This window comes from Panthera leo, chromosome B4 (genome assembly GCF_018350215.1).
Source record: "Panthera leo isolate Ple1 chromosome B4, P.leo_Ple1_pat1.1, whole genome shotgun sequence".
In the NCBI taxonomy this organism is placed as follows: Eukaryota; Metazoa; Chordata; class Mammalia; order Carnivora; family Felidae; genus Panthera; species Panthera leo.
This window is the reverse complement of record NC_056685.1, coordinates 140,958,799-141,216,030: the sequence shown is the minus strand read 5'-3', so window position 1 is coordinate 141,216,030 and position 257,232 is coordinate 140,958,799. Positions and strand designations below refer to the sequence as shown.

Genomic DNA, 257,232 nt, shown 5'->3' with positions numbered 1-257,232 from the left:
AGTGCCTGACACATAATACATGTTCTAGGAATATATTTGGCTCTCATTATTTAAAAGGTTGATCTCAACCTTCACTGGTTAGTGTGTACAGAAAAAGAAACACAATTCATTGAAGAAAGTATAAATTAATCTATTTATTCATCAAATATTTATGACCCACTGGAGACACAACAGCAAGCAAGAGGCTCAGTCAGCACCCTCACTGGCGAGCATTCTAGGGAGGCTGCACTTCTGAGGACGGCAATTAGGCAACATTCGCCAAATCATCATCCCCTTGACCCCGCAGTCCCACATTAGGAAGTTTATCCTAAAGAACTATTTGGGTAAACTTATGAAGATTAATTTAGTAGAATTCAGAGTACCTGGGATCACAATCTTAAGCTGCAGAACCAACCCAAATATCTATGAATGAGGACTGGTTAAGTCGTCATACAGGAAGGCACAGAATCGCGTGGGTAAGACAAGCCCATTCTGGGATAAGACAAGCATCCAGGGTGCTCTGCTTCTGGCTGTGTGTCTTTCTGCATAGGTTGGCTTTTTCCTTACAGCTGGATGCACCACGCTTATATCTTGGGTAGAAATTCAGCTATTTTCATGGAGGAGGGAAATAAATGATTCATTGGCTGAAGAAACAAAGGCAAACGAGGAAAAACCAGGTCCCATCACTGTCCGCTAACCCCAGGAATCTAGTCCTGCCCCCAGCCCTCATTTTCTGCCCACACATTCTAGGAGCTCATCCTTCTCTGACTTTCTGTCTTTCTACAGCCGCTGCTCCTGCACCTGGTGGCTGAGTCCAGGCAGAGTCCTGGGCAGATGGGGAGTCCTGGGGCACAGGGGTGCACACCGGTCCTGGAACTTCCCACTCAGGTCCCAGTTCCCACTCAAATGCTGGCCCTGGATGGCCAAGCTGCTGGGAGCCCCTGGAAGCCCACAGCTCACAGCTCAGTGCACCCCAGATCCCACGTCTGGGTGGACCAACCTGGTGTGTCTGATTTTATGGGGGATCTTCTGTCAACACCCCCTCTGGTATCCTGCAACATGCTTTTCAGAAATTATCATCTAATAAGCAGCAATAATGATTTTGTTGACTCATTCTTTACTTTAATTAGCAATTAAAATGAGCAATTTTAAAATATTTTTGTTTTTAAAATATTCTAATTCAGTAAAATACTTCACATATGAAATAAAGTTTGTACCAACCAAACAAAAATAGTACACCTTGCCCTATCTCAGTATTTTAATTTTTTAAATTTATTTATTTCTTTTGAGAGAGAGAGAGAGAGAGAGAGAGAGAGAGAACCCCAAGCAGTCTCCGCACTGTCAGAGCGGGGCCGATGCGAGACTTGAACTCACCAATTTAAGCTGAAATCAAGAATCGGACACAACCAACTGAGCCACCCAGGAGTCCCTCACTATTTAAAATTTTAAACACAAATAAAAACTCCAAATGGTCACAGAATTACAAAAGTGCGAAAACTGAGTTCTGTTTCTTCTTCCTTCTTGCAATCACTCTGGTCTCATTGCTCATCTCAAATCTAAGGCTTAAAAGGAGAAATATGTGTCACCTCAGGGAGAGGAGACACAATTGCCCCTACAGCTCCAAAAGCCGTTTCGAATGTCCAGGCATGAGGCACTGAGTCCCCTAAGAACAACTTGTAGGGAGTCTGCATTAACTTCCATACAGAATACAATATTTAATAAAGGTAATAAAAATTGCTAACTTGAAACTTACATATATGCTATTAAAATTCAACAGTAACCACAGTATCTTTTTAAACCACTAACAAAAGATTTGTGGGGTAGGAGTATCTTCTCTCTGACCTTCTTTAGAATTGCTGGTCTCATAAGGATAATAAAAGGCTGATCAATTTGGCACACCCTCAGTGTTATTTTAAAATTCTCTTTGGACAATGCACCCTCTACCTGCCTCTCCCTTTCAGCCCTCAGGTCCCCCCTGGAGGGCCCAGACGCGCAGCTCCCAGCAATCCCCAGCTTGCCTCGCGTTCCATGCCACACTGGGCTCAGAGCTCCCTTGGCAAAGACCAGAATTCCCACAAACCACTGGGCACTCCTTCTCATCCCCTGCCCTCTTCCAAGAGTAGGCAGGTGACTGGCAGAGCTGGGTAAAATGGACACATTCTTTTCATTTCCTTCATTGGTTTTTTTTTTCTGTTTGTAAGATAAACACTAAGTTTCTTTACTTAAATTTTTCCTTCATTAATAATGAAGTTATTTAGGGGCACCTGGGTGGCTCAGTCAGTTAAGCATCTGACTCTTGGTTTCAGCTCAGGTCATGATCTCGGGGTTCTTGGGTTCAAGGCCCACATCGGTTCTGTATTGACAGTGCAGAGCCTGCTTGGGATTCTCTCTCTCTCCCTCTCTCTCTGCCCATCCCCTGATAGCACTCTCTCCAAAATAAATAAACTTTAAAAAATAATGAAGTGATTTAAGGCTATACGTTTTCCACTGAACACAGCTGTAGCTATGTCCTGTAGAGTTGGGCATGAGGGATCTACCTTTGCAATGTTTTATGCATAACGTGTAACTTCACATTTGAGTTTCTCTTTGATCCAGTGGTTTTTAAATGAGAATTTGTCAGGGCGCCGTACACTTCTGGAATGGGGGCACTGAAGCCCAGCGAAGAGCCAGGCCAGTGCTCCCGCGCAAGGCCCTGCCTGCAGGGCGGCGGCACCGCCCACGACTCCGCGAAGAAGCCTCCGGGGCTGGGTTGCGGGGGGCGGAGCCAGGTTGGGGTAAGGGGCGGTCAGCCCCGTTGCCAGGAGGCGGAACCTGGACACAATGGGGTCTGGGAGTCGGGCCGGGAGGGGGCCGGCATCCGGGCACCCCACCTTGCCTTCCCCGCCGGGAGCCACGAGAGCAGGTTAGTGCATCAACTCTGGAGCCCCCTCTGGGCACCAGGTTCCCCACGTCGCCTCCTCTCCCCAGTGTCTTGGCCGGACGCCCCTGAAATATCCCAGCCCCCCCAGAACCCCAGGGAATTCCTTCCCCCCAGGATTGAGTCCAAACTTGGCGCGCTCACACACCCCTACTGGACTCACTTCGGGGGCTTGAAGCTCCGGCCCGGCCCCCCGCCGCCCCCCGCCGAGCCGGGAAAGCTCCGGTTTGTTTTCCCGGCGCCCGGGATACAGGATGGGCCCCACCCCCGGAGTCGGGAGGAGCTGGAGCGGAGAAGCGCGTTCGGCGCGAGTCCTGGGTGGAGGGGCCGGGGCCGCCACCTTCTGTCCACAGGTGCCGCGGGCCGTAAGCTCACCCCACCCTCGCGCGCCATGGGCTCGGACGTCTGGGTCGGCCCTTGGCGGCCGCACCGGCCCCGCGGCCCCATCGCCGCGCTCTACAGAGGCCCGGGGCCCAAGTACATGCTGCCACCGAACACCGGTACCGGCGTCGGGCGGGGGGTGGAGGGGCTACCGAGGCCTGTGCCGGCAAGGGGACGCCGTAACCCGGCTGCAGGGCGGAAGGGAGGGAAGTCTGTTGGAGGGAGGGATACGGTGCACTGTGCCCGGGGCGGGGAGCAGCGGGGGCCCGCGGTGACGCTGGGAAGCTCCTTCAGGCTACATCCTGCACGACCCGTCGCGGCCCCGCGCCCCGGCGTTCTCCTTCGGCGCGCGCCTCCCCACGCAGCAGACTTCGTGCGGCCCCGGGCCCGGCCACCTGATTCCAGCTCGTATGACCGTGCGCGGCCCCGACGGCACCCCCGCCTACTCCATCTACGGCCGTCCGCGCCACGCAGCGCCCTTCCTCACTCCGGGACCCGGTCAGGACCCCTGGGACCCCGGGCTCCCCAGGGCAGAGCCGCCTCCGGGAAGGCCCACCCGGGAACCCCCTACCTGAGCCCCGACGCCCCCTCCCCGTGTACCCTAACACTCCAAAATCGGTACCTCCACATCTGGATCTCAACCCCAAGCCCCACCGGGCTTTGACAAACCGTGGCTCGGATCCACCTTAGTCCCAGGACCCCCAACCCGGGTCCCCACCAGGCCCCCAACCCGGTCCCGGTCCCGGCCCACACTCCCGGTCCGCCCCGCAGGCAGGTACTTCCCAGAACGAGCTGGGAACGCGACGTACCCCAGTGCGCCTCGGCACACCATCGCCCCCCGAAACTGGGGCATCCACGCGGAGCCGCAGACCCCAGGTGAGACCAGAAAGGCCTATTCCAGCACCGTGGACCTTCCTATCCCTGACGGGGAACCACTCTCCAGGCTGCGGCGGGGAGACCCTGGCCTGGCCAGGAAGACTCACCCCCGCCCCAGACCCCACCCCTTGCTGGCTCCTCCCCAGGCCCCGGGGCCTACACTGTGCCCTCGCTCTTGGGTCCGCGTGTCATCGGTAAAGTCTCGGCCCCAACTTACTCCATCTATGGCCGCAGCGCAGTGGGCAGCTGCTTCGAGGACCTCAGCAAGGTGGGAGAGGGGCTGCGGGACACGGCGCAGCGCGGGGTGCACCCGGCGGGCCACAGAGGGTCAGGAAGCAAGAGGTGAAGGCCAGTGCGCCCCCGCTGCCCTCCCACAGACCCCGGGTCCCTGCGCCTACCACGTGGTGAACACTGGGATCTACAAGCCTCGGGCCCCCCAGTTCTCGATGCTGGCGCGGAATTCACTCCCCCAGGACAACACCCTGAATCCGGGACCCGCAGCCTACAACGTGGACCAAGGGGTCTGGAGTCCCGGGTCAAGGGTCAGGGGAGAGGGGAGGAGGGTCGGAGTCCCGGGGTTCCCCGGCGCGGAGCTGGACGCCTGGCCCCGCGAGGTCAGCGCCGTCTCCTGCATCCGCAGCACCGCAAGCCCGGCGGCTGGAGCTTCGGGATCCGGCACTCGGACCACCTGGCCCGGGTCCTGACCTACGCGGATGACTGACCCGCTGGGCGGGCGTGGCCCCACAAACGTTTGCTTAAAGCCTCCCGAGCCAGCAGCGTGTCCGCCCCTGTGTGTTCGCGGCAGGCGCGCGGGGCGCGGGGCGTGCGCGGCGGGACGCTGGGGCCCACAGGTCCCCGGAGCTCCGCGGGCGGGCCGGCCCGGGAAGTCCTGGAAGGCGCGCGCCCGCGGGCCTTCCTGATTGGCCGAGACAGAAGGGCCTGGGGCGACCATTGGCCGAGAGTCCCGCCTGTCCGGGAGGCCCCGCCCACCCACCGTCCTGTGGCCGCGGGACGGCAAACCGCACCCGCCTGGAGTCTGGAGCGGGATGGGTGAGGGCCGCCGTACCGGACAGGTGCAGGCCAGGGTCAGGCTGTGAGGCCGACGAGTAGGAGCCAGACACGGAGACACGCACACGGGCACCACAGACACGGTACAGAGGGGCGGACATGAGAGGGAGAGACCGGGATCAGGGTCGGGACAGGTGCACCTGCTGCAGAGACCCGGACACAGGGCGGCCGCAGGGTCCGGCGGTCTCGCACCCCGCAGGCTCGGAGCGATGGCGTCCTAGGGACCCACGGCCCAGGGGCGCCTGGTGACCTTTCAGGGGGAGGGAGCTCAAGCAACTCCCGGGTCTGATCCGCCTGAAGAGAGACGAAAGCCCCCTGAGCTAGGGGGACCTGCGGGGCTTCGTGCGCGCTGTGGAGGGGAGTGCGCAGGGCGCGCAAATCGGTGCGTGGGAACTTCTGGGCACCCCTAACCCTGAGGTCAGCCCGAGACCGCTTGCCCCTGGGGACGCCACAACTGTTCTGGGGACAGTGTCCCAGCACTGTCAGTGACCTCAAGATAACCCACCGCTGTGAGAACACCACACCCCCACACCCCCGTGATGGCTACACCACCACCGTATTCCATGCCTAGAGGCCGTGCTAGTGGCCATGCCACTGGGAGGCATAGATCTGAAGAAGGAAGTGGTGCTGACCCAGGCCCTGGCCAAGTCTGGGCAGCAGCTGGAGCTGCCAGAGGCCTTCTGCCCGCAACTCATGAACAAAATTCTACAAGGGGAGTGGGTGACAAGGTCAGCCTGGACCTCGTACCTACCCGGCTGGCTATAGGCTACAAGGTTAGAAGATGCCTCCTCTCCAGACCAGAACGTCTGACCTCAAAGAGGTCAGTTAGCAGCCTACAGGCAATCTCCAACTTCAAGCCTGGCCTAGACAAAGTCCCCCAAAGATGGGGTCCAGGCTTCTCACCCCCAGGATGGAATTTAGGTTCCCCCCACCCCATCAGCCCCCCATAACAGGACCAAGTTCTCCAGCTCCCCCTTGGGTACCCCACTCAGGACTCCCAAGGGAAGAGCTGGGTACTCCTCTCTCTTGGTTCCCCAGACTTGTGCTCCTAGGGGTAGGTACTAGCCTCCTCCTCGTCACTCCCCATACCAAATCAAAACAATTTCTTTTCCATTCCCTCTCCACCAGCTGCACATACAACTACTTACTAAATACTTAACTCCAGCTGAAGCCCTAACCAGGGAAAGTGAGAGAGAATGGTGGAGGTAGAGGAGGAGTAGGTGTGCAGGTGTACTCAGCATCCCTGCCCAGCAGGGACCAATGATCAACGGATGTGGTTTGAGGTACCCTGGTGGAGCAGGGAGGGGTGGGGCCGGGGAGGAAGTCCCGCCAATAAACTGGAGTCTATTCCTGGATTCACCCTCATCCGGAGTTAAGAGCAGGTACAGGTGGGCCACTGGTCATTGATCTAGATTCTTGATGGTAATATTGGCCAGAATCTCTGAAGAATCACTGATAGGTCATTAATCGGGGTCACTAATGAGGATATTGATCAAAGTTATTTATGGGTCACTGATGGTCATTGAACTTTGGTCACATCATCAGTGAAACCTTGACTGGAGTCATTAATAGGGACTTGATAACAATCACCATTGGACTCTCTGATCAATCCTTAATGGGCCACAAGACATTGGTCATTATACCTGATGGGTCGGACCAGTCATTAATGAGAAATTACCAGAATTGTTCAGAAGTTTCTGGTCATGGTCTTGGACACCTGTCATGGTTGCTGATGAATCCTCGATCAGGGTCAGTGAAGGGGGTCACTGGAAGTCCTGATGCAGGGTAGTCTGACCAGATGTAAGGGCTGCTGGAGGGAGTGGGCGCAGTCCTATGGGTCAGGGCAAGAAGCTGGTTCCTGTGGATGGACTCCTGTATGAAGCCAGAGTGTCAGTCACCATTGACACCCTGCTAGTCATCACAGGTAACCTGACCTCAGACTCCAGGTCTACTTCCTGCATGTTAAAGACCCCTGACCTCTGACCCACACAGTCAGGGTCCTCTCATCAGGAGACCATGGGACTTCCCCCAATCACTGGCGATCTGAATAGACCCCAGGGTCAGCGTACCATCACAAGAACCACCAACTCAGAAAGGTGACCTGACTGATGCACAACCCACCAAGCCCGTTGCAGGTACAACAGGGGACTTGATCCTCAACATTCAGGGTCCCTAAACCCTCATGACCGACCCAAGAGTCAGTATACCCCTGTGAGAAATAAGCCCACCGACCCACTCGAAGAAAGGACACGCACTCGAAGAAAGGACACGGAGACTCAGAGCACAGTGAAGCCAGGCTCTAATCAACGTTCTTGCAAGAGCGGTGTCTAACCGACAGGCACACTCAGGGCGGTTACAGCAGGCAATTTATCTCCTAGCGTGAAGTCCCTCCCCTTGTTCTTCATTGGTGAGTACTACAGAGGTTACAGCCTTCCCCAGAGGTCGCCTCTGCCCACGGAAGGCACAAAGTAGTCTGGTTGGAACAAATGTACATTCCCTGAGGTGAGGCAGACTTCAGTTCTTTGGTGCACGCTAACTGCAAAGCCCAAGAAAATAAGGCCGCAAAAGGAGAGGGGAAGAACCAGGAAGTGAAGTGCCTAAGGGTTTGGGACTCCGGCGGGGGGGGGGGGGGGGGGGGGGGGGAGGTTCATACATATTTCCAATAGGTTATAAACCTATTCTTAAGTAGACAGCACAACTTTTATTTGGTGTTTCTGAAAATGAATCATCTCACTTCTCACACGCCACATCTCCGAAAAAGCTCCAGACCCCTCTGCGTCACCACCCCCTCCGTCCTCAGTCATAAGATGGTGGACAGCCCATCCCCTCCGGTGGTGGACTTGAAGTATTCCCCAGTCACACCCACCAGCTGGCAAGAGTCCTGGGGAGCACCCGTGCCTGCTGGAGTTCGTGTGTCCTATGGGAATCCCAGTGTGGCTGTGGCCTGTTTGGGTAGGTCTTCTAACGTGAGCTCAACTTCCCCTTCATGACTCTGGCAGTCTGGTCCCATGTGCCTCTTGGGAGCCGGAGGACCGCCCGGCCCAGGGGCGCTTCGAGTGGATGCCCGGGAGCAGAGCCTGGACCTGGGCCTGGCTCCAGGCCTATGCTCCCGGACCCCCGCGCCAGGAGGAGGAGCTGCACGTGCCCGTGGACAGTGGGCGTGGGGAGACCTCCGTCCCTCCCCACCAACCCAGGCCCCTTCCCTTCTCCGAGTTCCCATCCCCTTTCCTTCCCCGAGCCCGGATTCTCACCCCTGGCCCCCCGCCTCCGGCCGGCACCGCGCAACTCATCCGGGCGCAGCCACGCGAGGCATCCACTCCGGCGGGAGGTGGAAGCTGAACTGCAGGTCGGCGTGGGCCGGAGGCTGGCCCTGCGGGGGTCGTCGTGCCCTCGAACCGCGCGCCCTTCGCCACCCCCTCGTCCTTTGCCGACCTCTTCCCGCCGCCGCCCGCGCGCGCCGATCGACACACTGCGCAACAGACGGCCGCGGCGAAACCGCAGGAAGGCGGGCGAGAGCGAGAGGAAGTGGGGGAGTGGCTCCGAGGGAAGCCGGGCCGCCGCGGGACGGAGCGCGAAGGGGCGGGGCCAGGGAGACGCCCCGCCCAACTCTGCGCTGGGCCCGCCACCTTTTGCGCACGCGCGCAGAGAAGCAGGGACTGGGGAGCGGGGACGTTCACGCTTGTCTGCGCGTGCGCCAAGCCCATGAGCGTGCGCGCTGGCGTTGAGCGCACCGGTAGCGCAGGAACCTGTCGACTCGGCTAGTGCAGCGTGGTTGAGTCTACAGCGGTGACGAGCTCTGGCAGAGCGGGGCTGTCCCCTGAGTCGCGGTACTTACGCCGGGTTCCGAGGAGACTGGGTCGTGCTCGGTGTGTGGCTCGGTGTCCAGCTTTCTGACCTTACAGGTGCGCGTCCGGGAGGGCGCCCTGGAGGTGGGGCTCCCAGAAAAAAGGGGCCCAGGAAGGCCACAGGCTGCCTTCGCTTGCCAGGCACATCGCGTGCACTGCTTAGAGCGCGTATGTAAAGAAGGAAGCTGGTGGAGAGAGGCTGTGGGACGTGCCAAAGGTCATCCAGCCCAGAGCGCAACCCCAGGAACCATCCGGAAGTGGGCGGAGACCAGAAGTCTGGGAATCCTCCCGAGGGTCTTCTCAGCAGCTGAACGAACAGGTGAGGGGGAGTCTTAAGGCCCCCACTTAGCAAATTTCCAGGGGCTCCTGTGAGAAGGACACGGGGGACACCGAAGTTGGTGTCAGGATCCTGGCTGTGAAGGGGGGTGGGGACGCTCGTGACCAGTGGAAACCTCATTCCTCTCGGGGTGAGAGCACCAGGAAAGCTCGGCCTGGAGCGGCGTCGGTGGGTACTTGCCCGGGCTCCTCGTGGGCGGACCGGCATGGGTGCACAGGGCTGCTGCTGAGCGCGGGGGGAGGGGGCACAGAGTTAAAGTGGTGAAAGGCTGGCAGGCCGCAGAAGGGCCGGAGGAGCCCATCTTTGGAGGTTAAAGGCAGAGACTCGGCCACCTCCTTTCAAGAAATGGGTTTATTGCAAAACGACACACATGCTCAGGAGCCCAGGCAAGGCATGCACTTGGAATGCTTCCCATCAGCTGACCCGGTGAGGTGTGGAGTGCTTCCCCGGGCCATAGAGCTGCAGGCACAGGACCAGGGTGGGAGGAGACAGACTTAGCCTCTCCAGCTAAAGGACAGGAGTGACAAGCATGGGCATTCGAGAACACCTTTCATAGGTGAGGCATCCTGAGCTCTAGGTGAGCAGCTGTGAGCTGCCGTGCAGGCTTGGTCCTTCAGATGGTGGCAAGTCTCCCCAGAGCCAACGGGGGCTGACCCAGGAGGCGGAGGCAACCGCAGGCTCCTGACAACTGTGCTCTTTCCTAGGAGCGTCAGGTCCATGCTGCTGCTGGTTCTGGCACCCAAGGCTTGGCACAGGCTCTCTCATCTGAAGCCCCCAGCCCTCGTTTGGACCCCGGGAGGCAAGGCCGGACATGTGAGGTGTCGGCTCCTGTCAAGGCAGGGCCCTGGAGACACAGGCAGGCAGAGCCGGCCCCAGGGCCCCGGGCTTGGAACTAGGCTGTTGATCACCGCCTTGTTTGGGGCTGGGCTGGGTGGGGCCTGGCTGGCTGCCAGGGCTGAGAAGGAGCAGCGGCGGCAGCAACAGCGGACAGAGGCCCTGCGCCAGGCGGCTGTGGGCCAGGGTGACTTCAGCCTGCTGGACCACCAGGGACGGGCTCGCCGCAAAGCCGACTTCCGGGGTCAGTGGGTGCTGATGTACTTTGGGTTCACTCACTGCCCCGACATCTGCCCAGACGAGCTGGAGAAGTTGGTGCAGGTGGTACGGCAGCTGGAGGCTGAGCCCGGCCTGCCCCCGGTGCAGCCTGTCTTCATTACTGTGGACCCCGAGCGGGACACCGTCGCAGCCATGGCCCGCTACGTACAGGACTTCCACCCACGGTTGCTGGGCCTGACCGGTTCTGCTGAGCAGGTGGCCCAAGTGAGCCGCAGCTACCGCGTGTACTACAGCGCGGGCCCCAAGGACGAGGACCAGGATTACATCGTGGACCACTCCACTGCCATCTACCTGCTCAGCCCTGACGGCCTCTTCACAGACTACTACAGCCGGGCCAGATCAGCAGAGCAGATCGCAGACAGCGTGAGGCGCCACATGGCTGCCTTCCGCAGCGTCCTGCGCTGAACCCGGTCATTAAAGAGGGTGTGATGGAGCTGTGTGCCTGTGGTCTGCGTCGTCGGTGGCCCCAGGAGGCCACGGCAGGGCAGCGCAGCCCTTTGCCTGCAGAGCGCAGGAGTGTTTTTCGAGACTACGTGGGATGGCGACACCGTTTTATTGGGCTGGGCCAGCCAGGAAACAGGGTCGAGCGAGCAGACGCGATGCCCGGCACCCACGGGGGACGGAGCTCCAGAGCCCACCCGTCAGCGTCGATGCTCCCCGCTCAAGGCTGGGCCGTGGAGGGGGCAGCGTAAGTCTGGAAGCGCTCGTGGGCCCGCTGGTGGGTGAGTAGCCTCAGGGACATGGTGTCCACGGCTGCCTCCAGCCCCGGCTGCTGGGTGATCTCCACCGTGTGGTCGTTGGCCTACAGGGATAAGGTGTCAGCAGAGTCGGGGACCGCTTCCCTCCCAGGCTCCCCAGGCCACTCACCAGCTGCAGGGAGGCCAACATGGAGCGACACACCTCGAAGGCAGGTTGGCCGGCTACCAGCTCCGCGAAGGGACACCACTGGTTGAGCTGGCTGAACCTTGAGACCACCTGGTCCCCATAGGTGTGGATGTCAAAGGGCACGTGCCGTTCCTGCAAGAAGGAGGGGCAAGATCCCGGGGCAAAACCCAGGCAGGCGGCAGGGGAGGCCCTAGCTGTCAGTCGGGGCCTGGCCCAACCCCTCCCTCACCTGCTCCCGGAGCAGCGGCTGGACGGTGTCCTCCCAGTGCCTGATGCGCTCGCTCAGCTCCGTCTCCTGCACAAACTTCTGAGACGTGGCGATGAAGAGCTCCTAGGGCGGGACCAGGAGCTGCCACCTTCTGTGCAGGAGCCCCGCACCCAGCGCCCCCACCTGCTCCGACTGGGACCTACCACATTCCTGCGGACCAGCTCCTCATAGCTCAGGGATGCCGGCACGGCCTCTGCTTCTGGGAAAGGGGCAGCTATGAGCTTCTGTGGCCACGGGCCACACCGCTTCCCCCCTCCGCCGTCCTCAGGGGCCCGGAGCGGCCCCCCCCCCCCCCCCCGACCCCGGCCAGCAGCTCACTCTCAGACCTACCCAGGTCCGCGGCCTCCCCAGGCTTTGCCTCCTGAGGCTCTGCATACTCCTCAGGCTCTAGAAAGTCATCTGTTGGCAGACAGAGAGGCCCAGGAGGAGGCAGGCTGGCTGGCAGCGGATGCCGAGCCCCCACCCTGGCCCGTCCCAGTAGGCTCCCACCTGCCGCCCCCAGATCCTCCAGGGAATCCTCCAGGCGGTCCTCTTCCACAGGCCACAGCCCCTCCTCAGGCCTCGGCAGCCACCGCTCCGCCACCTGCGTGCAGACAGCATCTATGAGGCACACTGCTGTCTCCCACCTGGGACCACGCGGGCTCCAGACGGTGGCCAGTACTTGCCTCCCTCCTCTGCAGCTTCCGGAGGGTCTCCAGCTGCTCCTTCACGTGCTTCCAGTACAGGACTTCCATGTCTACACACAAAGCCCTTGTAAGAGGGACTCCCACGCCCTGCCCAGCCCCCCTCCCCGGTCCGCCTGGAGCCTTGGGTGCCCCCAGGCCGAGGGGAGGCAGGCACTCAGCAGAGGGCGCACACGACCCTGACCTCACCTGCAAAGGACGGGCCCTTTCGCCGGGGCCTCCTGCTGTCAGCGTGCTCGGCATCTTCAAGAGAATTTGGTCAGTAGGAACCGAGTCCCCGTGAGCTGCACGCGGACCCTCCTGCCCTGGCCCGGCCCCACCACACCCACTCACAAGCAGCCAGGTACCACTGGTGGAAGTCCTGCAGCTTGGCGACACCCTTCCTCTTGCGCTTCTGTCCTGGAACCTCCTCCACACAGGGGGGCACAGAGTAGGGCCTACCTGGGGGCAAATGGCTACGTCTCAGTGCACAACTAAAGGCCCTGGGGCGGATGATGGCACCCACAAGCCCTAGGAGCAAGTGCAGACCGCACTAGGCAGCACAGCCCCCACCCTCATCTACCACTAGCGCTCCGGAGAACCCAGCCACAGGTGCCCGAGTGAAGGTGTCCCTCCACCCAATTACCTTTCTTGAAGGGCTTGGCGTCCAGGGAGTCAAAGGGGTCCAGGCTCTGCCAGGGGTCTGGGGTCTCCTGAGCAAAGAGTACAAGCAGACCCTGGGGTGGGAGCGGGGGATGTACACCTTCCCCCCAGAAGTCCAGACACAGAGGAGGGCTGGCCACATTCAATCCAGGACCCAAGGGTGACCCACCAGAGAGAGAGGTTCCCCAGAGCAGCAGAAGAGGGGATTCGATTTCTGGGGCAAGGAAGATTCCTTGGAAAAGAGAGCCAGCACAAAGGGCCTCCAGCTAGGAGCCCAGGCATGCGGAGCTCTGAAAGCTAGCAGGAGTGAGGGGTGGGCAGCAGAGCCCCAAAGCACATCCTCCTTGCCGGGGAGGGTCTGAGCCCCACTAACCCTCACCTTCAGCAGGGACATAGGCTCCCGTCGCTCCCGCAGCACACACCTGCTGGGCTGGGCAGCACTCTGCAAAGAAACAGCCCCAGGGATGCCTCTCCCCTCCTCCACCCAAGGCTGGGGCACCCCAGTAGTCTGCTCTAGGGTCGGACATCAAGAACCCTGCAGAAGGACCCTCTTAAGGAAAACAAACACTCTAGGAAAAACTTTAGAACACACAAACTAGTAAAATGGGGTACTGTTTTTTTTCCTTTAAAAAATACCAAAAAAGAAAAAAAAGACCGCAATAAACATCCATGTATGTACCAATCAAAATTAACAAATATTAACGTTTCTCCTGTATGTATCAGGATTTTTGTTTTAACAAAAAGATTTTGGAGCTCCAGGCAGGAACACAAAGCCAACCCTCGGGGGTGGAAGGGGCAGCAACAGCCTCCAAAGCCCATCCCCTCCCACCAGCCTGATCTCGGGAGTCAGCTTGGGAGACCAGCTGCCACCCTAGGTGGTACCATGACCACAGGGCTCAGACCCTTGAACCCTAGGCCACCTCTCTAAGGAGCAGCAGCTATGCTGGTCCGAAAGAGGAAAGATGTAGAAGGCACCACCCGAAAGGGCTGGGTGCAAGGACCAGGGGCAAAGCCCCCAGGCCCACCTATCCCCCCGGAGCGTGGGGCCTTCGCAGGCCTCGCAGGGCCCCCACCTGCTGCGGGCTCCTGGGCTCCTGGGGCTCGGGAGGGACGTCGGGGGCCATGGGCTCAGGGAGCTCCACTGCCCCATCTGCGTCCTCATCCTCATCACCACCTCCAGGCAGCGGGCCTTCCGGAGAGGTACCTGGGCAGGGGAGCAAGAGACCGGTCAGCCCCGAGAAGCCCAAGGCCAGACAGCAGATGGGAGGCTGGCCTTGGCCAACACCCCGGAGAGGCTGCAAGGCCGATTCCCTCACTCAGCCCCGCTCATTAGACCCGGAGTGGTATGACCACGCCTCTCGCCATGCCACGGTTTCATTTGGCTCGTTTTAACCAATTTTCCTCCTGAAAGGCTGCCATCCATGTGTGCCCAGGGCTAGGTCCAAACCTCACAGGCCCAAGAACGGCCAGAGGGCAGTCACGAGACCAAGAGAGCGCAGTGAGGCCAAGGTGGGGAGGGAGGCCTAGGTCCAGGTGCAAAGAACCCAGGCTTCGTTGCTCCCCACACCTCACCCCTGGGGCGGCGGAGCATGGCCCCATGCAGAGCCCCATCTCCCCACCCCAACCCCGCAAGTCCACTGTGGTGCTCTCTTCTCACCTGGCTCCTGGGAGGCGCTGAGCACAGGGACGGAACTGCACACACAGACTTCCATTGGCTGCTCCTCAGCCCCCTCAGCCTCTGCGAAAGATGGGGGACTGGACAGGGTCAGCCCAGCCCCTCCCTCCAGGAGGCCCCTCCCTCCAGGAGGCCCCTCCCAGGGGCCCAGCAGAGCCAGGGCAGGGGAAGGAGAGCAGAGACCCGTCACAGGACTCGGGCACCCAGGGGCCGAGCCAGCTATGGGCAAAGAGGGGGCAGAGGGGATGTGGCCTGGCAGACCTAGCCTCACAGCAGGTACCCGGGGAGGGAGGCAGGACCAGAGCTGGCAGGCACAGGGGACCTGACAAGGGGTCCAGCCCAGAAGGCCCTCCTTCCCACCCAGCCCCCACATCCAAGCCCTCACCCTTCTGGTTCCTTGGCAGCAGCGTCTCCGTAGGGGATATGCCCACCGGCTCCAACATGAAGGCTCCTCTGGGGTGGGCGGTGCACGTGTTCATCCTAAAATCCTTCCGGCTGGCCAGGACCTCCCCCTGACAGCTGTGCTGGCAGAAACACAGCCACTGCAGAGACCCTTCCCAAGCAGCCCTCTCCCCTTATCTGATTCCCCTCAGCCAGGCTGAGGCCAGTACCTGTACAGGGGGCTAACGTTCTTCTCCATCTCATCAGGGGCCACAAGGGCCATGGGCAGGAGAGGGACGATGAGGATCTCCTGCGTGGAGGCCAAAAGTGGGTGAGCCACAGGCCCCACGGGCTCCATGTGGGAAACCGTATGGGAGGACACCTTCCAACACCCCCGTCAGCTAAAGGCAGCCCCACAGAGGGAGGGGGACTCACACGGGGAGGCAGATCGTTCCTCAGATCCACATTAGCACGGGAGTCAGGGAGGTCATCTAGCGACAGGAACTGTGGGGAGACAGAGCTCAGGAGCAGCGCCTGGCAAGTGCACAGCAGGCAGTGGCCACGCACCCGAGAGATCTCACCTGGTCGTCCGCCTCCTGGGGGGCCTCGGAACTGGCGTCCCCATCAGCCCCCTGTTCCCGCACTGAGGACAGCTGCTTGGCCCGCCTGAGGGAGAATCAGTGCATGGGTGTCCGGGAGGCTGCAGGCAGGCCAGACACTCAGGCCTCCACCTGCTGGCTCAGACCACCAGTACTCACTTCTTGCCAGAGATGAAATCGAGAGCCTGGTAGACCAGCGAGTACAGGTACTCCACCTGGTGACCAGAAGCAGACGGTGAGGACTCGGAAAGGAGCAGCCCACCAGAGACGCAGAGACGAGCGTGTGCACAGAGAAGCCCACCGTCCCCTCGAAACCCTCCGGCACAAGTCCTGCCCACGTGGCTGCTAGAGTGACCTCTCCGATCAAACGAGCACGTCTTATCGGTTGTGGTTCTCTCCTCGTCCTCCGTCCCCACGCTGCATGCAGCCACAGGAACGGCCGTCGTCACCCAGCTCTGACCGTCTTCAGCCCCTGCACGCCAGCCTGCGTGCAGCCCCCCCGGCCCATCGCCGTGCTGCTCCTGCCCGACACCCACAGCAGCTCCTTCCCGCCCCGCCTGCAGGCTCGGGCCACCACCGCCCCATCTCCGGAAGCCCGTGAGTCCCTGCCTGCCCCGTCACAGGGTAACGGTCAGGATTTCCGAGAGGCTGACCAGCAGGGCGTGTGTGTACCACCTCTGGGTCTTTCCCTCTGGGATGACACCACCCCAGAGCACACGCAACCCCTCTTCTTGGCCCTGCCTTTTTTTTTTTTTTTTTTTTTTTTTTTATGCGACAAACGTTCATTGCACCTCTCTTATGTATGGGGCTCTGCACTAGACACTGGACACAATGGTGAGCACAAGAGATGGTGCCCCCTCATCACAGGGGCCCCATTTATTAGGACCAATAAGCACTACCCGTTTCAAGTGTTTGTTCATATACAGGATTGTGTTCGTGCTTCTTCCCGTCTAGTCTGTCTGAATTAGGTGTCACTGCTGTTCCCGTTTTATAGTAGAATAAACTGAGAGAAAGTTGTCTGGATCAGGGGTAGGTCTGGGATTTGTACCCAGGGATGCATGATTCCCACTGCCACTAGCCACGTGTGAGTCAACCAATTTTAAGTTCAAGTTAACGGAAAGCCAGTAAAACTCAGAAGTGCTCAGTCACACCGGCCACCTTTCAAGGCCTCCGTCGTCACGTGTGACGAGTACTTACCGTCTCTGACAGCACAGGTCACAGACCATGTCCATCATTTCAGGAAGTCCTGCTGGGCAGTGCTCGTCTAGAGCTCGCACTCCCCCCACCTCCCAGACTCCGTCAACGTTTCACTACACTTGCTTTACCACACATCTCTCCGTCTGTCACCTCACGTTTTATGCTTTCAAAGTCACTTGCAGACGTTCCTTCTCAGGACAAATACAGGATGTAGGAATCTGACGTAACCGGCGAAATCTTCAACTGTCTTAATAACTTATGGTGCCCAGAGATAAATCCGTGTCCTGTGCCATTGGAACTGAATGTAGATGGCTCACGGCCCTTCTCTAGTTTGGACCCCATTATCAAGTTCCTTAACACAGTTCTGAACTCTTACCTTTTGTCTTTCTCCCACCCACTACACCGCCAATTCTGAGTCCGCTCAATTCTGAGCACTTTTCCGTGCTGCCCCCTAGGGGACGGCTACGCACCGCTGGAGGAAAAGGGCACAAACGTGCCCCTGCAGACAGCAAGATGCGCGGACGGTCTGTGCCTTCTGTCAGTCTTTCGTTTGCATTCCCCTCAGCAAGCATTGTGAACTTTCACCAAATTTCCTACGTAGTAGCTGATTCTTAACAGCTGACTTATATTCTCCATTATGAAAACTGGGGCCCTTGGCAGGAACTCCCCAAATGGCTGTGCCCAACTTCTGTGCATCAGTACTGACTTCCTCCTCCAGAATCCTGAGATGAGGTGCCTTTTCTTTTTTTCAAGGCAGGCTTGTCAATCCACGGTCCTGACCCGTTCCTCAACTACCTCTTCTGGGATTTTGTTGCATCTGCCACCCCACCCCCACCCTTCAGCGCTGGCTGTCACTGATACCTGCCCCCTGCCCAGTTGTGATTTCACCAGTGCAGGTGGTGTCCAGGAGCTGGGCACGAGATGGACCACAGCCTGAACGGAGGACTGCTGCTTTCCTCGCTGTCCCCCCTTCCAGTGACCTCTCCCCCAAAGGGGTCATGCCATGTCTCCACACCTCTCCCCACCCCACAGTCTGGTCCTTCTCTCCCTAAAACCCCTGGTGACCTTCCAGGATACCCACTGGACACCTGAAAACCTTTCCGGTGTGGGTCAATTCACTGAACTCAACATTTTGGGTCTTACGGTCTTCTCTCTTCCCCCTTAAAATTCTCTACTGCTCTGTCTTCCGGGACACTGTCTTGATTTACCTTTCTCTCACTTTTCCTTCTTGTGAGCACTTCCTAAACACTGGTTTTCTCAGGATGCTCCCTTCATCCTGCTTTTCCTCTTATTCTACACGGGGTTCTGGACGATTGGACTACTGACAGTTTGGACTGGATCATTCTTTGCTGCGTGGGGTTCTCCTGTATACCACTGGATGTTTAGCATTAGCAGCAGGCCCTGCAGTTATAAATCCAAGACTGTTCCTCGGTTATAATTGTTCAATTATAAATCCAAGCTGTATTAAAAGGTGCTGAGGAAGAGGGAGACAGGAGGTGCTGGCAAGGAAGGTAAGAGACAGGGGTGAGCCTGCCATCTGCCCCAGCAGGACAGTCAAGCTCAGTCCCACCAGACGCTGCAATGGCAAGAGCAGCAGCCAGATGGGCCCACCTTCTTACTGTAGACACAGGCAGAGCCCTGGATCAGCAGCGCTGCCTCAATGAAGTTCATGGTGGTTTTTCCTTCATCAAAAGAAATGCAGATCTGGTCCAGCTGCAAAACACAACACCAGGGCGTTGGGAAGCCGAAACCTGGGTACGCTTCTCCCCAAGAGCTCACCCAGCGCCCCTGCCTCCTCCCGGCACTCTGGCTCTGCTTGGAGTGAGGAGGCGGGCCTTTGTGATTTCTCCTACTTCCTGTAACCTCTCAGACCTACTAGTTTAGAAAAGGAAGGCCCCTGGAGTGTATCAGCCACAAACGGCCAGAGCTGCAAGGGAGTCTCTCCCTGGAGACGCTCCGCACTGAGCCCATCTAAGTCAAGGCACAAGTTGGACAGAATCGGGCAGGAAGATCCCTCACCCTGAGAAGGAAAGGGGAACCTCAGGGGTGGGGAAGACAGAGACAAAACTCTGGGCCTCAATCCTTTGAGCAGAAACTAAGGAAACATTTACAGGTGAGTCCCCCTCCTTCCTGTGCAACCCCTAACCTCCCGAGCCCCAGCTCCTATCACCCCTTGAATGTCAGTGTCCACGGACCACATGCCAACAAGTCCCAGACCCATCTGCGGCAACACTCTCCCCTAAGCTGCGGGACTGTGCTTAGAGCAACCCCAACGCATCCAAATGTCCCCAAACTTTTTCTCTCCATACTGAAACCAGGGCTCCCCAGAACCTGGCCCCTCTCCTGCACGTCTCTCAGCAAACGGCACTTTGAAGCCCAACATGTTTTTTCAAGTTCTGCCTTTGCTTTCCACGTGCCTAGGACGTGCTGGCAAGGAAGGTAAGAGACAGGGGTGCCCCCAGCTGTGCCCCGTGTGAACCCAGCAGTGTGGCTCGGACGCCTGGCTCGGATGCCTGGCTCGGATGCCAGGGACTTCTCCCTCCCTGTAGGGCAAGTGCAGCCTTTACCTCACGGCCTGACGCTGGTGTCCAGTAAATGTCTCATGAACGAACCAAGTGCTGACATCAGAACTAAGCCTGAAAGACACACTCCCCAGGCAGATGAAAGGAGAGGCCTTTTAGGAAGAGCAACCACTCCCACAAAGGCAGTTAGCTGACCCGGGTGTCCACTATTTAGGAAAATGAGTATCACGCAAACATGTCCAAAGCACAGGGCGTGTTGGGGAGCAAGGTCAGACGTTAGACACTATGGAGAGGGAGTCTAGGAGGACACCACCCAGGGACCACCTCTACCAGTTCCTGAAGGATAGAGGGAGTTTTTCAGGTCAGTGAAACATGAGAGTCTGACAGAGTGCAAACATTCTGGAAATAAGTGAAGGGCTTTCCCTGAAAGGAGGGACTATGAAGCAGAGGGTAGCCGGGCCACCCAGGCCCTCTTCTTCTCAGCCTAGGCTGGCTCACCCACTCCCAGGACCTCACACTCCATCCACCTTCTAACAACTCCCAAATGCATGCTCCAGATTGAACCTCCCATCTAAGCCTAAATCCATATGTCCAGCTGCCTTCTTCAAACCCCATTTGGATGTCTTAACCAAAATTTGTATCGGGCGGGCCCACACTGAACTCTCGATATCCCCCCAACCACCCGTCCAAAAACCCGCAAGTCTCAGCTCCCTCCTTCTTCTCTCATTTTCCCCATTCAACCTATGCCAAGTTCCCTGCCAATTCCATGCTCCACTTTGACTAAACTGTCCGCTCCTCTCCATAGTGGCTGTGGCTCTTGCTCAGCCGGCCCCACCTCTTGCCCGGCCCTTGGCACTAACTGGGCTCTCCCCCCGCCTTCACTCCCTTCCAGCCCACTCTTGACAAGCCAGCGCTTGTCTGCAGACACAAGGCAGAATTACCTCACTCCACTCAGAACCCTAATGGCTTTCTGTCACTCTCAGGGAAAAAACCCAAATCGCAAACAGAGCCTCGCTGGCTGACCAGCTTCCCTCTGCAGCTACCCACCCTCCCCTGCTCACTGCACGGCAGTCACACAGGGCTACCTCTCCAGGTCCCCCATGGAGCCAAGCACTTTCCCACCTCACAACCTCGGGACCTATCTTCTCTCCACGTGGAACATTCTTCAGCTCATTCGGACTAGGCAACTCCTTTCATCCCAAACAAAGTTCAGTCCCCCACATAAACTCTTCGTGGAGCCCTCAACTTTTCTTTTGAACCTCTCATGTTTGTGATTGCACAAAGACACAGTGACGAGGACAGTGGCCTCTGCTCTGCCACCTATTAGGACTGTGAGCCTATCTCTTAACCTCCCTGTAGAACTAATACCTGTTCCAACGACCCTATGTCGTTACTTCTTCAGGATCCGTTCTCCTACAAGGGTGAAGCAGGGACTACTGTTTGCTTGCCACTATTTTCTTAGGATTTCACATGATTCTCGGCATACAGCAGACACTCAACAAACAAACAAAAAAATAAACGGATGAAAGAGTCTGGGTGGCTCAGTCAGTTAAGTGTCCGACTCTCGGTTTCAGTTCAGGTCATGATCTCCCAGTTCCTGAGTTCGAGCCCCAAATGGTGCTCTGCGAGAGTAGCAACATGGTAAGATGTGTTTAAAAAAAAAACAAAAAAAAAACTTTCTGGTAGCTGCATGGAAAAGGAAAGGAGGAGAAAGACAAAACAAGAAGCAGGGAATCAGGACTTTAAAGGGCAGAGAAGGTCTGGAACAGCAAAGAAAAGCAGGAAGGGAGCTGACCAAGCCAGGAAGTAGATCTACCAAGCATCCCCAGGCACCCTGACCAATGTGGAACCCTGAATTCACAGTAGCCCCACCCAGCACAATTCTCTGCATTTTCCCAGCAGTCCAGGTGTCCCAGCAGAGAAGGTAGATCAGTAGATCAAGTATCCATCCAACAAACACTTATTCTATGCCCCCTACTAAATGCAACGCCCCCTACTATATGCTGGGCATTCTATTATTATTATGCAAAGGGAACAGAGTATACACGTGGTTCCTGCCCTAGCAGAGTTAAACAAGTGAACAAGTTAAAGAAGAACTTGTGATAAACATCCTAAAGAACGTAAGGTACTGGGACAACTATCTTAAACAGGCTGCTCACCTGACGTTTAACCTGAGACACGGAGGATAAGAGGTGGTTAATCATAAAAATAAATGGGTGAAGAGTATTCCCCAGTGGGAACAGAAAATACAAAGACCCTCAGTCAGGAATGAGCTCCAGAGGCACCCGGCTGGCTCAGTCGGTAGAGCATGCAACTCCTGATCTCAGGGTCCTGAGATTGAGCCCAGGTTTGGTGTAGAGATAACTAAAAAATAATAATAAAATAAATAAAGTTCCTTATTTAAAAAAAAGGGGGGGAGGGCACCTGGCTGGCTCAGTCGGTTGAGTGCCGTTAGCACAGAGCCTGCTTCGGATCCTCAGTGGCCCTCTCTCTCTGCCCCTTCCCTGCTGGTTCTCTATCTCAAATTAAACAAATAAACTTAAAAATAAATAAATAAGCCCCAGTGTTTTAGGTTGATTGGCTCCAAAGAACAGGTGGAGAGGAGCTCAAGATGAGGCTACAACAGTCAGCAAGGCCACATTCAGAAAAGAAGGTTTGCGCTTTAGCCTTGGCACAGAAGCCTCTGAGGCGCCACCGCAGTCGCACTTGCTACTGGATGGAGCGTGAATCGGATGGGGCCAAAAAAAGCTGTTACAGAGCCTAGGAAGGAAGGTTTTACATGAATCTGAGCCAGGTAGAAAACAGATGAATTCAAGGGAAATTCTGGCGGTGCGACTGACAGAATTCACCGAGTTTCACTAAAACAGCTTTTAGTTCTCACCTTTTGTTGAACAGTAGTGCTATTTAGCAAGATCAGGAAGACCGAGATTAGGGCAAAAAAATATAAAGCTCCACTTTAATGTATTAAATCTGAGATGCTTGGGGCACCTGGGTGGCTCAGTTAAGTGTCTGACTCTCAGTTTCAGTTCAGGTCATGATCTCCCAGTTCCTGAGTTTGAGCCCCAAATGGTGCTCTGCGCTGACAGCACAGAGCCTGCTTGGGTTCTCTCTCCCTCTCTTTCTGCCCCTACCCTGCTCTCAAAATAAGTAAACATTAAAAAAAAAAAAAAAAAAACTGAGATGCTTCTGTGGAATGTCTAAGAGGAATGTCAAAGGTAAGCAGCTGGATATACAAAATAAATTCAGAAAAAAAGATTTGCTGGGGGGCCTGGGGGGGCTCAGCTGGTTGAGCATCTCATGGCATAATCCCAGGGTCGTGTGACTGAGCAAAAAGTCAGGCTCCATGCTGAGTGTGGAGCCTGCCTAACATTCTTTCTCTTTCTCTCTCCCCCTCTGCTTTTCCCCCCACCTCGTGCTGTCTAAAAAGAAACAAAAAAAAGAAAGAAAAAAGATCTGGGATGAAGACATAAATCTGAGAGTTGTCCTCATACAGGTGATATTTAAAATGAGGGAAACAAGTGAGATTATTTAAGGGAGATACAGAAGATGGCCCAGGCCCTGCCCAGAGAAGCTAAACACTTAAGAGATTGGATAGCAAAGAAAGAGTAAGCAAATAACATGGGGAGAAAAAAATCAGAGCACGTAAACCTGTACCCAAAAAGGAGTGGTCAGCCCAACAAATGCTGCTAAACTGAATAAGGTGACACTTCTAGCGTCCCTTGAACTTGCCAAGATAGACGTCACTGTTGATCGCAGTCCGAGTGAGCTGCAATGTGAAAGCGAAGTACAGAAAGGGAGCAGACAGCACATTAACAAGGCCTAGACTCGGCTGTCAAGTAAATAAAGACCAAATGCTGACGAGTAGAACATGACAGTAGCTTGAAACCGGTTTCAGAATCCAAGATAAGAAACTCTCTTTCACCGTGATCCAGCGGTCTCAAATACCCAGACACGCACATAAATTCTAGTCTATTCTGTTACATTACAGAAAAATGCTTGTCACCACCCATGAAATCCATTTCACGGCTCTGGAACAGGTAGCGACCTGTGATGACAACTCCAGGCTAATTTAATAAGGGATGACTTCCAGAGGCAGAGATGGATTTGGAAAAAAAGAAACGAGCCTGAGGACAGCGCCAGACGGACACGGACGAGGAGGCGGGGCGGGGCCGCCCAGCAGCCCCCGCCCGCCGCCCCGCCCCGCGCCACTCCCCGGGACGGCACTCACCTCCTCTAGATATTCTCCCAGCTGGGCCGCCACGTCCACCTCCCAGTTCTTAGTGAGGTCGCGGATGGGCTGCAGTAGATGGGCGAAGCGCGCCTCCACGTCCTCCATGTCCGGAAGGGGCCGGGGCGGCCCGGGGACCGCAGGGCCGTCTTCGAGGGGAGCCAGCGTCCTCAGCCCGCCACTAGTTCTGGCGCCATTTTGCTGTTCCCGCCCAGGGAAAGGACGTAGCGCGTGACGCCGCGCGCACATCTATGACGCACGCGGCCGCAGCGGGCGAGAGCGAACCCCGACGCGGCGCTGCAGGAGCGCGCCGGAAGGGCCGCGGGCGGTGCTGGAGGCGGGGCCGGCGGGGCGGGGCCGGCGGGGCGGGGCGGGGCCGGCGGGGCGTGCCCGAGGGCTGTTCTCCGGCCGGCCGCGTAGCGGACATGGCGGGCTCCCGGCTCCCGCGACAGCTCTTCCTTCAGGGCGTGGCCGCCGTCTTCATGTTCGCGTTCGCGTCCCTGTACACGCAGATCCCGGGTGAGGGCGCCGAGGGTGGGACACCTCCCGGCCCGCGCCCTGCGTCCCCTCCTCTCTCCGCCCGACGCTCCGCTGACTGGGGGAGGGAGTAACGTCCAGGCCTCGGTGCCTGGGGTAGGGGCTTCGGTTCATGTCCTGCGGGCCGCGGGGGGCTTGGGGAGGTTTGAGGGTGTGCAGGTTCTGACTTGGCGCCGGGGCAGAATTCTGAGGGGCGTGGGCGCAGACCTGGTGGGGCAGTTAGGAGATATGACCTGGAAGAGAGAACTCTCTCCGTTGGGCGGGAGGTCCTGACTTGGGAATTCCGGTAGACCTTCTGGGGCCTGATCTGGGAGGGGTTGGAGATCAGATTCTCACCCGGTTGCAAGAGTCTCCAGGTCCTGACCTAGGTTGGGGGAAGGGGTGGGTCCTGTGGGCCCAGACTGGTGGGGGGTGTCTAGCCTTGGGGGACAGTGTCCGGGGCCTGGCCCTGATGTGCACTCCCACAGGCCTGTATGGTGCCGAGGGCATCCTACCTGCGCGGAAGACGCTGAGGCCACAGGGCAAGGGGCGCTGGCAGCAGCTGTGGGAGACCCCGACCCTGCTGTGGGAGGCTCCGCAGCTCGGCCTAGACACCACGCAGGGCCTGGAGCTGCTGAGCCTGCTGGGCACCCTGCTGGCCCTGGGTGCGCTGCTGCTGCGCCAGCTGCGCACCCTCCTCGTCTACCTGCTGCTCTGGGCTGCCTACCTGTCGGCCTACCAGGCAAGTGGGGGCTGCCTGCTGCCCGCTCCCCCCGCCCCCCGCACCACTGGGACCCATGTCACCAACTCTCTCCAGCCCTGTCCACCCTCCCGCTCACCCCTGTCTCTGCCTTGCCTGCCTCTGCAGACACCCGCCCCCCTGCCTCCCTGACAACCCTTCTCCCTGCAGGTGGGCCAGGTGTTTCTTTATTTCCAGTGGTGAGTGACTCCTGGGTGTGGGGCTGCAGGGGATGGGGTGGAGCGGGATATGTTTGCCTCTCCAGGGAGGACCCTCTGAGGGGAACAGCCTTGATGGGGAGGGGCCCTTTGTGCTGTTCCTTCTTCCCATAGGGATTCCCTGCTGCTGGAGACTGGCTTCCTGGCCGTGCTGGTGGCCCCCCTGAGACCGCGCCACCACCATAAGCAGGCCCCCCAGGGCGGGCTGGCAGGGGCCTTGCCCCACGAAGACCTCCCCTTCTGGCTGGTCCGCTGGCTGCTGTTTCGCCTCATGTTTGCCTCGGGTGTGGTCAAGCTGACCAGCCGTTGCCCCGCTTGGTGGGGGCTTACCGGTAAGGGTCCTATCCTGGACTTTGGGGCAGTCTTGAGGGTTCTGCCCAGCTCTGACCACCCATTTATCACCTGCAGCACTCACCTACCACTACGAGACACAGTGCCTGCCCACACCTGCCTCCTGGTTCACCCACCACCTGCCCGTCTGGCTGCACAAACTATGTGTGGTGGCCACCTTCCTCATTGAGATCGCAGTGCCTCCTCTGTTCTTCGCCCCTGTTCGCCGCCTGCGTTTGGCAGCTTTCTACTCCCAGGTGGGTGGGGACCTCAGCCGTCAGGAAAGTAGGATGTGGCCTTCTTCAGCACTGCCCAGCGGGTCCCACTGGGACCGGGTGGCTGTTGCAAGCAGTCCAGAAGGCCCGGTGGGTGGAGGGACAGGCTAATCCAGGATGTAAAGGCATGCCTGTGGGGCAAGGCTGTGGCATCCCTAGAAGACGCCAGTGAAGTCAGCAGAGGCAGGTGCAGAAGGGCTGCACGAGGCATGCTGAGCTTGGGTTTCTTCCAGGTGGTGGAAGCCACGGAAGGTATGAGCAGGGGGTAGAGGACAGTGGAATGAGAACATAACACAGGCCCGGGGATGATGAGGGGGGTGGGATGCCTGCAGGAGAGACCTAGGCACAGGGTGCGGCGGGGCTTGAAGCAGGCTCTGAAGGGCCAGGAAGGGGGTGGGCCTCAGGAACTCTCAGTGCAAACCCCCCCCCAGGTTTTGTTGCAAGTCCTCATTATCATCACCGGCAACTATAACTTCTTCAACCTGCTCACGCTGGTGCTCACCACCGCTCTTCTGGATGACGGGCACCTGACTGCTACACCTGGCAACAGCCACTGCAAAAAGACAGCCAGTTGTGAGTGTCAGCTTGTCCCAGACGGTCAGACACTCTCAGCCCAACCACCCACCAGCAAGTTTCTTGCCCTCCACCACCCCCCGGGTGACCCCTGCTCTAGTTCCGCCCCGGCCCAAGACTATGACTGTCTTGCTCAACAGCCTGGCCCAGGACGCTGCTGGCTGTGCTGTCTCTGCTCTTGGAATTCGCCGTCTACGGGCTGCTAGCCTATGGTACCGTGCACTACTTCGGCCTGGAAGTTGACTGGGAGCAGCATGCTGTCCACTCCAGAACCAGTGAGTGCCAGCTGGGGGGACCAGAGGGCAGAGCTGGACCGTCCCTCCTCACACCCCTTTCTCTCTGCAGCTTTTACCTTCCACCAGTTTTCCCAGTGGCTGAAAATGGTGACCCTGCCCACCATGTGGCTGGGGGTGGCCTCCCTCACCTGGGAACTGCTGACTGCCCTCTGGAGGTACGTGGCCCGAGGGGGTGGGGCAGAGCTGCGCCGGGCAGGCCTGACAGCACTCGGGTCCCCCGCCCCCCAGGTGGACCCAGGTGCGAGGGTGGCCGAGGAGGCTCTGCACTGCAGTCCAGCTGCTCATCTTCGGCACTGCCACGGTGGCCTTGTTTGTGATCAGCCTGGTGGGTAGCACTTGGGGAGGAGGGTGGGGTCCGGAGGGGCAGCACTGAGCCTCGCCCACCTGCCTCTAGGTGCCATACTCCTACATGGAACCCTCAACCCACGGGCGACTCTGGACTGGGGCCCACCGCCTGTTTGGCACCGTAGAGCACCTACAGCTGGCTAACTCCTACGGCCTCTTCCGCCGGATGACCGGTCTGGGTGGGCGGCCCGAAGTGGTGCTGGAGGGCAGCTATGACGGGCACCGCTGGGTGGTAAATGCTCCCGCGGGCCCCACGAGGCAGGGAGGGACCTGCAGAGGGCAGGGGGAAGGTCCGGCCAGTCCAGCGAGTTGTGTTAACCTGCTCTGCCGGGCAGGAGATCGAGTTCATGTACAAGCCCGGGAACGTGAGCCGGCCACCCCCCATCGTGGCGCCCCACCAGCCCCGCCTCGACTGGCAGATGTGGTTCGCAGCCTTGGGCCCACACTCTCACAGCCCCTGGTTCACGGGCCTGGTCCTGCGCCTGCTGCAGGGCAAGGAGCCTGGTGAGACCCCCTGGGGAGTTGGGGGTGGCTCACGGGAAGGGTAGGGTCTGGTGGGGGCAGGGTGTGTGTGAAGGGGAGGGTGGGGCCGAGAGAACATTGGCTGTGCTGAGCCCACTCCCTGGCAGTGATCCGCCTCATCCGGAACGACGTGACCAAGTACCCCTTCCACAAGCGGCCACCCACCTACCTGCGGGCCCAGCGCTACAAGTACTGGTTCTCACCTCCTGGGGAGCAGAGGTAAGGCCAGGGTGCCCAGTGGGAAGCTGGGGCCTGAGCTCAGGCAGCCCCTGAACGTCCCGCCCTGTTGCAGCCAGTGGTGGCGACGCCAGTGGGTAGAGGAATTCTTCCCACCGGTGTCCTTGGGGGACCCAACGCTGGACGTGCTGCTCAGACAGTTTGGCCTTCAGGTGGGAAGGCGTTAGGGAGGGGGAAGTGGCAGGGGTGACCCTCCCCCACAGGAGTGGTCCCCACGGACCTTCCTCAATCCTACACCCACAGGACAAGAGCCCACCCCGAGCCCGCAGCTCCAGCAACACCCTGGCCCAGGCCCTCCGCTGGGTCCGGAGACAGCTGTCTCCCCTGGAGCCTTCCACCCTGCTCTGGGGGCTCCTCGCCGCAGCGGGGGCCATCAGGGTCGTGCAGGCCCTGCATTCGAGGCCTCATTCCCCCCGGTCTTCCCCTCCGGGGAAGGAGGAGAAGCACAGGCCAGCCCCGAAGAAGGACTCTGGAGCTGCCACCAAACGGGCTGCCCCAGCCCCTGACAACTGTACGAGCAGTTCCCAGTCTCCGGGGAGGAAAAAATAGCTGCGTCTGTCAGCCACACGTCCGGAGAGGGTCAGGGTCCCCAGCACGTCTCTGGCCTTCTGCCGCAGGACATGATCCAGCCAGCGTGCCTTAGCCAACTGCCACGACAGATGCAGGATGGGGTGCCATCCTCCGGGGGGGCTCTGGCTTCCCTGCTGCGCGGAGGGCCCACTCCCCAGACACACACCAACCGTGCCCTCCCCGGGCCATCTCCTGGCCTTGACCCACGAGGCGGGCATGTGACCCAGCTCAAGGTCTTTGCCGGGACATTGTACCAGGGCTGGGGAAGCCCTTTCCCTCTGTAGGGATCCAAGCCTGATGCCCCAGCCACAGTTCCTGCACCAGAGCGTCTGAGGCTGACTTGCTGGGGCATCGAGGGAGAGGGAAGACAGTCCTGAGACTCCTGCCATTTGGGTCCAGGAACCAATAAAGGTGTCTCTGTGCTTGACCACGCGTCGGATGTTTTCTTCCCACTTTGGAGTCCTGAGGACAGCGGACCTTCCCCTACCCCTGGTAGTGGACACAGCTCGTGCTGTCCAGCTGATAGCTGGCCTGGCTTGGTGGATGCCTTCATTCTCCCGCCCTCAACGTTCCCCTCTGAAACAGACATAAGCACACGCTGGGGCACGGCCTGGCCGACCTATCCGCTCCACACATCAAGTCTGCGAGGCCAGTGGCACAATGTGGGGCCTGGAAGCATCCAAGGGCCCGAGAACTCACCAGAACCTGGGCCCTGCTTTCTTTGCTTGTCCTGCTTCCTCATCTCAGGGAACGGCTGAAGGGTCAGAGCCCTGGACCTCCCTTGGGCAGGGGTGAAGGAAGGACAGGTGGGAGGGGCAGGGCGGGCACCACAGGCACCAGGTCACGGAGGTGTTGAGTAGCATTCAGCAGAATGAAAACCCATCACGCCTCGGGCAGAGTGGCACAGGGTGTGGGTGGGGAGAGGAAGGAGGAGGCCCTGGGTCAAGGGCAGAGGAGGGAGAATGCATCTGACCACCCAGGGAGACGAATGTGGAAGCAGGTATTGAGGGCAACACTCAGGTTTCTGTTTGGGGTTCTGTGGTCAGTCAGGAGGTCCCCGCCCTCCCTGAGAACTTGTAGCCCAGCCAGCCCGGACTCTGTCCTCAGCCCCCAACTCTCATGCTCTGGTCCCATGGATACCTAGTCAGCCCCCAGTGTGCTCAGCTCCCTCCCCCATGTCACTGAACCCCTCTTTGATGTGAACACGACCCATGCTCAGCCTGTGCCCACAGCCACGCGTGGTTTACATGGACCTGTGACCTGTGTTTTCGGGTGCCTTCAAAGGTGCTCTTACACGCAGATTAAATGATCTATAAATTGACTTTTGCCTGAAGACAGTAAAGTATTTAAAATTTTAAAACCTGGGGGCACCTGGGTGGCTCAATCTGTTAAGCATCTGACTTCGGCTCATGGTTCATGAGTTCAAAACCCACGTCAGGCTCTGTGCCGACAGCTCAGAGCAAGGAGGCTGCTTCAGATTCTGTCTCCCTATCTCTGCCTCTCCCCTGCCCGCACTCTGTCTCTCCAAAGATAAATAAGTGTTAAAAAAAATAATAAATTTTAAAAATCTGTTGCTTTTCTTTAGACTTTTTTTTTGAGAGAGAGAGCGCACCTGCACACACACATGAGAGGGAGTGGGGTGGGGGGGTGCAGAGGGAGAAAGAGAATCCCTAGCAGGTTCCGCGCTCAGCGCACAGTCCCGTGCAGGCCTCTATCTCACAACACTGTGATCCTGGGAACATGACCTGAACCAAAATCAAGAGTCAGACGTTTAACCGACTGAGCCATCCAGGCTCCCCTTCCTTCAGGCTTTTAAACTCAGTTTGCGAATCTCTTTTCGGTTTTTGTTTTGTTTCCTGTAAAAATTTCCTTAAGGTATAGTTCACGTGCCATACAATTCACACCCTTAAAGTGCGGTGGGCTCACAGAGCGGTGCATCCATCACTTCAGTCGACGTTAAAACTTCATCCTCTCAGGAACCCCCGTTCCCCTTACCTGGCATCTTGCAACCCCTCCTTATCATGCCCTCTGCAACCACACATCTGGTGTCTCTATGGTGTTACCTGTTCTGGACATTCCATGTGAGTAGAATCACACAGTCTAGAAGTCTAGAATCCAGAAGTCTGGCTTCTTTCACTCAGCATGTTTCCAAGATTCATCCACGTAGTAGCGTGTGTGAGAGCTTCACTCCTTTTTTATGGCTGGATACTATTCTGTTGTGTTTTTACACCACATTTTGATTATTTATTTACCCATCGATGCATATTTGGGTTGTTCCCACCTTTTGGCTATTGAGCATAATAGAAATGAACATTGACAGGCAAGTATACATGTGAGTCCCCGCTTTCCATTATTTTGGGCACACACCTAGGAGTAGAATTGCAGGATCTGGCGATTCTATGACTAAATTTTCAGGAAACACCAAACTGTTTGTTATAGCAGGTGCCCCATTTTACATTCCCTCCAGGAATATACCGCAGTTCAAATTTCAAATTTATCTATATACTCACTAACATTTGTTATTTCCCTTTTTTTTTTTATGGTGATACTCATTCTATTGGGTCTGAAATGGTATTGCGTGCAGTTTGGGTTTTGCGTTTGCCTAACGACTAACGATGTTGAGCAACTTCATGTGCTCATTGACTATGTACATATTTTTGAAGAAATGTCTATGCAGGTCCTTGGCCTGTTTTGTTTTGTTTAGAGAGAGAGAGAGAGTACGCTCACACGAGCAGGGGAGGGGGCAGAGGGAGAGGGAGAGAATCTCAAGCAGGCTCTGCGCTGTCAGCACAGAGCCTGACACAGGGTTCGATCCCACAGTCCTGGGATCCTGACTTGAGCTGAAACCAAGAGTCTGATACTCAACCGACTGAGGCATCCAGGCCCCCCTATTTTTGTATCTTTATTTTTTATTTATTCTTTGCCTGTTTTTCATCAGTTATTTGCTTTTTGTTATTGAGTTGTAGGTTTTTGTATATTCTGCATATTAACCTTTCATCAGATATATGATTTGCAAATATTTTCCCATTCTGCAGACTAACTGTTCACTCTGTAGTGTTCTTCAATGCACAAAAGTTTTTAATTTTTATGAAGTCAAATGTATCTGTTTTTTCTTCTTTCCTTGTACTTTGGCGTCACATCCCAGAAATCATTGTCAGATTCAAGGAAGATTTCCCCCTATGTTTCTTCTAAGAGTTTCATAATTTTAGCTCTTACATTTAGGTCTTTGATCCGTGTTGAGTTAATTTTGCATATAGTGTGAGGTAGGGGTCTAATTTCATCTTCTGCATGTGGATATCCAGTTTTCTCAACACCATTTTTGAAAAGACTGCTTCCCTTTCCCCCATTGAATGGTCTCAGCACTCTTGTCAAAAACCAACTGACCATATATGCAAGGACTTTATTTCTGGAATCTCTGATCTATTGCTTTGGTCTGTATATCTGTCTTTATGAAGGTTCTACCGTGTTTTGTCTACTGTAGCTTTGTAGTAACTTTTGAAATTGGGAAATGCAAGTCCTCCAGCATTCTTCTCTCTCAAACTCTTTTGACTATTTGGGATCCCTTGAGACTCCATGTTAATTTTAGGATGGGAGCACCTGGGTGGCTTAGCTGGTTGAGCATCAGACTTCAGCTCTGATCATGACCTCACCATTCATGAGTTCGAGCCCTGCATTGGGCACGTTGCTATCAGCACTGAGTCCACTTGGGATGCTCCATCTCCCTCTCTCTGCCCCTCCCCTGCTCGCTCTCTCTCTCTCTCTCTCTCTCAAAAATAAATAAAAAGTTTTAAAAGTAATAATAATTTTAGGATGGATTTTTTTTTTTAACGTTTATCTTTGAGACAGGGAGAGACAGAGCATGAACAGGGGAGGGTCAGAGAGAGGGAGACACAGAATATGAAGCAGGCTCCAGGCTCTGAGCTGTCAGCACAGAGCGCGACGCGGGGCTTGAACTCACGGACCACGAGATCATGACCTGAGCCGAAGCCGGCCGCCTAACCGACTGAGCCACCCAGGCGCCCCTAGGATGGATTTTTCTATGCAGTGCAGTGGGATTGCACTGGCTCTGTAGTCTGCTTTGGTAATATTCTCATCTTAACAAAATTAAGTCTCCCCATCCATGTATTTTAATTTTCTGTCCTCTATTTAAATCTAGCAGGGTTTTGGTTTTGTTGGGGTTTTTTTTCTTTTCTTTTTCTCTTTCTTTCTTTTTTTTCTTTTTTTTTTTTTTTTTTTAGATCTGGTAGGTTTTAGCAATAATTCTGGGAAGGTTAAATTTGTAATTTTTTTCTCAAAAAAAATTTTAATGTTTATTTATTTTTGAGAGAGAGAGAGACAGAGTGTGAGCAGTGGAGGGGCAGAGAGAGAGGGACACACAGAATCTGAGGCAGGCTCCAGGCTCCGGGCTGTCAGCACAGAGCCCGACAACCCACAAGCCATGAGATCATGACCTGAGCCAAAGCCGGACACTCAACTGACTGAGCCACCCAGGCGCCACTTTAAAAAATTGTTTTAATGTTTATTTTTTGGAGAGAAAGAGAGAGTAGTAGAGGGGCAGAGAGAGAGGGAGACACAGATTCCGAAGCAAGCTCCAGGCCCTGAACTGTCAGCACAGATCCCGACACAGGGCTCAAATTCACGAACTGGGACATCATGACCTGAGCCGAAGTCGGACGCTTAACCAACTGAGCCACCCACGCACCCTTAATTTGTAAATCCTAAATGCCTGAAATACTTTAACTGCTCTACAAATTTAATTTTAATTTATTTGTTAACCCTTCAGTTGTCTGACCAACACAATCTTTCCAAGCTTCAAAAGAAGCATGAATGAACATACAAATGCAGTGAACCAACACTTCTCTTGAATGTCCCCACACCACAAACTAAGACTGACCATGGCCAAAATCTCGGCCTGGCCTGGCCTGGCCTAGTGAAGACACACTGTCCCTGGACACAGTTGGGTTTGAGAGCCTATTCCCAGCTCCAAATTAGGAGTCGAGCATGGCCAGGTTAGAATACGGCCCCATATGGCTCCAGGGTAAAGCCACGTTTCTCCCTTTTCTGGCTTCCAGAAAGAAAGGAGACAAGGGGCAGAGTGGCTCCTCCCACCCAGACTCATGAGAATGCAGATTCCCCACCCACAGGAAATCTGACGCAACATGTAACCCCCTGGGGTGCCCAGGACCCTGATGAATCCATCTTCCTAATGTACATTCCCCTCCCCCTACAAGCGATGGTCTCACTAATACAAGGCGGCCATTCCACACCCTGCACAAAAACCCTAGGTCACACCAAGGCACAGAGGCACCCAAAATCTGGTCCATGCCTGCACCCACGTCACCTGCAGGTTCCAGCATGACACCTACCTTCCCTTGAGCTCAGCACAATTCTGTCTCCAAATTCTGCATTTCACATGCTAGACTGTGAAGTTAGCCACCGGGGAAGAAAACAAAAATTGGGGGGGCACCTGACTGGCTGTCGGTTGAGCGTCCGACGTCAGCTCAGGTCATGATCTTGAGGTTTGTGAGTTCAAGCCCCACCTCGGGCTCACTGCTGTCAGCCTGTCACCGAAGAGCCCACTTTGGATATTCTGTCCTTCTCGCTCTTCCCCTCCGCCACTTGCACTCTCTCAAAAAGAAGTAAACGTTAAAAAAAAAAAAAATTGGTCAGTGTTTGAAGGACAGCAAAGAAAAAACACAGGTTATGTTTAAATGCTTAGTTACACATTTTGAAGAAGAGAGAGGGAAAGGCAGAGAGAGAGAGGGAGAGAGAGAGAATCCCAATCGGGCTCTGTACTATCAGCACAGAGTCCGACTTGGAACTCCATCTCAGGAAAGGTGACATCATGACCTGAGCCCGAGAGTCAGACGCTCAACCAGCCGAGCCACCCAGGGGCCCCCGGGTTGTGTTCATTTCAGCAACTCTGCATCGGAGTTGCTTGGGCCTATCTACACAGGGTGCTGCAGTCTTCCACTGATGCCGGCCAGAGACTTGGCAGTTCTCGGGCATCCGGGGGTCGCCTGGAGCATCCCGAGGCCTCTCAGTCCCGCACCGGCAGCCCTTTCCCCGTGGAGGCCAGCACCAGTCACACGCTGCCTGCCCAACCCACAGCAGAGGCACTCCGCACAGCTGTGTGTTTAGCCATGTCCAGTCCCAGGGAAGCGCTGCCACGTCTGGGGAAAAGCACTGCTTCCTTGAGAACCACCTTTCACGATGCAGCGTTCCCAGAGTCACCGAAATGGACCGCGACACTTTCACCGGGGGACCCAGGGTGCGGGAGTGCGAGATGCTCACTGGATGGCTCCCAGACACTGCACTCCAGGCTCGCCGCACAGGGCGTTCTCTGCAGCCTGACTCCTGAGGGCATTGTCTGCAAGCTGGCACCGTGGCCGGGGCTTCGACTGCCTGCTCCATTATTCCATCAGATCATTGATTTGGGGGTCATGGGGCATAGGCGGGGCCCACTGATACCAGCCTCTGTTTTCCGCCTTTCGCTCGGAAGAACACGTTTGGCCAGAGGCACAGTTGTGCGGGATACGTCGGTGATGGGCGCTCACGAGTTAACGGACAGCGATGCGGGAGGAAGCACAGGGGACGAGGACGGCAAGTCTGAATCGGTACAAAAGGGTGTTGGCGATACCGCCCGGCATCACAGACAGCATCTGCCGCGGAGATTGACGGCACCCCTGGGGCGGGGGCGTGCTGCTGGCCCCGGGGGTTGGTGAGAGAGCTCCATATGGCTGTGCTCAGAAACGGCCCCCACTTCAGCCCTCACGGAGCCCACAGAGCGGTTGTTCGGTCTCAGGACTCCTTTACGTTCTTTTTTTTTTTTTTTTTTTTTTTTAATTTTTTTAATGTTGGTTTTTGAGAGAGAGACAGAGCGTGAGCAGGCAAGGGGCAGAGAGAGAGGGAGACACAGAATCCGAAGCAGGCTCCAGTCTCTGAGCTGTCAGCACAGAGCCCGACGCGGGGCTTGAACTCACAGACCGCGAGATCATGACCTGAACCGAAGTCGGACGCTTAACCGACTGAGCCACCCAGGTGCCCCAAGACTCCTTCATATTCTTAAAGCTCGAGGACACCCTGGGGTGCCTGGGTGGCTCAGTTAAGCTTAAGCGTCCATTGACTTCGGCTCAGGTCATGATCTCATGGTTCAGTTCGGTGTCGAGTTCGAGCCCCACGTGGGGCTCTGTGCTGGCAGCTCAGAGCCTGGAGCCTGCTTTGGATTCTGTGTCTCCCTCTCTCTCTGGTCCTCCCCTGCTCATGCGCTGTCTCTCTCTCTCTCTCAAAAAAATAAATAAACATTAAAAATTGAGGACTCCAAAGAGCTTTTGTTTCGGAGGTATTATATCTATCAATATCTACCACGTTGAAATTGAACTGAGAAATTCTTCAAATATTTACTTACTAATGTTATTTAACTATATAGATAAGCTCACTACACATTACCACGAAGACAAATTTTTAATGAAAAATAACCGTGTTCAAAAAAATTAAGATGAGTGCCATAGATTTTTTTTGTTGTTGTTAGTTTGTTTTTAAAAGTAAAGTACAGCCAACATGAGGCTCAGACTTATGACCCTGAAATCAAGAGTCACATGCTCTAGCAACTGAGCCAGCCAGGAGCCCCAAGAGTAACATACTTTACGTTTTTGCAAAATCTCTTTAATGTCAGGCTTCTCATATCTGCTTTTTTGGCCAAACTATTGCAGTATGTTTTTGGTTGAAGTATATGAGGAAAACCTGGCCTCACACAGATATGTAGCTGGAAAAGGGAAGAATATTTTAGAAACTTTTTCAGATCACCGTGGGTGTTCTTCTTTAATACCATATCAAAACTACACATAGTCACTTCTCGGTGGTTCATTGCAATTGGAATATGAAACCATCCCAATGAACTTTTTGTCCTCTGTCCCATGAGAACCCACTGGTGCAGCCTACACAATGCAAGGAGCATCATATGTTGGTCATGTAGACAATATCAGTTCATTGAGTTACACCGGTCTTCCGAATGCTGACGCATGACATCGTACGACCTGAAAAAATCCCGTTCATTAATATCACCACCAATCTCATCCTAAAACTGAGTCTAAGGAAGCTGTCATTTCGCAGCTGCGGGCACAGGTTTTCCCAAATCCTGTTTTTGTCTGAAAGCTAAATTTTATTATTGGCAACAAATGCTACCATTGTTTTTCTCGAAGCGACGGGCTCATTTTGTTCATTTTTAAGAAAACGCCTGCCAATTCAGGTCATGATGTCACGGTTCATGAGATCGAGCCCCGCGTCGGGCTCTGTACTGATGGCTTGGAGCCTGCTTGGGATTCTCTCTCTGCCCCTCCCATTCTCTCTCTCTCTCTCTCTAAATGTAAATAAACTTTAAAAAGTCTTTATAAAAAGAAAAGAAACAAGAAAATGCCCTGCCCAATGCCCGAGACCAAATACCTACAGTCTGTCCAGTAGGTGTTGTTCCAGGGAAAAGGCTTCTATAGCTTCAGCAGAAGCGCCTCATGTGTCCAAAAACGGACGTCCCGTTTTGCCACATAAAAGGTTAAAAAGACCCACACTCAAAGATAGAGATTTAAGAATATTAATGACGTTTACGACTTCGTTCTTAGGAAAACTGACCTTGTTGTGACTTGGGGTGTGCGGTGTTGGACGGTCAGGGCCGGGTCAGGACGCAGTCTCAGCTGGCGTGTGGCAGACTGGGCAAACCCCTGGCCCGCCGCGTCACCTGGACGTCAGCTCGGTGCAAAAGGCAGGTGACCTCACGGGCCCCTGAAAGGGCCTTAGGGGCACCAGAAGAACCACTGTCTCAGTGCAGATCGTTTCTGCATTCAGGCCATGCCTGGAGCCTGAGATGGAAAGATTCGAACTTGCCATTATTTCCTTCTTGGGCCGTCTGTGCCCTGGGAGCGCCCCCTTGCTCCAGTGCTTGCTCGTTGTCCCCCAGGCCTGGCCATCCGCGAGCTTCCTGCTCCAGCAGGCCGCGGACTGCCGGCTCCCCTCCGGTTCCCGCACAGCGCTCCAACTTTCTGCCTTAGATGGGCCTGAGGACAACTTCCAGATTCCTCTAAGGCTCTGTTGCTTGCAACCCACCTTCTCGGAGGGAACCCACGGGCCCATTCATTCAAAGAGAAACCCGACGAATCAGAGGCGCCCTGGAAGGCTGAGCCTGGGGCAACGGGGAGAGGCAGACCAGGGCGGCTAGAGCAGGAAGAGGGACGCTGCAGGGGTAGGGGCCGGGGTGGGGATGCCAGCAGGCGGGAGAGCCAAGCCCTCCTCCTGCCTGCAGGCTCCTCGGCTGCCTCAGTGCCTGGAGCCCAGTGAGGCCTGATAGTCCCCAGGGGGACAGAAAGATGGGGCCCTGGCCCACACTGCGCTACCCGCCCTGGTGTTATGGCAAGGGGCAGAGACAGGGTCTGGGGACTGGGGACAGGAGCAAAGATGGCCTCTTCTGCTCTGCACGGGGAAGGCCCCCCAGGGATGGATCCAGAGACTCAGCCTGCCGAGCACCGCGCCCCCCCCCCCCGCTCCCCCTCCCCCATGGAGCAGCTCCGGGGAGGGACCCTGCACTTGCACTGCCAGAGTTCACCGGAGGGAGCAGCAGAGGCTGCCCACTACTGGGGAGGCTGCCCAGGGATGGCGCACGAGAACAGTCTTCCAGAAGGAAGCAAGTCCGACACATTTGAGCCCGCACTCTCCTGAGGTGGGAGCGGGGGAGAGGTACACGGGGAGAAGCAGGGCCGGGAAGGCGGTGGGTAACCCCACCTCCAGTGGCCACACCAGGGGGTGGAGTGGAGGCGAACGTTCAAGAGTGAGTCTTTAGCCCCCAACGTGTGGATATGAAATACCGTCTCCCCCTCAGAGAAGCCAGGGCTCCCTGGCAGCTTCCAGGTCTGGGGCAGCCTCCGGGGTAAGCTGTTGGGGAAGGTCGTGGAGAGGACATTACCACCTGCACCCGTGAACTGGACCCTGGCAATCGAGGGCTCCTCACCCCTCCCCCGTCTTTGCCGCGTGCATCCCACTGCCTCCCCCCCCCTCGCTCCCTGAAGCTGCTCCAAGGATAGCGATGTGGGGTGGAGACCAACTGGATGGTCTATGTGACTGAAGCCGCTCAAGTCCTGAGTGTAAACTTTCAAGATTCTATCCTTAGTTTTTAAAAAATAATCTCTCGCCCAGCGTGGGCCTCCACCTCATGACCCTGAGATCAAGAGTGACGCACCCTACCGACTGCGCCAGCCGGGTGCCCCTAAACCTCTGAGATTCCCGCGGGCGGATGCAAAGATCCAGGAGCCTTGTGGCCGCCCCAGACAAGCCTCACGTGTAGGCTCCTTGGTTGTTAAACCTGCCACCTACCAACCTGGAGCGGCCTGGCCCTTTGGCATCTTCCTGCCCTCTGCCAATGGCGGCTGGTTTCGGATTACAACTGAAAGGCTCTGGAGGGGCTCGAGAACAAACAGTCCCCCAAAGGTGTCCGCATCAAATCCCTGGAATTTGTAAACATGACCTTATTTAGAAAAAGCATCTTGGGGCACCTGGGTGCCTCAGTCAGTTGAGCTCCGAAGAAGTCGACTCAGGTCATGGTCTTGGGGTTTCTGAGTTCAAGCTCCGCTTCAGGCTCTGTGCACACAGCTCAGAGCCTGGAGCCTGGATTGTGTGTGTGTGTGTGTCTCTCTCTCTGCCCCTCCCGCGCTCTGACTCTGTCTCTGTCTCCCTCTTTCTCAAAAGTAAATAAACATAAAAAAAAAAAAAGGAAAAGCATCTTGCAGCCCCTGGGGGACTCAGTCGGTTGAACGTCCAGCTCTTAACTTTGGCTCAGGTCATGATCTCATGGTTCTTGGGTTCGAGCCCCAAACTGGGCTTTGTGCTGACAGTGCAGAGCCTGCTTCGGATTCTCTCTCTTCCTCTCTCTGCCCCCCCCCCCACTTGTACACTCATGCATGCTCTCCCTCTCTCAAAATAAACTTAAAAAAAGAAAAGAAAAAGCATCTTGTGCATGTGGTAAAGTTAGGGATATTGAGATGAGGGATGATCTTGGGTTACCTGGATGGGCCTGGTGCCATGACTGGGTCTCATAAGAGAGAGGCAGAAGGTACAGGTAAATGGAGAAGGCATGAGAAGACAGAGCAGAGGTGGAGTCACAAGCCGGGGGGTGCAGGCAGCCCCCCGAGGCCAGAAGAGGCAAGGATGGTTCCTCCCTGGAGCCCGTGGAGGGAGCACAACTCTGCCCAACACTGTGATCTCAGGCTTCTGGCTTCCAGAACTCGAGAGTATAAATTTTTGCTTTAAGCCAACAAATTTGTGGTAATTTGTTACAAAAACACCGGAAATTACCACAGTCTGGGTGTCTTATCACCAGACAGCAGGACACCCACCAGAGACTGTTGTGGCCACGTCAGAAGGACCTGGGAGCCATCTGGAAGCTGTACCCCAGCCCTGGCCGAGGGGAGTCTGAGTACCAGCGAGGGTGATAAAATCAAGGAACCAAAGCACAAATATGCTGAAATCTACATGTTTTTTTTTTTTTTTAATATTTTTTAAATGTTTACTTACTTATTTTTGAGAGAGAGAGACAGATCGCAAGCAGGGGAGGAAGCTTCTCTTTAAGCAGTGTTCCCTCAGATGACTGAGGAGGCCGGGGGCCAGGACATCATAGCTCCGCCCTCTAATGGGTTAGGGCTGCTAGGTGGACCTGAACAGAGTGGCTTCAACACCACAAAAGACAGCCTGTGGCCCCTGGGAAAGAATATGCCACTGCCTCTAAAGCACCCTTGCCCCCACAAGCCAAGTCTTAATCTGATTAAGCCTCCATGTGCAAGTAGTAGGAAATACCGGAGAAATGTTAATAAATACCATGGGGATGCAATTAGCAAAATCTCAACAGAAGGAAATTCCTTGATCCACTTTTGTCCAAGAAATAAGTTGCTAGAGGGGCGCCTGGGGGGCTCAGTCGGTGGAGGGTCCGACTTCGGCTCAGGTCGTGGTCTCACGGCTCGGTTCGTGAGTTCGAGCCCCGCCTTGGGCTCTGTGCTGACAGCTTAGAGCCTGGAGCCTGCTTTGGAGTCTGTCTCTCTACCCCTCACCTGCTCACGCTCTGTCTCTCTTTCAAAAATAAACAAACACTGAAAGAAATGTAAAGAAATAAGCTGCTAGAAGGTAGAGGGGAATCCGGTGCTAAACTGCAGTGCTGAGGGACACACACTTGGGGTTCGCCAACCCCAGGCGAGGGCTGCACCGTGGGGCACGGGAAGGCCCTGGGGTGCTATCTGTGGCTTGAGCTCACCGCACTTACCCTGCACACGGTCCATGAGGTTTTATGCCGTCTGCTCTCCTAGCTATCAAGTGTTCTGCTTTGTCTTGTTTTTCAGGACTTGTTTTGAGAATGTGAGCAGGGGCAGGGCAACCCCAGGTGCCGATGCCAGAGCTGGGAAGCGGAGCAAGATGCGTGTGGTGGCAGGAGTGGACACGCATGTCCAAGAGGCTACTGTGGCCACAACAGACCCCCGCCTCAGTGAAGGTCAGACTCATAAGCTGCTTCAAGGTCTTTATTGCCACTGGGCAGAGTGGCCACCAGGACAGGGAGTGTTGACCGCAGATGTGCACGTGGAGGCCCCCCAACCGTGGCTGTCACCCCAGGGCACCTGACCAGGCCTGGGCAGGGTGGGCAGGCCGGTCACCAGCTCAGCACGCCAGGGCAGTACTTGTCGATGAGCCCCTGGTAGTAGGGCCGCAGCTCGTCCACATCCGGCAGACCTGGACACTTGGTGTAGAGGTCAAACTTGCTGCAACAGGGGAGGGGCAGTGCCTCGTGAGGAAGCCCCCCACATCCCCCCCGTGCCCCCACCCTCCAGTCCCCTCCACCCAGCCCTGCACAGCAATGGCCGTACTTGAACTCCTGCACCCAGGGAAGCATGGCCAGGTCCTGCTCACTGCACAGCTGCCAGTAGTCGCCACCCGTGTGCCAAGGGTAGAAGGAGTGGAATCGGATCATGTAGAAGGCCTGAGGGCAGAAGGGAGTCACACCCAGCCGGGCAGGGCCAGGCTGGCCGAACTGAGCCAGGCTAAACTGGGCTGGGCTGGGCCGGGCTGAACTGGGCTGGGCTGGGCTGGGCGTTCTTGGTTTAGCCCCTCCCCCCACCTACCTCCGGTGGGAGAGAGAATTTGTTGAACTTCATCATCTGGTACATGTACTCTGTGGGAGACAAGGTGTCACCCCAAAGCACCCAGAGCCATGGCCCCCACAATGGTCCCCATCTTCCCCACTGCCCGGCTCTAACTGGCCTCACCATCATGGCCCCAGGACATGAGGACGTTCTCTAGCCCACAGTGGGGCTGGTACATGCCGAACTCTGTGCTGCAGGGAAAGATAGAAGGTGAGGGGCTGAGGTGCACTGTGGGGAAGAGGAAGACCAGTCGCCAGGGAGGAGCACCTGTATCGAGGATCCTGGAGGTCGGGGTTGTCCTGGAAGGTGGAGTCACAGAAAACCACAGAGGCCTGGGGACGGCAGCCAACTGGGAAGGTGTCTCCAACAACCGCCCACTGGGGACAGGCAAGCACAGTGGGTGTGACTGCCCTGCCCACGTGGGGAGTTTCCAGGGCCCAGATCCCTGAACCCAGGCTGCCCCAGCCCCAAGCTGCTGCACCCCTCCACCTCTGGCCTTACCTGGGGCTCCCCTGCCAGAACCAGGACCTTCCCCAGGTCATGCAGCAGCCCCACGAGGTGGAACCAGTCTGGGAGGGAGAGGGACAGGGCAGGCTAGTGGGCAGAGGAGAAGGCTTGGAACTGAGGGGTGAAGTCAGGAAAGGGCGAAGACCCCCATCTGGCCCTGCACTGCAGCCCACCACGGGAAGGGGACACACCCTTGTCAGGGTGGGCTTTCCGGATGCCCTCAGCAGTCTGGAAGGCATGGAAGGAATTGGGGAAGTCCACGTCTGGGTCCGACTCGTCCACCAGCCCGTCCAGCATGGCCACAGCCTCCAGCACAGTCATTTTCTTGTAGGAGAAGCCCCCAAACTGGGTGTGCTAGGCCAGGAAGGGGATGTCAGCACGGCCATGGTATTGGCGGGATCAGGGCCCGATCCCTCTCCATCCATTCGGCCTGGGGGCGGGGGTGGGGGGTGGGGGGGTGGGGGGGTGGGGGGGAGGGGACAGCCCCACCCTTGGACTTGCAGCAGAGAGCTGCCAAGTACCTTCTTCCTGACGAAGTCCACGGTCTGCTGCGTGTGCATAAGCTTGTAGGTGGCAAAGACACGGTCCAGCAGCGGGCCAGACTGCAAGCCAGAAGGTCAGCCGGGAGGCTCCCATCCCTGCCCTTCACACCCGTGGGGCCCACTGCTCTGGTCTCCCAGGCTTGGCCCCACAAGCGTGATTGGGAGCTGCCCGAAGGCAGCCCCTGAGCTGTGCAAAAGGGGACAATGCTGCGCTCCCCAGGAAAAGATGGGGCTGAGGCGGGGCTGGGCTCGGGGCAGGGCGGGAGGAGGGTGGCAAGCGGTGGGGTCCTTACGGTGTAGTTTCGGAAGCTGCCCTTGTCTTTGGCTGCCTCTGGGTCCACATCGGGCCGGTAGACCAGGGAAGGGTCTGGGCCCTGGTTGGGTGGAGGATGAAACCCATTTCGCCTTGATGCCAGTTCCATGAGGAAGTCAGGACGTCCCCACGGGGCACCAGAGCCTAAAAGGTGGGCAGCAGGGCACAGCCCCTCCCAAGCACAATGACAGTCTGAGGCGACCTCGCTCCGATTTCCTTATCTGCAAAGTGGATGTCAGCAGGACTCCTGCTTCCCCGGGTGAGGCCCGGGTGCCCGGGATGCTGCGTAGGAGCACATGGCACCCGGCATCTCCTTCTCAAGATCTGGGTCTGCAGGGAGCCTGGGGTGGGGCTGCTGACCCTTGCCCCAGCTAGACCACAGGAGGAGGACAGGAAGGAGGGAGCCCTTTGACCGGGACCAGCGGGCTGGTGGGAACCAGCTTGGAGAGGGCGGGGGTCTGCGGCTCCACGAGGGACAACCAGCCGCTGGGTGATCAGTCAGTGGGGCCACATGTGCACTGGGTCTGGAGTACTCACCACAGCCACCTTCATCTTGAGGGAGCAGAGTTGGCGGGTGGGTCAGAGTCCCACGGGCCGTGTGCCCCTATATATGCCCACAGGTTACATAAGTGACCGGACACCACCCAGCCCCTTGGCCTTGGCCCTCGGTAATGAGTGACCATCCACCCTCCTCCTGGCCTCAGAAGTTAATGTGTCAGCACGGGAGCAGCTCCCAGAGGCCCCGGCCCCGGCCCCGGCCCCGGCCCCCTCTTCCTGATTTCAGCCTTTCTGGGCAATTGACCTGATTAGGACTTGGAGGCCTGACGTCCGCTCCAGCTCCAACGCCGGCCTCCTGCTCTTCCTCCAAGGGCCTTAAACACCTCCCTTCCCACAGTAGGCCCCTCCCAACAGGTGGTGCAGACCCCAGACCCCACCCATCAGCCTCAGGCACCTGGGATTATGAGAAGGGCAGGGTTTATAGGAAAAGTTATCCTGACGCTTGCTAAGTGAGAGTGAAAGACTTTATTCGTGACTATTGCAATAGGGGAGACAGAATCCAACAAAGACAGCAGGGGGTTGACTGCCAATAAGCAGAGTGGGGGTCAATGGACAGAAGATTGCTAAGGGGAGCCACAGAGGTTGGGGGATCCTTGCTAAAGGCAGGCCAGGTGATCAGGTCTCAGGGGCAGGGGACACTTGTTAATACTGGGTGAGGCCCAGTGGAGCAGCCTGGCTAAAGTTTGGTCAAGACGGGGGTGGTGGTGATCTTTGTCTGGCTTTTGAGGTGAGGGGCTCCATCTGGAGTCAGGGTAGAGATGAATTCAGCTAGCACTCATCAGGCATGGACCAGGTCAGGCAGACATCGCCAGGACCCAACTGATCAATATGCCTGCCTGGGAGCTGACAGGTTCTCCAAGTAGGAGGCAGACACCGCAAAACCAATCATTGTCTCATACTGGAAAGGCCGGTGCACTTGAGAAAGACGGGGGGTGGGGGTGGGGGGGATGCTGAGTATGGTCGGGTCATCTGGGGGCAGAGAGAGAAAGGACAGGGGACGAAGGCGTCAGTCTACACCCCCTCCTCGGGCGTGTGGGTCTCAGCACCCACTCAGCTTCAGAGACAAGACGTTTGGGTGGGGTGTGCTGCTCTTACGATGATGGTCTCCTCCTGCCGGTGCTGAGAATAGACGGGGAGAGTGCTGGGGCCCCCCATTTGAAATGGCAAAGTGTCCATTTCACTGTCTCCTTCCACTATGGTGTCAGTTGGGAGGGGGTATTCACTAATGCTTCTCTCACATGCTCAGCAAGCATTTGCTGAAGGAATGGAGGGAGGGTCCAGGGAGGTGGCTGGAGCCATCACCCCAAAAGCAGGTGGCGGCTTGCACTAGAAAAAGGAGCAAATGACCAGCCGACAGGATTTGCGTGAGGGAGACAGAGGAGAAGGCTGGTGGGAGTCGGGTGAGCTTGGCATCAGGGAGCATCATGTAGGTGGCCCAGACACGGCCTGGAGCTCAGGGGCCAGGTGGATGCCAGGTGCAATGCTGTGACCACATGGCCCGGCACAGGGATGCCTTGACGTCAACAGTCCATCCTGCTTCCAGGAAAATGAACCCCAAACTGCCGCAGGTCCTCAACAAGGGCATGGATTTCTGGGGGGCTGGCAGCTCTGACCAGTGAGGAAGGGGCAATGTGGGGGTGTCCTTGGCAGAGGAACAGTTTGTACAGAGGACCAGACAACACACAGGCCCAGTATGGGAAGCCTGGGGCGGCCGGGGGCGGGGCGGTCTTGGCCAAGTGGAGCTCCTAACTCTCCCAATTTGACCCTCCTAGACCCCTTCTCTTCTCTCCCCAGTCTTCCTGGCCCTGCGACCCCTGCCTGCTCTGATGACATCCTTCAGGGACCACAGGCATATGGCTCTGAGGCCTGGCCCACTGGCCTCTTCCACCCCCACTCACGCTGGTTCCAGCCTCTCTTAGCTGCTTTGGGAGTAGGGGTGGGGGGGCTTCCCCGGCCATACTCATGCCTCCTGTGGACTCCACCCTCGGCTCCCCTGGGAGCCTTGCAATCCTCAGACCTAGGCTTCCTCCAGGCAGCCTGCCCTGATCTGCTTCCCACATGCAATTCAGGGCAGGGACCAGCCTGAACTGTCTCCACAGGGCCTAATGGTGTCCTGGAAACGCTCCCACCCTGAGGGGTGGGAATGGGGGGGCAGGGCATCTGAGGGGTTCTGTGGGAGGGCACTGTGGTGACAGTAGGCACTTCCCCGACCTCTGTGGCTGCAGTTTCTGCTTCTAGAGACGGGATAATGATAGCACTCCCCTCACAGGGTGGCTGAGAAGGGGACGAGAGCAAATGTTGACAGAGTAAGTGCCATTATGAGTGTATGCCAAGTAATGGAAACTTCCTTTCTGAACCTTGGGTCATGTCCTGATGGCATGGGGGTGTCAGTAATGAGGGACTAGCAAAGGCTCAGGTATCACAGCATGTAAAGGCCCTACCCGGGGTGGACATACACCGGGAACTGGCTGAAGACCTTGTTCTAAGCCTTTAAGGACAATCCACCTTCCCCAACTCTAGGCAGGGGAACTCTAAGCCTGCTCCAGCCTCCTGCTGTCCACTAGTTTGCCCCAGTAAATCCCAGAGCAGGGCAGGGTGGGGCCGGGGAGATTGTATAGCCTGTGGCGCCCCCACCCTTGTTGGACTACCCCACCCCACCTGAGGTGGAATGGTTCTGACTGGGCCTATCTGGGCTGGAGATCTTGCCCCACCCAGCCCCACCCCGCCCAGAGGGATGGAAGGGGCGTCTGCTCAGCCCCAGTGTGGTTCCTGAATCTCTAGGCCTTTTCCCAGGCTCCCTGCTATCCAGCTGGAGGGCAGAGGCAGGGGTGTGTGGGGGGCGGGGGGGGGGGGGGGGCGGGAGGTCTCCACTTTGACATGGCCTGTCCTCTCTCACTCAGGCTCTGGGGATGGGGACCACAGGGGGTCCTCCTTCCTGCTGCCCTCCCAGTCTCCAGGGCACAGGGAATGGAAAGGCTGGGCACCTGGGACAGGCCAGTGCGCGTGCCCAAAGCCTGGGCCTAATCTGATGACTCCAGACCACCGGGGAAGGGGCCACACTGGCCCACCTTGTGCTGGCCCAGCGTGGCCCTGGGTATCCTGCCCCACATCCTTGGGCTGCCCCTCCCCTCTGAAGCCCCTTTCATGAGTCCAGACTCTGCCTGCAGACCTGCTGGGGTCGACCCATGTGCACGGCCTTCCTTGTCCAAAGCCGGTCAAGGTTGCTTACTACAGGACCAGGTGGGTGTGGGGTGGGGCGAGAGTTGCCTTGGGGGCCTGCACACTGTTATGGCTATTGGTGTTTGTAGGAAGTCCGCGGGGCTGGGTGGGGGCAGGGGGGCCCAGATGCAGCTCTGGACTGGGTTGGGGGGTGGCATCCTGGCCGGGACAGACAGAGGTCTGTCCTGCTCCATCTCAGCCGTAGCTGTGGGGGCTGCTGGGGTCCACGGGGGCTGAGTCCCGTGGGCCGGCTGACCCAACCAGCTGCCATAGGCGGTGGCCGAGGTTGTGCACCTGGCAGGTGCCCAGCACACAGCCCACCCTCAGGAGCTGGGCTCGGGACCTGCGGGGGCCCAGGTGTCGGTGGGGGCCACCCCGGAGAGGGTGACCCATGGCGGGGGCTCGGTTGGCGCTCCTCTGTGGCTGGAGGGCCTGGTGTAGCTTCCAGACCACAGGCTGAACGGCAGGGTGTCCCGGCTTCAGGCCACCGGAAGGGGCCCAGGCTGGGGGCTCCCTGCAAGGGGGTTGGGGGAAGTAAACCTGACGGCCAAACCTTTTAGGGACCCTCCAAAAGCACCCAATTTCCCCTCCACACAGGCCTGGGGTCACTGGCAGGGGAAGCCCAGTTTCCCCAACAGTCTGGAGCACTGCCAGGGGAAGTCCGCAGCCCCCACGTCATTATCCAGCAGGCCAGGGGAAGCCCACCGGCCCTTGTGAGCTCTGGGCTTGGGTCCTGGCTCTCAGCCATCTCAGTAGCCCAGGCCACGTGTCCATTTACCTGGGCAAAGGGCACCCCTGGACTCTGTGGGTCACCGTGCTCACGACCCGAGTGACCCCCCCCCCCAGCCCTCCCCTGGGGGTGGAGGAAGGTGGGCAATCCTGGGGATCCCTCCAGCCTCCCCTCTCCTAGCCAACCTCTCCTCCAAGTGGTTCCTCTACTCATAGGGGAGGGGAGTGCCCTGGGAGGGAGGCCAAGAAAGAGGGGTCCCTTGCCCTGCTCAGGATTTGCTGAAGGCCCATTTGCTGGCTTCTCACTTAGGGGGCAAGCCTTAGTGGCAGGGGGGGGTTTCCCCACTGCAGGAAGAGTCCGGGGTGGGGGGGTCCAGGGCAGGGGAGATCGAGGGGGGCCTCCCCAGGGATTCTGGTTTCCTTCCCCGTAGGCCCCGAGGTTTGGGCTGGTGTGAACCCCACTCACCTAGGTGGGGCAGGCCATTGGCTCCCGCCCAGGCCGCGGGACAGTGTGCCTGGGACCAGCAGGCAGAGCAGGCTGATGCAACCGAATGTGACCGGCAGGGGCCGGGCCATGGGGGCGGGGCTGGAAGGAGTGTGAGCCAGGTAGCTGTGGGGGGGCAGTCCTCACCGCCAGCCACCCCTAAGCCCGGCACATTGGCAAGCCCCGGTGATGAGGGGTGCAGGCGTGGACACAGCCAAGCTTGTACCTGTGTCTGTCGGCGAGAGGGTCTCAGGCGAGAAGCGGGCCGGTGGGTTGCTGTCTGTCGGCTGGGCAGAGAGCACCTGGCAGGTGGAGGGCCTCCTCAGCCAGTTTGCGGTCTGTGGGTCCTGCTGGAGACCTGGCCTCCGCATCACCAGATCTAAATAGTCTTTCCAGGAGGAGGCGGAGCCGGATGCCCCAGCGGGGCGGGAGCCGGCCGGCCGTCCTGCTCCCCACTCCTGCCTAGCCTGACAGGGGCCCCATCCCACTGGGAAGTGCTCAGCGACTGGCCAGGGACCCCAGCGGCCACCAGCCTCATCTCTGGTGCCTTCTGGTGGGGGACACTGTCCTGGAGCCCGGCAGTCTTCTAGGAGTGGGCGTTAGGGGTGCAGTCAGCCAGCCACCCACCACCTCCTGGTCCCGAGTGTCGGCTCCTCAGATGTCTGCCCTGATGAGTGGCCTGGGAGCCTGGCCAGAATCAGGGCTGGAGAACGCAGGCTAGATATTCAGTTCCTCACAAAGGTGATTTGGAGACCCTTCCTCAAGATCCCCTCACAGCTGTGTTCTGAAAAATCTCTACCCTCTTTTTCCACACTACCGAAGTACTGAACGGTTTTTGTAAGAAGTTTAAGTAAGTACAACGTGGGACCCTTGCATCGCCATCCACTATGGATTCTTCTGGGTGGGCACTCCATTCCTGACTTTCTCTTATGTATGCTGGTATATTTAGCTAGGGCCAGGTGGTAGTGTGTGTGTATTACGCAAGCACATGTGAGTGAAAATATATGTAAACAGAGAGACCTCCATTCTTTTTTTTTTTTAATGTTTTATTTATTTTTGAGAAAGCATGAGCAGGGGGAGACACAGAAACTGAAGCAGGCTCCAGGCCCCGAGCTGTCAGCACAGAACCTGACGTGGGGCTCGAACTCACAAACTGTGAGATCATGACCTGAGCTGAAGTCAGACGCTTAACCAACTGAGCCACCCAGGCACCCCGAGACCTCCGTTCTTTCCTACGGTTGGCCCTACTCCAATACGTAGGTGCTCTGTAACTACTTAACTGATTTTTATTAATGAGCAATCAGACCATTTCCAGTCTTTCCAAGAGTAAGAGCCCTTCTGTTGTGAGCTCACAAAAGTGTCCGTAAAGGATACTTTCCTAGAAGTGGAAATTCTGGTTGCAGGCGAACCTGTGTTTGCGCAGACAGACGTTGCCGACTTCCTCTCCACGACGCCTGTGCCAGTCCGCTGTCAACCGGTAATGGATTCGACGTTCGCAGGTCTTGGTGTCTTTGTCAATCTGAGAAGGGATAATCACCCCATCGTCCCCACCCCAGATGTTTCTTTGATCATCTGAGCATCTCTGTGCCCGTCACATTTCCTCTTCTGTCTTGGCTGCCCCGGTCCAGCTCCCTCTGTAAAGTCATCACGGATGACCTGGTCACTCTCTGTTCCTCCTGCTGTGCACACCATGGGAGCTCAATAAACATTTGCTGGATGAATAAATGAACAAGTGTTGGACACATGCCATATTAAAGAGCTTGGTTCACGTCCTGAGGAAGGTAGGGAGGCATCAGCAGTTATTCTGGTTTCTATTTGTTTATTTATTTTTACCAGCTGGGGGAGGAGAGTGATGCCATCATATTTATCTTAGAAAAATGCTGCATAGCAGGAGGGGTGTGTGGGGCAGAGCAGCCGGGTCAGAGAGAAAGGAGTGTCACTGGAGGGCAGGTGAGGAGCGTCAACCGTTCCGTTTGCTGATGCAGGAGCCCCTAGAGAGAGGGTAGGGGTTGGCTCCCTGAGGTCATCCTGGCAGAGGTGTCCGGCTGCCGTCTGGCCTCATGGGTCTGGGCTGAAGAGAGGGCAGACCTGGAACACAGTTCTGGGGTCTCATAGATGGCAAGGCTCTGGGAGGTGAGAAGTATGGTGAGCTCTGTCCACAGAGAGTGAAGAGAGGGGACAGAAGCCGCATGCCAGCTCTGGAGGAACAGCCGGGGAAGGGGTGGGCAGAGGCCCCCGGGGCGGCGGCTCTGCAGCAGCTTCTCCTCTTGCCAGCCCCTCCCCCCAATCTGTCTGGCACACTGATTCCAGGGCCATCTTTCCAAAACTCAAAGGTGATCACATCACTCACCCTTCCGATAAAGAAAAGTTAAATCAAACTTCTTTGTCTCCACAAGGTTTTTAATCTGGGAAAGTGGAGGGAGACCTCAGTGAAGTTCACAGGCCATGGCTCGCTGCATTCCTGGGCCTGGGGTTCTACCTCCCCAAACCCCACAGGTGGATGGCGTGTCCTCTGGCCCTCAAGTCTCAGTCTACCTGCTTATTTTGCCCCTGTCCCTCCCGACTGGATGAGAGGCCCCCTCCACGATCCCACAGACCCCTCTATAGCACACCTCATGGTACTTATTGTCTGTAACTGTCCACGTGCCCTCCAAGGAGAAACCGAAGGGCTTCTTTCAGTAATCCTCCATTGCAGGAGCTGCTCACCTGTGAAAATTTGCAAGAAGACCAGAGGCTTCCCTGGTGAGCAGAGACTGGGCCACAGGAGGCATGTGGTGCTGGTGAATGTTGTAAGAACTCTCTAATGAAGAAATCTGTGTGGGGCAAGAAAAGCTAGGGTGCAAGCTGGGTGGCTCGGTCGGATGAGTGTCTGACTTCGGCTCAGGTCATGATCTCATGGTTCATGAGGTTGAGCCCTGCTTCGGGTTCTGTGCTGACAGCTCAGGGTCTGGAGCCTGCTGCAGATTCTGTGTCTCCCTCTCTCTATGCCCCTCCCCTGCCCGCACTCTGTCTCTCTCTCAAAAATAAATAAAACATTTAAAAAATTAAAAAGAAGAAAAGGTGGGGAGATTGAGTTTAATCCTGATGTCCAGGATCCGTAGGGAGAAAAAGATTGAGAATAGGGGGCATTGATAGGGAACAGCAAGTGGTGGTGGGGGGGGGGAGTTGGGGTGTGGGGGCAGACTTGGGGGTAATGCAACACAAGGCCTTCCATCTGATGGCTTTGTTTCCTCTGTGAAGGAGGGCCGGTGCGGTCATCTCTGAGACACAGCAGGTGGGACCAGAGACTGACCAGACATCAGCAGGCTGGGCAATGGGAGAACGTCCATCTGCAGTTGGACCACGGGGTCATCACGGCCACTCTGCACTATATGGTGGTGCAGGACTGTGAGTGGCTGAGTTTTGCCAGGCGGGGACAGTGGGCTGATGAGGACATGGGCAAGAGGACAGGCAATGGGAGTCACATTGGGTGGGGGTAAGGGGAGGAAAGGAGGAAGCCAGAGAGAGTCACTCCCTATAAGGAGGTTGACTCTGCTGTGGAGAGAGGAGGCGAGAGAGCAAGCACAATTCTCCGGAAGAGGGAGAAGCAGGCAGAAGCAAGCACCCCTGACGGTGACCTGGACAATGCAGTGGTCAGGAGACCCAATGGTGAGAAGCTCAGTGGTGGGGGTGTCATGGTCTAGAAGGACCCCAAACCTACGCTTGACCCTGAGGCATCTCTGAGAGGGCTGCAAGGAGTGGGCTCCTTAGGGCATGAGGGTGGGGCGAAGGGTCTCCACAGTGTCTGAGGGACAGCCAGCCCCGGGCTTAGGGGCCAGAGGACTTGCCAGGGACCCTGCCTGTCCACCCTACGCAGAGCTCAATGGTGTGGTCCTGTGGCAACGAGGGTCTTTTTGGGTATAAGTGACGGAAACCAGCTGGGACCGAAAGAAGGACTTCTCAGCCTATGTACCCAGTACCAGACAGGAGCAGAGGAGGGTGTGACTGGGCCTGTGCCCCAGGAGGGGCGCCGGGGACAGGGTACCCCTGGTAGGGTCTCTCAGTTCCTGTCGCTGGGTTGAATTTCATTCATTCTCCAGCCGGCTCCTGCAAGGGAGTGGAATACGGATGCCAGCAGTTCTTTCCTTCATAGGTTCTGGCGCAGCCAAGCATCTGAAAACAAGCCCAGTCCTGCCAGCTCACTCTCTCCACCTCTGCAGCTCCTCTCCTCGCCTGTCCTGCCGTAGACCCCGTGTCCCCCTTGCCCATCCCTGTGGCACCGCGGGAGGGCCCTGCACAGCCCTGGTCCTTGTGGGTGGTGGGCACTGTCAGGGACTCTGCTGGGTGCAGTCTTCTCCCAGGCACCGGGGCGGCCTCCAGCGCTCACGGCTTAGGACGCGGCTCTTCACAGCGGGACGGCCAGCGCAACTTTTTAAAGGACGTGTGTTCAATGTCTCATCCCAGCTAGGTGGGGCTTCCAGGTGGGGCCCGAGCCATCCAAGGGCTGCGAACGCCAAGGGCAAGCCCTGAGCTCTCCCCCGGCAGTCGCCAGGCTAGCAGCCCCTGAAGGGACCAGGGAGGCCTGGGGACAGGGTTGGGCCCTTCTGCCTTCCTCCAAACTGACAGCCCCGGGGCCTCGGGAGCTCGCTGGAGCGAAACCCGGCTCCTCTCCGCCCCGGCGTAGGAGCCGGGAGCTCCCGGACCAGCTGCGACCCGGGCCGCACCTGCAGCTGACCCGCGCGAGCCGCCGTCGCTGTCAGCACCCGGGGGGCGGTGCCCAGGCCCCGTGTGGGCGGTGCTGGGCGGGGTCCCGCCCCCGGGAACCGAGCCCGCGCCGACTGGGCCAATGGGAGTTCGTAGTTACGAGCCCCGCCCATGACTGGGGGGCGGGGCGAGGCCGCGCAGGCGCACGGCGCGGCCGGGCGGGCCGGCTGGCTGGGAAGATGGCGGCGGGAGCCCTGGCCGCCGCCGCGGAGCGGGCCCAGGGTGTCCGGGGAGCACGGGCCAGGGCCGGGGCCGGGCCATGAGCGCGCCACCCTCGCGTCCCCGAGCCGCGGAGCCCGCCCGCGCCCCTCGCCATGGCGCGGCTCGCGGACTACTTCGTTCTGGTGGCGTTCGGGCCGCACCCGCGCGGTGAGTGCCGGGCCCGCGGCCGATGGCTGACGGCGGAGGGCCGGAGCCTGGGGACCGAGAAGGGTCAGCCGGGGCGGCGGGACAGGTGCGCCGGGGCAGTCGCGGGGACATGCGAGGCGGGCGGGCCGCGGCCGTCGCGCCAGCGCGAGGGTCGTCTGGGGCACCTGCCAGGCTGGAGACCGGGGTCAGGGAGGAGCGGCCGCCCTGAGGAGAGCAGGGCAGTGCGACACGGCGAGCCGAACCTGCCCACCGCACTCAGGGCAGAACCGGGTCAGGCAGAGCTTTGGCGTGGGCCGGGGAGGTGGGAGGGCCCTGAGCCGGCTCGGCCTCCCCTCTCCCAGTTGGGTGGGATGGGCCCTCTCTGCCTTGGCCGACCGCCGGGTGCCTCTGCCTCCAGGGGCACGGATCCTTCGCTTGCGAGCCCCTCCTCTGACCCCCAGTGCCTCTGGTCTGAAGCCTCCGCCCCGCCCGTGTGGGATGTCTCAGGTCAGGGAGGCTTGGTGGGATGCAGAAGAGCGCTGGGATTTAAGGATTGCTTCATGGAGAGGTGGCGTTTGAGCCCTAACTGGGAGAACTTCAGGAGGCGATGTGAGGAGGAGAGAGAGAGAGAAGAGCATTCCTGGCAGAAGGCCTGCGGTCCTCATGTCTGCAAGCCAAGCCCTGGGTGGGGGATCGTTGTGGTGACTGGTGCCGATGTCCAGGAGGTCCATGTCTAGGGTCACTGCCTGTGTCTGAGAGCCCTTCAGCCCAAGGGGGTAGGAGAAAACGGAGCCCGACAATGACATCAGCAACAGCCATGGAGACAGTGGCTTGGGGAGTGCGCTCCGTGTGCCAGGCCCTGCACAGCCTTTTGTGTGTGCATGATCTCATTTCTTCCTCCGAGCAGCCCACCAAGGTTTCCTTGCTCTTCCCTTCATTCATAAGGGGAGTCAGGCGAGAGGCTGATCGCCTGGTCTGAGCCCCCACAGAGGCTAACCCAGAATGAAGCTGTGGGCTCAAATCCCAACGAGGGGACGGTGCATGTCATCAGGGGAGGCTTGTGTGGTCAGTGGGGCTTACCCTTGAGACCGAAGGTGGGGTTGAGCCCCCCAATCTGTGCTGCTTCTCATCAGCCCAGTTGCCAGTGTCATCACCCAGGACCCAGACTTTTCTCTTCTCTGCTTCTTGCTGAGACTACCTGCTGGACCCTGCACACTCCAGACCTTCCTCAGTGCTCTTTTAGTCTTCGCTCCTCTTCTCTGCTCCTGTCTGTCCAAGGATCCATCCCCTGGCACCCTCAGTCGTGAGCGTGTCTTCCTTCAGAGAGGGAGTTTTTGCAGGCAAGAACCAGTTGTCTTCATCTCCCAGTCTGCACGCGTCAGGCTCGCTGTCAGTGTTGTACAGGCCCACAGAGAGAGAACTGTGTTCCGAGGTGCACGTGGGGGGCAGTGAGGAGGCCATGCCAGCTGGAGCACAGGGGTGCATGGGATCCAGGGAAACAAAGCCGGCCGAGGGGCTGCCCCGGTGTGAGGGGCCCTGGGCTGGGTGCCAGGGCAGGAGCTACATGAACAGAGTGGGCTTGGAAGCTGACAGTGCCGAGAGTGGTGTGTGAAGGGTCTGGGGAGGCAGATACTGCGGACAGAGGCCAGGTGGTGGCAGGTGAATCAGGGAGGGGAGAGGTGGCATGACAACCTGGCTGTGACACTCGGCGCCCCTGGCGCCTGCGGTCTCTGATGAAGACAGGGGAGACAGCTGGAGCCCATAATTCCTGCTTACCCTGAGTGTCAGGAAGGAGGGATTCCCAAGCTGTCCACTGCAGGAGGGGTGGGGGCCGTGGAGCTACCTAACCATTGCCTTCCGTACGGGAGCTGGTCAGTTGCTGGCTGGCCAACCAGCCTCAGGGCCTCTGTTGGCAGGACTGGTGCATCGCTGGGAAGAATCAGCCCACGGCCTGGGACCCTGGCTGTAGACCTGAGGGCAGAGTCAGGTGGTAGGAGTGCTGCTGGGGGGGGGGGGGGGGAGGGGGAGTCAGTGGCACCTGCTTTGCCACTTCGTAGCCCTTGACCTCAGGCCAGTCTCCCAGCTCTCTGCACCTCAGTGTTTTCATCTGGAGTTGGAATGAGTCACACAGACCTCCCAGGCTTCCACGAGCACGAGGTGGACACAAGCGTGAAGTTCCAGGAAATGATGGATGCCTTATTAATGATGAGCAGCAGGTGTGTGCACACCCATAGGCATTGGCACAGCGGGCACTTCTGCTGGAGGTATAGGAACCTGTGTGCTGGCAGGGCAGGGATGCAGGGTCTCCTGGGTTCAGTGGCGAGGATAGAAGTGGTGGCTCTCTTGTCCTGGCCTGGATCTAGACATCCCACTTGGAGTTGGTGGATGCGGGGCCTCGATGCAGGAGTCCGGCCTGAGGGAGCATCTGGTTTTATGGTTACCACCTGGTGGATCTCTGCAAGCAGGAGGATGGGGAGGGGGCTGGGCGGAACCCCTACTTTCAGAGTGCAGACCCCTCCCTTGGTGAGTCGGAGCTCCTTCACTGAGGACATGGGTTTAGCACCTGCACCCTGGGCCCAGCTCTGGGGACAGTGTGGGAGCCAGACAGATGGTCCGCGCCCAGCTTCTGGCCTCGGAGGTCCCTGAGAGCGGTCAGCTGATCTCACACGGCGTGGCTGGCGCCAGGGTGTGTCTTTGGGAGCAGAAGACACTCTTGATCTGACCAGGCAGCTGGTCTACCGGGGAGGAGGGGCTGGACCCCTCCTGGTGGCCCTCTCCCTGACCCCATCCCAGCATTTGAGAAGAAGACCTTCTGTCCCATGGCCTGGCCTCTTTCAGTCCTGGCTGTGCTGAGCGGGCCACATTCCTGGGCCCCGTCTGCTCTCTCCGCCCATGTTCCTGCCCTCTGGAGCAGGTTGGGGCTGTTTGGAATGGCCTCAGCTGATTTCCAGCCCCCACCCTGGGAGCCAGTCTGGTCTGCCTGGGGGGAGGTTGGGGAGGACCTCTGGAGAGCCTCAGCCCCTCGCACATCCTGTTGCTGTGGCCGGTGGGATGGCCTGTGTGTTGGGGTTGGGTGGGTGGAGCAGCGGGAAGGTCCCGTCCTTCCTTCACCCTCTTCCTATAGCTGAGCCAGTCCCACCCACCCGCGTGTGCTGCGGTGTGTGGAGGGACGGGCGGGGCAGCAGGGGAGGCTGCCATCCTCCCTTGCCTCTGCTCACAGTGCATGCTGGCCTGGGCCGGGCCTCCAGGCGTCGGAGCCTGGCACTGGTGACGGCCACTGCCAGCGGACGACAGAACGCGTGCTCTGTGTTCTCTCGCCCTGTGTTCAGGCCTGCAGCCCCCACACGGCTGGCTGCGGGGACATGGTTGCAAGAGGAAGTGCTTGTCCCCATCTGTGTCTCAGGGGACTCTGGTGCCCTTCCTCCTAAGGCTCCCCGAAGAGTCCCGCCCCGGGACACATGATGGTGCTTGTTGGATCAGTTCTATCCCCGAGGGCTGAGGGGATGCCCTCCCTGCTATCCCGAGGTGCAGGAAGCTTGGTGGGGCAGGGAACTCAGCCACTGCAGGTCACCTCCGTGGCCACAAGGGCTCAAGTGAGCGGGGGACACTGAGGGGCATGGCAAAGTACCCCCCCCCCCACCTCCTGTGCACGCCAGCAGCCGAGTTGGGGCCTGACCCCTGATAGCACAAAGCTGAGGTGTGGGCTGGGTTGCAGGGAGGGTTGCAGAGAGAGCAGGGGTCAGGGCCTCTCCACGATGTGCCCTTCCAGGAAGGGCTTGCCTGTCCCGGAGCCCCCGGGGCTCCGAAAGCTGCCCTGCACTTCTGACCCAGGAACCTGTTTGCTTGTGGGGTGTGAGTGGGCCTGGGCGTGGGGGATGGCCGTGTAGCTGGCTGTATGTATTCAGCAAGCCCTAATTAGGCTGCGGTCTGTGCCAGGTACAGGTGTGGCCATGGACACAGGGACGTAGTTTCTTGCTTGTGGAGCTCCCATCTGGCCCAGCCAGCAGGTGCATCAGGAATCACGGGGCGGTGTAGTGGAGGGAGGGAGGTCCTGGGGGTCCGACTCTAGGCCCCAGGCTCAGGCAGGGTGCAGAGAGCTTCCTGGAGGAGGGCTGAGACCTGAAGGGCAAGTTTAGGGCCATGATGGTGCAAAGAAGGAGCTGGGGTGGGGGGATGCTTGCTGGCATAGGCAGTTGGGACAGCTCGAGGAAAGCCTCCAGTTGGTTCTTCAGAGGGCAGAGCCCTGCAAGTGGGAGTTGATGTTTCACGGGATGGATGGGGTGGGGGTGGGGGGGTGGACAATGGCCAGTTACATTGTCTGCTTCCCTGGGGGGCGAGGCTGCTGACAGCAGCCCTCCAAAGGCTGCCTGGCCTTGGGATGGAGGCTGTGGGGCAGAGGCTGCTGTCCCCATCTGCACACACCCCCTCTTCCTTCCTCCGCCCACTGCCTCGTGGCAAGAACTGGGTGAGCCCTGGGTGCCAGCCAGGCCTGGGCCCAGATGGTGATTTGGGGCTGCGCACAAGTGAGCCCTTGGGGGAGTGGGTGGGGAGAGAAGCCGTGAGCTGGCGTGGACCTGTTGAGGGTGGCGCTTGGGAGTGGGCCTGGAGGGACCCCAAGGGGCTTTGTCTCAGTGGGCCACGTGTGTGTATGTGTGCTTTTGTGTGGATAGGTATGGCCCAGCAGACACACCTGTCCCTCTTCCCTGCCTCCTCTTGTCTGCCGCTTCTCTTCAGGGTGTCAGGAGGGGGAGGGGAGCAGGAAACTGAGGTTTTGTGAGTCAGAGTCACGGCCCTCCATCGCCCCACCGCCACCTCCAGCCCCACAACAACCAGCCTGCTGCCGACCTCCTTGGCATTGCCTCTGTGATCTGGAGGGTGGGTGGTCTCCAGAGATCGTAGCCCAGCTCCTCTGCTGTCAAGGTCCTGGGGTCTGCTCATCACCGCCCAGGGGTCCAGGCTGGTGCCCAGGCCCCTGGCTCTGCCTGTAGCTCCTGTGCACATTCAGGGTGGGCTGGGCTGGCTGGTCTGGGGCGGTGGGAGGGGGGGGGGCTGCGTCCATCAGGCCCTCGGAGGTGTGCGCCTTGGCTCTCAGGGCCTGGGGGCAGGCCCTCAGAGAAGCTTCGTGCGAGTGCCCTCTCCTTCCCTGTTTGCTCCCGCTCTTCTGCTAGTGTGGGCAGTAGTGTTAAAGCCGGTCTGTGCGGGGACCTGCATGTCACGTGTGGGACATGAAGGTAGGGAGGCTTCTGTCTTAGCCTGCTTTACCCTGCTGCTGCGCTGGGTGGGAGCGGGAGGTAGAACAGAGGCCTGTGTCCCTCCTCCACGGATCTGAGGTGAGTGGCCCCCTGACACGGCCCTCATCATGCCTCTCGGTTTGGTTCTCCAGGGGTGAACAAGAGGTGGGGGCCTCTGACCCCACCAGTGTAGACTTGAGCTGGGAGTTGTGCCCAGGGCATAGAGAGGGGGAAGCAGACCTGGGCCTCCTGCCCCCAGACCTCCTCCCTGGCCCAGGGCACCCAGGGCTGCACAGGCAGGGGATAGACCCCTGCAAGTTGCTAGATCCCCAGCACTCAGGAGGGCCCTCCGTTAGCGGGTGTCCTGAGACCTGGTCTCCATCCTTCCTGCCACCCCTCTCTGGGTCCTGTGCTGGGCCTGTCCGTCTCGGAGGCAGTGGTGTGAGTGGCAGTTCAGGCCTGGGTATCCTCTCCTCCGGCTCAGACAACAGGTGTGAGACCCCTGTGCCTCTTGAGTGGGCCCAGAGCTGGCAGTGAGGTGGGTGCCCACTGTCATCGTGGTGCTCACTACCTAGCAGGGTGGGGGGCGGGCAGTCCTGGGGACCAGGTGTCGAAGCTGGTGGTTGGCTGTGGAACCGTCCAGAGCTGCTCTCCCCTCGATGGAGGGCTGACCTGCTGGTGGGCGGCTGGGGGTATCGACGTGTTGGGAAGGGGCTTCTGTGCCTGGCCTGGCCCAGCCCACGGCTTTCAGGACTCCACATCCCATGCCAGGGGGTTCTCTCCGTGCACTCTGGTAGCCCTGGCATCTGTGGCCGCCTGGGGGTCCTCCCCTCATAAGATATTTTTAGGGAAATGATAGGCCTGGGAGTGGAGGCTGGTCTGATGCCAGATGAAAGCCAGGGCAGTAGAGGATGTGTCCATCTGAGACCCTCGAGGCCCCCGACTTGGTGGGCGTGCAGGAGGTGGTGGGTGCCCTGACTGCCTGCTCCTGTCCTCAGGGAGTGGGGAAGGCCAGGGCCAGATCCTGCAGCGCTTCCCAGAGAAGGACTGGGAAGACAACCCGTTCCCCCAGGGCATCGAGCTGGTGAGTCGGGGGTGTTGAGACGGGGGTGGGCAGGCCGGCACTGGTTTCGCCCGGGACCGTGAAGAGCCTGCGCAGGGCCCAGCCCCCGCCACGCATAAGGGGACGTCTGAGCTGCTGCGGGGGGAGGAGGGGGGAGGTCCTGGGCTTGGCTGGCAGGGTACCTGGTGCCCACATTGTGTCATGTCGTCCTTCCCTCGTGATGGCAGAGACCACGTCCTGCGTCACAAAGTTCTCTGTGCACGCGGGGAGACCAGGGGCCGTGACTTCCTTCTGTGGGGAAGGGCGAGGTGACCCTCACTGAGGCGAGCTCACTGGTGACCCCTACCCACCCTTCCCTGCAGTTTTGCCAGCCCAGTGGGTGGCAGCTGTGTCCTGAGAGGAACCCACCAACCTTCTTTGTTGCTGTCCTCACCGACATCAACTCTGAGCGGCACTACTGCGCCTGCCTGACCTTCTGGGAGCCGGCGGAGCCCACACAGGTCATCTTGGGGGCTCTGGGGTACAGCCGCAAGGGGTTCCGGCTGTGGCCACCACCCTCTGCCTCTGTCCAAGGCTGTGTCTCCCTGTGTGTGGCAGGTCCTGGGGCCTCAACCCCACGGGAGCCAGAGTTCCCAGAGGGCTGGTCCCGTCTGAGTCACTTGTGTCCTCCCTCTGCCTCCCCCGGGCTCGCGGGACCTGCCTGAGAGCTGGGCAAACGGGGCTTCTGTCCACAGGAAGTGGTGTGCACAGAGGACACCACCGAGAGGGAGGAGGAGGCGGACGAGGGTGGCCCGGTGCGACTCTCCCCTGTGACGCCTGGCCCACCTGGCCAGCTGTTCGCACCAAAGACACTGGTGCTGGTATCTCGACTGGACCACGCGGAGGTGTTCAGGGTGAGGCGAGCACCCGGGGCTCGAGGCCGGACACGGGGCGCCCCCGCCGGATGTGCCGCCATTCTCCAATCTGTGGTCCTTGCAGAACAGCCTGGGTCTCATTTACACCATCCACGTGGAGGGCCTGAACGTGGGCCTGGAGAACGTGATCGGGAACCTGCTCACATGCATCATCCCCCTGGCTGGGGGCTCACAGGTGGGTCTTGGGGGCAGCTGCTGTCCACCCAGAGCAACGGCCCTTCAGGTGTCCCAGGCCACGAGCATGCGGCCTGTAGGCACTTGGAGTCCCTGGGCACTTGGGCTCGGCATGGACACTGTCCTGCGTCTTGGCGCTGCCGTCACCTGTCGTCCCTTCTCGGCCCTGCCTGCTCGCCTGTGTGTCCCGTGTCTTGCCTGGCTCCCCATCTGGCATCTGTCAGTTTCTGTGTCCTCTTGCTCCTCGGGTGTGCCTGTCTCTGGATGTCCGCTCATCTCTCTGCTCCCTGGTCAGTATCCCCACGTGTGGGTGCGTCTAACTGTGTTTCTCTGCCTGTCCGTCCTGTGCAGCTGGACTCTGTTGAGGATGGACTGGTATGGATTCTTTGTTTCTTCTGCCCACCCAGGCCCCACCCTGCCCCAGGTCAGAGGCCCTGAGTTTTCTCTGCAGCACTGCTCAGGCCGCCGGGCCAGGCGCGGCCTTTCCCTCACGTTAGGCCGCCTGTCCTGGCCGGTCTCGCCTCGGCCCAGTCAGGAGCTCCGGGCTGACGCGGGTCTGGTCGGAGCAGCTGAGTACTGGCCCCTCTCTTTCCACAGAGAACCATCTCTTTGGGGGCTGGTGACCGGCAGGTTATCCAGACCCCGCTCGCCGACTCGCTGCCCATCAGCCGCTGCAGCGTGGCCCTGCTCTTTCCGCCAGCTGGGTGAGCCCGGGCGTCCCCAGCCTGCACAGCCCTCCCTGTCCTCTCCCTGGGGGCTGGCAGTCAGAGGTGGGGTTCTGACAGCGCCGGCCCTCCACGCCTGTGTTTTCTCTCCAGGCATCACCAACGTGCTGTCCTTGTTCTGCGCCGCGCTCACCGAGCACAAGGTGCTCTTCCTGTCCCGGAGCTACCAGCGCCTCTCGGACGCCTGCCGGGGGCTCCTGGCGCTGCTGTTCCCCCTCAGATACAGGTGCCTCTGCTGCCGCCTCGCCCCCTCCCCGCCCCCCCCCCCCCCCCCCGCCCGGGCCCCCTGGGCTGAGCCCCGGTCTGTTGCAGCTTCACCTACGTGCCCATCCTGCCGGCACAGCTCTTGGAGGTGCTCAGCACACCCACCCCCTTCATCATCGGGGTCAACGCGGCCTTCCAGGCAGAGACCCAAGAGCTGGTGAGGCCTGTGGCTTGCGCCTGCCTCTCCGTTCCCGGCCCTGCTGACCGGCTGCGGGCCCCTGACCGCTCGCTTGCTCCCTTTGGTCCCCAGCTGGATGTGATCGTCGCTGATCTCGATGGAGGGACGGTGACTGTCCCCGAGTGTGTGCACATTCCACCCCTGCCGGAGCCCCTGCAGAGCCAGACACACAGTGTGCTGAGCATGGTGAGGCGGGACCGGTGGCTTCGGGGAAGCTGAGGTGGGGTCGCTTGGCAGTAAGGGGACCGCGGAGCCCGGGGCTGCTGTGCAGCGGACCCCGCTCCCGTCTGCCGCTGCAGGTCCTGGACCCGGAGCTGGAGCTGGCAGACCTCGCCTTCCCACCGCCCTCAGCCAACGCTTCTTCCCTGAAGATGCAGGTGGGGGTCACTGCGGCTCCAGTGCGGGGGGGGGGGGGGGGCCCACGCTAAGCCTGCAGCCTCTCCTCAGGTCTGCTGCCACCGATGGCCGGCGGGCAGGGCCACCCAAGCACCCTGTGCAGCCACCCCTTCTGGGCCGGTGGCAGGGGGCCGCTGGTGGGGGCGGTGTGTGTGTGAGTCCTCGAGGGGCCTGTGCGGGAGTGGCCGTCGACACTGGGTCTTAGAGGAGTCGCCGTGGCTTTGTGTGAAGGAAGGGTGGAGGGGCAGGGGGCGCAGGGGTGCCCGGGAGGCCTGGGCACAGCGTGGATCGGTGTGTTTGGTGCGCAGAGCTGGAACCTGGAGTGGGTGGAGGGCTGCCGCATGCTGGGGCTGGGGCGGGCCTGCGGCCTAGAGCTCACCCGCACTCACCTGCGCCCCAGGACAAGGAACTGCGTGCCGTCTTTCTACGGCTCTTTGCTCAGCTCCTGCAGGGCTATCGTTGGTGTCTGCACATGGTCCGCATCCACCCGGAGCCTGTCATCCGCTTTCATAAGGTGGGCCGTGGGAGGGGGAGGGGTGGAGGCAGGCGGGAAGTCAGTGCTGAGGGACTGACCCCCTGGTGTGCCCCTAGGCAGCCTTCCTGGGCCAGCGAGGGCTGGTGGAGGATGACTTCCTGATGAAGGTGCTGGAGGGCATGGCCTTTGCAGGCTTCGTGTCGGAGCGGGGGGTCCCTTACCGTCCTACGGACCTGTTTGATGAGGTGTGCCCCTGCCCCGGCGGGAGGAGCTCCCACCACCAACTCCCTGCCTTGCCCGGCCTTCCTGACCCTGCCTCCTCCCCCAGCTGGTGGCTCATGAGGTGGCACGGATGCGGGCGGATGAGAACCACCCCCAGCGCGTCCTGCGTCACGTCAAAGAACTGGCAGAGCAGCTTTACAAGAACGTATGGCGGGTGGCACGGGGCGGGTGGGGTGGTGGAGCAGCCTAGCTAGGTCATCGCGCCTCCTGGCGTCAGGCCGCCTGCCCACACCTGCCCGTGTCCCCCCAGGAGAACCCATATCCCGCCGTGGCTATGCACAAGGTACAGAAGCCGGGGGAGGCCAGCCACCTGCGGCGGGCACCCCGCCCCTTCCCCCGGCTGGATGAAGGCGTGGTGCAGTGGATCGTGGACCAGGCCACGGCCAAGATGCAGGGCGCACCCCCGGCCGTGAAGGCTGAGAGGAGGACCACTGTGCCCTCGGGGCCCCCCATGAGTGCGTAATGGGGAGGGGGCCCCTCGCGTGGCCGAGGGTGGGCACGAGGGCAGAGGTGAATGCGGCTTCTGCTCCCCAGCCGCCATACTGGAGCGGAGCAGCGGGCTCCACGGCAACAGCGCACGGCGGCTGGAGGTGGTTCGAAACTGCATCTCCTACGTGTTCGAGGGGAAGATGCTGGAGGCCAAGAAGGTGAGGACGGCTGGGGGCGGGGAGCCCCGGCGGAGAGCGCTGAGCCTGGGTCAGTCCACCTGCTGGCAGCTGGCGGGGGCTGGGCGGGCAGAAGGGGAGGAGGGGCGGGGGGACACCGGGTCTCAGGCTCCTTCCTTAGCGCGGCCGGACAGAGCCTGCCGAGGCGGCTCGCAAGACGGACCTTTCATCTCTTAGACGTCAGAACACGCTAGAGGTTTCTGCTGCTGGGTTCCTTCTTCCTTCGTGAAAAGAGTGCAGGCCCACACACGGCTTTTTTTTTTTTTTTTTTCATTGGTAAAAACTGCCCTGTGTGGTGTTTGTGAACACCTTGGGTTTCGTGACAGCCAGTTTGAATGTGTCTTTTGTTCACAGCGGCACAGTCTCCTGTGAGGGGCCTACAGGGTCCCTAGTCGTTCTACAAAGAAAAATAATAAGGGGCGCCCGGGTGGCTCAGTTGGTTGAGCGTCCAACTCATTTCAGCTCAGGTGGTGATCTCATGGTTTATGGGATCGAGTCCCGCCTTGGTCTCTGTGCTGACAGCATGGAGCCTGCTTGGGGTTCTCTCTCTCTCTCTCTCTCTCTCTCTCTCTCTCTCTCTCTCTCTCCCTCTCCCCTCTCTCTCTCCCCCCCCTCCCCCTCTCCCCCCCTCTTCCTTCCTCCCTCCCTCCCTCCCCCTCCCCCCTCTCTCCCCCTCTCCCTCTCTCCCTCTCTCTCTCCCCCCCCCCCTCCCCCTCTCCCCCTCTTCCTTCCTCCCTCCCTCCCTCCCCCTCCCCCCTCTCTCCCCCTCTCCCTCTCTCCCTCTCTCTCTCTCCCCCCCCTCCCCCTCTCCCCCTCTTCCTTCCTCCCTCCCTCCCTCTCCCCCTCCCCCTCTCTCCCCCTCTCCCTCTCTCCCTCCCTCCCTCTCTCTCTCTCTCTCTCTCTCTCTCTCCTTCTCTCTCCCTCTTCCCCTCTCTCCCTCTCTCTCTTTCTCCCTCTCTCTCAAAAATAAACTTAAAAAAAAAAGAAAAATAATTAGAGAACAAGAATGTGACCCTTTGTGGCCTGCCTCATGCTGAGCCGGCCACCAGCTCTGTATTAGGCTTGTGCTATTTGGACACTGAGGCCTGGCCGACAGAGGGGCCACAGATGCGGCAGCCGGTGCGTGCTGGAGCTCAGGGCCGAGGGGCCTCCTTGGCACATCTGTACGCTGGCTTGTGAACACGTGGTGTCCCCATCTTCGTGGGCTTGCATGTGTGTGGAGGGCTGGGTCTGCTTGACGTGTTAGTCTCTACTGGGCAGGGAACCCCCGGAGTCTGGACACACCTGACCTGGACAGCTTCCAGAGCTCCTCTGGGCTTAGAGCCTGGGCTCTGGCCCTCCAGGTGCCCACTGCCCTCTCCTCCCGGACTCTGTGCCCTGTGCCTCCCCCCCTTCCTCCAGGGCACGGTTGGACGTGTGCCCTCGTAGGCTCGTGCCCCCAACCCCCATGCTCCCGTGTCCCCAGCTACTTCCAGCTGTGCTGAGGGCTCTGAAAGGGCGCGCGGCCCGCCGCTGCCTCACCCAGGAGCTGCACCTGCATGTGCAACAGAACCGGGCGGTCCTGGACCACCAGCAGTTTGACTTCGTTGTCCGAATGATGAACTGCTGCCTGCAGGTGAGGCCGGGCCTCCCCCCTGCTGGCCATACGGCCATAAGGGTCAGGCCAGGCAGGGCTCCCCATTCTACCTGTAAGGATACCTCTCTTGGCAACGTTGACAGCTGGGGAGATGCTGGTCTGCAGTGGGGATGGCGGCCGGGGGAGAGAACTGTTATTGGAGGGGGTCTCCTGCCCCAAGCCCCCGGGCAGCCTCTAGGGAGCCGGTGCAGACGGTCCGGGGACAGTGGTAGGAGTTGCTGCTTGGGCGGAAGTGCCAGTCGGGGCACAGTAGGTGTTGGGGGGGTGGTTCCAGCGGGCTCACGGCTCTTGCAGGACTGTACCTCCCTGGACGAGCACGGCATCGCGGCCGCCCTGCTGCCCCTGGTCACGGCCTTCTGCCGGGTGAGTGCCGGGGCAGCCCCGGGGGTCCTCCCGCTGCCCCTCCTGCCGTGCCTGATGTCCCCCACCTGGCCCCTGCAGAAGCTGAGCCCGGGAGTGACCCAGTTTGCATACAGCTGCGTGCAGGAGCACGTGGTGTGGAGCACACCGCAGTTCTGGGAGGCCATGTTCTACGGGGACGTGCAGACCCACATCCGGGCCCTCTACCTGGAGCCCGCCGAGGACCGAGACCACCCGCAGGTGCGCGGGGACCCCTGGGCCCGGGGCGCGAGGGCCAGCCCGGCCTGGTCCTGGCTCACGTGCGGGTGCCGCGGCAGGGTGGGGAGCCGTCTGCACGGGAGGATGAGCGCTCCGCCCTGGACGTGGCATCTGAGCAGCGGCGCCTGTGGCCGACCCTGAGCCGCGAGAAGCAGCAGGAGCTGGTGCAGAAGGAGGAGAGCACGGTGTTCAGCCAGGCCATCCACTACGCCAACCGCATGAGCTACCTGCTGCTGCCCCTGGACAGCAGCAAGAGCCGCCTGCTGCGGGAGCGCGCGGGGCTGGGCGACCTGGAGAGTGCCAGCAACAGCCTGGTCACCAACAGGTGCGGCCGGGGCTCCGCGGGCCTTGCGGGGGGGGGGGGGGGCTCGGTGGGGTGGGCCTGTGCCCACCTCGCCCCCTCCCTGGCCTAGCATGGCGGGCAGCGTGGCGGAGAGCTACGACACGGAAAGCGGCTTTGAGGACGCGGAGACCTGCGACGTGGCCGGGGCCGTGGTCCGCTTCATCAACCGCTTTGTGGACAAGGTCTGCACAGAGAGTGGGGTCACCAGCGACCACCTCAAGGGGCTGCATGTCATGGTGCCAGGTATGGGGGGTCTGGGTGTGGGAACACTCCCCTCAGCCGGGCAGACGTGGGGGCCCAGGGCGTGAAAACCGCTCTCTCCCAGACATCGTCCAGATGCACATTGAGACCCTGGAGGCCGTGCACCGCGAGAGCAAGAGGCTGCCCCCCATCCAGAAGGTGAGTGGGGGCCGGGCAGGGCTGCGGCACCGGGGCCCGGGCCGTGTCCTGAGGCGCCACCCTTGTCCCTGAGCAGCCCAAACTGCTGCGGCCACGCCTGCTGCCCGGCGAGGAGTGTGTGCTGGACGGCCTGCGTGTCTACCTGCTGCCAGATGGGCGCGAGGAGGGTGCGGGGGGCAGCGGGGGAGGCCCCGCTCTGCTCCCGGCCGAGGGCGCCGTCTTCCTCACCACGTACCGGGTCATCTTCACGGGGATGCCCACCGACCCCCTGGGTGAGCCTTTGGACGCTTTGTCTGTCCCCGGCCTCCCTTCCCTCGCTCCCTTCCCCACCCGGGGCCCGGGGGTGAGCGAACAGGACTTTTCCTGCCTCTCTCTTTCCCGTTCTCAGGGGTGCGGGGTCCCTGCGCAAGATAGGTCATTGCCCCTCTCCCACCTGCCCGGGACCCCCCATAGTTCTGGTACCCCAAGACTCTGTGATCCCCTCCCCTCCCCCTGACTGCCCGGCCTGTGATAAGTCGGGGAACAGGTGGTGGTCCGCTCCTTCCCGGTGGCCGCGCTGACCAAGGAGAAGCGCATCAGCGTGCAGACCCCTGTGGACCAGCTCCTGCAGGACGGGCTGCAGCTGCGTTCCTGCACATTCCAGGTGCGGGGGTACTGGGGAGGGGCGGGGCCCCTGGCGCGTGGCTCTCGCTGTGCGGCAGGCAGCTAAGCCCTCAGGCTCGTCCTTAGGAGCTGCCGCTGAGCCGGATGTCTCCGGCGGCGTTTGTGGTTTCTGTGTCTATGCGCAAGTTGCCGTGCTTTGGCTCGGTGCCGTCTGCCTGTGTGACGTGCTGGCCTTTGGGGCTCTTCTGTTTGGTTTGCGGGGCCCTGACCCTCGAGTCTGCGTCTGGCACGTGCGCTGTGTGCCCCGCACCACCGAAACCTAGGCAAATGACCATCACGCGTGGTGAAGGACCAGGTTCCTCAGCCTCGCGGCCGCAGACACCGTAATAAGCGGCCCCTGCGCATCCTGCTGTCCCTCAGGCACGTCCTGCTGTCCCTCAGGAGGATGCCCCTGCCGGGCTTCGGGGCGCGCACGGCTTCCCGGGGAGGCCGCCCGGACCTCTGAGGGCCTTTGTCTGTTGCAGCTGCTAAAGATGGCCTTCGACGAGGAGGTGGGGTCCGACAGCGCCGAGCTCTTCCGCAAGCAGCTGCACAAGCTGCGGTACCCGCCAGACATCAGGGGCACCTTTGCCTTCACCCTGGGCTCTGCCCACACGCCGGGCCGGCCGCCCCGCGCCACCAAGGACAAGGGCCCTTCCCTCAGGTGTGGAGCGGGGCCCCAAGGCCGGCGCACCCGCCCCTCCCAGAAGCACCGTGGGCGTGTCCCCTCGGCCCTTCCGTTCACCTCTGCTGACCCCTGTGCCCGCCCGCCCCCAGAACCCTGTCCCGGAACCTCGTGAAGAATGCCAAGAGGACCATCGGACGGCAGTACGTCACTCGGAAGAAGTACAACCCCCCGAGCTGGGAGCAGCGGGGCCAGCCGCCTCCTGATGACCAGGAGGACGAGATCTCAGGTGGCAGCACGGGAAGCCCCAGGTGGTCTGGGCGAAGACCCCCTCCCCCCCCCGACGCGGAGGGCTGGGGCCCGGGCGGTCTGTGGGTGACTTCCCCCGTGTGCCTGGCCTGCCCCAGTGTCGGAGGAGCTGGAGCCCAGCACGCTGACCCCTTCCTCGGCCCTGAAGCCCTCGGATCGCATGACCATGAGCAGCCTGGTGGAGCGGGCGTGCTGCCGGGACTACCAGCGTCTGGGGCTGGGCACGCTGAGCAGTAGCCTGAGCCGAGCCAAGTCCGAGCCCTTCCGGATCTCCCCGGTCAACCGCATGTACGCCATCTGCCGCAGGTGAGCGCGCGCCGGGCAGCCACGCGTGGCTCCTGTGCAGAAGAGGCACGTGGAGGCGGAAGGCAGGGGGCGCGGGCAGGGTGGCCCCCAGGGGGCCGTGGGACTGGCGGCCCCTGGCCGAGCACCCAGGGCTGGCCTGCCACCCTCACAAGTCTGACTCCTCGCAGCTACCCGGGGCTGCTGATCGTCCCCCAGAGCGTCCAGGACAACGCCCTGCAGCGAGTCTCCCGCTGCTACCGCCAGAACCGGTTCCCCGTGGTGTGCTGGCGCAGCGGGCGCTCCAAGGCCGTGCTGCTGCGCTCCGGGGGCCTGCACGGCAAGGGAGTCGTTGGCCTGTTCAAGGCCCAGAACGCGCCCTCTCCAGGTATCCACTCCCCCGCTGTGCGTCGCTGTGCGTGCGTGCGTGCTGCGTGCGTGCGGCTGGGCCCTCCACCCCGCCCCGCCCCGCCTGGCTCCAGCTCCTCCTCTTCCCACAGGCCAGTCCCAGGCGGACTCGGGCAGCTTAGAGCAGGAGAAGTACCTGCAGGCCGTGGTCAGCTCCATGCCCCGCTACGCAGACGCGTCAGGGCGCAATACCCTCAGCGGCTTCTCCTCCACCCACGTGGGCAGCCACGGTGAGGGGTGCCTGAAGGTGGGAGGGCTTCCGGGAGATTTTGTGGTGGCACTGATGAAAGGCGGGCCGGCCAGGGGGCAGAGTGTTTGGGGCGTGGGGTCAGGTGACTGTCCTGACCCTACTTGGACCGCTCCTCCCTCCTGCCTTGGCCGAGCCCCGTGTCTTTCTTGCCCGTGGCCTGCCTCCAGAGTCTCCAGGTCACGGGACACCGCGCTTGAAACCCCCGTCTGGTCCCTCCTCCTCATTTGTCCTGTCCACCACCACCACCACCACCCCCCCCCCCCCCCCCCCCGTCACTCTGGCCCACCCTTTGTCAAAGCTGTCTGACTGCTTTATACCTTTCTTATCTGTCCTGGCTCCTCGAGCCTTGTCTGCTAGTCTCCCTGTCCCTGTCCCCACCATAGGCACCCTCAACATCCGCCCCCTGGACTCACTGCCCCCCGGTGGATCCAGGCCTTAGGACCCAGCCTGCCCTTTGTCCTATGTGGCAGGGTCTTGCTGTCACAGTGCGCAGCAGAGGCACCAGGCCTGGGAGGTTGGGGCACGGGCTCGGGGACTACCAGTGGACCCTGCCTCTCACCATTGGGCATCGGGGCACCGGTGTGGGGTGGCCCCAGAGATGCTCAGTGATGCAAGAGCACGTGCTGCTGCTCATGGGGTCTGTGGCCCCTGGAGAGGGCTGGTCTGACCTCCTGGGGACAAGCGGGGACCTTGCTGGGGAGGTGAGTCATGTTTGTGCTGGGTTCTAGAAGAGGCTTTCAGATGGGAGAGCACACTGATGGGGGCCTGGAGGGCACGTGGCCCCCGTTCTGTAAGGGGAGGAGGGTGTGTCAGAACAGAGGCGGTCTCGTCCTCCAGGGCCCTTGCTCCACGGCAGTCACTTCGGTATCCCGCTTGCCCCTTAGCTGACCCCATCTGCCTCTCCCTGACCCCATCCTCCCCCTCATCTCCCCCGCCCCCTCCAGCCCATCACCCCTGTCTGACCTGACCTTCCCCCTTTTCCCCTATCCCGTCTCCTCCGTGTGCCCCCATCCTCTGCTGCCCCTGTCTCCTTGCCCTGTCTCACCCCGACTGATCCCATGAGCCCATCTCCCCCGTCCTTCTGCCTGGATCCCTACGGATGCCGTGGCCCGGTCTGCCTCACCCTCTCGGTCTGGCTGATAGACACTGGGGCTCCTTGAGGGTCAGTCCTTGGACCCAGGACTCCAGCCATCACTGTCCAGACCAGGCTGAGTGTCTGTGCTTGGGGCCTGGCCCTGGATCCGTGAGGCTCCCTCAGCTGGCCTGGCCCTCAGCAGATGTGCTGACGGTGTCCACCTGGGAGGCCTGGTTGCCATGCCTGGTTTGATGCCACACCTGGAGCCGTCCTGGCTGTCGTGTGTTGAGAGGTGGTAGATGACACACGTGCGGGTTGGTGCCGATGTCACGCCGGGGTCACTTGTTGGCACGCCTGCCTAACCCCCCCCCCATCCCTATTCTCGTGCTCCTCTGCATTCTTCTCTGCTGTTGCCCCAACTCCAGATGCACTGGGGTGCACGGGTGGGTTTTGGGGGCTGGCGGCACCACCCGTGGGTGGAACCTTCTGGAAGTGTACACATCCTGCTGATTCTTCCTGCTGTGCCCACTCCACGGGGCCTCACAGTGGCCCTCCCACCCCTTCCTGTGGCAAGAGGGTCTCCAGAACACACGAGGGCCTTCGCCTCTCCCTGTCGAGGCCTGAGGAGGGTCCCCGCGCAGCATCGCTCTGCACAGCACTGCCTTTGTCATCTGAGCACCAGCCTCTGTCCCTGTGTGGTCTCGGCTCCCACTACAGGGTGTTTTGCCCTCCGGCGACGTCTGTTGTGACCACTTGCTGGGCCCTGGGGCCAAGCGGGCCTGGAACAGGGGTGGCCAGGGTGCCCTTGTAGTCACTTACAGGGAGGGTCAGCCTCGGTGTCCACCGTTCTCCAGGGGCAGTCCTTGCCCCTCTCTTGTTTCTGTGCTGGGAGCTTTCCTCTCTGTAGCTGAAGTGCTTTTTGGTTTTCTAAACACAAAAGTCCTTCATCAAGTAGGTTTTATGGTTTCACCATTGTCCTGCCTTCTGCCTTCTCCAGCCGTTGTGAGTAGCACCCACAGGTGGCACCCTCCCCCCGATTCTTTGTCCCCAGTGCCTGTGTCTTCCCCTAATGTTGCCTGGGTATCTTTGTCCCCAAAGCCCACTGGTGCTGCCTTCTGGTGTCCCCCTGAGTTCAGAGAATGGGTCCTCTCCCTCATTGCTCAGGGGCGTGCAGAGCCTCAGCTGTCTGTGGGCTCCAGTCCAGGCTGTGTCCGTGTCACGAGGGACACCCTGCGTCCTTCCTGCGAGCGCCATTCCTCCTGCCTGTGGTGTGGCAGCTGGTGTCATGCTTGTCTGTGGCGACTGCCATGGTGGGTACGGATGGTGCCCGGCTGCCCTCAGCGGAGGTGGGTCGGCCTGGAATGGGGCAGGGAGCAGGCTTTGGGGCCCAGGGCACCGTGGAGCTTCCTCATCTGGGCTCCCTGTGCCCCCTGGCCGGGCCATCCCAGCCTATAAGCCTGGGGCCTGGCTCTCGGGCAGGTGGCACTACTGAGCATGCGCCGCCCCCGGGGCTCAGCCCTGCCTCTGTCCTTGGATGAACTGGCCTCCATGGCTCTGGGCTGGGAGCTCCGAGGCTCCAGGCCTCCTCCTCTCTAGGCTGGGCTTTATGGGCTCCTCCTGCTGGTGTGTGTTGTGAGCAGCTCTGGCCAGCGCCTGTGGGGGCCGAGGGTACAGGGATGGGCTGTGGACGAGACACTGGAAGGAGAGTCCAGGGGTCCCACCTCTCTTCTGATCCTACCTGCCGCTGGGCCCTCTGCTCCCTGGCCTGTCCCTGAGGGCCAAGAGAGCTCAGAGGACCTTGGCATCGGCCCTCGCTATCTCTGGGGCCCTCGGGGGTCTTGGTGGGAACCCAGCCCTCTAGCTGGTCCCTTCGGACCACAGGCCCTTCGTGCTGGGCACACCCTTGGGCCTGGGGTCAGGCCTGAGCCTTTTCTCTGCTGTGCCCCCAGTGCCCAGCCCCAGAGCCAGGGTCACCACGCTGTCCAACCCCATGGCGGCCTCGGCCTCCAGACGGACCACTCCCCGAGGTACCGTACTGGCCACACAGGCTGGCTCCCCCACACCTGGCACTGATGACCCCCGTGTGACTGAGCAGTCGTGGGCACTAACGTCCCCCCACATCTGGCACTAACAGCCCCTGTGACCGATCAGCATAACCCAGCCCTCCTCAGCCCAGGGCACTAACAGCCTGAGGCCCCGAGTCCCACCCCAGCACTTGACCCTAACACAGACACAGGTCCATCTGGGGTCCCGTCGGCCTCCCCTGCCGTGCCTGGGGAGCTCAGCCTCAGGTTGAGCACCTCAGTGGTGCTCCAGGCCCACTCAGGCACTCATCTGGTTTCTTTGCACAGGTAAATGGGGCAGTGTCCGGGCCAGCGGGCGCAGCGGCGGGCTCGGCGTTGATGTGGGCTCCCGGCTGGCAGGCAGAGACATGCTGACCCCTCCCCAGGCTAATGGGGCCCCCCCTGACCCAGGCTTTCTGCGGCCTCAGCGTGCAGCCCTCTACATCATTGGGGACAAAGCCCAGCTCAAGGTGACCGGGGTGGAGGCACAGGGCCAGGCAGGGGCACAGGCCCCCGGGCGCATCTCACCATAGCTGGCCTTCTTCAGGGCGTGCGGCCAGATCCCTTGCAGCAGTGGGAGCTGGTGCCCATCGAGGTGTTTGAGGCACGGCAGGTGAAGGCCAGCTTCAAAAAGCTGCTGAAGGCATGTGTCCCCGGCTGCCCTGCCGCCGAGCCCGGCCCTGCCTCCTTCCTACGCTCGCTGGAGGACTCGGAGTGGTTGACCCAGGTCTTTGAGCCCTGCCCCCGCTGTGGCCGGGGTCGGGGGGGGGGGGGTGGGGGTGGCGTGGGGGTGCCTGTTCATCCAGAGCCAAGGGCAGATGGGGTTTGGCTTGCTCTTCTGACGGTGTTGGGCCCTGGGAGGGGGTGATGGACACGTCCCACTGGGGTGGTGGTGCCGTCTGCTGGAGGGAGGCCGCGAGGGGCCGGGCACCTCCAGGACAGGGAGTGTCCCCCAGGCCTGCGCGTGGGCCTCGGGAGGTGCTGAGGGGCCGCCCGTCCGTGCAGATCCACAAGCTGCTGCAGGTCTCGGTGCTGGTGGTGGAGCTCCTCGACTCGGGCTCCTCCGTCCTGGTGAGCCTGGAGGACGGCTGGGACATCACCACCCAGGTGCGTGCTGGGCGCCGGGGCCAGCCGGGACCAGGTCCCCCGGACGGACGCCCTCCTGACAGGCAGGCCGGTGCCGGCAGGTGGTGTCTCTGGTGCAGCTGCTGTCAGATCCCTTCTACCGCACCCTGGAGGGCTTCCGCCTGCTGGTGGAGAAGGAGTGGCTGTCGTTCGGCCATCGCTTCAGCCACCGCGGGGCCCACACCCTGGCTGGGCAGAGCAGCGGCCTCACGCCCGTCTTCCTGCAGTTCCTGGACTGTGTGCACCAGGTAAGCGGGTGGCCGTGTGTGGGCGCCACGCCTGCCGGCCCCTGGCGCCTGACCCCTGACCCATCGCCTCACGCAGGTCTACCTGCAGTTCCCCATGGAGTTCGAGTTCAGCCCCTTCTACCTCAAGTTCCTTGGCTACCACCACGCGTCCCGCCGCTTCAGGACCTTTCTGCTCGATTCGGACTACGAGCGCATCGAGCTGGGTATGGGGCAGGGCTGGGCCTCGGGGCGCGGCTGGGCGGCTGGGGCTGGCCTGGTGGGCGGCCGGGGCTCAGCGCTGCCCCTGCAGGGCTGCTGTACGAGGAGAAGGGAGAGCGCAGGGGCCAGCAGGCGTGCAGGTCCGTGTGGGAGTACGTGGACCGGCTGAGCAAGAGGACGCCTGTGTTCTACAACTACATGTACGCGCCCGAGGACACAGAGGTGAGCCGGCGTCTGGTAGGGGCGGGTGGGCGCCTTCCAGCCCAGCTCCTCACGCCGGACCCACCCCCAGGTCCTGCGGCCCTACAGCAACGTGTCCAACCTGAAGGTGTGGGACTTCTACACCGAGGAGACGCTGGCCGAGGGCCCGCCCTATGACTGGGAGCTGGCCCAGGGGCCCCCTGAGCCCCCAGAAGAAGAGCGGCCCGATGGGGGAGCCCCGCAGAGCCGGCGTCGTGTAGTGTGGCCCTGCTACGACAGCCGCCCCCGAGCCCAGCCAGATGCCATCTCGCGCCTCCTGGAGGTGTGTGCAGCCCCCTGCCCTCCCCCCACCCCACACTGGGTCGTGTCTGCGGGCACTGATGTCCAGTGGCCATTGGCCGGGACTCCTGGGTCTTAGGGCACAGCTTCTTTGCTCTGGGCCCAGGCGCTGTCTCTGATCACCCGTGCAGTCGACCCTCAGGGACCACGGGTTTTCCCAGGGACCGTTCCTGCCCTCCCTCAGACTGCTGCGCCTGTTCCCTGGGTGCACCTGGCTGTTGGCCACAACCCAGGCCCAGCCTGCCCCACGCACCCCAGCGCGAGCAGTTCTTTTGGCTTCTCTCTGGCCCTGTGGGCCTGGAAGCTTGGGGTTGACGTTTAGGGTCTCTCTCGCCTTCCCTCTGCTGTTCTCTGCTGTTGGGCCTCAGGAGTCAGGATCCCCCCAGGGCAGAGGCACCCTGGGAGAGGGAAGAGAGCCCTGTGAGATAGGCTGTGGGGCTGTGGGTGCGAGGCCTGAGGTGTGACAGCGGGGGGCATCCAGCTGCCAGAGTGCTCCGTGGCGGGCCTCACACCCAGGACACAGGATCTGCATTCCGTTCCCGTCCACTGGCTGTGTAGCTCTGGGCAGGGGGGGTGGGAGGGTTACCTAAGCACTTTGGAGCTGGTTTCATTCTGGGAAGAGGATGTCGACTCCTGGCCGTCGGGGAGACGGTGAGGTGTGAACAAAGTAACGTATGTCAATCCAGCACCCGGCCTGGCCTAAAGGCACCTGTCACCTGGGGTTTGCGGGAACACGGGGTCATGGTTTAGTGGACAGAGGCGACCCACAAGCACAGAGAGCAGAAGAGACCCTCTTTATCTCTGGCGACACTCGTGGTCTTGGAACCTGATGCGAATCGTGCTTAGCTTCCTTACAACCAGCGTCGTGTGGCCTGTCATCGTCTATACTTTTAATTCTGACTGGTCTGTGTCTTAATGTTTAAGCTCAGTGTCTTGTACTCAGCATGCGGTGTTATTTTTATCCAATCTGACAGTTTATTGAAATTTTTAGTATCTTTACACAGCTATTGACATGGTTGGGTTGAGGCCTAACTTCTTCTTTTTTTTTTTTTTCTTTTTTCTTTTTTTTTTTTTTAAGTAATCTCCACACCTAATGCGGGGCTTGAACTCCTGCTGTTTTTTCCCTCGTAACAATTGATCATTTTACAGTATTCGGCCACCTCCTGTGCTCCGCTTTTGAGCTGTACCTCCCTGTGTTCGTTTTCGTGGCCGTCAGCGTCCGCAGGTACAGTCTGTCTTGGGTTGGCTGTGCCACCTTCTACACGGGACGTACAGGAGTGCCGCCCGCTCACCCCCTTCTGTCCTCACGTGTTTTTCTTCCACGTATGATGGAAGCACATGGTGCATACTGTGTTTTATGTAGTCAACTTTGTTTTGAAGAAAATTAGAAAATGAGGAAAAAGCCTTCTGTATTTGCTATTTCCAGTGTCGATCTGACCTGGTTTCATTTCTCTTCAGCCCAAAGAACTTCGGGCATTTCTGGTGACGCAGGTCTGCCGGTGATAGTTCCCTCAACTTCTGTTTACCTGGAAACGTCTGTGTTGTGTCTCTGTTTTGAAGGTCTCCAATGTACTTTATTTCTTCAGTCACGCCGTATTTTAATAGGTGCACAGTGCTTTTGCTTGGCATCGTTTACAGGTTGGTTCTGCAACAATCCAGTATCCCGCCAGCTGGGACAGTTACTGATCCCTCCATTCCTGTGGTTCCGTCCCTCTCTCTCTGGTCGCCGTATGCACCCGCACGGCAGAGCGGCTGCACTAGCTGACGCCGAATTACCACGTTTGCCATGGAACCAGCTGTCCATTTCTGCTGGCTCTGCCTTGCCATTGTCTGCCGGACGCTTTGACCTTGGAGACAACTTAGTGCGCTTTTGGCCAAAGAAGGGAGAGAGACATCGAGAAGCTGAGGCCAGATCTGCGGCAAGTGGCAGCCCAGCCTAGCAGAGAGCTCGGAGAAGCAAAATGGGTTTTGGCTCTGGGCCTGTTGTGTCCTTATTTTTTTATGAAGTTTTCTTTATTTATCTCTACGTCCAGCACGGGCCTCAAACTCACAACCCCCAGATCGAGTTGTGTGCTGCTCTGCCTGAGCCAGCTGGGAGCCCCTCATTTGGGGTTTTTCTGTTCATCCTGCTTGGAGCTCTTTCAGCTTTTTAGATCTGTGTGGGATGATAGTTTCCATCAAATTTAATGCATTTTAGGCTATTTTTTTTTTTTTTAATGTTTATTTTTGAGAGAGAGGGAGAGACAGAGACAGTGTGAGCAGGGGAGGGTCAGACAGAGAGGGAGACACAGAATCCGAAGCAGGCTCCAGGCTCCAGGCTCCGAGCTGTCAGCACAGAGCCCGACGCGGGGCTCGAACCCGCGAACTGCGGAGATCATGACCTGAGCCAAAGTCAGACGCCTCAGCCACCCAGGCGCCTCAAGGCTATTATTTCTTTAAAAAGTTTTTTCTGCACCATGTCTCCCTCCTTTCCTCTGGGACTTGATTGTCCCATTGGCCCCTGAAGCTGTGTTTTGTTTTTTCCCTCTGATTTTTTTTGTCTTTGCTATTCATTTTGAATGATTTCCACAACCCTACCTTCAAGTTCACTGCTCTCTTCTAACGTTTAGTATCTACTTACATTTAATATTCACCTAATGAATTTTTCATTTTAGATATTTTCAGCCCCAGAATTTCTATTTGCTTCTTTTTTTAAATATAGTTTCTATTCCCTGTAGAGATTCTCGTCTGCTCAACCATTGTGTCCATCTTTTACTATACATCTTAAACATATTTATAACAACTGTTTTGAATTTCTTACGTGGTAATTCCAGTACCTGTTTCTTTTCTGGGTCTGTTTCTTTCAACTTTTCACCTAACTATGGACCTCATTTTCCGGCCTTTTTGTCTAATAATTTTTTTTGTAAGTTTTTTGTAATTGGGGATTCTGCATTGTTGAGGATCAGGATTATGTGGTCTTCCTTTAAAGCGTCTTGAGTTTTATTCTTGCATTCAGTTGATGAACTTGTGGGTCACTTAGATCTTTTTTTCAAGGGTTGTTCTTCGGCTTTATTAGGGCAGTTCCAGAGAAGCTCTCCTCCTAGAGTTAGAGGAGGCCGACTCAGACATGGCCTCTCCAGGGTTTCAGTTAAAGGTTTGGGATCTTCAGCGAGGGTATCCACTCTGGCTGTTGGGAATCCCCGGCATCTTCCTGCAGGTTGTGTAACCTCCAGAGTTTGGATTTAGCTCACAGCTTCCTATAGCTGCTCTCTGCCAGGCCTTGTGACATCTTGCCCGGCACCTGACAGTTTACTTTGGCCAAAGGCTCCAGGAGGCCTCTGGATTTCTAGGGTTCCTGCTCTGTGTGCCGCTCCTTCCCCTCTCACATGCCACCCTGTAGACCCATGTGTGTCAGCATCCCCAAGCCCCACATCTCTGCCTCCTTAACTCAGGACGCAGTGCTCTGCTTGGGCTCCACCTCCTGGCATTCTGGCCAGGCAAAGAGCTAGAAGATTATAGGGCTCCCTGGTGTGGTCCCATCCCAGGGTTTCAGTGCTACACTGCTGACTGTCCAACATCTGTAAACGACTTCCTGTTCTTGTCCAGTTCTGTAGCTGCTCATGGCAGGAGGATTAGCCAAGGACTGAGTCACTGTGTCGTGGCTGAAAATGTCACCTGGCAATGACATTCTTGCTCTTTTGAAAAGAACATAGCTTTTTTTTTTTTCTGGCTGGTTTTGGGATTTTCTTTTTGCTTTTTAGCCATTTTTCTTTAATATCCAGGAGTGTGTGTGTGTGCGCAGCTTATCTCGTTTGGGGTTTGTAGTGCTTGGTTATTATGTTGCTTGTTGCCTCCTGCTAGTTTTGCAGAAATAGCTTTTGTTGTCTCCAAATAACTGTTTTCTTAATTTTTATTTTTTTTTAATGTTTATTTTTGAGAGAGAGATTGATTGGGGGGCGGGGGGGGGGGGGGAGGGTTGGATCCCAAGCAGGCTCCATACTGTCTGCACAGAGCCCGCCGTGGGGCTTGAATTTATGAACCATGAGATCATGACCTGATTCGAAATCAGGAGTTGGATGCTCAGCCGACTGAGCCACCCAGGTGCGCCCAAATCATGGTTTTTGCCCATCCCCCTACCCTTAACCCACTTAGTGCTCCAGTTCGTCACTTCACTTTCCTGTTTTCCATGATTATGTCTTTTCATGTTTCAGTCTGGATATTGTTTTTTGATTTTTTTTTTTAACGTTTTGTTTATTATTGACAGAGACAGAGCGTGAGTGGGGGGAGGGGCAGGGAGAGAGGGAGACACAGAACCTGAAACAGGCTCCAGGCTCTGAGCGGTCAGCACACAGCCCGCCGCAGGGCTCGAACTCACGGACAGCGAGATCATGACCCGGGCTGAAGTCAGACGCTCAACCGACTGAGCCACCCAGGCGCCCCCAGTCTGGATATTTTCTTCTGAATAATTTTAGTTCTCCAACTCTCCCCCAGGAGCTACAGCGGCTGGAGACGGAGCTGGGGCGACCCCCTGAGCGCTGGAAGGACACCTGGGACCGGGTGAAGGCTGCACAGCGCCTGGAAGGCCGGCCAGATGGACGTGTGAGTGGGCGTGGGTGGCCAGGGTGAGCTTGCTGTCAGGACAAGTGGAGGCCACCGGCCCTGACACAGGCCCTCTTCCTGCCCCCAGGGCACCCCCAGCTCCCTGCTGGTGTCCAGCGTGCCCCACCACCGCCGCTCGCTAGGTGTGTACCTGCAGGAGGGGCCTGTGGGCTCCACTCTGAGCCTCAGCCTGGACAGCGACCAGAGCAGCGGCTCAACGGCATCCGGCTCCCGGCAGGCCGCCCGCCGCAGCACCAGCACCTTGTACAGCCAGTTCCAGACAGCTGAGAGTGAGAACAGGTGTGAGCACACCTCCCACCTCCCGCGTCAGCGTGGGGTCCTCCGTGCTGGGGGCTCTGGGTGCTGGACAGCTCTCAGATTGGGGGTGGGAGCCCCTGGGGAACTGTAGCCCTTTCTTAGGTGGATCTGTGGGGGGCGCCGTAACAGTGGCCGAGCACAAGCTGACAGTTGCTAGGGAAAAGCGGGAGGGCTTAGAAGGGGTTTGGGCCATAGAACCAGTCAGTGAGCACAGCTGAGCCATGGCGGCTGCAGAGGAGCAGAGGGGCAGCGGCTGTGGGGCACCTGTGAGGGTAGGCAAGGTACCGGGTGAGGTTGGGGCCTGGCAGACCGCATCCTACTTTCCAGGCCTGGAGAGGGGGGCCCTGTTGCTACAGTTACCTCCCCAGACCTACCTGCTACATGTGGGGCTGCTGCTCTGAGGTCCTGATGCGGGACCCTCTCTGGTGTCGGTCATGCCAGAGGTGAGGGGTGGGGGGCTGCTTTTCCATCTCCTTACTAGGAACAAACCCAAGGCTGCTTCGTGGCCTTCCTGGCCAGTCCAGCCTTGGGGCTCTTTGGGGGCAGGAGCCTTGGTCTTGCTTCTGGGGCTGGTCTGGTTCGAGGGTTGGGGTGGGAACTGCTAGTGTCTGGGCTTGTCCAGGCCCTCATGGCCAGCCAGTCCCTGGTTCTGCTGTGAATTCAGGTCCTACGAGGGTACCCTGTACAAGAAGGGGGCCTTCATGAAGCCCTGGAAGGCCCGCTGGTTCGTTCTGGACAAGACCAAGCACCAGGTGAGTGGTCGGTGGGCTGGAGGGGGGGCGGAAAGAGGTTAGCAGTTCGGGAGAGGGAGGGGCTGTGCCCTGACTTCCTGCTCTCCCCACCCCACCCCACCCCACCCCACCCCACCCCTCAGCTCCGCTACTATGACCACCGTGTGGATACGGAGTGCAAGGGTGTCATCGATCTGGCCGAAGTGGAAGCAGTGGCTCCTGGCACTCCTACCATGGGGGCCCCCAAGACCGTGGACGAGAAAGCCTTCTTTGACGTGAGCTGTGGCCAGGGCCCAGGGATGGCGGGGGGCGGGGTGCTCTGTGGGGGTGGGACTGTGGAGTCAGCAACCCGCCATCCCCAGGTGAAGACGACGCGTCGCGTTTACAACTTCTGTGCCCAGGACGTGCCCTCAGCCCAGCAGTGGGTGGACCAGATCCAGAGCTGCCTGTCAGATGCCTGAGCCCAGCTCTGCCCCGGCTGCTCTGCGTCCAGCCGTTAGAGACCACTAGGGGTGGGCAGGGCCCCCCGGCCATGTTTACAGCCCCCACCCTCGACAGTATTGAGGTCCCGCCCCCAAACTTATGTGTACAGTCCCTGCCAGCTCCCGCCCCCTGCCCGCCCCCGCCCACCTGGCCAGCTCTAACTTATTTTGGAGTTATGGGTGAGCGCCGGCCGGGAGGCGGCCATGGTACAGCCCTTGCGGCGGGCCTGTAAATAGACCGCTCCTGCCCAGCCCCCCTGCCCGTCAGCGTGCTGGTCCCAGCTGGCCAACCGCAGGCACCCTGTTCCTAGAACCAGAGTCTATAAAGAGAGAAACTAACAACACCACATGCCTGTGTGTCCTCGCCCTGCCCAGAGCACCGCCACCCGCCACCCACTCGGTCCAGGACCCAGGGCCACCGTGTGGGGGCCGAGTTCTGCTGCTAGGGAATCCATGGCCCTGGGGGTGGAGGCAGCTTCATCAGGGCCTAGCTTGGTGCCCAGTCACCCTCAGGGGTGGCCTTGGGGCTGGCACAGCCGAAGAGAAAGACACCTCCCCCGTCCCCACCCAAGCAGCCCTCAGACAGAAGGTGGCCATCTAGAGGTGTGACGTGAGGAGGGCAGGAGTTCACTAAGGGGAGCTGGTATCGGCCATTTGTGTGGCCCCCAGAAGGCTGTCCGGAGAGCAGAGTCAGAATGGCTGGAGGATGGGTGGCTGAGATTTGTTTGTTCCCTGATCAGATGAGAGTCGATGGGAGGGAATCTGGGAGGGAGATCCTGAGGAGTGGGGGGCTCCTTATGTTTGGGGGGTGGGGGCTCTGGGAAGTTTGCTCCAGATGCCTGCCCACCCCCTTCCCTGCACCCTGGCCTCTGTCCGGGGCATGATGGGTGCCACTGTGATCACTCTCCTCCTTCCCCACACAAACGTGAGTCCCACCGGGACCAGAGCCCTACCTGTACCAGGTGCCTGTCAGGTGGGGTGTGTGGGATCGGGGTGTAGGTGTCACATAAGCCAAGAACATTCCACAGTGGTCTGGGACGGTGGTGAGTCAGATTCCCAGCCAGAGGGGCTGGTGGTGTGGAGGGGCCTGACAGGTGGTAGGTAGCACCTGTCAGGTGGGAGGTGAGCAGGTGTGGACACAGGCACAGGAAGGACCCACTGGTGGTATCAGGTGAGTTGTGAGGAGAGCCCCCGGGTTCTCTCTGGGTCACATAGTGGATAGCTGTTGGACTAAGGTTCCCAACACCCAGGAGATCCACACCTGGGGTCCTGTGCCTGCCTGATTTCACACGGAGGCTGTCTCAAGAGAGGAGGTCAGAAGTCACCAAAGCAGGGGCCACAGGGCGAGGTCAGCGCAGGACCACAGCTGCTTAGGAGGAATGGAGGCACTGATGAGTACACAGACCCACATCCAGGCCCTCCGTGACCAGGGAGGCCCTGCTGGCTGCCCCCGCTGCCTGGCTGGTGAGGACCAGGTGGCCCTTGGGTCGGCTGTAGGCAGAGCCTGTTTTACAAAGAAAAAAAGCTCTCAACTTGCATCAGTTCTGAGACACTACTGCCAACGCGGGGCGGGGGCGGAGGCAGCAGTGACCCCCCTGCTGCCGGCCAGGCTAGGGCTCCAGGGCCTACGGCTGAACAACACACAGGTTTGTCAGTAAGAATAATAACACAGCTTTTATTGGGAGTTGGGGGTCTCGGGTGCCCTGTCAGATTATCAGAACATTAAAAATGGACTCAACATAAAATAATCCTGCAGACCCCTCCAGGACAGCATGGCCTGGCCCTGCCCTCCCCGACAGGTGCACACCCCCCCCCCACCCCACCTGGCGTCGCCGAAGCCAGTCTCTGCACCCCCCGTGCCCCTATCCTGCACGCCCATGGCCAGCCCCTGCCAGGTGCCCCAACTGCCCACCAGGCCGTGAGGGTCTTATTTTAAGGCAGTCAAATTTCGCAGCCTGGCTCAAGGCCGGCTCCCAGGGCCACTGGGCAGCTAAGACCCTGTCTGGCCAGTCCAGCTCCAGACCCACATTTGTCCCCAGAGCCAGGGAGACCCTTCGTTGTGGCTGGACACAAAAGTGCAAACACGTGGCTCTTTCCTGCGTTTGTTTAAAAAAAATAATAATCAGTAAAAACCGAGGCTTAGAGCCTGTGACGTCCATGCCCGTCGTGGCCCTCAGTCCGCACGGTGTCTTGGGGCTCTGGCCCCTGGCTCCCGCCGGCAGAGCGCACATCTGAGGCCTTATTGCTGTGCGCGGAGCTGGACTCGCTGGACTCGAGGCCCACGTGGGGTCAGGCAGGAGAGACGCAAGCTGGGCTGTCCAACTGGTTCCAACTGCCAGCTTTACCAATGCAGCATTTATTTTAAAATAAAATTAAATTAAATTAAAAAAGACAAATTGCATCACCAGGTAGTTTTCTCGATTAAGGGCGCGCCACGGCTGGGCAGCAGCAGCATCACACGGGGCCGTTCAAGGTGGCTCCTGCAGGTGGTGGTGCGTCCATCTTCCTGCAGGAAGACGAGTGGGGGGGTTAGAGCCCTTGGTCCCAAGGGTCCCGTCCGGTCCCCTTCCCCCAGCCTGACCGGCTCACCTGTCTTTTGTCGCTGTCCCCAGGATGGCTGCTGTGCATGTGGATGGGGCTGCAGTGGTGATGGCCGCTATGGGCCCTGTTGGAACCGCCCCGCTCAACACAGGAGCAACTGGCAGGGCAGCTGGGGCGGGACTGGCCTTGCCCGGCGCCGTGGTGGCCGCCACAGCAGCCTCAGGGGGGACAGCCACAGCTGGGGGGAAGGTTGCTTCTGCAGGTGCAGGGGAGGTGGGGTCTGACAGCGTGCTGGCGGTGCACTCAGCCCTGTACGGCAGACACAGGCTCCAGTTACCTGGGCTCTGGGTTCCAGTGTGGTTCTGCGCCCCCCCCCTCCCCCCACCACCACCCAAGTTCCACAAACACCAGAGATCACCTGCCTGTCCACCGAGACCTCAGACCTTCCAGGTAGTGCTTGCCCTGAGCTGGTCTCTCTCCAGACAGCTCCCCACCCCCACCCCCCACCCCCCACCCTGGTATGCAACATGCTCCCCTCAATACTTCCAGCGACCCTCACTAACTGCACCACACCCAGCCCACTTGAGAGAGCCCATGGGGGCCGCCTGGGTGGCTCAGTCGGCTGAGCGTCTGACTTCGGCTCAGGTCATGATCTCACAGTTTGTGAGTTCAAGCCAGGCTCTGTGCGGACAGCTCAGAGTCTGGAGCCTACTTCAGATTCTGTGTCTCTGCCTCTCTCTACCCCTCCCCTGCTCACTCTCTGTGTCTGTCTCTCAATAATAAATAAATGTTAAAAAAAATTTTTAAAAGGCAGCCCATGGGCCATGTGCCCAGAAATGGTCCCTCCTGTAACTGGAAAGGTCAAGAACCAGTGGCCTCAGGACACCAGCCCCAGTGCCGGGCTCTGGTCTTCACAGCCCTTCTTGCTGCAGCCCAGGAGAGCGAGCCCATGGCTCCTCCATTCAGCCCACACCTGCCCAGTGCTTGCTTCAATTACGTATAAGGTCAGCTCCAACCGTACAAGGACCCCTGGGAGCCGGTGAGGGTGGGGGAGCCACGGGCAGCATAAGAAACGCCCTACATTAAAGCCTGGTGACCAGGTGTTGGCCTAGGTGGGCACAGCCTGAGGGCTCACCCACAGGCAGGCTGGGACCAGAGTCCTGCAGGCAGCTCCGGAAATGGCCCACTTGCTTTCAGAACATAATTTGCTTCTCAGAGCAAAGCTGGTTTTTAGGCAGGGAAGTTAGGAAAAGAGGAAGAGGCTTTGAGACTTGCAATGATTCTGCTCTTTGAGAAGGAATTAAACCCATTCAAGAACCATGTATGCCTTTAACCCAAGGATCACCACTCAGGGGCCTGGGGCCCTGCCTCCTTGCCTGGCCCCGCTGGCTCCTAGCTGTGCCCCCTGAGGGACAGGCCTTATTGTCTGGGGTCCTGAGAACGAGCATGCTGTGAGCCAGAGCTGGACCGCCACCAATGGGATGGACTGAGCCCCAAACCTGCGGGACCACCAGGGCTGGGGCAGCGGGCTGGGGGGTAGGGGGAAGGAGACTCCACGGCTGTTCCCACTGTCACACATCTGGTCCTTGTCCTCTCCTGCTGGGGGACTGCCCCCCCCCCCTCGCCCCTGTAAACTTCAGCTCCACCATCCTTCTCTTTCAAGTGCCCCACTGGCCCCCAGTTCCCTATTTTCACAGCTCCTTATGCAGCTTGCCTCCCCACCGTGCCCAGCCAGGAGGGGTCTGTCCATCCAATGACGGATCCCAAAGGCCTGGGCCTTCCTGTGGGTGAAGGAGGGATGCGTGCAGGGGAGCTTGCAGGGAGGATGCCCCCAGTCAGGACTCCTGTGACCCAAGGACGTCCTCAGAGACCCTCCCTCCTGCCTGAGAGGCCACGGCCCCTCCCCACCATCTGGGGCAGCCCTATCCCCAAGTCCCCAAGGCGGGACATTCAGCCCCTGTGCTCTCCCTGTGTGAAGAAAGCATCCCTGACCCCGAGCTTCCACTTAGACGAACAGGCATCCCTACCCCCCACCCCCACCCCCCAAAAGTCAGCATCCTCAGGGTCACAGGGCCAGCAGGGCATTAGGTGAGCAGAGTGCTGGGGACCTAGGGACCCTGCACACCTGGGGACTGACGCAGGCAGCAGGGGGGTCTCCCGGCTGGGACCCATGCTGACAGTCTCCAAGGCACCTGCCATCTTCTGCTCATCCTCAGTGTTGTCGGAAACCACTGGGGGGGCCTTCCTGGTGACACACGCGTTCCAGGCACATGGGGAAGCTGGGCCTACTACAGGATAGGGAGCTGAGGACGGAGGGGCCGCAGGGCGCGGTCTCAGGGTCCTTAAGCCCACACGTGCATCTGTGTATTTACAGGAACTGTACAAAGGGGCTCTCCTCCCCCAGGCCAGGAGGGCCCCCACTTAGCCCTGTGACTTCCAACTCCCTCTCGGTGTGGCTCTGATACCCTGTGGAGCTTCCAAGCCTGTCTGATGAGGGGCACAGGGTCAAGGACCTTGAACAGGCCCCATAACGGCCACTGAGGTGGCACAGTGCACTCAGGTGACCTGCATGGAGAAAGCAAGGCCTGGGGAGACTGGCCTGGGTTGGGAAGGCCCTCACTGTCCGCCAGAGGCCCTGGCAGCACAGATGGGTGCAGGCCAGTGACATGCACACCCCGAGGGCTACCCGCCCTATGCCTGGGCCCTCTGGGAGATGTGCAAACCCCAGTATCACCAGGGGGACAGGGAGCCACAGTGGGGTCTTGGCTACATCCTCCCACTGCCTGTGCTCAGAGCCCCTCCTACTCACGGGTCCTCTCTGGGCCCTGGGTCAGGCTATCCTGGGCACCGCCGTGGCCCGTGTCCACCGGGGAGCTGCACCTGGGCCCCGACTCGGAGCTGTGGAAGGCAAGGCTGAGCCCCGGCCAGGGAGATGCCACCCCCAGAGGCAGATGGGGTGACCTCCTGGCCCGCCCCACCTCACCAGCAGAAAGGCTGGAAGTCGGTGAACTTGGCCCAGCCTTTTTCCTCCAAAGCCGAAGGGCTGGGGGTGCTGGATGCCCACACGCCGGAACCCACATCCACCGCCACTCCTGGAACCGGCACTGGCGAGTTCACCGTCTCCTCAAATACTGCCCACGAGGCGCCTGCTGGGGGGAGACACAGCCGTCCAGGCAGCCCTGACCCACAGGTGAGCCCCACCTGCCTTCACAGCCCTGGGGCTCCGCAAGAAGTGCCGCAGGGCATGCCTTCCCCGACAAGACCAGTGGACACCGGCCGGCCGCCAGCCATGGCAATGTGGCAGAGTGACCTCGACAGGGGGCAGGGGGGCAGCCAAGATCTGGGCCAAAGCATCTGCTACCAATCCTGCATTGGCACAGCCGGGGGTTGTGGGGACACTGCTGCCTTCTGGAGCATCACCTGCAAGCTTGGGCACAGAGTCTGCAGACAACAGACAGCAGGCCCACGGCAGAACACCCCCCCCCCCACCACCACCATGCACAGGCCAGGGCCTGTGTCCCTGCCCAAGTCCCCTGCCCAGCCTGAACCCTGTGTCCCCAGCATCTACCTTCTGAGCCACCCTCCAAGCGAGGACCTTCCTTCTGGGCTGAGGCCAGAGGGGCACCTGCCAGAGCCACATCCTTGTCTGCTTCCAAGCCCTCCTTCCTGTCCTGGCCTCCACGCTCCAGGCCATTCTTTGAGCAGCTCTCTGAGGTGTGAGGGCCCCCAAACCTGGGGAAAGACACATGGTCAGAGCAGCCACCAGCCAGCACCAACATGGGGTGCCCCAGAGTGTCCCCTCTTGTGCACCCAGAACATCGTGGCTGGCGTGGGGCTGGGAGTGCACACACAGCCTTCTGGGACCTCTCTGCCTCAGGAGGCTGGAGGAGGACAGGTGGGCCTCACACCTGGCTCTAGCCGTCACTCGGGCAGTGCAGTGCGTCTCCTTGTCCTCCCAGATGTCATCCTCCTCATCATCGTCAAAAGGCTGGATGTGGTCACTGCAGCAGGCCTCAAACAGAGCTGCGCTGGGCTGCAGGCAACATCACCCACATAGTGGCAATGGCTCCGGGAGGGGCTGAGCCAGACAGGGGGGGGCATGGGATGGGGGGTTGGGCTCCCAGAGGGGCTGAGTCAGACAGGGGGATCCCAGGATGGGGGGCTTGGCTCCACAAAGCAGCCCTGTGTCCCCATACTGCCCACCCACCAGTGTCCCCATCCACTTCTAATGAGCATGGAGCTGTGGACTCACACTGTCCTCGTCAGCATCGATGCTGAAGTTTATCTCAGCAATCCTGTCGAAGGGAGCACTGCAGCAACAAGGGACATGGTCAGCATGGGGCCACCTGGGGCTTGTCCTGCAACCATCCATGCCCTGATGCCCCGGGGACATCCACCTGTCCCCTTGAGTGTAAGTAAATGGGGGCCTCGGACAAAGGGGGCAGCTCTCCGTCCTGCCTCCCTCCTCACACTCACTCGTTTTCCACCCAGGCCCCTCTGTCCCTGGTCTGCACGGTGACAATCTGCCTCCCCAGAGGGTGTTGCAGCCCAGCCCCTCCTGCAGGCCTGGAACCTGGTCACACTGGGCAGAACCCAGCTCCTTTCCAAGAGGGACAAGGTGGTGGGAGATGGTGAAGGCTCAAATGTGGGATGTGGTGACAGGAGGGAGGCACCCAGGTGACAGGATCCCAGGTGGGGTGGACATGGTTTAGGGGCCAGAGAGCATGATGGGAACTCACTTGACACTGTCATCCTGGTCTGCAAACTCCTCGTCATTGAAGCCAAACTGATCCACGAAGGTGGCTGTCATCTGCTGGACCTGGTACTCGGAGAAAGCCTGGCGGGGAGGGGGGCGCAAGGCGGCCTCAGACGGAGCTGCTCCCAGAAAAGCTCACTCTGCTGCTTCACGGGGTCCTCCCAACCGGATGACATGCACGCAGGGTCGCGTCCAAAGAGCCTCGTTTACTTTAAAGGTCATCCACCGGGTCCCCAAGGGTCTCATCGATGTGGCTCTGGGGGTTCCCCCCCTCATTAAGGGGCGAGGGTGCTGCACGTCTGGCCCCTCCCCTGCTCGAGCCTGGTGCGTGGGGACAAGCACACTCCCCTGGGCTGTTTCCCGCAGCAGCCTGGCAACGCCCTGGAGACTGAGCGCTGCCAAGGGCGGGAAGGGCTGCCTGAGCTTGTGCAGAGCGGCCACACGCACCTGCTGCAGGGACAGCTCATTAGGGAAAACGCCCTCCATGTCCTCATCCTCACTCGAGGGGTGAAGGTGGTGGGTGCTTACCTGAAACAGCCAGAGTGGGTGGACGTGAGCCCCCGGGGCTGCTGCCCCCTCGCCCCTCCCCTTGGTGTAGGGCACACCAGGCCTCGGGAATCAGGAGCCCTCGAGAACACACTAGGGCTCCTGAGGGGACAGGGAAGGGTCAAGGGGCCAGGCCGGCTCTGCTGAGGCTTTAGGGGGCCACTGGGGCCCGAGGCAGGACAAGTCGGTGTTCAGGACACAGAGGCAGAGACCACTGCACGCATTCAGGGCCGTGTGGACGGACGGACACACACACACACACACACACACACACACACACACACACACACCCCACACCACACCACCCCCCACCCCCCGCCGCGCCACCGGACAGGAAGGCATGGCCGCAGCACCAACGGATGCCGTGCCACGGGAACAGCTGAGCCCCTCACCAGGTCCACAGCGTTCCTGCGGTTGGTCTCCGCCAGTGTCTCCTCCACGAAGTTCTCCCAGCGCCCACGGCAGTCCGCAGGGAGCCCTGCAAGGGAGCACCATTGCTTAGCCCTGGGACAGCGCCACTGTGCTCAGGCATGGAGGGCCCAGAGGGGACGCCTGAGGGCCACCGGAAGGCAGGCCTAGGCGGCCAGGGGTCCTGCAGGACCTCGAAGGCGCTCACAGGAGAGGGCCTGAGCTCAGCGGGCATCTTGGCACACAAGCCGACCTCAGGAGCCCCCAGGTGCGAAGTGAGCATGGGGACCACTGCTGTGCGGATCTCCCTCTGCCGTGCGGATACCACTGCAGCTGTATCTCCCTCTCCGCCCATCCCCCCAACCCCTCAGTGCAGCCCACAGGCCTGTGGGGGCCTGTTTTCTGGAAAGGTCAGAGCCCCAGAAAGAGTCACAGTCCAGAGCAAGTGAAGACCACAGCAGAAAGCTCCTTGCTCACCTCACACACCCCAAACTGCACCCTTCCTAGGGAGCCTCCCTGGGTCCACACACCCTTGTCACAGGTGCCTGACCTCGGCCTGTTGGCCACCGACCAAGTACACTCCCCTGCTTCCATTCTGGAGGGCCACCCAGAGCTTCCTGGACTCACCCCTGGCGCTGTGCCACAGGGACCACAGCAGAGACTCCCTGAAGGGACAACCAGGCAGCCAGTGTGGCAGGCCCACCGGTCTAAACCGGCGGGGACCACACCTGCCACAGAGCTGACCTAACACTGGCAGCACAGCTTCCTCTGCTGCACGATGGGGGAGGAACCCTAGCACCCCCCTATGCTCCAGGATCACGGCACCGGTGGGGGTCCTGCCAGATGGAGTTCACTCCTTTGTGCAAACACCATCCACTGCGCCCAAGCATCCCACGTGGGGCTGAGAAGACGGTCCTGGTCACGAAACTGGTGTGAACACCGCCCCCAGGGCCTTGAGGGATCCTGTCCTCTGCCCACCTTCAGCTCCCTGGACTCACTAGTGCACTCCATCCACCTGTCCAGCCCTGACCTCCCAGTGTCTCTCAGCACGCTCTTCAGGCCGGTCTGGGCATCGTCCTCCCCAGGGGAGCCACACGGGCCCTTCTGACCTGCCCACCTTCCTGTCTGAAGCAAGACTCCTTTGGGCCCTCCCGGCTCTGCTCAGGAAGCCTGGTGGCCAGGAGTTGCAGACCACGGCCAGGATGTGAGAGGGCGTGGGTGGTGGGACCCCAGGTCGGGGCAGGGGTGGCCCTGGAGCCCGAGGCAGGAGAAGCCCAGGATGGCAGATGTCTCAGGCTGAGGGCAGAGGGGAGGACTGACCAGAGGAGGGGCTGCCTCTGCTCAGGTCCGAAAACCTGTTCTTCAAGAAGAGACGCCACCTTCCCCAGCTCCCCAGACTTGTGCTAGAAAGGTCTGCAAAGCTGCCTGAGTTCAGAGACAAGCTGGACTGTGGAGCGGGAGGGCAGTGTTCGGGTGGGACTCGGGTGGTCCCTGAGCAGCAGACACAGGGGAGAACTTGTTGACACCTGAGCTGCTGAGTGCAGGCACCTGACAGGGCTGCTGGGCACAAGGATGCCCTCCACAGAGGTCTGTTCAACAGAACTGACACCTGGGACCCAGGCCCACCCTGAGAGAAGATCCCATGTGGGAAAGCAAGCAGACTGTCCTGTACCAATGCAGTTACCGCCTGCTGAGGGGGGCCAGAGGGCAGGAGACGAGCAGGAGACGGGGGCAGGGGGCTGAGGGCAGAGGCAGGGGGGCAAGAGGCAGGGAGCAGAGTGCAGAGGCAGGGGGCAAGAGGCAGGGAGCAGAGTGCAGAGGCAGGGGGCAAGGGGCAGAGGCAGGGGGTAGGAAGCTGGAGGGCAGAGGCAGGGGGCTGAGGGCAGAGGCAGGGGGAAGGAGGCAGAGGGCAGGGGCAGGTGGCAGAGGCAGGGGGCAGAGGATGGGGGCAGGAGGCAGAGGGCAGGGAAAGGGGGCAGAAGCAGGGGGCAGGAGAGAGGGGGCAGAGGCAGGGGACAGAGGCAGGAGGCAGAGGGCAGAGGCAGGGGGGGAGGCAGAGGGCAAGGGGCAGAGGGCAGGAGGCAGGGTGCAGGAGGCAGAAGGCATAGGCAGAGGGCAGGGGGCAAAGAGCAGAGGCAGGGGGTAGAGGGCAGGAGGCAGAGAGCAAAAGCAGGGGGCAGGAGGCAGAGAGCAGAGGCAGGGGGCGGAGGCAGAGGGCAAGGGGCAGAGGGCAGGAGGCAGAAGGCATAGGCGGGGGCAGAGAGCAGAGAGCAGAGGGCAGGAGACAGATGGCAGAGGCAGGAGGCAGGGGACAGAGAGCAGAAGCAGGGGGCAGGAGGCAGTGGAAGGGGGCAGGGGACAGAGGCAGGAGATGCGGCAGAGGCAGGGGGCTGAGGGAAGGGGCAGGGGACAGACCCAGAACGGGGCTCCTGCTGCCAGGAGGGCAACAAGGGCAGGACGGGCTCACCTCGGATGACTTCGCTGATGTGGGTCTGCATGGGGCCCCTCTCCAGGTTCTGTACCACCGCATTGGCAATCCGGGTAAGGTGGCCCATGTTGCCTCTCCTCATGCCACCCGCTGCCCTGAAAGTGAAGGGCAGCATCAGGGGACCACTAGGTTTTCTTCACTGTGTCCATCAGGGCCCTGGCCTCGCCCCTGCTCCCAGCCCTCCCTGTCCCCCCCACTCCCCTCACCCCACGAATCCCACCTGCAGGACACTTATTTTTCCAGAGCACCTGCTACAGGCCAGCCAATCACTCCAATCTCACTACAGGGAGTGCTAATGAGGCAGACACCGCTCCTACCCCCAACGTAGAGACCAGAAACCGAGGCAGCCATGGGGCCTGCATACCAGCAGGGCCTGGTGGGCCTCTGCCCACCCCGCAGGGCTGGTCCGATGCTGCGCCCCTCAGCCCACATGCAGACACCTCTGCCCTGTCCTGGCTCCCAGAGGCCCTTCCAGCTCCACCCAGAGCCGGCTGACCCGAAGGAACACCCAGTGGGGCAGAAGAGGTTCAGAGACCCCAGTACAGTGCATTCCTGCCACGGGTGCTGACCAGCGGTGGGTGGCAGGGGAGGGCAAGGGGAGTCAAGAACGGACACGGGACTGGGACCCAGAGCCAGGCAGGGGCTGCTCCACATGGGCAGTGGCTGGGAGCTGGCCTGTCGCTGCCTGGCTCCCCGGGTCTGCAAACTGCCTCCTTTGCTGAGTTCTACACACTCTAAGGCCTGAGTCCCGGCTTCCGTCCACCTTCCCACCCCACGCTGCCAAGCACACACAGCTTCACGTTCAACCTCTCCTCCGTCACATGCGTGACCCAACACAAGGGCAAATCTTTAAAGCCCCTTGTGCTAGGAAGGCGTTAAATGCTCAGAGGGGACAAAGTCACTTTCGACCATGTTCTCTGTCCTAAAAGCCTGATGGTGCCCAGAAGAGGAAGCAAAGGTGGGCTCCTGAGTCAGTGAGCCCAGCCTGGCAGAGGAAGGGGTCAGGAGGGAGCCTGGAGGGACAGGCCCGCGGGGAGGCCTGTGTGCAGCCTGCTGTGAGTCCCAGCCTCTGTGGCATCGTGGGCCCCTCATTGAAAGGAGTGAGCCACCCACCGTGACAGGCACCGTGTGCACCAGTGCACAAGAGGGACAAGAGCAAGCTGCCCATGGGGCTTCAGTGGTATCACGTGGGCCAGACCCATGGAAGGACAGATGACCCCGTCCCACATGTTGCACGTATTCTGCAGAGGACACAACCTGGTGGGGTAACAGCAGGATGCGAGCCATGAAGCGGGTGAGATCAGAGCCCCCCAGAAGCAGCAGTGGGCAGGGTGGAGCGACGGCAGGGTGTGGGCAGGGCTGTGGGCAGGGGCAGCCCACACAGGGACCTGGATGGTTGAGACTTAGGCAGTGGGAAGACCATCTGTGTGTTCCAAAAAGATCCCAGCTGCTCAGGGCGCGAGAGGCCGGTGGGGCAGGAGAGAAAGCAGGAAGTAGCCCAGATGCACTGCTGAGGGTTCAGGGCTTAGCAGAAGCAGCTGGTGGCGGGGATGGGGAGATGGGAGGACTGAGGACACACTGTGAGTGGAAGGCTGGGGTCCCTGCTGACAGGCCGGGTGGGGCAAGGAGAAGAGTGGCTCTGCCTGTCTCTCCTGGGCACCCTAGGCCTGCCCCTCCCTGGCCAGCACTTCCAGGTTCCCCACCGGAGCCGCACACCAGCCCCTGGGGTACCCCCTACAGCTCCCGTGGGTCCTTACTGTGCGTGATCATTGGCTTCCCAGGCCTCCAGGATCCGCTGGACCAGGCAGCACTTCTGGAACAGCTAAGGGGACAGGTGACCCCAGTCAGGGTCTGCAGGGCTGCACACTGCCCTCTACCCGACCCTGGACCGTGTGGGTTAGGCTGGCAGCAAGCAGGCACATCAGCGCAACGTCCCCAATGCCTCCCTACAGTCCAAACAGGAGCAAAGGTGCTGCCCGGGCCCCATAGGGCCACCCAGCTCCGCTCCTTCCCCTTGGCCGCCTCCCACCTTCTCTGTCCAGAAGCAAGGATTGGGCCCAAGTGCCTCCTCTGGCCTCTGGGCCTGGACGCCATTTCCTGTGCCTCTGCATGTGTTCTTGGACCCACCTCACACCCCACTCCATACAGGGCCTCCTCATCTGGGTGAGGGTCCCCCACTCACTGGTGTCAAGGCACCTGCCCCCAGCTGTGTACCCCCTGGGCTGCTGTCCAGCTCAGGCCTGCACGACGCAGGCCTCTCTGGTCAGACACTTGTGTCCCTCCTGTCTGAGCCTCACAGCCAGCCTGAGGGTCAGAATCGTCCCCCCCCCCCCACCCCCGCAGCCCCCAGCCTCCCCAGGGAAGCACGAACCAGTGGGCTCCCCGACTCGAGAAGAAGTGACCGTGCCCACCTCTTCATGGCACCCACCCACCCACACGCCTGTTTCCTCTCCTCCTCAACAAACACTTGTTAACATCGCTCTTGTCAGCTGTTTAGGGCAGAGGCGACACAGACACGGACACCAGGCAAGAGCTATGGGCAGTCCCAGAGGGGAGACTCCCGTGAGACACTCATGGGCCAGCATGGAAGTGCCAAGAAAAAGGCAAGACTTTCCTTTCACAGGGTCCACAACCCCAGAATGTTTTCCCCTGAGACTTCGACACATTCTCTTTCCTGCACACTTTCCTTCACGGCCTTGTCATGACGGCAGCAGACCCCGGGGCTGCATCCAGATGCTCTGGCCCCCTCTGGTGAGCGTGGCCCACCGCAGGGCCCGGCCCTCGGCTCCCTGGCCAACAGGGACACTTTCTCCATGACTCTTTGTCTCACAGTGGAGGGAGGGCAGCGCACCCACGTCACGGGAGGCTTAGGGGGCAGCCACAGTGCGGATATCCACACAGGGCGGGGCTCAGCTCGCAGCGACAGGAAGGGCGCACAGCAACACACAGGACGCTGGCTGGACTTACGTGGGTCACCATTGTGTTCTCAGGGCGGCTGGCAGCAGGCGGGGGGGCCTCTGGGTCCCCGCTTCCGGGCAGAAGCTCCGCCCTGCCCTCCAGTCCACTGGCTTCTGCCCGGTCCTCGCGGGCAGCATGGGAGAGAATAGCGGCTATGCATAGTTCCACTTGGAAGTGCAGGAAGTTATTCCAGGTGTACTTAAAAAACAGGTCCTGAGTAAACAGAGGACAGAGGAAAGTCCTTGGACGGGTTTTCTCCCGGCAGCAGGACCACGGAGGCGAGGGGATCGCTGTCGTGGTAGTGCACCGTTCCCACACGCTGTCCCCTGACCACGTGGGTGGCCAGGCGGGTGCTGACGGTACCCCCTTGAGATGGTCTCTCTGTTTGGAACCTTGACAAAGGGCCACCCGCCCTTCTGTCTCATCAATCTCTGCTCTCATCTGAACACACCCTGTGCTGGGCTTATCTTTTTGTCCTTAACTTAGAAGTTTAACTCATCACTTTTTAGCCTTTTTTCTTTCCCAAGCGTACTTTTCCTGTGGTATCCACTTCAAGTACATGATACACATTTTGCTATGTAAATGTTTATTATTCTGCCTTTACGATTTTGTCTTGACCCATGAGTTACTGGAAGTACATTAAATTCTCAAACACCCAGGGACTCTGTTCAGGAAGGGATGTGAAATCGAGAGGTGGACACTCCCTGAGGGAACCCAGTGAGGCCCAAACCCCAGCCAAGCCTAGAGGATGGCTGTGTCCTTCCCCTGGACCAGGGTGGGAACAGCAGTCTGCCTGTGACTCTCTGGTCCCGCAGGCCAGGGAGGAGGCACTGGCAAGGAGAGTGACAACGTGCCTGCCACACCGGTGAGGACGCTGCCGGTAAAATGGGGCAGCTACTACGGTAACCTGCTGCCTCCTCAAACAGACGCGTAGAATTACTGTACGACCCGCCAATCCCACTTCTTGGTACACACTCAGAAGAGATACGGGCACACCCATGTTCACAGCAGCGTATTCAAAACAGCCCAAAACTGGAAGTAACCCAAGTGTCTATCAACTAATGGCTCTGGACAAACACAATGTGGTCACTTCACACAATGGAGTATTATTCAGCTTCAAAAAGGACGGAAATCCTGCCACGTGCCACCACATGGATGAACCTTGAGGACACACTGCTGAGTGAAATAAGCCGGACACAAAAGGCTAAATCCTGCGTGGTTCCACTTCTGTAAGGTCCCTACAAGAGTCAGACTCAAAGAGACAGAAGGTATAGGGTGGCTGGGTGGCTCAGTTGGTTGTGTCCAACTTCAGCTCAGGTCATGATCTCATGGTTTGTGAGTTTGAGCCCCGTGTCGGGCTCTGTCCTGACAGCTCAAAACCTGGAACCTGCTTCGGATTCTGTGTCTCCTTCTCTCTCTGCCCCTCCCCCACTTGTGCTGTGTCTCTCTCTGTGTCTCTCAAAAATAAATAAATGTAAAAAATATTAAAAAAAAAAAAAGAGAGAGAGACAGAAGGCAGATGGTGGTGGCTGGGGGAGGGGGAGGGGCAGGGGATAGACTGCTTACTGGTCAAAGTTTCTGTTTCAGAAGATGAGAAAGTTGCAGAAACAGAGAGTGGTAATGGTTATATAACATTGGGAATGTACTTAATTCTACTGAACTATACACTTACAAATTATAAAAATGATAAATTTTATGTTATATATATTTTACCACAATAAAATAAAAGCAAAAAAGGGGGGTGGGAGACACTTTTTTTGAAGAGAGGAAAAAGAAAGGAGGTCTTTCAAAAACGAAGCCCTGATCCGTATCTGGGATTTCAGCACAGCAATGCCCAGCTGACTCCCAAACCCTGTAAGAAACTGAGATATAGTCAGTACTTCAGGCCTAGTTCCAAGGCTGCCCCCTTCTGGGATGAGAATTTTTTTTTAACGTTTATTTTTGAGAGAGAGACAGAGACAGAGCAGGAGCAGGGGAGGGGCAGAGAGAGAGGGAGACACAGAATCCAAAGCAGGAAGGATCCAGGCTCTGAGCTGTCAGCACAGAGCTCAACACGGGGCTTGAACTCCGGACCGCGGGATCATGACCTGAGCCAAAGTCTGATGCTTGACTGAGCCTCCCAGGCGCCCCTGGGATAAGAATTTAAATTAGAAAAGATTTCAGTTCTCTGGGAGTAGAGGCCCTAAGGCAAGGCAGAAGGGAAGAGGGAGACCGAGACCCCATGTGTTCACGGCGCACACCCAGGGGGCGCCCTCCCCATCAGCACCCACCTTCCGTGGCGGAGCCTGCTGCCCACAGCCAGTGCTGCTCTGCTATCCCTGCCTGCCTGACCGTCTCCCGCAGGCACCAGAGAGGTATCTGCTGAAGAGAGGACCACTTCCCACTGGCCTGGGCAAGAGCTGCTAGGGTGGCCTTCTACTGTGAGTGACCAGGATTTGCTCTTTCAGGACGTTTTATGTTGGAGAGCTATAATAAAAATTCTGTCTTGGGGAGAAAACAGGAAGGGGCTGGACTGTATTACCCCAGTCCCTCACAGTGGATTAGAAATCTGCCCTCTGCTTTCGGGGCAGTTCTCTGTAAGCCTACACCAAGGCCTATCCCACGGTCGCTCGGTGTGCTTCACCAGCGACCTGTGCGGTCAACCCTGCGACAGGTCTGGGAAATGGTTTCTCTATACAGACTATGCCTGTTCCGGGCAGAACCTTGTCTGGATACTGAGGTCCAAATGCCTGCCCCTGACAGACCCCCGCCCAGTGCACCTGCCCTGTCTGCCCACCCCCCTGCTGACAGTGCAAGACACGCAGAGAGCCACCCAGGGCTGGCAGGAGCGCCCACTTACCAGCAGTAAGCCCATGGTGTTGAGCCGGCAGAGTTCCTGGTTGATGCTGGGCGTGTTCGTGTGCAGCAGTGCAGCCATGAGGCGGGCCCCGTGCAGACGGGCATTCCCCAAAGGCTCCTCCAGCACGCCAATGGTGGTCAGGATCGCTTTTTTCTACAAACACAAGAGCACCACCCAGTTAGAGACCTGCAACCAGCATGGATGGCCGCTACTGGCTTCTCTTAGCTCTGGTGCTAACTGCTCAAAGGGCCAGGCCACTACTCCGTGAAGCGGCTCAGCCTGGGGAGGCATACGATGTGTGTGCGGAGGTTCCTCAAGCCAGTGTTGCCTATGAGAGGAAATAAGGGGTCAGCAGGGTTAGGGACCCCACCACTCCCTTCAGGGCCTCACAAAACAGTAAGTAATGGTGGTCTACTGTCCCCAGAAGCCCAGGGCTCTCTGGTCCCAGCAAACCAAGCAAAGACATGTGCATGTCAGGTTATGAGACATGTCCAACATGGGGCCAGCTCTCTGGGGGACACCGTGTCAGGACACCGAGCTAACAGACACCCCATGAACATACTTGAAGGAGACAAGTAACAGTTGGCCTCATCAGATTGGATGCCAGGGTTCTCTGACCCCACACACATGCAGCGTAATGTTTCATTAATGAAATGTTCCAGAATCCCTACCTTCATAGTGCAACAGATCATAGTAGGTGCTACGAAGCACCAAGGAAAGGGAAAGGGGCCCTGACGGAGGAGAGGGGCTCCACAGTGAGCTCCATGGTGGCTAAGCGACTGAGCCCTTCTCCGTGTGACCCAAGTGCTGCCTGGAGCTATTGAGCTGAGCAAAGGCCTCCCCTGGCATTTTCCCTGACCATTGGCCAGGTACCCCTGACTTGGAGGCCAGACCTACAGTAAACTTGGGCTCTCAGACGGCCCCTATTTCAGAGTGCAAGAGTCATCTGGGGGGCTGCAAAATGTCCTCCCCACCCAGCCTTACCTCAGAGAAGAGACGGACATTCAGCAGATGAGGGTATGGAAACATGCCTCTGGGATCTGTCTGGTGGCTCTCAAGTTGGGATGTCTGGTGGTCTACTTGCAAATCATCCTGCCTATAATGCCTGCATAGGGACCTAACAGCTGTTCAGGGTCACCCACCTTTGGCGGGCTGAGTAGAAGCTGGTGGAAGTCCTTCAGTCGTGGCTCAATGCCGTGCAGTATGCTGCTGCTGACGGTACACAGCCCTTCCAGTCCCTGAGAAAAGGAGTCCACCAAGCCCTCTGTCCTGTGGATGAGGACAGCAGATGGAGACACAGGGCATACACCCCCGTCCTCTGTCACACCTCGCCCCCCAACTTCTCCACCTATTGGCTCAAGAGTGGTTTGGTGGCTGGTACAGAGAGAAGAGAAAAGCAACAGTGGCCTTTAGAAAACATTCCCAGGTGATGGCCAAGGACAGCCTCCTCACCCCCACGGGGCTGGTGGCATCTCACACGCACCGGACCTACCTCTGGCCCCCACCTCTGGTTTTGGAAAATTCACCATTGTTCCTACTCCTTGATTGAAAAACAGGAGACAGGACTCCACATCGTCCCTCCAGCTTTTTCAAACTAACTTCTCTGAGATCTTTATTTAAATGCTTTTTCCAGTTATAAAAGTAATACGTGACCATTATAGAAAAACATTTTAAATACAAAAAAAGAAAAAAAAAGAATCAGCTGGCTCATCTCTGTTTCTATGTCTCATTTCCATGCTGTCCCTTTACTGCAGGCAAGGTTGGGAGAGGCCTTGAGAAGAACCCCCACATCCTACAGAAAAGGCCCAGGCTTCCAGGATTCACAAAGATTGAAAGAAAAAAAAAATCAGCATTCTTGGGGTACCTGGGTGGCTCAGTCAGTTAAGCGTCCAACTTGGGCTCAGTTCACAATTTCATGATTGGTGGCATCAAGCCCCAGATCAGGCTCTGCACTGACACTGCAGGGCCTGCTTGAGATTCTCTCTCTCCCTCTCTCTCTCTCTGCTCCTCCCTGAGCATGTATGTGCTTTCTCGCTCTCTCTCTCAAAATAAACATCAAAAAAATCAATATCCTGATTGTCTAACTAGAGAAAACAATGATAATGTTATAATTCTATTTTTAGGTAATAAACTAATAGATCTGTATTGGATCCCAGAGAAAGAGAGCCAAAAACTGCTACTAATACCATACCAAGATTAACTCAATTTCTTGTCATTTCTTATTCTTTGGTTGTTGTTGTTGTTTTTTTAAATTTTTTAAAATGTTTATTTTTGAGAGAGACAGAGCACGAGCAGGGGAGGGGCAGAGAGAGAGAGGGAGACAGAATCCCAAGCAGGATCCAGGCTCTGAGCTGTCAGCACAGAGCCCAACGTCAGCGCGGAGCCCAATGCAGGGCTTGAACTCACAGACCGCGAGATCATGACCTGAGCCAAAGTCAGACGCTTAACCAACTGAGCCACCCAGGTGCCCTTTTTTATTGTTATCATTTTTTAAATAGGCTTCATGCCTAGGATGGAGCCCAATGTGGGGCTTAATCTCATGACCCGGAGATCAAGACCCCGAGATCAAGACCCTGAGCTGAGATCAAGAGTTGGATACTTAACTGACTGAGCCACCCAGGTGTCCCTATTGCTTTTTTTTTTTTTTTTTTTTTTTTTTTTTAATTTTTAAAGTGCAGTTTATCAGTGCTGGGAGCTTCAATGAAGTCCCCTCCAGAAGAAATAAGAGAACTAGTCACCCTGGGAGACAGGCCACTACCACACCACATGACGGGACAGAACAGATCAGACACACACACACACACACACACACACACACACCTCGCAGCCCACACCCCCACACATTGGCATGTACATACAAAAACCACTCACACAAACACACACACACACACACACACACACCACACCACATTTACACATCACACACTGGGACAGTCTATGGGGAAACCCACTGTTCATACCTATTCCACAGATACATCTATAAACACCTTGTAAGCTGGCGACATTGGGTACCTTCGGCCTGAGGCAGGAACATGACTGACGCCAAAGGTCAAGGAGCTGTAAGTTTATCTTTTCAAGAAAGAGAGTCTACCCATCATTAACAATTAGTTAAAAACCCCACACACCCAGACCACTCATCATATTCAAGCTCTCATGCGAGACACTCACCCAGCCCGCCTTGTTTCCAGCAAGGTAAGTAACACCTGAGTCCCACTAACGAGGCAGCTCTCAGTCTGGTCTCCATCAAACATGTTCTTCAGAAGCTGCTCCACACAGTCCTGCCTGTCAGACACACACAGAGGTCACTGCTGCTGGAGCAGACACACAGGCCAGCGTCCAAAGGACCGCCTCTCCTCTCTATAAACGAGCAACACCCTAAAACTCGAGCGGCTTCGCTTGGGCTTCAGGCTGGGCACCCAGGGTTCTCACGACGCTCCTGCCCCTGCTGGCCTAGAGTCACTACACATGCCAGGGGTCCCCTGGAGACCCCTCCTCCCATGAGAAACAGGCTCATCAGGTTAACTAGATGGGAGTACTTCACAGCCAGCTCATCAGAATCTGGGCATCTGCAGTATCTGCCTGTGCTCAGGGCAGGGCTTGGAGGCCTCCTCATGCTCAGAAAGACCCCACCCCACCCAGCCAGGCACCCGCAATGCAGCCAGCACTCACGACTCCAGCACTGTGAGGAGGGGGTCTGGCTCCGGGGCCTCCTGCAGCTGACTGGCCTGCTCTCTGCCCAGCCTGATGATGTCACAGAGAGTCTGAGAGGCGTTGGACTGTCTCTGGAAGGAAAAGGAGACACAGCACTCCCCTCAGGGCTGGGGAGAGAGGCCAGTAGAGCCGTCCCACTGCTCAGTTCTCGGAAGAACACACTGGACTCTCTAAACAAGTCCATTTCAGAGAAGCCTGGTTGGCCTTTCTGAATGTCAGGATGCAATCCGGTCAGACCTTTCAGCTGTACTGAACTAACCCAGACTCCAGATAGGGCTCTCGAGGGTCAGATACACCACAGAGACATTGCTCTATCCCTGGAACCATTCTGAGATATGCTGCATATGTGACCACGTTACTGCCACTGTATGTTAAATTAGTATTTAAAATATTAAGTATTAAACTGTAGCTGGTAACACTCAGAATGAGTCCTATGAGCTAATGGAAACAGACAAGGTGCTACAGAAAACAGAGACCTCAACTCTTCCAGGGAACCATTAATCCTTAACTAGTGAAAATCTAGACTCAGTGCACTCACAACAACATGGGGTGTTTAGTGGTGCAGATAAACTAACTAGAGAGAAACTCAGCCCCCTGGCTCCATGCCGGGAGCATCAGAACGTGCAGCCGTGACCTGTACACTGTGGGAACTCTGGGCTACAGAAAGCGTTTGCATGACTACTTTAGGGAGAAATGAAAGCAGTCAGGTGGTCCCTGTGGCCTCACCCCTGCGTCTGGGCCAGGAACAGGCCAGTCGGCCTGTGGTGCTCACACTGGTGGAGGGGCACCCGCCCTCCTCAGTATGGAGCATAGGCACCCTCACCTGGCTGTGTGACGGCCCCGTGGGCGGAGAGGAACAGAGAACAGTGTGGCCAGGCCACAGCACAGGCTCAGACACAGGTCGGCACCACTGTTCTCAAATTGCTGAGGGCAGTGTGTCTGTTTACTTTTGTCATGCACGGAAAAAATACACCCCAAATTCTTCAACAGTGATCACTGCAGGGAGCAGGCAGGGGGCCAAGAGGAAGCCCCACTGCCACCCTACATGCTTCCACACTGGCGGTGGGGGCCTCCCTCCCAGAGGCTTTACGCCCTCGTAAACCCCACCTCCTCAGCCACTCACTTCTAGAGAGCAGAGTACAGCCACAGTGCGGACTGTCCCTTCTAAGACTGCAGAAGAAGAACTTCCGTCTTGCTCACTCCAAGGGAGGCCAGCAGCACGTTGTGAGCTGCCCCGTGGACAGGTCCACGGCCCTCAAGGAGCGGAGTCCTGTTGAGCCACTGGTGACCCTGGAGGCAGGGCCTCCCCCAGCTGAGTCCTGAGATGACCACAGTCTTGTAAGAGACCCTGGGCAGAGGACCCACTAAGCCGTGTCCAGGTCCCTGACTCATAGAAAGAGAAATTTAAAAAATACTTGTTCTTATAAACAACTAAGTTTTGGGATAATTTGTTACTCAGCCAGAGATGCGATCACTAATACAATTCTGGTCAAATTGTTTTTTATAATATGTATGTATTACTTTTTTTAGTAAAAAGACAGAGTCTGCAAGTCTGTGCTTGATTGAAGGAAGAAAAGTATGTGACTCTTGCCCTCGGCGGCAGAGAGCGTTCTTTAGTAGCCCCGAGTGAGGGGCTCTGCGGAAGGTGGGCTCTGTGGGAGCCATACTCACATCTTCATCCTGACTTGGGTGGATCAGCTCCACCAGCCTCTGGATGATCTTCTCTTCATTAAGCCACTGAAAGGGAAAAAGAGGCCTGCCAATGACGCTGTTCACATCTAACTAAAGAGAAGGAAAGTCCGTCAGTGCAGAAGAAATCCACGTGCCAGGTTCCAGGCGTAGAGATTCTCTGTCCAACGTATGTGTCCACCCAGACCCAGAAAGAACAAGTGGTGACCAAATTCTGGAGAGACCTGAACTCCACAAAGAAGGGACCAGTGGTCCAGACGCCTAAACATACTGTCCTCAGGGTGTCTCGGAAGACAGAATGAGCTGGAGCCCAGAGCCACCCAGGCACCAACAGGGCTGCCCCGGTGCACAGCCTGACTGCACATGGACGCTCTGCTCTCTGCTGTGTCAGGGCCTTTCCAAGGTCGGGAGAAGCAAAGAGGTCTGGTGCCGGTGCCTGAATGCTGTGAGGACTACAATGCCCAACACTATTTGAGGCCCAAAGGTGGTGGGGACCCAGGGAAGACCAGTGAGTTTCCTTATCCAAAACTGGGAGATCTGCCCCCGCGGTTGCTAACATGAAGTTAATGTGGGCTTTCCGCCATTAACAACAGCTGACATTCATGCTGTGTCTCACTGCCTAACGTTAGCTATTTATGACTGACTCTTCGTGGGAGGCTGCTCCATAACGAACCTAAACATGAGAACGGCTACCCTGATGACAACTGTTACTGGGTCCCAAGAGCTGGAAAATGAGCAAGAAGGCCCAGGCCTTTACTTTAAATTCCATCACAGACAAAACCTGCCAAACAACAGTGAACAGTTTATCCCGCACTCGTTTCCTGGCTCCTCTGAGACTCCTCCTCTTTTCTGGGAAAGAGAATCCTCCTCTTTTCTGGGAAAGCCCTCAGGGAGTTATGAGCAGCTCATCAGGCTGCGAGCCTGTCAGGACAGACACGTGCACAGACTCCAGGTCAAAACACAGGCCTGCTCAGGTCTCTGTGATTTCTCTGCAAAGAATCCTTGTCAGCTGGTGCTTTCTTCATAGGTAGGTGCCAGATAATACAGCCAGGACCTGACAGAGCCCCTGCTCTGAGGCCATGGGGACACTAGGGTCTGGGGGTTGGTGAGGAAAGTCGTTTTCTTCCTTTCACAGAGAAGGAGCCCAGAGAGTGTCAGGAGGAAAAGGAACACTCTGCTCTTTGTTTCTCAACAGACTGAGGCAGTACAGCAGAAAAGGTACAGACTGCAGACCCAGCCTCAAAATACAAGCCCTGCCAAGAACCCATGATGGCCCCACAGGGAGAAAATCATGGCGGGTGGAAGGCTGGAGGTACCGGCCCTCCAGTGGTCTCTGAGCGCCTTCACCCAACTCTGGCCTCCCTGAGGCAGGCCCTCACCATGCACTCGGCCTGCACTCAGCCGACAGGGAGAGGGCTCCAGAGAGGAGGGGCCCGCACACTCACATGCAGGACTTCCTGCCGGAGCCCGGCAGGCTCCACGCAGCTGACAAGGCGCAGCAGCAGGTCCATGAGGGCCGAGGTGCCGATGTGCTGCAACACCAGGCTGACGAACCTGTCCTTCTTCTTCAAGAACAGAATCACCTGAAATCAAACACACTGTGCGTGATAAGCCTGACACCCATGAAATGCTTCCCCCAAGAACTCTCATGAGAAAGATTAATTTTCAATTACACTGAGCAGAAATTATGGAGACCCAGAAAAAGTTGTAAGACAGACCTTTCCAAGGACAGGCAGAGACCTGAACACAGGGAAGTCTATGTGGCAGTGGTGGGGGCCCATGAAGATCCCCAGCTAATGGAGAGCTGCACGGTTTGAGGCTTTATGCTCTGATGACACAAATATGCTCAGATAGCACAGCAGCCATTCAGTACTGCTCGTTCAGTACTGCCTCAAGTTCTCCCAACAGGAATAACCAGTGTGAACAGACCGGAGCAGAGTAACGTCGTCGCTGCAACCCCCAGACCTGGGACGCAACCCGACAGCACAGAGCACACGAGACAGCCAGTCACTGACAGGCCGCAGCCCGGGAGGGAAAGAGGACTAAGGTTCTACAAAGGAAAAGGCGGCGATGCATGGCCGGCTGGCGACCAGTGCCACCAGGATGTGGACAGCCGGGCATGGGGGTGGGCCGCAGGTGAGAGTGGAGATGGAGGTGGAGAAGCCTGGGTAGGTCCTTCTCAATCGCACGTCTACGAGCTCAGCTCAGCTCAGCCAGAGATTAAGTGCCTACAACATGCAGGTCACCGAGGTGGACCCAGGCTTCTAATGGAGATGGGGGGGCACAGAGAAGGCCCACCTCGCTGAAGGACCCCAGCCATACTCATGCTGAGATGCGAAGAAGAGGAGGGGGAAGAAGGAAAAGAGGAGAAGGGAAGGAGGCTCTGTAAGGAGAATGAGTACACACCCCTAGAGAAGGCGCCAAGAACAACATCAGGAATGAAACAAGGTGCATCAGGACAGAGCCCATGGGTTATCACCAGGATAGGGTTAGTAGAAACGATTTCGTGACAATTTATGTAAATTTAGAAAAAATGAAAAATTTCCTTGAAAAACACACTCATCTCAAACTGACAAAAAGGAATAGAAAATCTGAATAGTTCTAGGAGCATCAAAAGAAACAAAATCTATAATTAAAAGCCTCCTCATATAGAAAACTCCAAGCTCTAATGACTTTCTAGTAAATTCTACCCAGTATTTAAAGAAAAATAATTTCTAATCTTACATACACTCTTCCAGGAAACATAAAATGAGAGAATATGCCCCATATCATTATATAAGAACATAAAACTTTGATTCTAAACACCTGATATAGGGAGCACCTGGGTGGCTCACTTGGTTAAGCGTCTGACTTTGGCTCAGGTCATGATCTCACGGTTCATGGGTTTAAGCCCTGCGTTGGGCTCTGTGCTGACAGCTCAGAGCCTGGAGCCTGCTTCAGATTCTGTGTCTCCCTCTCTCTCTGCCCCTCCCCTGTTCACGCTCTGTCTCTCTCAGTCTCTCAAAAATAAATGTTAAAAAAAATCTAAACACCTGATAAGGACATTGTAAGATAGGCAAATTATAAGCCAATCTCACTGATGATCACAGATGCAAAACTTCAACACATGAAAGAAAGCATAATGTACCACAACCAAATGGGTGAGGTAATACCATGAAACCGATGCTAGCTTAACATTAGAAAACCAATGGGCAGGATTTATGAATTAACAGAATAGAGAAGAAAAATCATATGATCAACTCAATAAAGACATCTGATAAGTTTCAACAACCATTAATGTTATAAAAAGACTAGGAATAAAGAAAATTCCCTTAACTCTGATTAAAACAAAAAAAATCTATAAAAAACTCATAATATACTTCATACTTAACTATGAAATGTTGAAAGCTTTCCTTCTGATGTAATAAAACAAGGAGACCCACTATCACCAGTTTGATTCAACACTGTACTAAAGGTTCTAGCCAATGCAATAAGGCAAGAAAAAGAGATAAAAGGTATAAGAATTGTAAACGACAAAATAAAACTGTCATCAATCAGAGATGACATGATCCTGTACATGGATAAAACAAAATGACAGATAAGTTATTAGAATAGCAGCTTTACTGATAATCACCAAAAACTGGAATCAGCCTCGCTGTACTTGAACGTGTGACTGGAGAAACACGTGGTCCACCTGCCCCACAGAACACTGCTTGGCAATAACAAGGAATGTACTATGGAAACACACAACGACCTGGATGAATCTATAGTGAATTATGCTGGAAAAAACTAGTCCCCAAAGACTACATATTGTATGCTTTAATTTAAATAACATTTTGAAATAACACAATTTTAGAAATGGAAACAGATTAGTGCCAGAGGCTAGGGATAAGTGAAGGGGTAGAGGTGAAGGAAGATGGAAGTAGCTATAAAAGGGCAACATGAAGGATCCTTGTGGTTTTGAAAGTGTTCAGTATCCTGACTTTGATAATGGATAAGTAAACCTATATAGGTGATAAACAGTACCAAACTTAATACACACAGACACACACACACACAGCTATAAGCAAAAGTGAACAAATCTGAATAAGATCAGTGGACTGTATGAATGTCAATATCCTGCCAGTAATGTTCTACTACTGTTTTGCAAAATGTCACCATTGACAAAACTGGGCAAAGTATACAAAGCACCTCTTCAAATTACCTTATACAACTGCCAAGTGAATCCACAGTTACCTTAGTAAAACATTTTGATAAAAAAGATATTATTTAGAATAATATGAAAATATCAACTACCTAAGAATAAACCTGATGAAACATGTGTAAGACCACTACACAGAGAATTATAACATGTTACCAAGAGAAATCAAATAAGCCCTAACTACTCAGCTTTGTCACTGTAGCACGAAAACAGCCATAGACAATATGTAAGAATGGATGTGTTTCAGTCAAATTTCATTTCAAAAATAGGTGGCAGGTTGGATTTGGCCTGTGGGCCATAATTTGCCAACCCCAATCTAGAGCCAATGTAAGCCTAATAAAAATTTTGGTAGGTTTTCTTGGGAGAGGAGGGCTGGGGAGAATGTGGAAACTGACCCTCAGTCCAAAAGCTGTTCATTCTAGGGGCACCTGGATGGCTCAGCTGGTTAAACATCTAACTCTTGATTTTGGCTCAAGTCATGATCTCACGGTTTGTGAGTTTAACAGTATAGCCTGCTTGAGATTCTCTCTCTCCTTCTTTCTCTGCTCCTCTCCCATTCACACTCTTGCTCTCTCAAAATAAATAGACTTTTTTTTTAAAGTTGTTCATTCTAAAATAATGCAAAAGGCAAAAATTAGTAAAAAGAAATACTGAAGAAAAACAAAGTGAGAGGACTAATTATCAAATACCAAGACTTATAAAACTACGGGAATTAGGACAGTATTACATCAGTGCAATTACAAATAGGACAACAGAGCAAAGTCCAGAAACAGACACACAATATGTGAGCCCCTGACTTATGATGGGGGGGGAGGGGGCATTATTGTAAAGCAACTGAGAGAGAAGGGCCTTACCAATAAATGCTGCTGAGCTAACTGGACATCCATATTTAAAAACCAAAAACAAAAAAAACCTTCAACTGTACATCATTTACAAGAATCAATTTCAGGGTGCTTGGGTGGCTCGGTCAGTTAAGCACCCAACTCTTGACTTCTGCTCAGGTCGTGATTTCACAGCTGTGAGATCAAGCCCTGTGCTGGGCTCAGTGCGGAGCCTGCTTGGGATTCTCTCTCTCTCTGTATCTTTGCCCCTCCCCATCTTGTGCTCTCTTTCTCAAAATAAATAAACTTAAAAAAAAAAAAAGAATCAGTTAAGTAAATTATAGATAGAAATGTGAAAGGTAAAACAATAAAACTTCTAAAAAAAATACAGAAGATTTTTGTGACTGTGGTAGAGAGGTTTCTTAACAACAAAAAAACCCACCAACCATAAATTAAAAAAAAAAAAAAAAAAAGCCGAACAACATAAAAATCTGAACCTTTGCTCATTAAAATACCACTAATACCAAGGGGTGTGGGTGCAGCTAGCCAGAGTGAAAAAGATGCTTGCAACACAAAGTCAACAAAGGACTATATCCATGAAAACAGAACATTCCTGCAAATCAAAAAGAAGAGACAGCCTAACAGAAAATGGGCAAGAGACTTCCCAAAAGACAGTACCCAAATGGCCAATTAATATATGAAAAGGTATATATCCTTATTAGTCACCGGGGAGATCACAAATTAAGATCACAACACTATATTACATATACCCACCACAACAGCTAGAAGAAAAGAATGATAATATTCAGGGTTAGCAAGCAAAAGGAACTGGTAAACTCTGCTGGCTCAACCACTTTCATTCACTGTATCCATTCAAACCACATGCATGTCCTAGTTATGTGGTAACACCTAAAGGAATCACTAAAAATCTACACAGAGACACATGAGAAAACACTACAGGTAGATCAAAATGGAGTATTTAAAAAAATTTTTTTTAATGTTTATTTATTATTTAGAGAGAAAGACAGAGTGTGAAGTGGGGGAGGGGCAGAAAGAGAGGGAGACACAGAATCTGAAGAAGGCTCCAGGCTCTGAGCTGTCAGCACAGAGCCCAATGTGGGGCTCAAACCCATGAACCATGAGATTATGACCTGAGCCGAAGTTGGACACTTAACCAACTCAGTCACCCAGGCACCCCCCCAAAAATGGAATTTTAAAAAAATTTTTAAATTTAAACTTAAATGAAATTTTTTTAATTTTAATTTTTTTAATGGTCAAGTTAACACCCAGGGCAAGAAAAAGAAACGAAAAACAGAACAAACAGAAAAGTACAATAAAATGGCAGTCCTAACATATCGATAATTACATTAAATGTAAATGGCCTAAATATGACAATTAAAGATAGATCAGTAGAACAAATAAAAACACATAACTATGTATTGTTTATAAGAAATTCACTTTTTTTTTTTTTTTTAAGTAGGCTCCATGCTGGGCGTGGAGCCCAAAGCAGGGCTTGAACTCATGACCCTGAGATTAAGTAAGACCTGAGGTGAGATCAACAGCTGGACACTTAGACTGAGCCACCCAAGTGCCCCAAGAAATTCTTTTCAAATATAACAATTCACACACAAAAAAACGACAGTTATCCCTCTTTATCCACAGGGGATACATTCCAAGACCCCCAATCGATGCCTGAAACCATGAATAGTACTGAACTCTATATGTACTGTTTCTTCCTATCCATACTTACTTATGAAACAGTTTATGAATTATGCACAATAAGAGATTAACAACAATAAAATAGAACAATTATAATAACGTACTATAATAAAAGTTATGTGAAAAGTTATGTGGTCTTTCTCTCTCAAAATATCTTATTGTGCTATATTGACCCTGCCTCCTGTAATGTGAGATGATAAACTGCTTATCTGATGAGATGCAGGGAGGTGAATGACCTGGGCACGTGATGTGGCATTAGGCTCCTACTGATCTTCTGATGCTATGTCAGGAGAAGGATCACCTATTTCTGGACCAGGCTGACTGCAGACAAGGTGGAACTACTACATGCAAATATTCATAGTAGCCTGATGTGTAATAGACAAAAAGTGTCAACAACTAACATGTCCTTCAAAAGATGAACAGTTAAACTGTGGTCCATCCACAATCTGGACTACTCCTCAGTAATAAAGAACTGTAAAGAGTCCTTATCCTGTAGAAACACAGATGGGAATATTTACATATAAAATAATAAAATATCTGCGATTTGCTTCAAAATAATCTGGAATGGGGGTTGGTAATGGGGGAACAGAAAAAATAAGATTGGTCAGAAACACACAACTGTTGAAGCTGTGTGAAAGAAACACCAGGGTTTGTAAACTATTTTCTCTTTAAATGTGTGACATAATCGGGGCACCTGGTGGCTCATTGAGTTAAGCATCCGACTTCAGCTCAGGTCATGATCTTGCGGTTCGTGGGTTCGAGCCCCGCGTTGGGTTCTTTGCTGACAGCTCAGAGCCTGGAGCCTGCTTCGGATTCTGTGTCTCCCTCTCTCTCTGCGATCCCCCACTCATACTCTGTCTCTCTCTCTCAAAACTAAATAAAACATTAAAAAAATATATTTAATATGTCTTACAGGAAAAGAACAGGAAAAGAGGAACATCAACTAAATAATCAACAGTGGTTGATCTAGAGTATTAGAGGAGACCGTTCATGTGTTTCTGTCTTGTTTAAATTCATAGAAACGTGCTACATGTTTGTCAATATAAGAAATACCTTTAAACAGTGCATTTCATATTATTTTGATGCACTGGACAAGGGAAGAAGACAGAAATATTGTTAAGAAGCAGTAAAATTCAGCAAATATCTGAAAGTAGCAGAGGAATATTGTGAAGCTACAGACAATTATGAGCTGAGATGCAAGAGCCAGACTTGAAAGGTCTTTGGAATTTCTACCACTACCCGAGAGCCACCGTGACCCCCACTACCCATCAGTGACCCCCTCCACTACCGACAGCCAGCGACCACCCCTCAACTAGCCAACAGCCACAAGCCACAGTGACCACCCCCGACCACTACACGACAGCCACAGTGACCCCCGACTATCTGACAGCCAGTGACCCCCCCCCCCACTACCCGATGGCCAGAGTGACTCCCTCACTATCCAATGGCCACAGGGACCCCGCCCCCACCACCACTGCCCAACGGACACAGGACACCCCTACCACTCCCTGCCTGACGGCCACAGTGCCCCCTGCCCTCAATCCTCGCAGCACTATCACTAGTGTGAGGGACTCCCTGTCGCATCCTAGAACCACTGCCACTGCTAGTAGCCTCTCTCACTACCTGCATTACCGCCACTCTTCACTTATGCTCTGACTGGTTCAGAAAAAGATCTGAGGTGAGGTAGTCCTCTAAGATCCCTTGCAAAGCTAAGATTTAAGGTCCTGTGAAAGGTATGTTCCACTGAACACTTACAACATGCCAACAATTTCTTCCGGTGAATGATGGTATGCCCTGAAGGTCACACCTTCTCAGAATCCCAGACATACACACAAAATTTGGGTCCGTTCCTTCACGAGATATTTGATGATACCGAACACTTATAGTTAATGTTTTTGGGACGTGATAATGCAATCTGCTCAGCAAAGTCTTGTCCCCTCCTAGAGATATGTTTAAAAGAATTTTTTAAAGTTCTTATATTTTATTTTTATTATGTTTTTAATGTTAATTTATTTTTGAAAGACAGAGATAAGACAGAGCATTTGTGGGAGAGGGGCAGAGAGCGAGACGGAGACACAGAATCCAAAACAGGCTCCAGGCTCCATGCTGTCAGCACAGAGCTCGACTCGGGGCTCAAAACCATGAACCGCGAGATCATGACCTGAGCCAAAGTCAGACGTTTAACCAACTGAGCCACCCGAGACGCCCCAGAAGTCCTTACATTTTAGAGATGTATACCATAATATTTTTTAAAATACTTATTTTGAAAAAGAGAGAGAGAAAGAGAAAGTGGGGGAGGGGCAAAGAGAAAGGTGGGGGGGAAAGAGAGAATCCCAAGCAGGCTCCATGGTCTCAGCACGGAGCTCGATGTGGGGCTCCATCTCACAACCGTGAGATCATGACCTGAGGTGACATCAGGAGTCAGGCGTTTAGCCGACTGAACCACCCAGGCACCCCACCATAATATTTAGGTTTTAAAAAAATTTTTAAGGTTTAGAGAGACAGAGGCGAGAGAAAGAGAGACAGAGACAGAGAGAGAGAGAACGCGCACAAGCCACGGAGGAGCAGAGAGATAGGAAGAGAGAGAATCCCAAGCAGGCTCCACACTGTCAGTGCAGAGCCGGACGTGGGGCTCAAATTCACAAACCGTGAAATCATGACCTGAGATGAAACCAAGAGTTGGATGCTTAACCAACTGAGCCACCCAGGTGCCCCTATGCCATAATATTTATTAAAAATGATATGATATCCAGTATTTGTTTTGAAATAATCCACTGGGGATGGTAGGAAGGGATAAAAGGCGAATACTAACCAAAACTAACTGCTGAGGCTGGGGGCAGGCAGGACACCACCACACTGATGGCCCTGAAGCACAGGCAGCAGCAAGAACCCACTCTAAGAAGACCATGCTCCAGCTAATGAAACAAATGCACTCACTATTTTTACAGAAGCCTAATGCTAGAAGTTTTCTTTTATTTGCTTTGAAACAGTTAAGTGCCCTCGACACATGGATACCTGCCACTCACATAAACAGAGCAGCAGATCTTAGAAGGTGGGCGTCCTATGAACCTGTCACGATGCAGGTATATCCCTATTCCTCATGCCTGTGACCGGTCAGGACAAGACATGCCAGCGTGCTCTGGAGTCCTGTGCAGCTCTCAGGGATGGCGGGAAGAGCTGCTTATTCCAGAGCCAGGCTGCAGAAACATCCTCAGGAAGCCACTTTCCTCATCAAATTCCAACTCACACCAGCAGCCCACTGCTCCGCCTGTGTCCCACAGAACAGTCAGAAACACCGTTCTCCAAGCCCTAATGATACAGTTTGCACAGCGACAGCTGACAGAAAGAAATGTCAGCATCAGCTATGCCAGCCACCCCAAACCACACAAGCTTGACGGATTATTCACCTGTTCAGTCTTTCTTGCAATGAGGTTGCCAATGGTCTTGCTGAAAAAACTGGCGAGCAGAGGATTCAGAGGCGGCTCGTGGTCCAAGAAGTCGTAAAGAAGGTTCAGCAAAGTCTCATCCCCTCCTAGTCTGTCGTTGATCTGTGGCACGTCACACGTCAGCAGCTCACAGGCTGTGTTTGGATACCTAAGAGGGCACAATGCAAGCAACTGGAGGTGAAATTAGACTTCTCCAGCTCTCAGGAAGCTGCTTAAACGACCAGCCTCGTAGGAAGCAGGTCCATGGGTAAGACCAAAACACTCACAGGCCTTGGAACGAAGTAAAAACGTGAATATTCTGTGACCAACTGGCATTTTTTACTACAAGCTCAATGTTTTTAACATGCATTTTTCTTGCTCCTCATACCCTACACTCTGGCATCTCACAGTTTCTGACTCTACCGCACTCTCTAAATAACCCTTCTGAGTCTTCTGGCATCTCCTCTCTCAAAACCTCTGCCCTTACACCCACCTGCCAGGGCTCTCACCTCCTGTGACCACACAGTTAGCGACACCAAGTCCATCATGTGCACCCTCCCTCTGCATACCCTTCCTGTCCCAGCATACCAACAAACAGAACCAGCTTGTCTCTCGGCTAAAGAAATGCCACATCAGGGGTCCCTGGGTGGCTCCAGTCGGTTAAGTGTCTAACTCCTGATTTCGACTCAGGTCATGATCTCACAGTTGGTGGGATCAAACCCTGCGTCTCTCTGGGCTGACAGTGCACAGCCTGCTTGGGATTCTCTCTCTCCCTCTCTCTCTGTTCCCTCGCCCACTTGGGCATGCTCTCTTGCTCTCTCACGCGCTCTCTCTCAAAATAAATAAACTTAAAAAAAAAAAAAAAGAAATACCAATATTGATGTACCAATACCAAATGATGTACTATTCACTTGATAAAAATGACCAGATACAAAATAATCTTTATCCCATCACATGTAATACCGTGACATCACTCTGCTCCCTGACTTTCCTGATAGACGCAGGTTCACTGCCATTGCCCTGCAATGGGCACAGCTACCCAACAACCTGCCACATCCAGGACACAGCCCACAACAGCAGGGCCAGTAACAGTGCCTAGAGCCATATCCAGAAACATCTGGGAACGCAAGGGATCGTCCCATGGAGCTGCCTGCCCTAGAGCACATCTGGCACAACCCAGGGCAAGCTCGGCAGCTTCAGGCACATCACCTAACCTCTCTGTGTCATTCTCATTTGAATGTAGAGGTGCAAGTGCCCACCCTCCCCACAAGGATGAATATAAAACAGAGCAGTGCCTGGCACACAGTAAGCCCCGGGTCAAGGTCAGTCACTATGATCCTCCTGCTCCCAGCAGCCACCTGCACAAGCCCTAACAAAGGCCTGAACCAAAGAGTGGTCACTGTGGCCTGGCTAGTGAGGCCTGGGTTTGAGACCCTGGAGAAAACAGTTGGCAGAGTATGGCCACCACCCTGTAGTGGTGTAGTCATGTAGTCAACCACATGTGGAAGGGGGAAGAAATTGAGAAATCTAGGTCTGGCTAAGAGACGGGTGCTCCTTGTCAGCCCCAAGAAAAGAAAGCACCTTCTAGAGACCAGAGAAACAGGGCCGTGTGGGCAGGCTGGGTGTGATGGACATGCGGCATTCAAAAAGAGGTGTCCTAGTTCAATACGCAGGCAGGCCCAGGCCAGGAGAAGTGTAGGCAGTGCCCAGGGAGGGGTAGGAGCAGTGCCCACCTCATGGGATGGTTATAAGGGTTGAATGAGTCGGCTCAGCCCTATGGACGTACACTGTGAGACCAGCATGGCAGAGAACACAGAGGCGCCAGGGGCAGGTCGTCAGAGAAAGCCTGCTCAGAGTACAGGGCAGAAGGGCCAGGTCAGCGACCCTAAAGGCCAGAGCAAGACTTGTATCACACAGGCAGAGAGGTTCCCACCAGACTGCAAACAACAAGAGAAGACGTACCAATGGCACCAAAGAATCAAGTCCCAGAGAAAAGTATAGACTATTCCTTCAGGAGATGTTTCCAGAGCACAAGGAATGGTCCCAATCTGGTCTCCACATACAAGCAAATGTGCACACATGTGGCAAGCTGAGCTATAAAGCACTGACCCTCTAAGGTGGAGGGACTGAGATAAAGTACTGCTTTAGTTCGTTCTAAAATTTATGCAGAGAATAGGAACTCCAGCTAAGCATGGCAGATCAAATATACAGGCTTGTTGCCATTCCCTCTCAAATTCCTACTCCAATAACACAGAGGAAAAAAGACAAGAGAAGTGGAAATGATCCTTGGCAAGGCCCGGAGGACTGGTGTGGCACACCAGGGAATCGAAGTCTCAGGTGGCTACAGAGGGAGCACCAACTGGAAACCACTGGACACAGAGGCAACAGCTACTGGACAGGGCAGAGGGCCTGGCTCAAGAGAGGAGTGGGCTTCCTGACCCTCTCTTGCCAGTACAGGACTCAGAAATTATTCCCAAGGGCACCTGGGGGGCTTAGTCAGTTAAGCATCCAACTCTCAATTTTGGCTCTGGTCACGATCTCACAGTTTGTGGGATAGAGAGCCCTGCACCGGGCTCTGTGCTGACAGCTCAGAGCCTGGAGCCTGTTTTTGTCTCCCTCTCTCTCTCTCTGCCCCTCCCCTGCTCATGCACTCGCTCTCTCTCTCTCTCTCTCTCTCTCAAAATAAATAAATAAATAACCTTAATAAAAAGATTATTTTTAAAAAGTGTCTCTCTTTTAAAAGGAAATAAGGGCTGGGGCTCCTGGGTGGCTCAGTCGGTTAAGTATCTAACTTTGGCTCAGGTCATGATCTCATGAATCATGAGCTCGAGCCCTACATCAGGCTCTGTGTTAACAGCACAGAGCCCACTTCAGTTCCTCTGTCCGCCCCCTCCCCCCCCCGCCCCTCCCCTCCTGGTGTTTTTTCTCTAAGTAAATAAATAAACTTATTTAAAAATTTTTATGAATAAATAAATATGATAGAAATTTTAAAAATCAATGAAAGGATAAGAAGATAAAATTTGAAGAAGCTTCTCAGATGTAGAACAAAAAGGCCTAGACAAGATATTAAGAGCAAAAATACGAAGAAAAGTATTAATTCAGGTGATCTAACACCTGATTGGAAATTGCAGAAAGGGGGGGCACCTGGGTGGCTCATCTGGTTACTAAGCATCCCACTCTTGATTTCGGCTCAGGTCATGATGTCCTGGTTCATGAGATTGAGCCCCGTGTCAGGCTCTGTGCTGACAGTGCAGAGCCTGCTTGGGATTCTCTCTTTCCCTCTCTCTTTCTCTCCTTCTGCCTGCCTCTCCTCTCTCTCTTTCTCTCTCTCTCTCTCAAAATAAATAACTTAAAAAGCTGCAGAATGAGATAAGAGGGAAAACCGGAAGGGAGAAAATTATCAAAGAAGCAACACAAGAAGCTTCCCTGTGGGGAAGGCCATGAATTTCTAGACTGAAAGGGCCCTGTGGTACCATGGAGTACCCCGCACAGGGACTGACAAGAACCCCAGGGCCAGCTTCACCGTGGTACGAATATGCAGCACTGTTCACAGCTGAGTCGACTGTTTACAAAACTCTCCTGGCTTATAGATGCTGCTTCTGGGACTGCCCTGCCTGACCCCGGGGGTGATCTCACAGTAGCAGGAGACTCCAGGACAATGGGACTAGACAAGGACCGAAGTGCCCCCTGGAGGAGAGAAAACCTGGGAGTCCTGCTGCATCTGTCCGGCTTGTCAGCAGCAAGGCCAGAAGAGGAGCCAACCATGGAGTCTTCAAAAGGACAGAAAATGGCGTCTGTGCAGAGTCTAAGGCAGAGGGAGTTTCAAACAAGCGTGAACAGAGAACAATGCACCGACAGGCCTCATCTGCAAACATCGCCCTTCACATCGTACTCCTCAGGAGGCTGCTAGAGAATACGACTCCCCACAGGAAGGAAACCAAAGACGATGACAAGGTCCCGGAATACGGAAGGTGGGCCTGGGTTCTCAGAGTGAGGATGGAGGGAACCCCTCTCCCCTCCAGACACCTCCTGCTGTGCCAAAACTTGCTGTGCCCCGCGGGGGCAGGCGGGAGGGTGATCCGGGCAAATGGGCTTAGCCAGCTCTCCTGCTCTGACTGTAGCACTGCAGGGTCTTCTGGGGGGTGTCCTTTCTGAGGGCTATCCTGCTGCAGCCCTGTTTCCTACCCAGCAAGCAGGTCTGACTGTGCAACTTGGAACAAGGAAGCCCACTGCCCAGAGTTACGGAACACACTCTCCACTGCACTCTGCAAGTAACTGCAGTGCTGTCTTGACGTCTGTCTGCTGGCTCTTTCGTCTGATTTCTCAAGTGGCTGAGAACGCAGCAGGCCAACTGGACAGGAGCCTCAAGAGAAAGACCAGGACCTCCTCATGGCTCTCAGGTTGGACCCAGTGGCCGAACCCTCCGCCCAGGGCTACTGCACAAGCCCTACCTGCCTGCAGACTCTGGCTTTATGCAGGAACAGCGGCTGCTGCCTGACCTCAAACTGGCACCCAGGGGCAGCTTCTCTGAAGCAGACATGGCTCCCACACATCCTCCCCTGGGTGGACAAAAGTCCCCTCAGAACCCAGCCTTTAGTCATGCAGGGGTGAAGCAGCTAGCCATGCTGCTCAGCCAGGTCTGCAGGCAAAGCCCTCGCTTCAAAAGCACGAAGGCCACAGGAGGCGTCGCTGCTGACCCCATCAGGCCGGCCACGACGGGCAGTTGCCTAGAGCCTTGAGATGCACAGGCAGTGCTTCTTGTACATCAACTTTACAGGAGCAGAGCCAGACTCACTCACTCACGCATGGTCTGTGGCGGCTCTCACGCCACATCAGAGCAGAGCGCCACAGCGGCTCCACTGGCCTGCAGTACTTCCTTTCAGAGCTGGTGTGCTAACTCCCGGCCGACGTCCCTACTTGTACCTTTCCCATCTTCGAAAACTAATCTTGACTCTACTTCTTTCTTACCTACCACCTCATCCATCTATCCATCCATCCTATTCCTTTTCTCAAAAAGGAAATTTTGGTTTAATTTTAATTAAAATCTAACTTTGGGGCACCTGGTGGCTCGTCGGTTAAGCGTCCAACTTTGGCTCAGGTGGTGGTCCTGCAGTTGGTGGGTTTGAGCCCCACGTCGGGCTCTGTGCTGACAGCTCAGAGCCTAGAGCCTGCTGCGGATTCTGTGTCTTTCTCTCTGCCCTCCCCTGCTCACACTTTGTCTGTGTCTCTGTCTCTCAAAAACAAACATTAAAAAAATTTTTTTTAATCAAATTAACTTTAATTTTTTTAATTTTTGATTTTTTATGTAAGCGATATGTACACCTGCTTTCAAACTCAGACAGTTGGACAGGGCCTGTAAGGCGGAGCAGCCTCCAGCCTCCCGTGTCCATCCTCAGACCTGCGGTTAACCTCCGTGTTTCTAAATAAAATACAGATGCATTTCTTCGTTTGCCACCCTCAGATGTTACAAACCAACCTCCCATGACGGAGGATGAAGACACAGCTCTCCTGCTCCCTGCCCCTCACCCTCTCTGTAAAATCAAACCACAATTCTTAAACCCAGGGCTTAGTCTACCCCGTGTGACTGTGCAGACACTGCTTACAGTGGAGCTGACGTGCTCACTTCGGTCCCATTCGCTAACTTCTGTAAGTCCCCAGAGTCATGGTTTTCTCACAGCTTTGTTTTCTTGGCTTTGTGCTCAGGCACGAATTTTCTGACTCCCCGACTTTCTGACTCTGAACACGAATGTCTCCTGGCTCACTGATGCCACTCCAAGATCCTTTTGCCCCGATCCGGAACACATGGCCCTGCCCCTGCTCCCCATCTTGCCACCAGTGCCCTCTACACAGGGAGACCATATAACTTATCACCAAACAGGACACATTAGGGGTAAGAGGGTAAAAGGGATGAGGGACACCCACAGGGACGCTGAGACAAGGGGCACTGACCAGGCATGTCCCGTGCACAACGGCTTCTATCCGACTTTCTGCAGATGGCCACCACAGCTCTAAACCCGCAGGCTCCTCACCAACAAGCCCCTGCCTCTGTCTCAGGCTCTCCTCTGCCAGCATCTTGCAGGGCTCCCTGTCAGAGGCTGTGACAGACCACCCTCACTGGGTGTCCCTAGATTGAATGTCCCCTGCACAGGCACTTCTCGTCACCCTCTCCAGCTTTCTTTTTCTCCTAAGACAAAAGTCAACAAAGACTTCTGTAAAAGTACAGAGAGTAAGTATTTTAGACAGTCTATGTTGTAACTGGCCAACTCTGCCCTTGTAGTCACCAAAGGCCGAGTGTGGCTGCCTTCCAACAAGACTTTCTTCATGGACAAGGAAATGTCAACGTGGTACCAATTTCATGTGTAACAAAGTATTATCCTTTGATTTTTTCAACCATTTAAAAATGTAAAACTATTCTAGGGTGCCTGGGTGACTCAGTTGGTTAAGTGCTGACTTCAGCTCAGGTCACGATCTCGCGGTTTGTGGGTTCCAGCTCCGCGTCGGGCTCTGTGCTGACAGCTTGGAGTCTGGAGTCTGGAGCCTGCATCTGATTCTGTGTCTCCCTCTCTCTCTGCCCCTCCCCTGCTCACACTCTGTCTCTCCCTCCCTCTCTCAAGAATAAACATTAAAAAAAAATTTATGAAAAAAAATTTAAAAGAAAATGTAAAACTATTCTTAGCTTGCAGGCCATACAAAAACAGGATTTGACCTGTGGGCCACAGTCAGCCAACCTAAGACTTTACCACCATCCACTATCTGGCTGTCTACAGACACTGGAACCCGAGGGCTACCCTGTCTGCACCCATTCCCACGGTGTCCTTAGTCCCAGGCTCTGCCACTCTGTCCCATACTCTCATTCACACACCTCTGTCCTCACCCCCAGCCCTAGCCACACCACCACCGCCCTTCTGTCATCTCCTAACATGCTGGCCAAATGCTGAATGGAATATTTTAGGAAAAACTCTGAGAATGGTCAGTACTACCCACGACATGGCCTATTTCCTCTGATCCCAAGTCCCCATGGTCGAGCAGTCAGATGCCACCCACCCCTCCTGACAGGCCATCTCACCAGGCTGGGACCTACTTCCCGCCAGTGTGCAGTCCCATCTGCTTCTTTGTCATGGGGTCAGTCTTCCCTCAACACATGTGCACTCAAGATACTCAGAACACAGCATAACTCAGCACAACTCACGATGAGAAATCACACGCACAGAGATTCAGAAATCTCAAACCTCACAAAAACAGACCCCACGGGGAGTGGCCTCCTTCCTTCTCAGATGGGGTAAATGTTTAAAGTGGGCTTTTCTGTCAGAAGCCCTGGCTCTGGCTGTCCTCAAATGCTGCCCACCAGCTCCCTGTCTGCCCTCCCTGCAGCCCTGCCCATCTCTGGGCCCCGTCAGAGCCTCGGTACATACTTGAAGCGGACCTTCTCCTCCATGTCCAGAGGTGGGTCCTGTGTGATGAGGCTCACCAGCTCCTCCATACACTGCTGCCTGCAGAGGAAGCCCAGCAGCTTCTGGTTCTGAGCCTTGCACTCCTGTAGGACGTCATCTTCGTCCAGTAACTCGCGCAACGTCACGTCCTCCTTATCCAGCAGCTTGTCGACATGGGACGTGGTGTTCAAGTCAAACTTCCAGAACATGGTGACGGCCACGAAGCTGCAAGCAAAGATTTGAGGGTCACTTCCCCCAAGCAGTGCGAATCCACCCGCAGAAAGTCTACACCAAAGTCCAACGAGTCCGTCCCCAGCACGAGCCAGGGCTGGAGGGTGCTCTCCCCGGGAGCTGCCCTCAACACATGTCCCCGGGTCCAGCTCCAAAGCCGGCAAGAGCTCCCCAGCATCCAGCGCTGAGCCTGTGCCTTCTCTGGCTTCCCTCTCGCTGGCTCACCTTCCCTGCTCTCCTTTCCCACCCAATGCTGGACATACCTTCAGTGCTCTTAGTCTCTTCCTCCACTCCCTGAGGCCAGCACATCCCATGTCTCCCATGAGTCAGCACTGGGGATGCCCCTCCACCCTAAGAAAGTTAGCAACTCTACAGCCCACCTCCTCAGGGTCCCACCCCGCCTGTGTGAACACTAGGCATCTCTCCCCAGTTGCATACATTTTTAATTTCCTGTATATCATGTTTGACATCTTAAAAACCTCTCTGGCTAGGAACAGGCTGCCCCTCCCAGGACCAGCCAATTCTTAAAGACAGCAAGGGGCCCAAGCCAGAGCATCACTGTGATCTACTCCATCCAGAGCAACTACTCCTCTCTGGGCCCACACATCCCAGGAGACAATCTTCCTCTGCCTTCGTTATCCCACAGCCAGGGGCCAGGCAACTAGGGACCACCCCTACAGCTTAGAGCCCACCAAAATAATTCAAACCAGCTGATCCTAAGCTGTTCATCCTGCCATGCCTTATCTTTCCTGTGGAAACCCCAATAAAGGTCATGGCTTAAGCGTTCCCCGACTCCTGTCTTATACCTCCCGACCCCCCTGGGGTTTCCCCACGTGGCTCTGGGTGAGGCCCACACCTCCTATCTCCAGGACTGGACGTATAACAAACTTAGTTTTCCTGAGCCTCCCCTGTGTCTCCTCTCCTGCCCATGCCTGACTCACCATCTCACAAAAGAACACCAGACATCTGGCAAACCTCAACCTAAGCAAGTCAAACTCCTGACAGCTCACTTTGCTTGACCCTCAGAAGCTCTGCTGTCCCCCAGCCAGGCCCCCCCTTTCACCACCCATCCCACCAAATGACCCAGTCTTATCCTTGAAGCCACAGTCTCCCTCACATCCACACCCCTGACACTAGGCCCCACACCACAGCCACCTAAGAAATCCCTATGGACCCAGCCATCCCTCTGCGTCACACACCACCCACCCTCTCCAGGCTCTTGCTGTCTTTGCCTGGACAACACAAGGTTTGTCCTGCTCAGTGAGTGTCATAGGGCAGGCTCTGAGGGCCTAGGCTGGTTTGCAACAAAGTTTTCACTGTTTGATACAAAATGAAAAATATAAAGCCTGTTATGTTTAACAAAGTTAAACCTATATTTTGAGATTATAAAATCTCTTCTTCAATGTTACATCGATTGTTTGCAAAATTATGGTACCGGGAGATGGGATTTATCTTCTCTAGTATCTTTAATCAGAAGAATAAAAGACCTCACACAACGTAGAAGCTGCAATTTGTGTGTGTGAAGCCCACTGCCCTAGGAGCAGGCTCCACCACATCCAGCCAGCCCCCTTTCCTTCCTTTGCAGCCTCTTGCCTTTGCTACATCCAACTCACTTTTTCAAAACACAGACACTTTCAAGTTCCTCTCAACTCAGCCCCAAAACCTCTGCTGCCCATATGCCTACCACTCACCAGGCTGCATTTTACAGCATTCCTCCAGGCCCTCTGGCACTTCCTGCTTTCTCCCTAACCCTACCCTTGCCACAAGGACGTTGTCTTTCTTCCCACACAAACTACACTTTCCTACCTTTATCCTTCTGCACATGCTCTTGTGCTCAGTCCCTCCTATGCCAATATCCCACTCACCCTGCCAGACCGAGCTAAGCAACAGCACAGCCTGGGCTTCCCTCTGGCCAGCACCTGCACTGTCAGTGGGGCCTCTGACTTGCAGTGCAAGTGACTCCACAGTCTGACACTATACTTAGTTTCCTTCTGGGTCCTAAGATCTTCCTATTTCTGTTGTGAGGAATGTAGATGGATATTTGTGGGTGGAAGCAATACACCCTGTGAAAGCAGAAATAATTACCAGTAGTTTCAGGATAACATGGCTGTCTCTCCCAAATGCCCTGCAGAACGACTCAAACACTTGAATAACATACAATCCAAGGAAAGAGAGGAACCACAGGAGACTCCCACCCTGCCAAGGTTTTCTTCCAAAGAGGGGCAACTAGAGACGGCTTCTGTGCAACCCGCTTTCAGCCACAGAGTGGGTGAGTGGCTGGGTGGATCACATGATCCCATCAACAAAGGAACAAGTTTTTCAAGCAGGATCCTAAAAAAGGACAGGATTAATACAAAAGAAGACAAAAAGATGAAGACAAAGAAGAATAAGAAATAATAAGCAACAAAAACAAACAGGACAAATGGAAAAAAATGGCAAGACAGCACACATAAACTTAACCATGTCAATAAGTGCGTTAAATGCAAATGAATAATTTCAATTAAAGACAGAAATAGGGGTGCCTGGGTGGCTGTCTGTTAAGCGTCCAACTCTTGGTTTCAGCTCAGGTCATGACCTCATGGTTCATGAGTTCAAGCCCTGCCGTCGGGCTCCGTGCTGACAGTGCGGAGCCTGCTTGGGATTCTCTTTCTTCCTCTCTCTCTGCACCTCCCCCACTCAAGTGCTCTGTCTGTCTGTCTCTCTCTCTTGCTCTATTAAATAAATAACCTTAAAAGATGTTTAAAAAAAAGAAATAGATAAGATTTTAAAAAGCAAGAACTGTATTCGGGGTATTAAAAGCTTACTTTAAATATAAAGATACATGGGGCACCTGGGTGGCTCAGTCGGTTAAGCGCCCGACTTTGGCTCAGGTCATAATCTCATAGCTCATGAGTTCGAGCCCCACGTCACGCTCTGTGCCGACAGCTCAGAGCCTGAAGCCTGCCTGAGATTCTGTGTCTCCCTCTCTCTTTGCCCCTCTCCTGCTCATGTTCTCTCTTTCTCTCTCAAAAATACATAAACATTAAAAATGGGTTGTTAAAAAAAAGTTAGAGAAGAACATTAGAAAAGGAAAAAGAACAGATAAATATAATAACCCGAATCCATGAAATAGGACATTTTAATAGTGAGATTAACTAAAAACTGATTCTTTGAGAAAATAAGTAATTACTTAAGTACTCTCACTCCACACCTGCAGGACCGACCAGGTCATTAGCAGAGCTGGCAGCACAGGAGGCAAAAGCCTCACACACTCCCGACAGGAGAGAAGACAGGCGGCTGCTGTGGGGCGCTCAGGACGGCACTCCAGGACACCACCTACGTCCCGCTCACCCAGCGATCCCACTCCTACCTACACATCCCAAAGGAGCAGCAGGACCCCACACAAGGATGAGGTGGCAGAGAAGGAAGCAAACTGGGGAGTCACATACAGGGACTGAAAATTAGAGGGACACACGACAGCATGGAGTCCTAAAAGGATGGTGCTATACGAGAAAACATAAGAAACAAATCAGGTCCATAATGCAATCCACCCCTTTAATTTAAACTACACGCAATAATAAAAATTTTTAAAAAGACCCCCCCAAAAAAATAAATAAAAGTAAAATAAAATATATGCACACCCCGCAACAACATGCATTCCTAGGAACACAGACACAGAACAGGGTATCCAATGAACACGTCACAACGACTGCTTGTAGGGAGAGATGGAGATTGAAGGAAAAAAACAGCCGAGGGAGCCAGGCTGCCTGGACCCGGAGTGCACCCCCAGAAAAGGGAGAGAGGGACCGAGAACGTCATGCTTCCGTGAACCCTGCAGAGCATCCCCTGCCCCCCCGCAGCAGTTGCAGGGTTCTCTCTCACAGAGTCCACAGGCGGGTAGGGATGCTCAGTGTTCCCCAGCAACCAGGAGCCACAGAGGTCCCAGGTCAAATCTGCACCTCATCACTGTTCCTACGTGGCTGGGGTTTTTACCTGTTTTCTTGTATTTTTAACTTGTTTTGGGAGATCTCACGCATGCCTAACTATAGCGAGAGCAGTACAATGATCCTCCTGTGCCTCTCTCTCAGCCTCAACACAGATCCACTCAAGCTCACTTGCTCTTATCCAGACTGCCTCTTAACCCTGCCCCCTTAGAGTTTCCCCAGACATCACCATGTCACTGCCCAGGCTACTGAGATATCTCTCCAGTATTATTAACTCTGTCATTAAGTCCTTCCAGGTATCTAGGAGCTCCCCTTCATGGAGAGGTTGGCTTGTTTTTTCCATATGAGGGCACAGGCAGTGTCTCTCCAGCAGGTCCACTCACAGAGGCACTGAGGTGCCCACTGCGCTATCCCCCACTGAGGAAAGGGGTCATCGATGGCACTCTGTGTGAAGCCAGCACAGCAAACACAGGAGTCTGCACACAACAGTCCACGGACCACAGGTCCCCCTGTGGGTGGGACAGGTCATACATATTATGCATTCCATCACAGACTACAAACAGAACAATCTGTACAACAAATAAAACCAAAACTAAACCAAAATCATATTACCCACTTACTTATAATTTATAATCTGAAATAACAAACTAATTTAACATCCACTTGTTTACTTCTAAATTATAAAACAGAAAGTTTAGTAAGGTTATCTACCCTGTAAGAAGAGTAAGACATTCAAGGGCTTCTGAGGACTCACCCCATTTAAGAAATCAAGTGTACCAAGTCACCTATTCACTGAACCAAGCACAAGGGACCTGTCTGAAAAGATGGCCCAGCTCCATAGTTCCAAAACATTGGGCTTTTGCGGGCAGGTAAATTTTTTTTCTTTTAATTTAGAAAAACAATGGGGGGAGGGGTTCTGGGGGCTCAGTCAGTTGAGCATCTGACTCGATTTTGGTTCAGGTCACAATCTCGCAGTTTGTGGGCTGGCTCTGCACTGACAGCGCTTAGGATTCTCTCTTTCTCTCTCTGCCCCTCCCATGCTCCCCACTCCCACAGAACGGATAGACAGACAGAAGAAAGAGAAAGAAAGAAAGAAAGAAAGAAAGAAAGAAAGAAAGAAAGAAAGAAAGAAAGAAAGAAAGAAAGAAAGAAAGAAAGAAAGAAAAGAAAAAAGAGAAAACCAACAAAGGGTTGCCAACTTTTCAACTAGGTCAAACAAGGAGGGAGGGAAGAGGGAGGGAAGAGAGAGTGAAGACACAAAGGAAGAAACGAAAAGAAAGCAAAGGATAAATTATCACCCATAATTACCTTAATTGCAGGAAACAATGACTTTTAAAATATAAAAAAAAAAAAAGGAAAGCCATAATCTCAGTATTAAGGATAGCATTTCACTTCAAAAAAATAATAACTTTTTAAAGTTTATTTATTTGAGAGGGAGAACACAAGGTGGGGAGGAGCAGAGAGAGAGAATCCCAAGCAGGCTCTGCCCCGTCAGCACAGAGTCCAACATGGGGCTCAATCCCACAAACCATGAGATCATGACCTGAGCCAAAATCAAGAGTCGGATGCTTAACTGACTGAGCCAACCAGGTGCCCCTGATTCTGGAACTCTTACTCAGATTACAGTACATATGTGGCTTCCAAAGGTTTCTGGTATCCCAGCAATTGTGCACTACTCTGCACAGAGATGCTAGCATCTTGTCAGTTGGCACTTACCTACATGGAAGGTCATAATTTTCCTTCCCTAGATGACTGAAAGACCCACCACTGACAGCATCTTTAGGACAAATAATTGGCTCATGAACTGGCTTGAGACGTCTCTGGTATTCACAAAGTATCAACACAGCCCAAGGGTCCCTGGCACACCCTGACAAGGCCCTGCACAGTCCATCTGCAATGTCAACCAAACTGTTACCAAAATCTTCTGGATGCTCACCCAACATTTAAACAAAAGGAACCTGAAATTCTTTATTTACTTTTACAGGTTAGCATAACCATCACACAGAAGGTAGATTCTAAAGAGAAATGTTGCCCATATGAGCCCATATAGTTCCATGAACAGAGCTCTCCAGAAAAAAAACGTTCTGTGGTAGAAACTGTTCCTAAGAAAAACTAGAATCCAGAATGCACCCTGTACCCATCTGGCCACAAATCAATTGGGTTTTTGTTGTTGTTGTTTTAATTTATGATCAAAGCCCTGGCTCTGCTGTATGACCTGAGGCCAGTTATAAGACCTCTTATGCCTTGGATTCCACCCCTGTAACCCAGGGATAATGAGCATCTCACAGAGCTACTGTGAGGGCTGACTCCAGAACAGTGGCTGGCACATTTTACCCTCATGGATTCTGACTGCAAAGAAGAGAAAGAAACAAATGAGGTCACCTTGCCACAGAGGACAGATTCACAGTGGCCAGAGAGGCTCATGCCTCTCCCAACCCCACCTTCGGTGGCATCACACTGCCCACTTAAATCAGACATGATGGAAGTATTTGCACTATAGAAATCGACAAATGCTTCAAACTACAAGGTTTTTTTACTCTTCCAGAAAGCCAGTTGTTAAACATTTACCAATGTACCACTGGAATTCTGTTTGGCCTAAAAAAATGGCAATTCGAGTCCATGGAGAGCAGTAATTTTTGCCCAATCAACAAATGACACCATGTCTATAATGGACACACTGCACTGGAAGAAAGATCAAAAAAAGGGTCTGGGGCGCCTGGGTGGTTCATTGGTTAAGCAACCGACTCTTGATTTTGGCGCAGCTCATGATATCACGGTTCGTAAGGTCGAGTCCCACATCAGGCTTTGCGCTAATAGTAAGGAACCTGCTTGGGATTTTCTCTCTCTCTCTCTCTCTCTCTCTCTCTCTCTCCCCCTCTCCCTCTCCCTATCTCCCTCTCTCTCCCTCTCCCTCTCTCCCTCTCTCCTTCTCTCTCTCTCTGCCCCTCCCCTGCTTATGCTCTCTCTCGCTCTCTCTCAAAAATAAACAAACTTAAAAAATAAAAGAGTCAATTCTAAAAAAGGGTTGGGGTTGGAGGAACAGATGAGCAAAAACAGAAAATCAGAAGAGAAGAAGGATGCCTGGGTGGCTCAGTTGGTTAAGCGTCCCAACTCTTGATTGCAGCTCAGGTCATATCTCATGGTTCATGAGGTCAAGCCCCGGGCTGGGTTCTTTGCTGACACCACAGAGCCTGTTTAGGATTCTCTCTCTCCCTCTCTCTCTCTCTCTGCCCCTCCCCTGCTTGTTCGGTCTCTCTCTTCTCTCAAAATTAAATATTTTTTTTAAAAGCGAAGAGAAGAAATAACCACAAAGATAAATTAAAATGACTGTAAAAGAATAATTTACACAGATCTATGCAATGCATTCAAAGCAAGTTGCAGCCACCTGAGACTGTCAGAAACACACTGTGCCAGCCTGCCTCTTGGAACAGGGCCTGGGCTCCACAAGCTGAAGCTCAGAGGGGCTAACTGAGTGACCAGAGTGTGCACCTTGCCTTCTGTCCCAGCTCTTCTCTTCACTATATATAATTCAGTATGAAGCCTATACGTGAAATTCTTAACAGTGGATACTGCAATCCGGATTTCTAGAAGTTCTATTTGTTTTGTTTTTCAAATATTATAGACCACTTATTATACTTTCCTACAGATATTTTTATTTTTTCAAATGCTTATTTAAAAATAAACAGCATGCTTGTGTTGAGAGTTTATTTCTGATAATTCCAAAAATGAAGTCTTGGAAGGCTTCAGATTTTGGGTTTTACTCATGGTGCCTTATTTCTTTGTGTGCTTGGTCAGTTTTGTCTGTGCACAAATCCACGTCCTTAAAAAATATCTATAGGGATTTTTTCACATCTTAGGATACAGGTAACTTCCTCCACAGAGGTTTTATGTTTGCTCCTGCAGGATGCCTGAAGGCATAAACCAAACCAGAAAATCTTAAACTAAATTTGTGCTTGATTTCCCTGAACTACAGGCAATGTGAACCTAGGTTATAAATCCTCACAAAGGCTAACCCATAGCTGCAAGCACTTCCCCCCCACTTTTTTCCTGCTGTGTTTAACAGTAAAAGACAACCAGGTGGTAGTAGGGAGGGATAGAGTGAGGTAGATCTGCTTCTAGTTCACTCTTGCTCTGAGGATAGAGCCTTCAGAGCCCCTCTCACACGGCGAGAGTCTCCTTTGGGCTCCCCACCTTGAGAAGACTGTGGATCTTAACTCCTACTCTTCCTACCCTACAAGACCTCTGAAATCAAAGTCCCACTTTGTCCAGATCAGCAAATGCCCTCGGAGCAAAGGCAGACCCTCTAGTGCTTAAATTATCTGGGTTCTTACTTTCTGGTTTTGGTCTAGAACTTCTTTGTTATATTCTCACTTGTTTGTTTTTGTTTTTTCAATCCAACGCTTGTAGTTGTTTTCCAAAAGGTAGGGGGTGGGAGGTTAGAAGGTAGTCCAAATGAACTAGCTCAACATTTATCAAAAACATTAGGGATGCCTGGGTAGCCCAGTTGGTTGAGCATCCAACTTCAGCTCAGGTCAGTCTCAAAGTTCATGAGTTTGAGCTCCTCATCAGGCTCGCTACTGTCAGCGCAGAGCCTGCTTTGGATCCTCTGTCTCCCTCTCTTTCTGCCCCTCCCGTGCATGCTCGCTCGCTCGCTCTCTCTCTCAAAAATAAGTAAAATATTTTTAAAAAATTTATCAGTACCATTGTTGGGAGTTTTTACCAAATATACCTGATACACAATTCTATACTGAAATTTATATTCGCTTATCACTTTGACGAACTATTCCTCTCTCTATTGGCTTCTACTCATGCTAATGACATCTGTTGTCAACCTAACAGATGTTCTTTTGTAGGAAATCTATCTTTTACCTACAGCTTAAGAGCTTTTTGTCTTTGTTGCTACATGATTTCAATATATAGGTGTGGGTTTCTTTTTGTTTATACCACTTGGTACATAGTGTGCTTCTAAATCTGTGGATTTATATCTCTTACTGGTTTCTGAAAAGTCAAAGCTATTAATACTTTGAACGATGCCTCTCTTCCATTTTCCCAACCCTTCCATTCTGGGATTCCAACTACACATTTATGACACATTTTTATTCTATCCTCCGTCCTCTTATCCTCGTTTTTCCATTCCCCATCTCTCAGTGCTGCTGGTAATTTCTTCAGACATATACTACAGTTCACAAATTCTGTCTTCAGCCACATTTAATCTGTTTAATCCACATACACTGAGTTTTTAATTTCAACATCATTTCCATTTCTGAAAGTTCCTCTCGGATCATCTTGCTACTTTGCTTTTCATTACTAATTTGTGTTCTGTTTTGTATTACTTCAAACACCCTATACTGCATCCAGTTATTCAATCTGCAGGCCTTGGGGCATCCAATCATGCTAACTTCCTCCCAGGGGTGTGTGACTTCTGACTATTAAGTTCAAGTTTGCTTAAATTTACTCTATAGAGGGGCGCCTGGGTGGCTCAGTCGGTTGGGCAACCAACTTCACTCAGGTCATGATCTCACAGATCGTGAGTTCGAGCCCCGCATCAGGCTCTGTGCTGACAGCTCAGAGCCTGGAGCCTGCTTCAGATTCTGTGTCTCCCTCTCTCTCTGCCCTTCCCCCACTCACATTCTCTCTCTCTCTCTCTCTCTCTCTCTCTCCTTCAAGAGTAAATAAACATTAAAAAAAAAATTACTCTATAGAAATCCTGAGGGCCAACACTGAGTATGCTTTCTTCTGAAGAGGACTGGTTTTCTTCAGTGAGGAACAAAGGACAGCTATCACAATGCTCATTGTTCATATTTTTTTTAATGTTTATTTATTTTCAAGAGAGAAAGAAGGAGAGCTTAGGGGAGTTAGGGAAGTGGCAGAGAGGGGGGGGGGAGGGAGAGGGAGAGGGAGAGGGAGAGGGAGAGGGAGAGGAAGAGAGAGAGGGAGAGAGAAAGAGAGGAGACCCAGAATCTGAAACAGGCTCCAGGCTCTGAGCTGTCAGCACAGAGCCCAACACAGGGCTCCAACGTGGGAACGGTGATATCATGACCTAGGCTGAAGTCAGATGTTTAACCTACTGAGCCACCCAGGTGCCCCTCATTGTTCCTTTTTAAAATTTTTTTTCTCTACTGGCCTTTGGAGACTTATCTCAGCTTTTAATGTACTGAAGTGCTCACGAGAAATCACATTTATTGTGGGGCACCTGAGTGGCTCAGCCGTTTAAGGGTCCAGATTTGGCTCAGGTCATGCTCTCACAGTTCATGAGTCTGAGCCCCGTGTTGGAGTCTCTGCTCTCAGTGCAGAATCCGCTTTGGGTCCTCTGTCTCCCTCTCTCTCTGCCCCTTCCCCCCAAAAAGAAATTACATTTGTTGCAATTTACTCAGCATCTAACTGGATTGCAATGGTGAGCCTTTTGACAGCATCTTACGCTGCGGGAAATCAAGTCCTCCTCAATTTTCATGTTGTAAGAGGAGTGTATGTTCTGGATGGCAACCGTGACAGTGTCTGTGCCCTGTCTCATGTGTTCCCCCCAAGCGAGAATGTGCCTCACTACACACGACTCTCCCTGTTTTTTTGTATTAGAGAGACTACGTGACTTTTCCACAGCAGAGCAATTAAAACCAGATACAGAAGGATCAAAAACAACCAAAAGACAGTAATTATACAACACCTTCTAAGCTAATTTTGCTGTCATCCATCTTTGAACTTCCACTTATACGGTATATTTACATAAATTACAAAAAAGAATTAAAAAGGAAAATTATCTTACCTTCTATGAAAACTTCTTGTTTATGTTTGAATTCAAACAAAATATAAAAACATTTGGGTTTTTTTTCTTGGACTATATGCAACTTTAAGAAAGATTTTTTCATTCAGTGGAAGATTTATAATCTCTTCACCTGGAAAATAAGAAAAAAAAACTTATTTTAAGTTCTACCTTTGTAAAGTTAACTTACCAAAACAGTAGAGGAAAGGAAAACGAAAATCAGAATCTTTACTTAGTATTCAAATTATCAGATTTTACGATTATTATTATCAAATTATTTTATGATTAAGGAACTAAAAATTCCCTTGTCTTTGCTCGTGTTAGAGAGAATGGAATTGATGATACAACCCATTCTACATCTGGGTAACTAGTGCCATGGTTTGAATATCACTCCAAAGAATCCATATGAGAAGGATCTCAATGCAATTGTCCAGTTTCATAACTATACATTAACACCACCTCACTCTCCACCACGCCCCCATTGGTTCTCTCTCTCTCTCTCTCTCTCTCTCTCAAAAAAAAGACACGGGGCACCTGGGTGCCTCAGTTGGTTAAATGGCTGACCCTTGGTTTCGGTCAGGTCATGGTCTCAGAGTTCGTGGGTTTGAGGCCCACATTGGGCTCTGCACTGACACTGTGGAGCCTGCTTGCAATTCTCTCTCTCCCTCTCTCTGCCCTTCCCCTGTTCACACTCTCTGTCTTTCAAAATAAAGAAATAAACTTGAAAAAAAACCTTTTTTTAAAAAGACAATAAAGCGTGCTAAGCCACAAATCAGTGTTATCATCTTCTAGATAGGTAACTCTTTTTACATCTAGCACTTTAAATTATTAAGCTAAATAATTCAACATTGGCTTTTCAGCACTTTATACAGTTTTCAAAGTAAGAAAGTATTTCAGTAAGACTGACTTTAGGCCTGTTTATTCTAACTTTGAACCAATGTTTATTAGAATATATTTATATTCAACTGGGGGAGGGGGGTTGCCTATTTGCTATTGTTTTTTATTTAATTTTGTTTTCAACTTATGTAAAATATTTACATGGTTGCAAAGTAAAAAAGTACAAAGAGGTGTCCAGCTACACAGACCCAGTCACTGGAGAGGTATTGGCAGTTCCAACCCAGGCAGACAGAGCACCACGAGGTACACAGCAAACATCCCAGTAAGGCCCTGCCAGCAGAGTAAAAATTACAACCTGGAGCAAAGGCCATAGCCAAACACAAAGTTCAAATCCAAAATACACTACTCAAAGAGTAAGGCCAAGCCTGACAGGATCAAAATGATCTTCCAATAACTTAACCATCTGCCAGAACAAAACTCAAGATCATAATCCAGATACCAACATATAAAAAAATTATTAGACATACAAAGCAGCAGAAAATGTAACTATAATTTTTTTTTTAATTAAAAAGCAGCTAGGAGGCGCCTGGGTGGCTTAGTTGGTTAAGCGTCTGACTCTTGATTTTGGCTCAGATTAGGATCTTACTCATGGTTCATGGGATCGAGCCCCACACTGGATGTAGAGATTACTTAAAAGTAAAATCTTAAGAAGTTTTTTTTCCTCATACTACCCAAAGCAATCTACATATTTAATACAATCCCTATTAAAAAAACACTAGCATTCTTCACAGAGCTAGAACAAACGATCCTAAACTTTGTATGGAACCACAAAAGACCCCGAATAGCCAAAGCAATCTTGAAAAAGAAAACCAGGAGGTGCTTGAGTAGCTCAGTTGGTTGAGTGTCCAACTTCGGCTCAGGTCATGAATTCACGGTTCACGGGTTCAAGCCTCGCATTAGGCTCTGTGCTGACAGCTCAGAGCCTGGAGCCCACTTCAGATTCTTCAGATTCTGTGTCTCCCTCTCTCTCTGTACCCCCCCCACCCCCAAAAATATATAAACATTAAAATTTTAAAAAGAAAGAAAGAAAGAAAGAAAGGAAGGAAGAAAGAAAGAAAGAAAACCAAAGCTGGAGGCATCACAATCCTGGCCTTCAAGATGTATTACAAAGCTGTAATCAGGACCATATGGTACTGGTACAAAAGCAGACACTTAGATCAATGAAACAGAATAGAGAACCCAGAACTGGTCTCACAAACATAGGGCCAGCTCGTCTTTGACAAAGCAGGAAAGAATATCCAGTGGAATAAAGACAGTCTTTTCAGCAAATGGTGCTGGGAAAACTGGACAGTGGACATGCAGAAGAATGAACCTGGACCACTTTCTTACACCATACACAAAAATAAACTCAAAATGGTTGAAAGACCTAAGTGTGAGACAGGAAGCCATCAAAATCCTAGAGGAGAAAGCAGGCAACAACCTCTTGGACCTCACCCACAGCAACTTCTTACTCAACATGTCTCCACAGGCAAGGGAAACAAAAGCAAAAATGAACTATTGGGACCTCATCAAGATAAAAAGCTTCTGCACAGAGAAGGAAACAATCAGCAAAACTAAAAGGCAACCGCTGGAATGGGAGAAGATGTGTGCAAATGACATATCAGATTAAGGATTAGTATCCAAAATCTGTAAAGAATTTATCAAACTCAACACCCAAACAACAAATAATCCAGTGAAGAAATAGGCAAAAGACATGAGTAGACTTTTCCAAAGAAGACATCCAGATGGCTAACAGACACATGAACAGATGCTCAACATCACTCATCATCACGGAAATACAAATCAAAACCACAATGAGATGCCACCTGACGCCTCAGAATGGCTAACATTAACAGCTCAGGAAACAACAGATGTCGGCGAGGATGCGGAGAGAGAGGATCTCTTTTGTGCTGCTGGTGGGAATGCAAACTGGTGCAGCCGCTCTGGAAAACAGTATGGAGGTTCCTCAAAAAATTAAAAATAGGGGCGCCTGGGTGGCTCAGTCGGTTGAGCATCCGACTTCAGCTCAGGTCACGATCTCGCGGTCTATGAATTCGAGTCCCGCGTTGGGCTCTGGGCTGATGGCTCAGAGCCTGGAGCCTGCTTCCGATTCTGTGTCTCCCTCTCTCTCTGCCCCTCCCCCGTTCATGCTCTGTCTCTCTCTGTCTCAAAAATAAATAAACGTTAAAAAAAATTAAAATAGGGGCGCCTGGGTGGCGCAGTCGGTTAAGCGTCCGACTTCAGCCAGGTCACGATCTCGCGGTTCGTGAGTTCGAGCCCCGCGTCAGGCTCTGGGCTGATGGCTCGGAGCCTGGAGCCTGTTTCCGATTCTGTGTCTCCCTCTCTTTCTGCCCCTCCCCCCGTTCATGCTCTGTCTCTCTCTGTCCCAAAAATAAATTTAAAAAAAAATGTTGAAAAAAAAAAAAAATTAAAAAAAAAAAAAAAAATTAAAATAGAACTGCCCTACGACCCAGCAATTGCACTACTGGGTATTTATCCAGAGGATACAGGCGTGCTGTTTCGAAGGGGCACGTGCACCCCAATGTTTATAGCAGTGCTATCACCAATAGCCAAAGTATGGAAAGAGCCCAAATGTCCACTGACAGATGAATGGTTAAAGATACAGTATGTATATATATATATATATATATATATATATATATATGTGTGTGTGTGTGTGTGTATGCGCATATATGTGTGTGTATATACACATATATATATGTATGTATATACACATACATACAATGGAGTATTACTTGGCTATCAAAAAATGAAATCTTGCCATTTGCAACAACGTGGATGGAGGGTCAGAGAAAGACGAATGATGCCTTCACTCATATGTGGAATTTAAGATACAAAACAGGAACAGAAGGGAAGGGAAGCAAAAATAATAAAAAATAGGAAGGGAGACAAAACATAAGAGACTCTTTAAATACAGGGAACAAACTGAGGATTGCTGGAGGGGTTGTGGGTGGAGGGATGGGCTAAATGGGCAAGGGACTTGTTGGGATGTGCACTTGGTGTTATAAGTGGGGGATGAATCACTGAATTCTCTTGAAATCATTACTGCACTATCTACCTAACTTGTATGTAAACTTAAAAAAAAAAAAAGAAAGAAAAAAAGATACACTAAAAAGAGTTGAAAAATCAAATTTCTAGAAAATGGTGGGAAAGGTTCCACTACACTGTATATGAGAATTTGTAGCCTTATTAGTAGCAGTCATCATTAATAAAAATTAATATGATTTATTTTTTTTAAATATGAACAAATCAGGGGTGCCTGGGTGGCTCAGTCAGTTAAGCTCCAACTTCAGCTCAGGTTATGATCTCCCGGCTGGTGGGTTCGGGCCCCAAGTCGGTCTCTGTGCTGACAGCTCAGAGCCTGGAGCCTGCTTGGATTCTGTGTCTCCCTCTCTCTCTCTGCCCCTCCCCAACTTGTGCTCGCACACGCTCTCTCACTCTCTCAAAAATAAACATTAAAAAAAATTTTTTTTTAAATCATCTCATCTCAAAAACAATTTTTTTAAACAGCTATTAGGAAATAAATAAATAGCAGCTATTAGATACAGACCATAGGATGTCTCAGATGATAGACTTACCAGAAATAGACCTTAAAGCAGCTATAATAAATATGTTTAAAGACTTAAAGGAAAAGATAGTGATAATGAGTGAAAAAACAAAATTTCAGAAATAGAGATGGAAAGAAACAAATTACACAGAAAAACAAACGATTTCTAGAACTGAAAAGTAAAATATCTGAAATAAAAATATACACTGGATAGACTTAATAAAAAACTGAGACTGAAAAAGAAAATGTCAGTGAACCTAAGACAGATCAACAGAAACTAGCCAACCTGAAGAGAGAGAGAGAAAGGTTTTATTAAAAATGAATAGAGCCAAAAATAAAGAAAAAAGAAAGAAAGAACAGAGCCTCAGTAACCTGTGGGACCATACCTGCAACTGGTAGTGGCCTACCATACCTGTACTGAAATCTCAGAGGAAAATGAAAGAATAGAGCATAAAAATACCTGAAGAAACTACACCCAAAGTTTTTCCAAATTTTGTAAAAGAACTTCATAAGAAAATAGCTCACGAGTCTCATCCCATTCCTGCCCCTTCATCATGCTTCCCTCCTCCCTCTCAACATAGCTATTTTTATTAATTTTCTGATTTACTGCTTCACTGAAAAATTTTTTTTGATACTTTCCAACATTTCTTGTTCAAAAGGTAACAAATTGCTATTGTGTCTTGTTTTTTTTCATAAAACTCTTCCTTCTTTCTTTAAACAAACTTTTTACTAATTTTAAATACACAATAAAAGGACATAAATCGTAAGTGAATAGCTCACTGAATTTTCACAAAATAAACCCATCTATGCAACCACACCATCCATTTCAAGAAACTGGATTACTGGGGCACGTGGGTGTCTCAGTCAGTTAAGCGTCTGACTGTTGGTTTTGGCTCAGGTTGTGATCTTGTTAAGCCCAGGGTTAGGGTCTGCACTGGCAGCACAGAGCCTGCTTGGATTCTCTCTCTCCCTCTTGCACTCCCTCTCTCTCTTCCCCTCCCCTGTTCGCATTCTCTCTCTCAAAATAACCAAATATTTTTTTAAAGATTTAAGGGGAAAAAAAGGAGAAAAGAAAAAAGAAACTGGATTACGAGCACCCAGAAGTACCTCTCATGTCCCCAAAGGTGCTAGCCAGTACTCCCTTATGCGGACTTATCCCTAGTGGTGGACACATGTTGTTTCCAGTCTTTTGCTATTACAGATAATTCTGCAATGAAGAGCTTTTAACAAAGTGATTTAATATTTTTGCCAGCATATCTTTAAGACAGATTCCTAGATGTGGGATTGCTGGGTCAAAGGACAAATGCACATATAAATCCGCAAAATATAGACAAATCCTCCTCCAGAAGCATTGTAACATTTTTGCATTTCTATTGGCAAGAGATCAGTTTCAACACAGACTTTTTTTTTTTTTTTTTTTTGAGAGAAAGAGACAGAGCACAAGCAGGGGAGGGACAAAGAGAGAGGGAGACACAGAATCCAAAATCCGAAGCAGGCTCCAGGCTCCATACCATCAGCACAGAGCCCCCAATGTGGGGCTCAAAACCACAAACCGCGAGATCATGACCTGAGCTGAAGTCGGATGCTTAACAGACTGAGTCACCAGGCACCCCTCAACACAGCCTTGTCAAAAGAAAATATAAACTTTTGAATTTCTGCCAATATGTAGGGTGATCAACTGTCCCAGTCTGCTGAGGACTGAGGGGTTTCCCAAAACAGAGGACTTTCAGTGCTAACACCTGGAAAGTCCTGGGCAAACCAGGAGAGTTGGCCATTCTACCAATATGGTAAGCAAAAAGTGGTGTCTCCATATAGCTTTGATTAGTATTTTTATTACAAGAAATGGTAAGCATCTATTCAACTATATAAGGTCCATTTTCATTTCTTTTCCATAAACTATTCCCATCTTTTGCCCATTTTTTTCTATCAGGTTGTTTTATTTTTCTTCTCAGTTTCTATTGGTAATTTTTTAGATATATTTTTAGTAATCTCTACACCCAACATGGGGCTCAGACTCACAATCCCAAGATCAAGAGCCACATGCTTCTCCAGCTGAGCCAGCCAAAGCCCCTCTACGAACGAGTATGTATGTATGTATATATAGTTTTTAGTTAAATTCCAGTTAGTGAACATACAGTGTGTGTTCATTAGTTTCAGGTGTAGAGTTCTTCTAAATATTTGAGATAAAAGCTCTTTGCTATGACAGAAGTTCAACATATCTTTCTCTTTGTCATTTGTCTTTTGACTTTGCTTACAGTGATTTTTGCAATGCAGTTTTTCTGTTGTTAATGTAATCAATTTCTGTGAATCTTCTACTGTTTCTAGATTCTGAGTCATAGTTAGAAAAGTTTTCCCCACTCCTAAGTTCTAAAGAAACTTACCTTTGTTTTTAGTACTCACATGGCTTAATTTTTTATATTATAACCCCTGATCTATTTGGAGTAATTATTTCATTGTTTATTTGACTATACAAGGGTTAAAATAAAAGAATAATATAAAATACTCACCATAAGGACTATGACCTATATAAGATACCTGTCTCCAGGAAAGGCGTATGTGACATTCACCCCAAAATGTGTCCCACGTATCATCACTCTATACCACTAGATTTTGTTTTTGTTTTCTTTTCACTTATTTTTGAGAGAGAGAAAGAACGAGTGGTGGGGGGAGGGGCAGAAAGAGAGGGAGAGAGAGAATCCCAAGCAGGCTCTGCACTGTCAGCTCAGAGCCCCAAATGGGTTTCAATCTCATGAACCAGGAGATGATGACCTGAGCTGAAATCAAGAACTGGATGATTAACTGACTGAGCCACCCAGGCGCCCCATTTTTGTTTTCTTTAAACATGTTCTACTTGGTTTAATACACTTGTCTGTAGGGGAAATACACTTGTCTGTAGGGTTTAATACACTTGTCTGTAGCCAAAGAGAAGCAATTCTACTATTTTCCAACAGCTACCGGAAGAAGCCCAGTGAGCAAATGAAGGTAGAATGAAAAAAAAAAAAAAAAAGTTTGAACACCTAAGCAGACATCACACACTAAGAACCAGTCTACCTCAACAGAGAACTGAACCAAAACCTAAAGGAATAAACTGCTATGTGGACAGACATCCCCAGAGTTTAATGAAATAAGGATAGTCAACCCATCCTAGAATGTACATAAAATGGAAAGGGAATGTTTTAAAATCCAGGTCTTCTGTGGAAATTACATTAAAATCCATCAGATCCACACCTGTTCAGTTTTCCTACCTAAAAAAAGTTGTACCTAAGTCTAATCACCCTGTCAATCTCTTCACTGGAAACATGAGAGAAAGGGGAACAAGTTAACACAAAAGGAAGCAACTAGTGAAATTCGGAATGTAGGAATTAACAGGACTAATAACCAAATTTCTCCAACAAATCAATGATACAGAATGGGGAGGCACTCTAAGAATAAGAGATTTAAGAGACCCTCAACAAAGTGTGACGCTTGGACTTTGGTTCAAAGAAACCTACAGAAGACACTTCTTAGGCTGAGTGTGGACCCATCTGCAGGCAGGTAAAATGGCATGATTGCTAGAATTCGTTTTTTAACGTTTATTTTTTTGAGAGAGAGAGAGAGAGAGAGAGAGAGAGAGCGAGCGAGCAGGGCAGGGGCAGAGAAAGAGGGAAACACAGAATTTGAAGGAGGCTCCAGGCTCTGAGCTGTCAGCACAGAGCCCGACACAGGGCTCGAACTCAGGATCCGTGAGATCAAGACCTGAGCCGAAGTCGGACGCTTAACTGCCTGAGCCACCCAGGGGCCCCATTAGAATTTGCTTGTAAATCCACCAGGGAAAAAAAAGATTGGGAGGAGTACAGATAGACAAAACAAGATTGGCAAAATGTCGTAACTGTTGAAACTATAGGGGCCAAAGGCAGGCTGCCCCAAGATAGACCACTTTGGCATGAAGATTATTTTGAGTTGAAAAGCAATCAAAACCCAGCAGATCCAAGAAGAGCTCTTTACCTCCCCCTCAAATTGCCTAAAAAAAATTTAGATAGAGGACCTCCTCCAGGAAGAGATTTATCACTATGAAAACTACCTCATACTATGAACTAGGTACAGCAGACGGGGAGAAATCTAGCAAGGCCCGTTTGATCCAAGTCCTCTCTGGGTCCCACTGTTCCTGGGGAGCAGCAAACATTTCTTTACAAAACATTTCCTCTTTTTCGCCTTCCTGTGAATTGCATCCCTTCCCCCCTTTGACATCCCAAACTCCCACCCCATTCTCCTTATTTCAGAATGACATATATACCAGTTTGACCATCTTTGGAATTTTGGGGGGGGGGGGGCAGTTAGGGGTTTTTGGTTTGTTTGGTTTTTTTTTTTTAAATTTACATCCAAGTTAGTTAGCATATAGTGTAAAAATGACTTCAGGAGTAGAATCCAGGGATTCATCCCCTACATATAACACCCAGTGCTCATCCCAACCCATGTCCTCCTTAATGTCCCTTGCCCATCTGGCCCATCCCTCCACTCCCAACCTCTCCAGCAACCCTAAGTTTCTTCTCTGTATTTAAGAGTCTCTTATGTTTTGTCCCCCTCCCTATTTTTATATTATTTTTGCTTCCCTTCCCTTCTGTTCCTGTTTTGAATCTTAAAGCCCACATATGAGTGAAGTCATATATTTGTCTTTCTCTGACATTTAGCATAATACTCTCTAGTTCCATCCATGTTGTTGCAAATGGCAAGATTTCATTTTTTGATAGCCAAGTAATACTCCATTGTATGTATGTATGTGTGTATACACACACACACACACACACACACACACACACACATATATACTGCATCTTCTTTATCCATTCATCTGTCAGTGGACATTTGGGCTCTTTCCATACTTTGGCTATTGGTGATAGCACTGCTATAAACATTGGGGTGCATGTGCCCCTTCGAAACAGCACACCTGTATCCTCTGGATAAATATCCAGTAGTGCAATTGCTGGGTCATAGGGCAGTTCTATTTATAATTTTTTGAGGAACCTCCATACTGTTTTCCAGAGCGGCTGCACCAGTTTGCATTCCCACCAGCAGCACAAAAGAGATCCTCTCTCTCCGCATCCTCGCCGACATCTGTTGTTTCCTGAGCTGTTAATGTTAGCCATTCTGAGGCGTCAGGTGGCATCTCATTGTGGTTTTGATTTGTATTTCCGTGATGATGAGTGATGTTGAGCATCTGTTCATGTGTCTGTTAGCCATCTGGATGTCTTCTTTGGAAAAGTCTACTCATGTCTTTTGCCTATTTCTTCACTGGATTATTTGTTGTTTGGGTGTTGAGTTTGATAAATTCTTTACAGATTTTGGATACTAATCCTTAATCTGATATGTCATTTGCACACATCTTCTCCCATTCCAGCGGTTGCCTTTTAGTTTTGCTGATTGTTTCCTTCTCTGTGCAGAAGCTTTTTATCTTGATGAGGTCCCAATAGTTCATTTTTGCTTTTGTTTCCCTTGCCTGTGGAGACATGTTGAGTAAGAAGTTGCTGTGGGTGAGGTCCAAGAGGTTGTTGCCTGCTTTCTCCTCTAGGATTTTGATGGCTTCCTGTCTCACACTTAGGTCTTTCAACCATTTTGAGTTTATTTTTGTGTATGGTGTAAGAAAGTGGTCCAGGTTCATTCTTCTGCATGTCCACTGTCCAGTTTTCCCAGCACCATTTGCTGAAAAGACTGTCTTTATTCCACTGGATATTCTTTCCTGCTTTGTCAAAGACGAGCTGGCCCTATGTTTGTGAGACCAGTTCTGGGTTCTCTATTCTGTTTCATTGATCTAAGTGTCTGCTTTTGTACCAGTACCATACGGTCCTGATTACAGCTTTGTAATAGTCCAGGATTGTGATGCCTCCAGCTTTGGTTTTCTTTTTCAAGATTGCTTTGGCTATTCGGGGTCTTTTGTGGTTCCATACAAATTTTAGAATTGTTTGTTCTAGCTCTGTGAAGAATCTGGTGTTAATTTGATAGGGATTGCATTGACTGTGTAGACTGCTTTGGGTAGTATCAACATTTTAACAATGTTTGTTCTTCCAATCCATGAGCATGGAATATTTTTCCATTTTTTTGCGTCTTCTTTAATTTCTTTCATAAGGTTTCCATAGTTTTCAGTGTATAGGCTTTTCACCTCTTTTGGTTAGATTTATTCTTAGGTATTTTATAGTTTTTGGTGCAGCTGTAAATGGGATCAATTCCTTAATTTCACTTTCTGCTGCTTCATTATTGGTGTATAGAAATGCAACCAATTTCTGTGCACCGATTTTATATCCTGCAACTTTGCTGAATTCATGGATCAGTTCTAGCAGTTTTTTGGTGGAATCTTTTTGGTTTTCCATATAGAGTATCATGTCATCTGCAAAGAGTGAAAGTCTGACTTCCTCCTGGCCGATTTGGATGCCATTTATTTCTTTGTGTTGTCTGATTGCAGAGGCTAAGACTTCCAATACTATGTTGAATAAGTGGCGAGAGTGGACATCCCTGTCGTGTTCCTGACCTGAGGGGGAAAGTTCTCAGTTTCTCCCCAGTGAAGATGGTATCAGTGGTGGGTCCTTTGTATATGACTTTATGATCTTGAAGTATGATCCTTCTTTCCCTACTTCCTTGAGGGTTTTTATCAAGAAAGGATGCTGTATTTTGTTAAATGCTTTCTCTGCATATATTGAGAGGATCATGTGGTTCTTGTCTTTTCTTTAATTAACGTGGTGTATCACATTGATTGATTTGCGGATACTGAAGCAGCCCTGCATCCCAGGTATAAATCCCACTTGGTCGTGGTGAATAATTCTTTTAATGTATTGTTGGATCCGGTTGGCTAGTATCTTGTTGAGAATTTTTGCATCCATGTTCATCAGGGAAACTGTCTACAGTTTTCCTTTTTAGTGGGGTCTTTATCTGGTTTTGGAATCAAGGTAATGCTGGCCTCATAGAATGAGTTTGGAAGTTTTTCTTCCATTTTTATTTCTTGGAACAGCTTCAAAAGAATAGGTGTTAACTCTTCTTTAAATGTTTGGTAGAATTTCCTGGGAAGCCAACCAGTCCTGGACTCGTTTTTGGGGGGAGACTTTTTGTTACTAATTAATTCAATTTATTTACTGGTCATGGGTCTACTCAAGTTTTATATTTTTTCCTGTTTCAGTTTTGGTAGTTTATACTATCTTTGGAATTTCTATGTCTGTTTGGATTCCCCCTACCTACATCAAAATTAAATTTAATTTCTCCTGTCTATTTGATCCTTAGTCTGGCCAGAAGGACCCTGATGGGGACAGGACATTCTTGCTCCCTGACAAATCTGAGTAATGGGTACATAAAGATTCATTACATAATTATCTCTACTTGTGCATATGTGTAGGTATGTGTGTAACTACCCATCAGAAAACTCTGGCCGAGTAAGCTACATTCTAAAAGTCCTGGGGGCCTTTCACGGGAGATCACCAAATCTAAGAGAAGATAACTATTGCCCTTGCCACACAGACCAGTCTCTGCCAAATGCCCAACGGTGGGACTTCCCCTGGATGTGGGAGGCCAGATTCCTCCAGTTTAAGATGGAGCACATCTAACCAGTCCCTGGAAAGAGGGATGTTTGAAGGCTTTCTGGGACAAGTCACCCAGACTGGATGGGGCTCCTTGGTGAATCAACCCTAGGAGTACTTTCAGTGACCATCCCCAAGACATAATCAGCCAGTGGAAGTGTCAGACAGCAGAGGAATGGGAGATGTTCTTTTACGACCACAGTGGTCAGGCTGTCTAACAGTAGAGGACTCAGCAATGTCTTGCACGGTCACCCAATGGGGTATCATAGCAGGTCCAAAGGTTAATGGAGCTGAGCTTCAGAGTCCGACCTTCTAAGAATGATATCCTCTTCTCCCTGAGGCAGGCAGAGGGCCATGGGCATCTATCCTCAATCACTTCCTGGGCCTGAAAAATTTTCTAGAAGCTAAGACCCATGGTTATGGTCAGAAAGCAAAGTAGGGCAGGCACCTCCATTCTATAGTTTGGGGGCTCCAGCTACCCAACAAGGAGCCTGACAATTAAAAGGATCTCTAAGCTGGGTCAAAACAGATGTTTTGTTTTTTAAAGATTTTGGTTTTTTTTTTTTTAAGGTTTCTTTTTTTAAATATTTATTTTGAGAGAGAGAAAGAGATACAGCATGAGCAGGGGCGGGGCAGAGAGAGAGGGAGAGAGAGAATCCCAAGCAGGCTCTGCACTGTCAGCCCAGAGCCTGACACGGGGCTTGATCCCAGGAACCGTGAGATCATGACTTGAGCCAAAATCAAGAGTCATATGCTCAACCGACTGAGCCATCCAGGAGCCCCTAAAGATTTTATTTTTTAAGTAATCTCTACATCCAACGTGGGACTTGAACTTACAACCCCGATATCAAAACTAGCATGCTCCACAAACTGAGCCAGCCAGGTTTAATGGTTCTTATAACTCCTCAGGGTCATCTCTGCTCCTGCCAATTTGCCTTGATCCTCACGAGGGGCCAGGGTGGCTGAGCTCAGCACAGACTGGGAAGCTTAAACAACTAGAAATTTCCTTTCTCACAGTCCTGGAGGCTGGGAGTCCAAGATTAGGGCCAACGTGGCTCTGGCGCAAGTCCTCTCCTGGCTTGCAGACGGCTGCCTTGGTGTGTGCATGTGAAGAGAGAGGCCTCTCTCTTCCTCTACTTTTAAGGCCACTGAATTAGGATTCACCCATATGACCTCATTTAACCTTAGTTACACTTCTAAATTTTTTTTTACATTTATTTATTTTTGATAGAGACAGAGCACGAGTGGGGGAGGGGCAGAGAGAGAAGCAGACACAGAATCCGAAGCAGGCTCCAGACTCTGAGCTGTCAGCACAGAGCCCAACGCAGGACTCTCACTCACAAACCACGAGATCACGACCTGAGCCTAAGTCTGACGCTTAACTGACTGAGCCACCCAGGTGCCCCTACCCTGGTTACATTTCTAAAAGTCCTATTTCCAAATATGATCACATTGGGGGTTAGAGCATCAACATACGAATCTTGGGGACACGCAAAACAGTTCATAGCACAGAACCCCCAAGAGGGTCTTCCTGTGACCATATCAAGAAACAAGCTGATGGAGCACCTGGGTGGCTCAGTTCGTTGGGCATCTAGCTCTTGATTTTGGCTCAGGTCATGATCTCATGGTCATGGGATCGAGGTCCACATCAGGCTCCACACTGGGCATGGACCTGCTTGGGATTCTCTCTCCCTCTCTCTGCCCCTCTCCTGCTCGTGCTTTCTCTCTCTCTCAAAATAAACAAGTATTTTTTAAAAAAAGAAGAAGTTGACAACAGCAAAAGGTGGAAGCAACCCAAATAACCATTGATGGACAAAGGGATAAACAAATTGTGGCCCATCTATATAATGGAGTATTATTCAGCCTTAATAAGGAACTTCTGGGGCGCCTGGGTGTCTCAGTCAGTTGGGTATCCAACTCTTGATTTCAGCTCAGGTCATGATCCCAAGACCCGTGTCAGGCTCTGTGCTGAGCGTCGAGCCTACTTAAGATTCTCTCTCTCTCCCTGTGCCTCTCTCCCCAACTCTTGCAGTCTCTCAAAAATAAAAATAAGATTCTCTCTCTCTTCCCCTGCCCCTCTCTCCCGCTCACATGTGCGCTCACTCGCTCTCTCTCTCTCTCTCAAAAATAAAAATAAAAAGGAAAGAACTCCTCACACCTGCTGCACCACAGGTGAACCCTGAGGGCACTGTGTTCAGTGAAAGAAGCCATCACAGAAAGACCAATCCTGTGTGGTTTCACGTCTATAGTAGGTGCCAGAATCTGGAGTGGTCAGATTCACAGAAGCAGAGAGTAGAGACAGTGGTGCTGGGGAGGGTTCTGGTGGGGGGGGGGGGGGGGGGTAAGCGTCTGATGGGGAGGGAGTTCCAGTTTGGGAAGATGGAGAAGTTCTGGAGACAGGTAGTGGGGTGGGTGCACAGCAATGTGAATGTACTTAGTGCCCCTGAACTATGCACTTAAAAATTATTAAAATGATAAGTTTTTTGTTACATATATTTTTACCAGAATTTAAAAATTAAAAGACAAAAAACAGAGGCCCTGGTCAAGTCAACTAGCCTCTGTGCCTCATTTTCCTCATCTACAAAAGGTGGGTAACAACACCTGCCTTGTACACTGCCAGTGAGAACTGAAAGAAATCAATGTAAAGATCTTAGGAAGGTGCCTGACACGTGAAAAGCCTTGATACATGCGAGCTGCTACTAGTTTTTATTATTATTAACTTATGGAAGTTAACTATCAGAATTAAACAGCTATTAAAAGTTCAAAAATAGTTGTTTCTTTGAAATAGAACTAGAAGATGGGAGGCTCCATGTAAGAATAGATTTTTTAATTAGAAGCCCCATATATTTGTTACTGTGTTAGCAATTAAACAGCCACTTCTTTAAAAAGCTCTATTAGAGAATCAGACATACAAATATATAGAAATAAACTTGAAATTCTACAGGAAAACACTTTCTAGCAAAATAAATAAATGGGGAAACAAGAGAGAAAAACTGGACCCCAAAACAAGTGCCGGTGGGAGGGTTGCAATCAAACTCCTTCCCCAGCCTGCCCGTCTCCAAGAGCAGAAGGGGTCAGCAGGCTGAGGAGGGAGCAGCTGCTGACAGCTGAGCCGGCTGCCTCTTCTGCATGCAGCTTCCCAGCTCCTAACTCTGGTAGGTGTCCCCAGAAAGAGGGGCCAAGAAAAAGGCGGAGAGTCTTCCTGGAGAACGAGTGCACGAGTGTTGTGGTCAGAAAACAGGAAAGCACAGCCTAGCTAACTCCACGTGCCAGAAGGATGCAAAAGAATTTTTTAGAAAGGAAGCTAGCTCCACTAAGAAGCGAACAACCCAAACCCTACGCTTCTGGAGCAAGAGCTGTCCTACAATGGCAATAGGAGAGCGCCCAGTCACCGAATTTCCAGTTCTTCGGCCACATCCTAATGCAAGGGCTACAACGCAAAAAAGGCCTGTAGAACAGGAAGGTGTTAAGTGGAAGGAAGCAGCCAGGGAAGACAGAAGGAGGAGTGAAGCCTGCAGGAGAAGCACAGGGCCGTCCATGGGCAGGAGCAGGGAAGATCCATGGCAGCCGCCTACAGGCCTGCAGGGACACAGGGCACGAGGACACATCTGCCAATTTCTACAAGAAAGGCCAGAAACCCAGATTTTCTTAAATCCCCCAATCTATTCAAATGTTAACTTATTTTTTTATATTAAATATAACTTATTGTCAAATTGGTTTCCATACAACACCCAGTGCTCATCCCAACAGTCGCCCTCCTCAACAACAAATTTAAGTGCATGTATTTATTTATTTTTGAGAAAGAGACAGCATGAGTGGGGAGGGAGAGGGGGAGAGAGGGAGAGAGGGAGAGAGGGAGAGAGGGAGAGAGGGAGAGAGAGGGAGAGAGAGAGAGAGAGAGAGAGAGGGAGAGAGAGGGAGAGAGAGGGAGAGAGGGAGAGAGGGAGAGAGAGAGAGAGAGAGAGAGAGAATGCCAAGCAGGCTCCATGTTGTCAGCACAGAGCCCGACATGGGGCTCGAACTTATGAGCTGAAACCAAGAGTCAGTCACTTAACTGACTGAGCCACTCAGGCGCCCCAACAACTAATTGCATTTTTTAACACTATGTGGGCCAATACTGTGAAGAATAAGTAAAAGTGCGTCTTCAGGCTGACAGTGTCCCTGCCAGAGAGCTAGCCTGCCTTCTTGCCCCCGCTGACCCCAGCCCAGGAGCTGTGAGGACGAGATGAGACCCACATGCAGAGGGAGCATCCACCCCACACCTGGCCTACAGGGAAAAGCCAACAATTTGCCATCAGCCTGAGTGCCACCCAACCACAGCCTGCCTAGGTGGCTGCACACTCCTGGGGCTCCAAGCTACCAAGAGCCGCATTTCTCCCCTTGGTGGTGGAGCCCAGCTGGTCTCCCACCAAAGTCTGATAAAGGTGATCGATACACAGCCCCACCAGACACCTTGAGCAAGAGCTCTGTCGGGCCTGAGAGGGCTCTCACCTTCTCCTGGTTTTCTCAAGAGCTTCCTCCTGGCTGTTGGGTGTGACGAAGAGAAGACTCAAAGTGAAAGCTGAAGACCTTCTGTCTGCGCGCTGCTAGTAATCACGGCCACTCTGCCTGGTTAAGGATAGAGCCAACTGGCACTGTTGGCACGCACTCTCCCCACGTATGCTAAGCACCTGGCCCCCATCCTCCCTCCTGGAGACAGACACAGAACCCAAGCAAAGAACCCACCAGGGCAGCAGACCTGACCATGGGAGGTGTTCTCTGGCATGAAGTCCAGCCTCCACCACTGACTAGTTCTGCAATCCTGGTCCAATGTGTATGTGATGCAAGTAAAAATGTGACTCACTGACAGAGAGATGTCATGACTGCTACCACTGGTCTAGGACAGAGAAGAGGAATCAACTGTAGATCTTCCTCAACCTACATGTTAACATACTGAATGCTGGATTCAAAGTGACAAACAGAATGGTGGTCTGGGTACAAGATGATTGTTGCCCTCGTGCTGATGGGCTGACCGGGAGCTGAGGCCGCTGCCCAGAAACACAGGAGGATCGTACCACATACCACTAGCCCAGGAAAAGATGTACATTCAAAATTCCAAGTACAGTTTCTATGGAATGCATGCCATTTTCACACCATCATAAAGTTGAAAATATGTTAGGTTGAACCATTCTAGATCTGGGCTTGCCTGTACAGGGACCCAAAGACACACCACAGCAAGGCCCCAGTGTACATGTGCCCCACACAACAAACAACAGACCATGCCTGCACTGCATGTGTTCTCAACACTGTGGTCCTGGGAGAACCAGCTCCAAGGGGAGGCAGGGCACATGCTGGGCCGAGACTCTTGGAAGGACAAGTAACTGGAGACATGTGGCTAAAAAGCATTGCCAAACAGGCAGAGAAAAAGCCCCAACAAGCACAGGGCAGAAGCCAGGGCAATGGACAAAGCTGAGTCCAAACAAGAGCACAAGAGAATTAACTCGAGGAACTCTGCAGGGTTACACCTGCCACAAGAAAGGGAATCGACAAGAGCTGGTTCACGGACACTCTACTGTGTGCAAGCATTGCATGAGCCCAGTACAACTCAGTGCAGCAGGGAGTTTACCACTAATCCCAGTTCACAGGTTAAAAAGCAGAGGTCTCAATAATTATAGGACTAGCCCAAGGCCACAGGTTAATAAACATCAATTCAAAACCTGAACCCAGATTGTCTGACAGCAAAGTCAAGTTCTCAGTCTCCACATGACACCAGGTACTGGTCCAGTCAATAAAGAAAAAAAGGAGGTATCAAAGGAGATGCAAAAAGAATTATCATGATGGAGGGAGATAACATGAAGGTAAACAACCAGGGCTGGCCTGGTCCAGGGAGGACTATGCGGCAGAGCCAAGAAAGGGTGAGAAGAGGGTCTCGTAGGCTTGAGGGGAAATGAGGCCCTGAGGAGAGAAGAGCAAGTCTTAAAAATGACGCAGCCAATGGGCTTCTCTGTGGAGTGATAAACTGTTCTGGAATCAGTGGTGCTGGCTGCACTTGTGAATGTACTAACTTGCACACTTTAGAAGGGCGAGTTTATGGCATAGGACTTCCATCTCAGTGCTGTACGGGAGCGGTCGGTGGGCTCACAGATGGGCACATCCCTGAAGAGGAGCTCTGAAAGGTTTCTTTTTTTTTTTTTTTTTCAATATATGAAGTTTATTGTCAAATTGGTTTCCATACAACACCCAGTGCTCATCCTAAAAGGTGCCCTCCTCAATACCCATCACCCACCCTCCCCTCCCTCCCACCCCCCAACTCTGAAAGGTTTCAATGCTGATAACAGCCCACAGAGAGGACACCGGGTGTCCTCTACTCAGCAACAAATGAAGAAAGGACATAAACACAGCCCCACCCCCAGAGGCCTGACCTCCAGTAAATCTTGAAGGACCCTGCCCAGAGAGCTTCCTACCTGCAAGCCCTGAGGAGAGAGTCACTGGTCCCCTGTGCCCTGGGGTGTCCTGGTGGACAGGGATAAAAATAACATCCTCCTAGGGTGGACGTGAGGACTGTCCAGGGCAAAGTTCACTGCAAGGAACCAGAGGCACCAAGAGTGCCTGCGTGTGTCAGCTACCATGGCGGTCACGCGTGGAAGACGTGACGTCTGCAGCCAGTGCGTCAAGGTGGCTACAAGCTCAGCTCCAGATGCGACTGCCTGGCCTGCATCAGCGCCTCCACATACTGACCTGAGTTACATTTCTTAAGCTCTATGTCTCGGTCTCCCCAGCTATGAGATGGAGATGATGATGGTATTTACCTCAAAGAACAGTGTGAATATTAAGCAAGATAATCTGAATCAAGTGCTCAAAATACCTGGAAAACAGTAAGTGCCCAATAAATGTCATCAATTATCATTAGTCAGGGAGCAGGAAGTTGTTGGTCAGAGAGGGTTCCGTGAGGAAACCTGGCCTGAGTTTCACTTGTTTTAAATTAACGACCACACATCTCAAGTGAACATTAAATACAGCTTAGCCTTCGAACTCTTAAGAAGCTAGCTTCCCTCTCTTGAGACAACTGTGACAAATATCAGATGGGTACAAATTCTACATAGCTCCTTGTATCAAGAAGTCAAGTCAAAAAATAAAATCATAAAATATAAAGTCTATCCACCCATCGGGTGACTCCTGGGACCTGCTGTAACCACCAAAAGGCAGCAGAGGACAGGTGCCATTTTGAGAACCAGCTGCCAGTCTTGCCCTCTTGGAGTCCTGTGACAATGTGGCCTCCTTGAGGCTGACAGAACCCTGGAGAGAGGCCTAAACATGCAGCTGAAGCCCCAATCATACAAGAAGCCAGGCAGACAACACAAGGAGCAGAGAGGAGCCATGCTGGCCACGCCTGGACCAGCCCAAACTGGGCTCAACCCACACTCATAACCAAAAACAAAGATTGCTATTTTAAGTCCCCAATCATTGTTGGGATGCTCTGTTACAAAGCAATAGATACTTTCTTTCAACTCTTTCTTCAACTCTCCAATAACCTTACCCCTTAATTCACAGAAAAAGCACAAGGCTTCAAGTGTGAACTCTCCCATCTTCCTTCCATCAAACCTACCAACCCTAATCACCACATCCACTGCATTCCCTCCTATTACAATGGAGAAATGGTCCTTGCTCCCACCAAGACCTCCACCTATGCTCTGGACCCCACCCTTCATGCCTTCCCAAGACTGCTCCTCTGGTATCTCCAGTCCCTCCTCCTTTGCTAGCACAGTCCCGTCAGTGTGCACACACTTACACACACACACACACACACACACACACACAACTCTCTGCCCCATAGACATTTCTCCAATCCCTGTTGACGCGATGCTTCCTTAAAGAGCTGTCTGCACTTACCGTCCCTAATCCCTCTCCTCCCAACAAACCTCTCTCCCCAGCATGCCACCAGACCACTTTTGTCAAGGAAGCCAATGAAGGAAGCCAATGAATTCCCAGGACCACCTCTCAGTCCTTCCCTCACTCTACATCCCAAAGCTTATCACAGTGAAGTACCAGCCTCTCTTAGCTTCTGCGACACCACTCTCCTGGTTCCGTCCAGCACCCACAGCTACTCCTGGTCAGCTTCCATCTCCTGTGCTCACCTCCACAAGTGGACACACCCCCACGTTCCCCGTGGTCTCCCTTCTCTTCCTCTGTCAGGCATGTATAGCACAGGGTTTAAAAGTGCAGATCTGACAGTTCTGGTTCCAGCTTCTATCTGACTGATCTTCTTACTGATAATAATTATAAACTGCACAAAATATTTAAAAAAAAGGCTACCTGAAGGTGTTGGAGAACAACCAAAAACACAAAGAAACTGGAGGGAGCACAATCAGTATAAGGAGAACAAACTATGAGCTCTGCACTGAAATGTCTTGTGACCTGCGGGCACTGCCCAGCTCTCACTGAGCATGAGGCAACAGTGCTAGGTGACAGCAGTGCTAAGCATCTCACTACAGGAAGAAAAGAGGTCAGAGTTCAGGACTATCAAAATGGCTGAAACTGAAAGGAAAAACCCAAAAGAAGCAAAAATCTCACACATCTGCATTAAATTCCTCCCAATCCTTGACTGACTCCTAAACTGCAGATGGCGGGATGAGACACCAATAAAGCAAGAAAAAAAAAAAAAAAAAAAATCAAACTCCCAGAAACAGAGCAGAAAAGTGGCTGCCAGGAGCTGGGTGCAGAGGACACAGGGAGAGGCTGGTCAAAGGGTCCACACACAGATGACTACGGTCTGAGGACGTCGTGTAAGACACGGTGACTACAGCTGAGAACGCTGTAGAGAGCACAACTTAACTGAGGTTTTTTTGTTTTGTTTCTTAAGTAGGCTTCATGCCCAGCACAGAGACCAATGCAGGGCCTGAACTCATGACCCTGAGATAAAGACTTGAGATCAAGAGTTGGATGCTTTACCAACCAAGCCACCCAGACACCCCAACCTAAGTGTTCTCAAACACACACACACACTAAGATAAATATGTGAGGTGACAGATGTAACAACTAACCAGATGGGGAGAGTCCTTTCATAATGCATACATACATCAAATCATCATAACGTACTTCAATAACTTACAACTTTGTCAATTATATCTCAATAAAGCTGAAAAACTAAAAAGAAAAACAAGCAGAAAGCAACCGTTGTGAGGACAAAGAGCTAAGCAAAGACGCCAGCTGCTGTCCAGTCCTGGGAAGACAATTTAGAGTTTCAGTTCTGGCAAATTAGAAAGGTTTTCCATTAAAATCCTAGACAGGTCACACCTTAGAGGAGTAAAAACCATATTCCAGAACTAAAGGTCATGTCTTAAAACACAAGGCAAAACAAAACAGATCCACCCTACAGGCTACAAGCTTCTACAGGGTCAAGATGATCTCCCAATAATTTAAGTCTGCCCTCACAAAACTCAAGATCCTTTATAGGAAGAGAACCCCAAATAGAGTCTCTATAATGCACCGTGCATAATGTTCATTGTATGATAAAAAATTACTAGACATGCAAACCAGGAAAAGGTGACCCATGATGAAGAGAAAAAACAATCTATAGGACCCACAAAGATCGTATGTTGGAACTGGCAGATGAGAACTTCAAAACAGCAATTATAATATATTAAAACATTTGGAGAAATGGTCAGAAGGAATGAAAATATTCATTAGCAGAGCTAATATTCATTAACAAACGTGATGGAAAAACCAAAAGGAAATTCTAAACTGAAAAATACAGTATGTTAAATCAAAACACTACTGGATAGAATTAACACAATGATCACAAAACAGAAAACAGGGACTCTGAAGATAGATGAATAGAAAATATACATATATAAACAGAAAGAAAAGGAATATTACAAATACAAACATTCAAAACCTACGGGAAAATGTCAAACCATGTAAAATAAGTATCACTGGAGTCCCAAGAGGAGAAAAAATATGAAGCAGAAAAAATATTTCAGAAATATTTAAGAGTCAATGGCCAAAAATTTTCCAAAGTTTATTAAACACATCAACACAAAGATCCAACGAACTAAATAAATCCCAAAAAGGAAAAACACAAAAACACTATACCTAGAAAAATTATAGTCAAATTGAAAAACAATAAAAATAATTTATTTAAAATAAGTACATAAAATACCTTAAACACAGTAGGAAAGAAGATACCAGGTGAACAAGAATGATAGCTGACTTCTTAGAAACAACAGATGCTAAAAGCACTTAAAAGTGCTAAAAGAAAAAAAGCTATCAACCTAGAATTTTATATTCAACAAAAATGTCCTTCAAAACTGAAGGATAAAGACCTTCACATCTTCACTGTACAGAACACACTGATGGTCACCAGAGGGGAGGTGGGTGAAATAGGGAGGATGGGAATTAAACACAGAACGAGAATTAAAAAGTACACTTATCATGACAAAATAAAATAATAATAATAAAAAAAAGACCTTTTCAGACAACCAAAAACAGAGACTCTGTTCCCAGCATATCCACAATGTAAGCGATACTGAAGGAAGTGCTTCAGGCTGAAATAAAATGATCCCACATAGAAAACTGATCTGCAAAAAGGAAAGAACAACTTCCCAACTCATTCCAAGGTGCTAGTATTACCAAAACCAATGATATCATATAAAAAGAAAGTCATTCACAAATCTCTTATGAATATATATAAAGTCTTCAACAAAACACTAGCAAACCAAATCCATCCACCTATAAAAACCATTATAGGGGCACCTAGGTAGCTCAGTCATGGTTGAACATCCACCTCTAGATTTTGGCTCAGGTCATGATCCTGGAGTCGTGGGATCAAGCCCAGCGTGAAGCTCCACACTGGTGGAGCCTGTTTGAGAGTCAGTCTCTCTCTCTGTCTCTCTCTCTCTCTCTCTCTCTCTCTCTGCCCCGTCCCATGCTCAAGCTCTAAATTATTAAAAAAAAAAAAAAAAAAAAAAAAATTAAAGCATTATATACCACACCAAGCAGATTTAACCTAAGACTCCAAAGTTGCTTTAACATCTGAAAATTAATATAATACACCGTATTGAGGAGCACCTGGGTGGCACAGGGTGGCTCAATCAGTTAAACATCCAACTTCAGCTCAGGTACAAGATCTAACCATTCATGAGCTTGAGCCCCCCACTGGGCTTGCTGCTATCAGCGCACAGTCCATTTCAGATCCTCTGTCTTTCTGTCTCTCTGCCCCTCCCCTGTGGGTGTGCGTGCTCTCTTTCTCTCAAAAATAAACGTTAAATAAAATAAACTAAAATAAAATAAAATAAATCTACAGATTCAATATAACCCCAACCAAACTTCCAGCAAAAATTTCTGTACATAGTGAAGAGGTTATTCTAAAACTGGCAAGACAATTTTGTAGAGGATTAAAGGTGGAGGACTTATACTACCTCTAAATTACAGTAATTAATACACTGTGGTATTGACATAAGATAGAAAAACAGACCAAGAGAATGTAACAAAACCCAAAAAGAAGCCTGCACACGCATGTTCAATTAATTTATGACAAAGGCTCTAAAAAATGATGCTAGAATGATTACATAACCCCATGAGGGAAGGGCAGGGAGGAAGTATCCTGATTTCACCTGACATTAAAAACTAATGCAAGGGGCACCTGGGTGGCTCAGTCGGTTGAGCGTCCGACTTCAGCTCAGGTCATGATCTCATGGTTCAGGAGTTCGAGCCCCACATCAGACTCTGTGCTGACAGCTCAGAGCCTGGAGCCTGTTTTGGATTCTGTCTCTCTCTCCCTCTCTCTCTGCCCCTCCCCAATCATGCTCTGTTTTTCTCTCTCTCTCTCAAAAATAAATAAACATTAAAAAAAAAAAAAAAACTAATGCAAGAACTGAGCCTGGGTGGCTCAGTCAGTTAAGCGTCTGACTTCGGCTCAGGTCATGATCTTGCAGTTCACAAGTTCGAGCCCTGCATCAGGCTCTGTGCCTGACAGCTCAGAGCCTGGAGCCTGCTTCAGATTCTTGGTCTCCCTCTCTCTCTGCCCCTCCCCCTGCTCACGCGTGCTCTCTATCAAAAATTAAGTAAAAACATTTACAATTTTTTTAAAAATAAAAAACTAATGCAAGAAGGATTCAGAAAGGAAATCTGTATTTGCTTGGAGATGGAGGCAGGAAAGGGTGGGAGGGACGGTTCCCAAAATGAAATGAGGAAATCCGGGGGATGATAGACATTCACTACACTGTGGTGATAATTTCACAGGTATATACATGTCAAAACTTATCCAATTTTACACTTTAAACGTGTGGTTTATTGTACATCAATTACATCTCCATAAAGCTGTTAAAAAGAAAAAGGTGAATCATAAACCAAAATACAAAAGCTACCACTATAAAACTTTCATAGGGGTGCCTGGCTGGTTCAGTCAGTGGAATGTGTGACTCGATCTTAGGGTTGTGAGTTCGAGCCCCACATTGGGTGTAGAGGTTACTTAAAAATAAAATCTTTAGGGTGACTCAGTCAGTTAAGCGTCCAATTCTTGGTTTCAGCTCAAGTCATGATCTCGCAGTTTCATGGGTTCAAGCCCCACATCCAGCTCTGCATTGGCAGCACAGAGCCTGCTTGGGATGCTCTGTCTCCCTCTCTCTCTGCCCCTCCTCCACTCGTCCTGTCTCTGTCTCTCTCAAAATAAATAAACTTAAAAGAAAATGTTTTTAATAAAATAAATAAAATCTTTAAAAAAGAAAACTTTTACAAAAAAAAAAAAAGATAGTGTCTTCACAACACTGGTGCAGGCAAAATTTTGTAAGGACACATAATAAACATAAAAGAAAACTACCAACAGGGCACTTGGCTGTCTCAGTCGGAGGAACGTGCGACTCTTGAACTTAGGGTTGTGAATTGGAGCCCCATATTGGGTGTAGAAATTACTAAAAAATATATATATATATATATAGAGAGAGAGAGACAAAAATTTACTTCACCTAAATTAAAATTTTCTGTTCATCAAAAGACACCATTAAGAAAAAAAATAGGCAAGGAGTGCCTGGCCGGCTCAGTCAGTAGAACATGCAACTCTTGATCCTGGAGGTCATTTTAACTCTTAAAATGAATAAAAAAAAAAAAAAAAATCCAATGAAGAATGGATTAAAAACCTGACACTTCACAAGAAAAATATTTAAGTAGCTAATTAGCATATAAAAAGTTGTTCACTGGGGCACCGGGGTAGGTCAGTCCTTTAAGCATCTGACTTGGACTCAGGTCATGATCTCTCGGCTCTCTCTTGTGAGTTCAAGCCCTTCAAACCCGTGTCAGGCTCTCTGCTGACAGCTCAGAGCCTGGAGCCTGCTTTGGATTCTGCTGTGTGTGTGTGTGTGTGTGTCTCACTCTCTCTCTGCCCCTCCCCAACTCGTGCTCTGTCAGTCTCAAAAAGAAAAAAAAAAGGTGTTCACCAAAAAACCAAACCAAACCAAAGTTGTTCACCATCATTATTCATCAGAAAAATGCAAATTAGGGGCACCTGGGTGGCTCAGGCAGTTCAGAGGTTAAGCATCCAACTCTGGCTTAGGTCATGATCTAACAGTTGGGTTCAGTTTGTGAGGCTTGGTTTGTGAGTCTGAGTCCCGCATCGGGGCTCTGTGCAGACAGTTCAGAACCTGCTTGGGATATTCTCATTCTCTCTCTCTCTCTCTCTCTCTCTCTCTCTCCCTCTCTCTCTCTCTCTGCCCTCCCCACTCACACTTTCTAAGTAAACTTTAAAAAAAAAAAACTTAAAGAAAAATACAAATTAAAACCATAGTGAGATATCACTCACTACCAACTGAATAGCTAAAATTAAAAAGACTGACATACATACATACATACATACATAAAAGACTGACAACGCCAAGGGCTGGCATAGATGTAGAGAAACTAGAACTCTCATACATTACTGTGGGAGTGGAAAATGGTATCAGTTTGAAAAATAGTTTGCGGTTTTTGAAAAAAGTTCAAAATGTATCTACACTATGACCCTCAGCAGTACCACTCCTAAATATTTACCCCAAAGGAATAATGTACGTCCACAGAAGACATGCATAAGAATCTTCAGTGACTTTAGTCATACTAGCCAAAAAGTAAAAACAACCCAGACACCCATCAACAGGAAAAAAAAAAACGTAAATTATATTTTCATACAAATGAGTACTACTCAAATGAAAAGCACAAACTACAGATATAGGCATTAAAATCAATAAATCTCAAGGGGCACCCGACTGGCTCGGTCAGTAGAGCATGCGACTCTTGATCTCAGGGTCATGAGTTCAAGCTCCATGTTGGGCATGGAGATTACTTTTTTTCTTTTTTTAATGTTTGTTTATTTTTGAGAGAGAGAGAGACAAAGTATGAGCAGGGGAGGGGCAGAGAGAGCAGGAGACACAGAACTTGAAGCAGGCTCCAGGCTCTGAGCTGTCAGCACAGAGCCCGATGTGGGGCTCGAACCCACAAACGGTGAGACCATGATCAGAGCCAAAGCCGGACGCTTAACCCATTGAGTCACCCAGGCACCCCAGAGATTACTTTTTTTTTTTTTTTTTTTTTTTATTATTATTATTTATTTTTGGGACAGAGAGAGACATAGCATGAACAGGGGAGGGGCAGAGAGAGAGGGAGACACAGAATCGGAAACAGGCTCCAGGCTCCGAGCCATCAGCCCAGAGCCTGACGCGGGGCTCGAACTCACGGACCGCGAGATCGTGACCTGGCTGAAGTCGGACGCTTAACCGACTGCGCCACCCAGGCGCCCCCAGAGATTACTTTTTAAATAAGTAAAGAAGATCTAAAAACGTTACACTGAGCCAAAGAAGACATACACAAAAAAGCACATATTTTATGATTTCATTTACATGAAGTTTGAGGACCTGCAAAATTAATCTGTAATGACAGAAATCAGAACAATGGTTGCCTCAGGATTTGGGGGTTGGTTGTAGTAACTGAAAAGGGACACAAGGAAACTTTTAGGAGAGATAGAAATGTTCTATATCTTGACATGAGTGATGGACACACTTTCGTGTACACACTTGTGGTGTACACATTTGCTAAAATTCATCAAGCATATTTAAGATCTGTACATTTTACTGGGTATAAAATATTCAATAATTTTTAGTGGTAGAATATTTTTAAAGAAATAAAAAATCGTACATTCTGTGTTAAAAAGAAGAAAGCTGCTTGCTGTACATGGATGTGACAGGTTTTCTAAGAAGTCAATGGCTGAGGAATGGGGTGAGAATGAGACTGACTTCACGATACCCATTTTGATACCTTCCAGAATTATACTCTGAGTTCAGACTACCCTGTGTATGAACCACAGGAGGTGAGAATGAAAAACACAACCTCTAGAGTCTGACCACCTAGGCTGAGTTCTGGTTCTCATTTATTTACTGTGACCTTGGGTACATTTCTTAATTTGTGCCTCAATGTTCTCACATAAATGGTAATAGGAATATTGAGAGTAACTATAGGAGCACCTGGGTGGCTCAGTTGGTTGAGTATCCAACTGGATTTCAGCTCAGGTCATGATCCCAAGGTCACAGGCTCGAGCCCCACGTCGGGCTCCACACTGAGCGTGGAGCCTGCTTAGGTTTCTCTCACTTTCCCCCCCCTGCCCACCTCTCTTGCATGCACATGAGCACTCTCTCTCCAAAATAAAATTTAAAATGTTTAAAGAAAAAAAGATTAGCTATATCATTAAGTTGTTTTAAGAATTAAATTCTGGGGCACCTGGGTGGCTCAGTCAGTTAAACATCCAATTCCAGGTTTCAGCTCAAGTCATGATCTCATGGTGAGATCAAGGCCCGCATCAGACTCAGCACTGTCAGTGGTTAGGATTCAGCCTGCTTGGGATTCTCTCTCTCTGCCCCTCTCCCACTCCACTCATTCTCTCCCTCTCCCTCCCTCTCTCAAGATAAATAGACCAAAAAAACAAACAAAAAAAGAATTAAGTGCTTACTGTGTTAGATGTCAAAATAGAAAATGTAGCACTGGCTTTCACTCTCTGGTTTATAATAAATTCTGTACAAGTCATGTACCTGCTTTCTGTCAAAATGTCTGTTAGATCTCACAAGGATACAAAGATAATCAAATGGTAAAGCACTTTGTTTAAAAAAACAAAAAAGGGGGCGCCTGGGTGGCTCAGTCGGTTGAGCGTCCGACTTCAGCTCAGGTCACGATCTCGCGGTCCGCGAGTTCGAGCCCCGCGTCGGGCTCTGGGCTGCCGGCTCAGAGCCTGGAGCCTGCTTCCGATTCTGTGTCTCCCTCTCTCTCTGCCCCTCCCCCGTTCATGCTCTGTCTCTCTCTGTCTCAAAAATAAATAAAATCGTTAAAAAAAAAAAAAGTTAAAAAAAAAAAAAAAAAGAATTAAATAAGATGGTATAGGTAATGTATGTACTTTAAAATGTGCCTGGGCTTGCTTTCCTAAATAAATAAGGCTTTATTGGAACACATGCATGTGTGCACACAAATATGCCTGGTACATAATCAGCTACCATTATTTAAAAATTTAAAACAGTATTTTGAAAGTCAGCCTTTTCCTTAACCTAAAGAAAAAGTAGGGGGAGGGGCTTTAGTCTGTCTGGGGTATAAATCCTGAGTCAATCACCTACTTTGTTGTATACCAGTTTTCTCATCTGTAAAATAGGAAATAATAGTTTCTATACCCTTGAATTCTTGTGAAGATTAAATAGTTCATTCACATAAAGCATTTCAAGCAGCAGCACACAATAAACGATCAGTACGTTCTGCTGTGCGTGTGTAAAAAAACTGCCATTACCAAGGTTTTAAACATTACCCCTGTGCTGAGGTCCTATATGCCTGCAGCCTGACCTCTCCTCTGGGCTCCAGATTCTTCTGCGAGATACCTTCGTGCCAATGACCCTTGGATAAGTCAGACATCGCCCACTACTTAAAGCCAAGAGAAAGCCTTACTTTCTACATCTAACCTACCATTAAGGCCCTGCACCTGCCACCACCCCATCCTGCTTCCCCATCTCAGCTGACAATGCCACAGTCCCATCAAGAAGCCCAGACCTCACCTTGGGCCCTCTCCCCCACACCCTCTTCTCATCTGGCAGGAAGTCCTAACAGCTCTGCCTCCCAAACATCTCCCTAAGTCGACCCCCAAGGTCTAACTGCAACTACACCACTCCCACCACCTCATCTCGCCCCCTCTCTTGCACGTCCTGCCTCTGTGATGACGGCCCTTCCCAACTTAACGTCCATCCCGGTCCCCCTCACAACTCAGGCACACACCGGCCAAGAACAGATGATTGCAAGGCCCACGCGGTACCCTGTGCTCCTATCTCCCCCTTACCCCAGCCACACATTAGTCTTATCTAGGTTCCTAGAGAAGACCCACTGCAAGGCCACTGCACGTGCTGTCCCCTCAACCTGGAACGCTCTGTCCCCCCACTCTGCGGGGCTTGAACGCACAGCCCTGAGAGCAAGACGTGAGCTGAGATCCAGAATCTCGCACTAAACCAACTGAGCACCCAGGCGCCTGTCCCCCACTCTTCTCTTAGCTGGCTGCTTCTCACCTTCCAGAGCTTAGCTGACATGACTTAGAGTGGCCAAAATGGAAGAGAAACCAGAAAGGAAGGAACATGGAGAAGTAAACAGCTGAGAGTGTCAGTGATGGCCCCAGCACTGAAAGGCCAAAGGCATGGCAGGGAGTGGCAACAGGGGCAGGTGACAGGCGGGGCTGGAGAAGGCCACAGGGACAAGACAGGTGGGTACAGTGACGAAATGGGGGAGAGGTGAAGTGAGAGGCAGGGACTGAACAGAAACGACAGAGAGGGTGAGCTGGGGGTGACAGGGCACTGTTTCAGTGGTGAACTGAGAGCAGTGAGTGACTAGTGGGTGGACAAGGTAAACAGGTGTCAAGGCCACGAAGTGGCAGGTGGAGGTGTGTAGGAGACACCATAGCAAGGTCAGGAAGCCACTGAAGAGGGCCAATAAGGTGCATGGTGAAGGCAGAGATGATGGAGATGGAGGAGGAAAGGAGGCAGTGAACGGTAAGGAGACAGGCCAGGGAAGGTGACAGGTTCATGGAGCGCTGAAGCTACAACAGTGATAGAAAGAGGGGATGCTGACAGGAGGAGTGAGGGAACTGATTACAGTGGGCACTGGGGAGGGGAGTCCCAAAGCAATAGGCAGAGAGGGGACAGGCAGAGAGGGGGGACAGGTGGGAGGGACAGGCGGGGGGTGGGGCAGGCTGGGGGGAAGCAGGCAGGTGGGGAGCAGGCAGAGAGGGGGACAGGCAGAGGGGGGAGCAGGCGGGGGGGACAGGCAGAGGGGGGACAGGCAGAGGAAGGATAGGCAGAGGGGAGCAGGCAGAGGAGGGAGCAGGCAGGGGGCATAGGCAGAGGAGAGATAGGCAGAGGGGGAGCAGGTGGGGGGAAGCAGGCGGTGGTGGGGGAAGCAAGCAGAGGGTGGGAGTAGGAGGTGGGGAGACAGGCAGAGGAGGGATAGGCAGAGGAGGGACAAGGCAGAGAGGGAGCCAGTGGGGGGGGGGCAGAGGAGGGAGCAGGCAGAGGGAGGGAGGGGGGAACAGGTGGGGGAAGCAGGTGGGGAGGAGGGAGTAGGCAGCGGGAGGGAGGGGGGAGCAAATGGGGGAAGCAGGTGAGGGGGAAGCAGGAGGGGGAAGCAGGCGGGGGGAGGGGGAAGCAGGCGGGGGGGGGGGGGGAAGCAGGTGGGGGGGAGAGCAGGCAGAGGGGGGAGCAGGCAGAGGTGGGGAGCAGGCAGAGGGAGGGAGGGGGAGCAAATGGGGGGGGAAGCAGGTGGGGGAAGTAGGTGGGGAGGAGAAAGCAGGCAGAGGGAAGGAGGAGGGAGCAAATGGGGGGAGCAAGTGAGGGGGAGCAGGGAGGGGGAGCAGGTGGGGAGGAGGAAGCAGGCAGAGGGAGGGGGGAGCAAATGGGGGAGCAGGTGAGGGGGAAGCAGGTGGGGGGAGTAGGTGGGGAGGAGGGAGCAGGCAGAGGGAGGGAGGGGGGAGCAAGCAGGGAGGAGCAGGCCAGGGGGTAGGGGGGAGCAGGCAAAGGTGGGGAGCAGGCAGAGGAGGGGGAAGCAAGAGGGGGGAAGCAGGAGGGGGGAAGCAGGAGGGGGAAGCAGGTGGGGGCAGGCGGGGGGGGGAGAGCAGGCAGAGGGGGGAGCAGGCAGAGGTGGGGAGCAGGCAGAGGGAGGGAGGGGGGAGTAAATGGGGGGAGCAGGTGGGGGGAGCAGGTGGGGAGGGGGGAGCAGGCAGAGGGAGGGAGGGGGGAGCAAACGGGGGGGGAGCAGGTGGGGGAAGCAGGTGGGGAGGAGGGAGCAGGCAGAGGGAGGGAGGGGGGAGCAAACGGGGGGGGGAGCAGGTGGGGGAAGCAGGTGGGGAGGAGGGAGCAGGCAGAGGAAGGGAGGGGGAACAGGTGGGGGGAGCAGGTGGGGAGGGGGGAGCAGGCAGAGGGAGGGAGGGGGGAACAGGTGGGGGGAGCAGGTGGGGAGGAGGGAGTGGGCAGAGGGAGGGAGGGGGGAGCAAATGGGGGAAGCAGGTGAGGGGGAAGCAGGAGGGGGAAGCAGGTGGGGTGGGGGCAGGGGGGGGGGGAGAGCAGGCAGAGGGGGGAGCAGGCAGAGGGGGGGAGCAGGCAGAGGGGGGGAGGGGGAGCAAACGGGGGGGGGAGCAGGTGGGGGAAGCAGGTGGGGAGGGGGGAGCAGGCAGAGGGAGGGAGGGGGGAGCAAACGGGGGGGGAGCAGGTGGGGGAAGCAGGTGGGGAGGAGGGAGCAGGCAGAGGGAGGGAGGGGGGAGCAAACGGGGGGGGGGAGCAGGTGGGGGAAGCAGGTGGGGAGGAGGGAGCAGGCAGAGGAAGGGAGGGGGAACAGGTGGGGGGAGCAGGTGGGGAGGGGGGAGCAGGCAGAGGGAGGGAGGGGGGAACAGGTGGGGGGAGCAGGTGGGGAGGAGGGAGTGGGCAGAGGGAGGGAGGGGGGAGCAAATGGGGGAAGCAGGTGAGGGGGAAGCAGGAGGGGGAAGCAGGTGGGGTGGGGGCAGGCGGGGGGGGGAGAGCAGGCAGAGGGGGGAGCAGGCAGAGGGGGGGAGCAGGCAGAGGGGGGGAGGGGGAGCAAACGGGGGGGGGAGCAGGTGGGGGAAGCAGGTGGGGAGGAGGGAGCAGGCAGAGGGAGGGAGGGGGGAGCAAACGGGGGGGGGAGCAGGTGGGGGAAGCAGGTGGGGAGGAGGGAGCAGGCAGAGGGAGGGAGGGGGGAGCAAACGGGGGGGGAGCAGGTGGGGGAAGCAGGTGGGGAGGAGGGAGCAGGCAGAGGGAGGGAGGGGGGAGCAAACGGGGGGGGGGGAGCAGGTGGGGGAAGCAGGTGGGGAGGAGGGAGCAGGCAGAGGGAGGGAGGGGGGAGCAAACGGGGGGGGGAGCAGGTGGGGGAAGCAGGTGGGGAGGAGGGAGCAGGCAGAGGGAGGGAGGGGGAGCAAGCAGGGGGGGAGCAGGTGGGGGGGGTGGGGGGGACAGGCAGGGGGGGAGCCGGCAGAGGGAGGGGGAAGCAGGAGGGGGAAGCAGGCGGGGTGGGGGCAGGTGGGGGGGGGAGAGCAGGCAGAGGGGGGAGCAGGCAGAGGGGTGGCAGCAGGTGGGGAGGGGGGCACTAAGAAACAGGTCAGGGCACTGATGGTAAGGGTCCCTACTGAAGGGAAGAGAGGAGGAGCAGTGAGGAGGTGGGTGGGACGCCGACAGGACTGACGGGGGACCTTGACAGGCAGGCACGGGGTAGACACTGATGGGGGGGATGCTTCCTTGGGGGGGCACTGACGTGGGGGACACTGGCAGCAGAGGGGAGGGCACTGACGGAGGGGACTAGGGACAGGAAGGAGGAACTGACAGACGAAGAGCGCGCTTGGGGGGGGGGGCCCTGATACAGGGGTCACTGACTGGGAGGGCACCAAGAATGGGGGTGGAGGTGGACAGCGCCTGGGGGGAAAAATGAGGGGAGGGAAGAAAAGAGGTGGGGGGAGTGACAGGGAGTGACCACTGATGGAGGGACACTGTTGTGGGGAACACTGACGAGGGAGGACACTGACAGGGGAACACTGACGGGGGAGGGGGGGACACTGGCAGGGGGACACTGTTGGGGGGACACTGACGGAGAACACTGACAGGGAGACAGTACAGGGGGAGGGACACTGACGGAGACACTGTCGTGGGGGACAGTGTCGGGAGGGACACCTGACAGGGGGACACAGTCGTGGGGGTCACTGACGGGGGGGGACACTGACAGGGGGGACACTGTCGTGGGGGCACTGACGGGGAGGGGGGGAGACACTGACAGGGTGCGCACGGCCGTGAGTGGACACTGACGGAGGCGGACACTGACGGGGTGGACAGACGCGGGTGCACTAACAGAGGGGTGGCCACTGGCGGGTGAGCACTCGGGGTGGACACCTCAGGGGCACCGGCAGGCGCGGGCACGGCGGGGTCGGCGGGCGGCCGCACTCACCTGCCCCGCGGGCCGGGCGTCGCGGCGGCTCCTCGGAGGCCCGGGTGGAGGCCAGGGCGCTGGCGGAGGCGTAGCCCGGGCGACCTGGGGCTAGCCGCACGCACATGGGCCCGGCCGGGCGCGGCGCCCACGGACACGGCGCCCACGGACACGGCGCGGGCCGGCCGGCGGCTCGGGACCGGCTCGGGCCGCGGGCGGCGCTCGGGTCGCTCCAAAATGGCGGCAGCGGCGGGAGCGCGCGCGCACGCCGGGGGCGGTGCCTGGCGCGGAGGGGTGCGCGTGCGCGCCGGGGCGGGGCGGCGGGCGGAGCCGCGCTCGTGGGCGGGGCTGTGTTGTGGGAGGAGGCGGGGCCGCGCGCTCGCCACGAAGCGCCGGCTAGCTCGAGCGCGGGGGTTGGACCGCCTTGGAGCGCGGTGGGGTGGCGAGCGGCCTTCTTTCACTTTTCCCTCTGGGGTGCTACTGAATAATGATGCGAATATACAAGCGTAATTAACTTGCTTCGGGGTAATGCGCTTGCGGCGGTAATGAATTTGCTAATGCCATGTCAGCAACAGAGCAACCCCTCCAGATGCCCGAAATGATTTGAGGGTCACATACCCGGGGCAGGGGTCTCCCTGTTTCCTGCAGGCCTTCCTCTCTGCTCGAAGGTCTTTCCCACTGGGTGTTTCCTGAACCCCTCAACATGTGGGGTGGGCACGGCCAAAGCGAGAGTGAGCAGTGGTCAGCCGTCTGTACCCCGTGCCGAGGTCCCCTCTCCGTCCTGAGCAGCAGCCACCAGACTTATTCTTTTTTCCAGAGGCAATGTTTTGCACATTGGAATATGTGCAAATTAAATTTTTTTGGATTTGTTTAATCCAATCAAACTAATCTCTAAAATGAAAATTATTATTTCAGGTGTCAGGAATATCCAACTTGCCAGATACAGCTGCACACCCTCCAAACTCACCGAGGCCGTCCGACAGTGCATCCGAGCCCTTGCTATGCTAAACGTTATCAGTAGACGGCGCAAGAGAGACGCTGCGCTCTGGGGGAAGGGGTTTTTGGTCTGGGGCTTGCTCTGCGGTTGCAGGCACTGCTTCCCCAGTTGCCTGTCTTCCCGGCATCCAGGTCCGCGGCCCGCAGCTCAGTACCCCTTTGGGTTACTTTATAGCAGATGTCTCTAGTGAGACGTCTTCCCCTGAACACTTTTCCCCAGCATTCTGCGTTGCAGATATCTGGCAAGTTCTGTAGAGTGGGCTTCCAGGAATTGGAGGTTAAAAAAAAAGCATCGGCCTTACAATTGAGAAAAGAAACGCCCTTCAAGCCCTGCCTATGAAGGCCCCTTACAACCAAAGCTGGAGGTGCAATGGATTGAGCAGCAGAATGGGGGGCTCAGGGCCAAGGGGCCTAATGCCAGAGATGTTTCCACTGATTTTCCCACTATGAAAGCGCCTGCAACCCTCTACCTGATCTTGTTCTTCCTGTGCTCAGGCCAGAGTACCTGAGGTCTGCCTGGGCCCTTCTCTTAGATTCCACACTGGATTTATCAGCAAATGCCTCCACTTTTAAATATGGCCAGTTCTCCACAACCACACCCTGGTCCAAGACCAGTTTCTCCTACCTGACTGACAACAGCAGCCCCCCATGGATTCCCTGCTTCTATTTTGGCATTTTTGCTAGAGGCCAGCTTACACCAGCCTAACACCTAGAGGGATCAAATGGAAACAAGTCCATCACACCCCTCTCCCAGGGGCTTCCAGCTCACACAAGGAGAAAGCCTCGTCCTTGCTGTGGCTCACAAGGTCCTACGGGATCTGATCCCATCTCCCCTACTCTACCCATGTTTATTTGCTTCTAATTACGATAACCTCCTGCCATAGCCCACTTGCACATGTCCTTCCTCTAGTGACAGCTGTGCCTACTAACTTCCCTCCTAGATCTTACTCATTCAGCCCCTTCTCAGTGAGGGCTTCCCTGACCTATTTCACAGCTGAAGCCTGCATGCACACATGCACACTTCAAAGCCTCTTTCCCCTGTTGTTTTTTTCTGCCTTGTATCAACAGTCATGGTCCAATAACCGGACGGAAACCACACAATGACTTCAACAGAGAAAGCTTGGTATAAAATTATTGATAGCAAGGGATTATCATAAAAGAGTAAAGAGGACTCCATATTCAAGAAAGGACATAACTTGAAGGGGGTCCCCTCCCGAAGGTGGGAATTCATTCTGTGTGGGTGGGGTGTGTGGCCGCAGCCTGGTGGGTAACAGAGACGTTCCTGGGTTGCCCAGGGATAGAGCTGATATAAGCATTGCAAATGAGCACAGGCCCGTTCCCAACCGTCACTGTATCTATGCTTGGCTTCATTCATCACTCCTCAAATTGTGCCATTGTCCCTTTGAGCATTCTCTCATGCTCTTACATTAAAGCTAAATAATAAAGTTAGGCTCTGAAAACTTGTATATTTAAAAGAATGGAAAGGAGAAAGAAGAAAATGATTAGTATATGCAAATAAACACTGTAACAGTCAAAGAGAAAATACGTAAAGTTACCACGAGCCCTGTTTCTGTAATTGCTTACAAGACATGGTTGACATGTATATCTGTTCAACAGACTTCTCTTCTAAACTGCCTTATGGTGTATACAACACAGCTAAAACAGAGCCAAGCTGATTTCCGTATTTCTGACACAGAAGGATCAACTAAAGTAATTTCTATCAGTAAGAACACCAAATGCAAAATTATTCACCAATAAATTGGACAAGGTAAAACTGGTATAAAATGAGTGCTGCCTAGGGACGCTCAGCTGGCTCACTCGGTAGAATCTCAGGGTTGTGAGTTCAAGCCCCACGTTGGGTGTAGAGATTACTTAAAAATAAACTCTTAGGGCACCCGGGTGGCTCGGTTGAGCGTCTGACTCTTGATTTTGGCTCAAGCCGTGATCCCAGGGGCATGAGATCAAGCCCCACATCAGGCTCTGCACTCTCAGCTGCTTGGGATTCTCTCTCTCTCTCTCTCTCTGCTCCTCCCCAACTCACACTGTCTCTCCCTCAAAATGAATAAGGAAAAGAAAAGAAAAAAGAAAAGAAAAGAAAAGAAAAAGAATATCCATTACTGACAGATCTGCCTTATCAGAAATACTAAAGGGAGTTCTTCAAGCTGAATGGACATGACATAAGATGATCACTCAAATCAACAGGAATGAATGAAGAACCAAGTTGAGCAGCAAGTAAAAAGTGTTACCTACCAAGATCGATGGGGCTTATCCCATTGGAATGCAAAGTTGGTTTAGCAACAAAACTCAGTCAATGCCATGCACACTATTGAGAGAACAGAGGACAAAACTCACAGGATGGTCACAATAGCTGCAGAAAAGGCATTTGACTAAAGTTGATACCAATCATAATAAATACTCTGAACCAACTAGGGATGGATAGGCAACTCCTCAAGTTCATCAAATACATGCGGAAAAATCTATAATATCAAACTTAATGGTGAAATGTTTACCAGTCTTCCACTAAGACTGAAAACAAGACAAGATTGTCTGCTTTTGCCACTTCAATTCTACCTTCTAGGACTGCATGTTGGGAGCTTGGAAGTTACCATTCATCCTAACAGGTAAAAAGCTGAACAGAATGAAAAAGCAGCTCTTCTCGGGTCTCTAAGAGAAGGGGGACACAGCAAAGCCCTGCTCCTGAGATGACAGAGAACAGGTAAATCCCAGCCATCGTGGCCCAGAGTGAACAGTCACAAACGGGAGCCGCCGCGGGAGCTGTGACCGATGGATCTCCGGAGGCTCGGCGCGCACAACTCAGAGTTCAAAACCTCGGGAGATCCAGTCATCGGGGTCCCACCACATGGTGGGGTTTATCCCCGGGACCTTGGCCAGGTTCCCACAGTAAACACCTGAGAAAAGGCCCCTGACGCTTCCTGCAGGGGAGGGAAAAGAGCCCTTTGGTCGTTCTGCTCACCAAGGCCTGACCTCAAGGAAAACCACTTAACCGGAACCTCACTTTCCTCAGGGAAGGGAAATACCCACCTCCAGCCCCTCTGGACACCTGTCCCAGCTAAAAGGACAGGAAAACAAACAAACAAAACCCCGAGGAGCACCCACAGTCCAGAGGCACAGGCTCACTGAAGACTGAGGCCTAATCACAGGACTAGAATTCTTCCTCTCCCCCCACACCTCACCACCACGTTACTAAAAGCCGACTTGACCCAGCACATCATGTCTGCCTATCAAGAAAAATTTCCAAGGCAAATTACACGATCCAAAGGCAAAAAACACAATTTGAAGAGACAGAAGCAGACGTGGCAGGGATGTTGGGACGGTCAGAGGGAGACCATGAAACACTGTGACCAATACACTAAGGGCTCTAGTAGGTAAAGTCGGCCGCGTGCAGGAGCGGGTGGGCCGTGTAAGCGGAGTGATGGGAGTCCCGAGAAAGAACAACAACAAATGCCAGAGAGAGCACACTGTGGCGGGAGTGGAGAATACCTCTTGTGGTCCTACCAGACTGGACACGGCCGAGCAAAGAATCTCTGGGCTAGAGCATGTGTCAGAAGCATCCTTGAAAACCGAAAAACAAAGAGAAAGACTACACAAAACAGAACATCCAAGGGCTACGGGACAACCACAAAAGGTATAGCATACATGGAATGGGACACTGGAAGGAGAAGGGACACTGAGGAACAGAAGAAATATTTGAAATGATTCTACATTGTACTAAAGGTTCTAGCTAGTCAATAAGGCAAGAAAAAAAATAAACGCAGATTAGAAAGGAGGAAGCAAAATCATCTTTATTCACAGAAGATATGATTATCTGCTTAAAAATCATAAGGAGGGGGCGCCCGGGTGGCTCAGTCATAAGCGTCCAACTTTGGCTCAGGTCATGATCTCACGGTTTGTGGGTTTGAGTCATGCATCAGGCTCTGTGCTGTCAGCACCACTGAGCCCACTTGAGATTCTTTCTCTCTTCCTCTCTCTCTGCCCTTCCCCACTTGTGCATGCACACGCTCTCTCTCTCCCTCTCTGCCTCAAAAATGAATAATTAAACTTAAAAAAAAAAAAACATAAGGAGGGCCGCCTGGGTGGCTCAGTCAGTCAAGCGTCCAACTCCTGATTTCAGTTCAGGTCATGATCTCACAGTTCCTGGGATCAAGCCCCGCCTCAGGCTCTGTGCTGACAGCTCAGAACCTGCTTGGGATTCTCTCTCCCTCTCTCTCTGCCCCTTCCCCACTCTCACACTCTCTCTTGCTCTTGCTCTCTCTCTCTCAAAATCGATAAATAAAAAAAACTTTAAAAAACAAAAATCATGAGGAATCTACAAAAAGAACCACCCTGCTAGAAATAATAAGCTAGTTTAACAAGGTCAGAGGATACAATATCAATGTATAAGTAACAGTTATATTTCTATATACCAGCAACAAGCAATCTGAAAATTTTTAAGAAAAAACTCCATTCACAGGAGAAGTGGATGGGGAATGGGTGAACTAGATGATGGGGATTAAGAGCAGGGGTGCCTGGGTGGCTCAGTCGGTTGGGTGTCTGACTTCGGCTTGGGTCACGATCTCGCAGCTTGTGGGTTCGAGCCCCGCGTTGGGCTCTGTGCTGACAGCTCGGAGCCTGGAGCCTGCTTCGGATTCTGTGTCTTCTCCCTCTCTCTCTACCCCTCCCCTGCTTGCACTCTCTCTCTCTCTCAAAAAGTAAATAAACATTAAAAAAAAAAAAAAGCAATATGATTTATACTGAACACCCATTTTCTTTCTGGGTGTCTGGAATTTGGGCAGGCACCAGATGGAGACTGCCTATCTGACCAGCCCTGTCATGCGTTGAATGGTGCCTCTCTCCCTAAAGATATATCCACTGAAAACCTGTCACTGTGATCTGTGGAAATAGGGTCTTTGCAGATGTAATGAAGTTAAGAATGTTGAGATAGATCATCCTTGCTTCAAGATGGGGGTGTGTGTCCTAAATCCAATGACGAGTGTCCTTCTCAGGGAAAGAGAGAAGACACAGAGGACAAAGTGACAGAAAGACAGAGATTAGCTTGATACATCTACAAGCCAATCAGATTTGCACATAGCAATCGGCAGTTAGCAAAGAGGCCTGGAACACCCTCTTTCTCACAGTCTCCAGAAGGAACCAAACCAGCTGACACGTTGATTTCTGACTTCTGCCTACAAAAATGTAAGACAATAAATTTCTGTTGTTTAAAGCCACCTAGTTTGTATCAATTTGTTACAGCAGCCTTAGAAAAGAAATATAAACTCCAGATAAGAGGATAAAAGTCTCTAATGAGTTTCCCTGGTTGCCAACATTTCACACACTCTTGTCACCGCTCATGGAGACAATTAAATGCCTCTTGTGTGACTACACTGAGAGAGGGCCCTGGAAGCTGGAGGCTGGTCTCCCCCAAACTTTTCCCCAAGGGCCTTTTCTCTTTGCTGATTTTATTTTGTATCCCTTTACTACCATAATGATATAATGTAACAAAATAGAATGACTATGTGCTGAATCCTAGGAGCCCTCCTCGAAATTGTCAAACCTGGTGTGTTTCTGCAATTCACAACCAATAAAAACATTGCTAAGGGGGCCTGGCTGGCTCAGTCAGTTAAGCATCTGGCTCTTGATTCAGCTCAGGTCATGATCTCACGTTTCCTAGGATCAAGCCTTACTCTGGGCTCCATACTGACAATGCGGAGCCTGCTTAGGATTCTCTCTCTCTCCTCTCTCTCTCTCTGCCCCTCCCTCCCTTTCAAAATAAATAAATAACCTTAAAAAAATTGCTAAAATAAGTTAAAGAAGACCTGAATAAATGGAGTGACGTGTCATGGCCATGTCATGGTTAGAAGACTAATATTAAGATGCCAGTTCTCCCCAAATTGATCTATAGGTTCAATGCAATACCTGGGAAAATTTCAGCAGGTGGTTTTGTTTTGTTTTGTTTTCTTTTCTTTTTTTGTAGAAATTGACAAGCTAATACTAAAATTTATGTAGAAATGCAAAGGATCAAGATAACCAAAACAATTTTGAAAAAGAACAAAGTTGAACAACTTACACTACTATTTTTAACTATAAAGCTAAAATAGTCAAGAAAGTATAGAACTGGCATGAGGATAGGCATATAGATCAATGGAACAGAATAGAAAGTCAAAAAATAAACTCTCACAAATGTGATCTTTCATTAAGTCAATTCAATAGGGAAGCAATATCTTTTCAACAAATGATCACGGAAACAGTGGTTATTATAAGCCAAAAAAAGTGGGGGGCAATGGGGTCTCAGCTGCTTGAGTGTCCGACTTCGGCTTATGTCATGATCTCACAGTTTGTGAGTTCAAGCCCTATATCCGACTTGCTGCTGTCATCCTGTCAGCACGGAGCCCCCTTCTTGGATCCTCTGTTCCCCTCTCTCCTTGCCCCTCCCTCACTCATACACTCTCTCTCTCTCTCTCTCAAAAAATAAATAAAACATTTTTTAAAAAAGTTAAATCCTTACTTTACCCATACACAAAAATTAATGAATCACAGACCTCAATGTGAGAGCTGAAATACTTTTAGAAGAAACATAGGAGAAACTATTTGGGTAAGGACCTTGGATTAAGAAAAGATTTCTTTGGGGTGCCTGGGTGGCCCAGTTGGTTGAGTGTCTGACTTCGGCTCAGGTTATGATCTCATGGTTCATGAGTTCCAGCCCCGCATCGGGCTGTGTGCTGACAGCTCAGAGCCTGGAACCTGCTTCGGATTCTGTGTCTCTGTCTCTCTCTGCCCCTCCCCTGCTTATGCTCTGTCTCTCTGTTCAAAAATAAATAAACATTAAAACAAAATTTATATGTATGTATATATATATATGTATTTTTTTTAAATTTACATCCAAATTAGTTAGCATACAGTGCAGCAATGATTTCAGGAGTAGATTCCTTAATGCCCCTTACCCATTTAGCCCATCCCCCCTCCCACACCCCCACCAGTAACCCTCTGTTTGTTCTCCATATTTATGAGTCTCTTATGCTTTGTCCCCCTCCCTGTATTTATATTATTTTTGTTTCCCTTCCCTTATGTTCATCTGTTTTGTCCCTTAAAGTCCTCATAGGAGTGAAGTCATATGATTTTTGTCTTTCTCGGACTAATTTCATTAGCATAATACCCTCCAGTTCTATCCACGTAGTTGCAAATGGCAAGATTTCATTCTTTTTGATTGCCGAGTAATACTCCATTGTATATACATACCACATCTTCTTTATCCATTCATCCATCGATGGACATGTGGGCTCTTTCCATACTTTGGCCACTGTTGATAGCGCTGCTATAATCATGGAGGTGCATGTGCCCCTTCGAAACAGCACACCTGTATCCCTTGGATAAATACCCTGTAGTGCAATTGCTGGGTCATAGGGTAGTTCTATTTTTAATTTTTTGAGAAACCTCCATATTGTTCTCCAGAGTAGCTGCACCAGCTTGCATTCCCAAAAACAACTTTTTTTTTTTTTAAAGAAAAGATTTCTTAGCTGTGACACCAAAAACATGACATGGGAAAGAAAAGAACTGATGAGTTAGACTTTATCAAAATTAAAAAATCTCTTCTCTTCGAATGATTCTACTAAGAAAAATAAACAACAAGCCACAATAATTTCAAGCCATATATCTCATAAAGGACTCGATTCCAGAACATATATATCTATATACTTTTTAAGTTTATTTATTTATATTTTTAGTAATCTCTACACCCAATGTGGGGCTTGAACTCACAACCCTGAGGTCAAGAGTCACATGCTCTTCTGACTGAGTCAGCCAGGCGCCCCTCAGAATATATATTTTTAAAAACTCTTACAACCCTGTGATAAGAAGACAACCCAATCTAAAAATAGGCATAAGATTTAGGGGGGCCTGGGTGGCTCAGTTGGTTGAGTGTTGTATAATCACTTGGGAAAGCAGTTTGACAGTTTCTTTAAAAGTTAAACATAGCCATACAGCCCAATATTTTCCCTTCTAGGCATTTACCTAAGGGTGTGTCCACACAAAGATTTTTACACAAATGCACACAGTAGCATTACTTACAACAGGCAAAAATGGGAAATAATCCAAATGTCCATCAATTGTTGAGTGGACTGAAAGATGCCATATATCCAGATAATGGAATACTATTCATAAGAAGGAACAAACTGCTGATACAGGCAACAACATGGATAAACCCCAAAAATATGATGTTAAGTGCAAGAAACCAGACAGAAAAGACTACATATTATATGGATTAGTTTGTCATTGCTGCTGTAACAAATCGCCACAAACTTAGTGGCTTAAAACCACACATATTTATTATCTTACAGTTCTGGAAGTCAGAAACTTGAAATGAGACTGAAATGAGGCTTAAATCAAGGTGTCAGCAGTACTGTGTTCCTTCTGGAGGCTCTAGGGGAGAATCTGTTTCCTTGAATGTTTCAGCTTCTAGAAGCTGCCTACATTCCTTGACTCATGGTCCCTTCCTCTGTCTTTTTTTTGTTGTTGTTGTTGATTTATTTACTTTTGAGAGAAAGAGAGAGAGCACGTGAGAGGGAGACAGAGAATCCAAAGCAGGGCCCAAGCTGTCAGTGCAGGGCCCAATGCAGGGCTCGAACTCATGAACTATGAGATCATGACCTGAGCCGAAGTCAGTGGCTTAACTGACTGAGCCACCTTGGTGCCCCTACCTTCTTCTATCTTTAAAGCCAGCAGTGAGGCATTTTCCAATTTCTCTCTCTCATCACATTGCCTTCTCTGACTCAGATCCTCTTGCTTCTCTTAAAAGGACTCTTACAGGGGTGCCTGGGTGGCTCAGTCGGTTAAGCGTCCGACTTCAGCTCAGGTCATGATCTCACAATCTGTGAGCTCCAGCCCCGCATTGGGCTCTGTGCTGACAACCTGGAGCCCAGAGCCTGCCTTGGATTCTGTGTCTCCTTCCCTCTCTGCCCCTCCCCTGCTCATGCTCTGTCTCTCTCTGTCTCAAAAATAAATAAAAACATCAAAAAAAAATTTTTAATAAAAAAATAAAAGGACTCTTACAATGGGTCCACTTAGGTAATCCAGGACAACCTCCCTATCTCAAGATCCTTAATTAATTTTTTAAAGGTTTATTTATTTTTGAGAGACAGGGAGAGAGAGAGACAGAGAGAGACAGAGAGAGAGAGACAGAGAGAGCTCATGCGCGCACAAGTGGGGGAGGAACAGAGAGGGAGGATCGGAAACAGGCTCCAGGCTCTGAGCTGTCAGCACAGAGCCCAACAGGGGGCTCGAACCCAGGAACCGCAAGATCATGACCTGAGCCACAGTTGGTTGCTCAACCGACTGAGCCACCCAGGCACCCCTCAAGATCCTTAATTTAAACACACTTGGAGAGTCCCTTCTACCTCATGTAAGGCAAAATATTCACAGGTCCCAAGGGTTAGAATATGAACATCTTTGAGGGTAACTATTCAGCCTGCTACATGGTATGTTGCGTTTATATAGAAATTTTGAGAAAAGGTCAATTTGCAGAGAAAAAATGCAGATCAGTAGGTACCTGGACCTCTGGACCTGAAGAGCGAGTGGGGATTGGCTGTGAACCGGCACAGAGGAACTTTTTTGAAGTACCATATTTCATTGATTGTAAAATACACATTTTGGGGGGCACCTGGGTGGCTCAGTTGGTTCAGCGTCTGACTTTGGCTCAGGTCATGATCTCGAGGTTCGTGGGTTTAAGCCCCACATTGGGCTCACTGATTCCAGTGCAGAGCCCGCTTGGGGTACTCTGTCCCCTTCCCTCTCCCCCTCCCCTGCTTGCATTCTCTCTTTCTCTCAAAAATAAACATTTTAAAAAATGCACTTTTTTTCACAATATAACACCTGAAATCAAAATACATCTTACAATTGATGACAGGCAATAAGCACATGAAAAAAATGCTCAACACCATTATCAGAGACATTCAAATTAAAACCACAATTAGATATCACTACCCACCCACTAGACTGACTAAAACTTAGAAGACTGATAATATCAGATGTTGGCAAGGATATGCACCAAACAGGAAGACATTGTTGTTGAATTTTAAAAATATATGGTTGATTTTGGAAAAGTTCTGGCTGTTTCTTTAAAAAGGTAAACAGGGGCACCTGGGTTGAGCTTCTGACGCTTGATTTTGGTTCTGGTCATGATCCCAGTATGGTGGGATCAAGTCCCGCATCGGGGGTTGTGCTGAGCATGAAGGCTGATTGAGATTCTCTCTCTCTCCCTCTGCTCCTTTCTCCCATGCTCTTCCTCTCTCTAAAAATTAACAACGAAAAGGTAAATAAAAATCTTTGTGACTATGCTATGACTTAGCAATTCAGTTCCTAGGTATTCAGCTGGGAGAAATGAAAATGTACTTCCACAAAATATCTTGTACAGGGATCTTCACAGCAGTTTCATTTATCACAACCCAAAACTGGAAAGAGACCGGCTGTCCATCAGCAGGATAATGAATAAACAAACTGTGGCATATTCACAAAATAGAAGCATACACAGCAGTAAGAAGGGGTGAGCTCATGAAATATACCACAAAATTGATGAATCTCAAAAACACGGTGAGTGAAGGAAGCCAGACACACAAAATTTCATACTGTATGATTCCATTTTTATGAAGTTCTAGAACAGGGTCACTCATGGTGCAAAGAATCAGAATAATGGAGAGTGGTTGTTCAGAGTGACTGGAAAGAGGCATGCGGGAACTGAGGTGATGGTAATGTTCCTTCCATATCTCGCTAGTTCTTTGGGTTACTGGTTCTGCCCATCTAAGATTCATGTATTTCATTATATATAAATTTTCCCCCCAAAAAAGAAAAAAAACCCTAAAGATTACTAGTTAATAATACACATACTGAAGTATTTAGGGGTGAAAGCATTGATGTCTATAACTGTCTTTTAAAAGTAAAAATATGGGGCACCTGGTGGCTCAGTCGGTTAAGCGTCTGACTTCGGCTCAGGTCATGATCTCATGGTTCATGAGTTCAAGTCCCACGTAGGGCTTTGTGCTGACAGCTCAGAGCCTAGAGCCTGCTTCAGATTCTGTGTCTCCCTCTCTCTCTCTCTCTCTGTTCCTCCTCTGCTTGCACTCTCTCTCTCTCAAAAAGTAAATAAGGATTAAAAAAAAATTTAAATAAATAAAGTAAAAATAAGATGCATTGATGGATGGGGACAGGAAAGGACAAATGTAGATATAGGATAAAACGGATATAAGAAAATATTAACTATTGATGTAGATTCTAGGTTGCAGGTAAAAGGATGGTCTTTGTACAGTTCATCTATCTTTTATGTATTTTTGAATATCTCATAATAGAATGTTTGAAAACATTTGATTGCACATCACTGTGTAAATAGTAGTTTATCTTGGTGACTTATAAAATAGCATCTTAAACTCAATGACACATGATAATTGTAAAGGATAATTGTGTGGCTCATCAAGTATCCCTGTCCTTCATTTTCCCTGCAGTTAGGTTGTATCCATGTGACTAACTTTGGCCCTAGGACTGTGAATAAAGTGATGCACACGTCACTTGTTGACCAAGGTGGTTAACAAGTAATGGGCCTCATCAATCTCTTTTCCACTGCTGGTGACCTCAGAGGCATGTATTCTGGGGGTTTAATGAAGGAGAGCCCTCCAGCTCTCCCACCAGTCCAGGCACGCGTGAAAAAGCCACTGGGGACTTGGAGGTTGTTACTCCAGCCTAGGCTAGCTTAGCCTAACTTTGGAGCGGATTTTCATACAACTCGAATATACACGGCCTATCAGTTATTGTCCTTACTCCAAACTCGCCCTTGGGTGAGGGGACTCTGCAGCCACATTTCAGGAGGCCACATTTCTGCAGGCAAGGCTCGGCCAACAGGGGACGCCAGAGGGACACGGGAGGCCAGAGAGGGAGAGGCGACCTGCCCGCTCAACCTCACTTCTCCCCCGTGGCAGAAAATGAAAAGGCACAGGTGGCTCGAATTACATGTTACAGGCGTTATCTGGTTTCGACAGACAGGCCTGAGTGAGCGTGCAAGGCAGCCCACGAGGGTTACAGAAATATTTGGGAGCGCCGGACCCTAGAGGCGATAGACACGGGCGTGGGCGCAGTCCGCACGCAGGTAACAGCTATGCTCCAGTGTCCGGACGCAAAGCCAGGACGTGACACCTCTGCAGGACCCCACACCTCGAGGCGACCCCAGGGAGGAGACCAGCAATCTCTAGAGAACGTTACAACTAGACTGGAATTCGTGTCCGACGGGTGGTAGGAAGTCAGCAACTACGCAATTTGGACGTGAACGCCGGCCGCGTAGGCCCCCGCCCCACACCCCCCTCCAGCTCCCGTAGCGCCCTTGCAGCGCCCCCGGAAACCGCGGCGCCCCCGGAAGCCCCGACCCCAGCCTGGGCCGTCTTCCCCGAGTCTCTCCCGGCTCTACAGCCCTCCCCGGAAGTTCCTCCTCCTGGCTAGGGCCGCTCTGGCCCACGCGGGCTCTTCTCTCTGGTGGACTCGGCGTCGCTCCGCCACACGACGCTCCTCCGGCCTCCGGGCGTGCGGAGGCCGCGGCAGGGCCCCTCTAGCCCGCGGCGGCCGCTCGACTGCTCTGCGGCGCTGTCCCTTCCTGCGCCCAGGCCGCCGCCTTCGAGCAGTTCCCCCGGCAACGTCTCCGAGCCGTTCCCCCGGCAACGCTCGGCGGGCGCAGTCCCGGCCGCCATGGACTCGCTGTCGGGCGCTGGGCCTCGCCGGGGTCGCGGCCGCTTGGGCGAGGCGTCCCCTGGAGCGCGGGCTGCGGCGGCGCCCTGGGCGCGCTTCTCGGCCTGGCTGGAGTGCGTGTGCGTGGTCACCTTCGACCTGGAGCTAGGCCAGGCGCTGGAGGTGAGCGGGGCGGGGGGCCGGGCGGCGGGGCGGGCCTTCCTCTGTCGCCGCCGGCCGACTAGGGCCCGGCCATCGCCCCCAGGCGGCCTGAGCGCTGCCCGCGCTAGAGGTACTGTCGGGCCCACCCCCCAGGTGGCCTCTTCCTCTTCTGAAGCCCCGCACCTGTCACCTCCTGGAAGGTGCCCCACCCCCCGCCCCCGGCAAAAGCAGAAAAAAAAAAAAAAAGGCAAATTGCCAAGACTTCCCATTGCGGTGCAGGAGAGAGGAGCCCCGCACTTGGGGAAACCAAGGATCTTTCCCATAAAAATCTGTCCCGTCTTTCCCCTTTCCACCACTAGCTCTGATACCTTCCCTCCCCATTTGTTCCAGCCAGAATCCCAGGGGCCAACAAGGATTTGAAGTGCGTTGCCTCTGTTGCCGTCACCCCCTTCTAATTGGCCTTCAAAGTCCAACCTTTGTGGCTTCTCCTGCTTGAAATCCGTCCACACCTCCTTGTTCGCTTACAGTCAGACCCGGACCCCTTGGAGTCCCGTTGCAACCACACTAGTCATCTTTCTGTTCGCCAGCGGCACCCACCTCACCCGGCCTGGGCGTCCCCACTGCCTGCACCCCCCTCCCCCCCACCTCAAACAGCTTCTCTTCCTCCACCTATAGATGAAAATGTGGTCTCCTCGGGGAGGGGAGGCCTTCCGCAGGCCTGTCACAATGGTCATTTCTCTGCTCTGAAAGCGGCGACCCACACCAGGGAGCTGAGCAGTGCAGGGGCGTCGCCAGGTTGTCAGGGAGCCTGACAGGTAGTTGCCAAGATGAGGCTCAGCAGCCATCCTTGGGGAAGCCAGTGAAGGCATGTTTTCTCAGCCTTTGCTGAATTCCGAGAGCCTGGGGGGAACCCGAGTCTTCTAAACACAAAGGATCTGCCCTTCCTGAGACCTTTTTGGATCCCAGTGCAGTGCCCAGGTATCTGTGAAGACCCCACCCCCACCAGGCAGGCATTATTACTGTGATAGCCCCATTTGACCGAGGGACCTGAGCACAGACAGGTGAGGTGAGGTGATCTGCCCAGTGTTACAGAGCCCACACTCATGCTGTTGCCCAAATTGTTCCCCATAAAATCACAAGAAAAGGCGTTCTTCCGTAAGTTTTTCTAGAACTTAACCGTTTAGAAAGCTAATTCTAAGCAACTACCATTAAAGGCTCTGTGTGCCTGGGCTTCTGAGCCTTTGGTGAGGCTACACAGCTCTGGGAGGGGATGTTGGGGACCCAGAGCCCCTCGAAATCACCAAGTCTCTGCAGGAATCGGGCTGTCGCTCTTATCAGTGCAGCCACAGTCTTTATCAGGTCTGCCTCTTGATCAGGGGTCATTTCAGCTGAATCTTCCGGCTTTTGAGGATGTCTTGGACTGTCTGAGCACCGGAAACAGCCCGGCTCTGTGCCTGGCGCTGGGATGTGGACAGAACAGCCAGAGGCTGCCTTCCAGGAACTCCTGGCCCACAGAAGCCCCATGGACAAGTGCAGCTCAGAGGAAGGCATAGGGCTTGGCCAAAGCTTGGAGGGTGAGAAGGAGGCAGCCAGGCAGGAGAGAAGGGGCTGTTTCAGGTAACCCCTCCCTCAAAAAACCAGCAAGAACAAAGGCGAGGAGTTGTCTACTCACTCATCCGATAAACCCAAGTACTAAGTGGCTGCCGCCAGCCAGGCCCTGCAGCACCGGGGCTGGACACGGGGAACGCTGACTTAAGTGAGAAGACAAGGCCCTGCCCCCCGAAGTTCACGTTCTGTGCTAGAGACACAGTAAGTGGACAGGACACCCGCAGACACACAATATGGGGAGGGGGTTCCAAGCAGATGGGTGCACTGAAGCCTGTGGGTGAGGCAGGAGTCCCACTTGAGAGGAAGGCAGGCAGGGCCTCGTCGGGGGGGATGAGAACATGCGGATCAGCCAAGGAGAGGGCCTGGCTCTGCCCTGGAGGCCCAGAGAGCCCCTCTCCGCTGTGGTGTTCACGTCCTTCCCGGACAGAGCTCCTGCACAGTCTCAGGACCTTTTCTAGTAAAAAGTCATCGAGGATCCCAAAAAGCTTTTTGTATTGACGACACCTATCAGCGTTTACCAGAAGTTAAAACTGAGAAAATTTTAAAATACTTATTAAGCTATTGTGAAAAACAAAACCAAATGAAAAACAAATACTGTATGTGTTAATATAAATATTTTCATGAAAACAGCCATATTTTGCAAAACAAAATTTAGTGAAAGGAGTGGCATCATTGACACTTCTACAAACCTTTTTATTTTTAATTTTTTTTTTTTAACGTTTATTTATTTTTGAGACAAAGAAAGACAGAGCATGAATGGGGGAGGGTCAGAGAGAGGGAGACACAATCTGAAACAGGCTCCAGGCTCTGAGCTGTCAGCAGAGCCCGACGGGGGGCTCAAACTCATGGACCGCGAGATCATGACCTGAGCCGAAGTCGGTCTCTTAACCGACTGAGCCACCCAGGCGCTCCTCTACAAACCTTTTTAATACCTGGCCAGAGAGAAGGCAGCCGGCTTCCCGCGTGGGTTCTGCTGTGCGTGCCGTGACAGTGTGCGTTACAACCTCTGGAAGCATCAGTGCATGTGCGAGGGTACAGCTTGGGCCTCAGAGTCCTGAGGCACCTGGGCATTCTCAAGGGACACTTCACCACGTCTGTCTTCCTCGGGGAAGACTGCATCCCAGGAGCAGCGGCTGTGCTGTCTCGGGCAGAGAGGACAAGGCCCTCGTGGGCCTACGGGGATGGGGTCCTCAGGCAGCACGACTCCTTGCTTCCTGCCTTTCTCTGAGGGTCTACTCCACTTCTCCCCCCGTCGAGGCGTGGCTCAGTTTGGCCTTCCCTCTGGTCTCCATTCTCAGGAGAGACTGCACCAGGCCATAAACGTGTGCTCTCACCAATTTTTCCAGTGGGGTCTGTGGACACAGATGCAGAGGCCAAGGTGGCCTGCTTAGATGCTGCAAGACTCCTGATTCAGACCCCTGGTCTCAGTGCAGAGGGTCCGTTGCCCCAGCTGCCAGGCACCTGCCTTTCCTTGGCCTTGACACACATGAGGGCTTGGCCTGAGTGGTCCTGTGGCCCTGCCCCTCCGAGCCCTCCCAAGGTTCCTCTGTGGGTCCAGTCCCATAGACAAAATGCCCTTCAATCTTATTGCCTCCTTAGCTGACATGTCCTTGAAGTTGCCACACGACCTGCCTGTTCTGTTATCCCTCAAACATACTGACATATGAAAACATATGATGTTTTCACACACGTCGTAAATACTGTATCTGGTGAGGGTATAGTCCCTGCCGGGGCCAGGAGGCCAAAGTATCTGGGACATGGTCCCTGTCCTCAGGACACTTGGTGTGCAGCAGAGGAGACAAAATGGGAGCACAGCAGCAAGCCCGAGCATAAAAGGACAAGAAGCTACATCATTCCGACAGTGCAAACCCCAGAACCTGGCGCTTTGCTCTGGGGGCTCCGGGAACACCCCAGGAGGAGTCTCAGCTTAAACCCAACTCCTCCTCAGTGTTAGAGTTTGGGGGACAGAGCAAGGGGCCCATGCACACAGGCCCTTGGCTCCTGGCCCATTGTAGACTCCCAGCACCGCCTCTTTCTGACAGCACAAGCCAGGGCAGCAGCAAGGCCCACGGTACGCCAGCTCCCCAGAAGTCCCCTTGAGGCCCACTGAGGGTGAGGGCTGTGGGGCTCCCTGCCATTTTGGCCCCCGACAACGAAACCCATTCTGGCCACGGGCCTGTGCATGGAGTTGCTGAGCCTGAGAGCCAAGCCTCAGCCCCCTGCCCCTCTGGGGCGTGGCCTGCCTCCTAGATCACTAAGGGCCTGCTTCTGACATGGCTGGGGCCCACGGTGTTCTCCTGGGGCTCTCGCTCCAGGTGGGGCACAAGCCAGAAGCTCGTGGATCCCAGAACGGCAGAGGTTGGGTTGAAAGCACTCAAGGTGCTGTTGACAGGCAGGGTGCCGCTGTCTCGGAGGACACCTGAACCAAAACCAGGAGATGAGGTTGACAAGTCCCGTCTAGGGGAGCAAGTCTGGGGACGGTACAGCCCAAGACTCTGGCTGAGTAGAGGGGTTCAGGAGGTGGAGAGCAGGAGGGGCAGGGGCCAGCAAGCAGGGCCACGTAATCACACTCCAGAAGAAAGAGGAGGCCACGGGGGGCTCTGAAAACCACCTTCTGAAGCTGTGGGGGCAGACCTTGGAGATGGTGGAGGCAGGGGGGCCACAGTCTGCATGAGGGGTCTGAGGAGGGAGTTGGGGAGCTTGCCCAGGTGTGGCGGCCAAGGCAGGGGAAGGATAGTGTGGTCTTGTGCTGAGAAGGGCCCGGAGGGAGCCCAGGGAAGAGGAGGAGGGGGCAAGGGACACACTCCTGCCAACCAGCGTGGCACTGCCTGCCCAGCCGATGTTACCCGGTGCTTGTGTCCCTGCAGCTGGTGTACCCCAGTGACTTCCGGCTCACGGACAAGGAGGTGGGTCCTGGCCTGTTGGGAACGGATGTGGCCCTGCACTGAGCCAGGCCTCACCGGGTTTCCTGTGTTTCAGAAAAGCAGCATCTGCTACCTGTCTTTTCCCGACTCCCACTCAGGTAGGCAGCCCCAGCTGGGATGTCAGCTCTGGGGCTGGCGGGAAATAGGAAGGAGGTGGGAGGTGAGGCTGTCCCAGAGCCCCACCAGCCCCACTCCCCTCTCCACACTGCCTCAGTGGTGGTCACGTTCCCGGATTCTCATGGAAAGAAGGGTCTCTGGGCAGAGGGATCGGCGGGGTCTGGTGCCCGTTACTTCACCACAGTGGCCACCAGGACCTGGGACCTGGCCTTTGCTCTTGTCCAGGCAGGCCTGTTTTTCTGTCCCAGGCAAGCTGACTGGGCCCCACACCAGGGTGTCCCAGTATCCCACCTGTGCTCGTTGACAGCACGGATGCTTTGGGGCTGTCCCTGGTGCTTCTGTGTGCTGTGTTTATTGTGAAACTCTCAGGGGCATGAATTAGGACACAGCCTTCCTGGCAAGCTGGGCTTTCGTCTCTGGTTCCACCCTGACACAGTCTGGTGGGGGCTGCCTCCCTTCCCAGGCTGCCTCGGAGACACCCAGTTCAGCTTCCGCATCCGGCAGTGTGGTGGGCAGAGGAGCCCCTGGCATGCGGAAGACAGACACTACAACAGTGGGGCTCCCGTGTCCTTGCAAGTGAGTGTGGCCGCCTCTCCCCACAGGCCAGGGTGGGGCTGGTGTGAGCAGCCCCTTTAGGGCACCTGGGCTCTGTGTGGGAGGACAGGCACTGGCCAGGCCCAGCCAGTAGGCTTTCCAAGCGCCACCAGCCCCTCTGCGCCTGCAGCACAGGCGCCCCCACCTCCTCTGGCTGTCAAGTCCCGCCAGAGTTGGCAGAGTTGTTTCATCATCCTGGCCTCTGCTGGGGTTGGGCTCACTCTTCCGGGGACTCTCCAGGGTCCCTGGAGCTTTTCGGTGCATTGTGTGTGCGGCAGGGCGTGGCCCAGTGTGTGGAGGCCAGCGTAAGCCTCTGGTGCACCCAGGCCCCGGAGCTGCGGGGACCGCCGTGTTTGCAGGGACCTTCTCTGCAGAGGTGTCGCCCACCTTCTGAGCCCAGGGCTCTCCTGGCTGGGGAGAGCTGTAGCAGCCTTGGCAGGGAGTTGGGTGGGCGGGACGGAGGGTGGGCCGTGGGCTCAGCCTGGCTGACACTGCTCCCCTTCCAGAGGGAGCCGGCACACTACTTTGGTTACGTGTACTTCAGGCAGGTGAAGGACAGCTCCGTGAAGAGGGGCTACTTCCAGAAGGTGAGCCACCTGGCTGCTCGGGGGTGGTGCTGCTGTAAGGCAGGGCTGGTGGCCATCAGGACAGATGGACCAACAGGCTGGGGGTCCTGACCTTCCAGTAGTGCCCACTCCTCCTGCAGCCCCCAGCCACTTGGCACTGGGCAGAGCTCACTGCCCTGGGCCACATAGGCCGCCCCACCTGGGGGCAAGGGGTGGGGGATGGGTGCCGCTGTACCCAGCTCTCCTGCTGGCCTTTTGGGGCATGGGCTCTGCTGCTTGCTCCTTGCTGCTGACTGGGGAGGGGCCCTTGTCACGCTTTCGAGATTAGGACAACTTCCACCCTGAACTCAGACACCATAAGCAAAAGCTGCTTGCCTCCTGGGAAGATCACCCCAGAAATCTTGGCCACGTACATTTTCCTGAGAAGGCCCAGGGTCCAGCCCCACTCTGCTGTCGCCTGAGGTTTCCCTGTCTCATCAGAGGCAGGCTTTGGGTTTTCTCCTAATAAGCCTGGGGTCCAAGTTGGGCCATTTCTGGGGACAGGTGTCTTGTGGGGTTTGTGGGATGTACTGCCCCGGGCAGACTCTGGCTGAGCCAGGCCTCAGGGGTCCCTGCAGACTCCTGAGTGGCTGGGATTCCATCTCACCGGCCCGGCGCGCCCTGCAGTCTCTGGTGCTGGTATCCCGCCTGCCCTTCGTCCGGCTGTTCCAGGCGCTGCTGGGCCTCATTGCCCCTGAGTACTTCGACAGGCTGGCACCGTGCCTGGAAGCGGGTGAGTGGCTGTCAGGTCCTGCCAGAGTGGTTTCATCATCCCGGCCGTAGCCCCCAGTGGCTTCAACAGGCACCTGCTGCTTGGGGCAGGCTCCTGACGCTGGCCACCTGTGTCCACAGTGTGCAGTGAGATTGACCAGTGGCCCGCCCCCACGCCTGGGCAGACCCTGAAGCTGCCTGTCATGGGAGTAGTCCTCCAGGTGAGAGCTGGCTGGCTGGGCTGGGAAGGCCGCAGGTTCATGGGGACACCCACCCCCAGCTGGCGTCTGTTCCTTTTGTTCCCCCAGGTTCGCATCCCGTCCAGGGTGGACAAGCCAGAATACAGTCCTCCGAAGCAGTGCAGCCATGAGGTAGGGGTGCCGCTCCTGGGCCCGGGGCCTCACACCTGCCTCAAACCTCCCACCTCCTCAGGCCTCCCCGCCCCACTTGTTAGGGGCCCTGTGGGGGTGGGGGGGGGTGCAGGGCAGGGGCCACGGCCCCCAGTGTTCTCCTGGGGTGAGGGGTGCTGCTTGCGGCTTTGGGGATGCCAGCCTTGCCCTCGGCCTCACCCTGCCCGCCCCTCATCTCAGAGTCTGCTGCCCACCCCAGTGGTCCTTGCCAGTGTCCACGAACTGGACCTGTTCAGGTGAGCCCAGCAGGCTGCTGCCTGCTACCTGAATACATGGGGAGGGGTCCCCCAAGGTAGAGCCTGTGCAGGGCGGGGGCCGCCTATCAGAAAGGAACCCTTGGCCGGTTCCATGAGGGACAATGATACAGAAGAAGAGCCCAGGGTCCCGGTGCCTCTACCTAGAGGAGGTGGGCACGGTGGGCAGGAAGGTTCCAGAGGTCAGGTGCAGGGAGGGAGCAGCTGCGTTGGGAGATACTCGCTGCCTGAGGCTACTCCTCTCCAGGCAGGTCTATGAGGGAGCCAGGCTTTGGAGACTGAGCCGCCCTGCCCAAGAGGCAGTACGGGGCCAGGCAGGCACGCCGGCGGAGTGGGGGGAGACCCTAGACACCCCTCGGCATGGCCTCATGTCCTCACTGCCTTCCCTCCGGGGCAGTGCCAGGTGTGGGCGGGTCAGGGCTGGCAGGCTCTGCCCCCGCTGGGCTTCCCTGACGGCCCCCGCCCCGCACAGGTGTTTCCAGCCAGTGCTGACCCACGTGCAGACTCTGTGGGAGCTCATGCTCCTGGGGGAGCCCCTGCTGGTCCTGGCGCCCTCACCCGCCATGGCCTCCGACCTGGTGCTGGCTCTGATCAGGTATGCCGGGCGGCACAGGGCGGGGCTGGCCGGGGCACTGGACCGGCCCCTGCCGTGTTCACTGGCCCTGCCACGCTCCCCCCCTCCCCCGCCGCCCCACAGCTGCCTGCAGCCCCTCAAGTTCTGCTGTGACTACCGCCCCTATTTCACCATCCATGACAGCGAGTTCAAGGAGTTCACCACACGCACGCAGGCCCCGTGAGTCCCCCGTCTGTGCCCTGTCCCCAGCCTGCCGTGTTCCACCTCCCTGGGCCTGCCTCTGCCTCTTCTCTCTCTCTCTTCTCTCCTCTCTCTAGACCAAACGTGGTCCTGGGAGTCACAAACCCTTTCTTTATCAAAACACTCCAGCACTGGCCCCACATCCTCCGTGTTGGGGAGCCCAAGATGTCAGGTGAAGCTGGCCTGTCCTCCGCCCAGGGGACCTGGGGAGGTGGGGTGAGGGGCTCAGAGGCCCACCCAGAGAGGGGCCTCAAGGGCCCTGAGCCCGTGAGTGGCAGAGCTTCGGCACTGAGGCCCAGCCACCGCTGTGTTTCGTAGGGGATCTTCCTAAGCAGGTCAAGCTGAAAAAGCCCTCTAGGCTGAAGACCCTGGACACCAAGCCAGGTGTGTGCCCTTGGCGGGAGTCCTCCTCTCCTCCAGAACCCAGGCATAGGCTCTGAGTTCTCGGGGAGCCTTCTCCGCTTCACAGGGCCGGAGAGGGGGATAGACGTGCAGGTGCATCCAGAGGGGGTAGGGCTGTGGGGGGTGGGAGGGGGCCCTTCGGCTGCGGGCCACCTCTGCCCTCCTGAAGGGTTGGGGCTGTGGGGGGAGGCCCGGCTCTGCCCTCCCTAGGAGGTGGGGCTGTGGGGGGGGTGCCCCCCCCCCAGCCCTTGGGAGGGGGTGGGGGCAGTGGGGATGGGGCCAGCTCTGCCCTCCTGCCAGGCCTCTACACGGCTTACTCCGCCCACCTCCACCGAGACAAGGCGCTGCTGAAGCGGCTGCTCAAGGTACAGGCTGGGGGGAGGGGGGGGCTCGGGGGGGGGGGGAGTGTGAAGCGCTGCCTTGGATTGGAGCCCACGCCTCCCCCCTCCCTTAGGGCCTGCAGAAGAAGAGGCCGTGGGACACACAGACGGCATCGCTGAGGCGGCACCTCCTGGAGCTCACCCACAGCTTCATCATCCCCCTGGTGAGGCCCAGGGCAGGAGGGGGAGGGGAGCGGAGGGCCACGGCCCTGGTTCACTCCCCTCCCCTTCCCTGCCAGGAGCACTACATGGCCAGCCTCATGCCCCTGAAGAAGAGCATCACACCTTGGAAGGTGTGGGTCCAGGTGGCATCTGGGGAGGGTCTGGGAGGAAGGTAAGGGAGGAGGTCACGGGTATGCAGGAGCCCCCAGGGCTCCAGGCTATCCCCACACGTGCCCGACATCCCTCAGAGGACAGAAGAACGGGGCCCACGCCGGAGGGGCTCGAGGCCCTCCTCTCTGAGAAGGGCCATCCTAGGATCTGTCCTGGGAAGGGTGGGGCCTGGGGGTCCTCACGCGGCTGAGGAGTATGGCAGCGAAGGGTCCTGGCCAGCCGAGGTGCGGGGCCTGTGAGGCCGTGTCCCCCACCTCCCCGCACTCACCAGGCCCCTGTCTCAGACTCCTCCCCAGATCCGCCCCTTCCGCCAGGATGACTTCCTGCGCAGCCTGGAGCACGCAGGGCCCCAGCTCACCTGCATTCTCAAGGGCGACTGGCTGGGCCTGTACAGGTGGGTGGATGGCAGGTGGCCCAAGGCCCCTGCAGTGGTCGGTGCGGACCCTGCCCTCACCCAGAGTCAGCCCACGGCTGCTGTATCTCATCCCCCACAGGCGGTTTTTCAAGTCCCCTCACTTTGATGGCTGGTACCGGCAGCGGCACAGAGAGATGGCCCATAAGCTGGAGGCCTTGCACCTTGAAGCTATCTGTGAGGCGGTAAGTGGGGGAGCTGGGGCCGGGGGAGGAAGCGGGGGTGTGCAGGCCCCCGGGCAGGGGGCGGGCCCTGGTGACGGCTGGCTCCGTCTTATTCCCAGCAGAACATTGAGACCTGGATGAAGGACAAGTCTGAAGTGGAGGTCGTGGACCTAGTCCTGAAGCTTCGGGAGAAGCTGGTGAGATGCCTCCTGGCCCTGTCCAGCCTCTGCCAGCCGGATGTGGAGTCACCTGCCCCTGACCACCACTGCCCCCGCAGGTGCAGGCACAAGGCCACCAGCTCCCCGTGAAGGAGGCGACGCTTCAGCGGGCACAGCTGTACATCGAGACAGCCATCGGCTCTTTGCCCAAGGACCTGCAGGCTGTCCTGTGCCCCCCCTAGGACAGAGCCAAAGGGCGAGGTGCAGGGATCTGGGTCTGGCCCAGCTTCCTTATCCTCAGTGAGAGGTGGTCCCAACCAAGCACGAGCTCCCTGCTGCTGCTCCCCAGCCTTGGCCTCCTGTCAGCACCACTGTTGTTCCAGCAGTAAAGGTGGCATTTGGAACCACAGCCTGGCCCCTGACTATTGGCGGATCACATGCTGGCCAGAGCCTCGCCTCCCCCTGGGTCCCACCTGCCCTCTGCAGGGCCTGAGGGCTGGGAGGCGGAGCTGGCTGGGAGCCCTCACTGCTCTGGGCACATGGCTACCCGCCCCCTGTGGTGCCCACCTGCCCAAGCCCTGCAGGCCCTGTCCTCCGGCCCCATCAGGCTGCCCAGCCCGAGACGGAAGGAGGCAGCTGTTAGGCAGACCCCTCTTCTCATGCAGCCACCCACCCATCCCGTGGGGGCGGGGGATACCTCGCTGTGGTCACTGGCTTGGGATGGGCAAAGGCCTGTTTGCAGGGGTGGAGCTCTGCCCTGTAGTTTGCTGGGAGGCTGCCAGGAGGATCTGGGGCATCGTCCTGGATATCACTCTTGGCATACCCGACTGGGCACCCTCTCTGCTCCGCCCAGTGCTGCTTCCTGGCTGACAGGCCCTCGAGCTATGTCCCCTGTGTCCATCCACCCCCACGTGCAGCATGAGGGGTCCTGGCCTCAAGCCTCACCGGGTCCTCTCGGCCGGAGCCCTGCTGCCGCAGCCTCGGAGCACCAGGCTGCTTGGCAAGGCACAGAAGGCCCAGAGGTGTGACACGGTAGAGTGCCGGGCCCCTCAATGCCTGGTGCTGGCCGGTCCCGGCGCTGCCCTGGCTTAGTGCAGGTGACGGTGCTGTCGGCCAGCGGGTGGGTGGGCGTGAGGTGTGGACCGAGCGCCGTGGGCCGGCAGGTAAGTCTCGCGACCTCCCGACTCCATCCGAGAGGTGAGGCTGTGTGGGCGCCTGGCTGGCCTTGGCCACCTCCCTGCGGGGTGAGTGGGCGTGGGCTGGGCAAGCTGTTCCCCTTCCGCGTGCCTGTAGATCGAGTACTCACTGACCGCTGCGCCCCTTCTGTGCTGGGCTTGGCAGAGTCACCAGATGACAGTGGCCGCTGGTCTCAGAAATGTCGTGTTGACTTGTGCAGCCCTGACTGGCCTAGGACAGCCTGTCACTGCCGCCATTCTGCAGGCCGCTGAGCCCAGTCTGGCGCAGGGTCCAAGAACACGGCTGTGAATTAAGCAGAACGGAATAGAGCCAGGCGGAGGCACAGATCCACTTTGGCAGGACTGGGCCGGAGCTGCGGGTCAGAGGCCCTACATTGGCCCCAAATGCCACTCCGGCCTCCCTGCCCTGGCTGTCAGCCTGGAGGGGAAGCCTCCTTATCCAGGATGTGGTGGTCAAGGGGGTCTGCAAAGACACCAACACCTTCTTTGTGACTGGCTCTCTAGTGTGCCAGCTAGGGACAGGGCCAGGCCTGGGCCTGGGCCCCCAGAGGGCCATGGCTTCAAGGTGTGTGGGTGGCTTGGGAAGTTGACCTGGGCCCCTCACTCGGCTGTGGCCCCAACTGTGAGGGGTATGCCCCAAGCATCACTCTAGCTTGTGCTTGCCATGCTGTGGGCCGGGGAAGCACAGGCTGCAGGGAGTGGGCTGGGAGGGGCCTTCTCAAAACCCCCAGGGACGTCCCGGATGGCCCAACCAGGTTCTCCCAATTCCCTGAGTCCTCCCGTGTGGTGGAGGCCCCGTGGCTGTCCCTCATAGTTCATCCCAAGGACCACTGTGGGCAGGAGCTCTGGGGAAGGACTCCCGGAAGGCTGGGCGATGCAGCCCGGGGCGGAGAGTCCAAGGCTGAAGTGTGGAGGTGTGAGGACGCATCTCTCCTGGAGCCATGAAGGGGGTCCCTCTTCCTTGTAGCCTGACCTCTGGGCACAGTACAGCCTGGGGGGGGGGGGGTCTCTGGGGTGTTTTGGTTGGTCAGCGAGGGCTCTTGAGGTTGGAAGGCTGTGTGTGGTGGCTGTGGGGACGCCAGTCAGCCACACCAGGGACAGGAAGGACGGTCATCACCCCCCAGCTTCCTGTGCTTTATTTAAAGATTCCCTTTTAGTCTGGGATAGTGGCCTTCCCACATTTTTGGTATTAAAATGTTCTTCTGTGACCATGCTTGTCTTTTAACTTCCTTTTTTGATAAAAAGTTGGCATCCTTGTCAGACCCTAGTAATTTTAGGGTCCTCTGCAGTGGGGATTGGGTAAGCCAGGGTATGAATGCAGTTCAGGGCTAAAGGAGAGAAGGTGTGGCCTGGCTGGTTGGGGGTGGAGGGCGGCTGAGATGCTGAAAGAACAGGACATTCTTCTAATGCTCTTAATGGCTTCATCTCGTTGGGGGAGTTCTTGATCACTGGGGGCAGGTCTGGGGGTGGGGGGAGCTGAAGGGGAGGAGATGCTTGAGGGTGTGTGGAGGTGCCGGAGGCAGTGAACAGGAGCAAGTGAACAGTGCGAGGAGGAGCTGGGGCGGGGAGGGGGCATGCTGGTGTAGGAGTGTGGGTTAGGGTTTGGGAAAAGTCCCCATCTCTTCCCTGGGTCCCCAACTGCTGCCCAGCACACGCCATCCAGTGGTGGGAGACTGCACGTGATCTCAAGTCCAGGCACTGAAAGTCCTGATGCTGGGCCTGGGTACAGGTCCCCAAAGACCCTCTGGAAGTAGGTGAGGAGGGAGAAGGGCCGCTGGGGGCTGATGCCGAGTCGGGAGGCTGCTCCCAGCAGGCGTGCTCTTCCCCTGAGAGACTCGGGGGGCTGAGGCTCCAGAGAACTGGTCAAGGCGCAGGCCTCCCCGCCCCCCGGGGAGAGCAGGGGTGTGGCCGGCCCGACCCCCATCTGAGGTGACGGTACTAGTGCCGAACCCGCTTCGGAGTCAACCGAGAGGGGTTCAGACGTGTCGGGTGGCTCGGAGCGCTCCCCTAGCGCTGAGGCCTGAGCTCCCGGGTGAACCCGGGCCCTCCCAGGGTGGTGCCAGGCGGTGGGTGGGGGGCGCACTCTGCCTGCAGTGAACCGGGGCTCGAACGCTGCCTAACCTACCCTGCGCTGCGGCGCACTGGCTGCGGGCACGGGTTCGGGGTACCGGGTACTCGCGGCGAGGGCGGGGGGCGGGGGGCGGGGCCCTCCGGGCCCGCCCTCCCTCCTCCTCCCTCCTCCTCCCTCCTCCTCCCCCCCTTCCCGCCCCTCTCTCCTCCCCTTGCCCTCGTCCTCCTCCCCGCCCCTCCCTCCTCCCCCTCCTCCGCCTCCTCCCTGTCCCTCTTCCACCCCGCTCTCCCCGCCCTCCCCCTCTCCCCGTCGGGGGCGGGGCCGCTGCTCCCGCGCGCTCCGGCCCCTCCTCGGCCACACAAAGGCCCGTCTCCATGGCAGCCGCGCGGGCCGGAGCGCAGCGCCGATCGCGGCCCGGGCGCCATCGAGCCTCGGCGGCGGACGTGCAGGTATCGCGGTGGGGGTAAGGGCCCACGGTGCGCCCGCGCGGGTCGGGGGGCTTCGCCGTTAGCGCCGCCCTGTCCCAGCCTGCGCGCCCTGGGCGCGGGGACCCGGGGCAGCCGCGGCTCCGCGGAGGGCGATCGGGCCTCGGCCGCCGTCCGTGTGTCCTCGGCTCTTCCAGGTGGCCGGGGAGGCCCGCGGCGCCGGGGGCGAGCGGGCTTGGCCCGGCCGAGGGCCCCCAGCCGGGCGCCGCGCCCTCTGGACCGCTCGGACCCTTTCTGGTTCCGGACCCTCCCTCCCCTCCCAGGCCTCCCACCTCTCCAGCCACTGAGATCCGTGGGCAGGGCTGCAGTTGTCCCTGTTGTGCAAGAGCTCGGGACCCCCAGCCACCTGCCCCCACTCCGGCAGCAGTTCCGGGGTGTCTCAGCTCAGGCTTCCCCAGGGGAGTGACCGGCAGTCAGGGCTTGGCTACCCGCTCCCCCCCCCCCCCCCCAACCTTTCCCCACACACCCGCTGGGGCTGCTTTTGAGGAGGGCTTCGGCTGGGACCACCCTGTGAGCCCCCTGGTCTGTGCTTGGCCCCGGCAAGAAGGTTGGGAGCAAGCGTTCTGTCTTGGGACTAAGGGCAGCTTAGCACCGACCCGGGGTACCTGACGAGTCCTGGTGGCCCTGGGCCTGCTTGCGTCTCCACAGGGCCTGCTAAGGCCGCTCCTGGTGTGCTTGATTGGAATAGTGTTTATTACTGAGAAAATCTCAGACTGTGGGGGGGGGGGGGGGGGGAGCATACCCAGTCCCTGGGCCCTCCCTTCACCCTCTGACCCTACATTTCTGCTGCTTCCTCCTGCGGGAAGCCCTCCAGGATGGGCTTCTCCCCACCCCTCTGTGCTCAGGCTGATTGGCAGATTTCTGGGGTCCCTGAGCTCAAGGGCCCCGGAGTTTCCTGCCACGTCACGAAGGCTTCTCTTCCCAGCAGCTTGGAAAAGGAAGGAAGGGGTCCATCTGTCCCCTCTGCCTGTGGCAGTGGACAGGACGGGGGCGGGGGCGTGAAGCAGGGCCCCAAAGCTAGTGGAATATCCTGGACCTTGGAGGATTTTCTAGCGCATGCCTGCTGTGGAGAGCCCTCTCTTCCATGTCCAGCTTAAGCCCCTGTGCCCTCCCCAAACCCGGGGCTGGGCCCTGTGAGAGCGGAGCGGTGCGGGTCGGCCCATGCCCAGATGTTACCCTGACGTGTCCGGGAGAGGCCGTCTGAGAGTCTGAAAGTTGGACAGCTCGCAGGAGCGGCCATCCCTCTGCCCTGAGGAGAGGGTCCCTAGGAGGGAAGGTCAAGCATTGGCCTGGCTGGGCCTGCTGGCTATTTTTTGTGGCATGTCAGCTTTCAGGAATTCCCAGAGGAGATTAAGGACAAACAGGTGGTCTCCACAGATGTGAACCTACCACCTCTTCCCACCGTGTCCCTGTGGGTGCCCACCTTGGTCTAAGGGGTGGGCCCCTCAAGGAGGGCCTGAGGTTTGGCCAGGGGTTCCTTGCCCCAGGAGGGGAGGGAGGTTACCGAGAAAAACAAGGGTTTGGAATGTGAGTCCCCCCTCCCCCGCCGGCTGCCTGCCAAGAAGGAATTATTTTGGATTATCCAGCCGTGTCCAGCCACCCAAGGGGGGAGGCCGCAGCCCTGCCGAGGGATCCACTTCCGGGGCTGAGGGTTGAGAGCCCCGGGAGGGAGGGACGGGCTAGTCTGGGCAGCTCCGCCGCCTCCTGAGGCTGCTCAGACCGGTCGGGGGCGGGGTGGGAGGGGATGCGTCACCCTCGGGTTGGAGATTGCAGGCCCTGCCTAGCCAGCCTGGAGCCGACCCAGGCCCCTCCGAGGGAGGCCACAGGGCTGGAGGAGCCCCAGATCCTGTCCTCAAGGGCTTGGGGGAGGGGCCCAGCCGGGGGACCCCCTTCGGCCCCAGAAGGCTTCGCACCGTGGCCTGAAGGCCTCTGAGGCCACTCTCCAGAGCTGGGTTCAGGGACACACCTTGGGTTACTCACACCTGGTGCTTCCCAGGGATGACGAGGAGCAGGTAGGGGCATGACTTAGGCTGCTTAGGGTGCTGCACAGGGGTCTTCTCCGGCTGGCCCTCAGGCCACCTCCCTGTCCCCGCCCCCCAAGACCCACTGACCAGCCGCTGACTGATGCACAGCCCCCTCGAAGCCCTTCTGACAGCCCAGCCTGCAGGTGAGGGGTTCCCCAGGTGAAGAGATATGAGCCATTCATGAATGAGGAGCTCTCTGGGGCGCTGCCTCTGCTGTGTGGGCCCCCTGGCTCTGTGCCTGAGTGTGCCCACAAGCCCTGTGCTCAGCAGCCCCTGTGGGGACCCCATTGGAGACACAGAGCTGGCAGCTTGGGCACAGAGCAGGAAGCCCAGGGTCCTGGCCCTAGCCCAGGCAAGTGGGGCAGAAGAGATTGGGTTGGAAAGCACTGGGGTGGGCTGGCAGCCTGGGGAGGGGTCCATATGGCTTATGCCTATCTTTCCCAAGAGGGCACGGTTGCAGGCACTTGAGCCATCCCAAGACCAAAACCACTCTGGGAACATGGCATCCTGTCCACTGCCTTGTCCCCACATCCTGGGGCCAGAGCCAATGATCCCCCTGGGACGTTGGGTGTGGGTGTGGGTGCACCGGGGGAGAGGCTGTGGGTTCCAGCACCCTCCCATTTCGCCCCTTCTCAGATCTGAGCAGGGCCACGCTGAGGTGTGATGCCCTCTGCCACTGAGGGCTGTCTCCTGGTCACTTGCCTCAGTCCTTGCTGCAGCAACAGGTGCTCGTGGGTGGGGACATAAGCTTTTCTCCCCTGTCCGAGGAGGCTCCTGTGTCCAGAGCCTGCCTTGGACTCGGGTCTGGTCCTGGTAAGGCTGGGGACCAGAGGGTGGAGGAGGAGGTGAGCGGATCAGACCTCCGGGAACCGAAGCCCACGTGTGACCAGTTGGGGGGGCTGCAGTGTCCCTCCAGCCCCAACCTCTGAAGTAGTCGCAGGTTCACTGGGGGCGGGTTCCTTGCTGAGGGTGGGGGCTGGGCAGAGTCCCTGCACCGGAGCCTAGTGGGAGTTTGTGTTTGGGGTGGGGCTGTGGGGTGGGGTGGGGTGGGGCCGGCCTGCAGCTAATTTTCTTTGGACTCAAATTACAGGCCGAGAGGGCGGGATCAGTGGCCTGTAATTGACTGGTGGGTGGGGGGACTTGTGGGGGGGCCCTGCACCAGTGCTTCCCTTTTCTCTCCGTGGTCCTTGCACTCCCTTCCCCTCCATGGTTTCACATCTGACAGGCTCTGCTTCTCTCTGCCCAACGATAGGAGGACCTCGGCCCCTTCAGCTACCCAGGCAAGAACGCTGCCCTGTCCTGGCCTCCCCTGGCGGCCCCTGAACCAGGCCAGCACACAGCTCACCCTGCCTCATCTCGGCCAGAGCATTTGAAGGGCTGGGCCTGGCCTCTGCTGCCCTGCCTCCAGGTCCCACCCAAGTGGGTCTGCGTTCTTCAGCTCTGTGGTTGATTCACACTCTTGTGACAGTGACTGGACCTGGGCTCTGGAGGGAGCCTGACGCAGCCATGGGTGGCAACGGGGGCCGTTCGTGGGGACACCCCCAGGGCGGGCCCGGACCTGGAGCTGGGGTTCTCTTTCCCACTTTGTTACTCTCTGTGGTCTCCCCACCCAACCTTTCAGGCGTAGAGACTGGATCACTCACTGCTCCCTCCCGCTGTGGCTGGGGGCTAGTCCACCTGAGTGCCTGGTATGTCAGTGTGCTGGGCACAGGAGGGTCTCGCCCTGGGCTGGGATCGGGGGCATCTGGGCGCAGGGCCTGGCTCAGTGCCCACATCCTTGTCCTCAGATGGCATGATGCCCACCAGTTCCCCATCCTTGTGGTAGGCGGGTCCTGGCCCGAGTGCTGTGGGGAAGGAGAGGGAAGCCTTTTGGGTGCAGCCTGGGTTCTGGCCTTAGCTCTGCCATCAGCGTGGCCCTGGACACATCGCTTTCTGGTGCAGGGACCAAACCCCTGGCCCCTCCTCAGGAAAAGCAAGAAAGAGAATCAGGGTTGATGTCAGTCTTTCAGGAGGCCATCTGTGTCAACAGAGCAGCCGGGCAGGGGTGTTGGCCTTCTCCTCTGGCCTGTGTCCCCTGAGCCAGCATGCCACCTATGTAGACCCTGGGCCTTACTGGGGGGTGTACTGGCTCCCCTCCCGGCATACCAGCCCCAAGCTGAGGCAGGTCTGGGGTCCTGAAAGGCCATAGCAGGCAGCATGGGTGACAGGGGAAGAGGGTGTTCTCCCTGCTGGGAGGAAGTATGCTGGGCAGAGGTCTGGTGCAAGGGAGCCTGTGGCACTTGTGTGGTTCAGAGGCCGCGAGGGGGCAGTTGGGCAGCATGGGGGTGACCTGGGTGGTATGGGGGCCCAGGTATAAAGCGGTGGGTTTGAAGGCCAGTAAGAGGTCGGGGCTCTGGGCCGCATGTGGATTCTAGCCCTTTCTGTGTATGGGGCTGCCCCCACCTTTCCTGCACATGGTCCCACCCTGGAGGCCAGCTCTAGGCCTGCCCAGCTCTGCCATCCCTCTTGGCCCCTCTGGGCATCCTGGGCTAAGCCAGTGCTGGGCCTGCCCAAGACCCTTCCCACACACAGCCTCTCACAGCCCAAGAGCCCAGGTCTGGGGAACTTCCCACGGGCTCTTTGTCCTGGGGATGCTGTGTGGGTGTTGGGGAAGGACCCCTGCTGGCATCACAGACGTGTGTGCCTGCACATGTGTGGTCACGTGTGTGAGCGGTGGCTGGTTTGCCGGCTTGGCACAGTGCCCCAGGCTAATTGTGGGGTTCCGTAGTGATAGAGGAGGCGGGGCTGGGGTGACCGCCGAGGCGCTGACAGACTGATGGGGAGATTATAGGCCTTGCTTGCTCCTCACTTGCTCAGGCCCTCACCCGTCCGCCCCCCACGCCCACTCCCGCCTCCTGCACGCGGCCCAGGAAGGGGGCTCTGGGTGGGGGCTGGTCTTGGGCCATGTGCAGCTGCCGTGAGCCTCAGGCTGTCGTGGCCTGCAGCATCCAGTCAGCTGTGAGGTGAGCCTGCAGAGGGGAGATGGTGAGGCAGGCAGGCAGGGAGGTGCTGGTGTGCAGGGAGGCCAAACATGAGAACCGGTGGTTCCCGCCTGCCACTGAGGCCCAAGTGCCCACAGGACTGCCCTTAGCCTCTCCTAGCTTGGATGTGGGGGCTCGGGGACTCAGCTACAGGGCCCCCTTCTGCAGCTGTCTGAACTGCCCTTCCCTGGGTGGTGGCTGGAGGCCCTGCACCCTCAGCTGGCCCCTGCCCATCTCTCACCCCCGCGTCGTCTCCCTCAATTAGACCATAGGCTACCCACTGGGGAGGTTATCTCAGGACCTAAGGGCCAGGCCCATCCTTGTCATCCATTTAAGTATTGACTGAGGCCACTGTGCCGACTCGTTCCTGGGTCCCCGGCACACAGGAAGCTGTCAGGGGCTTTGGGCTGAGCAGATAGGACAGGCCAGTGGGTCCAGGTTGGGGTTTCCCAGGAGCACAGGGATGTGAGTGGAGGGTGTTGAGCTGTGGAGCGTTCTGATGCAGAACTGCTGTGCAGAGGAGGAACCTGGGGGTGAGGCCAGAGTGAGGAGACCTGTGTGGGGCCCGAGCACGTCCTGGTGTGACACAGTGGTGGCTAGGACCCAGGAGGGGTGGTTAGGGTGGAAGGGACAGGTCTTACAGCAGCGGTGGGGGCGGCGGGTGGTCAGCATCAGAACCTAACAAATCCTACCTCTGTCCCAGGAGGCCACTGCCTGCAGGCAGGGTCCCTGCAGGATAATTTATTTTACTGTGTTCTCAGCTATTTCTTTCCCTTTCTTCCTTTCTTTCTTTCTTTCTTTCTTTCTTTCTTTCTCTCTCTCTTTCTCTCTTTCTCTCTTTCTCTCTTTCTCTCTTTCTCTCTCTCTTTCTTTTGAGAGGCAGAGAGAGAGAATCCCATGCAGGCTCCATGCTGTCAGCACAGAGCCCGATATGGGGCTCAAACTCAGAACTGTGAGATCGTGACTGGAGCCGAAATCAAGAGTCCAACTCAGCTTAGCCGACTGAGCCCCCCAGGTGCCCCCCAGGGTTAGGCAGTGAGTGGGACGGAAGAGTGGCCTGATTGCCAGCAGCGTGTGGACCCTGGTGTACGTGGGCACCCACAAGGGGCAGACAGGGAGGGGCTGGAGCACACACTCCCGGGCTTGGTTGGGCCAGCTCATGAGGCACCTGAGGGTGAGGGCTAGATGCAGATACCCTGGTGACAGTGACCTCAGGTCTCAGGAGGGGTTGCTGAGAGAAGACTTGCGTGCACTCGGGCGGACACAGCATCAGAAGCTTGAGTGGGAGGCTTGCGGGGGAGCACCGTGGGGTCACAAGGGGCTGGGGTTTCCCTGGGCACACTCTCCTTAGATTTAGTTTGGGGCCTGTGACTGCTCACTGCCACCAGCCAGGGCTGACTTCATGCTGGGACCCAGAGTCCAGACTTCAGGATGCAAACTAGTCCCCCCAACGAGGCCGAGGCTGGGTTTGGGCAACCTGGCCCCACAGTCGAGGCAGGTGGGAGGGACCTGGGGGAGCAGGGGTCCTGTGGGAGGCTCTGGTGGCGCTGACGCAAGTCTCAGGCTGCGACGTCAATCTGTCCCTAGGGCCCCGCCCCGCCCCACCCCTGCCCTAGGTGCTTGTGTTGGGAGAGCTCAGCCTTCGGCGGGGTCGGGGTCATGCCAGCTGCCGCTGGGGCCCAGGTGGTGCGTGGCCGGCCGGCAGCGAAGGGGGTGGCCGAGCCCTGGGACCGACCCGCTGGGCCCGGAGGACTAAGGCAGGTAATGGGCAGTCGAGCGCGGGGCCGAGCCTGGCGCCAGGTGAGCGCTCGGTGGCGACGGTTCCCTGTGCCCACGTGACCGCCGCCGCTGTCATTGTTACTGGAGGTCGGGCTCCGACCCGCCGGCGCGCCCTGGGGTCCCCGGTGAGGCGCGTGGGGCGGGGGGGCGGCGCCGAGGTCGCCTCTGGCCGGCACCGGGGCCCGGCTCGTCCTCCGCCGCGTCCCCGGGTACCCGCCCCGCACCCTCCGCTCTCTGCACCCGGCTGGGTCCCGCGGGAACGCGGCCGGGGCGGCCCCCACCGCCCAGCGGAACTCTGACCCGGGTCACCAAGGGGAGGGGGGGGGGGGTTGGGCGCGCGGGACCGAGGGGAACCGACCCCTCCCGGGCAGGAGCGCCCCCCTCTCCCCCCAATCGCGCCCCTCCCTCGCGCTTGTTTTGAAAACAGCCGAGGCTCGGATTTGCCGGCGATTTGCCGGCGTTTCGGCCTGTTTTGTTTCCTCTGATTTGTTTAACGCTCCCGGCTAATTGCAGATTTGCATTTTCGTCGGGAGAGTTGAGGCCCGGTCCCCTGGCTGCCAGCTGCCCGGCGGGGGAGGGGCGACTCCCTGGCTTCTCACGTGGCGCCTGGCCGCCTGGAGGCTGGCTCCCCGCCCAAGGTGGGGGGGCTGCTAGGGGCCTCCGCTCACGGTCGCTGGGGTGGGGTGAGCTGCGTCTGTCCCCACCTGGCCCTGCGCCTTCCCCAGAATCATCCCTTTCTGTGTCTGCCTGCACCTTAGTCCTTGTCTTGGTCCCTGGGCACCTCTTCTGCCCCCTTATCCCTTCCCAGCCCCATCGGGGTTCTCTTCCTGAACTACAGGCTGGCTGGCGTGGCCGAAGACAGCCCCCAAGCTGGACCCCACTTCACCGGCCCGGATGCTTGTTATTGGTTTGATTTTAGCATTAAGAGATCACTCAGTCTGTATTTACTAGAGAATAGCGACCTGGAAAGAACCCCCACCTCTGGCGCATACCCCAGGCAGAGGCTTCCCTCGGGTGGGGGTGGGGGGGGGAAGGGCCAGAGAGGCCCCAGCTCCCGGGTCTAGTCTGGAGCCAGGCCTCTGCCCTTCCTCGGTGGGGGTGCATTTCTGTCCCTGCTGGGGGCCTGGTGGCCCTGGGTTAGAGGAAGCTGGAGCCTGAAGACAGACAGTACAGGGACCCATCTGGGAGGGGACCACTGCTTCCTGCTCAGGCTGAGGTGTGGAGGACAGGTGGGGGCTCCCTGGGCAGCGCCTGTCTCCTGCCCCTGCAGGGCATCTGTGTTTTCAGCCCCCCACTCTGGGATGCCTCCGCCTGCCCAGTTCCCTGGGCTCAGGCCCACAGGTGCCTGCCTGGCCAGCTCCTGTGCTCAGATTTGCTCAGGGAAGGCCCATCAATGGAGACCCACAGACCTTAGGGATGAGTGAGTGACCTGCAGGGTCAGGGTGGGTGTCTCAAGACTCTGAGGGAGGGGTAGGAGTTTTCTGGGTGGGGTGTGGGACAGCAGAGCAGGGACAGGGTGACATCAACCACCTTCGCTGTACACACACACGTGAGGATTTCCACACGTGGACATGGTTACACTTCATGGCAGCTCACGGAGATCGATGCTGTTATTACTCCCATTCCACATGGGGACGCTGAGGCACCGTGTGGCTTTGTGAACAACCCACACAACCTAAGCGCGGAAATCGACAGAGCTGGGGTTTGAACCCAAAAGTCTGGCTCCAGAGTTCTGCCCTTGAGGCCCCTCTGTGCAGCAGTGTTTGGCGTGTGTGACTGTGGTGGAGGGCTGGCCACAGCCTCAGTGGCCCGTGGGTGCTCCCTCCCGAGAGCAGGAGGCTTTGGGGGAAGGATGGACAAGAGGGAGACTGGAGCAGGATTGGGTAGTCGAGAGAGAGCTGACCTCGAGTTAGGATGGGCCCCAGGCCCGGTGTCTGAGGAAGGGGAGGGGTCCAGGTTTCATTGTGCAGGAAGTTTTGGCTGGAGCAGCCGGTTGTTGGGGGGAGAAGTCACTGGGTTGCCTCTGGGCCGGTGTGAGAGGAGGACCCAGCATCATCAGTGGGTCACTCGGGACAGGTCTCTGGAGGGGGTTGTGTGCCTGTGTGGGCCCAGGAAGAAGGTGTCCCTTGGAAGAGACCAGCCTCCTTTGGCTTTGCCTGCAGCACACAGACAGACACACACACACACACACACACATGCACACACACCCTGCCTGGGGGCTGGGGACTCCAGGGCACGCCGTGCTGGGGGAGGGAACAGGCATGGGGCACCTGGAGGCTGGCATGCTGTCCCTTCAAGGTGGCAGGTCGGCATGAACTGCAGTCTGTGTGCTGTGGGCCCCAGTGTGGTTTGCACCTGTGCCGACCACGGCCTCCGGTCCAGGCTCGCCCCAGCTTTCTCATGAGACTGCATGGTGCTGACGCCCTGTGGTTTGGCCCCTACATTGGTCTGTGGAGTGGCCTTTGCTCCTTACACAAAGGCTGCCTTTAGGGCCTGTGGCAAAAGGACATCCCTCATCCCTGTGCCCAGAGCCCTGAGCCCCTCAGCCAGGGGCTGGGAGACCCTGTGCCCAAGTGCCTGCAGCCCTTGCCCTCCTTGCCCCTTCCAGTTCCCCTTGGACCTGCCATAGGTCCCGCCCTGGGTCTTGCCCTCCAGGATGCAGGTAGATGGTGACCAGGGTGGATGGGGGGGGGGGGGGGGCTGGTCCTTATGGAGCAGGTGCTGAAGGCACAGTGCTGGGGGTGGGGCAGCCAGTTTGGGAGCCAAAGGGCCAAGCAGGAGTGGCTGAACCTTGGATGGGGGGGGGGGGGGGCGCGGCGGGGATTGGCCAGGAGAGATGGTTGACCCAGAAAGCCATATCCTAAGGTAGAGTGGAGCTGCAGGGGGTGAGCTGGGGGGCGGCAACCATTATTATTAGGTACATACCTCTTTTTATCTAGACGATATGCAAATATATTCTTGTAAAAATTTTTCAAAAATTGGCAAAGGAAGTTACTTTGCTATCCCAATTCCCTCCTTCCTGCCCCCAGGCCTTACTACTGTTTTCAGGTTTCTTTTTTGAGTTTATTTATTTTGAGAGAGGGAGAGAATCCCAAGCAGGCTCTGTGCTGTCAGTGAGGAGCCTGATATGGGGCTCAGTCCCACGAACCAGGAGATCATGATCTGAGTTGAAACCAAGAGTTGGATGCCTGACCGACAGAGCCACCCAGGTGCCCCTATTTTCAGTTTGAACGAAGGCTTCTAGAACTCAGCACTTAAACCCACACCCGTATACACACCCATGAAGGCACCTGGAGTCCTGTGCCACAGCCATCACTGTCCTGTCTGGGCTCCGTGGGATTCAGCATGGACCACCCATGTGCGTCGGCATGGTTGTTTTTTGGGGGTCCTCTGGTTGGATGCTGGGTGGTTGCCACATTTTCTTGGTAATCAACCATGCTGAGAAGTATCCTTGAACGTGTCTCCCCCGTGGACACACGTGGCTATTTATCCAAGGTGGTAGGAGGCAGTAGCACTGCTGAGTGCTACAGTGTAACTGGTCTGCCCAGGGTTTTCATGAATGAATCATTTGGCCCTTACAAACTCCCGGGGGAGTTCACTGTGACTCCATTTTACAGGTGAGGAAATGAGGCAAAGGGAAGTAATTGACCAAAGTCACACAGCTAGTAAGTAGAATTTGTATTCTACTAATTCGTAGTAAGTGGGTATGCTCATTTTTCAGAAAGTAATTTATATTTTAATCGAGGTAATATAAGTACCTAGTTTTAAAAGGCAAAAAAAAAAAAAAAAAAAAAAAAAAAAAGCAGATGATACCGACAGACTTATAATGAAAGAAAGCTGTTCCCTGCCCCTGTTTTCCCCGGCTTCTTTTGAACAGAAAGAGGGATGTGTCAGGCTTGTATTCTGGGACGACCAAATGGGTGTTTATGCACTGGGGGCCTGGAGGCTGGCATCTGAGGGCCGGGTGTGCTGGGAGCAGGGTGGAGGAAGCAGAGGAGGTTGGGGTCTCCTGTGCCAGGATAGCAAGGGCCAGGTGGGACCCCTTGAGCCGCTCCCCGCCCCCCAGACACGGAGCAGAGGAAACTGGTGCAGTCGGGCCAGGCTTGTGGTGAGACCACTGTTGCTCCTTTGCTTCCTAGAGAATCTTGATGCTGGCCCAGAGCAGACACTGAGCTGGACTACGGGAGCCTCGGTGAGTGGGGGCTGGGCCCCACCTGGGGAAGGCAATGGGGTTAGATGCGCTTTCTACTGACCACGGGGCGGGTGGGGGTGGGGGGGTGACCTTGAGGCCCCGGTCTGGCTGAGCCCAGTGTGCACACATCTGCGCAGACCCAAGTGTCCTGCCTGTGGGGGCCACTGCCAGCACACATACCCCCCCCCGCCCCAGTTCTCTGAGATCAAGCTTTCCTTGGGAGGGTGGGCTCTTCAGTGAGACTGGCAGGGGGCTGGGTTCTGAGCACTGAGGCTGGGAATTTGGGCTTGGGGGAGGAGTGCCCGTCCAGACATTTTCTGGGCCAACAACAGGCCGGAGTTTGTGCAACTTTTTGGAAGTGCACCTCTGGACCCTAGCCAGGAAGGAGGCCGTCTGATGCCCTTGAGGAAATCCCCGGCAGCCCCGGTGAGCCAGGGGTCCTGGGGCTCTCTGCAAAACAGGAAGCGCCCGTTCCAGGAACACTAGCCACAGGAAGCTTTGCTGGCTGTGCCTGGTGCCTCCTCAACAGTGGCCTGAGCTCCCTGGTCAGGTGGGTCACCCTTTGCTCCGGGACCTGGCCTGGCAGGTCACCTGAGGCTTTGTTTGGCCGGGAAGTGGAGGGGAGCTGCGGCCTCTGGAGTGTGACCCAAGTCCCTCCTACCACCCCAGGTGACCTGGGCTTGGTATGGGTGGGGGGTAAGTTTGCAGCTCTGGGATTTAAGCCTCACTTTGCCCACCGCCCAGAGGGGTCCTGGGGCAGGGAGCCTGGGTCTGGCCCAGCTCTCCTTGGTGACTCACAGTGCTACTGAGCAGGTATGGTGTCCCAGACCTGGCAGGGCCCTGGGGCAGAGGGCAGGGCTGGGCTCCTGCCCTAATGGACTAGTCAAATGGATGTGAACCGGAGAGAGACCGGAGCATTCTTTTTGTGCACTGTGACCCCTCTGCCTCTTGGGTCCCCCCAAGGCTGTGAGTTAGCAGGGCTGAGGGAGGGGCTGGGGTTTGAGTCAAGCTTTTTCACAACAGGGGTGCCCCAGAGCTCCCCCACTTGGTCAGCTAAGTGTTCAAGCCCTGGTCCAGACCAGTAGAGGGGCCCTGGGCTCCTTGGGTCCACGTGGGGCGAATCCATCCGGACTGCTGCCAGGGTGGCCTGGGCTCCGGGCCCGCCCCCACGCCCCACCCCCGCCCGCCCGCAGTCCCTCCCTGGGCCCCGGGAACATTCCATTCATTCCGGGCTCCGGCAGGCGGCGGGTGGGAGCCAAGCGGGGCCAGGGGCTCCGGGACTCCGGGACTCCGGGACTCCGGGTGAGCCGGGTGAGCGGGACTCCGGGTGAGCGGGGAGCCAGGTGGGGGAGGGCCAGCCTGGCAACGAGACTGAGGGGCTAGGAAGTCCGCCCTCGCCCTCACCCTCGCCCTGGCCCTGGCCCTCACCCTGGCCCGCGCCCTAGCCGGCGCCACTGAGTGGACTTTGAGCCCAGACTGGGCCCTAAGCGTGGGGGCGGGGGAGGGGCGAGGGGGCGGGTCCTCCAGCCCAGGCCCTTTCCTTCCCGGGGAGGGAGGGAGGGAGGGACCAGCGGCAGTGACCGTGCCAGCTGGTGCCCAAGCGTTCAGGGCCTCTTGGTGCGCCTGGGTCTGTGTGGTCTCAGAGTCCGGGGCATCTCCCAAACCCTGATCTCCTCTCCCCACAGATGGGCAGCTGAGACCAGAGAGGAGTCTGTGCTGGGGGGGACCCCCTGCCATTCAGTGGGATGACCTCAAGGGCTTGTGACATCCTAACTGACTAAAGTCTCCCCAGTCTAGCTACCCTTATCAGGGGTCACCCTGGCTCTTCTACAGCCCTGCCCTGAACCACCTTCACCTCTCCCTGGTACTACCCAGCCTTCTGCCCCCAGCAACCAGGGGCTGGTTCCTAAGTCCCTGCAGTCTCCCCCTGTGGACCCCCTCCAGCTCACCCGTGGGTGTTTTCTCTTCCGGTGGCCGGTGAGGAGGGCATCTGGGGTTGCCAGGGGCCAGGCGAGAACTTCCCTTGTCAGTACCAGGTGGGGGTTCTCAGAGGCAGTGGCTGCCCCAGAGAGGTGGTGTCTTCCCAAGCCTTGCAGTGATTCTGAGGGAGAGACGGTTTTGTCAGTCGGTTGCTTCTTGGTTTTACTTCCTCAAGACATTTGAGGAAGGCTGCGGTTACTCAGAACAGAGGGTTGCAGGGGGGATGGAGAGCAGCCACAGCCTGGTCAGGGGTTTCCTAGCGGCCCAAGCAGAGAAGGAAGTTAGCTTGATGGCAGAATCACGGGTTCCATGCGAAAAAGCCAACTTATTCTAGTAAGCACAGCTTTGCACAAAGCCAGCGCTCCAGAGCCACGTCTCCCCTGGCCAAGGAGCAGAGCAGATCCCTTTCTGCCTTCTTGGAAGAGACGGACAGGACACAGGGCAAGTCAGGGTGTTGGAAAAGTCATTGTTTCTCAGAGGAGTACCAGCATATCCAGGTGTGTGGTGTGTAAGAGCAGCCACCTTTGCCTGTGCAGGGGTAGACTGGGCCCCTCATGCGGGGGTAGGCGGTACGGGCGTCTGGGACCGTGCAGGAGTAGGCTGTATGGGCGTCTGGGAGACGGGGGGCCTGGGCCCCTCATTGCCTTCCGCCATCTGGGTCTGGCTCCACTCAACGCATGTGGCATGGGCAGGACTGCTCTAGGTGTCATGCCAGGCACAGGTGCCCTCAGGGAAGGTTCCAGTGGATTCGAGGGCAAGGGCCCCAGCATGCATCCAGAGAGGGCAGTTTGTGAGGGAGCCGGCAGAGGACGGTACAGGGGATTCTGACCAGGATAGAGCAGGGTCTCCAGGGCGGGGCATATGGGACTCTCCCAACATGGAAGAGGCCTAGAGGCAGAGGGGCTTGAGTTTCCCCGAGATCCCTGTGTCCCTGAGGTGGGGAGGGAGAACCATGTGCGTTCTAGGTCCCCTAATCTGGGGACACTTCTACACGTCGATGGGGGCATAGGCCTGTGTATGTGCAGGAATGTGCTCAGAGACACCTGCGCACCGACTCGGCCTGCCCTGGCCGTGAGGGCAGCACACACCCCACTGCCGCCTCCGAGTGTCCCCACCTCGGAGAGCTGGTGGTGTCTGGAAACTCGTCCCAGCGTCTCTGAGTGTGTCTGTCCTCGGGAGGGCATGGGCAGGGTGGGTGGAGTGTGGCTGGCGCCTCTGCTGGTTCTGGAGGGGAGGTGGGTGGGGAGGCAGGGGTGGGCAAATGTGGATAAGCGTGTGCCAGGCTGGCTCGTTCGGAAGAGTGTGCGACTCGGTCTGTGTGTATTTGAGCCTCACGCTGGGTGTAGAGATGACTGAAAAAACAATAAACTTAAAAAAAAGTGTGTGCCTTCATCGATCACAGTTGGTTCCAGCTCCTTTTCTCCTTATTTGCTGTCAGATGCCCGTGTGCGGCACTTGGCAGGGCTCGTGGCCTGGCGCTCTGGGGTCCTCGGGTTGGGGGAGGGCACGTGCGTGAGTGCCTGAGAGACTTCCTGGAGGGGGCGCTTTGAGAACCTGGAGGTGGAGGTCGGGGCACAGTCGTGCAGGGGCTGCCTCACCCTGCCCGGAGCACACAGTGCTGGTGGCTGGACCCTGCTCGTTAGTTTGCGTTATAGGGGAAACTTTGGAGACGGTCCGGGAGACCGTCTCCTTTGAGAGGAGGCGGGCAGGCGTGCCTGCCCGGACACAGGGAAGGCAGAGAAGCGACCGGGCGCTCTCGGGGTATGCTGCACAGCCCTGACTCTCTCTGGCCTTGTTCCGCTTTTTCGGGCGGGATCTGGAGGGGCCCGTGACGCGGGGGCTTCCCGTGCGCAGGTGGATCCTCCGGGCTGGGGCTCCCCTGACCCTTGTCTCTTCCCACAGGGTGCCGGGGGCGATGTCTCTGCAGCTCTGGGCCCTGGCCCTCCTGGGCCTCGTGGGCACAAGTGCGGGCCTGCGGCCCCGAAAGCTGGACTTCTTCCGAAGCGAGACGGAGCTGAACCACCTGGTTGTGGATGAGGCCTCGGGCGTGGTGTACGTGGGGGCGGTGAACGCGCTCTACCAGCTGAGTGCCAGACTCCAGCTGGAGCAGCAGGCGGCCACGGGCCCGGCCCTGGACAACAAGAAGTGTACGCCCCCCATCGAGGCGAGCCAGTGCCACGAGGCCGTGCTGACCGACAACGTCAACCAGCTGCTGCTGCTCGACCCTCCCGGGAAGCGCCTCATCGAGTGCGGCAGCCTCTTCAAGGGCATCTGCGCCCTGCGTGCTCTGAGCAACATCTCTGTGCGTCTCTTCTATGAGGACGGTAGCGGCGAGAAGTCCTTCGTGGCCAGCAACGACGAGAGTGTGGCCACGGTGGGGCTGGTGAGTGCCACGAGCCCCGGTGGCGAGAGGGTTCTGTTCGTGGGCAAGGGCAACGGGCCCCATGACAACGGCATCATCGTGAGCACCCGCCTGCTGGACCGGACCGAGGGCAGGGAGGCCTTCGAGGCCTACACGGACCACGCCACCTACAAGGCCGGCTACCTGTCCACCAACACGCAGCAGTTCGTGGCCGCCTTCGAGGACGGCCTCTACGTTTTCTTCGTCTTCAACCAGCAGGACAAGCACCCGCCCCGCAACCGCACGCTGCTGGCGCGAATGTGCAAGCAAGACCCCTTCTACTACTCCTACCTGGAGACAGACCTGCGGTGCCTCGACCCCGCCGACCCCCAGGCCCCGGCCTTCGGCACCTGCTTGGCGGCCTCCGTGGGTGTGCCGAGCGCCGACAGAGTGCTGTACGCGGTCTTCAGCAGGGACGGCCGGAGCGGCGGGGGACCCCGTGCGGGCCTCTGCCTGTTCCCCCTGGACGAGGTGCACGCCAAGATGGAGGCCAGCCGCAACGCCTGCTACACGGGCACCCGGGAGGCGGGCCGTGACACCTTCTACAAGCCCTTCCACGGCGAGATCCAGTGTGGAGGCCACGGGCTGGTATGTGGGGCTTGTCGGTGTGTCCGCGTCCCGCCAGCTCGTGAGGGTGCGTGTGCGAGGCGTCGCTCTGGTCGGGTGCCGCCTTTTTTTTCCACGTGTCTGATCACTCGCTCCGTCCCCTGCCAGGGGCGTGCGGCAGTGACACGTCCCTGCTGGCATGGCGCTTGTTCCTGGGGGGGGGGGGGGGTGGGGGGGGGCACATGTGCTGGGAGCCCTCGCAGGGAGACAACTCCAGCGCGAGGGGGTCTGTGCCCAGCGCTGACGCTGTGGTCCACAGGGCGCCAGTGAGAGCTTCCCGTGTGGCTCTGAGCACCTGCCTTACCCGCTGGGCAGCAGAGACGGACTCACAGCCACAGCCGTGCTGCAGCGTGGAGGCCTGAACCTGACAGCCGTGATGGTGACCGCGGAGAATGGCCACACTGTTGCCTTCCTGGGCACCTCAGATGGCCGGGTCCTCAAGGTGGGGCCTGGGGCTGGGGCAGGGCAGCTTCTGGCGGGGGCCGTCTGCACAAGGCCCCCCATCTTCATGCACCTGCCCTCGTGCCCACAGGTGTACCTTGCCCCGGATGGCAGCTCCTCGGAGTACGGCTCCATCCTCGTGGAGATCAGTAAGAGGATCCAGCGGGACCTGGTGCTGTCTGCAGACCTGGCCAGTCTTTACGCTCTGACCCAGGACAAGGTGGGCCTGTGGAGCCCCTAGGGAAGGGGCCCTGCTGGTCCGGGCCCTCGGGACAGGCGGTGTGGAGGGAGGTGCGGAGGGGGGCGGGAGGGGCTCCTGGCAGCGTCCTGATCCCGTGTCTCTCCGGCGCCTTCCCTGTCTGCGGCCCTGCCCTGAGCCCATTCTGATGGAAGGGACAAGTCGGTGCTCTGAGTGGGCCCCCTCCAAGGGTGGGCAGGGTGGCAAGGGACCCCGTGCAGCCCTGTGAGCTTGGGCGGCGGGGGACATGGGCCGGGCCCGCAGTATAAGAAGAGCCCTTCGGGAGCACCGAGGTTGGCCAGGCGCCTCTCTCGGGGTGCGGAGTTAAAGGGCCTGAACTGGCATAGGGAGGCTCCATAGCTTGGATCCCCATGGTTTCCTGGACTCCGTATCGCCTGGGCCAGCTGTAGCCACTGGACAGGGTCATTCAGAGTCTGGAGGGCAGCTGTTCCTGGACGCTTGTCGGTGAGCCTTGAGTTAGTATCAGGCTTTTAGGCTCAAAGATAAGGGTGGGATCCAGCCTGTGGTCTCAGGAAAGTCCAGGGCCCAAGAGACAGGTGCTTGTGGCTGCTGGCCGGTCGCCCGTGACTGCAGTAGTCCCCCTCACTGCCCTGCTGGCCCAGGTGTTCCGGCTTCCCGTGCAGGAGTGTCTGAGCTACACGACCTGCACACAGTGCCACAGCTCCCAGGACCCCTACTGCGGCTGGTGTGTCGTCGAGGGACGGTGAGTGCCCGGGAGACCAGGAGTCTCAGCCCTGCGCTGGGGGCATGGGGTGTGGCTGGCTGGTGCCAGGACTGAGGCCCCCCCCCCCTCCCCCCCCGGTCCCTGTAGATGCACCAGGAGGGCCGAGTGCCCACGGGCTGAGGAGCACGGCCACTGGCTGTGGAGCCGTGACGAGTCCTGCGTAGCCATCACTGGGGCCCAGCCACAGAACATGAGCCGCCGGGCCCAGGGCGAGGTGCGTGGTAGGGGCGGGATAGGGGGTCGGTGTTGGGCAGAGGTGGGGCTTCCACTGGCCTGGGGCTCTTGGGGACAACGTGAAGAGCCAGCCTGGTATTATCGTACTCCCGCCTGAGGACAGGGCCGTGGTGCCCCAAGGCTGGGCGGGCGGAGGGGTCCTGGCGTGAGCCCACGTCCTTTCCCCAGGTGCAGCTGTCTGTCAGCCCCCTCCCGGCCCTGAGTGAGGACGACGAACTGCTGTGTCTCTTTGGTGACTCACCACCACACCCGGCCCGTGTGGAAGGTGACGCCATCATATGCAACTCCCCGAGTAGCATTCCTGGCACGCCGCCTGGCCAAGGTGAGGCCCCCGTCCGGTGACTAGAGTGGGCACTTCACTCTCCCTTCTGCGTGCCGTGGGGTCACGGGGGCCTGCAGTCCCAGGGGTGCAGGATGGAGGGGGAGGCTTGCGGTGCTGATTCTGGGCTTCCTGAGCCGTGTGCGCGGGGACCACGCACTGTCGGCCCCCACTCCCCGCTGCAGGGCTCTGAGTGTGGGCCAGCGGAGGATGGCTTGCTAGTGAAGGCGGGGGCCACACAGTGACATGTCAGGGACCCAGACGTCGGCCAGGAACCATGGCCCTCAGTGCCTGTTGGGACAGAGAGAGGGTTCAGCAGCACAGGCCCCTGGGGAGCAACTTGGACCCAGCCCCGGGAGCTGGCCCAGGAGCCGAGATCCGATAACGCTGGCAGGCCTGGCTGAGCCCAAACGACGTCAGTGGGCCAGCCCCTGCAAGGCCCCCCCCCGCCAGCTCACAGCTGGGATCTCCTCCCTCGGCCTCTGCTTCTGGCTGGGCCGCCGCGCCCCCACCGTGCCAGCCGGGCCCAGAGCTCTGAGGCCCCTGCCTGATGCCGTCCTCGGGTGCCATCCACAGACCACGTGGCCGTAAACATCCAACTGCTCTTCAGACGCGGCAGCATCTTCCTCACCTCTCACCTGTATCCCTTCTATGACTGCCGGGAGGCCATGAGCCTGGCCGAGAACCTGCCGTGAGTGTCTCACTGGCCCCGTGTGCCTGCCCCGCCTCTGCTGGGGGCCCCGCGTCCCTCACCGCCCTCTCCCCCAGGTGTATCTCCTGCTCAAGCAACCGCTGGACCTGCCAGTGGGATCTGCGCTACCACGAGTGTCGGGAGGCCTCCCCCAACCCCGAGGCCGGCATCGTCCCCGCCCACATGGTGAGGCGCCGGGAGCACCTCGCGGGAGCTGGGTGGCCCAGCCACAGCCAGGCAGCACCCGACCAGCCCTGTTCTCTCCAGGAGGACAGCTGCCCCCAGTTCCTGAACCCCAGCCCGCTGGTCATCCCCATGAACCACGAGACGGACGTGACCTTCCAGGGCAAGAACCTGGACACAGTGAAGGTGGAGGGGGGCTTGTGGGGTGCTGGCCTGGGGGCCCTTCGGGGGCCTTGGGGGCTGGTAGAGTGCCTGCGGGGCTTCTTCAGAGCCCTTTCCCTGCAAAACCAAAGTCAAAGTGCCTGGTCTGCATTCAAGCTTCCCCTGGCTCGGGACCCAGCCAGTGAGGGAGGCGCTCTACATATATTTGGGGACAGAAGAAGGTGGAGAGGTCCAGTAGGACGGGGGTACATTCCTGTGGGCCTTGGAAACATAGGCAGGAGCAGGAGACAGCGAGGTTTGAGTTTCAGGAGCTGAGTGGCTGGGCAGCTGGGGTGTCACTTGGTGAGAAGGGAGCAGGGCCGTGGTTGGGAGCAGCCGAGGGCTCGGTGGGGCAGGAAGCGCCCGACTGCTGGTTGTGGGGCACAGAGAGGGCACCAGCGCTGTGAACACTGGGCTCAGGGAGGGGCGGGTAGGGCAGGGGGGCCCGTCTGGGGTTCCTGACCAGACTGCCTTGCAGGGTTCCTCTCTGTACGTGGGTAGTGACCTGCTCAAGTTTGAGGAGCCGGTGAGCACACAGGAACCAGGAACCTTCTTCTTTCGGACACCAAAGGTGCGGCTCCCCAGGCAGGCCCAGCTGCTGGATTCCGAGGAAGGGCCCTGGGGGTGGGGGTGCACAGGGGGTGGCCAGCCGTTCGTGTGTGGCCTTAGAGTGTCTCTGTCCCTGCCGACGCCGTGCAATCAGAGTGACCCTTTGTATCTCTGAGGCTCCAGCTTCCCGCTGCCTCTCGGCCGTGAGGGGACCACACGGGCCCTCGTGGTCACCCTTGGGTTTGGGTGGGCTCAGGGAGTGCAGCCTGTCCCTGCGTGTTCCCCCAGCTGTCCCATGACGCCAACGAGACGCTGCCCTTGCACCTGTACGTCAAGTCCTACGGCAAGAACGTGGATAGCAAACTCCAGGGTAGGGATCGGGCAGCTGGGGCTAGAGGGGCTAGGGGGGCAGGGCAGTCCCTGACCACCGGCTGCTGTCCCCACAGTCACTCTCTACAACTGTTCCTTTGGCCGGAGCGACTGCAGCCTGTGCCTGGCCGCCGACCCCGTGTACAAGTGTGTGTGGTGTGGCGGGCAGAGCAGGTGCGTGTACGAGGCTCTGTGCAGCAACGCCACCTCCGAGTGCCCGCCGCCCGTCATCACCAGGGTGAGCCCTTGTGCCTGTGGGGGGGCGGGGAGGGGGGAGCTCCAGCCTGGCCCCGGCCCCCGCGCACGCCAGCCTCGCCCCGCTGCCGGGTCAAGCTGGGCTCTGCCGATTCCAGATCCATCCTGAAACGGGCCCGCTGGGCGGGGGCATTCGCATCACTATCCTTGGGTCCAATTTGGGGGTCAGAGCGGATGACGTCAAGAGGATCACCGTGGCCGAGCAGAACTGCGTCTTTGAGCCAGAGCGCTACTCTGTGTCCACCCGGTGAGTGGACGACCTGAAGCCCGTGCTGTCCTGGCCTGGGGGGCCAGGCGACCAGGTGGATGAGGAGGAGGACGGGACTTGCACGGCCACGGACGTGTGGGGAGGGGCTCGAGAGTGTCCCACCTCGTCTGTTACTCTCCCAGGATCGTGTGCACTATCGACGCTGCAAAGATGCCCATCACGGCCGGTGTCGTCGTGGATGTCAATGGGAAGCTTGGTCATTCGCCGCCCCACGTCCTGTTCACCTACCAGGTAACGCCTGGCCCCGGGACCTGCGTGGGTCTTGCAGTCTGGGACAGACGTGAGTGGGATGTGGCTGTTGCTGCTGACCTCTGGACCGTCGGGGGCTGCGTGTTGACACGGGGTGGGGCAGAGCTCTGACAACAGTTGACGCAGTCAGGTCTCCACCGCCCCAACCCTGACCCGAATGCACCTGTCACTCTTGTAGCAGCCCCAGCCCCTCAGTGTGGAACCAAAGCAGGGGCCACAGGCAGGCGGCACCACGCTGACCATCAATGGCACCCACCTAGACACAGGCTCTGAGGAAGACGTGCGGGTGACCCTCAATGACGTCCCTTGTAAAGTGTGGGTGTCACCTGCAGGCTGGTGAATCTGTGGTCTGCCCTGGTCCTGGGGGTGGGGTTGGGGCTCTCTGGCTGTGACCTGGCGTCTGCCCTGGAGAGGGCCGTGGAGCCAGCCTGATCTGTTGCCCCACTGGCCTGGGGCTGGGGTTGGTCCTGGAGCCGAGTTCACTCATTAGCAATTTCCACCCCCAGGACACAGTTTGGGGCCCAGCTGCAGTGCGTCACTGGCCCGCAGGCAGCTCTGGGGGAGCTGCCCCTAGAGATTTACTACGGGGGCTCCCGTGTGCCCAGCCCTGGTGTTGTCTTCACCTACCGCGAGAATCCAGTGCTACGGGCCTTTGAACCGCTGCGAAGCTTCGTCAGGTGTGGCCTCCCTCCCTCCTCCCTGAGGGGTCATGGTGCCCCCCGCTTCCACCGCCAGCCATGGGACCCCCCCCCCCCAACACACACACCACACCCCACCCCTTTCGGCTACTTCCCAGGCTTTCTCCGCCACTTAGGCTTTGGAGGATGTCTTAGGGCTGGTCTGGGTGCCCCCAGATCAGCTTCCTCCTAGAAACCCAGAGGGGCAGGCCCCACGGCCCCCCGCCCCGCTCCCGACAGGCAGCAGCAGTGCCCATGGTCATGTGCTCTGAGCTCAACCTCGCAGCAAGCACTCGTTCACACAGACCTGCACCCATAACTGACTGCACGCTGGGTCCAGGGACTCTGGGCCCTGCCCTCCCCCCAGAGGGGAGGGGGAGCTGCTGGGGGCACAGCTTTGCAGGGCACCCCCTCCAGAGCTGGCTTGCCGAGCTGTGCCCACTCAGGCACTGCCCACCTCCCGTCCCCAGCGGTGGCCGTAGCATCAACGTCACGGGGCAAGGCTTCAGCCTGATCCAGAGATTCGCCATGGTGGTCATCGCTGAGCCCTTGCAGTCCTGGCGGCGGAGGCGGGAGGCCGGACCTCTGCAGCCCACGACGGTCAGTCCCGGTACTGGCTGGGGACTCGGCTCCAACGTGGGCCCCCGGGAAGTGCAGGGTAGGGATGGGGCCTGTGCCACGTGGCCTGACGGCCCGGCCTCGGCCTACAGGTTGTGGGCACGGAGTACATGTTCCACAACGACTCCAAAGTGGTCTTCCTGTCGCCGGCGGTCCCCGAGGAGCCCGAGGCCTACAATCTCACGGCGCTCATCCAGATGGACGGGCACCGCGCCTTGCTCAGGACCGAGGCCGGTGCCTTTGAGTACGTGGCTGACCCCACCTTTGAGAACTTCACGGGGGGCGTCAAGAAGCAGGTCAACAAGCTCATCCATGCCCGGGTGAGGACTGGCCACAGCCCGGGGTCGGCGGGGGAGGCGGCCCCAACTCCACGGCCCTGACGCCCTCCCGGTGACTGTGACCTCCGTCCCCCCACCAACCCCCAGGGCACTAATCTGAACAAGGCGATGACGCTTCACGAGGCCGAGGCCTTCGTGGGCGCTGAGCGCTGCATCATGAAGACGCTGACCGAGACGGACCTGTACTGCGAGCCCCCCGAGGTGCAGCCCCCGCCCAAGCGGCGGCAGAAGCGAGACACGACACACAACCTGCCTGAGTTCATCGTGCGTGCGGGTTGGCCGGGTGCCGGGCTGGGCGAGGGGTGGTGACAGAGGGAGGGCAGGAGGGCAGGCTGGGCAGCCACGGGTCCTTGCGAAGCCACACCTGTCCACAATACAGGTGAAGTTTGGCTCCCGAGAGTGGGTGTTGGGCCGTGTGGAGTATGACACGAGGGTGAGTGATGTGCCACTCAACCTCATCCTGCCGCTGGTCATCGTGCCCATGGTGGCCGTCATCGTCGTGTCCGTCTACTGCTACTGGTGAGCCCCGCCCACTCCTGCCTCTGCCCCTCTGGCCACACACCCAACACAACACACAGGCTCAGGGCCACCAGGTCCCAGGAACCTCCCTGTGCCCCCAGGAGGAAGAGCCAACAGGCAGAGCGCGAGTACGAGAAGATCAAGTCCCAGCTGGAGGGCCTGGAGGAGAGCGTGCGGGACCGTTGTAAGAAGGAGTTCACAGGTAGGGCTGCCTGCTAGGGGCAGCGGGATCCTCGGGCTGCCCTGGGAGCCCGCTGCCGAGACCTCTTGGGGGCTGGAAGGCCAGGGAGGATGGCCTTGGAAGAGGCTGCATCCGGAGAGGCAGAGGTGGGCAGGGTGGCCTGCGGCTCGTGGCCGGGACGCCTCACCGTGCCCCCCGCCCCCAGACCTGATGATCGAGATGGAGGACCAGACCAACGACGTGCATGAGGCGGGCATCCCCGTGCTGGACTACAAGACCTACACCGACCGCGTCTTCTTCCTGCCCTCCAAGGACGGCGACAAGGACGTGATGATCACGGGCAGGCTGGACATCCCCGAGTCACGGCGCCCAGTGGTGGAGCAGGCCCTCTACCAGTTCTCCAACCTGCTAAACAGCAAGTCCTTCCTGGTCACTGTGAGTGGGGCCAGGGCTGCAGGGCAGGGTCGGCGGGGAGGAGAGGGGGACAGCCGGAGCCTCGGCTGCTGGCGGGTGCCGGGGCCAAAGTGCTCAGGCGGTCTCCGGCTGGTGGCCCTCGCAGTTCATCCACACCCTGGAGAGCCAGCGGGAGTTCTCAGCCCGCGCCAAGGTCTATTTCGCGTCCCTGCTGACGGTGGCGCTGCACGGGAAGCTGGAGTACTACACGGACATCATGCGCACGCTGTTCCTGGAGCTCATGGAGCAGTACGTGGTGGCCAAGAACCCCAAGCTGATGCTGCGCAGGTGTGTGCGGGGGAGAGGCGGGAGGTGGGCCAGTACGTGGTGGCCGAGAACCCCAAGCCGATGCTGCGCAGGTGGGGGGGGGGGGGAGAGGCGGGAGGTGGGCCAGTACGTGGTGGCCAAGAACCCCAAGCCGATGCTGCGCAGGTCGGAGGGGGGAGAGGCGGGAGGTGGGCCAGTACCTGGTGGCCAAGAACCCCAAGCCAATGCTGCTCAGGTGTGTGCGGGGGAGAGGCGGGAGGTGGGCCAGTACGTGGTGGCCAAGAACCCCAAGCCGATGCTGCGCGGGTGGGGGGGGGGAGAGGCGGGAGGTGGGCCAGTACGTGGTGGCCAAGAACCCCAAGCCGATGCTGCGCAGGTGGGGGGGGAGAGGCGGGAGGTGGGCCAGTACCTGGTGGCCAAGAACCCCAAGCCAATGCTGCTCAGGTGTGTGCGGGGGAGAGGCGGGAGGTGGGCCAGTACGTGGTGGCCAAGAACCCCAAGCCGATGCTGCGCAGGTCGGGGGGGGGGAGAGGCGGGAGGTGGGCCAGTACCTGGTGGCCAAGAACCCCAAGCCAATGCTGCTCAGGTGTGTGCGGGGGAGAGGCGGGAGGTGGGCCAGTACGTGGTGGCCAAGAACCCCAACCCGATGCTGCGCAGGTGGGGGGGGGGGAGAGGCGGGAGGTGGGCCAGTACGTGGTGGCCAAGAACCCCAAGCCGATGCTGCGCAGGTGGGGGGGGGAGAGGCGGGAGGTGGGCCAGTACCTGGTGGCCAAGAACCCCAAGCCAATGCTGCTCAGGTGTGTGCGGGGGAGAGGCGGGAGGTGGGCCAGTACGTGGTGGCCAAGAACCCCAAGCCGATGCTGCGCAGGTGGGGGGGGGGAGAGGCGGGAGGTGGGCCAGTACCTGGTGGCCAAGAACCCCAAGCCAATGCTGCTCAGGTGTGTGCGGGGGAGAGGCGGGAGGTGGGCCAGTACGTGGTGGCCAAGAACCCCAACCCGATGCTGCGCAGGTGGGGGGGGGGAGAGGCGGGAGGTGGGCCAGTACGTGGTGGCCGAGAACCCCAAGCCGATGCTGCGCAGGTGGAGGATGGGGAGAGGCGGGAGGTGGGCTAGTACATGGTGGCCAAGAACCCCAAGCCGATGCTGCGCAGGTGTGTGCGGGGGAGAGGCGGGAGGTGGGCCAGTACGTGGTGGCCAAGAACCCCAAGCCGATGCTGCGCAGGTGGGGGGGGGGGGGTGGGCGCCAGGTGGGAGGTGGGGGTGGAGGGTCGTGGGGTGGCACCGGCTGAGTCCAGTATCCAGTTTGTCAGCAGATGTAGCCGGTGCAGGTAGGGAGAGCGGAGGGACGGCAGGGGTGGCGCCCCTGGCTTTCTGTCAGGGACCCAGGGCCTGGATAGGGGTGTGTGGGTGCCTGGGGGAGCCGGCTGGGCCCTGGGGCAGTAAGGGAACCCTCAGGAAACATCTCTTCGTACCTTCAGGTCCGAGACGGTGGTGGAAAGGATGCTGTCCAATTGGATGTCTATCTGCCTATACCAGTACCTCAAGGTGGGTTTAAGCGGCCTGGCCAGGGTCGGGGCAGGAGTGAGGTGGTGTTCTCCCCGACCTCCCCCCAAACATCCACCTGCCCGGGGGGCATCTCCAGTCTCACCCGTGGCTGAGCTGCCCTTTGCTCTCCAGGACAGTGCCGGCGAGCCCCTGTATAAGCTTTTCAAGGCCATCAAGCATCAGGTGGAGAAGGGGCCAGTGGACGCTGTGCAGAAGAAGGCCAAATACACCCTCAACGATACGGGGCTGCTGGGGGATGATGTGGAGTATGCGCCCCTGGTGAGCACTGCGGCTGGGGGGCCCGGGCCGCCTCAGGAGCAGACGCTGGATGCCATTCACAGACTCGCACGGGCCCACCTGAGTTCAGGGGGGCTTGTGCACCCTCCGTGGGTGTTGGGCCCCAGAGGTGTCCCTGCGGAGAGGCTCCGAGTGTCCCGAGTCAGCTGCCTCCCGGGCACCTGGGTCCCCTGCAGCCCTGTGTGGGGCGTCCGGGTGTGCCTGGCGGTGAGCCTACGTGCACACGAGAGGTGGCGCGTGGCTAGTGATGCTCTCTGTCCCGCTGAGCCAGGGCTTGTGAGGAAAGGCCAGGTCGGGCCGCTCTAGGGGCACCGGAGGGTGTGACCACGGGGGTGCCCGAGGCTGCTCCCACACCGGTGGGCAAGAGAGAGGCCCCCCACACTGGCTCTTCACCCCACGTCCCCCGGCAGACGGTGAGCGTGATCGTCCAGGACGAAGGCGCCGATGCTGTCCCGGTAAAGGTCCTCAACTGTGACACCATCTCCCAGGTCAAGGAGAAGATCATCGATCAGGTGTACCGTACGCAGCCTTGCTCTCGCTGGCCTAAGGCTGACAGCGTGGTCCTCGGTGAGCAAGGTCCTCGTGTACCCAGCTCTGTGCCGTGGGGCGGGGTCCTGCCCTGGGGACCCTGGGTGGGCAGGTGGGGTGGAGGGACAGCAAGAGGGAGCCGGGCGGGGTGTGGCTGGGTTCCAGGAGCTGGGCTGTGTCCTCCCAGAGTGGCGTCCTGGGTCCACAGCCCAGATCCTGTCAGACCTGGACCTGACCTCTCAGCGGGAGGGCCGGTGGAAGCGTGTCAACACCCTGATGCACTACAACGTGAGTGCTGGCGCTGGGCAGGGGGAGGGCTGCATCCCCAGCCTCGGTGGGGAGCCGGGGGGCCCGCTCTCATGACTGCATGCCCCAGGTCCGGGATGGAGCCACTCTCATCCTGTCCACGGTGGGAGTCTCCCAACAGCCTGAGGACAGCCAGCCGGATCTACCCGGAGAGCGTGAGTCCCTTCCTTTTGCCTGTGCTCTTGTGGGCTCTGGAGGTCAACGTGGACCCGTCTGCCCCCCCCCACCCCCCCACCCCGTGCTGCCCTGGAGGGGCGGGGGGCTACTGAGCTCCAGTCTCGGCCTTCAGTGCCGCCTCCCCACAGGCCACGCCCTCCTGGAGGAGGAGAACCGTGTGTGGCACCTGGTGCGGCCAGCGGAGGAGGTGGACGAGGGCAAGTCCAAGCGGGGCAGCGTGAAGGAGAAGGAACGCACCAAGGCCATCACCGAGATATACTTGACCCGCCTGCTCTCTGTCAAGGTGGGCGCTGCTGGAGGGGGGCGGGGGGGGGGGGGGTGCGGTGTGTGTGTGTGGGCGGGGCAACATGTGGACGGTCACACCGGGGGCGGGGCCTGTGGGCGGAGCAACGTGGGGGGGGGGGCGGTCACACGGTCCAGCGCCCACTCCCTGCTGAGTCCCCCCCTCCTGCCCCAACCCCGCAGGGCACGCTGCAGCAGTTTGTGGACAACTTCTTCCAGAGCGTTCTGGCACCTGGGCATGCGGTGCCGCCCGCTGTTAAGTATTTCTTCGACTTTCTGGACGAGCAGGCCGAGAAACACGACATTAAGGATGAGGACACCATCCACATCTGGAAGACCAACAGGTGGGGGCTCCTCCATCCTGCTGCTGCCTGCCCTGCTCCAGGGTCTCGGCAGCCCCTCACTCCCTGTCGCTCTGCCTCAGTTTACCACTGCGGTTCTGGGTGAACATTCTCAAGAACCCCCATTTCATCTTTGACGTGCATGTTCATGAGGTGGTGGACGCTTCCCTGTCAGTCATCGCTCAGACCTTCATGGACGCCTGCACACGCACAGAGCACAAGCTGAGCCGCGTGAGTGGACCCTGAGGGCAGTTTTGGGGGTGGGGAGATTTAGGTCGTTGCCCTGGAGTTCTGTAGGGTCCGGGTCGAGTAGTGGGGGGTGGGGGGTGGCCCGGGGAAGCCATGGTGTGATGCGGGTGAGGAGGTCAGTTTGGGATGTGCCGGGAAGTTTGGGGTGTTGGTTTGTACGTTTGGGGCCCGAACTCATGAGAAAGGCAAGTGCACGGTAACTGGGGCTGTGGGAGGTAGCGGGCCCGGGTCACGGCCTGTGGGCTCTGGCGGTCAACGTGGACCAGTCTGCGCCCCCGCGCTGCCCTGGAGGGGCGGGGGGCTGCTGGGGCAGAGCCTGGGCCCTCCCTGCCTTCCCCTCACGTGGGTACCCAAAGCACTGGACGCTCCTCCCCTGCTGGGCCTCTGTCCCCCACACACCACACCTCCGGTTCTCTGTTCCGTGGGTGTCCTGGGTGGGTGCGAGCTCGGCTCTGTCACGACTCAGGCATCTCTTGGCTCCGACCCCCCACAGGACTCTCCCAGCAACAAGCTCCTCTACGCCAAGGAGATCTCCACCTACAAGAAGATGGTGGAGGAGTGAGTGCTCCCGTCCCCCCGGCTAGACCCTGGGCACCCACCCTTGACCCCACCCAGTGGGGCCCCTGGGGGTGGTTCCGGCCTGTGACTGGGACCCGCTGCCCCACCCCTTCCCCGACCATACGCCCGCTCTCCCGCAGTTACTACAAGGGGGTCAGGCAGATGGTGCAGGTCAGCGACCAGGACATGAACACGCACTTGGCGGAGATTTCTCGGGTAAGAGAAGGTGATGCAGGGTGTGTGTGCGCCCACTGACCGTATCCAGGCCGAGCACCCCACCCCTCCCCCAAAGCCCCCTGCTGAGTGGCGCTGGAGACTGCACTTGCCGGAGGGAGAAGCGGGGTGGGGCCAGGCGTGCCCCCGAGGAAAGGGGTTTGCGAGCCGTGCTGACCTGGCCCGACTGCTGTGTGTCTGTGGGTGAGAGCGTATGTCTGTCTGTGGCCGTCCCACGTACCTGTAACCCTCCTACGTGTGTGTGTGTGCTTGGGGTGCTACACGTCAGCCCTTTCCTCCACCGGGGACAGCCTCCTACCTGCGGGGTCACACAGCCCCTCTCCGACGCCCCCCCCCAACCCCCCAGGCACACACAGACTCGCTGAACACCCTCGTGGCCCTGCACCAGCTCTACCAGTACACGCAGAAGTACTATGACGAGGTGAGGGGTGTCCTCCCAGGGGTGGGGGCCAGCACCCAGGCAGCCCCCCTCCCTGGCGTGTGGTCTGACGCGGCCCACCTGCAGATCATCAACGCCCTGGAGGAGGACCCTGCCGCCCAGAAGATGCAGCTGGCTTTCCGCCTCCAGCAGATCGCGGCCGCGCTGGAGAACAAAGTCACAGATCTCTGACCTCTGGCCTCTGCCACCACTGACTCTGGGCACAGGTGCGTGATGCTCCGTGTCAGGCGTCGGGCAGCCCCTGAGAAACGAGGCCGAGTGGTAAGGCCCTTACCCTTCACCAGCAGGGGAAGAGCCCCGGGCATCCGCGTGTGGGTGCAGCGGGGGAGCCCCCACCTCCGCGTCTGTAGCATCTATCTCCTGAGCAATAGTGCCGTGCGCCCTCCAGCGCCAGCTCCCGCAGAACCAGCATCAGGTGTTGTCTGTGTCACATCTCCCGCGCGATTCGCAAATGTGCCTTACGCCCCTGGCGCCGCGCCGGGTCGCTGGGGGCAGTGGGGCCTCAGCTCCCCCTGTCTGAACACCAGCAGCCACCTCAGACTCCTGGGTTTGGCCTCTTCGGGTGGGGTCTGCTTGCCTGTGGCCCGCAGGGCCTCGCGCCCAGACTGTGTCTGTCTGCCCCGCCGGGACTGGAGGAGAACAACGGTACGAAGCCTTCCTGACCTCACGTGGCCTGCCCTGCGGGGCGCTGGCACTCCGGGTGGACCCCGTGCCCTGGGCCCCACCTCAAAGGTCAAGCTGGACGTCAGACGTCGAGGCCCAGGTGGCCAGAGGGGACCCGGAAGACTGGGCCGTGCCGGAGGCCCTGCCCAGGTCGGAGGGGTCTGGCAGCAGCTCCACCGGGACCACCCTCACCCCTACCCCCTTTTGTAAATCTTGTTCATTGTAAATCAAATACACCTGTCTTTTTCACTCTGCTGCGTGGCTGGGTTCCTCCTGTGGCTGCAGCAGATTTGCAGTCCCTGCTTCTCCACTCCCATTCCTCCTGTGGACACTGGCCCGAGGGTCTCCCCTCAGGCCAGCATGTGCTTTCTGGTGGGGGGGGGGGGGGGCAGGGGAGAGTTGAGCGGAGTCCAGGCCCTGCCCTCCCCGCTGCCCCAGGGCTGAGAGATGCGGCCTGGGGCACAGAAAGGGGCTGGGCGCCACCGCCAGTAAGTGATCCTGGAAGGATTGGTTCCAGGCAGGGGAGTGTGGATCAGGCGCCATCTGGTGGCCAGGATGCCCCTGCCTGCCTTCCTTGGGCTGAGCCTGCTTGGGCCTGGGGGGGGCACTCGTGGGCCTGGCAGGGGCTACTGTCTGGGCCCCTGGTAGGTCAGGGACCTATGATCCTCTTTTCTAAGGAGGGGGTCCAGCCAGCATACAGGTAGTAAGTCACTGCTGTGTGCAGACCCCACCAGACACTGGGTGACTCTGGGAGAGAGGGCCCTGTGTCCCCCAGGGTCGGCTCCTTGGCCCCGAGAACAGCCCCAGAATGGCCTGGGACAAAAGTAAGGCTGAGTAGTGCCCCCTGCCAATGCCTCACGGAGGGGGTGGTCCAGGATTCTGGGGGTGGAGGAAGCATGTTGCTCCCGGCCCCCATGTTGCACGCAGGGCGGCAGCAATGAGACGCACCGCCCCGGAGCATCAGCACACAAGCGTGTGCGTAACGCAGCAGCTTCATGCGGTCAGTACACACTGTCCTGGGCCCTGGGAACACAGCAGTAAATGGCATAGACGGGCTGCCCCGAGGGAGCCCTGGTGCTCCAGGAATACCGCGCAGCCAAAAGGGGATTCGGCGGCTCCAAAATGAGGGCGTGCTGCTGGTCCCGCCTCAGATCTGGCTGGACCCAGGTGCTCACGTGTCTCAGGGTTCCATCTTGTCCGAACTGCTTCCCGGCCTACGTGGCTGTGTCCCCAGACAGCGGGGACGTTGTTGATGGGCAGCCCCAGACTGCGTCTCCTCCACTTGGGGCATCGTGGTGGCTGGGGGTAGGCTAGGCCTTTGATCGTGAGCTCCCTGTGCACTTGGAATGAGGGTGGGTCTCTCCTACAGGGAAGGGTACTAGGCAAACGCTGACACCCCCTACCCCAGGGAGCCCTAAATGACACTGTTACGACCCACACGAGGTTTCCTCTTCCCTGAGATCTAGCTGTTCAGAAGCAGGTGGAACAGACTCTGGAAGTGCTAGGCTGGGGGTGCCCGGGGCAAGGAGGCCTGGCTTCCAGACTGGACCTCCACAAGCCACTACTGCCCCTAAGAAGCCACTACTGCCCCCTACAGACTACAGTCTGCAGTGTGAGGACCCCCTTCCCATTCTGTGAAGGTTAGAGACAGGAAGGGCTGGAGGTCCAACAGATGGGGTATGAAGAGGTCCAGGGACTGTCCTTTCATGCGGCTGTTGAAGGCATAGATGTTGGGGTGCAAGGTGGCAGGGGGCAGGCCAGCCTTGAGTTGTCAGGATGGTGTCAAACTGAGGGATGACCCGCCTTCCTGTTTCCACTTCACCATTTTCCTCCTGATGTAGTGGCTGGGGGGAGGGGGGGGGTGCGGGGGAGGATGCACGCACAACTTCAGTGACCTTTCCTTCCAAGTTGCAGGGAACAGCCTAAGGCCACACCCTGCTTGCTTAAGGGCGAGGAAGGACCCTCTCCTAAATCACCAGGCCTCCAGGATAGAGCCACATCAGCTTTTTAGGAAGTTCATTCTGACCACAGGGAGAAGTGCAGCCAGGAGGCCAGCAAGTGGCCAGTGGAGGGGAGAGTGGACATGGAGAGAGTGGGATCTTGATACTGGAGTGTAGGGTGGAGGGAGACCAGGGATGGGGGGTCCTGAGACTCAGGGCTTCCATCTGGGTAGGAGGCCCTTGGGTGTAGCCTCCCCATCTGCGCCCCATCCTCAACCTGCTGCCCCTGCCGCTGCCCGCTGCTCTCCACGCCATGACCACCGACTTCTCTAGGCTCAGGCCTCTCTCACCCTCCGGACCTGGTGGCCAGGATTACGCTGTGAAAATGTCCAGCGCAGCTTCCCATCACCCTGAGAGCAAAAATGAAATCCCTGCTGTGGCCCCACCCAGCCTGCCTCAACCCTCCTCCCTGACCACCTTCCCCCTTTCTTGTCCCTCAAGCCGAGCTCAGTCCCGGGGAGGCAGGACGGTCTGAAAGTTTGGCTCAGCTCCACTGGTGTCTCTCTCCAGGGGACTTCCTGACCTGTCCGGCTTTGTGCCCTCTCCCCACCCTAACCACCACCGGAAACTCCCTGGTTTCTCTCCCGGACCCTCCCCAGGAGGCAGCTTGGCCAGGACCCGCCAGCCTGGGGCCAGGTGGGCCGACGGGGGTGAATTCTGAGGGAGGGTCTCCATTCTGCCTGACTCACTGAGCCGGCCGGGTAGTCCACTCCGCTCTGGTCAGTTCCGACCACTCAGCCCGGATTTGGGGCAGGTAGGGGGAGGCCGGGCGCAGGCTCCCCTAGGGGCGGCACGACTCCACCCCCCGGGCCGCGGAAGAAGGGCGGAGCCTGTCGCCCGGGGAACCTGCTTTGGTTGCGGGTCTGGGGGGCGGGGGGAGGGGGGGCGCGCCCGCCTAGCGCTAACAAAGGCCGCCTCCTCTCCCCGCAGCCCGGGGCTCGGCGCGCCTCCGCCCCCCGGGAAGGCGGGGACTCTGGAGGGGGGGGCGGAGCGGGGCGACACCGGTTTCCTCCCCCCACCACCGCCCGACCAGCACTGGCTCCCAGAGGGGAAACTGAGGCCAGGGATGGCTCGGGACTTGGCCGAAGTCACGCAAGGCTGGCCGGAGCGAGACTCGGATCGCTTTCTCTGTGGTTTCTTTTTTTTTTTTTTTTTAATTTTTTTTTTTAACGTTTATTTATTTTTGAGACAGAGAGAGACAGAGCATGAGCTGGGAAGGGGCAGAGAGAGGGAGACACAGAATCGGAAGCAGGCTCCAGGCTCTGAGCTGTCAGCCCAGAGCCTGACGCGGGGCTCGAACTCACGGACCGCGAGATCGTGACCTGAGCTGAAGTCGGACGCTTAACCGACTGAGCCACCCAGGCGCCCCTCTTTGTGGTTTCTTGGCTCCCGCCAGAGTTGTTTTGTTTTATTTGGTTTTAATGTTTATTTTTGGGGGGCGAGGGGCAGAGAGAGAGAGAGGACAGAAGATCCCAAGCGGGCTCTGCGCAGGCAGCAGCAAGCCGGACTGCGGGGGGGGGGGGGGGGGGGGGGGGGGGAGGGGGGCTCGAACTCACAAACCCTGAGATCATGACCGGAGCCAAAGTCCCAGGCTTAACCCCCTGAGCCACCCAGCGCCCCCCACCCAGCCACCACCCCCCGCTAGGGTTTCGATTCGCTGGGCAGTTATGTCCGTTTGCCTGGCACTGCCTTGAGATGTCTTATTTTAATTTGGTTGCCAATATTTAAAAATCAGGAGATTTCACGTAAAAACTCAGGTTTTAGTTTGTCTTTGAGAGGTGGGGGTTCAGGCCACGCAGAGCCTGATTTCCCACTTTTCCAGGAGGCTGCAGCCCAGACAGTACCCACTGCCCTCCCAACATAGAGGGCCAGGAGGCGTCTGTCCTGGGGACAATGCTGTCTGCGAACAAGTATCACTTCAAAATGGAAAGTAACTACGCGGGTGCAGAGCAACAGACAGTCGCGGGAGGCCGTCTTGCTGGAATGAGGAACATCTCCCCCCACCCGTCAGTTACAGCAGCCTGCTTGAAATAATCCTTCCAGGCCAGGAGAGGAAACCGGGGAACGCGCTGAGCGCGGAGGCGTAACAGCGGTTACGCGCCAGAGGAGCTCCTCTGTACATAGGAAAGTCAGGGTGGGCTTCCTGGAAGAGGTGACAGCCGAGGGTGCGTTTAGAAGGAGGCAAGGTACCAGGAACCAGAAAGGACACACTTGGGGATAGCATTTGATGGGTGCAGCGCCTCCGAGGTCCCCTGGCGCTGCCGCTGTCCCTGGTCCTGACAGGGCTGGTTCCCCAGGCCCGCCCAGCAGCCACACTTCTCCCCAGGGGCGGCCGGACGGCGCCCAGCGGCCGGCTTCGGACCACGGAAGGTTCCCAGCGGAGGAACCACACGGCCAAGCCGAGAACGGCCTCCAAGGGAGAGGGAAGCCAGGCTGGCCCGGGATGCAGGGCGCCGCCATCTGCACACCCCAGAGGGGGACCCAGTCAAGTGTCCAGTTGTGATTAGGTAGCATTTTCTACATCGATGGAAAAACCGCTCCCACGGCTTGATCTTGAGGGAGCAGGCTGGGGGGTGGGGTGTCGTGCAGGGCCCGGAGCAGGAGCGGGGAGAGGAGGGATGAGCGAACCCGAGGTGCCGGCACCGGTGCGGGCAGGGGAGGGTGCGGGGAGCGGAGGCGGCCTGGCAGGGGCGGGGCGCGGCCGAGGGCCGAACGCGGGAGGACGCTGGGGCCAGTGCGGACCCCAGGAGGCAGAAGCGCCCCGGCCGCGACCCCGGGAGGGGAGGGCAGGGCTGGCTTCCGGCCGGCCGCCGCCCGGCAGGGGCAGGAAGCCGCGCGGCCGTCCCCGCGCACCCCCACCCCGGCCCCGCCCCGCGCCGCGCCCGCCGCCGCCTCCTCCCGCCGCCCTCCGTCCGCTCCGCTCGGGCTCGGGCTCCGGCGCGGGGCGGGGGCGGGGGCGGGGGCGCGGGGCGGGGCGCGGGCCGAGCGGCGGCCGCTTCGGACATGTCGGGCCCGCGCGCAGGCTTCTACCGGCAGGAACTCAACAAGACGGTGTGGGAGGTGCCTCAGCGGCTGCAGGGGCTGCGCCCGGTGGGCTCGGGCGCCTACGGCTCGGTCTGGTAGGGGCGGCGGGGAGGGCGGGGAGGGCGGGGAGGTGCGGGCGGGACGGAGTGCGCGCCCCCTCCCCTCCCTTGGCGAGGTTCCTGGCTTGGGGAGGGGCCTCGCCCTGCCTCCGCCCCCGGGCCGTTCACCGATCGCGGGAATGAATGGGGGGTCGGGGGCAGGAAGAAGGAAACTTTCCTACCGGACGCCGCTCCGGGTGAGGGAGAGGGGTCGTTCTCCCCCCGTCCCAGCCGGAGCACCCCCACCGGGCCCAAATCCTGCGGCGTCACAGCCGGCCAAAGGGCGGGTCTCCCGGGCCCCTAAATGTGCGAACAGGCGTCCAGGGTGCCACCCCCTCCCCCGTCAAGGGTTGGGCAGCTCTGGGGTCTGCCCCGTTCCTAGGATGGGTGGTTTTGTTTGCAAAAGAGAAAGCCCAACTTGAGGGAGGGCAGGACCCCTCCCCTTACATCGGCTTCAAAACTCCCCTGGGTCCTGCCCCCTCCCCTGTTTTCCAAAGGGTCTCAGACTCTGGATGGGGTTTCAGGCCTGATCAGAGAAGCCTGCCATTCCCCCTGCAGTGCTTGTGGGGGTCTACCCCTGCTCCATTTTTGCCCCCACCCAGAGAGCTCAGACCGCAGCCCCACAGTTGAGCCCTGGGGCCCTGACGGAGGACAGAGTCTGGAAGTGGGAGACAGGGTTGGGGGTTTGGCTGAGAACCTGTGTGGGGCTGTGGAGGGACTGGGGGTGGGGCTTAAGGTGAGGTGGTTCCAGGTGGTGGGGGTGCAGTTACAATACCTTCAGGCTGAGTGTGGATGTGGATGTTGAGAGGTGCCCCCCCCAAACCCAGTGGGGTCCTTACCAAGGCCTGAGCTGGTGGCTGCCGTCCACTGAGGGGGTCTTAGGTGGGGAGGCCAGAGCCCCTCGGGATGGGGCTTTACTCCTGGCTCTGACAGAAGGTTACCAGTGGCACTTCCTGAACCCCTCCAGAGTCCCAGTGCTGTAAGGGCTGGTGTAAGGGCTCGGCACCCCCCACCCCCACCTCCCATCTGCAGTCATCCGCCAGCTTGTCAGAATCCGCAGGCTGGCCATTTCAGCCGGTCCAGCCTCTGGCCTCTGACTTCATTTCTAAGACCTCAAGGGCAGGAAGAGGGTCAGGGATGATGCGTTAGTGGCCCCCGCCACTAACCAGTCTTTGCTGGATTCACCTCTCAACTGGAGCCACCTTCAGGGGTCCCTAGGGGGGGCCAGCTCCCTGAGCGAGGCCTGGGTCTCTTCCCATTGCTCTGTTGCCCCGGTGCAGGTGACGGCCCTCTCCTGGGCTCCCACGGTGAAGCTGGTGACCTAGTGCCAATTCTGTGTCACCAGATTGTGCAGACAGCACTGGGGGAAAAGGTCCGCTGCCCCACATGAGGAGCCACTCCCCTGCTTGCCTCCCCAGAAGTGACTTGGACCTTCCCCAGCAGGCGACAGGCTGGGGGAAGGGGCCTGGGTGCCCCAGGCACCTGGCTGGCTCTCCTCCACCACCACCTGGGCCCATGAGTATCCTGTCCTGTGCACACTCATTCCTGGGGGAAGCAGGGTCCTAGAGAGTGGAGGTAAACTGGGAGAGAGGGAAGGTCTGGGCATCAGTGACCAAACAGTCTTGGTAAAGGCATGGCTGTTAGCATGGCTCCAGCGCTGGGGGCAGTGGGACTCTGAGAGGGTGGGGGTGACAGACTATTTGCATTTGGAGATGATGCCAGTGACCATTTTGTCTCTGCTGAGGAAGAGTAGGTGGGTGAGGCTGGCGAGGAGCTGGGGAGTGGAGTGGGGGCCCAGATACCACCCTCTGTTGAACATTTCATGTTGTCCATTTTTTCATTCTTAAAAAATAATAATCCAGTAAACACCTTTGGCCAGTTTTTTGTCCATATTTTGAATATTCAGAGGCGTTGGGGGTCCAGGGGCTTTGGAGGTGGCTCTGGAACCACCTGGGGAGCCCCCCCCCCCCCCCCCATGCATGGGCCCACAGGGGAACAGGAGAACAATTTGCAGTGGTTGTTTTCCAGGCCTGGTCATTGGAGACCCTCCCCCAGCCTCATGCTGAGTTGGGGGAGAAGATCCGGGTCCTGCTCTAGGACTCCCAGGCGGGGGCAGGCCAGGACCTTGTGGGCCTGAATACTGGTGGGAAGGGGCGGACTGGAGGGTGCGATCCGGCCCAGAGGAGGCTCAGAGGAGGCTCAGAGGAGAGGCTTTCCAGGCCGGTCAGGGGCTGGCTGCACCGAAGGCAGGGCACCCTAGGGGTCCTAAGAGCAAAAGTGCGCTCAGAGGGCGAGATTAGGCCCAAAAGGAGCAGGGCCTGGGGGCGCACGGCTGGGTCCCCCCTCTGCGCCAGCGCTGCCTCACTTGCCCGCCTTGCAGCTCGGCCTACGACACGAGGCTGCGCCAGAAGGTGGCAGTGAAGAAGCTGTCGCGACCCTTCCAGTCGCTGATCCACGCGCGGAGGACCTACCGCGAGCTGCGGCTGCTCAAACACCTGAAGCACGAGAACGTGAGCAGAGAGCCCTGGGGCGGGTCAGCGGGGCGGGGCGGGGCGGGGCGGGGCGGGGCTCCCCGGGCGGGGCAGGCCTGACTCCCACCCCCCTCCCAGGTCATCGGGCTGCTGGATGTGTTCACGCCGGCCACCTCCATTGAGGACTTCAGCGAAGTGTGAGGGGCAGCCACCGTGGCAGCTGGGCGGGAGCTTGTACGGGGCGGGGGTGGGGGGGAGGGGGGGAGGCGGGGCTGTGCTGACCCCTGACCCCTCCCAGGTACCTGGTGACCACCCTGATGGGCGCCGACCTGAACAACATCGTCAAGTGCCAGGCGCTGAGCGACGAGCACGTCCAGTTCCTGGTTTACCAGCTGCTGCGCGGGCTCAAGGTGGGTGCCACGCGGGTGGGCGCAGGGTGGGATGTGGTGGCCACAGCCTGACGCTCGCCCCGTCTCCCCCTTGCAGTACATCCACTCCGCGGGGATCATCCACCGGGTAGGTGTGGCCACCGGGTGAGGGTCGGGGCTGGCGCTGCCCTGCTCCTGCGCTCATGCCCTGCCTGCCCCACAGGACCTGAAGCCCAGCAACGTGGCTGTGAATGAGGACTGTGAGCTTAGGGTGAGCTGGCCGTGCGGGCGGGGCGGTCACCCTGCTGGCCGGCAGAGGGGGCCTGCCCGGAGGCACTGACAGGCCTGGTGGTCCCTCTAGATCCTGGACTTTGGGCTAGCCCGCCAGGCTGATGAGGAGATGACCGGCTATGTGGCCACCCGCTGGTACCGCGCACCTGAGATCATGCTCAACTGGATGCACTACAACCAGACAGGTGATGTCAGCCCATATGGGGGCACACGGGTTGTGTTGGGCCAGGGTGGGCAGGCAGGCCAGGGCCTGGGGAGGGTGGGGGCTTATGGGGCCAAAGGCCAAGGACCTTGCGGTGGGGGGGGGGGGGGGGAGTGCTTGTGTCCAGCCTTGGGGACAGGCAAGATTTGGGACCATCGTTCCAAAACAGACCTTAGAGGTACTGAGCACAGCAGGTCTTGGGCTAACTCCTCCCCCTCCCAGGGTTGGGTCTAGAGGAGTAAGCGGGCTGCTGTCTTTGGGCCCGGGTGTGACGGAGAGGCCACTAGGCTGGCACTGTCCGGACAGCCCCCTGATTCTCTGAGGGGGGGCTTGGGGAGGGCAGACTAATGGAGACTCCTTCGCCAACAGTGGACATCTGGTCTGTGGGCTGCATCATGGCTGAGCTGCTCCAGGGAAAGGCCCTCTTCCCAGGAAATGACTGTATCCTTGCCCCAGGCTGGGTCCCTTTCTGCTGGGTGGGTGTCAGGGGATGTGGCACTGGCCCTTTCTGGCTGGTCTTGCCTCCTCTGCCTCCCGCTGTAGGAGAGCAGGTTTGGGGCAGTGTCCCAAGGTCTGGGATCTGGGGGCTGGGAAGGGTCTACTCCTGGCCAGTGGGCATTTCCTCAGCCAGGCAGACATCGACCAACTGAAGCGAATCATGGAGGTGGTGGGCACGCCCAGCCCTGAGGTTCTAGCAAAAATATCATCGGAACACGTGAGTCACCAGCTCCCGGCTCCCTCTGCTAACCATGCCCTCAGGTACTCTGGAGGGAGGGGCTCTGTGGGAGTAGACCAGGGAGCCTGTGGGGAGCATGGGTCACAGCGGAACGGAGCCTGAGGCAGTGCCTGACCCCTTAAGGGAGAAACAGGTGAACAGGGAAGACATTCGTTGGGGCATGAGGGACAACGAGGGCATAACCCCAGCACTAACCAACATTGCCCTTGCCCAGAGCAGTGGGGCAACACCAGGCCCCGGGGCTCCAGGCATCGAGAGCCAAGTGGGGTGCTCGAGCCGCTAAACCCCAAGTGGGAGATGCTTCTGGTCTGTGCATGTTCTCGTCCAGGCCTGTTGGAGGGAATGAGTCTGGGGGCTTCTCTCAGCAAGCGCCTGCCTGGCTTGGGGCCAGGGGAGGGAGGGTGTGAGCCGCCCCCTCAGGCCCTTCCTCTGTGCCCCCAGGCCCGGACATACATCCAGTCCCTGCCCCCCATGCCCCAGAAGGACCTCAGGAGCATCTTCCGTGGAGCCAACCCCCTGGGTGAGGATGTGCCCTGGGTCTGGGCTGGGCTCCACGTCTGGCCCTGGATGCCTAACTGACCACCCCCCTTCCACTGGCCACTCTGTAGCTGTGGATCTCCTGGGAAGGATGCTGGTGCTGGACAGTGACCAGAGGGTCAGTGCGGCCGAGGCCCTGGCCCATGCCTACTTCAGCCAGTACCACGACCCCGACGATGAGCCCGAGGCTGAGCCCTATGATGAAAGCGTTGAGGCCAAGGAGCGGACCGTGGAGGAGTGGAAGGGTGAGCTTAAGGAAGGCTGGGTGGGAGAGGTGGAGCCCAGGGCCTGAGGGCTTCATTCCCCCGGAGGCTAAGAGTTGCCTGCTTCCTTCTGGAAGTGTTCTAGTTCCTCCCAGAGCGCCGCCCCCCCCCCAGGGTGGGGCAGGTAGAGATGGGGTGAGGGGTGTCCAGCAGGGGTCTGGGGGGCGGGCAGCACAGGGCAGACTCCGGAAGGAAGGGGGGGCGGGCAGCTGAGGCTGCCCTCAGGGTGATGGGCTGGGGTAGCAGGGGAGACGGGCCAGCCACCAGCGACCGCAGGAGCTCACCCTTTCCTTGGCTCCCCAGAGCTCACCTACCAGGAGGTCCTCAGCTTCAAGCCCCCGGAGCCACCGCAGTCACCTGGCAGCCTGGATATTGAGCAGTGAGGGGAATGTGCCGGCTGGCCACTCGAACTGCAGGATTCCCTCAGCCTGCCGGATTCCCACGAGGAGTGCCTCCCAGCACCGCTGTGGCCAGCAGGCCCGACCCTAGCCTGGGACCCCTCGCCTGCACACTGCTCCTTGTGGGCAGTCCTCGTATGCATGTGAACGCACAGAAGTGTGCCTGTGTGCAAGCCACTGGGGCAGGAGTCTAGGCAGAGCGTCCTTGCTCCCCCTGCCTCCTCCCAGCAATCTGGGTCTCCCTCAGGACCTCACCTGGATGCCATAAGGGGTCCCTCTGGGGAGTGTGTCTGTCTCCAGATCTCCTGAGTCCCAGAGGACTGTCTCTGGAGGGCCCCCTGGAGACTGAAGTGGGGGTCTTAGTTGTCAGAGCTTCTCAGCCCCCAAGTACGGCGCTACTCTGGAAAATGCGGAGCCCCGAGTCTGAAAGCCGGGCGGGGTCTTTCCTGGAGGCTGGCAGGGTAGGGACAGCCACCAGGTATCAAATCAGAAAGTCATTCTGGAGCCGTGTGTTCACCCGTGCTGTGTGTGGCACGTGTGCACTAACGTGTGCTCCTGGTACCTACGTGTCAAGGCGTGTGCAGGCACGTGTGAATCCGTGGCTGCCTGAGGGGAGGGCCAGCTTCCATGACCAGCAAGAAGCCTGAACGGAGGTGGCCGCACTGTCCCTTCCCCTTCCCTCAGTGCCTGCTGTAGGGGTGCAGGGGTGGTGGTGCTGCTGCCGAGATCCTGTGTGTACCGTTCGAGGGGCTCAGGCGGGTGGCGGCATCCAGTGGACAAAAGCCAGCGCTTTCTCCTTGGCTGTGGGGGCTGCTGCAGGTGCTTCTAAGGTGTGAAGAGCTCGTTGGCACAGGGGGCTCCAGCCTGGAGGGGGCGGGGGGAGGGGGCACACACCAGTGCAGACTTGGACTCAGGCTCCGGACCTTGGCCCAGAGCTCTGCACGCTCTACCTCTGTCCACCTGGCCCTGCCACTGAGAGCCGGGGGTTCTGGTCTGTGGGTGACCCTCATCCTCCCTTCTTCCAGGATGGAGCTGATCTAGTAAGCTCTGGACACGAACCTGCTCAACATGTTGGGGGTGTGGGTCCTCCGTCGAGGGGCTTCTCTGTGGGGTGGTGGCACCCTATGCAGGAGGTGGTGACCTCCCACCTTCCAGAGGCCTCAACGTCAAGTGCCTGCACCAGGGTTTCACAATAAAGGGGTTCTCTCTCACTCGGCTTGTGTCCCGAGTCTCCAGGCCCCGCTGCCTGGCTGTCCGCACTGCCTGGAGTGGGTCGCTGGATCTGTGCACCACATCCCCAGCTGGCCTGGCCCCACCAGACCCCGCATGGCCTCCATCCCTTGGGTGTCCAGGCGGACAAGCAGCCATCACCGGCATAGCACCTTCCCTGCTCCCCAAGAGCTCAGGGGGGACTGGGGTGGGGTGGACTGGGTTCTCCACCCAGGCTAATGGGTTCTGAGGAGGGACAAGGCAGGATGGCCACCCACAGATGGACCCCAGCTGCCTTGCTGAGGAATTCATTGGGCAGGCTCAGCTTCTGGCCCAGATACAGACCTGTGCTGCCTTTCAGTGGTCAGGGAGGCTGCTGGGGGACAATCGGGGGTCTCTGGGAGCAAAGGCCTGTCCTTGCTTGGAACTGGGTGAAGCGGGTGTGTGTGGGGGGAATAGCTTCTTTAAGGGGAAAGAGACCACCTGCTCTCAGGACACACTTGCACTGCAGTTCAACGGAGGAAAGGCACTGGCCTCAACAAGGGCAGTCGTGCCCTTGCCCTGGGCCTTGGGGGTGGAGACCACGTGGGAGTGAGGCCTCCGGGGGCCTGGTCAGTACGGCTACTGGGCCTCAGGTTCTGGGGAACCCCTGGAAACCAAGCGAGGCTGGGTGGGGGTTAGGGGATGGGAGAACTGGGACACGTGCCACCTAGGGAAGACGACCAGACGACCAGACCCCTGGACCCCACCACAGGGAGTAAGAAGGCCAGCTAGGGGCCTCCTGGAGGAGGCAGGTGGAGTGCCACAGGCAGCCCAGGGCATGAAGGGCACAGGTGGCTGTGGCTCCAGTGACCCCAGGCTGCTCCCACTGACTAGTCTCCAGTCCTGGGTGCTGCAGATCACCAGCCCGCAGTCCAGGTGCAAAGCTGCTCTGGCCGCCTCTGAGCTGCTGATTCATGGCGGCAGCGGCTGGCAGGGCACAGAGGGAGGGGCAGGGGGCCTCGGGGATCCTGTTACTCCACTGGTTCTCAGGCCTAGGTCACTGGGTGGAAGAGGTCGTGGAGGGGGCTCTGTCCTCCAGGAGCATCTGGTCCAGGATGTGGCCAGACATGGAAGGACGCTGCCCCCATTGAGGGTTAAAGAGGGCGCAGAGAGCCCAAGTGGGGCCCTCCTTCACCCCTGGGGTCAAGCACAACTTTCTGGAGAGGGTGGAGAGGCTCAGACCAACCTTGAGACAAACCGGAGGGAGTAAGCTGGGCAGAAGGGGGGACGGACAAAGGCACTTGCAAATGCTGGGAGCAGGCTTTCCCACTGGGGAGGGGGGAATGGAGAGGAGGGGGTTGGGAGGTGCACAAGGGCCCAAGGGGGGGACCCTACAGGAACAACTTCTCTGGCTCCTGGGGTCGGGAGGTCACAGGGAGGGGTGTTGGGGATGCAGCCTAAGATTGGGAAACGGAACCAGCTCCTCCACAGGGAAGGGGATGCCGGCAATTCGAGGGTTAGGGGGGAAACCCCATACTGGGACAGGATGGTCAGCCCCAGGGGAAGGGCGTGTCCTGCAAGGTGGGTAGCAGACTTGGGGAACACGGAGCTCAGCCCGGTGGGGGCGGAGGGGGGCTCAGGGCTGGGGGACCGGGTCGGTGGGGTGGAGTTGGCGAGGCGGGTGGACAGTGACCTGCGGCTGGGAACAAGAGGTCCTCGGTCGGGGCCCAGCTCCCCGGGGGCGTGGCTACTGGGGAGGAGCCGGGAGCCCCAAGGCGCTAAGGCTGAGACACCCCCGACCCGGGCCGGGGGAGTCCAGCTCCGGTGGGGAGGCGGCGGGGGCCTCCGGCGGAGCGCGTTCGGGCGGGCACTGCCCTGCGGGGCGGCGCTCCCCCGTCCCCGGCCGGCCCACCCCCGCCGCGGCCGCCTCGGGTTTCCGCGGGGGCCGGAGGGCGGGCGGGGGCGTCACGTGCGCGCGGCCCGGGGGCCGGTTGGTCGGCGGGCAGGGGAGGGACCGCGCGCTACCCCGGGCCCGGGCTGGGGTCGGGCCGGGGTCGCGCGCTCCCGACAGCCGGGAGGGCGGCGGCGGGAAAAGGGGACAGAGCCGGGAGCCGGAGGACCCGGGCGGCGCGTAGCGGGCTGTGCCCAGGCGGCGGCCCCGGGCGCGCGCCAAGGGAGTCCCGCCGATCCCGGGTGTCCCCCCCCCCCCCCCCCCCCCACACACACCGGTCCTCGGGGCGCAGCGCCCACGGGGTCTGCGGCGGGGGGCGGCGCCCGGGGCTGCCATGAGCTCCCCGCCGCCCGCCCGCAAGGGCTTTTACCGCCAGGAGGTGACCAAGACGGCCTGGGAGGTGCGAGCCGTGTACCAGGACCTGCAGCCCGTGGGCTCCGGCGCGTACGGCGCCGTGTGGTGAGCGCAGGCCGGGCGGGGCGGCCGGCGGGCGGCGGGGGCGCGCGGCGGGGGCGGGCCGGCCTCCCGCTCAGCGGTGCGCCCCGCAGCTCGGCCGTGGACAGCCGCACCGGTGCCAAGGTGGCCATCAAGAAGCTGTACCGGCCCTTCCAGTCCGAGCTGTTCGCCAAGCGCGCCTACCGCGAGCTTCGCCTCCTCAAGCACATGCGTCACGAGAACGTGAGTCGCGCCGGTCCCCGCTCAGCCGGGCTCAGGGCCTCCTCGTCCATCCGTGCAAGTCCTGCCCTGGGAGGCTGAGGCCCCGGTACCCAGCCCCTGGGCGACCCCGCCCATGTGGCAGGGCGGACGTGCGGGATCAGGGCGTTGTACGCCACGATGCTGGTGGGGCTCCACGAGCTGAGCGCAGGCCCCCCGCCCCCTTTCTGAGAGAGACTGCTTCCCCAGGCTCCAGTCCTCCCTGCTAGGCCAGGCCCTGCCAAGGGCTTAGCTCCTTGGCTCGTTCCTGGGGCCACATCTGGCTCCTCAACCCAGATCCCAGTCAGGGGACGGTGGCTTGCCCAGGCCAAGGGCATCCTCCAGGCCTCACCCCAATCCTGCCCCCAGCCGGAGCCTGCAGGTGAGAGAGGACACAGTCATCCTAGAGTCACCAGCCTCTTCCCTCTCCCCAGGCGTCCTCCACAGCTGCGCCCCAGGCCCCCTTCTGCTCCCGTCGGGTCCCTGTCCTACGCATTCTGCTCCAGTCCACCGCCCCAGCCTCGGTTCAGGGGTGCAGAGCTAGTCACCGAGCAGGAGTTGGCATGCCGGCATTGTCACCTCAGAGCCTTGGGGTGTCCGGTGGTGATGGGGTTTACAGAGCTGGCGTGTGGAGGGCACTAGGCAGTGGCCAGCGCAGAGACTCCTCCTTCTGTGCCGGGAGAGGGCAGGTCTGGGTCCCTTCTCTCTCCTAGGGGAGCCCCTGTTGCTTCTCGATGTTCTTCCTGTGGCCCTGAACTCTGTCCCTCCCACACCAGCCATTCCTGCCTCACCCCTAGTTTGGACTGCTGGTGTGAGTACTCAGACCCTGGGCTAATCATGCTCCTGATGGTCTGGCCCCTCCTGGATCATCAGAGCCACCAGCCTCCTTTGGGGAAAACGAGTCCCACGTCCACCAGGAAACTTGTCCCCTTGACACAGGGTCCTTCATTCACTCTGACTTTCCCTCTCTGCCCTTGGCCCTTCCCGGGGGGGGGGGGGGGGCGGGGAACAGGGGCAGAATCCATTTGGGACGGACAGCAGCCCAGTGCCGCCCTCCCTACCTTCTGGTTACACCCAGTCATGCCCAGGTTGGTTCCCATGAAGGCAGACCCATCTCCTCAAGGCTGCATACTCCTCCCCAACTGCCCCCTCTCCTGCCTGCCCTGCCCATTCCCCAAGGGCTCAGGGCTTTCCTTCAGTTGCTGGGCCCCCTGGCCCAATCCCCCCCTTTGTGCCTTCCCAGCTGAGCTCCCAACCCACTAGCAGCCAGCTGCCACTGCCTGCATGGTGCCTGAACGCAGCTAGGAGGCTCAGCCCATCGTAAACCCATTTTCCTACAAGAACGCTGAAGCTATGAGGGGCTGGGTGCCATGGCGGGTCCCACCCTTCCACCCACGCTTCAGGCCTTCTCCCTCTCCTTCCCTGCACTTTAGGCCAGAATCCACGCTGCAGAGGTACGGAAGTCTCCATCAACCTGATGGACCCTCCTTACACTTGGGGACCCTGTCCTCTGTCCTCTTCTTGCAAAGACACTGTCCTCATTCCCTAGTACTTGCCTGCCTCCAGGCCCTCACTGGACCTCCCTCTCTGTCCTCTCCTTCCCTGTGCCCATGGCTCTGGCTGGTGGCTCTGAAGGCCACCTAGCCGTCCCTCTACCTTGTGTCCACTCTTGCCTCACTCCTGTCTGTCCCCATACAGCACACAGGGGGACTCACTCAGCATCACACCTATTTAAACCCTTTCTCGGCAGCTCTTAGGATCGAAGCCAAACCTTCACCTGGCATGCAAGGGCCTACTTGGGCTCCCTCTGGCCTCTCCTTGGCTGCTCCCTGGCCTGGGCCTCGGCCACCTGGCCTTTCTCCCCGTGTTCCTCAAACGCTTGGAGTGTTCTCCCTTCTACCTCGGCCCCCATTTGCATGGCCTATACCAGGGGTCCTCCCTCCTGGCACATCCAGCTGCCCCTCTGGCCACTAGGATGTACAAGCTGCCCAGGGACCTGCGGGGCTGGGTCTAGCTGTCAGCTCGATCATGGTGCTGTCAGCCTGGGCCTCTCCAGCGGAAACTAGGCTCCCTGGTGGACCTGCTGGGGGCTGGCACTCCCTTGGGGGGCTGTCCCACCCTGGTCTCGAGTCTTCCGTGGAGGCAGAAAGAGGGGGACAAAGGGCCAAGGGGCTGGAGCTCCTTGGGTGGCTGGGAGCTGACCCAGACTTGGGGCTGCCCCTCCCCCAGAGGATTCCTGTGGTCATCACTCAAAAATAGCCTGTGTCTATGGGCACGTGTGCCAGCGCTGGGTTGCATGGCCAACAGACAGAGCCAGGCCCTGTGGACAGTGGGAAGGGACGGGGATATCTGTAGGGGGCTTTCCTGCTCAGAGCACAGTGCCAGCCTCGGGGGTTTGCCTGAACCCCCATGCCCTCCACTGTGCCCCCATCCCACCTGTTACTCCGGCCTCCTCCCCAGGTCATCGGGCTGCTGGACGTGTTCACTCCTGACGAAACCCTGGATGATTTCACAGACTTGTGAGTGCCGTCCTGGGAGGGCTGGGCAGGGCAGAGGGGTGTTGGGTTGCTCTTGGGTGCTGACTCGGGTTCTGTGTTGGCATGTGGGCCTGTCCCTGCGGCCCAGCGGGGTCGGGATGCACACTGCCCACCCCTTCCCCACACCACAGTCCACCCCCTGCCACGCACCCCTGGGGACCACGGCACTGGCGCAGCTGGGTGCAGCCCGGGCCTCCTTGGACCACGCTTGGCACGGGCTGTCCAGTGCTGGAGGTGTGAGCGTGGGACCTGCGTCGGTTAGCCAGCAGGCCCCGAGCTCTGGGACCCTGGCGTCAAGTATGTGGCTTTGTAACTGGAGCTGCTGACCTTTGCTGGCAGGCAGGGGCGGGGCGGCAGGGGGCCTGCCTGTGGCTGCCATCCCTGGATTCATACTGTCGTCGGCCAAGGCTGGGGGCTGAGCCTGGGAAGGGCTGAGGACGGGCTCCTTGCCGTCTGACCTTGCAGAGGTCGAGGACACACATAGGCCTCAGTGTCCTGGCGAGGTGTCAAATGTCTGTGCTCTGTGTCTCTCTCCCTCCACCTACAGGCCCAGCCTGCTCCTCTGAGCCACGTGTCCTCCTGTCCCCACCCCTGCCCACAGGCACTTCCCTCCTTCCTCTTGCACCCTCTTCTGTCTGTGATCCCTGGTGCTCCCTAGACCCTAGCCTCCATGTGGCCCTGCAGGAAACCCCAGAACACGGTCCTGACCCACCTGACATTCTGGGGCAGGTGTGCGTGGGAAGGTGGGTGGAGCCTGGTGCTGCACTGTGGAAGGTAGAAGGTGCTGCCAGGCGATCCCCAGGGTCTCCAGGGTCTGAGCCTAGGCCCAGGGGGTGTGATGCCCACTGTCCGCACCCACCCCGGTCCCTGCAGTTACCTGGTGATGCCGTTCATGGGCACCGACCTGGGCAAACTCATGAAGCACGAGAAGCTGAGCGAGGACCGAATCCAGTTCCTTGTCTACCAGATGCTGAAGGGGCTAAAGGTGGGAGCGCACAGGGGTGCTGCAGGAGGGGCAGAGCCCCCCAGGCCAGGCCGGGGCCAGGGTGGGATTGCTCGTCCGTGGTTCTGAGGTCCCGGAGCTGACTGCCACTGATCCTCTGTCTGTCCCCATAGTACATCCATGCTGCTGGCATCATCCACAGGGTGAGTCCTGGTGCTGGGTGGGAACTTCCTGTGGCCTGTAGGTGTGGGAGGGGCCTGACTGCCAGGAGCCTCCACTGCTGGCCTGTGAGGGGGCAAGATGGGGCCAGTGGGGAGTGTGTGCGAGGCTCACACACAGCTGTGGGGGCCTGGGTACCTCTTTCCTTCCTGGAAGGGCATCCGGGTGGGGATGGCCGAGTCTGGCTGCCCCACATTCAGGTGTCCAGGCTCTGGCCCTGGTGTGGTGGGAGGGGCTGCTCGCCCACCTTTCTTGTGCCCCCAGGACCTGAAGCCTGGCAATCTGGCAGTGAATGAGGACTGTGAGCTGAAGGTGTGTGTTGGTTGGGATGGGCGGGGGGGGGGGGGGTGGGGGGGGTGGGGGCTGGGCATCTCTCCCCGCCTGTCCATCTGCCTGTAGCCCTGGGCCCTCAGGCCTGGGGGAGTGTTGGCTCGAGCCCAGGCAGAGGGACCAGACCGCAGCCATCCAGGCCATGGCTGGCAGCTGACAGGCAGAGGGGCCCTGGGGAGGCACTTGATGCACGGGGAATGGGGGGCCGAAGTGGGCGCACTCTCACACCTGATTAAGGTGAAGGGCGGGAGGTGTCCCTGGTCCTCCATACCTGAGCCAGCATAGGGCCGAGGGGGCCCCTGTAAAGTGCTGGCCAGGTCCTGGGGTCAGCAGAGAGTAGAGGAGCAGGGAGAGGAGACCCATGGGAGTGCCCGCTCCTGAGGGTAGGAAAGGCAAGGTCGGGTGGGGCTGGGGGCACTGGCCATGGGGAGGAACTCATGGAGAGGCCATGACCTCAGGCCCTGGAGGGTTGGCAGAGGCCCCGGTGTGCCCGGTGCTCTTGGGTCATAGGCTGGCCCACCTGCTCCCTGGGGGCCGTGTTGCCCCACCTTCCTGATTCTGACTATAGATCCTGGACTTCGGCTTGGCCAGGCAGGCCGACAGCGAGATGACTGGGTACGTGGTGACCCGGTGGTACCGTGCACCTGAGGTCATCTTGAATTGGATGCACTACACCCAGACGGGTGAGGATGCCCAGAGACGCAGAGCCACCCTGGCCTTGCCCACCATCTTCCCTTTCTTCATGGGAAGCCCAGCGGTGGCTGCTCCACGGGGAGGCTGCTGACCTGGGATGGGATTGGGGCGAGGGTGTGGCAGGCTAGATGGCCCCTATGTCCACGTCCCCCTCCCGTGTCTGTGTCCCCCGCCCCCCTCCCTGGCCCACAGAGCCCTGATGCCGGGGCTTCTGTCTCAGTGGACATCTGGTCAGCGGGCTGCATCATGGCAGAGATGATCACAGGGAAGACGCTGTTCAAGGGCAGTGACCGTATCCTACACTTGTGGGGGGTAGGCTGGGTCTGGGGGGGGTGCTGGGCATGCTGCCCCAGCCAGGTGGGGGGGTACGCCCTGCTCTCTGGCCCCGTGCTGTGCTCCTCATCTCAGCACAGACCTGGACCAGCTGAAGGAGATCATGAAGGTGACAGGGACTCCTCCCGATGAATTTGTGCAGAGGCTGCAGAGTGCCGAAGTCAGTGGGGAGCTGGGCGGGGGCGGGAGGGGCTGGGCCCGGGCCTGTGGGTTGGCCCCTTACCCTCTCTTCCTTAAAAGGCGAAGAACTACATGAAGGGCCTCCCCGAGTTGGAGAAGAAGGATTTTGCCTCCATCCTGACTAACGCAAGTCCTCTGGGTAGGGCTGGACTGGGGGGTGGGGCGGGGTCAGTGACCAGGGCGCTGGGGCCTGCGACCCTCCCTAACCAGTTCTCCCCGCAGCTGTGAACCTCCTGGAGAAAATGCTGGTACTGGATGCCGAACGGCGGGTGACTGCTGCCGAGGCGCTCACACACCCCTACTTCGAGTCACTGCAGGACACGGAGGATGAACCCAAGGCCCAGAAGTACGACGAGTCCTTTGACGATGTGGATCGCACGCTGGACGAGTGGAAGCGTGAGTGGGGGGCTCTGGGCAGGGCCTGTGCATGGGCTCTGAGTCCTGGGAGGCAGGTCAGCTGAGGAACACAACAGACTCAGAGGGCAGTGGGGCTTCTAGGTCAAGGTGACCTCTGGCTGGAGCTGAGGGATGAAAGAATGTTCCTGGCAGGAGGTTCGGCACAAACAAGAGCAGGAGGGGAGTTCTGGAAGTTGCAGGAGGCAGCTCTCAGCTCAGGGCCGTTGTGAGCACTTGGCTTCTCCCAGCCCTGCTGGCCCTGCCCAATGCTGCCCACATCCTCCCCATGTCCTGGCCAGAGACCCAGGCCATTCCGGAGCCTCTCCACTCCCACTCATCCCCCAGGCCTCCACTCTTACCTCTTGAACTCGTCCTTGCCTCTCTGCCCTTTTCAGGACCCCTCCCACCCGCACGACTCACACCTCTCATGTCCTGCCAACAGCAGAAGCCCCCCACCCCCAGCCCCAGACAGCCCCCTCACCACCCCTCGCCTGTTCCTCCAGTCCCGCTGAGCAGTTCAGATGCACCTGTAACTGCTCTGTACTGCCAGGCTGGCTGTTGCCTTACACTAAGGGCCCTTCCCTTCATCCCTGAGGGCCAACCAGCAAATCTTAAGCCTCAGGCTGGGCTCAGGGACACCTGCCAGGTCCCCAGGCCTCTCTCTGCTGTGGTCCTGAAGCCCTGGGCTGAAACTGTCTTGGCAGAATGGCAGGCAATGAGGGCTGGGCTTGGTGTCTTTCTCTTGGTGGCTGCAGGACCAGCCTGGAGGGTGCTGGATGTCCGAGGGCAGCAGTTAGCACTGTTGGGGCCGTGGCACACGGTGGCCACTGTGTCCTAGGCCCCATCTTGGCTCTGCCTCAGACATAGGGCCTTGGTCCTGCACATGGGGGTCAGGGTGGGACTGGACTGGTGGTTCCCAAATCACGTTCCTTAAGCCACGGGGTGCTTGGTAACTCTCAACAGAGCTCCGCCCTTAGTTGTGCTGTTTTGTGCTCTTAAGTTTCGTTTAGTTTGGGGAAAGCTTTCTGCCGCTAAAAAAGATAACATGAAAACCACGGGCCACAGGCTCCTCTCTGTGGTCCCCACCCACACAGACTGTGGTAAGAGATTTTGCTTTTACTATAGAACACGTGACCTGTTTGTGGCTAAGCCCCTGGTCAGGAATGCAAACTCTCATCGTCTCCTGTTTCCCTGGGAACAGCCAGCTTCACATAGACCTTCCGTGTATGGGTTGAGCCCTGTGTTAGGATCAGATGAAGGGCCGAGGAGGCACCACAGGGGGCGGGAATACATCCATGCCACAGGCAGGGCAAAGCACAGATCGCCTGCTCTAAATGCACAGTGTTTCCTGAACTGCACTCTGGAGGAGCAGAGTCCCCCAAACAGGTGCTCCACTGGCCAGGTGAGCATGGAAACAGTGGGGTAGGCTGAGCAGAACCTGTCCCGCTGCAGACTGGCCAGAGGAGAAGCAAATCAGGCTTTTTCCTTCCTCTGGGATGGCTTGCTCTGGGGACAGGGGACAGGACCACTAGGCAAGGAGGGCAGATGCTGTGGGTGGTGGGAATTCCCCTCGTTTAAGTTTCTATGGAGAGTCTCGATCCAGAAATCGAGGTGTGCCCTGCTGGGGCCCTGAGTGGCTCCGCTTGAGTAGACACGTTGATTTACATTGCCAGGACAGCCTCTGCTCACTGCAGAAGGCTGCGGGGCCAGGGCCTGTCTGGCCACGCCAGGGGCAGTGGGTTTGGGTTACAGGAGCCCCTTCGGGGCGGATGGGCACAGGTGGGCTGAGAGTGGCCGTAGCCTCGGATGAAGTGGCACCTGCACTCCAGCAATGACCTCTGGCCCTGATGTGTTTGGGGACCGGCTGGGCCCCTAGGTCAATGGCTAACAGCCTGTGCTCTAGGGCCGGGGAACTCTTCCCACCCCTACCCTGAGCCGCCCCTCACAGGACTCAGTGCTGGTCAGGGCAGGTACCAGTGAGCCGGGCCCAGTGTTCTTCCTGGGTCACTGGCTTCTGCCTTTGGTGTGGATTGTAGGAGCTGATTCCGAAGGGTGACGGGGCCCCTTCTCCCGTGATGATCTGTCTCCCTCACCCCACCCCAGGTGTCACATATAAGGAAGTGCTCAGCTTCAAGCCTCCCCGGCAGCTGGGGACCAAGCTGTCCAAGGAGACAGCGCTGTGAAGACCCCTGGGCCCTGAGAGCGGTGGGGACGGGGCCTTGAGGACCCTGGCTGGGGCTTCCACCTGGAAGGGGATCCTGATTATCACGTGACTCTGGCTGGGGTTTGCATCCCAGGAGACCTATGGTTCCATGGACCCCCTCCCCCAGCCGTTACCCTGCTCTCAAGGCTGCCACCTCAGTCTAACCTTGGGGGGGGGCATCTGGACCTTCTGAACAGGACGCCAAACTGACCTGGGACTGGCCTCTGACTCCCTGGGCAGTGGTCCCCTTCCCCAGGTGCAACAAGAAGCCTCAGAGCCCGTGGGGGATGGGGGTGGTGAGGCTTGGGTCAAGGCTTGGCCTGACCCTGTCCGCTCCAGCCCCTGCTGGAACCCAGTTCACACAGCTGAAAGAGACACACAGGGAGGGCACTGAGTGCCTACTCAGGGATGTCTCTCCTGGGGGGCGTTGGCGTGGACTCTCCTGAACCCCCAGCCCGGAATGTAAATTGGCCCTGTGCTATGCCCACATGACGGGAAGGAAATAAACCCTTTTGTAGAGATCCCACTCTGGCTTTCCTTCCTAATTCTCGCGCTGGATCTCCACCTTTAGGTCTCTGAGCTGCAGCCAGGCATCGAGAAAAGAAGCTGGCTCCCGAGCCTCAGTCCCTCTTAGTAGCTGTGCCCGGGCACGCCTTTCCTCCCAGGTCCACAGTGAGCCCAGAGCCTGAAGCCCCCGGGGTAGGGATTGGTCCCGCCCCTTCTGAGGACTTCCTCTAAAAGTTTAGATTCTGGGGGCGCCTGGGTGGCGCAGTCGGTTAAGCGTCCGACTTCAGCCAGGTCACGATCTCGCGGTCTGTGAGTTCGAGCCCCGCGTCAGGCTCTGGGCTGATGGCTCGGAGCCTGGAGCCTGTTTCCGATTCTGTGTCTCCCTCTCTCTCTGCCCCTCCCCCGTTCATGCTCTGTCTCTCTCTGTCCCAAAAAAAAAAAAAAAAAAAAAAAAAAAAAACGTTGAAAAAGTTTAGATTCTGGAGCCAGGCCCCAGGCAGAGCCCGCTCAGGACGGGGCGTTAGGGCCCAACCTGGGGCTCAGTCCCAGCTGTCTGAGCTCCCAGCAGTCTCCAGGGCCAGGTTCCTGGAGAGGAAGGGTCATGCTAGACGCTTTGAGGCACCTGTCACACAGTACGCCAGTGGGTTCTGTTGTCATTTGAAACCTCCCGCCCCGGCGTCCACATGCCAGCGCCATCCGCGAGCCCGCGCAGCCTTCTGCCAGCCAGTGGATGTCTCCGAGGGCTCCTGCGTTCGCACTGGCTCCTCCCACTTGTCCCCAGGGCAGGTATGCCCAAAGCGGGGCCAGGCCGTCCCCCTTCTGGCCTGGAGTTCGGCCGGACACGTGAACAGTTGGCCCAGCCGAGTTGCCACAGCGGACACCGGCCTCCTCTGCTCAGGGGCTCTCTGGTGCTCCCGGGGCCGACCCTTCTCTGGACCCCCGGCTCAGAGCGATCCGGGAAGGGCGGTCTGCCACAGGCCCCGCCTCTGGGGCCACGTGTGCCAGGATGGCCAATCAGAGTACGCCAGCCCCATAGCCACCGTGATTGGCTGAGGGGTGGGCACCTGACCCCAAATGACCCAATCGGAGTCTTCCCGGCGCTGGTAGCTTGTCCGTTGTGGACTCCGGCAGGTGCCTCGACCGGGACGGTGGGAACCCCGGTGGGGCCGCGGGCCGCATCCTTCCCGCCGTAGGGGCCATTCCTACACTTCCGGGGCACCCACGAACGGGGTTGGCTGCACTCCCGCCCAGGGCCCCGCCTCCTACGTGCCCCGCCCCCCAGGGCCTATCCCCTTCAGAACGCCGCCTCCGTGAAGCCCGCCGCCTCAGGATTCGGGCCCTGGGCGCTGTTGCCAGAGCCCTTGTTTCAGGGCCCTGGCTCCCACTTTCCTCCTCTCTGGCCATCTGGCTCGGTTGCTGGCCTCATGCATGCATTCCTTGCCCAGACCCTCCCTCTGTTCGCCTTTCCCTCCTGCCTTGCCTCGCCCCAGGCTTCCGCGGCTCTTGTCTAGCTGCTCTGCCACCCCCTGACCCTCCGACTGGTCTGCTCTTTGGCCAGGGTCTTTCTGGAGCTAAAATCGGACCCCGCCACTCCCTTCTTACACCTCGGGGGAAGCGCTGCGCGTCGACGTCGCCCAGGCCCGGGCTCCCCTAGCCCAAGCGGCCCTCGGATGCGTCCCAGGGCAGCGCCAGACGTGATGGGCTGAGGACGCGTCTGACGCCTTGGCCTGCGCGGTCAGGCTGGGTCGGGGGAGATTTGGGGCGGTCCGCGGGGTCCTGGGCACACTGGACCTCACCCGCCCCCTCCACCTCTAGAGGGAGAGGGAGGCCCGCGACACGCCTCAGGCTCCGGGCCGGGGTGGGGGAAGGTAGGTCTTGGAGCCGCAGCCGGAGCACGGAGTAGGAGAGATGGGGCAGCACGGGCCCCGGCCCGGGCCCCAGGCGTCTCGCCAGCCCAGCTCCCGTCAGGCCGCGCTTCGGGGCGGGGTTTTGGGCGCTGGGTCAGAGTCTGAGGAAGTGGGGAAATCTGGCCCTGGGAGCCCCCCTGTCGGCCTCCTTCCCTGCCTGGATTCTGCGTGTTCCTGCCCAGGCTCCCTGCCGGTCGTCCCAGCTCCCGGGGGCTGCAAGGAGGGGACAGGCAGTGCATTCACCTGCCCAGCCAGGGTGGCCCAAAGTGACCACGGCTGTGCCATGAGGACTGCGCTGGTGCACCACGAGGACATGACAGCGGCCCGGCTGCTCTGGGAAGAGTAAGTGTGACCTGGCAGAGGTGGGAGGATGGAGAGGGGGCTCTGGACCCTGAGCTCTGTGTCCACTCAGCCCTGAGTGTGAGATCGAGCGTCCGGAGCGCCTGACTACAGCCCTGGAGCGCCTGCGGCAGTGGGGCCTGGAGCAGAGGTGTCTACAGTTGGCAGCCCGAGAGGCCTCCGAGGCAGAGCTGGGCCTGGTACACAGGTCAGACCCTGGGGAGCCACATGCCACAGAGGAGGCCAGCTAGGACCTGAGGCCACCCAGCCTGCCAGCATCTTGAAAACAGAGCATCTCCCCTACCTGCCTCAGTTTCACCATTGGGTGGGTGGGTGACGAAACAGTGAGGTGGGCAGTGCCCCCAGGGGTCCAGCCCCTCTTTCTCCGCCTCTTCCTGCTGGTGACCCTGCCTTGCCTACCTGTCCCCCTGCAGCCCAGAGTATGTGTCCTTGGTGCGAGGAACCCAGACCTTGAGCACTAGGGAACTACAGGCGCTGTCTGGACAATACGACGCTGTCTACTTCCATCCGGTGCGGCCCTGGGGACACACCACTTCCTGGGTGGGGACACGCTACCTCCCCACTGCACATCCACATGCCCGTGACTGATTTATGGCCTTGCCGCCAACCCTGGCCAACGGCCCCACATTCATGAATGTGCACATGGCCTACACGCCCTGCTGCCTGCTGCACCCTGCGCGGGCCTGGGCAGAGCCTGTGAGGTGCGGGGGTGGGGGCTCATTTGCACCCCTGCCCCACAGAGTACCTTCCACTGTGCCCGGCTGGCCGTGGGGGCTGCGTTGCAGCTGGTGGATGCCGTGCTGACGGGGGCTGTGCACAACGGGCTCGCCCTGGTGAGGTGAGAGCTGTCCCCTTCCTGGGTCGCTCCCACCCGTGGGTGGCCCTGTGAGGGCACAGGATGACCCTGATGGGTCCCACACCCAATTTTCACCCACAGACCTCCTGGGCATCACAGCCAGAGAGCCGCTGCCAATGGATTCTGCGTGTTCAACAACGTGGCCATAGCAGCCAAATACGCCAAGCAGAGACACGGGCTGCACAGGTGTGCACTGCGAGGCAGGGGCCCAGGCCCGACAGGAGGGTGGTAGAGTGGGCTGCTGAGAGACCCCATCCAGCCCCTTGTCTTCCTGGGGTGGGCTGTGGCCCCAAGGTCAGAGGCTCTGCCGCTCAGTGACCTCTGAGCACTCCCTGTCCCCAGGATCCTCATTGTCGACTGGGATGTCCACCACGGTCAGGGCATCCAGTATATCTTTGAGGATGACCCCAGGTGAGCCGGGGACGCAACCCTTCCCCGAGACCCTTTGCTGGGAGCCATGGGGACAAGGTCTTGACCTCTGGTCGTGGCTGGTTGTCCACAGCGTCCTTTACTTTTCCTGGCACCGCTATGAGCATGGGCACTTTTGGCCCTACCTTCGAGAATCGGATGCAGATGCTGTCGGGCAGGGGCAGGGCCGTGGCTTCACTGTCAACCTGCCCTGGAATCAGGTGCCTGCCTCTCCCGCCAGCCGCCTACACAGAGCCCCTCACCCGGGCCTCGCCCCTGCCCCGCAGCCCCAGGCCTCCTGAACAGAGTTCAGGGCATCCTTCCAGGGTCACCCCCAGAGTCTGGGCCCCAGGGACGGAGACTTCATAGCCCTCTGCCACGGGGCCCAGCACTGATGCCCCATGGCCACAGGTTGGGATGGGAAATGCTGACTACGTGGCCGCCTTCCTCCATGTGCTGCTCCCCGTGGCCTTTGAGGTAACTGGATGGGGGGCAGGCGTGGTCTTGATGACAGGAGAAGGGGAGGGCGATCCTCTGTCCAAAGTACCCGCCCCCCCCCCCCCCCCCCCCCCCCCCCCCCGCCCACACCATAGAAGAATGGAACCCTCCGGATGGGCAGTGCTGTCTGGAGGGGCCTCCTTCACCCCCGCTCCGGTCTCTTTCCTGCCCATCCCCGCGTGGCCCCGCCCACAGTTTGACCCTGAGCTGGTGCTCATCTCAGCAGGATTTGACTCTGCGATCGGGGATCCCGAGGTGAGGGCCTGGCCTGGCAGGGGAGGGCTCCCGGGGGCCCGGGGCCCGGCGCCCATCACGCTGGGCTCTGCTTCCAGGGGCAGATGCGGGCCACGCCGCAGTGCTTCTCCCACCTCACACAGCTGCTGCAGGTGCTGGCCGGCGGCCGAGTCTGTGCTGTGCTGGAGGTGACCGTGACAGCTGGGAGGGCTCACTGGTCAGATGCGGGGGTGCCATCAGAGGGGGCCTGCTGTACAGGACGGGGTAACCTGCCTGGGATGGCGACGCCCCGGCCCAGTCGCATCCCTTCCTTTCTTTCTCCTCCCAGGGAGGCTACCACCTGGAGTCGCTGTCCCAGTCCGTGTGCATGGTGGCGAAGGCGCTGCTGGGTGACCCTGCCTTGCCCCTGTCGGGGCCCATGGAGCCTCATCACAGGTTCGGGGCCAGGAAGGTGGGAAGGGCTGGGGGTGCGACGCCAGGCCTCACTGCTCCTGCTTCTCCCCACAGTGCCCTGGAATCCATCCAGAGTGTCCGGGCTGCCCAGGCCCCTCATTGGAAGAGCCTCCGGCAGCAAGGTCAGTGTGGCCTAAGCTGGGAGGCAGGGTCACATCCTGGGCTCCCACGCAGTGGCTTTGACTCTGAACCACCCCCTAGGGTCGACCCCCATACTGAATCCCAGCACCTACTCCCTGGAGCGGAGAGCCTCACCTGTATCTCCCGGGGGACCCAAATTCAAGGCAGCAGAGGCGCAGGCCTCGGCCGCACTGAGTTCCCTCCTAGACCAGCTGCACCTCAACCCCACACTGCCTGTCCGCACGGCTGTTGCCCTGACTGCACTGGATGCCGCTCTGGTCCTACCCGCCGACGTCCTCCGTAAGGAGGGGTCAGCCCCACAGGAGGAGACACGGGCCTGGGCCAGGTGGGCAGCGTGGGCCTGGGGAGAGGGATGGGGCCGTGTGTGTACATGTGCTGCGGTCTGTCAACTCCTGTCCATGTGTCTTGCTTTCCCACCATAGGCTACACGAGGCCCTGGCCCAGGACAAGGCTCTCACTGCACTTGGGAAGGTCCTGCACCTCTTGAATGGGATCCTGGATGGGCAGGTGGGTGCACCTGGGATGGGCCAAGGGTGGCCATGAGCCAGGGGCAGGGCCCAGGGCCCAGGACCTGCCCACAGCAGATGGCCTGTCCAGGGGAGTGCTGGGTGGTGCACAACCACACGGACGTGAGTTACCTTGTGCCTGGACCCTTTCTAGAACAGTCCTCAGGGACAGGGTCATGAGTTCAGGGTCACTCAGTCTTCCCCACTAAATACTCCTTGACGGAGAGGCGAAGGGGATGACGTAAGTTAGTTTTAAGCATCTCGCAGATGGCAGCTATGTAGAGGGGGGCCCAGAGAAGGGGCAGATGTGTCTGTTTATCTGGTTGGGAGTGGTCCTGCGCGCCCACTGTCGACCCCTCCAGGTGAGCAGTGGCATTGCAGCAACCCCGGAGCCCGCCTTGGCTCCCACCCTGGATGTGGTCATTCGGCGCAGCTTGTCCCACGGAGCGCGGAGGTGAGTCTTCAGGGCATGGCCCGTGGGCACCCCCTGCCCTGCTGGCTACCACTCCTGCTCCCCGCTGCGTGGGGAGGGCTCTGGGAATGGATTCCAGGTTGGGTGAGTGCAACCTGTCCCGGGGCCCACTTTTCCTCCAGGCTTCTCTGTGTGGCTGTGGGACAGCTGGATCGGCCCACAGACCTTGCCGACGACGGGTATGACCCTTGGGTCAGGTGTACATCCAGCCTTGTGTGTGGGTGGGCACGCAGTCCTGGGTCCCCATGGGTGATGGGTGGGCAGGGCCTTCCACAGCTGGGGGCTGGCAGAGGAGTCCCTGGGAGGGTCTCCAGCACAGAGGGTCAGCAGTGCCCCCTCCCTCCACCCCCCAAGGTCTCCTCCACCTCCCCTTCTGTGGTCTGGGCTCTGGAGGGCAAACAGCAGCTCACCCCCTGCGTGTGCTCCCTCTATCCTGCTCACCCCCCGCACATGCTCGCTCTATCCTGCTCACCCCCCACGCGTGCTCGTTCTTCCCTGCTCACCCCCCGTGCGTGCTCCCTCTATCCTGCTCACCCCCTGCACGTGCTCGCTCTATCCTGCTCACCCCCCACGCGTGCTCGTTCTTCCCTGCTCACCCCCCATGCGTGCTCCCTCTATCCTGCTCACCCCCTGCACGTGCTCGCTCTATCCTGCTCACCCCCCACGCGTGCTCGTTCTTCCCTGCTCACCCCCCGCGCGTGCTCCCTCTATCCTGCTCACCCCCCGCGCGTGCTCGCTCTTCCCTGGAAGGAGGAATCTGTGGCTGAACATCAGAGGCAAGGAAGCGGCTGCCCCATCCAAATTCCAGGTCTCCGTGCCACTGCCAGGGGTGAGCGGTGATGTCGAGGGCAGGGTGTCCTCGTACTGGCTGGCCCGCTCCTCCCCCTGCCCTTCCTGGTGGGGCTGTTGGTGTGGCTGTGCACCTGACATTGGCAGGCAGGGTGACCCCTGACTGCCGTTCTTCCCACAGACTACTGGTGGGTTCGTGAGCTGTGTTCTGGCCCTTGTGCTGCCCCTGGCCTATGGCTTCCAGCCTGACCTCGTGTTGGTGGCGCTGGGGCCAGCCCACGGCCTGCAGGTCCCCCAAGCCACACTCCTGGCTTCTCTGCTGCGGGGGCCGGCGGGGGGCCGAGTCTTGGTCCTGCTGGAGCAGGTGAGCTGGGCAGGGGGCGGATGTGCTGGGGGTTGGGGGGGGGCAGGTGGGGAGCGACCAGTGACTTGCTGCTTCCACCTCTGCTCCCGGCCCAGGGATCCACATCCCAGCTTGCAGGGGTCCTGGCCCGGGTGTTGCAGGGAGAGGCGCCCCCCGGCCTGGGTCCCTTCTCCATGGCCTCCCCAGAGGACACACAGGCCCTGATATACCTGAGAGGGCAGCTGGAAGCAGAGTGGAAGATGCTGCAGGTGGCCGGTGAGGCTGGGGGGGGCACGGCCCAGGCTGAATACTGGGTCTGGGGGAAGCAGCTCACCGCAGCGACAAGCTGACTGTGCACCTCTTCCCAGCTCCTCAAGTGCCGTGACCGGGCAGCTTGAAACCTGCCAGGGTGGGAGTCTTTGCACTCCAGAGGTGACACCACAGACTAGTCCCCCGAGAACCAGCTTTAAACACTCACGTGTGCACCACTTCCTGAGGCCTCTGTCCTGATGGCCAGGCTACAGAGCTGTCCGGGGCTCTGGCTCAGGGACACTATGTCCACGGCCGTGACCGGGAGCCCCCCCCTCCAGTGGTCTGCCTCTGCACAGATGGTTCCATCCTCACTTCCTGCACGCCTCTTAACCTCAAAAAATAAAAGTCGTTTTACCAGCAAAAATGGGCTTATTCAGGAATAGCAGAGAACTGAAATTCAGGATAAGTAGACTATGGCAAAGCCATAAGCAAGTGTAACTAACAAAGCAGAGGAACGTTATTTTATGGAAAAGGAGGCAGTGGGGAGGGATCGTTTTGAATGAGCATCCACTGGAGAAGGATGATGAGGATTTCTGAGGATTCTTTCCTGCTGACGCTTCTGTTGGGTCTGGAATTGACGATTCCTCCTGTGATCGGCCGAATGGTGCAGCTCCCGTCCTGGCGTCCCAAGCCCGTGCCAGCGAGCTTCCCTTTATTCCTGTTCACACATCCCCCCTCCTTTTGATCAAGGTCTTTTCTTTGAAAGCATCACTGTTCGAGGCAGGTTTTCCACATGTAGTGGTTTTGTCCGTCGGTGCCAGGAAGGACATTTCCCGTGTCAAGGACCATGTCAGAGGGAAAGTGCGTCCCAGCTGGAAACCACTTAAGGCCAAGTTTGAGTAAGAAGGAAGGTCAGGAAGGCCAGGCACTCCCATCTAAAGTCTCTCTCTTCTCAAGGTTATAAATATTGGAGATGATTTCCTTATTGTGCCCGGCACATCATTTTTACAAAAGTTTGGCAGGCAACAAAATATAAAACCTAAAATAAGTATATAAAACAAGACAGTAGTGTAACAGTAGTGTAACAATCCCAAAGCGAATGATGGTTCTAAACCAGGACCCTTGGTCTACAAAGTAGCCAACTTGAGGGATTTCTTGGCACTTACTCCGATTTAGGGGAGAAAAATTCTCCCTGTGGAGGCAAGCCCAGCATCCTGTACGCCTTCTGCTCTCATGGCCCCCCTCCCCAAGCCCCTCCAGCAACCCTCAGTTTGTTCTCTGTATTTGAGAGTCTCTTATGTTTTGTTCTCCTCCCTGTTCTTATATTAATTTTGCTTCCCTTCCCTTATGTTCATCTGTCTTGTATCTTAATTCCACATATGAGTCAAGTCATATATTTGTCTTTCTCTGACTAATTTCATTTAGCGTAATACCCTCCAGTTCCATCCATGTTGTTGCAAATGGCAAGATTTCATTCTTTTTGATTGCTGACTAATACTCCATCGTATATATATATCACATCTTTATCCATTGATCCGTTGATGGACATTTGGGCTTTTTCCGTACTTTGGCTATTGGTGAAAGCACTGCTATAAACATTGGGGTGCATGTGCCCCTTCGAAACAGCACACCTGTATCCCTTGGGTAAATACCCAGTAGTGCAATTGCTGGGTCGTAGGGCAGTTCTATTTTTAATTTTTTGAGGAACCTCCATACTGTTTTCCAGAGCGGCTGCACCAGTTTGCATTCCCACCAGCAGCACAAAAGAGATCGTCTCTCTCCGCATCCTCGCCGACATCTGTTGTTTCCTGAGCTGTTAATGTTAGCCATTCTGAGGCGTCAGGTGGCATCTCATTGTGGTTTTGATTTGTATTTCCGTGATGATGAGTGATGTTGAGCATCTGTTCATGTGTCTGTTAGCCATCTGGATGTCTTCTTTGGAAAAGTCTACTCATGTCTTTTGCCTATTTCTTCACTGGATTATTTGTTGTTTGGGTGTTGAGTTTGATAAGTTCTTTACAGATTTTGGATACTAACCCTTAATCTGATATGTCATTTGCACACATCTTCTCCCATTCCAGCGGTTGCCTTTTAGTTTTGCTGATTGTTTCCTTCTCTGTGCAGAAGCTTTTTATCTTGATGAGGTTCATTTTTGCTTTTGTTTCCCTTGCCTGTGGAGACATGTTGAGTAAGAAGTTGCTGTGGGTGAGGTCCAAGAGGTTGTTGCCTGCTTTCTCCTCTAGGATTTTGATGGCTTCCTGTCTCACACTTAGGTCTTTCATCCATTTTGAGTTTATTTTTGTGTATGGTGTAAGAAAGTGGTCCAGGTTCATTCTTCTGCATGTCGCTGTCCAGTTTTCCCAGCACCATTTGCTGAAAAGACTGTCTTTATTCCGTTGGATATTCTTTCCTGCTTTGTCAAAGACGAGCTGGCCCTATGTTTGTGGTACCAGTTCTGGGTTCCCTATTCTGTTCCGTTGATCTAATGTCTGTTTTTGTGCCAGTACCATACTGTCTTGATGATTACAGTTTTGTAACACAGCTTGAAGTCCAGAATTGTGATGCCTCCAGCTTTGGTTTTCTTTTTCAAGATTGCTTTGGCTATTCGGGGTCTTTTGTGGTTCCATACATATTTTAGAATTGTTTGTTCTAGCTCTGTGAGGAATGCTGGTGTCATTTTGATAGGCATTACAATATTTATTTTTGAGAGACAGAGACAGAGCGTGAGTGGGGAGGGGCAGAGAGAGAAGGAGACACACAATCCTAGGCAGGCTCCAGGCTCCGAGCTGTCAGCACAGAGCCCGACGCAGGGCTCGAACTCATGAACCGTGAGATCATGACCTGAGCCTAAGTCAGACGCTGAGCCGATTGGGCCACCCAGGCACCCCAGCATGGTTACTTTTATCAGAAGCAATGAGGCCTGTACAGTGTTGAAGTAGATCTCCTTAACTGTAAGTCAGAGGAGGCAGGAGCCAAGTGCATTCACTGTACGTCCTGGATATCTCAAAGGGTGGGACTCCAGGAGTTCCAGAGGGGTGGATCTGAGGCTCAGAAGGACCAACAGCAATGCTGTCAGCCAAGGTATTTGGAAGGTCTGCAGATGTGCCAGTTGAGGCCTAATGGCGCTGTACTGCGTGTGACTAATGCCGGGATTGAGGATGCAACGTGCAACGAAAACGTAAGGCCTGCTGAGCAGCATGGATGTCCTAAAGCCTCTGTACAAGGAGACCCCAGTGACTACGAAGTTCAAGAGGGGTTCCCCGGGGTCGGGATAATATTTGCTAACAGAACTTTAGCCACAGAAGCAGCACTGGCTTGTCTAGAAGAGAAAGGTTTGGCCCAGTGAGAAAACCTACAAACCACGGCTGAACCGTTTATATCCAGGAGACAGGGAAGCTGTATGAGATCCATTTGTGTGAACAGGTTTTCCTGGATGATACTTTGGACAGGTGGAACGAGCGAGGCAGGAACTTTGTGTGGCCTTGTGATTTCTCCCCCAATCCACCCATATTGGTTCACAAACACTATCTTGTTTTTTTAAGTTATGATCTTTTTAAAGTTTTATTTATTTAAGTAATCTCCACACCCAACATGGGGCTAAGACTGGACCACAGGATCGAGTCGGATGCTCTCCCTACGGAGCCAACCAGGTACCCCTGAACACTATCATTTTGTCAGTAGGCCAGTAGTTTAATGCACGTACTGTGGTGAGCAGTGGGAATTCTAGAATTTCTGGTAGGGCCAGATTGTTATTGGTCCAAACCAGAGTTCTCCCTTTTTACCAAACTGGCAATCGTTAGATTTCCAATATCATTTTTCCTTTTCTAGGGCCAATTGTTCAGGCATCTCTGGTCAGTATTCCAAAATTACCATTTGGGAGAACATCACTTGGGACCATGACAGAGATTTGGCTACTGGTTTTGTTTTGGTTTCATTTCTTTCTTTTATTATTATTTTTTTTTAATGTTTATTTTTGAGAGAGAGGGAGAAAGAGAGAGAAAGAGAGACAAAGTGTGAGTGGGGTAGGGTCAGAGAGAGGGAGACACAGAATCTGAAGCAGGCTCCAGGCTGTGACCTGTCAGCACAGAGCCCAGTGCTGGGCTCGAGCCCATGAATCGCAAGATCATGACCTGAGCTAAAATTGGATGCTTAACTGACAGAGCCACCCAGGGGCCCCGTGTTTTTTGTTTTTTGTTTTTTTATTTTTTTGAAGATTTTATTTTTAAGCAATCTTACACCCAATGTGGGGCTCGAACTCACAAACCCTGACGCCAAGAGTCGCGCGCTGCTGTGACTTGAGCATTTTTTTAATGATGACTTTTTTTTTAAGTTTATTTATTTTGAGAGAGACAGTGAGAGTGGGGGAGGGGTAGAAAGGGGAGAGAGAGAGAGAGAGAGAGAGAGAGAGAGAGAGAAAGAATCCCAGGCAGGCCCCACGCTGCCAGCGCAGAGCCCGCTGCGGGGCTCGAACCCACGAATTGTGAGACCATGACCTGAGCTGAAACCAAGAGTTGTACACTTAACTGACTGAGCCACCCAGGCACCCCTTTCCTGGTTGGCTATTTTGTTTACTATTGTCAAATTCTAGAATTATTTACTCCTTTTTAAAGGAGTTCTGTCATATTTTTCTGAGAAGTCTCAGCCCAGGAAATGAATGGGGCAGGTACCAAGAACAGGGTACGCATCTCCAGAAATCTCCAGAAGAGCCTAGACAAAGGAACAGGTTCAGAGACAGGAAGCTGTTGAGGGTTACTAGAAACTCTCCCCATCTGAAGGGTCTAGTGCTCGCAGCAGATACCGTCCTGACCCGGACAGGGGTTCCTCCGAAAGGATTACAAGGGAGGACTGTGACGGCTCCTTGGAGCCCCACTGCTGGGGACTGGGACATTGGAAAGCCGGCTGAGGGCCCTGAAAGCACTGATGTCTGTAACAGTCGTTTAACCAGCATCCCAGCGCTCTGCAAGAACACAGAAATTAGGCTTTGGTTTTTGCTCAGGGGCCTTCATTTCCCAGAGCTGAAAATCTAGAATTTTAGTGGTTTTGCTTTTAGGTGACTCATCTAGGATACGGGTGAGCTAGTCTGCCAAAACAGCTAAATCTGGCATGGATGTAGTTTCCCGTTCCAGCCTGGTCCTTTGTTTTTTTTTTTTTTAAGATTTTATTTTTAGGTAATCTCTACACCAACATGGGGCTCGAGCTCACAACCCCGAGATCAAGAGTCACTCGCTCCACTAACTGAGCCAGCCAGGCGTCCCTAGCCCGGTCCTTTTGACTACCGGAGGAAGACCTGGTTCAGCCTGTTAGTAAACAAAGTTAAATGTTTCCAGGTGGATTCAACATCTAAAGGAAGACCAGGGGCACCTGGGTGGCTCAGTCAGTTAAATGTCTGACTTTGGCTCAGGCCATGATCTGGTTCACGAGTTCAAGCCCCGCGTTGGGCTCTGTGCTGACAGCTCAGAGCCTGAAGCCAGCTTCGGGTTCTGTGTCTCCCTCTCTCTGCCTCTCTCCCACTCACACTCTGTCTCTCAAAAATGAATAAGCATTAAAAAAATTTTTTTAAAGGAAGACCAGAATTTTGTTTGAAAACAGTTTGCAGTTAATTCTAGTAGCCATGAACAAGTCACCAGGCTTTTGTGTGCAAGCCCGAATTTTGCTCCCATCAACAGCCTTGGGAAAGGCTCCTATCGTTGTTCTGTAGATATTTCCAGTGAGTGTTCTAGCATCTTGCCCAACATAAGGGGTTCGTTTCTCTAAATCCCTTTCAGCATGTACCCGTGGGCCTGGCCCTCACCAAAAACCCGTATGGACTTAACTGATGCAAATCGGAGAAACCAGGTTGGTGAGCTTGAGTCACTTACGTTAAATTCTTCAACAAGCCTGTGGGGTCCTCAGTCACTTTAGGAAACTCTGACAATGCTTACGAGCCAGCCTTATTCCAGGCAGTGTCAAAAACTTGGGGTCTGTCTGGATCCTCAGAAGACTTAACTCCAAAGGTGCAGGTTTTGATAGTTTTAGGAAAGGAAGGAGTTGGGGAAGCTTGGAGGAAAGGGAAGCTTGCTGAGATAATCAGAATAGGGAAACCGAGTGTGCAGGAGGTGGGATAAGGCGGCTGCCTCTTGTCCTGAAACAGAAGACAGGGCAGTGGAAAAAGAGGCTCGGAAGCTTTTTTGTCTGCTTGCCTCAGTCTAGAAATTGTATTTTGTAGGCAGGCAATTTTAGATTCCTGGCAACATTTTGAAGCTTCAAAATTCCAGTCAAAGTAGGCATCCCATTCAGTTTTTTGTTGTTTTTTATTTAATTTTTGAAGTAATCTCTATGCCCAACATGGGACTCGAACCCACGACTCTCGAGATCAAGGATTGCATGCCGTACTGACTGATCCAGCCAGGCCCCTGCCCCCGCTCCCCTGCCCTTTTAATCAGTTTTGACCATTAAAAAAAAAAATTTTTTTTTTTTTTTAACGTTTAGCTATCTTTGAGAAGAGAGAGAGCATGAGCAGGGGAGGAGAGAGAAAGAGGGAGACACAGAATCCAAAACAGGCTCCAGGTTCCGAGCTGTCAGCACAGAGCCCCACGTGGGGCTCGAACTCACGGAGTGTGAGGTCATGACCCGAGCCGAAGTCTGACGCCCAACCGACTGAGCCACCTAGGCGCCTCAG

The 257,232-nt window shown here is 56.2% G+C and overlaps 14 protein-coding genes across 42 annotated transcripts; 9 read left to right on the top strand and 5 right to left on the bottom strand.

Annotated features, from left to right (window-relative positions):
* The first annotated feature begins 2,761 nt into the window (after positions 1-2,761).
* ODF3B (outer dense fiber of sperm tails 3B) lies at positions 2,762-4,926 on the top strand. The gene is made up of 7 exons (XM_042944691.1): positions 2,762-2,881; positions 3,250-3,396; positions 3,572-3,775; positions 4,049-4,153; positions 4,300-4,421; positions 4,531-4,674; positions 4,794-4,926. Exons 1-7 carry the CDS (start codon positions 2,800-2,802, stop codon positions 4,872-4,874), a joined length of 885 nt encoding a protein of 294 aa, XP_042800625.1. The 5' UTR covers positions 2,762-2,799; the 3' UTR covers positions 4,875-4,926.
* Positions 4,927-6,407: 1,481 nt separating this feature from the next.
* Positions 6,408-8,925, bottom strand: LOC122225300. Its single transcript, XM_042948238.1, has 2 exons — positions 8,473-8,925; positions 6,408-7,093 (listed from the first exon to the last, which is right to left on the bottom strand). Exons 1-2 carry the CDS (start codon positions 8,923-8,925, stop codon positions 6,923-6,925), a joined length of 624 nt encoding a protein of 207 aa, XP_042804172.1. The 3' UTR covers positions 6,408-6,922.
* Positions 8,926-8,961: 36 nt separating this feature from the next.
* LOC122225299 (protein SCO2 homolog, mitochondrial) lies at positions 8,962-10,960 on the top strand. Of its 2 annotated transcripts, XM_042948237.1 has the most exons (3): positions 8,962-9,123; positions 9,208-9,385; positions 10,108-10,960. In XM_042948237.1, exon 3 carries the CDS (start codon positions 10,121-10,123, stop codon positions 10,919-10,921), a length of 801 nt encoding a protein of 266 aa, XP_042804171.1. In that variant the 5' UTR covers positions 8,962-9,123; positions 9,208-9,385; positions 10,108-10,120; the 3' UTR covers positions 10,922-10,960. The 2 variants fall into 2 exon arrangements, with proteins under 2 accessions (XP_042804171.1, XP_042804170.1); XM_042948236.1 differs by having other exon boundaries at positions 8,962-9,385.
* A 90-nt stretch (positions 10,961-11,050) lies between these two features.
* Positions 11,051-23,810, bottom strand: NCAPH2 (non-SMC condensin II complex subunit H2). Of its 2 annotated transcripts, none has more exons than XM_042948234.1 (20): positions 23,597-23,810; positions 18,458-18,559; positions 15,809-15,864; positions 15,632-15,716; positions 15,486-15,554; positions 15,281-15,360; positions 15,055-15,188; positions 14,652-14,732; positions 14,068-14,198; positions 13,374-13,436; positions 12,978-13,044; positions 12,686-12,793; positions 12,542-12,595; positions 12,335-12,405; positions 12,159-12,252; positions 12,000-12,068; positions 11,813-11,868; positions 11,631-11,732; positions 11,384-11,533; positions 11,051-11,318 (listed from the first exon to the last, which is right to left on the bottom strand). In XM_042948234.1, the coding sequence occupies exons 1-20, from the start codon at positions 23,702-23,704 to the stop codon at positions 11,178-11,180; spliced, it is 1,821 nt and encodes a 606-aa protein (XP_042804168.1). In that variant the 5' UTR covers positions 23,705-23,810; the 3' UTR covers positions 11,051-11,177. The 2 variants fall into 2 exon arrangements, with proteins under 2 accessions (XP_042804168.1, XP_042804169.1); XM_042948235.1 differs by having other exon boundaries at positions 11,813-11,865.
* A 162-nt stretch (positions 23,811-23,972) lies between these two features.
* On the top strand, positions 23,973-28,644 carry LMF2 (lipase maturation factor 2). The gene is made up of 14 exons (XM_042948233.1): positions 23,973-24,115; positions 24,601-24,854; positions 25,023-25,051; positions 25,184-25,401; positions 25,478-25,656; positions 26,106-26,247; positions 26,388-26,522; positions 26,593-26,698; positions 26,772-26,868; positions 26,938-27,120; positions 27,224-27,392; positions 27,518-27,629; positions 27,703-27,799; positions 27,891-28,644. The coding sequence occupies exons 1-14, from the start codon at positions 24,022-24,024 to the stop codon at positions 28,194-28,196; spliced, it is 2,121 nt and encodes a 706-aa protein (XP_042804167.1). The 5' UTR covers positions 23,973-24,021; the 3' UTR covers positions 28,197-28,644.
* An 11,970-nt stretch (positions 28,645-40,614) lies between these two features.
* MIOX (myo-inositol oxygenase) lies at positions 40,615-42,986 on the bottom strand. Its single transcript, XM_042944690.1, has 9 exons — positions 42,723-42,986; positions 42,409-42,489; positions 42,079-42,241; positions 41,882-41,949; positions 41,648-41,757; positions 41,504-41,571; positions 41,360-41,409; positions 41,105-41,217; positions 40,615-40,999 (listed from the first exon to the last, which is right to left on the bottom strand). The coding sequence occupies exons 1-9, from the start codon at positions 42,849-42,851 to the stop codon at positions 40,891-40,893; spliced, it is 891 nt and encodes a 296-aa protein (XP_042800624.1). The 5' UTR covers positions 42,852-42,986; the 3' UTR covers positions 40,615-40,890.
* A 3,624-nt stretch (positions 42,987-46,610) lies between these two features.
* On the bottom strand, positions 46,611-47,832 carry ADM2 (adrenomedullin 2). Its single transcript, XM_042944689.1, has 2 exons — positions 47,715-47,832; positions 46,611-47,033 (listed from the first exon to the last, which is right to left on the bottom strand). Exons 1-2 carry the CDS (start codon positions 47,822-47,824, stop codon positions 46,715-46,717), a joined length of 429 nt encoding a protein of 142 aa, XP_042800623.1. The 5' UTR covers positions 47,825-47,832; the 3' UTR covers positions 46,611-46,714.
* A 4,808-nt stretch (positions 47,833-52,640) lies between these two features.
* On the top strand, positions 52,641-80,407 carry SBF1 (SET binding factor 1). Its single transcript, XM_042948222.1, is given in 42 exon segments — positions 52,641-52,844; positions 59,053-59,138; positions 59,480-59,617; positions 59,852-60,010; positions 60,096-60,206; positions 60,803-60,895; positions 60,897-60,909; positions 61,024-61,156; positions 61,243-61,351; positions 61,445-61,558; positions 61,672-61,749; positions 62,169-62,282; positions 62,360-62,488; positions 62,572-62,670; positions 62,776-62,980; positions 63,060-63,172; positions 64,656-64,805; positions 65,121-65,189; positions 65,268-65,426; positions 65,504-65,769; positions 65,858-66,030; positions 66,113-66,186; positions 66,263-66,458; positions 66,702-66,829; positions 67,314-67,492; positions 67,606-67,742; positions 67,861-68,068; positions 68,236-68,432; positions 68,545-68,682; positions 71,727-71,804; positions 72,129-72,310; positions 72,388-72,567; positions 72,846-72,947; positions 73,028-73,213; positions 73,290-73,416; positions 73,503-73,633; positions 73,704-73,934; positions 78,422-78,529; positions 78,618-78,829; positions 79,512-79,599; positions 79,722-79,853; positions 79,941-80,407. Coding segments are annotated over 42 exon segments (5,679 nt in total). The 5' UTR covers positions 52,641-52,789; the 3' UTR covers positions 80,040-80,407.
* Positions 80,408-82,400: 1,993 nt separating this feature from the next.
* PPP6R2 (protein phosphatase 6 regulatory subunit 2) lies at positions 82,401-164,091 on the bottom strand. 10 transcript variants are annotated; one of them, XM_042948223.1, is made up of 24 exons: positions 163,912-164,091; positions 130,486-130,615; positions 119,554-119,796; positions 112,124-112,310; positions 103,442-103,579; positions 101,979-102,044; positions 100,266-100,378; positions 99,765-99,878; positions 97,739-97,865; positions 96,597-96,749; positions 93,767-93,970; positions 92,557-92,621; positions 90,779-90,894; positions 88,296-88,381; positions 87,805-87,885; positions 87,341-87,438; positions 86,854-86,911; positions 86,510-86,634; positions 86,170-86,333; positions 85,585-85,750; positions 85,411-85,499; positions 84,727-84,904; positions 82,650-82,910; positions 82,401-82,566 (listed from the first exon to the last, which is right to left on the bottom strand). In XM_042948223.1, exons 3-24 carry the CDS (start codon positions 119,778-119,780, stop codon positions 82,515-82,517), a joined length of 2,868 nt encoding a protein of 955 aa, XP_042804157.1. In that variant the 5' UTR covers positions 119,781-119,796; positions 130,486-130,615; positions 163,912-164,091; the 3' UTR covers positions 82,401-82,514. The 10 variants fall into 10 exon arrangements, with proteins under 10 accessions (XP_042804157.1, XP_042804160.1, XP_042804162.1 ...); XM_042948226.1 differs by having other exon boundaries at positions 84,727-84,889; XM_042948228.1 differs by having other exon boundaries at positions 84,727-84,886.
* A 13,315-nt stretch (positions 164,092-177,406) lies between these two features.
* DENND6B (DENN domain containing 6B) lies at positions 177,407-188,033 on the top strand. Of its 4 annotated transcripts, none has more exons than XM_042948218.1 (20): positions 177,409-177,759; positions 182,214-182,252; positions 182,326-182,368; positions 182,851-182,963; positions 183,488-183,568; positions 184,214-184,319; positions 184,439-184,518; positions 184,606-184,668; positions 184,888-184,943; positions 185,434-185,556; positions 185,659-185,754; positions 185,853-185,947; positions 186,094-186,159; positions 186,478-186,542; positions 186,632-186,721; positions 186,797-186,850; positions 187,175-187,284; positions 187,385-187,487; positions 187,586-187,663; positions 187,744-188,033. In XM_042948218.1, the coding sequence occupies exons 1-20, from the start codon at positions 177,598-177,600 to the stop codon at positions 187,864-187,866; spliced, it is 1,746 nt and encodes a 581-aa protein (XP_042804152.1). In that variant the 5' UTR covers positions 177,409-177,597; the 3' UTR covers positions 187,867-188,033. The 4 variants fall into 4 exon arrangements, with proteins under 4 accessions (XP_042804155.1, XP_042804152.1, XP_042804154.1 ...); XM_042948219.1 differs by having other exon boundaries at positions 177,413-177,759; positions 187,589-187,663; XM_042948221.1 differs by lacking the exon at positions 185,659-185,754 and having other exon boundaries at positions 177,407-177,759.
* A 3,219-nt stretch (positions 188,034-191,252) lies between these two features.
* Positions 191,253-221,045, top strand: PLXNB2 (plexin B2). Of its 4 annotated transcripts, XM_042948217.1 has the most exons (38): positions 191,253-191,340; positions 202,339-202,391; positions 206,274-207,360; positions 207,638-207,820; positions 207,911-208,039; positions 208,681-208,781; positions 208,890-209,016; positions 209,205-209,358; positions 209,932-210,046; positions 210,124-210,232; positions 210,314-210,415; positions 210,909-211,001; positions 211,268-211,349; positions 211,426-211,586; positions 211,702-211,850; positions 211,994-212,102; positions 212,299-212,435; positions 212,627-212,797; positions 213,268-213,397; positions 213,508-213,735; positions 213,841-214,017; positions 214,133-214,272; positions 214,374-214,474; positions 214,659-214,888; positions 215,013-215,194; positions 216,651-216,717; positions 216,850-216,996; positions 217,425-217,581; positions 217,730-217,830; positions 217,919-218,003; positions 218,154-218,308; positions 218,491-218,651; positions 218,732-218,879; positions 219,391-219,455; positions 219,596-219,671; positions 220,036-220,110; positions 220,195-220,334; positions 220,413-221,045. In XM_042948217.1, exons 3-37 carry the CDS (start codon positions 206,287-206,289, stop codon positions 220,297-220,299), a joined length of 5,526 nt encoding a protein of 1,841 aa, XP_042804151.1. In that variant the 5' UTR covers positions 191,253-191,340; positions 202,339-202,391; positions 206,274-206,286; the 3' UTR covers positions 220,300-220,334; positions 220,413-221,045. The 4 variants fall into 4 exon arrangements, with proteins under 4 accessions (XP_042804151.1, XP_042804148.1, XP_042804150.1 ...); XM_042948214.1 differs by having other exon boundaries at positions 220,195-221,045; XM_042948215.1 differs by lacking the exon at positions 191,253-191,340 and adding an exon at positions 198,071-198,181 and having other exon boundaries at positions 220,195-221,045.
* Positions 221,046-225,776: 4,731 nt separating this feature from the next.
* MAPK11 (mitogen-activated protein kinase 11) lies at positions 225,777-232,025 on the top strand. Of its 3 annotated transcripts, none has more exons than XM_042948211.1 (12): positions 225,777-225,910; positions 228,294-228,423; positions 228,523-228,581; positions 228,683-228,794; positions 228,871-228,900; positions 228,976-229,023; positions 229,114-229,228; positions 229,615-229,686; positions 229,881-229,960; positions 230,423-230,501; positions 230,590-230,763; positions 231,085-232,025. In XM_042948211.1, the coding sequence occupies exons 1-12, from the start codon at positions 225,795-225,797 to the stop codon at positions 231,162-231,164; spliced, it is 1,095 nt and encodes a 364-aa protein (XP_042804145.1). In that variant the 5' UTR covers positions 225,777-225,794; the 3' UTR covers positions 231,165-232,025. The 3 variants fall into 3 exon arrangements, with proteins under 3 accessions (XP_042804145.1, XP_042804146.1, XP_042804147.1); XM_042948213.1 differs by lacking the exon at positions 225,777-225,910 and adding an exon at positions 225,984-226,110; XM_042948212.1 differs by lacking the exon at positions 228,871-228,900.
* A 2,597-nt stretch (positions 232,026-234,622) lies between these two features.
* Positions 234,623-243,374, top strand: MAPK12 (mitogen-activated protein kinase 12). The gene is made up of 12 exons (XM_042948209.1): positions 234,623-234,780; positions 234,870-234,999; positions 237,475-237,533; positions 238,425-238,536; positions 238,668-238,697; positions 238,978-239,025; positions 239,612-239,726; positions 239,957-240,028; positions 240,150-240,229; positions 240,310-240,388; positions 240,472-240,645; positions 242,749-243,374. Exons 1-12 carry the CDS (start codon positions 234,656-234,658, stop codon positions 242,826-242,828), a joined length of 1,104 nt encoding a protein of 367 aa, XP_042804143.1. The 5' UTR covers positions 234,623-234,655; the 3' UTR covers positions 242,829-243,374.
* Positions 243,375-244,460: 1,086 nt separating this feature from the next.
* Positions 244,461-250,998, top strand: HDAC10 (histone deacetylase 10). 10 transcript variants are annotated; one of them, XM_042948206.1, is made up of 22 exons: positions 244,470-244,486; positions 244,914-245,089; positions 245,445-245,604; positions 245,675-245,809; positions 246,036-246,132; positions 246,363-246,460; positions 246,560-246,664; positions 246,821-246,889; positions 246,981-247,107; positions 247,298-247,363; positions 247,580-247,639; positions 247,717-247,806; positions 247,947-248,053; positions 248,126-248,193; positions 248,273-248,537; positions 248,635-248,719; positions 249,081-249,172; positions 249,313-249,369; positions 249,941-250,019; positions 250,161-250,343; positions 250,439-250,598; positions 250,691-250,998. In XM_042948206.1, exons 3-22 carry the CDS (start codon positions 245,546-245,548, stop codon positions 250,705-250,707), a joined length of 2,019 nt encoding a protein of 672 aa, XP_042804140.1. In that variant the 5' UTR covers positions 244,470-244,486; positions 244,914-245,089; positions 245,445-245,545; the 3' UTR covers positions 250,708-250,998. The 10 variants fall into 10 exon arrangements, with proteins under 10 accessions (XP_042804138.1, XP_042804140.1, XP_042804142.1 ...); XM_042948204.1 differs by lacking the exon at positions 244,914-245,089 and having other exon boundaries at positions 244,461-244,585; XM_042948208.1 differs by lacking the exons at positions 244,470-244,486; positions 244,914-245,089 and adding an exon at positions 244,527-244,544.
* The last annotated feature ends 6,234 nt before the right edge of the window (positions 250,999-257,232 follow it).

Coding starts and splice junctions, on each gene's coding strand:
- MIOX (XM_042944690.1), bottom strand. CDS start 42,851: ATGGAACTGGCATCAAGGCGAAATGGGTTTCATCCTCCACCCAACCAG. Junction 42,490..42,722: donor GCAGCTTCCGAAACTACACC/GTAAGGACCCCA, acceptor TCTGGCTTGCAG/TCTGGCCCGCTGCTGGACCG. Junction 41,758..41,881: donor TTCTGGCAGGGGAGCCCCAG/GTAAGGCCAGAG, acceptor GCCTGTCCCCAG/TGGGCGGTTGTTGGAGACAC.
- NCAPH2 (XM_042948234.1), bottom strand. CDS start 23,704: ATGGAGGACGTGGAGGCGCGCTTCGCCCATCTACTGCAGCCCATCCGC. Junction 18,560..23,596: donor TGGGAGAATATCTAGAGGAG/GTGAGTGCCGTC, acceptor TGTGTTTTGCAG/CTGGACCAGATCTGCATTTC. Junction 11,319..11,383: donor TGTTGGCCTCCCTGCAGCTG/GTGAGTGGCCTG, acceptor TTATCCCTGTAG/GCCAACGACCACACGGTGGA.
- MAPK12 (XM_042948209.1), top strand. CDS start 234,656: ATGAGCTCCCCGCCGCCCGCCCGCAAGGGCTTTTACCGCCAGGAGGTG. Junction 237,534..238,424: donor CTGGATGATTTCACAGACTT/GTGAGTGCCGTC, acceptor CGGTCCCTGCAG/TTACCTGGTGATGCCGTTCA. Junction 240,230..240,309: donor AGAGGCTGCAGAGTGCCGAA/GTCAGTGGGGAG, acceptor CTTCCTTAAAAG/GCGAAGAACTACATGAAGGG.
- MAPK11 (XM_042948211.1), top strand. CDS start 225,795: ATGTCGGGCCCGCGCGCAGGCTTCTACCGGCAGGAACTCAACAAGACG. Junction 229,687..229,880: donor CCTCTTCCCAGGAAATGACT/GTATCCTTGCCC, acceptor TCAGCCAGGCAG/ACATCGACCAACTGAAGCGA. Junction 229,961..230,422: donor CAAAAATATCATCGGAACAC/GTGAGTCACCAG, acceptor CTGTGCCCCCAG/GCCCGGACATACATCCAGTC.
- LMF2 (XM_042948233.1), top strand. CDS start 24,022: ATGGCGGGCTCCCGGCTCCCGCGACAGCTCTTCCTTCAGGGCGTGGCC. Junction 24,116..24,600: donor CCTGTACACGCAGATCCCGG/GTGAGGGCGCCG, acceptor GCACTCCCACAG/GCCTGTATGGTGCCGAGGGC. Junction 26,869..26,937: donor CCTTGTTTGTGATCAGCCTG/GTGGGTAGCACT, acceptor ACCTGCCTCTAG/GTGCCATACTCCTACATGGA.
- LOC122225299 (XM_042948237.1), top strand. CDS start 10,121: ATGCTGCTGCTGGTTCTGGCACCCAAGGCTTGGCACAGGCTCTCTCAT.
- PLXNB2 (XM_042948217.1), top strand. CDS start 206,287: ATGTCTCTGCAGCTCTGGGCCCTGGCCCTCCTGGGCCTCGTGGGCACA. Junction 211,350..211,425: donor CGTGGATAGCAAACTCCAGG/GTAGGGATCGGG, acceptor CTGTCCCCACAG/TCACTCTCTACAACTGTTCC. Junction 215,195..216,650: donor CCCAAGCTGATGCTGCGCAG/GTGTGTGCGGGG, acceptor TCGTACCTTCAG/GTCCGAGACGGTGGTGGAAA.
- LOC122225300 (XM_042948238.1), bottom strand. CDS start 8,925: ATGGGCTTGGCGCACGCGCAGACAAGCGTGAACGTCCCCGCTCCCCAG. Junction 7,094..8,472: donor CCGGAGGCGGGGGGCCAGGG/GTGAGAATCCGG, acceptor GGCTTCATACAG/GAGTCCATCCACAGGAACCA.
- HDAC10 (XM_042948199.1), top strand. CDS start 245,264: ATGGGGCAGCACGGGCCCCGGCCCGGGCCCCAGGCGTCTCGCCAGCCC. Junction 247,108..247,297: donor TCAACCTGCCCTGGAATCAG/GTGCCTGCCTCT, acceptor CCATGGCCACAG/GTTGGGATGGGAAATGCTGA. Junction 249,370..249,940: donor ACAGACCTTGCCGACGACGG/GTATGACCCTTG, acceptor CTTCCCTGGAAG/GAGGAATCTGTGGCTGAACA.
- PPP6R2 (XM_042948223.1), bottom strand. CDS start 119,780: ATGTTCTGGAAGTTTGACTTGAACACCACGTCCCATGTCGACAAGCTG. Junction 87,439..87,804: donor ATGAGCTGTCCCTGCAGCAG/GTGCGTGTGGCC, acceptor CCTCCCCGCCAG/GCTTTCTCCGAGTACCAGGT. Junction 85,751..86,169: donor CTTGGAGGGTGGCTCAGAAG/GTAGATGCTGGG, acceptor GTCTCCCCCCAG/CAGGCGCCTCGTGGGCAGTA.
- ADM2 (XM_042944689.1), bottom strand. CDS start 47,824: ATGGCCCGGCCCCTGCCGGTCACATTCGGTTGCATCAGCCTGCTCTGC. Junction 47,034..47,714: donor CAATGGCCTGCCCCACCTAG/GTGAGTGGGGTT, acceptor ACCCCCTTGCAG/GGAGCCCCCAGCCTGGGCCC.
- DENND6B (XM_042948218.1), top strand. CDS start 177,598: ATGGACTCGCTGTCGGGCGCTGGGCCTCGCCGGGGTCGCGGCCGCTTG. Junction 184,320..184,438: donor GGCACCGTGCCTGGAAGCGG/GTGAGTGGCTGT, acceptor CTGTGTCCACAG/TGTGCAGTGAGATTGACCAG. Junction 185,755..185,852: donor ACCACACGCACGCAGGCCCC/GTGAGTCCCCCG, acceptor TCCTCTCTCTAG/ACCAAACGTGGTCCTGGGAG.
- ODF3B (XM_042944691.1), top strand. CDS start 2,800: ATGGGGTCTGGGAGTCGGGCCGGGAGGGGGCCGGCATCCGGGCACCCC. Junction 4,422..4,530: donor GCTTCGAGGACCTCAGCAAG/GTGGGAGAGGGG, acceptor GCCCTCCCACAG/ACCCCGGGTCCCTGCGCCTA. Junction 4,675..4,793: donor CCTACAACGTGGACCAAGGG/GTCTGGAGTCCC, acceptor CTGCATCCGCAG/CACCGCAAGCCCGGCGGCTG.